This window comes from Monodelphis domestica, chromosome 2 (assembly GCF_027887165.1).
Source record: "Monodelphis domestica isolate mMonDom1 chromosome 2, mMonDom1.pri, whole genome shotgun sequence".
NCBI classification, from domain to species: Eukaryota; Metazoa; Chordata; class Mammalia; order Didelphimorphia; family Didelphidae; genus Monodelphis; species Monodelphis domestica.
Window position 1 is genome coordinate 171,585,336 of NC_077228.1, and position 278,399 is coordinate 171,863,734.

The 278,399-nt window shown below is 47.0% G+C and overlaps 13 protein-coding genes, 1 long non-coding RNA gene and 1 other non-coding gene across 48 annotated transcripts; 6 read left to right on the forward strand and 9 right to left on the reverse strand.

The window, feature by feature from the left end:
* Window positions 1-64,607: 64,607 nt before the first annotated feature.
* On the reverse strand, window positions 64,608-82,128 carry EFNA3 (ephrin A3). Of its 4 annotated transcripts, none has more exons than XM_056816318.1 (5): window positions 81,938-82,128; window positions 66,814-67,127; window positions 66,298-66,363; window positions 66,022-66,099; window positions 64,608-65,784 (listed from the first exon to the last, which is right to left on the reverse strand). In XM_056816318.1, exons 1-5 carry the CDS (start codon window positions 82,111-82,113, stop codon window positions 65,654-65,656), a joined length of 765 nt encoding a protein of 254 aa, XP_056672296.1. In that variant the 5' UTR covers window positions 82,114-82,128; the 3' UTR covers window positions 64,608-65,653. The 4 variants fall into 4 exon arrangements, with proteins under 4 accessions (XP_056672296.1, XP_003340278.2, XP_056672297.1 ...); XM_003340230.3 differs by lacking the exon at window positions 81,938-82,128 and adding an exon at window positions 75,016-75,268; XM_056816319.1 differs by lacking the exon at window positions 66,022-66,099.
* A 5,199-nt stretch (window positions 82,129-87,327) lies between these two features.
* On the reverse strand, window positions 87,328-91,244 carry EFNA4 (ephrin A4). Its single transcript, XM_001373683.4, has 5 exons — window positions 91,028-91,244; window positions 89,430-89,725; window positions 88,862-88,930; window positions 88,656-88,715; window positions 87,328-88,064 (listed from the first exon to the last, which is right to left on the reverse strand). The coding sequence occupies exons 1-5, from the start codon at window positions 91,138-91,140 to the stop codon at window positions 87,949-87,951; spliced, it is 654 nt and encodes a 217-aa protein (XP_001373720.2). The 5' UTR covers window positions 91,141-91,244; the 3' UTR covers window positions 87,328-87,948.
* Window positions 91,245-92,316: 1,072 nt separating this feature from the next.
* ADAM15 (ADAM metallopeptidase domain 15) lies at window positions 92,317-104,543 on the reverse strand. Of its 6 annotated transcripts, none has more exons than XM_007482016.3 (24): window positions 104,195-104,543; window positions 102,381-102,487; window positions 101,430-101,506; window positions 101,196-101,274; window positions 100,745-100,821; window positions 100,482-100,665; window positions 99,900-99,965; window positions 99,748-99,816; window positions 99,486-99,655; window positions 99,292-99,376; window positions 97,654-97,802; window positions 97,368-97,542; window positions 97,100-97,192; window positions 96,652-96,956; window positions 96,312-96,507; window positions 96,053-96,130; window positions 95,146-95,260; window positions 94,927-95,065; window positions 94,706-94,765; window positions 94,416-94,500; window positions 93,640-93,711; window positions 93,111-93,167; window positions 92,768-92,874; window positions 92,317-92,670 (listed from the first exon to the last, which is right to left on the reverse strand). In XM_007482016.3, the coding sequence occupies exons 1-24, from the start codon at window positions 104,271-104,273 to the stop codon at window positions 92,622-92,624; spliced, it is 2,673 nt and encodes an 890-aa protein (XP_007482078.2). In that variant the 5' UTR covers window positions 104,274-104,543; the 3' UTR covers window positions 92,317-92,621. The 6 variants fall into 6 exon arrangements, with proteins under 6 accessions (XP_007482078.2, XP_007482077.2, XP_007482079.2 ...); XM_007482015.3 differs by having other exon boundaries at window positions 93,096-93,167; XM_007482017.3 differs by lacking the exon at window positions 93,111-93,167.
* A 351-nt stretch (window positions 104,544-104,894) lies between these two features.
* Window positions 104,895-123,951, reverse strand: DCST1 (DC-STAMP domain containing 1). 7 transcript variants are annotated; one of them, XM_056816310.1, is made up of 16 exons: window positions 123,638-123,769; window positions 123,261-123,386; window positions 121,784-121,858; window positions 120,478-120,606; window positions 119,186-119,325; window positions 117,241-117,448; window positions 116,933-117,076; window positions 116,078-116,199; window positions 115,458-115,615; window positions 110,932-111,031; window positions 110,722-110,817; window positions 110,355-110,481; window positions 110,033-110,149; window positions 108,240-108,382; window positions 107,934-108,047; window positions 104,895-105,284 (listed from the first exon to the last, which is right to left on the reverse strand). In XM_056816310.1, exons 1-16 carry the CDS (start codon window positions 123,705-123,707, stop codon window positions 104,895-104,897), a joined length of 2,259 nt encoding a protein of 752 aa, XP_056672288.1. In that variant the 5' UTR covers window positions 123,708-123,769. The 7 variants fall into 7 exon arrangements, with proteins under 7 accessions (XP_056672288.1, XP_056672285.1, XP_056672286.1 ...); XM_056816307.1 differs by having other exon boundaries at window positions 104,895-105,346; window positions 108,240-108,485; XM_056816311.1 differs by having other exon boundaries at window positions 104,985-105,346; window positions 123,638-123,951.
* On the forward strand, window positions 123,793-138,115 carry DCST2 (DC-STAMP domain containing 2). Of its 2 annotated transcripts, XM_001373612.3 has the most exons (15): window positions 123,793-124,385; window positions 125,324-125,494; window positions 127,082-127,183; window positions 128,085-128,282; window positions 128,651-128,716; window positions 129,182-129,395; window positions 131,596-131,753; window positions 134,038-134,202; window positions 134,815-134,982; window positions 135,734-135,834; window positions 136,175-136,305; window positions 136,686-136,810; window positions 137,352-137,445; window positions 137,578-137,754; window positions 137,842-138,115. In XM_001373612.3, the coding sequence occupies exons 1-15, from the start codon at window positions 124,073-124,075 to the stop codon at window positions 137,999-138,001; spliced, it is 2,343 nt and encodes a 780-aa protein (XP_001373649.1). In that variant the 5' UTR covers window positions 123,793-124,072; the 3' UTR covers window positions 138,002-138,115. The 2 variants fall into 2 exon arrangements, with proteins under 2 accessions (XP_001373649.1, XP_007482082.1); XM_007482020.2 differs by lacking the exon at window positions 134,038-134,202.
* On the reverse strand, window positions 138,116-154,559 carry ZBTB7B (zinc finger and BTB domain containing 7B). 5 transcript variants are annotated; one of them, XM_056816315.1, is made up of 3 exons: window positions 154,517-154,559; window positions 141,131-142,257; window positions 138,116-140,679 (listed from the first exon to the last, which is right to left on the reverse strand). In XM_056816315.1, exons 2-3 carry the CDS (start codon window positions 142,249-142,251, stop codon window positions 140,214-140,216), a joined length of 1,587 nt encoding a protein of 528 aa, XP_056672293.1. In that variant the 5' UTR covers window positions 142,252-142,257; window positions 154,517-154,559; the 3' UTR covers window positions 138,116-140,213. The 5 variants fall into 5 exon arrangements, with proteins under 5 accessions (XP_056672293.1, XP_056672292.1, XP_016285889.2 ...); XM_056816314.1 differs by having other exon boundaries at window positions 154,534-154,557; XM_016430403.2 differs by lacking the exon at window positions 154,517-154,559 and adding an exon at window positions 154,211-154,478.
* Window positions 139,256-139,312, reverse strand: MIR12321 (microRNA mir-12321). The gene has a single exon (NR_162855.1). It is a non-coding gene; the product is annotated as a microRNA mir-12321 (primary transcript).
* Window positions 154,560-154,644: 85 nt separating the features above from the next.
* LOC103102804 (uncharacterized) lies at window positions 154,645-158,758 on the forward strand. Its single transcript, XR_008916300.1, has 3 exons — window positions 154,645-155,786; window positions 156,018-158,185; window positions 158,626-158,758. It is a non-coding gene; the product is annotated as an uncharacterized LOC103102804 (long non-coding RNA).
* Window positions 158,759-160,968: 2,210 nt separating this feature from the next.
* LENEP (lens epithelial protein) lies at window positions 160,969-161,420 on the reverse strand. The gene is made up of 2 exons (XM_007482009.3): window positions 161,134-161,420; window positions 160,969-161,046 (listed from the first exon to the last, which is right to left on the reverse strand). Exon 1 carries the CDS (start codon window positions 161,418-161,420, stop codon window positions 161,196-161,198), a length of 225 nt encoding a protein of 74 aa, XP_007482071.1. The 3' UTR covers window positions 160,969-161,046; window positions 161,134-161,195.
* Window positions 161,421-161,932: 512 nt separating this feature from the next.
* On the reverse strand, window positions 161,933-168,459 carry FLAD1 (flavin adenine dinucleotide synthetase 1). Of its 6 annotated transcripts, none has more exons than XM_007482012.2 (9): window positions 168,097-168,459; window positions 167,837-167,887; window positions 167,356-167,501; window positions 164,371-165,115; window positions 163,722-163,869; window positions 163,033-163,131; window positions 162,732-162,921; window positions 162,276-162,349; window positions 161,933-162,179 (listed from the first exon to the last, which is right to left on the reverse strand). In XM_007482012.2, exons 2-9 carry the CDS (start codon window positions 167,856-167,858, stop codon window positions 162,044-162,046), a joined length of 1,560 nt encoding a protein of 519 aa, XP_007482074.1. In that variant the 5' UTR covers window positions 167,859-167,887; window positions 168,097-168,459; the 3' UTR covers window positions 161,933-162,043. The 6 variants fall into 6 exon arrangements, 5 of the variants coding, with proteins under 5 accessions (XP_007482074.1, XP_056672299.1, XP_007482073.1 ...); XM_056816321.1 differs by having other exon boundaries at window positions 168,079-168,323; XM_007482011.2 differs by having other exon boundaries at window positions 168,075-168,301.
* A 1,418-nt stretch (window positions 168,460-169,877) lies between these two features.
* CKS1B (CDC28 protein kinase regulatory subunit 1B) lies at window positions 169,878-174,836 on the reverse strand. Of its 2 annotated transcripts, none has more exons than XM_001373522.5 (3): window positions 174,664-174,836; window positions 172,307-172,434; window positions 169,878-170,628 (listed from the first exon to the last, which is right to left on the reverse strand). In XM_001373522.5, the coding sequence occupies exons 1-3, from the start codon at window positions 174,720-174,722 to the stop codon at window positions 170,576-170,578; spliced, it is 240 nt and encodes a 79-aa protein (XP_001373559.2). In that variant the 5' UTR covers window positions 174,723-174,836; the 3' UTR covers window positions 169,878-170,575. The 2 variants fall into 2 exon arrangements, with proteins under 2 accessions (XP_001373559.2, XP_056672302.1); XM_056816324.1 differs by having other exon boundaries at window positions 174,624-174,811.
* A 236-nt stretch (window positions 174,837-175,072) lies between these two features.
* On the forward strand, window positions 175,073-188,652 carry SHC1 (SHC adaptor protein 1). 4 transcript variants are annotated; one of them, XM_007482005.3, is made up of 14 exons: window positions 175,073-175,245; window positions 176,974-177,073; window positions 179,932-180,093; window positions 180,645-180,715; window positions 181,269-181,332; window positions 181,515-181,634; window positions 181,871-181,924; window positions 182,094-182,145; window positions 182,385-182,511; window positions 183,903-184,101; window positions 184,181-184,244; window positions 184,353-184,478; window positions 184,711-184,949; window positions 187,123-188,652. In XM_007482005.3, the coding sequence occupies exons 1-14, from the start codon at window positions 175,235-175,237 to the stop codon at window positions 187,249-187,251; spliced, it is 1,518 nt and encodes a 505-aa protein (XP_007482067.1). In that variant the 5' UTR covers window positions 175,073-175,234; the 3' UTR covers window positions 187,252-188,652. The 4 variants fall into 4 exon arrangements, with proteins under 4 accessions (XP_007482067.1, XP_007482068.1, XP_001366479.1 ...); XM_007482006.3 differs by lacking the exon at window positions 176,974-177,073; XM_007482007.3 differs by lacking the exons at window positions 175,073-175,245; window positions 176,974-177,073 and adding an exon at window positions 178,945-179,630.
* Window positions 188,653-189,392: 740 nt separating this feature from the next.
* Window positions 189,393-195,248, forward strand: PYGO2 (pygopus family PHD finger 2). The gene is made up of 3 exons (XM_056816323.1): window positions 189,393-189,728; window positions 191,827-191,876; window positions 192,355-195,248. Exons 1-3 carry the CDS (start codon window positions 189,626-189,628, stop codon window positions 193,420-193,422), a joined length of 1,221 nt encoding a protein of 406 aa, XP_056672301.1. The 5' UTR covers window positions 189,393-189,625; the 3' UTR covers window positions 193,423-195,248.
* A 489-nt stretch (window positions 195,249-195,737) lies between these two features.
* On the forward strand, window positions 195,738-213,156 carry PBXIP1 (PBX homeobox interacting protein 1). Of its 5 annotated transcripts, none has more exons than XM_007482002.3 (11): window positions 195,810-196,053; window positions 202,344-202,437; window positions 207,443-207,533; window positions 207,826-207,893; window positions 208,080-208,245; window positions 208,997-209,233; window positions 209,386-209,409; window positions 209,750-209,811; window positions 209,920-210,051; window positions 210,512-211,776; window positions 212,353-213,156. In XM_007482002.3, the coding sequence occupies exons 2-11, from the start codon at window positions 202,384-202,386 to the stop codon at window positions 212,432-212,434; spliced, it is 2,181 nt and encodes a 726-aa protein (XP_007482064.1). In that variant the 5' UTR covers window positions 195,810-196,053; window positions 202,344-202,383; the 3' UTR covers window positions 212,435-213,156. The 5 variants fall into 5 exon arrangements, with proteins under 5 accessions (XP_007482065.1, XP_007482064.1, XP_007482063.1 ...); XM_007482001.3 differs by having other exon boundaries at window positions 202,347-202,437; XM_007482003.3 differs by lacking the exon at window positions 209,386-209,409 and having other exon boundaries at window positions 195,738-196,053; window positions 202,347-202,437.
* A 19,477-nt stretch (window positions 213,157-232,633) lies between these two features.
* On the forward strand, window positions 232,634-249,908 carry PMVK (phosphomevalonate kinase). 2 transcript variants are annotated; one of them, XM_056816327.1, is made up of 5 exons: window positions 232,634-232,743; window positions 237,706-237,769; window positions 239,120-239,272; window positions 244,159-244,288; window positions 249,080-249,908. In XM_056816327.1, the coding sequence occupies exons 3-5, from the start codon at window positions 239,186-239,188 to the stop codon at window positions 249,250-249,252; spliced, it is 390 nt and encodes a 129-aa protein (XP_056672305.1). In that variant the 5' UTR covers window positions 232,634-232,743; window positions 237,706-237,769; window positions 239,120-239,185; the 3' UTR covers window positions 249,253-249,908. The 2 variants fall into 2 exon arrangements, with proteins under 2 accessions (XP_056672305.1, XP_001373420.1); XM_001373383.3 differs by having other exon boundaries at window positions 232,641-233,046.
* The last annotated feature ends 28,491 nt before the right edge of the window (window positions 249,909-278,399 follow it).

The following is a 278,399-nucleotide window of genomic DNA, read 5'->3' on the forward strand; positions in this document are numbered from 1 at the left end:
GAAGGAGAGAGTTCCAGGTAGGGGAGATAACCAGAGACAGTCCTGGAGTCAGTCTCATTTGTGAGAAACACCAAAGAGGCCTGTGTTCCTGGATTGCAGTGTACTTAAGAGAAAGAAGATTAGAAAATTAGGAAGGGCCCAAATTATGAAGAACTTTAAAATTTAAGTAGGGGATTTTATACTTGATTGTAGAAGTAATAGGGAACCACTGGAATTTATTGAATAGAAGAATGACATGTTAACGCAAGGCACACACTTTAGGAAAATTAATTTGAAAGCTGAGTGAAGGATAGACTGGAGTAGGGAAAAATAAGGCAAGGAGACCAATGACCAGCAAGTTAGTTCAATAGTCAAGGTGTGGGGACAGCTAGGGAGTACAATGGCTAGAGCTCCACACCTGGAGGAGGAGAACCTGGGTTCAAATATGATACTTCCTAGCTGTGTGGCCTTGGGCAAGTCATTTAACCTCCATTGCCAAACCCTTGCAATTCTTCTGTCCTAGAAATGATACTAAGACAAAAGGTGAGGGTCTAAAAAAAATGGTCAAGGTGTGAAGTGATGAAAATCTATACCGGGGAAAATCTCAGAGAAGAAAAAAGGGATATAGATGAATTGTTAAAAAGGTAGCACCATACCACCGCTGGGACTATATCCCAAAGAGATCAGAGATGAAGGGAAAGGACCTATCCATACCAAAATATTTTTAGCAACTTTTTTTTGTAGTGGAAAATGTTTGGAAACGGAGGGATTATCCATCACTTGGGGAATGGATGAACAAACTGTAGTATATGGTTGCAATGGAATACTATTGAGCCATAAGAAACGATGAACAGGAGGAGTTCAGAAAAACCTGGAAAGACTTCTATGAACTGATGCAAGGTGAAGTAAGCAGAACCAGGAGAACAATGTATACAGTAACGGAAATATTACATGATGATTAACTGTGAAGAACTAAACCATTATCAGCAAAACAAATCTCCAAGACACCCACAAGGAATACATGATTAAAAATGCTCTCCAGAGTCAAAGAAGGAAATGTCAGCGTCTGATTATTGATCAAAGCATGCCGTCTTCCACTTTATTTCCATTATTAGTTTTTTAATTTTATTATGATGTGTGTCTTCTGTCATGATATGAGCAATATAAAAATATGTATTGTGTGAAAGCACTGGCATAACCTATATCAGAATATTTACCGTCTTGGGGAGGGCAGAGGGGTATGTAATGGTGGAAATTTTAGGCTTCTGGGAGAGGTTATGAGCACTATAATAGTTAAAAATGTGGCTACAGGATTTATGTAATATTGAACAATGGCCGCCAAGGAATTTAGTTATGAAATTCCTAAAATGAAACACTCAAGTCAGAATGGAGTTTATGGAGGTTTAATCACAATGGGAGTAGGGAAGGAGAGGGAGAGAAGGAGAGAAGAGAAAAGGGAAAGGGGCTACTCAACCTCTGACCAAGGCAGAGGGAGCTTTAGGCCCAAAGGGCCCAGGTGGAAAGAATCAGTCCTTAACTCACGTGAGTGATCTGAAGGAAAGCTGTCTGTGGGCGTCCTCCCTGTCCAAGCTCCTAACACCAACTCCCGTCTCGCTCTCTCCACAGGAAGTGAGCGAATTCCAGAGGCTGTTCCCTACCTCACTTCCTGTGTCTCACAAGTGCCAATGGTTGGCTCTAGCTTGGCTTAGGACAGCCCAGGTGGGCAGTTAGTTATTTCTGATTTGTCATTGACTAGCACATGCCCGTGTAGTGTGGGTGTGCACAATTTTTGGGTGCTAGACCAAGATGGAGACTTTTAAAATTCACAATCCCCCCTGATGATGATTGGGAGACTAGTCTCCCCAATTGATCACTAAACATAAGCATACTACACCCCAAAAATTTCTAACTGTAAGTGTATACAAAAAAATTTTTTTTTTCACTAAGAGGAAAATTATAATAGTTGTAAATACGGGGAAACAGAGGAGAGAGAAAGACAGCAAACCAATGTTTTGCTGGGCGCATTGACAAAAGCCAATTAGGGGGCAGTCCCCTTTGGCATAAGAGTGTACATTCAAAAAAAATGTTCAATCAACCACACCCCAAGGTTCATTCTGGATCTTCCTATAGTGAAAAGGTTTAGATATCTTTCTGCAAACAGTTCATTCTCTGGATTCAGTTAGTTAGCAAGCTTCTTCTCTGAAGATTTATCTCGAACAAAATTAAAATCTTGGATTTGATGAAATACAGATAGGGAAGAGAAGGAGAAAGAAAATCTGAACCCTAAAATGTCAAACAAATGTCAAAAAATTGTTCCTACTCTGGGACTGGATTCAAATCTGGCCTCAAACATACTAGCTGTGTGACCTTGGGAAAAGGTAAATTTTAAAAAATTGTTTAGAAAAAATTCTTCAAGGGAGAGACTTTGGGGGCAGCTAGGTAACCCAGTGGCTAGAGTGCCAGGTCTGGAGTCATGAGGTTCTAGTTTCAAATCTGATCTCAGGCTCTTCCTAGTGTCTAGGAGCCCCCAAACTTGTAGCCTAGTAAGATTGGAGGACCCCCAGAGAAAGCCCAACTTCACTAGTCTCCGACTAACAATAAACCTTAAAGTCCTTTAGGTGGGATGGCCAGTCCCATCAAGTGTTAAGTATCTCTTTTGTCCCAATGGTTTCTCCCCTTAGGCTAAAGTCCTTTACCCAGGTGGCCCAACTCTTGGCTGTATCTTTCCCTTTTGTGTCCATTGTAAAGCATCAGCCCTTTACTGTTATTCCTGTCTGGGACCCCTTCATTTTCCTTTGTTACCATTGTAAAGTCAATCAACTGTCCCTCTCATCCTCTGTCCCCATGTTTCACCTAGAAAAGTAAACTTCCCACTTTAATGGCTCTTTGGAGTTGTCATCCCAGGAGTTTGGTGACTGGAGCTGCCAGAGTCTAGGACTCTGAGTGGGTTGATAGTGCACAATTCTGAGAGGAGACCTAATTTTAGCGCTAAACTCCTTACCTTAATTAAAGAGTGTTTTTTCTGGCTATTTAATAGTTCTGTGTTTTTTTCCCAGTTGACACTAGCTATGTGATCCCAAGCAAGTCACTTAACCCCCATTGTCTAGCTCTTCCCACTCTTCTTCCTTAGAACTAATACACAGTATTGATTCTAAGATGGAAGGTAAGAGTTAAAAAAAAAGTAAAAAAGGAAAGAAAATGATATAGAACTCAAGCTCATTTCTCTTTCACTTATTAGCCTTCAGCTCTTTAGCAAGTCACTAAAAGATTATACATATGTAAGTAAGCATGTAGTGTATTTTGGTTTTCAATTCTTACTGTTTTCAAAATCATAAGGATCAAATGAAATAAAAAATATAAATGAGAATTAAACCACCAGAACTAACACAATAATCCAGAGGCAGATTAAAATGAGACAATTAACTCTCACTCTAAAAATTATGCTTCTAAAAATTCATGGGGAGGGGGCAACTGGGTGACTCAGTGTATTGAGAGCCAGGCCTAGAGAGGGGAGGTCTTAGGTTCAAATCTGGCCTCAGACACTTCCCAGCTGGGTGACCCTGGGCAAATCACTTAACCCCATTGCCTAGCCCTTTACCACTCTTCTGCCTTGGAGCCAATACACAGTATTGACTCCAAGACAGAAGGTAAGGATTTTTTAAAAAAATTCTTGGGGAAATTGCATTACTTTTAAAAATATTATACATTGTAATATTGTATATTTCGCTATCTATCCTTATTCATCTTATTATCCTCCTTAAAAGTCCTTTTTTAGATAAAATATTTAGTGACTATTCCCTAAAAAAAATTCTTCCTACATGAAGCTGGAAAAATAATAAAAAAAAAAGGTAGTAACAAGAAGATTGGACAACAGATTAGACATGGATGATGAGAAAAAGGGAAGAGTCAAGGATGACATCCAGGCTTTGAGCCTTGATAAATGGGAGAATCTGGTTTAACCATCTCATCTTGTAGAGGAGGAAGCTAAAGCGTTCCATGCTATCTTCATTTATCTAATGATGGGGAAACTCACCTGTAGAGGCTCAAAGAACATGATTTCGTTAGAAGCAAAGTTGGTTGGTTATTGTTCTTCCTACTTGGAGATGACCAAAATGATATCACTGGTGATGGGTGATGTCTTTTGATTGAAGCATACATTGGTCTGAAATAAGGTAGAGTTGAAAAACGTGTCACTGGCCTCATTCTCTCTTCCAGAGTCATCAAAGTCCAGTGGCAAGACAAAAGTCAAGACCACTGGCAATGGCTTGTGTTGTAATGGATGACCTTGGCTTCTTTGATGTCTACTTCTCAGTCCCTGCTTCAGCCACCTTCATGGCTATTGAAACAAACTGTTCCCATCTACCCCTTCCACTGGAGGAAGTCTAAACATGCCTGGAATAGACACCCTTCTGACTCTCCAGTGGGTTCGAGACCTGTTGCTTATCCTCAACCTGGTTTAGCCCATCTGCCAAAAGGGTTTACTGGGGTCTGGTGCCTGCTTGTACTACACTTCAGGTGGCACAACAGAACCTGTGCTGTGTGTAGAATCAGGAAGACTCATCTACCTGAGTTCAAATCTGGCCTCAGACACTTATTAGCTAGTCGTTGTTCAGTCATTTCAGTCATGACTCCATTGAGGGTTTTCTTGGCAAAGATACTGGAGTGGTTTGCCCATTTTCTTCTCCAGCTCATTTGATAGATTGAAGAAGTGAGGCACACAGGGTTAAGTGACTCCTCCAGGGTTACACAGCTATTGTTTGCCTTAACAAAACTTGTTTGCTTCAGTTTCCTCATCTGTAAAATGAAATGGAGAATAAAATGGCACACCACTTGTGTATCTTTTTTTTTTAAACTCTTACCTTCTACCTTAGAATTAATACAAGTATTGATTCCAAGGCAGAAGAGTAGTAAAGGCTAGGTAACTGGAGTTAAGTGACTCATGACTCACTCAAGGTCTCCAAGCTTGGAAATATCTGAGATCTGATTTGAGCCCAGGACTTCCTGTCTCCAGCCCTGGCTCTCTAAACACTGAGCTACCTAGATGCCCCTATCACTCCAGAATCTTTGCCAAGGAGACTCCAAATGGGGTCAGGAAGAGGCTGACCCCACTGAAATGACTCAACAACAGCAAATATTTTGACAAATATGGGACATTTTTCCCTCCTTCTCAACCCCCATTCATTTTCCTTCTTCCCACTGAGGAGAGACCTATCTCTGACTGTTGGAGAAAAGATGGTTTTTAGAACTCAGATAACTACATGGGGCATGTGAGATCTGAAATGGAATTTTATTGACATTGGGGATAAGCTACTAAAATGCAAAGAAGCCTGATATTAGTTAATTTTGCTAATTGCTACTATGTAATCTTTGCTTTCTCTATTATGTATGCATACTAATAATTTCTTCTGTATTACTACAGGGGACTTAAGATCAGGATAGTGACACCTTTAGGTCCAAATCCACTGTAATTGACCTAATATTTTGCCTTTACTTCTCTTCTACCTGCAGTAGTGCAAAAAAAGGGGGTCAGAGGCTTATTCATTTCTCTGTTCATCAGGAAGGGTGGGGCAAACCAAATCCATATTGTTGAAGTTTTCTGCAGGCTCTCACCAGGGTCCATATCATCTTGTGAGCACCCACTATGAGTCAGGAAAGTGCCAAGGAACAGACATCCAAAAACTCAGGATCCCCATGGAGCTCCTGTTTATTCTCTTTTCTTTCTTTTTTTTTAAACCCTTACCTTCTGTCTTAGAATCACTACTGTGTATTGGTTCCAAGGCAGAAGAGTGGTAAGGGCTAAGCAATGGGGGTTAAGTGACTTTCTTGGGGTCACACACCTAGGAAGTGTATGAGGCCAGGTTTGAACCCAGAACTGTAAGCTTGACTCTCTGTCCACTGAGCTACCCAACTGCCCCTCCTCTTTATTTTCCATCTTCAAACCCCTCCTGATTCCTTTATTGATAATAATCCTCCTTATTTTTGGTCCCGGTTTTTCAAATGTTCTCACTAATTTCGTTTCTTCTCAGTTACACTCTATTAGATTTCAGATGGCAACATCCATTGTTATCCTGCCTGCATCACTCTCGCTCCCAGGATCAAGTCCATGATCCTTTTCAGAGATTCCATTGGGGCCAGCACAACATCCCAGCTCAGCCTGAAGAAGTTACAGAAGTTGAGACCTTGGCCCATTCTCCCCAGATTTCTAGATTTCTGGGCTTTTAAGAGGGCAAAATGAGGGAGGTGGGCAGTGGGCAGTGAAGGGCAGTAATAGAAGCAGAACCCTTGTGTTACAAAATCTTGTATTTCTTACCAGTTAGCATTAGTTAAGCATAAACTGCAAAATCTGTAGTTTCAGCTTTACTGAAGCATAAATTGCAGAATCTGTATTGTTAATCACCTGTTCTGGTTCTGTATGGTTACCAGCTTTGTGCTATATTACTATTATTAATTACACATGTTGTTCTATATTAACCTTAGTTCTTTTTTTTTTAACCCTTACCTTACCTTGGAATCAAGACTGTGTTTTGGGGTTCCAAGGCAGAAGAGCAATAAGGACTAGGGGTAAGCAATGAAGGTTAAGTAACTTGCCGAGGGTCACATAGCTAGGAAGTATCTGAGATTAAATTTGAATCTCCCATCTCTAGGTCTGGCTCTCATTCCACTGAGCCACCCAGCTGCCCCCTATTTTACTTTAGTTCTGAACAGTTAGGCATTATTAATTACCTATAGCAGTCTTCTACTGTACTGAATCCTCCCATCATGTTCCCATTCCAGAAGGGTAATAAGATCCTTCCCCCACTGACAAATGTTGACAAGTGGGACAATGGAGATAATATGGGACATGTGCACTAAGGGCTCTAGTAGTCCAGGAAATCACCTAAACCTGTTGTAAAAATAATAACTAAATGAATTGATTATGGATATAAATTGATTAGATACTCTGCTTGCTGTGCTTACAAAGTATCTTCAGTTTATATAAGTGAAGTAAAGCTCATAAGTTAACTTCTCTTCAGGGCCAGGCACAAGGACACTAAAGAGACTCTTGTTATACAAAAATAAACTATTTATTGAGAATATAAGGATATAAAAGGATTTCTAACTCTAAGGGATTCTAATTCCACCCAAAATAAAACTCCCTAGTTCCACAAGGAACTGATTCTCTTGTTTCCACAGGCTACACTGATCTTTCCTGATCCGACTAACCTAGATTTTCCCTATTCTACAATAAACTAACACTATTATCCTTATAAGAAGTATATAATTCTCAACTTTGTCTCCAAGTTATAAAATAACAAATGCCAGCTGATTGAGCCTTAACAAGAACCAAGTTAGGACTCTGAGCCTTAGCAGACTCCAAACCAAAGACCAGGTTTTTCTTTGGTCTTCTCAGATATAAAACAATCTACAAAACAGCAATAGACAGTCACTAGTGTTTCCTAAGCTGGAAAAGGAAATCACTTAACTCCTTCAGGCTTTTCCCCTCCTTTCCTTCTACCTTCAGACAGTGAGGAGAGAGAGAAAAGATGTCACCTGCTCCCAGCACTCAGAGAGAGAACAACTGCCATTCCCAGAGAGCAACTGCCACAGAAAAACCATTACCCCTCCCCTACCACTGTCAACATTTGAAACTGACCCTCTGTCTTAGATCTGTTTCAAACCCCAATTCTTTCTCAAGCCAGCTTCTCCACTTTTCATCTCTAAACAAATGTAACAAGACTTAATTTCTAATATCATCCTTATACTGTGCATGCTCCATATTTCCTTTCTGGCTTTCCTAAGTTCACCTATGATATATCAAACCTCAAACCTTACCTCCATCTGAATTTGGCCATCCCCATTTTCCATGGTTTTTATGCTATAAAGAGAAAAGGTGGAGATTTCCTGGAATGGGAGGTGACAAGCCCCAAGACCTTAATAAATATGCAAACCCTGATCCATAGGACTATGGGGCTGCTATTCCACTCAGGACACTGCCACTCCACACCTGGGGCTCCTACTCCATCACCCACTGGGCTACCCTACTAGCCCCAAGGCTACTTTTTTAGCCCCAGGGCTAATCCACCAGCCCCCAGACTATCCAGTTAGCCCTGGGCTATTTCACCAGTTATTTGGCTTTTACACTATCTTAAAAACCTCTTCTTCAAATAAAATTATTTTCTTATTTCTGGATTGAATGGAATTTGAGTCTCCCTTTCTTGAGGTGAGAAGCTAGTACAAATTTGAGTGTGTTTTTCCCACAATACTTCTGAGGACCTAGACTCAAACACTGAACTTATACTTGCTTCAATGCAATATGGATTAAATGCCTACTGTGTGCTCTATCCAATGCCAACCCCTAACTGTCCCTTATGATCTAGATCCAAAACCCTTGTCTTTGTGCTTCCCCACTCTTCTACTCTCCTTGAATCCCTGTTTCTGTCACAGGTGCCACCATTTTGCTAGTGACTCAGTTTTGAGAAAGCTCAAAGCCATATTTAATTTTGCTGCATTAACCATTTTCCAGCATTTTCACTGGTTGTCTCCTATAACTAGACTTCTTTCTCTCCTTGTCTCATCCTTCTAGCTCTCCTTGACTTCCTTCAAGTCTCAGCTAAAATCCCACCTCCTGCAAGAAGTCTTTCCCATTCTTTATTAGCTGTGCCTTCCTTTTTTTTCTTCTGGTTTATTTAGTCTATAGCTCATTTGTTCATAGCTAACTACCTAATGTTTCCCCCTTTAGATGGTGACCTCCTTGAGAAAGGGTAGTTTTTAAAATTTTAATCAATTGGTCAATATACATAAAGTGCCTACTATGTGCCAGCCACTGTGCTGAGTACTGAGAATAAAAAAAAAATGCAAAGATAATCCTTACCCTCAAGGAGCTCACAATCTTTTTTTTTTTAATTTAAAAAAAAATCCTTACTGTCTGTCTTAGAATCTATACTAAGTATTGGTTCCAAAGCAGAAGAGTGTTATGGGCTAGGCAACTGGGGTTAAGTGACTTGCTCAGGGTCACACAGCTAAGAAGTATCTGAGAACAGATTTGAACCCAGGCCCTGCATCTCTAGGTGCTCTTTGTGAATTTTAGATTTTTTCCACCCTGCTTAGTCTTAGAATTCTAGCAACCAGGAATGTATACACCCCTAATTAAGGATTAAGTGTTGAGGAGGATGGCCTATGACGGACATGTGCTAGCAAGTGACAAATAAGAAACAACTGACAGACCCCCTGGGCTGTCCAAAGTCAAGCTTAAGCTACCATTGGTACATGGTATGCAGTAAGTGATGTAAAAAAAAAAAAGTCTATATATTCATGTCACTTCCTCTTGCTGCTGCTGCTGCTCTCTCTCTCTCTCTCTCTCTCTCTCTCAGGGGTTGGGAACTCTTGCCATGGGTTAGAAGTCTTCCCTGAGCAACCTTAGTGAGGTTACTGATTCCTCCTTCCCTCTTTTCCTTTACCTCCTACAGTGCTATACTAGTAGGAGGCCCCTCATCTTGGAGGAGGCCTAATGGCTGGAAGCCAAGCTAGATTGAGAAGGCCCCTTGGCCTAGGTCTCTGAACTCCTATCTGGTTTGCCAGAACAGTCCAATTCCTTTTCCTCTCTCTCTTCTTCTTAATTCCTTCCTACTATTGTAATTAAACCACCATAAAAATCCCAAGCTGACTTGAGTATTTTATTGGGATTGAATTTTAATCCCTGGTGACCACTAGTATAATATATTCAGTCAACAACTCTAATTTTACCCCTAACATCTTTCAACTGAGCCACCTGACTGCTCTTAGGAGCTCACAATCTAATAAAAGAGACAAGCAAACAAATATGTACAAATAAGCAATGTACAGGATAAACAGGAAATAACTAAAAGAGGGAAGGGACTAGAGTTAAGAGTAGTTGGGAAAGGTTTCTGGTTGAAGATGAGATTTTAATTGGTACTTGAAGGAAGCCAGGGAAGCCAGGAAGTACAGATGAAAAGAGAAGGCATCCCAGGCTTAGGGGACAGAAACCAAAGCAGAGAAATGAAATGCTTTGTTCATGGAACAGCAAGGAGGCCAGTGTCTCTAGCTTTGAGTTCTCAGAGCTTTTGACAAGGTCTGATATATGTTGTTGTTCTTCAGTCATTTCAGTCATATCCAACTCTTGGTGGCCCCATTTGGGATTTTCCTGGCAAGGATACTGAAATATTTTGCTATTTCCTCCTTCAGCTCATTTTACAGATAAGAAAATGGAGGCAAACAGGGTGAAGTGAGTTGTCCAGGGTCATACTGCTAATAAGTATATGAGGTCAGATTTGAACTCAGGATAATGAGTCTTCCTGACTCTAGGCCCAGTTCCAGACTGTCTATCCATTGTACCATCTATCTGGGATAGAATAGATACCTAATAAGTGCTTGTTGGCTCAAATCTCTTCCTCCCTCCCTTCCTTCCTTCCTTCCTTCCTTCCTTCCTTCCTTCCTTCCTTCCTTCCTTCCTTCCTTCCTTCCTTCCTTCCTTCCTTCCTTCCTTCCTTCCTTCCCTCCCTCCTTCCTTTCTTCTCTCCCTTTCCCTTGTTAACAATCCCCTGCGGCAGAATTTTTAAAAAGAAAGGAGAAAATAAGCAGTTGGCAAAACCACCTGTGCCTGGCCCAGAACAGGTGCCTTAATAAATGCTTAGTGACTGACTGATGCTTCTCATTCTCTCCTCCATCGAACTCAATCAGTTGCTCCATCTTGTGATTCTACCTCCACAAGCGATCTCCCATCGGTCTCCTCCATTCCTGCAGCCATCACTCTAGTTCATTTTCTCATTACCTCTCACCTGAGCTATGGAAACAATCTCCTGACTGGTGTCTCTGCTTCCGGCCTCCCCTCTCCAATCCACTGCACATAGAGTGGCCAAACTAAAGCAAAAGTCTGCTCACATCCCTCCCTGGCTCCACAGGGTCCACCTGCTTCCTCTTGATAAAGCTTTTCAGATGAAATACAAACTTCTCTGCGAGACTGGTAAAGCCCCTTCCAATCTGGTGCCAGAGTATGCTGCCAGGCTGATTTCACTTTGTGCCCCTGCCTGAAATCTGCATCCTGGCCAAATTGGCCTACTTGCTGTTCTCCGTACAGGACATCCCCTGACCAGAGTGGGACTGGAGTGGGCATCAGAACCCACAGCCAGACCCGCTTCTGGGGGCTCCACTTGGACAAGGGTTGTTCAGACTCTACTCTTCAGGGATTCCCTAAACCAAACACTGGTACAAGAGGAACTTCTTAGCCCGCCCACCTTAGGCTGCAGTGAATCAAAGGAATGTTTATGAGCAGGGTGTCATCTGGTGCACATAAAACAGGAAAAAAACAAGATAAGACATTCAAATCTTGGGTGGAACCGAGACATGGCTGAGGGATCCTTTTCTTGGACTCCATGTGTCTTCCCCTGCCCCCCTTCCAGATCAGACAGCTAGATCAGAGATGGCCCTTGTCTCAGTGACCCTTGCCCTCAAACATTTACAACAGATTATGTTTTTATGTTCCAAACTCACAAAGCCTCTGCATGCCCAAGGACATCTCTGATTCTAAACATTTTTTTTAAGTCTAATTCCTTAATTCTTTTTAACCTTTACTTTCTGTCCTAGCAACAAGATTAAGACAGAAGGACAAGGGCTAGGTGATTTGGGTTAGATGACTCGCCCAAGGTCACACAGCTGGGAAATATCTGAAGTTACATTTGAATCCAGGACCTCCGGCTCTCTTTCCCCTGAGCCAGGTAGCTGACGCCGCCTCAGTACACAGATCTTGTCTGCACACAGTTGTTTTCATATTGTCTCTCCTATTCAGACTCCTGGAGGGCAGAACCTGGATTTTTGCCTATCTTTTGCTGGCCGGAGCAGGAGCACCTGGCACATCATTAGTTTTAATAAATAACAATAGCTAGCATTTACACAGCACTTTAAGGTTTGCAAAACACTTTACAATTATTATCTCAGGATCAAAGGAGATTAAAAATTATAAAGGGCTTAGTACATTGTTTGGCATATAGTAAGCCCTATAGAAATGTTAATTGTTATTATTAGCTCCTTTGATCTTCACTACAACCTTGGGAGGTAGGTGCTGTTATTATCCTCTTTATACTAAGAGGAATCTGAGGAAGCCCCAGGTCAAAGGACTTGCTCAGGGTCATCCAGGTAGTAGAGTCCTCGGTAGGATTTGACCTCCCTTCTTCATAGTACACATCCAGCTCTCTATCCATAGCACCAGCTCACTGCATATAAATACAGGTTAAGTGAATGAATATGATAAAATATTGTGTTGACATTCCATCTAATCTAATAGAACTAATAATCACTTAATCTTTCCTGAATGCCCCCAGGAGAATCAGGCTGGGAAAAATCACTCTGACCATTCCCTCAAGGACTCTCCTTCAGCCGGAAGTAGTCAAAGGGACTTTATCCCTCAGACCAATACCCTAACCCCTTCCAGATTGGAGGAAAGAGGGCCACACCCTTAAGTGGGCCACGGCCCTAATTCCTTCAGGAGATGGGAGAAAGCCAAGATTTTAAATGAATTCGAGGTGTTTCCAGTTGCCCCTTTGATGATCACCCTTACTTCTTTTTCCTGTGGACCTTTGCTTTTGTTCTTCAGAGAAAGGGGAGAGGGGAATCTTTAGGTCTAAGAAAAAAAGATTTTTTTTTTTTTAAAGCCCATACCTCCTGTTTTAGACTTCCGTACTAAGTATGCCTTCCAAGGCAGAAAAGCAATGAAGGCTAAACAATTTGGATGAAGTGATTTACCCAGGACTCTCACAGCTAGAAAGTCTGTGGCCACATTTGAACCCAGGACCTCCTATCTCTAGCCACCTTGCTACCCCATCTTCATATCAGTTCTAAGACAAAAGAGTGCTAGGGCCAGGCTAGAACCCATCTGAGGCCACATTTGAATTCAGGACCTCCTGTCTCTAGACCTGGCTCTCCACTGCCCCACCTTGCTGCCCCCAGAGTCACAGAATGAAGAATTTCTCGCCACCTAGGATGCTCAGATTCCAAGAACAGACTTGAGTTATTTAGCTACAATGCCCTGAGAGTTGAAGAAAACGAATCCCAATGGCACAGTAGGTTGATGGGAATGCCTCTGGAATAATATCCTTGGGCTCCACGCCTGGGCTCCTCAAGCAGCCTACTGAGCTATGATCTGGTCTCCGGAGGCAGAGACCCACCGACCAGGTGGCGATGCCCTCTGCTGCTGACTGGCTGGTCTTCCTTATCATCAACCGCAGTCGTTTACAAAACAAGAACTATTTCCCTCCATGGATATCTTTAGTTTTTACCTCATCCTCGTTTCTGCAAGAAGCCCTTTGCCGGAGGCCAGCGCTTTCCCTCTGAGATTTTCACTCATTTAGCCCAAGCTGTCTACATCTTGCCTGTACATAGTTTGGACTGTCAGCTCCTTCCAAGTGCAGACCAAAGCACGTCTCCTTCCACTTTCTTTCCTTCCTGAGTTTTACTTCTTCGTATTGCATGTGTGATATGTGTCTTCTGTCATGGCATGAGCAACATGGAAATCTGTATTGCATGAAAGCACTGATGTAACCTGCATCAGACTATTTACCACCTGGGGAGAGGGGAGGTGAAGAGGGAGAAACTCCGAACCCTACAATGTCAGAAAACAATTGTCAAAAAATGTTTCTACATGTAACTGAAGAAATAAATGCTGTATTAAAGGGGCGGGGTGGGGTGGGGGGAGACAGCCCTTGAGAACAGATTGAAGGGTTCTTTTCCCCTGCTGTACCTGGCACATGGTAAGCCTTTAAAAATTGCTTGTCGACTTGAATATATTTCCCCTCATAAACCATACCTCATAACAAAGTATTTAAAAAGGGAAGAAAAAGAGCAATTCAGGAAAACCAACCAATAAACCCCCTGTATCTGACAACATAGGGCAGCGAAGTTTTGAAGTGGAAAGAGTGCCAGGCTTGGAGTCAGGAAGACTCATCTTGAGTTCAAATCTGGCCTCATACACTTACTACCCCGTGACCCTAGGCAAATCACTTTTCCCTGTTTGCCTCAGTTTCCGCATCTGTAAAATGAGCTGGAGAAAGAAAAGGTAAACCACTTTAGTTTCTTGGCCAAGAAAATCTCAAATGTGATCCTGAAGAGTCAGACATGACTGAAAACTGAATAACAAAGTTATCCTGTATCACTATCCTATAGGAAAGGAGAGCACATGTTTAATTCAAATATCAGCACCTGAAAATTAGAGGGGAAATTGGTTCAAGAAGACTCGAGGGATTTTCGTTTCCTGATTTGTAAAATGGAATCTCTGACCTCCAAAGTCCTTCCCAGCACTCAAATCTACAATTCTGAAGTCCTATAATTCTGTGATGTATTTTGAAAAACTATAGTGGGAAAGTGATTGCTGGTGATGGGATTATTTTAACTACTGAAAAGAGACTTCTCTGGAGCCGAGACCAAAATAACAGCTGGAAAAGAGGGGGCCTGGTTATTTATCTTGGCAAGGTCTTTGTTTGGAGAGATGGTGCCCTTTCCAAACAAACAGTTAGCTCAACTTGTTAGACAGAATTATTGCTTCAAACTGGCCTGCTCTTTTTAGCTCTTTTGCAAATTTAGGAGAGATTACTCCTATAAGACTGGTGAGCTGAGGGCTTCTCTGATAATTGACTTTGGGTCCTAACCAAAGAAGCAGGAATTAAGAAAGAAAAGTGTGCCTGGGGGCTAGGGGGAAAGGGAGGGAGGGTTGAATCTGCATTAGGAGGGAACCCAGATGCCCCCTTTCTACTATTTACTAACTGTATGACTTTGGGCAGGTCATTAACAATCCAAATTTCTTCATGCAGAAAATGGAGAATAACAATACTTCCCTTGCCTGAAGATTGGGGGTTGGAGGTCTTAAGGTCATAACAATTATAATGTTGTTGTTGTTCAGTCTATTTAGTCTGGTCTGACTCTTCCTGATCTCATTTGGAATTTTCTTGGCAGAAATACTGGAGTAGTTTGTTTTTTCCTTCTCCTGCTCATTTTACAGATGAGGGAACTGAGGCAAACTGGGTAAAGTGACTTGCCCAGAATCACAGAGCTAGTCAGAGCCTGAGTCCAGATTTGAACTGGAAAAGACTTCCTGATTCCTGGCCTGGCATTCTAACCATTGTGCAACCTAGCCGTCCTTAACAATAATAATGATAATAAAAATCTAACATTTATATAATGCTTTCAGACATGTTGTCTCTAGAAGCCATAATTGTTATTATCAGCTCCTAGAGAGATTTTGTGTCCTTTTTATTTGTATCTCCGATTTTTACTTGACACTGCCTAAAACACTGTAGGTGCTTAATAAATGCCTGTTGGTTTGTTGATTGTTTGATCACCTAGCCCCGTCCTCTCAATTTTACAGATTAGGAAATTAGCTGTAAAGAGGATTGAAATCAATTTTCTGAAAGCCAATAAAAGATAGTAAAATACTGGGAGAGGATTTGCACCCATATCCTCAGATGCCTGTGTATCTCCCCTACTCCCACCCTTTACAATATTCAGCCTCTCCCTTAAGGGTCCATCTCGTCTTCCTTTTATGGATTCAAAGGCAGGAAATTACCTAAAGGGAGAGACAGCTACCAGCTTCCATGTGATCTTGGCCCTCAAGCCAGTCACTTATGCCTCTCCAGGCCTCAGTTTCCTCATTTGTTAAATAAGGGAGCTGGATGCTCTCCAAGGTCTCTTAGCTCTCAATCATCTGATTCTAAGACTCCAGGGTCAGCATTCTTTCCTCTGCACCTACTGTCTCCTCCTGCCTTAATGCCTCTAGAGCCAAGTGCCCGCAAATGGAGGCATTTAAATCCTGAGGTTTTTGTTAGTCAAGTTCTGACAATGAGCTGGCCAGGAACCCTGGGATGGTTTTTCAAAGGCAAAAGGTAGTTGCAAGCATTGGAGAATTCACATATTCTACTAACATGGAAATTCTCAAGACAAATAGCTACCTTGGACCCTGGCTGAATGGAAAACATTTGGAGGTCTGGGAAGGGAACATGCAGAGTTGTTGCAATTGAAGATTGGTTCCTAGTTTGCGTCCTGAGCTTTGTCTGAAAGAATGTTCAGGGTTTCCTGCTCCCTCTCCCTCCTCGGCCCCAGCCCCAGCCGGCACCTGGGATTGAGTGTAATAAACAAGGACTTTGAACTCCCTCCATGTGGCAGGACTGGGTCAGAAGAGCAAATCCTGGGAAGGGAAGAAAGAAAAGGGCAGGCTGGCTTTCCCTCTTTCCGGGAAGGGGGCACTGCCCTTTGGAGTTGACGACAAGCTTGAAAATGCCTCCTTCCCATATGTAAACACACTCTGAAGACCGAGTTCCCATTAGGCTAAAGCCCTGGACTCAGAGGAAGTGGGCACACAATCTCTTTCCTTCAGGAATCTGCACAGTCCCTGAAACAAAGTAGGCGCTGGGTAGTCAATGTTTCTTTTTTCCTTTTTAAAAAACTCTTATTTTCCATCTTAGAATCGATACTAAATAGCAGTTCCAAGGCAGAAGAATGTTCAGGGCTAGACAACTGGGGTTAAGCGATTTGCCCAGGGTCAGGAAGCTAGGAAGTGTCAGTGGCCACATTTGAACCCCTGGCCATGATGTCTCCAGATCTGGTTCTCTATCCACTGAAAATAAACACTGATTCCTCCTCTTCTCCCTCTTCCTTCTCCTTCTTTTAAAAAAGATTTACAAAGAACTAGGCAAATGAGGTTAAGTGACTCGCCTAGAGTCATAGTGTTAGGAAGTGTCTTGAGTTCAAATGTGAATCCAGGACCTTCAGTCTCCCAGTCTAGCTCTCTAGCCACAGAGCAATCTGGCTCTTTAAAACAAACAAACAGGGCAGCTGAGTGGCTCAGTAAATGGAGAGTCAGACCAAGAAATGGGAGGTCCTGGGTTCAAATGTGACCTCCGATACTTCCTGGCTGTATGACCCTGGTCAAGTCACTTACTCATACTGCTGAGCCCTTACACAGGGGGCAGCTGGGTAGCTCAGTGGATTGAAAGCCAGGCCTAGAGATGGGAGGTCCTAGGTTCAAATCTGGCCTCAGCCACTTCCTAGCTGTGTGACCCTGGGCAAGTCACTTGACCCCCATTGCCTAGCCCTTACCACTCTTCTGCCTTGGAGCCTTTTTTATAAAAACCCTTACCTTCCCTCTTGGAGTGACTCCAAGAGGGAAGGTAAGGGTTTTTATAAAAAAACAAACAAACAAAACAAACAACAAGCCACAGCAACAACAAAACCCTTACCTTCTGTTTTAGAATAGATAGTAAATATCAGTTCCAAGGCAGAAGAGCAGAAAGGGCTAGGCAATGGAGGTTAAGTGACTTGCCCAGGGTCACCCAACTAGGAAGTGGCTGAGGCCAGATTTGAACCTAGGACTTGGTGACTTGGTGAAGACATGTGGGAGCCTGAACCAAAGGGAGAGGGATATTGCCAGGGGTTGAGAGAGAAGAATGAGCTACGGATGAGGTTTTTGAAGGGAGTAACCTCTAAAATATCTCCCTCCTTCCACTCCTTCTTCTCTTCCCCTGGCACCATCCCAATGCTCTTTTTATTGGTTAAGGTCATTGGGAATATTAGTAAGAATGACAGGAAAGGATTAAAAGCTTATAAACATGGGACTGAAAAACATGAAGGGAATATTTCACATTAATTCATTCATTCAAACATTTATCAAGCCCCTGTATACCAGGCACTGTGCTAGGGTTTGGGAGATACAAATCCACCAAATTAAATAATACCTACTCGTAAGGAGCTCACATCATATTGGAGAAAAATAGCACAAATACAAAAATTTGAGTGTAAAAAATATACAATGTAGTCATAAAGCAATGCCTGGAAGCAAGGTACCAGCAATTGTGTGTGTGTGTGTGTGTATGGGGGGGGGGGGGGGTCAGGGTAGATTTTTTTTTTAACCTTACCTTCTCTCTTAGTATCAATTTTAAGAAAAGCAGGATCTTATAATTTTAAAAAAATTATCTTTAAAATTGTAATTACATTTATTTGGGAAAATAAAATATTTTTTTTTAAGTCAGAAGAGCAGCAAGGGCTATGGAATTTGCAGTTCAATGACTTACCCAGGATCACACAGCTAAATATCAGAGGCCATATTTGAACCCAAGGTCTCCTGACTCCAGGCCTGGCATTCTATCCTTCTGAGCTACCTCGATGCCCTTTAAGGTAGACTTCTGAAAGGAGTGGCACCTCAAATGAGCCTTGAAGGAAATGGGGGAGTCCATGAGACAGAGTCCTGAATGGGGTCCATTCCAGTTGCAAGAGCTATACTGTGATAGGCTCAGAGAGAGGAAGGGTACAGGGAACAACAGTAAAAGAAGCTAGTTTCGATGGAACATTATTGTTGTTCAGTCAGAACTGACTCTTTGTGTCCCCATTTGGGGTTTTCTTTCTTTTTTTTTAATATTATTTGGTCAATTTCAAACATCATTTTTACAAAAATCATTTTCTATTCCTCCCTCCCCTCCCCTGGCTCCTCCTGTAGCCAACAAGCAATTCCACTGGGTATCACATGTGTCCTTGATCAGAACCCATTTCCATGTTGTTGATGTTTGCACTAGGATGATCATCTAGAGTCTACATCCCCAATCATATCCCCCTCGACCCATGTAACCAAGCCATTGTTTTTCTTCAGTGTTTTTACTCCCACAGTTTTTCCTTTGAATAGATAGTGTTCTTTCTTGTAAATCCCTCTGAGTTGTTCAGGATCACTGCATTGTCACTAATGGAGAAGTTCATTACATTCAATTGAACCACAATGTATCAGTCTCTGTGTACAATGTTTTCCTGGTTCTGCTCCTTTCACTCTGCATCACTTCCTGGAGGTCATTTCAGTTCACATGGAATTCCTCCAGTTCATTATTCCTTTGAGCATAATAGTATTCCATCACCAACATATACCACAATTTGTTCAGCCATTCCCCAATTGATGGGCATCCCCTCATTTTCCAATTTTTTGTCACCACAAAGAGCACAGCTATGAATATTCTTGTACAAGTGTTTTTCCTTATTATCTCTTTGGGGTATAAACCCAGCAGTGCTATGGCTGGATCAAAGGGCAGACAGTCTTTTAGCGCCCTTTGGGCATAGTTCCAAATTACCCATTTGGGGTTTTCTTGGCAAAGATACTGGAGTGGTGTGCCCATTTCCTTCTCCAGGTCATTTGACAGATGAGGAAACTGAGGCAAATAGGGTTAAGTGACTTGCTCAGAGTGTCTGAGGCCAAGAAGAGTCTTTCTGACTCCAGCACTGGCACACTATCCACCTTCTTGCCCTTAGCTGGAACAAAGAATGCTTGATGGGAAATAATTTACAGTCTTTATATTCTGTACTTCTCCAAGTCAGCCTTGCCACTCTCCTTTCCTCACTTCCCCTAGTGTAGACTAGACCTCCAGAAACCATCCACCTTTCCTTGAGTTAACTTCTTCTGGAACTCCAGCCAGGGACTGTGCTGAATGGAAATGAAGGAAAATTCACCTCCCCCACACTATGGCTTTAGACTAACAAAAGAATGAGGTTCCGCCCCTACCACAATTAATATATCAAGTTATCAATAGAAGAGGAAGTTTAATGTCTAAACAAGATGATTTCTATCCAAGGATCCCTTTATTCCTCTTCACTAGCCCACTCTTTGCCTTTCTTTGCATTTCTCTACGATGTCCCAGCATGGAAGATCACTTCAACCTTGGGACTCAGGTAAGGAGTACCTTTCTATGAGACTCTTCTCCTCTCATCCTCATTTTCTGCCTCTTTTTATGTATCTTCTTCCACTTAGAATGGAAGCTCCTCGAGGGCAGGAGCTATCTTTCTTATTGCTTGCACCACATTTGTATATCTGGCACTTTGTAGAAAGCCCAGCAAGTAGTCATCTTAATAAACGTTTGTGGAATAACTGACTTTATGAAGTGTTGAGTCTTGTTAATTGGATAGGAAAGGAAAGCAAAAGTGATATTGGCTGTGAATATCAATCATCTCAATCATCTTGAACAATCCAGTTCAGTAGTAGAAGATTTGAGATCTAAAATTGAATCAAGTCCCTAAGAGGGAGCAACTCTGGAGATGGGGAGGAGTTTCTTCCTCTTTCTCCTCCCTTTCATTTGACCAAATCATTGGAGAGAAGTGCCCAGTGGGAAGAGGCTCATCTAACAGAGAGCAGAGCAGAGAGACACCAAGAAGAAAAGCACACACATATGGAAAACCGTTGCTACCTGAGGGAGACAGCAGCTTCAAGGAATATGGCTTCCTTGTACAAGAAAAGAATACCAGCTACCAGCTCAAGAAAGGACTTTCAAGAGGCAGCTAGGTCACACAGTAGATAGAGTGCCAGACTTGGAGTTGGGAAGATCTGAATTCAAATGTACCTTGGAACCAAGTAACGAAACACTTCCTAGCCATGTGACCCTAGACGAGAGAGAGAGAGAGAGAGAGAGAGAGAGAGAGAGAGAGAGAGAGAGAGAGAGAGAGAGAGAGAGAGAGAGAGAGAGAGAGAGAGAGGAAGGAAGGAAGGAAGGAAGGAAGGAAGGAAGGAAGGAAGGAAGGAAGGAAGGAAGGAAGGAAGGAAGGAAGGAAGGAAGGAAGGAAGAGAAAAAGGGAGAAAGGAAGGAAAGAAGGTAGGAAGGAAGAGTGAGAAAAAGAAAGACAGACAAAAGAACTTCTAGTAACCAAGAATTATGAATTGACTCTTTGGACATGCAATGTTTTCTCCATATTTGCCTCATGACCATTATATATGCTAAATTTAAGCACTCTCTTCCCTTGAATTTTGTGTAATTGGGGGACAGTGTGCCTCAGGCATTTTGAGGGGAATTATCTTATAACATCTGTTATCTTAATAAATATCCTTTTCTTTCCTTTCCTTTCCTTTTTAAAAACCCGTACCTTCTGTCTTTAGTATTAATTTTAAGCCTTTAAGCAATTGAGTTTGTGACTTGCCTAAGATCATAAGTGTCTGAGGTCAAATTTGAACCCAGGTCTTCCCAACTCTAGGGCTGCCACTCTATCCTCTGTGCTACCTAGCTGCCCCTTTTTCTAAAGGTTAACTGAGGCAACTGTCTGATAATCAACAGAAAACCTAAAGATGGAGATTTGTGGGTGACAGTAGTACAAAACCAAGCCTCTTAGAATTGAGTTTAGAACTCTGAGGGGCAAAGAGTCCTGTGGGGATTAGGAGAGTGAGTCTGGGGAGGGTCCTACCCAGGGCTTTTCTTCTATTCACCCAGAATACCATTCCAGTGTTTTCTGCTTTCCCCTTCTTCCTCTGGAAGCAGCCAGCAAATCATAGCACCATTGCTTCCAAAAAGGGCTTGATAACTAGGAGAGCCAGGCTCTTTTTGCCACTACTGTGATGCCCTTGTCCAAAATTCCTTTCTCTGGCCACAACTGCCATGTTGTGCGAATGTAAGCTCCTTAAGGGATTATTTCACTTCTGTGTTTGCATTCCCAGTGACTAGAGCAGTACCTGGCACCTAGTAGAGATTGAATAAAGGTTTTTCCATTAATTCAATAAACCTAGAAAAGTCTCCCAATGCCAGATTGTGAGATGCTCTAAAAGTCAAACAGAGCTTTATGTTTGTTTGCTTCCTGGAGGCACAGGTGGGCCACTGAAGCTTTCTGAACAGGGCAGCGACTGGCTCAGACTTGTCCACTAGGAATATTAGTTTGTTACCCATGTGAAGGGTGAATGCAAGATCAACTGGATCAAGATCAATAGCCATATTGCAATGGTCCAGGAAGAGTGTTAGCCGTGTGAGTATAGAGAATGGGATGGATGTGAAATACCTTTGGAAGACAGAATCATATGATCTGACAACAAGATTGGTTAAACAGATGAATGGAGGTTCCCTTAACAAAAATAGGGAAGAGGGGCAGCTCAGTAACACAATGGACAGAACACCAATAGTGGATTCAAATAGCCAGTAAACTGAGGTCAAATCTGGCCTCATACCCTTACTAGCCCATCTCTTACAGCTCTTTTGTCACTAAGGTAGGGCTGCTAGGTGGCTAGAGATGTAGAGGCAGGAGATCCTGGCTTCAAATCTGACCTCAGACACTTCCTAGCTGTGTGACCCTGGGCAAGTCACTTAAGCACCATTGCCTAGAACTTACTACTCTTCCACCTTAGGACTAATATACAGTATTGATGCTAAGAAGGTATGAATTTAAAAAAAAATGATACTGAGGGGGCAGCATGCCCATATTTCCTAGATAGAAGATAAAAGGAGGCACCTGTGTCCTGAAGCCAGGTCCTCATGTGCTCACCCAGGCACAGTCAGGGCTCAAGCTGGATCTACATCATCTATATCTGGTAAGACTCAAAGAGAAGGGGACAACTAGCTGGCTCAGTGGCTTGAGAGCCACACCTAGAATCAGGAGGATCTGGGTTTGAATCCTGTCTCAGCCACTGCCTAGTTGTGTGACCCTGGGCAACTCACTTAATCCCAATTGCCTTTGCCACTCTTCTGCCTTAGAACGGCTACTAAGACAGAAGGTAGGGGTTATTTTTAAAAAGAATATTTTAAAAAAATGTTTTAAAATAGGGTTGTTAGGATGAGGAGAAGGTTCTGTGGCAAAGATAATGAGTTCTGTTTTAGACATGCTGAAATATCTGTAGGATGTCTCGTTGAAGATGTTCAAAAGGCCTTTTTTGACATGACCAATAGAGCATAAAAATCGGAATGGAGCGGGCCCAGTACAGAGCCCTGGCGGTAGTCCCACGCAGGGTAAAAAAGATGTACTTGGTGATTCTAGGAAAGGAGACTGAAGAAAGTTGATCAGCCAGAGAAGAGAATTTAATTAATTGAATTTAACTGTTCCAGAAGATAAGGAAACATGCTTTAATTCCATTTTTAAAAAACTCTTACCTCCTGTCTTAGAATTGATGCTAAGTATAGGTTTCGAGGCAGTGGTAAGGGTTAGGCAATTGAGGTCAAGTGACTTGCCCAGGGTCATACAGCTAGAAAGTGTCTAAGGCCAGACTTATTCTAGGTCCTTATGACTCCAGGCCTGGCACTGCATCCACTGTGCTACCTAACTATCTCAACATGCCTTCATTCCAAAGTTAAGATCTGTTAGAATAGATAAGTATTAATATTTTTGTTGTTGTTTCTGAGTTGGTTTCAATCTTGACTGAATCTTCATGACCCCATTTGGGGTTTTCTTGGCAAAGATACTGGAGTGGTTTGCCATTTCCTCTCCACTTCATTTTACAGGTAAGGAAGCTGAGGCAAATGAGATTAAGTGACTTACCAGGGTCACACAGTTAAGATACTGGAGTGGGTTGCCATTTCCCTTCCACTTCATTTTACAGGAAAGGAAACTGAGGCAAGTGGGGTTAAGTGACTTGCCAGGGTCACACAGTTAAGATACTGGAGTGGTTTGCCATTTCTCTTCCACTTCATTTTACAGGAAAGGAAACTGAGGCAAGTGGGGTTAAGTGACTTGCCAGGGTCACACAGTTAAGATACTGGAGTGGGTTGCCATTTCCTCTCCACTTCATTTTACAGGTAAGGAAACTGAGGCAAATGGGGTTAAGTGACTTGCCAGGGTCACACAGTTAAGATACTGGAGTGGGTTGCCATTTCCTCTCCACTTCATTTTACAGGTAAGGAAACTGAGGCAAATGGGGTTAAGTGACTTGCCAGGGTCACACAGTTAAGATACTGGAGTGGGTTGCCATTTCCTCTCCACTTCATTTTACAGGTAAGGAAACTGAGGCAAATGGGGTTAAGTGACTTGCCAGGGTCACACAGTTAAGATACTGGAGTGGGTTGCCATTTCCTTTCCACTTCATTTTACAGGAAAGGAAACTGAGGCAAATAAGGTTAAAGCAACTTGCCCAGGGTCACAGGTCTGTAAGTGTCTGCAGCTAGGGTTGAACTCATGAAGATAAGTCTTCCTGATTCCAAGCCCAGTACTGCTGCATCTACTACAGTACTACAGTATCTACTGCGCCATCTAGCTGCTCTAAATAATAATAATAATAATAGCTAGCAGTTATATAGCAGTTACTATGTACAAATATTATCTCATTTAATCCTTACACTAATTCTGGGAAATGGGTTTTATTATAGTCTTCATTTTGACAGTTGAGGAAACTGAGGCAAACAGAAGTCATGGTTTATTCAAGGTCACACAGTTGTGTTTGAGGCAGAATTTGAATTCAGGTCTTTTTTAAAAAGATGTTTTATTTTACCAATTACATGTAATAACAAATTTCCACATAAGTTTTCCAAAGTTATAAGATCCAAATTATCTCCTCCCTTTCTTCCTTTCCCCGTCCCAGAACTGGCAAACAATTTGATCTGAGTATCATCATGCAAAACGTATCTCCATGTTGTTCATTTTTGTCAGAGAATAGTCTTATAAAATCCAAATCTCAAAATGAAAACCCAAATAAACTCAAGTGAAGAATCGCATGCTTTGATCTACATTCTGACTTCAACAGTAGTTCTTCCTGTGGAGGTGGAGGGCACTCTTTGTCCCTCAGAATTGTCCTGGCTCTGTGCATTGCTGAGAGCCTATCCCAGTTGATCCTTCCACGATATTGCCGTTACTGCGTACAAGGTTCTCTGAACTCACGCCTTCTTGACTCCAGGCCTGGCATTCTATCCACCGCTTCCCATAGCTGCCTCCAGGTTGGTGTAGATGGCTCATGAGGACCCTATCACCTCTAGCTCTGTGATCTCTGATCCTTTAGCTCCCTTCCAGCTTGGGCATTTTTGCATTCTATGATCCAGGCATTCAATGCCACATAATAATGGAGAAGTGGCTGACCATTCTTACTATGTACAAATATAATCCCACTTCATCCTTACACTAATTCTGGGGAATGGGTTTTATTATGATCATTTTAGAGCTGAGAAAACTGAGACAAACAAAAATCATGGCTTATCCAAGGTCACACAGTTGTGATCAAGCACAGGAACATGTTAAAAATACTTTGCAACCCTTAAAATATACCACATAGAAATACTTTTTGTTGTTTTTGAATCCTTTTTTCAGGCATGTTTAACTTTTTGTGACTCCATTTGGGATTTTCTTGGCAGAGATAGTAGAATGGTTTGCCATTTCTCCAGCTCATTTGACAGAGTTAAGTGACTTGCCCAGGGTCACACAGCTAGTAAGTGTCTAAGGCTAGATTTGAACTCAGGAAGATGAGTCTTCCTGACGCTAGGCCTGGCTATCTATCCACTGCACCACCTAGTTGATTTTTATTATTCTTAGGGAATACAGCTAAAAGTGTTTTCTCCCTCCTCAAATTTCCTTTGGGCACTTTGTCTACATTTTTCCTTTCCCTCCATCACATTCTACCCTGGATCATATGTGTTATGTATGTCTCTGTTTATATGTTGTCCCCTCCACAGGAGACTTTGAGCTCCTGGAGGGCAGGACTCTGGGACTTTTCATCTTTGTGAACCCAGTGCTTTACACATAGTAGGTATTTTATGCATGTTGCATTGAGCCGAGTACATGTACAGATATGTGGGAGGTCAGTGTTTCAGGCTAGATCCTCAGAAGATGAAGAAAGAAAGTTAATGGGTGGGAGGCAGGTTGGCTAGGTGGCTCAAGTGGATAGAGAGCCAGGACTGGAGTCAGGAGGTCCTGGGTTCAAATTGTGATCTCAGACACATCCTAGCTGTATGACCCTGGGCAAATCACTTAACTCCATTTCCTAGCCCTTGTCACTCTTCTGTCTTAGAATTGATACTAAGAGAGAAGGTAAAGGTTTAAAAAAGGAAAAGAAGAAAGTGAATAGAGACTGAAGAAGAGGGAGAAAGAAAACTTACCTCTTTGTCAACATATATCAGTGGCTAAGGTTGGAAAGGAGCTCACCAGTCCCTTAGAGGATAGGGGAGTCTGGGAAACTGGCTTGCTGTCTAGCTGTATAGGGGCAAATTGCTGGTTAAGTTCGTTTTGGGGGAGGATTGCCAGCTGGCAGGTCCTCTTTGTGTTTGATCAGAAGAGGGACTGTGATGTCCAATTCTGTGCATTAATAAGGATAAGGCAGTAAAAACTTTGGTGAATGCAAATCATAATTTATGATGTTCATAAATTGGGTATTTTTTTTCCTTTCAGGAAGAATAGGAACAAAAGCATGTTTGTGGCAATCACTGGGTTAAAAAACCAACATGCTAGGTATTGAAGTGGACACCACATTGGACCTGGAGTTGGGGAGACCTGGGTTTAAATCCTGCCTCAGATACTTACTAGTTGTATAACCATCAGTAAGAAATTTAAAATTTAATTTGCCTCAGTTTTCTCATCTGTAAAATGGTGATAATAATAGCTCCTGCCTTCTAGGATAAAATGGGAAACGATATTAATAGCATCTACCTTCGAGAGTTGAGATGAGGATAAAACGAGACGATATTTTTAAAGTGTGTTGCAAACCTTAAAGACACTGTATCAATGCTAGCGATAACAATGGGGATGATGAATAATTTCATATTGGCTATTTAACTGGTCTGCATACTTTATAGATGTAGTTTTTGTTGAGAGGTGGCATCGGTATCCACTGCCATAAAAGGAACTGATGAAGTCGGAATGCAGATTGAAACAAGCCATTTTTCACTTTATTTCCTTCATGAGTTCTCTAGTATAAGTGATACGTGTCTTCTTTCATGATGTGAAAAATAGGGAAATATGTATAGCAAGAAAGCACATGTATAACTTATATCATATTACATGCAGTCGCACGGAGGGAGGGAGAAAGAACATGGCTTGCAAAATGTCAGAAAACAATTCTTTAATAATTGTAGCTATGTGCAATGGGGGAAAACCTCTAATAAATTTTTTTTTTTTGAAAAACAATGTAAGAGAGAGAGATGGCATAAGATAAGGGCAAGATTGCTGGACCTGGAAACAGGACAGACTTGATTTTAAATCCTACTTCTGATATTTATAAGCCTCAGGATCTAGCTTTATTTATTTGTTTGTTTATTTATTTATTTATGTAACCTCTACCTTCCCTCTTAGAATCAGTACTATGTATTGGTTCCAAGGTAGAAGAGCAGTAAGGGTTAGGCAATGGGGCTTAAGTGACTTGCTCAGGGTCCCACAGCTGGGAAGAGTATGAAGTCAAATTTGAACCCAGGACCTCCCATCTCTGGACCTGGTTTTCAACCCACCCAGATGTCCCCTTGGGTTTCAGTTTTCTCTTCTGAATTCTATGCTACTTTTATGAGGGGAATTAATCAGGAAAACTCCAAATCAATTTTATGAGTTCCCCAATCAATTTTTTTCATTTACTTTTTTATTTTGAATTTAATAACATTCATAAAATATATCTCATTATACAAAGAATAAGAAAAGTGATTGTATAGGAGACCATTAATTCATGTTAACATAGTTTGCTTTTTTTAATGCTTATATAAAATTTAACACGGTATTTACAAAATTGCCCTAAACATCTTTTGAGTGGGGTTCTATTTTTAAATGTTTTAATGATCTTTTTATTTAAAAAAAAAACCTTCTACCATTATTCACAAACTCACACCAATTCCAGGCAACTTTGGGAGATTAGAGGCCCCAGCATTTTGTAGAGAATCGTTTTGGGGAAACCTCTTTCTTCATGGAATGTAGGCACGTCCACTATGGCATTACTGAAAGTATGAATGGAATGCCTCTGATTACTCTCCAGTGACTAGCCCTGCCTTCAAGATGACTGATTGTTGGAATAGTAGATTGAGTTCCAGGAAGGACAGAAAGACAGGAGTTGGAGTCCTGCCTCAAGCACTCATTAGCTCTGTGATCCTGGATCAATCACGTCACCTCAATCCACTAAGCCACCCAGCTGCCCCTTTAGATGGCTTTGCAAATGTTTGTTATGATTATTATTGTTAGATTGGTCCTGTCTCCTTCCATGGACTGGAGAGGGACTAGGTCTGGTGTCTTATCCTTTGCTTCCTGATTCCATTTTTTGCTCTTCCCTAGTACCTTCTATTTGTTTCACCTTTTGTGTGAGTGTTGTCCTGGGCAAGTGCTCTGCTGGGTACAAAGTCTCCTTCTTAAAAGACTTGCTGCTCTTTGTAAGGTGCCATTATTGGAAAGAATCTCCCTCCTCTCCCTTGCTTCCTCTAGTGGAGGTGGGAAAAAAAGGCCTTGAGAACAGGGTTTTTCCTCCATATCTGACTTCAATTTGAGCTACCTGAAATAATTCCTTTTCGGTGACTGATGCCACAGGGCTGCCTCTTATTTTCTAAAGCCCACTAAGGGGGGAGACTGATCCTGCCAGCCAGTGGAAGCCCGCCCATCGATCTCAAACTCATGAAAATTGAGGAACTTCTTCACATTTTTACTCTTCCTTAGACACCAAAGCCACCCACTGCATCCGGGGCCATCGCCAGTCCTCCTGACTTTTGTCTTGCCACTTCTATGACTCTGAAAGCGAGACCGAGACTGAGACTTTGTGCAACTTTGCCTCACTAAAATCCAAGTCAGATGCAAGTCAAGACTTCACTGATGTCATTGGTCAATTTCAAAAGGAAGGACAGAAAACAACAGCATCTCCTCTATGTATCTTCCAAGGAATTGATTTTGTTTTTTAACCCTCACCTTCTGTTTTAGGATCAATACCCCAACCACTTACCCAGATCACTAGGAAATGTGCTTAACTCAGGACCTCCATCTCTGGGCCTGGCTCTCAATCCAATGAGCCACATGGCTATCTTCCAAGGAATTTTTTTTTAAACCTTTACCTTCCATCTTAGAATCAATACTCTGTATTGGTTTCAAGGCAGAAGAGTGGTAAAGGTTAGGCAATGGGGGTTAAGTGACTTGCCCAGGGTCACACAGCTAGGAAGTATCTAAGGTCAGATTTGAACCCAGGACCTCCCATCTCTAGGCCTGGCTCTTCAGTCACTTAGTCAACTACCTAGCTGCCCCCTCTTCCAAGGAATTTTAAGCAATTTTATATATGCATGGAAAACACTTTGCCCAAAAGAAAGGTCCTACTGAATTAAAAAAAAAAAGTTGTTTTTTTAATTGTTAACAAACAATGAGCATAGTGGGATCTTTCAATCAATGATGTTATGGCAAAGGTGGAATAGCAGTTGTAAATGGATGTCTATCCTCTATTCCTATCTTTCCATGTTAGAATCCATACTGTGTGTTGGTTCCAAGTCAGAAGAGTGGTAAAAGTTAGGCAATGGGGGTTAAGTGACTGGCCCAGGGTCACACAACTGAGAAGTATCTGAGGTCAGATTTGAACTGTTTGTGCCTTAGTTTCTCCTGGCTTTATGTTGTTTAGAATTGCTTTGTTTCCTAGATCTTGATGAGGAACATCAGGATTTACCTGATAAAACAATGACATGTGTCCTGGAAGTAACCCTGTAAATGTTCCTGCACAAGAAAGGTTGAGTACAACCCTGAACAGTCCCTGAGTTCCTACAGATAACACCAAGGCTTTCTTCTTCCATGTTTTATAGTTAGGTCTGGGGCAGCCAGGTGGCTCAGTGGATTGAGAGCCAGGTCCTGAGACAGGAGGTCCTGGGTTCAAACCTGGCCTCACACTCTTCCCAACTGTGTGACCCTGGGCAAGTCACTTGACCCCCACTGCCTAGCCCTTACTGTTCTTCTGCCTTGGAACCAATACACAGTACTGATTCTAAGAGAGAAAGTAAGAGTTATATAAATAAATTTAAAAAGCTAGGTCCTGGTCTATATTCCAAGCTGTTGACAAGCATCTCTTGTTGCTAGGCAAAAGTTTCTCAAGCATCTCTTGTTGCTAGGCATAAGTTTCTCCCTTAATAGTGTTAAAAGGAATAATGAACTGGAGGAATTCCATGTGAACTGGAACAACCTCCAGGAAGTGATGCAGAGTGAAAGGAGCAGAACCAGGAGAACATTGTACACAGAGACTGATACACTGTGGTACAATCGAATGTAATGGACTGCTCTACTAGCAGCAGTGCAATTGATCCAGGACAATTCTGAGGAACTTATGAGAAAGAAAGCTATCCACATCCAAAGAAAGAACTGTGGGAGCAGAAACACAGAAGAAAAACAACTTCTTGATCACGTGGTTTGATGGGGATATGACTGGGGATGTAGATTCTATGCGATCACCCTAGTAGAAATATCAAATAATATGGAAATAGGTCTTGATCAATGACACATGTAAAACCCAGTGGAATTGTGTGTAGGCTATGGGTGGGGGGTTGAGGGAGGGGAGGGAAAGAACATAAATCTTCTAACCATAGAAAAATATTCTAAATTAATTAAATAAATAAAAATTTTAAAATAGTTTCTCCCTTGTTGCTAATCTTAGAGACCTGCTCCCCACTTTCTTAGGACACTATAAAAGCTATAACCTCCTCCTCCTCTTCCTCCTGGACTTGCTTCTGCCCCAGCCCCTCCATGTGCGTTTGTTTCCTGCTGAGCACGCTGTGGCTTTCTGATCTTTCAGGGCTAATGGGTAAAATGTCTGTAGCTCTTTGGTTTGCAGGAGAACCAGAAAAAAAAAATTATTCTGCTCTTCTTTTTAAGGGTTAATAGAACCCAGGACCTCCCATCTCTAGGCCTTACTCTCAATCCACTGAGCCACCTGCCTAGTGCCTCTTCTCCATTCATGTCCTTAATGATGCCCTTGATGTATGGATCAAATATACCATAAAGCTCCTCAAAACATCTGTGATACTTGTGTAAATCCCTGGAACACTGAGGAATCTGCTGAACACAATCAGTAACCCTACACACAAGCGACAAGTAGGTAAAGAACACCTAGTGTCCAGATGATGACATGAAATCAGATGGACAACCTATAGAGCTCATCTATCAGGATATATTTTTGCCAGACATCAAATGGACAGCGACTTGGACCCACATTAAACAGGAGGAAGAAAACAGATTGAAATGACTTTGGAAAATTGCAAAACTCTTTTAATGACTCCATATTTCTCACTGAAACTAAGGCTCATTTTTTTTTAATACCAATATTCTATCTCTGTAGATGTATGGCTGTGAATCATGGAACACTAGAACCTGATGAACTTAACATGAGTATCATTCAGGGCAATAGAGAGTCACATAGTAGGAGGGAACTGCTTGAAACATAACAAAAAAGGAAATAGAAAGAAGAGACAGAGCAGAGTATGGCATCAAAGAAATGTATGATTTAAAAAAAAAATTTTACCGGGGGGAGGGGGGTTGCAGCTAGGTGACTCAGTGAATAGAGAGCTAGATCTAGAAAAGGGAGGACCTGGGTTCCCATCTGGCTCCATACATTTCCCTAACTGTGTGACCCTGGGCAAGTCACTTCACTCCAATTCCCTAGCACTTACCACTCTTCTACATTGGAACCAATACTAAGCATCAACTCTAAGATGAAAAATAAGGTTAAAATTTTTTTTAATTAAAAAATAAAAAGATTGGCTGACCACATAGCCGGGGTGAAAGGTAATCAAAGGGTAGCTTTTATGCTCCACTCTGGTATCCTTGAGATATCAAGAGGAGAAAAACCCTCCCAATATGGTGGGTGGGTTCCTTGTGATAAACTTATTAACAAGATGGACTTAGGGTCATGGACAAGAGTCACATAGGGTGAGTGAACACAGCCAAGTACACTTTATAAATGAAAAAACCATCTCAGTGAGATCACAGACCCATTGAAGTATTTGAATGTTTTATGTTTCTGACTGATGAAACTCCATTATCTGTGAAAATATTTGTTCAGAAATATTTCATTTGAAGGGCAGCTAAGTAGTACATTGGATATAAAACATGGACTACAGAGGTCCTGGGTTCAAATCTGGTCTCAGACACTTCCTAGTATGTGACCCTGGGCAAGTCACTTAACTCCAATTGCCTAGACCTTAACACTCTTCTGTCTGAAGGTAAGGGTTTAAACAAAAAAGAAAGAAATATATTATTTGCAGAACTGAATATAACCCACCCTTTTTATTTGTTGTCTTCTCCTAGTAGAATGTAAGCACTTTGAGGGCTGGGATTGTCTTTCTTTTTGCTGGGATTTGTTTTCCCAGTACTTAGCATAGTACCTAGCACATGACAAGTGCTTAATAATCTGTTCATTACCTATCATCTGTCTATCTATTTGTCTATCTATCTAGTTCAATTTATCATCTATTGTCTATCATGGCCAAGGTTGGTAAATGTTATGAAATGTAAGGATTAGCTAGGTAATTTTTTAAAAATCTTATATTGACTGGAGTTTTTATATCATTGTGACTCCCTAATATGCTTTCCCTACCCCTTTATTGTAGCAAGGGGTCTATTAACTACAGCTCCTACTGTTCTGGTTTTGTCTGCTTGGTGGTTTCTAATTACTGTTATTATCTTTTTAATTATTAATTAATTAAAGGAATTAATTTAGAATATTTTCCATGGTTATATGATTCCTGTTCTTTCCCTCCCCTCTTCCCACCCCCTCCCATAGCCAACAAGCAATTCCACTGGGTTTTACATTAGTCAATGATCAAGACCTATTTCCATATTATTAATATTTGCATTAGAGTGATTGTTTAGAGTCTACATCCCCATTCATACCCCCATTGACCCATGTGATCAAGCAGTTGTTTTTCTTCTGTGTTTCTGCTCCCACAGTTCTTCCTCTGGATGTGGATAGTGTTCTTTCTCATAAGTCCCTCAGAATTGTCCTGGATCATTGCATTGCTGCTAATAGAGAAGTATGACTATTTTTATGATATCAATATGGATATGTTTACTTCTTAGAATTGTGTTAACTATGACATTTTCTCAGTAATGAAGCTAGAAAGGGAGATAGATGGATGGGTAGAAAGGTAGATTGGTATGAGAGAGGGAGAGAGAGAGAGGGGGAGAGAGAGAGGGGGAGAGAGAGAGAATATAACCTCAAGATTACTGTCTGGGCATGTTCAGTTTACCAAGCATGGAGGCACCCTGAGGGGCCTTTGGAACATGGCCAGGTTGCCCGGCATTCTCTACCATATGAGGAGGTGTAGCCTCTTTTGATCGTCTGCCTGTGTCTTTAAATCCAGGTGAGCTTGAGATTTCCCAAGCAAGTTGTTGATATCAATAGAAAAGTAGGCACTGTGGCTTGGTATGTCCAAACCTTCCAATGCCCATTGGAGTGTTGGCACTGACTGGAATGAATTCTTTTCAAAATTCTAGCAGGCTACTGCAAACAAGGTGAAACTCAATACCTGCACATTTGACTATCCCTGCCAAGTAGACTATGGAACCTCACAAGAGGATAGAGACAAGAGGTTCCAGTGCCCACAGAAGCCCCAACTATTCACCCCCTAAGCTGGATCCGGACATGGGGACATGCCAGTACTTCAGGAATTGAAGATTGAGGGTAAAATTCAGACAGGTGTGCTCTCATTACATGAGTAGGATGTGGGATGTGATGTAGGTGCCATCCACAGAATTCATTTCAGTGATTCTTGGTCATTCAGAGAAAGATCTAGTATAGTGATGGTAAACTTTTTAGAGATGGAGTGCCATGCCCACCCCCCACCCCAGATAATGTGCCGTGCCCTTCCCCCCCACATAGTGCCATATATGCCCTACCTCCCCTTCTCTTCACCCCACACAGGGGAGGGAGGAAGAGCCCCCTATGGACTGCTGGGCAGAGGAGTAGGGGAATGTGAAAAAATGTCAGACAGGGTGGAGAGGGGAGGGGAGCAGCTCCGCCTGAGCCCCTCTACCTTACTAGTAACAAACTTGGGGATGGTTAGAAGATGGCTTCATGCCTACAGAAAGCACTCTGTGTGTTATAGGTTCACCATCACTGATCTAGAAAGATTTCTCTATGATGAAAGACCTCAAAATCCATCTAAAAGAAGTGCTGATTAATGACATCATGGCAGAATCCAGCAGCCCTTAGGCATCACCCAAAATGGTGATTCCTAAGAAATATGCTAAGTATGTTTTGATTACAAAATTTTTATTTAATTTTTATCCCCTTACCTTCTGTCTTAGTAACAGTTCTAAGTCAGAAGAACAAAGACTAGGTAAACAGAGTATGGAAAATTAATATTGAATTGGGGGGCAACTAGATGACTCAGTGGATTGGGAACCAAGCGGGAGATCCTGGGTTCAAATTTGACCTCAGGTACTTCCTGGCTGTGTGACCTTGGACAAGTCATTTAACCCCCATTGTCTAGCCCAGTGATGGCAAACCTATGGCATGGGTGTCAAAGATGGCACACAGAGTATTATCTGTGGGTGTGCAGCTGCCCTCCCCCCTCCCAGAGTTCATTACTAGAAAAGCAGAGGGACTAGGGTGGAGCTGCTTCCTTCTTCCTTTCCACCACTCCTGAGAATGCTTTTTCACATCATCCACCTCTCAGGGTCAATCAGCTTCCTAGATAAAGTAATTCATTCCCAGGCCTTGGGTCCTCTCATTGGGCTCTCTTAGGGGGAAAAGTCAACAAGCTTTGGCTGACAGTTTGGACTATAGTGACCCAGCCATTCCGCCAGGAAGAAAGGGACCATTAGTATCCTGCCTCTTCCTATAGATGAAGTAGAGAGGGAAGAGTTGGGGTCTCTAAGTCTACCTCTGCAGTGGCTATTTATCAATCAGAGAGGTCTTGGGATGTCTAGGAAGGGACCGAGTGATGAGATCACAAGGGATATTCCTGAGGAACTCACTCTTTTTGCCCTGATCTTTTGCCCTGATCAACTCTTGTAGGTACCTGTTCAGATTGTGCCCTAGGACATGGTCAATCTTTGTATATGTGCCATGTGCTGCTGAAAAGAAGGTATATTCCTTTTTATCTCTATTTTTCTCCAGATATCTATTAGCTCTAATTTTTCTAACATTTCATTCACTTCCCTTATGCCTGTTCAGGTTATGGAGGGAGTCTATTGGCCAGTTTAGATTGTCTTGAGAGGATGATTAATAAATTAACTTAAAATTAAGAAATACTAGCTGTAAAGAATTCATCATAGGGGTTAGGTTGACTTGCCCAGGGTCACACAGCTAGGAAGTGTATGAATCCCAGATTTGAACCCAGGTCCTCCAGACTCCAGGCCTGACTCTATCCAGTGACCCACCTATTTGCCCCAAGATTTCCAAATTTGTAAACAAAAGGACCAAAGTATACTATGCCACAGGTATGAGATGCCCTGGATTTTCTGTAAGGTTGGACTTAAATAATGGCTATGACCAGATTCCTCCATCTGAAGAAGGGAAAGGTTGCTTTCATTTATCTAGCTGAATTTTTACCACTTTGGACAAATGTTCTAGGACATATTAGCGGTACCAGCTACTTTCCAAAAATCGATAAAGTCATTAGGGACATGAATTTCATGGAACTATTGGTATACCTTAGATAACATCATTGTCTTCACTAAGATACTAGATGAACATGAAGAGGGCAGCTAGGTAGCACAGTGGATAGAGAACCAGGCCTGGAATCAGGAGGATCTGGGCTCAAATCTAGCCTTAGATACTTCCTAACTATGTGACCCTGGGCCAGTCATTTAACCTCAATTGCCTAGCCCTTGCCTCTCTTTGGTTTTAAAATGAATGCTAAAACAGAAGGTAGTGTTGTTTTATTTTTTTTTTAAGCAACATGAGAAGAGACTGATGAAAATGTTAAGCTGTCAATTAGCAAATGGCGATTTTACAGAGCTTCTGTTAAGTACGTGGGCCACATTGTTTCCCAAAGAGATGTGAGTACTGATTCAGAGACCTTAGAAGATTCAGAGACCGTAGAAATGGCCACACTCTCAAGGTCTTAGAGACTTAAGAACTTCTCAGGGAATTGGTGGTGATTGTTGTGATTTGCTTAGCACAATGTTGTTATTGCCAAATCATTAAATACACATGTGGCTATAGAAACCCAAAGAAAATCAAGAGATTGAATCTCTTTTCTTTCTTTCTTTCTTTCTTTCTTTTTTTTAAACCCTTCCCTTCCCTCTTGGAATCAATACTGTGTATTGGTTCCAAGGCAGAAGAGTGGTAAGGGCTAGGCAATGGGGGTCAAGTGACTTGTCCAGGGTCACACAGCTGGGAAGTGTCTGAGGCCAGATTTGAACCCAGGACCTCACCTCTCTGGACCTGGCTTTCAATCCACTGAGCTACCCAGCTGGCTCCTTGAATCTCTTTTCCCTCCAAATTCTCCCAGCCCCACATTCAGGCCTGGGTATTATTCTCCACCTATGAGGAGAGAGAGGCTCATACCAACAGGCTTTGAGATTGCAGTTGGTCTAAAATGGTGGTACCCTGAGTGGCTTTGAAGCATGTCCAAGTTGCTAAGATGGAGGCCACCAGGTGAGTGAGTGAGGAAAGTAAGAGAGGGAAGGACTTCCTACCCCTGCTCCCTCTGTAACTCCAGCTTCAAGAAATGGGTCTAGCAATTTGGAACTACGCCCAAAGGGCGCTAAAAGGCTGTCTGCCCTTTGATCCAGCCATAGCACTGCTGGGTTTGTACCCCAAAGAGATAATAAGGAAAAAGAGCTGTAAAAGAATATTCATAGCTGCGCTCTTTGTGGTGGCCAAAAATTAGAAAATGAGGGGATGCCCTTCGAGGGAATGGCTGAACAAATTGTGGTATATGATGGTGATGGAATATTATTGTGCTCAAAGGAATAATAAACTGGAGAAATTCCAGGAAGTGATGCAGAGTGAGAGGAGCAGAACCAGGGCAACAATGTACATAGAGACTGATACACTGTGGCACAATCAAAGAATTTATGAGAAAGAACACTATCTGCATCCAGAGAAAACTCTGAGAATAGAAACACAGAAGAAAAACAACTGCTTGATCACATGGGTTGATGGGGACATGATTGGGGATGTAGACTCTAAATGATCACTGTAGTGCAATTATTAATAATATGGAAATAAGTCTTGATCAGTGAAACATGTAAAACCCAGTGGAATTACTCATTGGCTATGGGAGGGGGTGGAAGGAGGGGAGGGAAAGAACATGATTCATGTAACTATGGAAAAATATTCTAAATTAATTAATTAAATAAATAAACTTAAAAAGAAATTTTAAAAAAGAGAAAGAAATGGGCTTAGGGGTTTTTGTTTCTTTTCTGGTTATTCTGTCTTCCTCAGTTTCAGATGCCAGAGGTGATTTGAGGTACAAGGGAATACTTAAGTAGTCTCAATTGGACAGCAATAAGCTGTCTCTGAAAAATAAAATATAGAAACATAGAAGGAAAAAGAAAAATTTCCTGACTTTTACAAAAACTAGCAAATATCCCCTTTTTTTCCTCACAAAAATTAGTGACCAGAAATAGTATTCCTATGGACAGAGTTCTCCTAGGTAATGAGGCTACTCTCTACAAGTGGCTGGAAGGGAGCCAGAAGAGACAGCTCCTGCTGCTTCTCCCCCAACCCTTCTCTAAGGAAGACTATTTCCTGCCAGGAAGGGAAGCAGGAAGCTGGAGCCAGAAGCTGGGCCACTCTGTTCTCAAAGAGGGACTGGCGGGTGGGGTGGCAGAGAGAAACAGGCTGAATTATATCTGTCTATTCCCCTATTATGAATCTAGAGGACGTATTTTCCAAGTTCCAGCTAAATTCCTGATCACTATTCATTAATGGGGACAGGAAGGTTGCAAGTACTCCCTTCCCACCAAATCCCAGGTCTATAGGGAACCCATATAGTAAATAGCAAAGAAGTTGATTCATTTATAGCATGACAGAAATCAGAGGTACTTACATAGAATGTATTCTAGTCAATACAGAGTGAAGAAGTTCTCCTATTTAGGAGCTGGGTAAGTCAGCTCAGCTGAGAAGCAGAGTTCCAGCTCTTACCCATGAAGAAATCCCCAAAGTCTGTAGTGTAGCAAGCTGGGGATTAGTGACATAATGGACACTGCTAGCTCCTCTCATGTTGACATGGGCACTGTACCCCCAGAAACCCAGGGGAACTATTATCAGGGAAACTCCCTTGCCTTTGCATCCTCCTGATTCTTAACCTAGAAACACCCAATGACCTCCCTAGGGTCCTGAGATGTTTACCCTCTTTTGTCCTCTAGATTAAGATGTACAAAGAAATGAATCTTTATGCCTACAGGCATACCCCAGTTAGATGACCACCTCACCCCACCAAGTGCCTGAGGGACTAACACTCTATAGGTCATGTCCACACCAGGACATAGCATCTAAAGAGTATAAAATCCCCAGAACTGATGTCGTCTGAGGGACAGCCTTTCCATCCATGCTGTCCTCCCAGGAACTGCTCCCCATCTTGCTGTCCCACCTTGCTATCCTCCTGGCCACTCTCAACATTACTTTCTAAATTAATAAATTTCTCTTTTTGTTTCTAAGCTAAGTTTTGGAGTCTTGCATTCTTGCAAAAGGTATCCTTCCAGAACCCCAGGGGTATCCTTCCTGCCCACAACATTTTGGTGCCCAGAAGAAAGAGGGAAACCCCAGGGGTACACATTGACCCCTATAACATTTTGACCCCCAACGTTTTTTGGCTCTCCTGAAAGCTACCCCTGTACTCCAGATCATCCACAAGGACATAGCTTTTCAGGTAGGAAAGAGCCTTTTCTTTGACTCCTGAAACCCCCATCTTTTGGGTGATATCTTTGTGGGAACTCTTTTGTGCTCTCTCTCCCATTGGCCCCAGATCAGTCTGGCTGCTGGAGTTTGGGGTCTGTCTATCAGCTTCCCCTTCTGATACTAGAAGACCTTCTGATGTGCAGGGAGTCTCACCTCAGTCTTACACTGAGTGCTCGCCTCAGTATTACACTGAGAGCTCTTGGTCGGGCAACCTCTGTGGACGCACAGTTGTTGACCCTCCAGTGTGGAATTGGCCATTCCACATCTAAATGGGACAGAGACAGAGAGAACCCTGAGATTCCCCTTTGGGGTGTATACTTAAAAATTGGAAAAAATTGGCACTAAAGAAAAAGCAACCAATTTCTTTTTGTAACATTGACTGGCCACATTACATCCTTGGTAAGCAAGAGGCATGACCCATCCATGGCACCCTAAAATTGAAATTTTTTTTTCTTCAGCCTGAGGTCAAGCCAGATAGGGACTAGCCAACCCAATTAAGACAAAGGGAGAAGCATGCTTGCAGGCCTCTCCTGTTAGGAAGAGATCAAGTCTAAGCAGCCTAAGATAAAATTCAGTTGGATTTGTGTTTGTTTGTTTACTCTCATGTTAAATAGCTGAGCACCATAAAAAAAATGATGAGGAAATTGGCTTTTTGTTACCCTAAATTCTAACATGTGAACCTTAAATATTCTCAGACCCTACTTCATAAGGTTAGGATTGTAAACCTTAAAAAAATTCCCAGACCCTACTTCATAAAGTTGGGTTAAGACCATGCCCCACTTTAAACAATGAAGTAACTTAGATCGGGAATGTGAGAACTCTACTTAGATCAGGAATGTGAGAACTCTACTTCACCATACTTAAACATGCCTTAGGGGAAGATAAAATTGTAAACTCTTTGCTGAACAATGAAAAGTACTTAAACTCATACTTATAATAAGGCAAAAAGTTCTTAAGCTGTGCCTATTTTTAGAACTAATACAAAGGGGTGCTAAGTACCTATAAAGGTCAGGCAACTTGTGAACCTACAAGGAGCAAAGAAGTGAAAACTTACTCAGAGATTCTAGTCTACTCAGGTGTGAATTACTCAAAAGATTAGTCTACTCAGGTGTGAACTAAGAATGGTCTGTCCTTTGAAAAAGTCTACTGTGATTGGTAGATGTGAGAACTTAGGGGAGGAGACATAGGAGAAAATTCCCTTTATAAGGAGATGAGAAATCTGAGAGCAAGACAGTCTCTTGAAGACAGGCGCTTGAGACAGTCTCTTGAAGACAGTTTGAGGGAGGCTGACTCTGGCTGGAACTCCCTCTGAGGAGACTCTGTCCCTCTGAATCCTTGCTTGGACAAATCTTGTGGTGAGTGATTTAAGACTGACTGATCTTTCTCTTAAGGCTTAGGCCTGGGTTGTCCAGGGCTGCCCTGGGCTGGCCTATCCTTTTCTCATTATTTCCTATTTCTCTCTTTCTTTAATTCCTCATTTGTATTAATTAAAATCTCTATAAAACCCAGTTGACTTGGGTATATTTCATAATTGGGAATATTTCCCTGGCGACCATCTTATATATTGATTTTAAAACAAGACCCTGTAGTGAAAACATATTTTCTGCGGTCACAATTTACTCATCCACTCTTGTATCTACTACAATTTAAGTCTTCCACTATTTTAATCATTACAGTTTATGTCTACAACTATTTTAACTCTTACAGTTTGTCTCCCACTATTTTAATTATTACAAACACCAGGTGGCAATTGGACATATTTTATGGACAGAAGCTCCTTACCTTTTTTCTCTCACTAGGCTCCCAGTTCTCCAAAACTCTACTCTTTACTTGGATTTTAAAGCAAGGGCCCGCTGAAAAATCCAGGCTGAGATGGGGAAAAGGGAAACCTAGAGGTTATCAGTTCACTGATCAGGTCTACCTTCTCCTCTTCTGCAGAGAGGAAGTGGGTTGATTCTGAACAGAAAAACTGGTGAGAAAGCCCTATTTTGGGGATTTTTAAATGTCTTACACTTTTAAAACTAAGGTTTTTTTTCAACTTGTAGAACAACTTATTAATTATCTTCTGTTTTGAGGTGAACAGGGAGAGATAAGAAGACCTGATAAATCTCCTTTCCCTGTCTGCTAGCCAGAAGGAAGTAATGCTTAAAATCTGTCTATTAGAGGTATTTCTTGGTATTTTATTTCAAAATTGTGATCATGTATTTATATGGATTTTAAAAATATCATCCTAATTTTAATTTTGTCAGACAGTGAAATTTCAGTTTGTATAGAAAAGCCACTGATCAGTTTCGTAAAATGGGTTTTAACAGTGTTTAAACTCACCAAAAATGGGTTTTTGTTTAAGATTATCAAACAGTTTTCTTCTTAATGGTTTTCATCCCAGTGTATTAAAGTTTGACTAACTTTATTATTACATTTAACTTCTTGGTCTTGAAAATAGATAATCAGCCTGCTTGTCAAAAGGCTTGCTTTAAGGTTTATGGTTCTTAAAAGGTTTCAAATCTCTAAATTTAAAATAGATCCTGTGATACTAAATGCTTTAAGAAAATTTTTTGAAATGTTATGTGAGTTGCTGCTGAAATATGTATTAAGTATTGTTTGGATGTAAACAGAAGTTCATTGCAAACCTGACTCTACCATAGATTTTGTTCAATACTCAGTGGTTACCTCAGTTTACCAATTTGTTCTATTAACTGAAATTTATAACTGATGAATACTATGCTAAAGATACAATATTTCAATGATCCTTTAAATCAGAATTCTTTTGGTTACCAATTAGCAATTGAAGTGATACCAATAGAATGTTTGTTTTATGATGGTAAAAGCAAGTCAGAGAAGGTGAAGAGGTATGTTGGGTTTGAATTCAGAAGAAAGAGGGACTTTGATCTAAAGTCCATAAAGCTTGAGAATGCAGATTTGTGAAGGAAGAATGGAAGCTGTGTTCTGCCTTTTAAGCAGAGGGTTTTGAAGGAAAAGAGAGAGAGAAGGTGAAAGAGAACAGATAGAGGTTCTGCTGTCATAATTGGATCTTTAACTTAGGGATCATTTCTAGAATTGATGTATATAGTTTTGGAAAATCACAAATAATTCTGGAATTTCTCTGAAATCCTCTGAGAGATTCCTGACTGGTCTTGTTTTAGTTCCTTCAGATGGCCTAAGGTTAGGATTTGATCTAGCCCAGATTTGTATATTACTATAGAGCTAATTAATTCAACATTCCTGTTCAGGTTTTATGACTAAATTGTAATAAATTAATTATTGCCAAAATATGTAAGAATAATTGCTATAATGTAGACTCATAGTCTTTAAGGAATCCTTAGAGAGGGCAAATGGTCAGAAAAGCTTGTTTGAGGGTATGGAAATTTTGTTTCTGGACTGCTGATAAGCAGAATTTCTCTGAACTGTAATGGGTGAGACTTGTCCTTTAAGGAAAATAAGGCTTCTGGGATCCAGTGGCAAGTGCTCTAAGGAGAGAGAAAGTCCTAGAATGGTTATAGAGAAGGCAGCCCAAGGCTCACTTTGGACTGAATTTTCCTGACCATCTAGGCTGCTAATCCTTAAGTGAAACAATAACGACAGTGACAGCCTTGCTTGGTACACGAAACCACTCACTGTCCTTTGTGACATGAGGAGATATTTTCCCTTTTTGGGCCTTCTTCCTTCGTGACAATTCCCATAATCAGCACATAATACAAATTGGAAAATTAAAGTTTCCATTTCTCCAAACAACCTATTAGGTTAATAATTGGACATTCTCAAACTGTTAGGGAACATACTTTGAGAAGTAGGTGAAGTTTATTAATTGATGGCTTGTATTTGCAGCCTTAATTGAGAAGTTTGAATCTTGAGCTTGGAATAGCTCAAAGCTCTCCTGAATTTCCCCCAGAATCAGAGGTAAAAGAAATTCATCTGTAAAATATTGTTACTCAAGTGTTTATAGATGTTATAGTTAATGTGTACTTTGCAAAAGGATATTCTTTGACAGAAACATCACATACCAACTCTGCAAACAACTCAGGAATCCGATTTCCTAAAGGGATCTTGTGTACTAATTTTCCTTGTTTCTATTCCCCCTACTCCTGGTTTCTAAACTTCTATCTTAGGGGCTGACTCTCCCCTGTGACCTGTCTGCCCATCAAGGGAAGCAGTTGCTGGACATTCTTCACATCTCCAAGCAGATTCCCAGCTACCTAGGACCCGGACATTCACTGAGGACATGTCCCTAAGACCCTGTGGCCACAGACTTTCCTTCCCTGCTATCTTCAACCCCCTTTACTTTAGCTCTTAACTACATGACCATAACTATTTCTTTCCTTAAATTTTGGATCTTCTCCTATGTTTTAAATCATGCATACCCAGCCAGCTGGACAATTCTCTGATTCATCTCTCTAGTTGCTTCTAGGGTAAAAGCACTCATGGGAGCCACCCAGATGCCAGATGCCACCATAACCTTGGCAAACATCCCAGCCTGATGCTCTGGACACGGCCTACAGTCAATACCTGTCTCTCCTAACGGATAGGCAGGGACATCTCCACACACATTCTCAGCTGTGAAGAAGCTACAGAAGACTAAGACCACCGTCCCTTTTCCCTTACATATTAGGAGAGGGAGGAGATGACATGGGCACTGTACCCCCAGAAACCCAGGGGAACTATTATCAGGGAAACTCCCTTGCCTTTGCATCCTCCTGACTCTTAACCTAGAAATACCCAATGACCCCACCTAGGCTCCTGAGATGTTTATCCTCTTTTGTCCTCTAGATTTAAGATGGACAAAGAGATGAATCTTTATGCCTCCAGGCAGACCCCAGTCAGATGACCACCTCACCCCACCAAGTGCCTGAGGGACTAACACTCTATAGGTCACACACCAGGACATAACATCTAAAGAGTATAAAATCCCCAGAACTGATGTCGTCTGAGGGACAGCCTTTCCATCCATGCTGTCCCCATGGGGGCCTTTCCTTTCATGCTATCCTCCCAGGAACTGCTCCCCATCTTGCTGTTCCACCTTGCTATCCTCCTAGCCACTCTCAACCTTACTTTCTAAATTAATAAATCTCTTTTTGTTTTTAAGCTAAGTTTTGGAGTCTTGCATTCTTGCAAAAGGTATCCTTCCAGAACCCCAGGTGTATCCTTCCTGCCCATAACATTTTGGCGCCTGTACACATTGACCCCCATAACAATGTCAGCTTCTTCCCAGAGCTGTATTTACTCTTCAGCAACCTGAAGTGAGGGTGGCATCTTCCATCTTCTCTCTTATAGCCAGAAGCCAGAATCACCAAAAGCAACTGCAGAGCCCAAAGAGGCTGAAAAGTCTGGACTCCTCTTCTCTCTTGATTCTTTATCTTCCTTCCTTCCTTCCTTAATTCCTTCTTCCTCTCTCTCTCTCTCTCTCTCTCTCCCTCTCTCTCTCTTTCTCCTTCCCTTCATTCCTTCCTGCTTTCTTTTTTTCTTTCCTGACCTGGACAACTCCATACACATATTCCATCCCAACACAGACCCAGAGTATTGATCTCAAACAATGAGAGGGGGAAATCCCAAAACAATGAGTTTTAGAACTTGAGTTATAGATATCTGGCTAGCTAACTAGCTAGATGATAAATAGGACAAGGAAGGAAGGAAGGAAGGAAGGAAGGTAGACCTTCAAGAAATCCATATTCTGGGGGAGGGAAGACAAACACAAAATAAAAGGGGAAGACCAAAGGGAAGGAGGGAGGAGTGAAGAATAGCTTGAGAGGAAGAGAGTGAGGAGTGAGAAAGGTACTTGCTGGGAGGGGGGAAAGTTTTGGTGGGTGTTTGAGAAGGCTATGACTCCCTGGTGGAGATTTAGAGAGGAACTCACTCACCAGAGGAAGAGGCCCAGGGACAGAGACATTGTTTGTTGGAGAAAAAGGCCACTGGGGCAGAGGTAAAGAGGTTGTCTGGGGTGGTATAGGTTTGAGGAGAACAATTAACTGATGATGTTTGCTACAAAATATTATATATATATATATACACAAAACATTTTCTTTATGAAGTATGTACATATATGTATATGTATACACACATTCCTCAAAGTGTTTATATTCTTAAGCTCCAGAAAAGTATACATGATAAATAAGCATTTAGGGTAAATGGAGAGAATGCCACCAGTGAGGGAGATCAGGAGAGGCTTCCAGGAGAAGATGGCACATTTCCAGTTTGGGATTGGGGGTTTGGGGGGGAGGGCATGCCTTTTTTGGCCACAGTAACTCTTAGGACCAAGTTATGGAGAGGTTATGATCTGCGTAGGCAGAGGAAGTACCCACACCCACAAAATTATAGATTCTCAGAACACTGAAGTAGTTCCATACGGTAGATTATCCATGCTCAAAGTCCCATGCTGGGACTTCCAATCTCTCTATTTCTGTCAATGATACTTCCATTCTTCCCGTCACCTAGGCTGGAAGCCATCTTTGACTTCTCCTCTACAGGCAACAACCAGTTGTCACATTCTGACTATTATCTCAGAAATGGTTTCCATATCAATTCCTTCTTAACCATTTCCATGGTTGCCAAACTAGTCAAGATCACTACTTCTTACCTGAACTATTGGCTACTTTAATTAAACAAATTTAGAAATTAAAACTATTTTTAACTGGTCTCTTGAGCTTATCTTAACCTACTCCAGTCCATCCTATATATTCTTGTTTGTGTAATCTTCTAAATAGGTCACCATCCTGCTCAAAAATTTTCAATGACTCCCCATTGCCTGTTAAATATAGTCCAAACTCCTTAGGCTGGCACTTGAAGCCTTCAACAATCCAGTTCCAATCTACATTTTTAAGCCTTATTTTCCTTATTTCTACTACTCTGCTTGACCCAGCTAAGTGAATGAGTTCCCAGAGAACTCATCATCTATTCTTTTCTTTTAAAAATCTTACCATCTATCTTAATACCAGTTCTAAGACAAAAAACTGGCAAGGGCTAGGTAATTAAGATGAAGTGACTTGGAGGCAGCTGGGTGGTTCAGTGGATTGAGAGTCAGCCCAGAGACCAGGAGGTCCTGGGTTCAAATTTGACCTCAGACACTCCCTAGCTGTGTGACCTTAGGTAAGTCACTTAACCCCCATTACCTAACCCTTATTACTCTTCTGCCTTAGATTCAATACATATTGATTCTAAGGCAGAAGAATAATATATAGTATTGATTCTAAAATGGAAGGTAACTGGAATTGATGCATCGGGAAAGGAGCAGAACCAGAACATTGTACACAGAGACTGACACGCTGTGGCACAATATAATGGACTTCTCCATTAATGGCAATGCAGTGAACCTGAACAACCCTGAGGGATCTATGAGAAAGAACACTATCCATCCACATTCAGAGGAAAAACTGGGAGTAGAAACACAGAAGAAAAACAACTTCTTGATCACATGGGTCGAGGGGAGATGATTGGGGATGTAGACTCTGAATGAACACCCTAATGCAAAACACCAACAACGAGGAAATAGGTTCTGTTCAAGGACACATGTAATACCCAGTGGAATTGCTTGTTGGCTACAGGAGGAGCCGGGGGAGGGGAGGGAGGAATAGAAAATGATTTTTGTAAAAATGATGTTTGAAATTGACCAAATAATATATTTTTTTAAGTATTTAGAAGTCCTGGTAAAAAAACAAAATAAAATAAAATGGAAGGTAAGGATTAAAAAAAAAGATTAAGTGACTGGATTTGAGCCCAGATCCTCCCAACCCCAGGTCTGGCTCTCTATCCACTGTGCTACCTAGCTTCCCCTCATCATCTTTTCTCATGAAATTATGTTTGCCTGGAACAGTCTCTCCCTATTTCTGAGTCAAATTCCACAGACTCCATTAAGCCTTCTCTGACACTCCCAGCAGGAAATGACCAAAATGAAAAAAGTGATTTAGTCTTATAAAAAAAATTACCTAAATGCTTCTCTTCCTTTCTCCCCAACTTCTTAGCTCTTTCCCAGATCTCACCAGGGTTTTCTCTTCCCCCAGCCAATCCCTTCTCTTTTCCCTCTCCAGTCTGGACCCTAATTCCCCAATGCTACTCCCCTGGGGGGCAGCTCAAAGCTCCTATTGCACTCTAAGCCTTGGGCCCATTCCCTTCTCCCAGTGATTGGCCCTGGGCTACTCTAGCTACCAGCTGCAGAATAGACTCAGCCACTCTCACCAGGAGCACGGAATCTAGAAAATCAGCAAACCATTGGACCTCACCATCTGCCCTCCCATAAGCCACCTGGCCCTCCTGTCTTCCCTGGCTCTACTCTTAGGACTCAGGTCCTGAGTGATTGCCCTGTTGATGAACTCTACTGATTGGATTACTTCCTTTAGTTAGAGTATGAACGTTTGGGGGAGCAAGGCTGTTCTCTCTTTCTCCTCAGTTCTTAGCACCATATTTGACACTAAGTAAATGCTTAATTATTTTTAAAAATTCATTTCTCAGTAACTCCTCAAATTCAAACCCAAAGGCATTTTTTTTTTAAACCCTTACCTTCTGTCTTGGAATCAATACTATATATTGGCTCCAAGGCAGAAGAATGTTAAGGGCTAGGCAGTGGGGGTTAAGTGACTTGCCCAGGGTCATACAGCTGGGAATTGTCTGAGGCCAGATTTGAACCTAGGATCTCCCCTCTCTAGGACTGGCTCTCAATCCACTGAGCTGCCCCCCCCCCCCCCCCCGGCATTTTTAAAGGATATACTATCCAGGTGGAGCAAGGCACTGAGTTATGCTCCAGGAATAAGAAGGCCAAACAAGGGATAGTCGCAGTCCTCCAAGAGCTTACATGGAAGAAGGAAGGGAAGAGACTCAGGGGCCCACGGATGACTGGAGACGGGGGCACACAGACAGTGGGCAGAGATGAAGGCCCAAGATGAAGGTGGTTGACTTCAGTCAGCACAGATGCAAGCCACAGCAGCCCTGCCTGGGGGGACAGCAGCCACCTTTGCGAGGCCCCAGTAACAGTACACTGGCTGTTAACATGCAGAGACAAAGGCTTTAGAGTCAGTGAGCAGAGATATGGCGCCCTCGGGACAGTGGATGGAGAACAGACTCCCAGCTCTGCTCTGATGCATGCAGAAGGATAGGAACTGGCAGGGACAGTGGCAAAAGATAGGCCTCCTATAGCCCACTGATTAGTGCAATGCAAGACCAATGGAGTGCCAGGCCTGGATTTGGGAGGACTGGGTTAAAAACTGGCTTCTTCCTTCCTTCCTCCCTTCCTCCCTTCCTTCCTCCCTCCTTTCCTTCCTTTCTTTCCTTCCTTCCTTTCCTTCCTTCCTTCTTTCCTTCCTCCCTCCTTTCCTTCCTTCCTTCCTTCCTCCCTCCCTCCTTTCCTTCCTTCCTCCCTCCTTTCCTTCCTTCCTTCCTTCTTTCCTCCCTCCCTTCCTTCCTTCCTCCCTCCTTTCCTTCCTTTCTTTCCTTCCTTCCTTCCTTCTTTCCCTTACCTTCTGAACAATACTATGTATTAGTTCTAAGCCAGAACTGAGTGGTAAGAACTAGGCAATGGGGGTTAAGTAGCTTGCCACTCAACCACCTTGCCACCTCAACCCCGTTTGCCCAGCCCTTGCCCTTCTGTCTTAGAGTTGTTACCAGGACAAAGTAATGGTTTATAAAACAAAACAAAACAAAACTGACTGGCCCCTGGCACTGCTGCCAAGGCAACCCGAATGATCACTGTCTAAATCCTCTCCCAGAAGGCCATGGGGACCAAAGGGTGGCATTTCACAGAGAGGGCTTGCTCTCTGGCAGAATGTGTCTAACTCCCCTGTAAGGACTGGGGGACATTCCCTCAGAGGCTCTTCATGGAGCAAAGATTATGTATTCACCCCTCCCAAGAGGGGGCCCAAGGAGGGGGAGGGCTAGGGAATACCAAGTGGGTTTTACTACAGAGGGATTCTTCTTGACTTGTGATGAGGATTGGTGACTGTAGGAAGTCTCACCATTTTTGCTGCAGCCCTGGTGTTTCTGGTGTTGCTACTGCTCATTACCACCTTTATTACATTAAGAGATCTACTGGGAACTACAAAATTTGGTAGCACCCACCACAGGGGCTTGATCATTTAGATGTGGGAATTGGTCCCACCTGGGACTTTTCCAGATTCTCTCCATCCTTCCGGGAATTGTTACTTTGTTGATAGGTTTTGTTCCACTATATTTCTTTTCTTTTCTCTCTCTCTCTTTTTTTAAACCCTTACTTTCTGTCTTAGAATTAATATTGCATATTGGCTCCAAGGCAGAAGAGTGGTAAGGGCCAGGCAATGGGGGTTAAGTGACTTGCTCAGGGTCACACAGCTGAGAAGTATCTGAAGCCAGATTGGAGGCCAGGGCCTCCCATAGTTCTCTCTCTCTTTTTTTTTTTTGTTCAGTCATTGCAGTTGTGGCCAACTTTTTGTGATCACGTTTGGGGTTTTCTTGGCAGAGATACTGCAGTAGTTGGCCACGTCTTTCTCCAGCTGATGAGGAAACAGGCTCAGGGTTAAGTGACTTGTCCAGAGTCAGATAGCCAGTAAGTGTTTGAGACTAGATTTGAATCCACTCGATTGAGTTTCCCTAACTCGGGTCCAGGGCTCTACTACTGTGCCACCTAGCTGCCCATATTTCTCTTTTAGTTGTCTTTTTCTTCCTCCTTTAGTATTGCCTGCACCAGGCTTCTTGAGTATCAGAGATCAGAATTGATCAGTCATTTAAGTGAGGGAAGGACCTCTAGAAGACCTGAAGGACCTTTCCACCAAGGGGTGGACTGTGGTAGGAGCAACAGCTCAACTTCAGGCAATTTAGGGTTTTTTTTCCCTTATATGGTATTGAGACCTTCCTTGAGCTGTGCTTGGCTCAGGGCCCAAAAGGCAATGACTATTGTTGTCACTTCCTCATCACCTGAGGACAAAGTAGTTAGAAGGAGCTCCAAAGGTGCTTTGACCTTTGGTTCCTTTTGGTCCTAATGGGTATCACAGGCAAAAGAGCTTTGCTTGGCTCAATCAAGTTCAGATGTCTTTAATGCCTCTCTTTGTTGAATATCCTTTTCCTGCTATTATGGCTGAATCTTCTCTCTTTAAAAACAAACAAAAAAGCCCTTACCTTCTACATTAGTATCAGTTCTATGATAGAAGAATGGCAAGGACGAGGAAATAAATTGGAGTTAAGTGACTTGCCCAGGGTCACACAGCTAGAAAGTGTCTGAGGCCAGATTTGAAACCAGGTCCTCCTGACTCCAGTCCTGGTGCTCTATCTACTGTGCTACCTGAATGCTTTGGAAATCTTTTCTTGACTGTTAAATATCCCGTGAGTGTCTCAATTTAAATTCAAATTAATCCTTAAACACTTGTTATCTGTGTGAACCTAGACAAGTCACTTATCCCTGGTGGCCTCAGTTTCCTCATCTATAAAGTGAGCTAGAGAAGGAAATGGCAAACCACTCCAGTATCTTTGCCAAGAAACCCCCAAATGTGGTAACAAAGAGTCAGACAGATCTGAAAACAACAGGAACCTAAACTGCCAGGGAACTAAGCAGTCTGAATCAAGTTTACCCCAGAAGACATGCATCCTTAATCTGTTTTGTATCATGGATTCCTTTGACAGACTGATGACACCTTTGGACTACTATGAATAATAGTTTTAAAAGCACAAAATTAAGTGCATAGAATTACAAAGGAAACAAATTATATTGAAATACAGTCATCAAAATATATTAAAAAATAATAAACCCCAGGTTAAGATTCTCTGAAGCAGGATGACACAGCATAAGTAATAATAAAGGTAAGAACCAGATGGAGTCTTGCATCTGGAGTCAAGAAGACTCATCTTCCTGAGTTCAAATCTGGCCTGAGACACTTACTAGCTGTGTGACCTTGGGCAAGTCAATTAACTCTTTGGGCCTCAGTTTCCTCATCTGTGAAATGAGCTGAAGAAGGAAATGGCAAGCCATTCCAGTATCTTTGCCAAGAAAACCCTCACTGGAGTCATGAAGAGTCAGACAGGACTGAAAAATAACCAAACAACTACTTAAATAGCACTTTAAGGTCTGCAAATATTATCTCCTTTTATCCTCACCATCCCCCTGGGAGATAGGTACTATTGTTATCACTACTCAGTAGTTGAGGAAACTGAGGCAGACAGAAATTAAGTGACTTCTCCAGGGTCACACAATGTCTGTGGCAATATTTGAACTCAGGTCTTCTTAACTTCAGGTCCACCACCTAGTGGCCTCCAGTATATATATATGAGACAGGAAGGAGTGGAGGAGGTGGTGGCATAAGAGTTAAGTCTGGAAGGAAGTTAGGGATTCTGAAAGATGGACATCAGGAGGGAGTGCATTTCAGGAGTCACAATAGTCTATGTGAAATCAGAGATGAAAGACATAGACTTTGATGCATGAGGTGCAGTCAGTGGGCTAATTTGGCCATAATGTAGAATGATGTGAAATATGAAATAACTCAAAAGACAGATGGGGACCAGATTATGAAGGGCTTAAAATGTCAACATAAAGGGAGAACAGGGTTTCATAGTAGATAGAGAGCCAGGTCTGGAGTAGGGAGGTCTTGGGTTCAAATCTAGCTTCAGACACTTCCCAGCTGTGTGACCCTGGGCAAGTCACTTTTCCCCATTGCCTAGCCCTTATTGCTCTTCTGCCTTGGAACCAATATATAGTATTGATTCCAAGACAGAAGGCAAGGGTTTAAAAAAGAAAAGTAAAATGAAAAAGGCTGAAGAAGAAAGAGAAAAGATTGCTTACAAGAAAGAAAATTATTTGTCTGGGGCAAGTTATTACAAGATATTTTAGAATGGAGCCAACCCAGAACATACTCAGAAATAAACTGAGAGAAGTCAACTTATCCCAATCCAGAGAAGTCACAGATAAGCAAGCCCTCCTGACTGGGCAATCAACAGGACAGCCTGTCAGAGGTTGTCTCTTAGCAAAACTAGATATAAAGAAGGACTTAAGACCTTGAAATTATAGTGGGTGAAGGGAACATCTCACAGGACATCAGAAAACCTGCCCTGAGCATTTGAAGAATTATACCTCTCCCCACTCCACAGAGGGTGTTTATGTGTGAAGCTAAAATTTGGTTGCAGTTCAATTGTACCTGAGATTATTTGTGACCCCATGAGGGGTTTTCTGGGCAGAAACCCTGGAGTGGTTGGCCATTTTCTTTTCCAGCTCATATGACAGATGAGAAAACAGAGGCCAATGGGGTTAAGTGACTTGTCTAGGGTCACATAGCTAGGAAGTGTCTGAGGCACTCTATCCACTGTGCCACCTAGCTGCTGAAGCTAAAATTCTGTGAGTGCGTGTGTGTGTGTGTGTGTGTGTGTGTGTGTGTGTGTGTGTGTGTGTGTGTGTGGTGTCTTTCTGGCAATGTGTTTAACAGTAACTAACCTCTACTAAATCCAGAAGGCACAGGGGCCAAGGCTACTACCCCCTGAGGAGTTGACAAAGATGAATAAGCTACCCTGTTTGCTCCAGGCTCCCAAGGAGTTTACAGTCTAGTAAGAACGATAAGACCTGTGTGCAGATAGCAAGGCCTTGGACCCTGCAAAGTGCCTAAGAGAGGTACAAAGTTTCTTCAGGGTTCAGAGAAGGGAGAGATCCCCTCAAATCCTATTTTTAGTTTAAACCTTGTTCTAGAGCTTTTGTAAAGGGATAGCCTACAACTTCTAAGAACTCCAGGTCAAGAACAAAGGAGCCTATGGGCAACTCATGCTCCCTTCCCTCCCTCTCCATCCCAGACTTTTAAATTCTTTCTTTTTTTCCTTCTTTGTTTCTTTGTTTCTTTGTTTCTTTCCTCCCTTTCCCTCCCCTTCCCTTAGTATCTTAGTATCAATTCTAAGGCAGAAGAAGGGTAAGGGTGAGGCAATTGAGTTAAAGGGACTTATCCAGGGTCATATAGCTAGGAAGTATCTGAGGCCATATTTGAACCCAGGACCTCTTAATCTCTAGGCCTGGCACTCTATTTACTGTGCTACCTCACTGCCTCTTTTCTTTCTTTCTTTCTTTCAAAAAACCAAACCAAACCAGACCCGTGCCTTCATGAGTAGAGGGAATTCTCAAGGAGGAAATTCATCTATAGAGCAACTGAGTCCTGGGAGTTGTGAGAGGGAGAAGGACGGTAGGCACAGAGAGATTAATTGACCTACAACCGAAGGTCATATAGTCAGAGATGGAATTCAATCCAAGTCTTTCTGACTCTAAGGACAGCTCTCTAACCATTATGCAATCCTACTGCTGCTTCTTGCCCATTTCTTGACTAACTCAACAAAGCATAGTTCCAATTCAGGCCTGGCTAGGTAGTGTAATTCATTTCATTATAGTCCCTGCCAGTGACTACACTGAGCCAAGTCAATCCCAAACCCAAGTCAATCCGGGTTTCTCTGTTGGCAGCTGGGAAGATCATTTAAAATGATAGGCAATGGGAGTTTGGGGTACAGAGTATAGGGATTCAGTGGTAAAACACTGGGGAGTCAAGAAAGCTGGACATGAGGGAGATAATTTCATTTCAAGTCTGGATGACTGAGTAGAGCACCCCAGAAACCCCAACTTCAGAACAAATAGAGGTGCTTGGTTCCCAGGGCAAAGGAGAAGACAAGTAATTTCCAATACCAGTAGATATGGACATTGCACCTGTCATGAGGAGGAGGGCTATTCCCTTGGTGGAAGAAAAAGGCAATGTTTAACAACAAGATCTCCTGTCCAGTTTCCATTGGTTCCAGCACCCCTCTAGTACCCATAGTCCTAAGGGATTGTGCTCACCTGTGTGTATAACACATGTATGTGTTTGATCTTCCAACATGACTTCTAGAATCCTTTCCCTGGTACAAAACTCAGGGAGAAGTTTAGGATTCTCTATTCAAGTCAAAGTGCCCAGATGCCATGACCTAGGAGTCTAGGGTACATGTGGTAGGGTAGTGGTGGCTCATTTTCATTTTGAATTGTGCCAGAAGACCAGGGGCATTTCAGCTGTAGCCAAAGAGGGAGTGATACTGACAATATAAGGAGTAAGGCTGGCACAAGGATGGAAATGGTGTGTGTGTGTGTGTGTGTGTGTGTGTGTGTGTGTGTGTGTGTGTGTGTGTGTAGCTGACCAGCAGTTACAAGATATTCTTACGTGGGTTGACCACCTGAAAGGGAAGCTGGGGACTGAGGGAAATATGGGTGGAAGGTTTAAAGATTAAGAGAGGGAACACATAGAGAGGGAAAAAGAAGGCACAAAGATTCAGAATTCCTCAGCATAACTTTCCAGCCTGTCAGTTGTAGGAGAGAGGGAACTACAGGTAAATTCAGTTTTATTGAGGTTCCAAGGAATGGGGAATGGGAGATAGCTAATCAAACATTTGACCTGGTAGAGAATTTAACATCAGCTTAGTAAACAACAACAAGATGAAAGAGATGGAGGCTATGACAAAGGTAGGCAGCACCCAGCCCAGAGGTTTATTTGCCCTTTGGACTGCAGGTGTGAGGAGGGATCAGAATACCACAAGATTTGAGCCCTAATTCAATGCCAGGATCCAGAAATCAATTAGGTGAAATATTGGAAATTTATCCATAAGTCTGGTACATGAGCACTTTGCTCCTCAAAGTCAGCTATTGAATACATCTTTAATACTTTCATGATTTGTTCATACCTGGAACCCTACAGTGTCATATACTTTGAGTCCTGAGTTTTTGCTCTTTTCTATGGTTTTTACTGGGTTACCTTTTTTTTAACTCTTACCTTTCCACTTAGAACTGATACAAGTATTGATTTCAAGGTAGAAGAGTAGCAAGAACTAGGCAGTTGTATTTAAGTGACTTGCCCAGGGTCACATAGCTAGGAAGTGTCTGAGGCCAGATTTAAACCCAGGACCTTCCTTTTCCAGGACTGGCTCTCTATTCACTGAGCCACTTAGCTGCCCCTTTGGGTTACTGTTTTTTGCTAATGTACCCTCTGCCCAGTTTGGAGGGGAGAGATCATAAGCAGGGATAAGGACTCTGTGTGTGTGTGTGTGTGTGTGTATGTGTGTGTGTGTGTGTGTGTGTGTGTGTGTGTGTGAGAGAGAGAGAGAGAGAGAGAGAGAGAGAGAGAGAGAGAGAGAGAGAGAGAGAGAGAGATCTAACCCTGTGTAGTTTATGTGGGACAAATTCTGGGGTCCCTAAATGTTTTTTGTGTGCCTGTTGTTGATGTGAAACCTGTGATACGTGACTTCCTGAGAGCTCACACCTCTGTTGGATGTTTATTCTCTCATTCCCCCTGGTCCCCACACCCCCAGTCTGGACTCTGCCTGGCTGATTGCCCCTCCCAGATTTCCTCACCTGGACTGTTTGCACTGTTTGTCAATGTTGGCTTTGTTTGAAAGATTGTGTCACTGCCCACATGGCAGAAATGAAACATATAAGATTATGTGTATGAGGAACATGTGCTTTTTTCATGATTGTGTGTGCTGGTAAATATTTAATAACTGGCTCTTTAAAAATATATAAATATACTTTTAAGTTACATTATTAATAATTTGTCCATCATTTATTAAGATGACAACAAAATGGTAAATTAAGTTCTGATTTGTAGTTTACTGATTTTTTTTTTAAACCCTCACATTCCATCTCAGAAGCAATACTATGTATTGGTTCCAAGGCAGAAGAGTGGTCAGGGCTAGGTAATGGGAGTTAATCAACTTGCCCAGGGTCACACAGCTGGGAAGTGTCTGAGGCCAGATCTGAACCCAGGACTTCTAGGCTCTGGTCTTGGCTCTCAATCCACTGAGCCACCCAACTGCCCCCAAGTTTACTGATTTCTAAGGTATAAAAGTTCACACTGAAAATTGAACAATTGGCTCTCTTGTCCAGTTTCTACTGGCTCCAGCATACCTCTGGTATGAATAGCCCTAAGTGATCATGTTCATCTGTGTGTGTATGACACATATATACCATTGACCTTGTATATATAACTATATATGACTCTGTTACATGTTTGTTATACATTTCTATATTTATATGGGGATCTGAAGTTCCCCTTAAGGAAGCCTTCCCTGATCCCTCCAGTGAAAACTGAAGCTTTATTTCCATCCTCCCATTTTCTTATAACACTTCCTTCAAATTTCTCCTTTCTCTCTTTTTAAAAAAATGTTACCTTCAGTCTTAGAATCAATTCTATGTGGGGGTTCTAAGGCAGAAGAGTGGTAAAGGCTGGCAATTAGGGTTAAGTGACTTGCCCAGGGTCTCACAGTTGGAGGTAGCTGAGATTTGAACCCTGGACCTCCTGTCTGGAGACCTGGTTCTCTGTCCACTGAGCTACCTAGCTGCCTCCTTCTCCTTTCTCTTTATTACCTTCCCCATCATATCATGCTTAGCAATCAACTAATCAGCAAACAGCAACTATTCGCCAGGTTCTGGAGACATAAAGACACAAATTCTAGTGGGAGGCAAGATCTAAAAAAGCATGAAATGGCACTAAGACTTTTGGGACACCCTATATATTAGTATAAGCATACACACAAAACCCCAAACCAGAAGCACAGAGTTCTTTCTGTGTAGAGAATATAAGTAACTCCAGGTCAGGGACTTTTTATTTTTGTTTGTTTACTGGCATGGGAGTGACCTGTACACAGTAAGGGGTTAATAATTGTTCCACTGAAGTGAATTGAGTCTACATCTTAGTTATGGTGCCTCGATTGTGTTGGGTGGTTTGTGCTCTCCGTGTGTGGTCCCTTATCAGTGCCTCTCTGGGTGTCTGGCGTCTTCCTCCCTGTGGCTCTAAACCGACTCCAGCCTCCTCTGCCCGTATCTGGGGGAAACGGGGGGAGGATCCTGTTTACTCCTCAGTCCCAGTCACGGGGCCAGCTCCGTCTCGCTCCCCGCTCCCCGCCGGGTCAGAGCGCTCCCGGGGTGTCAGCGCGGGGCCCGCACGTGGGCCTGCCTGTCTGCGTGTCCTGGGGGGAGAGACGAGACGCCGGGGCGTCCGAGGCTGTAACCCCATCCCGCCCCCCCCCCCCCCCTTCCCCACCAGGCTCCAGGGCCCAGGCAGTTTTATCCTCGCCCTTTTACGGCCAGCCTGGCCAATGCCCCTGTAATTACGCGCGGCTGCAGAGTCCAGCGCCGAGAAAGGGGGGTGGGGAGCACGACCCTTGTCCCAATGGAGGCCAGAGGCGCAGGGATCGGGACCCCAGAAAGTGGAGCAGGGTCTGACCCGCACCTCCCCACGCCCATCCCTCGGGACAAAGCACACCCGTGCATGCCTTCCCCCTTCCTCGGGCTCCGGCTCCGCCTCCTTGTTTACCTCGAGGCGAGTCTGGGGCAGTGACCCTGCCCTTCCAGGTGCCCGGGGCCAAAGTCTGCCAGGGTGACGCGGGCTCCTGGTTCGTGGGGCCCGGCACGCACACGGAGGTGGGGAGGGGAGGCATGAGGACTCTGGGGTTCCCCTCCACTGTCTTACGCCCTTCATCATCACCCCCCCCCTTTCCTTCCCGCCACCCTATCTCTTTGGTCTGAAATGTCTTGAGTACTGAGGGGCAGGAGGGGAGGAGGGGAACCTGTGGGGTCTTCAGGCTCCGCTGCTCCGTTCCGGGCACCCGTTTGGTCTTGCCTTGACTCTGCTGGGCCAAGCTGTTTCCCAGCCCTGTCAGCGCTTATGGCCCAAGGTAGGGGTGGAGGGAAGGAGCCAGGGCAGAACTGAAAATTCTGGGACCCGGGTAAGCTGGGCCTGGTCACCCTGGGTGAGTCAAGAAGTTGTCATTCGGAGCCCCCCACCCGCCAATCACGGCACTATACAGATTCAGAGTCAAATTCAAGCGCTCTCGGTCTCTTGTCTCTCCGGGCTTGCTCCCCTCTCTCTCTTTCTCTCGTCTCTACCTTTCTCGTGTTTCTCTCTTTCTCCCTCCTCCTCCTTAGTCTGTCCTTGCTAGAACTTCGGCGACTCCTGGCGGACAGAGTACGGGTTGTAGAGTGGCTCCTAGTGAAAAAGCGAAGACCCGCATTTGGGAGACCGACAGACGGAGACAGAAAGAGGCAGACAAAAGAACTCTTGACAGACATCTGGAATAATGGAGCACGCCGTGAGCCGCCCTGCCTCAGCCCTGGGCTATCTAAACACCTCCTTTTTCATCTCCACCCCCCACCCCCAGCCTGTCTACACTGCTGCAGAGAAGCCACCCCTTCCCTTGGGGCTAAGATTTGGCTCAGTTTGGGGGAGTCCCGGTGGCGGGCTGAGTCGCCTGTCTGGGCTGTCTGTCTGTGTGTGGATTCCCCTGCCATGAGTCTTTTCTGGGAACTGGGAGTGAGGGAAAGGTTAGCGCTCCACCAGATGGTATATATTCGGGCATTTCAGTCTCTTTCCTCTGGGGAGCTGAGTTCCTGGAATTTCAGGAGCCCACTCACTGGTCCGCATTTCCAGCCCAGGCTCCTGGGAAGGGTTAAACTTGTCGGTGCCCGGGAGGGAGCAACTAGAGAGGGGAGAAGAGAGAGGGTTGGGCTGACTCTTGCTCTGGCTGGCAAAGAGAAGCTACCAGTCTGGAGGGCCTAATAGTTTGGAAGTGGGAAAGACAAGTCCTCCCCACCTTGGGGCATCGTCTAAAACAGCTCAGCACCCGAGAGAACCACTTGACTCTAAGGTGAGGCCGGCATCGGGGAACATGCCACTCTTATGTATCTGGGAGTTAGGTAAAAAGGAGTGTTCTCAGGCACCTCCTCCCAAAGCCCCAAGAGTTCTTGTCCCCTTGCCTAGGATCAGAGGCATCCTAGTGCTACAGAAAGAATGCCAGATTTCAAGTATGATAACTCTGATCTGTCTTTGCCTGTATGCTCTCCCCACTCCAGGCCATTCTCCACTCAATCTCACTCTAAATCATATTTGGAAGAAATCTTAATTCCATTCAGTAAAGTGACCTCCTTCAAATGCAGGTCTGACCATGTCACTCCCATACTCTATAAACTACAATGGCTCCCTATTGCCTACAGGATCAGCTGGAAAGTCTTCATGGTCCTTTTTATGCTTTCCAAGCTTAAAGCAGCACAAGATTTTCAGGATGCTATGTATAAAATCAATTTTGGGGGGTCAACCAATAAACATTTACTAAGAGCCTAGGGAGAGAAATTTATAAAACCAATTCAAGGAAAGTGAGCTCCAGCAACGGAAGGAGTGCTAACTCCTTTTTTCTTGGGTGAGGAATATCCTACTATGGCCTACCATATTCAACTATGTACCAGGCATTGTGCTAGGCATTTTGCAAATGTTATATTTTAAAAGCACAGATATGTATTTTTATACATGACATAATATGATATAACAATGTATATGATTAAATATGCAATAAATTATAATACATTTACCTATCCAAGAGAAACAAATTCTCACATTAATTATAGCCAAAAATCTATGACTCATTCTTTTCTCCCTCTCTCCCACCCCTCTCCTGTCCCCAAGAAGGTAGGTAATATTGTATAGGTTGTACATATATCATCATATAATATACATTTCTCTGTCCATCATGTGAAACAAGAGACATTGTTTACACTAGAGAAAAACTGATGGAGGAAATAAAGTGAAAGAATGGTATGTTTCAATCTGCATTCTAGTCAGCAGGGTAGGTTCTGTTATCCTTATTTTACAGTGGAGGAAACTCAGGTGAACAAAGGTTGAGTGACTTACCCAGGTTCACACCAAATCAAATCATATCAAATAAGTGTCTGAAGCTAGATCTGAACTCAAGTCTTCCTGATTCTAGGGCTCTAACTGCCTATTATGTACCAACCATTGAACTAAGTGATGGAGAGACAGGGAAAGGCAAAGGACAGTCTCAGCCTTCAAGGAGCTCACAATCTAATGGGCAAAAATGACATGCAAGCAACCATATACAAACAGGATATATACAGGATAAATGGGAGATAACAAAGGGAAGGCACTAGAATTAAAGGGAATTGGGAAAGGCTTCCTTGAAGACTGGGATTCTCTGGAGAGCTGAGAGTTCTAGCTCATTTTACAGATGAAGAAACTGAGGTTTGCCCAGTCTGTGATAATATTTGAATTCAGCAAGAAGACTTCCTGACTTTCAAGGCTAGGGCTCTATCCATTGTATTGCCTAGCTGCCCCCAATTCTGTGCAATTTCACTGTTTGTCCCCCATTCCTAGAATTCTACCCCTCCTCACCGCCACCTTCCTTCAAAATCTCACCTTTGGCAAAAAGTCTTTTCCAGCTCTTCCTTAATCATAGAGTCTTCTCTTTGAGATTATCTCAAATTTACCCTATATACATATAGTTTGTATATAGTTGTCACATATTTTCTCTTCCATTAGACTGTTCCTTGCAGGCAGGGACTACTTCATAGTGGGGGGGGGGGGTGAGTAGAAAGAGCACAGAGCTAGGAATTGGGAAAGAACTCAGTTCAGATTTGACCTTGGGTCCTCACTAGCTATGTGACCCTGGAGAAGACATTTAACGTATTTGCCTCCTTTTTCTCATCTGCAAAATGGGGATAATAGCATCCAAGGTATTTGTGAAGATAAAATAAAATAATACTTTTGAAGCACTTTGCAAACCTTGATGCATTATATGAATACTAGCCTTACTTTGCTATTGTTCAGTCACTTCCAATTCTTCATGGTCCCATTTAGGATTTTCTTGGCAAAATCAGAATACTAGAATGTTTGGTTATTTTCCTTTCTAACTCGTTTTACAGAAAAGGAAACTGAAGTCAACAGAGTGAAGTGATTTGCCCCAGAACACACTGCTAGTCAGTATCTGAGGCAGAATTTGAACTCTAGGTCTTATTCTCCATCTACTGCTCCTAGTTGGGGTTTTTTAAACCCTTACCTTCCATTTTAGAGTCAATACTGTGTATTGACTCTAAAATACTATGTATTGACAGAAGAGTGGTGAGGGCTAGGCAATGGGGTTAAGTGACTCGCCCAGGGTCACACAGCTAAGAAGCATCTGAGGTCATAGTTGAACCTAGGATCTCCTATCTCAAGGCTGGGATCTCTATCCAATGAACTATCTAGCCATCTACTCCCTCAACTTGACTTTTCCCTTTCTTTGTATCCTAAGTGCTTAGCATAGTGCCTGGCACATAGTAGGCACTTAATGGATATTTGTCAACTTGACTGCCAACAGTCCTGGTTCTGCCACTTATTACCTATTTATCTTGATCAAGTCACTTAAATTCTTTGCTCTTCAGTTTCCTCATCCATAAAATGAAAAGGGTGAACTAAATGACCTTTAATTCCTCTTACAGCTCTCTATCTAGGATCCTTTCTCCTCCAGGGTAGAACTAATTCCACTAGCTCAAAAGGTTCTCAAGATCCAATTGTTAAATTTTTAGCATGACCATCTATACCTCTGACATCAGCACATACCACAAATCAGGGCTTGATTCATTGTCTAGACTGAAGGAAGTGATGGAGAAAAGATTTTATTAACAAATAATGCAGATTAAACTTAGAAGTGTGTTGTTAGTACATCCCCCCCCCCATCCAGTTATTAAACATTTTCCCGGCTAACCTTCTCTCCCAGGATCTTATTCTGCCCTTAAGTCACAAAATCTTAGAGTTGGAAGGAATCTTAAAGGTCAATTCCATCCAGCAAATTTGTCACTTACTATATACCTAACCCTAGACTGATCACCTCTTCTCCCTGCTAAGCCTCACAAACCTTCTTCGATTTCCCCCTCTTCCCTTTCCTGAAGTGTCTCCCCACTCCCCCTTACCCCAGTTACTCTCTTAATGAATTTCCCCCTGCCCAGGTCACACCTGGAATTAGACAGACCATGTCCCCAGAAGACCAAGGGCACAGTGCCAGGTAGCAGCCAGAGTGCCAGTACCAAGAATCAATGGCTCCTTTGTCTCTGATTTTGCTGACCTCCTTACCCCTCTTCTTCCCTCAACCACACCCTGAGAATGGAGTGGGGGGAGGAACCCCTAAAGGGTCCAGGAGCTTCTAGAAATCTTTGTAACAGGAGACAAATTAATGGAAAACCAGAGTGGGGAAAAAGTGAAGGGAAGGATGATTTCACTCTTAATCTATGCTTTGGCAAAAAGTCTTTTCCTGCTCTTCCTTAATCTTAGTGCCTTCTCTTTGAGATTATCTCAAATTTACCCTATATCATTTGTATATAGAATTAATAAAAGTATCAGTTCTAAGGAAGCAATTCAGTAAGGACTAGGCAACAGTGGGTTAAGAGACTTGCCCTGGGTCACACAGCAAGGGAATGCCTGAGGCCAAATTTGAACCCAGGTCCTCGGAACTCCAGGCCTGGTTCTTTATCCACCATGCTAACTAGTTATTCCAGATAACAGTAATTCAAGGAGGGTGAGCTTCAACTACTAAGGTAGTGCTAACCCCTATTTTCTTGGGGGAAGACTGTATAGTTGAAAAATACAGGGTAGGGAGTCAGGTTCTAGGCCCAAGTCTGCCACTAATTTAGTTTCATGACCATGGGCAAGTCATTTCCCATCTCTGGCCTTTTGTCTCCTCATCTATAAAATATTGTTGTTGTTGTTTCTTTTTTTCAGTCCTAACTGAATCTTCATGATCCTAGTTGAGGTTTTCTTGGCAAAGGAACTGGAGTGGTTGCCATTTCCTTCTCCAGTTCATTTTACAGATTAGGAAACTGAGGCCAAGAAGGTTAATTGACTTGTCCCCATTTGGGGTTTTCTTGGCAAAGATACTGAAATGGTTGCCATTTCCTTCTCCAGCTTTACAGTTGAAGAAACTGAGGCCAACAAGGTTAAGTCACTTGACCCCTTGGGTTTTTTTTTTTGGCAAAAGGTATCGGAGTGGTTGCTATGTCCTTCTATAGCTCATTTTACAGATGAAGAAACTGAGGCCAATGGGGTTTTTTTAAGTGACCACCCCAGGGTCACACAGTTTTAACTCATGAAGATGAACTTTCTGGGTTTCAATCCCTTTGTAACATCTATCTGCCCTTTCTATTAGGTGGGCTAATTCTCTGATGGCTTTCTCATTCTTTGCTCCTCTCAGATTCTTCTTGCTCAGATCAGAGTTTCAAAGGGGCAATAGGCATATGGAGCTGAAGAAGCCTGTATCTGAAGTAGTAATTCAGATTTCAGTGTTAGGGTATTCTACTACTGCTCATCACATCTCCCTCTGTTTTTTCCTTGGTGGTACTTCCAACTCTGTTTCCCTCCTCTCTTTGTTCTACTCCAACAATCTCTGTCATAGAAAAATTTGACAGGTTTAGAATTGGAAGGAACCCTAGAGGTCATCTCATCCAACTTCCTTATTTCACAGATGGAAAATCTCAGCACCCCAAAAGATGAACTGACTTTCTTTTAGTCACTTGGATTCAAATTCAGTTGTTCTGATTCCAAATCCAGTGGGTTTGCTAATATACTATTTTCCACCTTTACTTGATCCTGATCTTTTTATCCATCTTTCTCCATTTTCCTGTAGAGTCAATCATGGTGTCTTACCCTAGTATTCAAGGCTTTTGATGCTCTAACCCCAACCCACTTTCCTAGCTTTATGTCCCACTGCTCCTACTCTGACCTCGACAACTAGGAGTCAGGCATGGTGCTAAGTGCTAGAGATATGAAGAGAAGCAAAAGACAGTCCTTGCCCTCAAGATGCTTCCAATCTAATGAAGGAGTCAACTTGCAAACAAATATGTACAAAGTCATTTCATCTTTCGGGGTGCTAGACCACTTAGCTTCCCATCATAGCTCATCCACTAACTTGCTGTGTAGATTATCAACCAGTTATCCCCCCATGCCTCATTTTTTATCCTCCTTTAATGAGGGGTTGGTTTCTATTTTTCAGTCCTTTCTCTGGAGGTAGACATTTAGAGAATACATTTTTGAAAAGTCATCATGGAGGGGCAGCTGGGTGGCTCAGTGGATTGAGAGCCAGCCTTAGACAAGAGACCCTGGTTTTGAATCTGGTCTCAGACACTTCCTAGCTCTGCTACCCTGGGCAAGTCACTTCACCATGATTACCTCAGTTTCCTCATATGTCAAATGTGTTGGAGAAGGAAATGGCAAACCACTTTGCCAAGAAACTCCAAATGGAGCTAAGTGCCTGAAATGACTGAATAACAACAAAACCAAAAAGATCAAAGACAGGAAACTTTGGCCACTTCCTTGTATCCTCACAGAACCTAGCAAGTGCCTGGCTTTTAGTCATGTAGGAGATATTTCCTGTACTCAAGAATATTCTCTGGTTCCTCACTCTCTATTGTATCCAATCTTAGCTCTTCTACTCCTTCACCAAATCGACTCCCTTAACTCTCATTTCTAGGCATCAAAGTGACAGAATAGATAGAGCATTGGACCTGAATTCAAATGTACTCTTAAACATTTTGGTGTGTGACCAGGGAAAGTCCCTTAATCTCTGGCTGCCTCAGTTTTCACAATTATAAAATAATAAACAAATGAGACTTTATAAATGCTTATTCCCCTTCCCTTCTCCTCATTTCTCTGGTGTGGAGTCTTAGAACCAGAGAACCTTCTTTCTTTCCTAACCTAGCACATAATCTAACTCTTCTTTTCTTTTCCCCCACATTCTCCTCCTCCTCTTCTTCATTCTTCTCTCCCACTTCTGATTCTTCTCCTTATTCCCTTATCTTCCATCTTAGAATCAATACTAAGTATTGGTTCCAAGGCAAAAGAGCAGTAAGGGTGAGGCAATGGGGGCAAGTGACTTGCCCAGGGTCACACAGCTAGAAAGTGTCTAAGGCCCAGGACCTCCCATCTCCAGGCCTGGCTCTCTGTCCACTGAAGCACTTTGCTGCCCTCATACTTCTTTTTATATTTAAAAGCACTATATCTGGAATCAGAGGACCTGGGTTTTAAGCCCATCTTTTCTGCTCCCTCCCTGTTCCTTCCAGCTCTGGAAATCTTTCTATGATATCAGCTATTATACAGTCCCCTTCTCTCCGGTAGTACAAGCCAAGGTTGACTCTCAGGTTCTTTATATGGTGACCCGGCACATCTCCTCCACAGTGGCTCCCCACCACCCAGTTCCAAGTCTTTCTATGTACTCTTTATCTCCTCAGCAATGGTCATATCTCATTACCCATCCCAGGACCCTGCAGGCCCCTCCTCCCTGGAAGACACTTATTGTTGGGTAGCCAGTCCACTGTCCGTGTCCCCTCCCTTCTGTTGCTCTCCTTTCTTTCACCCTCTCCTACACATTGACCCTCATGGTGCTCCCTCATCCCAGAACTGGCTCCAGCAGCCATGCACACACACACGCACCCACACAGATTTGGTTGTTTTTATCTGGAGTTTATTTTTTTAGACTAAGAGCAGAGTATGAAAGTCACAGCCAAAGCACTTGAAAAAGGTCCCAGTGGAGGGGGTCGGGGCAGGGCTGGGTCGGGGAGGTCTGAGGGTCGGGTCCCGGTCTCTGGGGGGGTTGTTGTTGTCTCACGGTCTCCAAAAGTGTCTGTGCGTTGCATAGGTCGTGTCTTCACAGAAGACAAACGAGGGGCCAGGGGTGGCTCCCAGGGTAGGGGCCGGGCCTGGTAGGGAAGGGGTCCAAAGCTGGAGGGGAAGGTGAAAGAAGGGGCCAGGGGATCAGAGAGGGGAAGGGACTCTGTCTGTCTGTACATTATATATAGAGATATAGAGACTGTACATGCCCACCTGCCACCCGAGCCACCCTTATTCCTTTGCCCCCACCCCTCCCCCACCCCAGGGTGACTACTTGTAAACTTGGTCTCCATCCAAACCACAATCCTGGGATGAGGTGGGATAGGGTGGGGGCAGGGGAGGGGAACGTGCTTATTGCTGTAAACAGGGGGAGGGGGCAGCAGGCAGTGCCCACCCCCTCACCCACCTAGTCCCCTCCCCCTGAAAGGGGGCCTGGCTCTGCCCCCGGAGGGGAGGGACAGATTTGTCTCCCAGCCTCCAAATTGTTCTTTCTGGGACTTAGCTGGGGTCTCTCTTGGAGGAATGAAGGAAAGGGCACCAGGGAGCAGGGTGGAGGGCACCAGGAGGGGATAGGAAGCTGGGCACTGCCCAAAACCTCCCTCTCTCCCACCCTCCCCCAATTTGGTACCAAAAATCTCCAGAGCCACAAGGCAGGACCCCGGCAGACCTGGGGTTCCTGCTAACAGGATGCCTGATAGAGTCGGAGCACCCAGCCCTTAGCATGGCACAGAGGAGGGGTGGGCACAGCCGTCCTAGGGTCTAACCCACATCCATCCAGGGAAGAAAGGGCCTGGGACCCACAAGCTCCCTCTGGAAAGGTGGTGGGGATTCTGGGCTCCTCCCACCAGCCCTGCCCTCCGCCTCTTCCTGCGAGTGGGCAGAGCTAGGAGGCCAAGAGCGTCATGAGGAAAAAGGCGATGGCCACAGCAAGGGGCAGATGTTCTCGCTTGGGGCTGGTTCCACTGATGCTCTTCTCCAGCTTGGGCACCTGGGGGTTCTCTCCCTCAAAGTCCTCTGTGGATAAATGTACAGATGAGGACTGGGCCCCAGGGAGGGCAGGGGAACGCGGCAGCGGTAGCAGCAGAGCGAGGGATCTGCCCACCCACGGGTAATGGGGAGGAAGGGGGTCTATGCCCCTAGTGGGGCAAGGAGGGGTGGCCGCATGCAAAGGTGAGCCAGAAGGGAAGGCACCAGTGGGGGTGGGGGCTGCAGTTCCAGCAGTGGCCACCAGAGGGCGCTGCGCAGACTCACCCAGCACGTTGATCTTCACATTGGGGCCCATGGTGAACTGGGGGAGGGTGGGGATCGGCTTCTCCCCGGAGTGCGATGCTGCGGGGTGGGGTGGGGGATGGGGAAGAGAGGAGGGGAGCGCGTCAGGGCCAGGACCCCCTTCCCCTCCTCTACAGCTGGGGGAATGAACTCCTCCCCAGTGCTGCCTCTGCCCCCACCCCCAGGAAGCTGGGGGGGTGCCCCAAAGCGGGGGAGCCGGGATTGGGAGATGACTGCTGTTGGGGACAGAATACTCACTGGAGGCGCAGCAGACGAACACCTTCATCTTCAGACACTTCCAGTGCAGGTTGTGGGTGGGCGTTGCTGAGGGAGGAGACAGACTGAGCTGGACTCCAGGACTCCCAGGCTAGAATGTCCGCCCTCCTTCCATCCCTCCTCTAGCCACACAAAAACAGAAACCTTTCCTATTGGTGTCCTAGTCTCTTGGGTAGTGTTGGGCCCGACAGTCACCGGAGGACTCTCACTTGGAAGACCCTGCTCTACTTGCTGCCCTTTCTCCTTGTATCCCACCCGGAAATGCCTTCTCACCCACTGAGAGTGCCAGCCTGGGTTCCAAAGCACCACTTTCTCCTGGCCTGGGACACCCACGCTAGCCCTTTCCTGGGTCCTTGGGCTGTCTGTCAATTAAAGAGGGTGTGGTCCAGGCCCCGCCCTCGGAGTCTAGCCTACAGATCTACAGCTCTGAGGCCCCACCCCTACCCCACCCCCGCTCAGGCCCCGCCTAGGCCCCCCAGCCTCTGCCGGTCCACTCACAGATATAGTAGTACTCCTGGCCTGCGTGGAATTCATAGCCCAGCGAGAAGGCGCTATACCGCTGGAACTTCTCCGAGAACTTGATGGGGCTGTGGGGAGCGTGGGGCCGGTTGCATTCCCATCGCTTAAAACCCTGGCTGGCATTGCAGGTGCGATAGCCGCTCCGGCTCACCATGTACAGCACATACTGTTCCGCCCCGCCTCCGGGGCCCGGGCCTGCCCCCGGCCCTGAGCCCGAGCTATTGTAGTGTGGGCAGTAGATGTCCAGGTAATCGTTCACATTCACCTGGACTGTGTAGCCATCCCGCCGCAGGCTGCAGGGTGAAGGGAGGCAGTCAGAGCCCAACCCATCTCTCCTGCCCCTACTGCTCCCCAAGTCCCACTCCTGCCCCTCAGCTCTCCCTCTACTGTCCCCAATTCCGGGCTGGGCCACCTACCCTCTTCTCAGATCCCTCACTACTGCTCCCCTTCTCCCATTGGGATTTTCCTTTCCCCATGACCCTCGGCCCCTTCCCACTCCTAGGGTATCACCTCGGTCCCACTCATCTCTCAAGTGTCCTTTCAAGTCATCCTTTTCTCTCAGCCTCCCAGACTATCTGTTTTTCTTTGTTATCCTTCCAGGATCCTCTTCCATCCTCTCCCTTTCACGAGTTTTCTCCTCCCTGCTCCTCTTCCATAACATTCACTCCACCCTTCTTTTCTTTCCTTCAATGTTTCCCAACCCCTACCTATTCCCCTAAAGTTAACCCAGACCTTCTCCATCTCCCCCAGAATCTATTCCCATCTTGCCTTCCCCCTGTTGTCCCAGTGTCTCCCCTTTCTTCTATGCTCCTAGCCCTCCCTTCTATTCTAGGGTCCCCTTAGCCCTCTCCATCTCTCCAGGATTGTCCTAGTCCCTTCTTCTCCACTGAGTTCTCACCCCCTGCCCCTCTCCCTTAGTGTCTGCCTAAATCCTGTCCTTCTTCCTAGTATCCCCATTACATTTTTAATGACAACCCATTATATCTTCTCTAAGTGCCCCCCAAACCCTGTGCACACCCAAAGTGTTTTCTCTGCCCTCCCTTCTCCCCCACTGTCTCTCAGGACCTTTTTCTCCTATGTCCCTAGCCTGCCTCCCTGCTCTTCCTTCTTACCCCTCTTCCCCATCCAATTTCTCTCCCCTAGTATCCTCCCCTGTCCTTTGCCCCTCTCTCTTGGATCTTCCCACCATATATTCCCTGTCATCCCTCTGCCCACCCCTACTCCCACTCTCTACCCTTCCCCAATGTCTCTCTAGTTTTCCTTCCCCAGGATCCCTGCAGCTCTTCATTCTCTCCTCCTATGGTCCTTCCAGCCTTAGCCTTTCTTCAGCTTCCATTTATTCCCCCTCCCTGCAGTAGGATTCAAGCTTCTTTCCCCAGTGATTAGGGCCACAACCCTGCTTCTCTTTCCTTCAGGTCCCCTTCTATGTTCGTTCGTTCATTCATTCATTCATTCATTCACTCACTCACTCACTCACTCACTCACTCACTCACTCACTCACTTCCAGCCTACAGACACCACCTGGGGGCAGCAGAGGCTCATGCAACCTAAGCTCTGCCCACTAAAGGGAGTATGTGCTAGGGGGAAAACATGTGCGTTGGTTACTGTGGCAACGGAGCAGGCCCAGGCGACTCCCAGACCCAGCCAGGAGTCCCCAACTCCCATCCCACACCTAGGGGACCTGGGAGGGTTTGAGAGGGAAGAGTGAGGTTCCCCACCATATCACTCTGAAGGCCACCTTCCTGGTGTTTCAGGCTGAGCCTATCCTCAAACTTACACGTATGAGTCGCATGCATGTACATGCATTAGTCCCATGACAGATAAACAAATATGTTCAGCACCCAATGTTTGCCCCATCAGACTCCAAGCCCTATATGTGCTGGGTAGACATACTGACAATCCTGGCTCCCACCCACTGGCCCTCTCTCTGTACCCCAACCCTCACATTCTAATCCTGCCCCATTTTCCCTTAGTTCCTCCTCCAGGACCCCTTCCTTCCCAAAAGGATTTTTTACCCTGGCGTTGAATACCAAACAGCCCAAGGCATGGACCTTGGTTAGCATCATACCAGACTACCGAAGCTCCTATTTCACACCTGACTCCCCCTCCCAGTCTGTACATAGCTGCCCATCCACAAATAGTTCCAAGCAGAGAAAAATGCAAGGGACTCAGCATTTATATGAAGAGGTTTGGCCTCCTCTTTAAAAGGTCAAAGAATCATAGGATGATAGATTTAAAAGTATAGACAACCTCTAAAGTCATCTGGTCCAACTGCCTAATTTTACAGACAAGGCAACTCCTATACCTATATAACCTATAGAAATGAAACGACTTGCCCAAGGTCACACAGAGTAAGGAGCACAGTCCCTAACACAAATCCCAGTTCTCAGTTCTTTCCCCTGTAACATGTTGCCTCCTGAATACTGAGAACCCCAATGCCTTCAACCCTTTACTCTTAAAGATGCTACCCGATGACCTCAGTAGCACCGTTAAAGTTCGGTTCTTATCCCCTCTCCCCCATGATTGGTACTAAATGGGGTCACTGATGGGGTGGGGTAACTAGATGGAGAAAGTAAAAGGGGCTAGATTTTTCTTTACTCCTTGAGGACAGAGAATATTTTCTTTCCTGAAATGAGGTAGCGAGGAAGTTAAGGAAAGTACCTACATGGTAGGGGACCCTAGTCCCTGGGAACACCCTGGGGACAGGGACTAGCTCCCTCAAACATCACTTAGCAATTCCTGGTTCCACAAATGCTAATTAGCAGCCATTAGGTAACAAGCTTGGAGGCCTCAGCACGGGGTGGTGCAGAGGGTCCCACCCCCCTCCCCTTGCCCTACTTCTCTATAGTTTCCCCCCTTCTTATCCTGTCTCAGCACCCCTTTTCTAGGGTTGTTATATCCTGTCAGTTGGAATGTACACGTTTGGGGCACCCTTGTGAGAAAAGGCACTACCCCCATTGAGTCATCAAGTATGCCACCCTCTCCTCTTGGTTCCCACGGGGGTGATGGGTCACTCAGGCCCCTCCCCGGCTCAGGTACCTGGGTGGGCAGGAGCTCTGGCCCCGGGCACTGGGAGCAGGCAAACGAGTTTGACTGGGCTGGGCTTTCAGCCTCCGCCCCAGGGCCCTCTCCACCACCAACCCCAAAGATTCCCTCTTCTCTCTCAGGGTTAAAGAGACATTGAGAATTGGGGGGGGTGCCAGCGCTGCCCCCTCACCATGCCCTGTGCCAATTTCATTCTCATCACTACACTAGGGCCTCTGTCTTTTGGCCCCACCCAATACCTACATGCCCACCCCAAATCAGCCCCACCCAGTTACACCACCCCAGTACTCCACCCCCACCCCATTCCAGCAAGTATCACTCCTCAGGAGCCTCAACTTAATTAGAGGATCGGCAATAGGAGCCTTATAAAAGGGACACTGGGCGGCAGCTGTAACCTCCCCTTCCCCGCTTACATAGAAAGGGGTAGAATCCAAATCTCTTTTCAAAGTACTCCTTAACCCCCCCCCCATCTCCACCAAGTGGGAAATGGGCACTTGATCCATTACAGTTTCGTCCTCAAAGGTCTGTGCCCAATTGGCATCTGGTGGGGGAGGGGCTAGGTGCCAGGCTTCCCCAACCGCTACTCCAGGGAGGCGTAAGGTTGAATTCAGCACTTTAATTGAAACTGTCAGTCCTACTCTCTTCCCAGGGTTGTGGGGAGGGGAAGTGCCTTGACTACCCCCTCCCAGTTCCTAAGGAAGCTAAACTAAGCCCTCAATGGAGCCTAGCGTGGGGGCGGGGAAGGGGTACCCAGACCCATGCTTCTTAGAACCTACTCTCTTTATTCTACCCCATTACCCTTTTCTTTCCTCCAAGAATAGGGAGAGCAGCAAGCTTGGGTTCCCCTAAGCCCAGTCGCTCTGATTAAGGCTCAGCAACACTCCTACCTCGCTCTATTGCCCCTTCACCCCATTATTTCAGCAACACAAATCCCTGATTCTATCTGGAGTTCGCTCTATTCTTTCTCCTTTTCTCCAGTCTATCGATACCCCATCGTCACCTTCTCCCCGTTTAGTTGGAACTGGAACTAGCCTTTCGACCACTCCCTGCCTAACTCAATCTCCCCCACCATCTCCTGGGTACCGTCCCCTTAGCAGACCGAGGAAGAGAGATTCAGGCGTTTCAAGCCGTGGGCCCCGCCCTCACACTAAGAAACCCCCAGAGGGAATCGGCGGTGTGGGGTAAGCTTGGGTCTCTCCCCCCGGGGCAATTAGGGATGCACAAACAGGGCATCTAACGAGGCTAGGTTGGTCTACAAGTGCGGAGAGGGGGCCAAGGGGGTCTCTGGAGGCTTGTTAAATTCCCTACACGCCCCCACCGAAACTGCAAAGAGAGACGCTGGGGTGCAGAGGGGAGGAGCTGAGAAATAGGGCGACTAAGAAGAGTGCTAGAGAAGGAAGCCCCAAACCCCGCTCTCCTCTCGCTTCCCTACCCCGGTGCTAGGCGCTGGAGCGCCGGCCGTTGCGCGCTCCCGCAGCAGCGCTTTCACAGTCTTTCCGTACAGCAGGTAGAGGCTTGAGCCACGTGTGCGCGACGTGGGGGTCTGCGCCTCCTCCCGGGTGGGAGAAGAGAGGGGGCGAGAGTGCTCCCTTAGGCGCGCGTGCACGTTTAGGCGCCCTCCGATCCAGCTCAACCCACCCCGGTCGTCCCAACACCCTCACGGGAAGCATCTTGATAGAAAGGCCCTAGGGCCTTGGGAGTCGAAGAAGAATCCTTTCCCTGCAAAGGTTCACCCCCTCCCATCCCCACAGTACCGGGTCTATGCCCCGGACTTCCCCCTCTACCCCGACTAGGGGCGGAGAATTAGCACAGCCCGCCCCCCACCGCCCCCTCCTCCCTGCGACAGCAGCGGCGGCGGCGGCGAAGGTTTATTGATCTGCAGCGGCGGAGAGGAGCGGAGACACGCAGAGACTGAGGCAGAGCCAGAGACAGGAGAGATAGGAACAGAAGCAGAGACAGTGGCACACACAGAGAGACAGAAACTGCCAAGAACGTAGGAAAAGAAGACGGAGCGAGGGAGAGACTCGCAAAGGTAGAAATAGGAACAGAGACATAGGCAAAGGTAGAGACTGAAACCAAAGCGGAGATAAAGACAAGCACGGTGTGAGATACTGACAGACACAGACCAAGAAATTAGGCGGGTGGGGAGAGGGTGTACCTGCAAAGAGACCAGACTTATACATGCACAAGGATATAAGAGACAGAAACAGAGCCAGGGAACCCCAGACATGTCCTCCGCCAAGCTCCCCAATTCTTGGGCTGATTGTAGCCCATAATCCAGATCCCTTCCATCTTCTCTACCTCCACCCCCATACCCTTCTTCCCAGTTTTACACATAGCATTCCCACTTTGGTCACCGTCTGCCCAGCAGGTGCAACCCCTGTCCAGACTGTGCCCCCACTAAGAGGCCCCTCTATAGGTTTAGGGCTTGGAAACGTGTGCCTCACAGGCCCCTGGCTTCCCACCCCCAACATGACCTCATTAGGTGACAGACCCTCCTCACTTAAACGGGGTGGGAGGTAAGGGGGGGGTGGAAATAGAGACCTTTCCCACGTGACCTCTAGGGGGCGGGGTAGCAAGGGCCCTTCCACGTGACCCCCAAGGGGCCAGAGACCCTTCCCACGTGATCCGGGGGTGGCAATTAGAGCCCCTCTCCACGTGACCTCGGGGTGGGAAGTGGAGGTGGGGTTGGGGGTGGAGGGGTGGTGGAAGCCTGTGGCTCCGTAGGGCCCCGCCCCCAAGCTCTCACGCTCCCCGCCCCTAGCTCCCCGGCCCTCTCCTCTCCCGGCTCCGGAGCACGTCGCTCTCACGATTTATGGGGCCGCGGCTGCCGCAGTGAGGGAGCCGGGGAGCCCGGGCGCAGCGGCAACAAAGGCCGAGGGAAGCAAGGCGGGGGGGCGGTGCCCTCCTAGTCCCTAGGACGCATCCCCTTCCTCACCCAACACTTCAATGCAGGGCAACCAAGGGGAGAGTTACCCCCACCCCCGCCCGAACCTCCCCCACTCCCCCACTGGAATTATCACCTGTGCTCAGGTGGGGAGGCCCTGACCTTCCCACCACCATCCCCGCAGGATCAAGCCCTCCGTCTCCCCACCCTCACCATCGCCTTTCAAAGCGGGTGGACCCTTAAGGGCAGCGGGGAGACCCAAGAGCCCCCTTACCTACGCGCTCCCGACTCTCCGCCAGACTCTAGAGGGGCGGCGGAGAGGCGTGCGTGCCCAGGGGTGGTGGAGAAGAGAAAAGTGGGGAAGGGGAGCCATTTTACAACCCCCCATTATTTCCTCTAGCCCTTCGGAGCGCTCCTCTTCTGCTGGGGGAGGGGGCACACCAAGAGAAAAATCCTCCACGCTTCAGATTTCTAAGATTGTGGAGGGGGGGTGTTGGCTCATCCCCACCCCACCCCCCAGTCTGACACTCCGGGCGCTAGGAGGAGGGGGAGCCGCTGAGCCCAAAACAACAAAGAACGAAGCCGCGCGAGGCAGCCCCTCCCCTGGGAGGTTGAGGGTCGGGGCTGCTCTGCTCTCCAGGGCCCCCTCCCTCTAGGGCATTACCGTTTGCTCCCCTAGCAATCCTCTTCCCTTGAGGGGGAAGAGGTATATCCAAAGCTTCTCCCGTCGCCGCCCAGGCAGGTGTGACAGTGAGCTCCCCCTGTACCCCCCGCGCCCCTAGGGACAACCCTCCCACCCCCCACCGGCACTGAACACTTAGAAGAAGCGAGGGCGATGCACACAGCAGCTCCGTGGGGAGGAGGAAACAAGGGCAGCGAAGAGTAAGAACCAAGGACTGACATACAGAACCGGGCCACACAGCCACATGAAGATGAATAGCCAGGACACAGCAGACAGTGACAAGCCCAGCCGAAACACACAACCACAAACGCCCGGCATACACATCGGAGGAAAACATACACAGCCTGACCCAGACGTACAACACACGTATCCCAGAGACCAATACACTGACAACCACAGGAACTCAAGCATAACCACACACTTCCATTTTCCACACACAACCCTATATGGACCCTGACCACCCCGTCCCCAACAGGCTGACAGTCCCCCTCCCACTAACATCACCCCCACCCCACCCCCAGACACCATCGTCGACGCAGACACACAAATCACACACTCAGACACACGCACATTGACAGCGGCGCACGCCCGCTCACACTTAGAGGCACACACACACACACACACACACACACCATCTCCGAGCCGAGTGTTTGTGAGATGATAGCAGCCCCCCCCCCCAACGCTTCATCCTCCATATCTCTATATCTCTGGATTGCCCCATAGTTCTCATACTAGGACGAACAGCGAGTCCAGGCAGGGTACCCCAACTCAGCGACACAACCCACACACTCAGAAGCTGACATTCACACAGACATAACACACATTTTTCCTGTCCTCTTGGCCAGATTCAAAGATAGAGACAACCTCCTCCCTTCCCCCCCCCCAAGTCCCTCGCCTCCCACTTTGAAGAGATGAGACTGAGGGGAACCCCCAAACAAGGCTCTTAAACATTCTCCCAAATGAAAACAGGTCAATGGCCTCCTGAAATCTGCCCTCCTTAAGTTGGTCTCCCTTTCCAGGGCTTCCCAGACACCCCCAAATCCAGGCCCCCTGACCAAGCGCGGGGGCGGGGAAGGAGGGTGGGGATGTAGGACGGGGGCGTGCGACTCCCGCTGTGAGGTGCCGGGAGAAATGGAGAGGGAAAAGGGTTCCGGGGATCTGGACAGCTTCCTTAGCACATCCCCCTATGCTACTGCTCCCCAGACTCCTCAATCAGCGCCCTCAGATATTCCTCTTGAGTCTTCCCAGATGCCCCCAGTGCCCGCTCCCTCCCTTCTGAACCGGCCCCAATCTCTCCAGCGCGCCCATCCCAAGACCAAGATGCCCTGATCCCTAGGCTTCCCCACCCCGCGCCCCACAACGTTCCCAGCGCCCCCTTCTTTCCGACCTACTCCAACCCCCCAAGGCCTCTACTTACATCTCTCCCAGACTCCTGACGCCCCCATCCCTGTTTCCCCAGATCACCCCCCCCCCCCCCCGCCGCCTCCCGATCTGCCCTTCCTCTCCGGGCTCCGGGCTCTCCCGAACCCCCGTCCTCCCCGGGGTCCCCAGGTTCCCTCGGACTCACTGCTGGTTGGAGCTGTTCCAGTACACCGCATGCCGGTTCCCCAGTGCCCCCCCGGGTCCCTGGGCAAGCAGCGGCAGCAGCGGCACGGGCACCAGCAGCAGCAGCAGCAGCAGCGGAGCCGCCGCCATCCCCGGAGCCGCCGCCGCCGCCGCCGCCGCCGCCGCCCCCCGACTGAGCTCCGCTCCCCGCTTCTCCGCTTCCCAGCTTCCTGCCGCCGCCGCCACCGCCGCCGCCGCCGGCCCCCGAGCCCTAAGCCACGCCCCCACCCTATCCCCCCTCTACTTTGCCCGGCGCGCCCCCGACGCCCCGCCCCCGGCGCGCGCCCGCCCACCCAGAGCCCCTCCCCTCTCCCTTTTCCCGCTCGGGCTCGCGCTGCGCGTGGGAGACGGCTATCCTGGCTTCCCTCCCCTCTCGGGAACGCGCTTTCTACTCTTCCCTGGCTCGGGCTGAGGTGCTACAAAAAGGGCTTGCAGTCAGCCGCCTCCAAAAAGGAATTCCCCAAGGGAAGAGCCTGGGAGTCTAGAAGCCAGGGCTACCTCTCCTCTTCCTCTACTCCCACCTGGGACAGGGTGCGACTAAACTAATCCAAGGCTCAAATCATAAAATCTGAAATCTGCCCTTCTGCTAAATGGGAGATCTCTGGCCGGTATGGAAGATTTCAAGGGGCTCTTATCTAGGGAATGCTTGAGAATGGAAAAAGGATGCCTTTTGAGGACCAAGAGAAGCCGAATAATAACAGCAATGACAACAGCAATAATAGCTTGCTTTTATATAGCGTTTTAAGATTTTCAAAAAGCTTTACATTTTTACATATGTTAACAGAACAATCCTCCCTTTTCTGCTTTCTTCTCTTGCTACTCCCCAGGAGGAGGTAAAGTATGTCGAGGTAGGTGGATAGATACCCTGGCACAGGAGAGATTACAATTTGCCCTTGGCTGGCACCTTCTGATGGGTGGACAGCTGGAGATTTGGTAACCTTCCCCAACCAGATGGGGGCATGGGGTGCAGGGATAGGATAGAGGAGACCAGAAAATTCGGGGTGCACTCAGACCCTAAAAATGTTAGGATTAGAAGAGGATTCATAATCTGGGTCCTTGCTCTTTAATGGGCAAAAGGCAAAAAAGTAGTAAGGGGGAAGAGGGAAGGAGCTCTAAGCTCAGTAAGACCCATTTTGGTTCAGGCTTGGGGTACTTTCCAAAACATGAAAAAGGCATCATTAAGAAGAAACACCCAAGGAGCTAGAGCATCTCATACTGACAAAAGTCCCTTGCATCCCAGCACTTGGACTTCCCCAGCTGCTGGGGGTGGAGACGAACTTTTCCCCCTCCTCCCAATTCAGCCAATGGTACCTAGCCTTTCCACACACATTCTTGGACACCTGAACACAGAGGGCAGAGCACAGGCCCCAAACCAGGTCTTTCAACACAATCACTGTACAGTTATGCTGAGGCACACAGTTTCTCTTACACCAAAAGCAAAAACCCATGCCCATATCTGGCACACATTTCTTTTTGCCCCCCGCCTGCTTCTTTTTCCTCTTTTCTCTTTTCCTTATCTCAAGAGATCAAATTTGGAAGGAACAATGAAGTATATGGAATTGGGACATGGCCCACTCCTCTTTATTCACCTCCTCTTGTGGGAAGGCTCAGGCTAATGGGTGGGATGGTGTGGTTTTTAGAAATCAAGGCAAGCCTCTGTACCCATAGGGGTTAGCATTACTCCCAGCTACCCCAAGAAACAGGCACAAATGGACACCCCTGACCCTAATGCCCACAATTAAAAAGCATCAGAATCAGGGCGTGTTCATCACATGCCTTCCATAAGTTCCTGGTGGGCAGTGCCAACTAGAATGGGCACAGTGCCCAGAAGCTGCACAGCAAGCAGGCAAGAGCTGGCAGTGTTGTCCCTGGACTCCCCCATACCCCTAGGGATCTCCCCTCCCTCTTAAGAAATCAGAAGCAAAATTAGGCCCCTTGGGGTGCTCTGGAGGGAACTTCACAAACAGCACCTCCCTTTCCCTCTCCTGAGAGCTTCTTATGGTTTTTCCCAAGACAGATGGCTATAGTGGAAAGAGGACTGAAACAGGTGTGTTAGACCTGAATTCAAATTATACCAATGATACTTACTATCTAGTAATTCTCTGGGCCTTAGTTTCTTCGTGCACAAAGTGGTGATAACATTTACAGAATCTACTTAGAAAGATTGTTAGGAAGAAACTGTTTTGTAAACATTAAAATACGGTGGCAATACAATGTCACTTTATTTTTGCTAAGTGCTGCCAATCATTATATAATATGGAAGAGGCATGAAGGAAGAGAGAACTTCATGCATGCAAGACAGAAAGCTGGGGACATCATCTCTCAATCAAGGTGAACATTCCAAATAGAATGTTCCCAGGAAAGTCAGTTGGAGAGTCAAGCCAGGCTGAAGGGGGAAGAAACTGGGAACTGATCCCCTGTTAGCTTTTGTTCTAGGCTGAAGGACCCTTGGAGTGGGGGGGACTTCTTGAACCAGGCTGAAAAGAAATTAACTTTTGTTGGTGGAAACACAAGAAAGCACATGAGAGTACTTGCCACCCCAATACAGATAAGAGAGCACTGCACATGTTGAAATGATAAAAAGATAGCACCCCTGAAGCAAATACAGCCAATAACACGGGTGACGGAAAACATGCATTTGAAAAGATTAGCACCATATAAAATATATGAAGTCTCTGCCAGCCACACAGTAACTTAACAGAAAGAAACAATGTTATTTCAAATGAATACATAATTCTTTAAATTCTATCTCCAAGAAATAAGTACAGTAACCATACAAGAAATGATTACAGTAACCATATAATAAATCTTCTTGTAATGTCACATAGCAAAAGATTAGAAACAACTTCAAATCACTATTCTTAACAAAATATTGAGAACCTATGCATAATGCTCACATCCACCCATGAAAAACACATGTACAGCTTACTTGCATGTATGAAGAAAACACATGTAATCTTTACCTTCACACATGAAGATTGATAAATTCTGACAAACATTCATGAAGATTTCAACTTACTTCCATGCACATGTAAATTTCATTCTTACATGCATGCACACATAAAAACCTTACACGCATACATGTTCCCATGTGTTCCTGGTTCCTGATTATTCCAGATGGATCCTGATTTGAAGAACACAAGTCTTCAATCAAAAGTGAAAGAAGACAGAAGAGTGATATGCTGACCAGAGAGGAAGAAAGAGTTTATACAAGCAACATAAATAGACATGGAAGGACTTTGGAACTTTGAAGTTTTGGAACTTTTGATCATGAGGATATGTAAGAATGCGTCCTACATGTTAACATCACATATATGCATGCACATGCTACATAGAAATACACATTAGGAAGATATCTCATGAAATGGGTAAATATACAACATGCATAGTTGCATAACAAAAAGACATACTGATAAAAATTTCTGTAGAAACAGATAAAGATATTTCTTATCTGCATGAGTTTGCACAGAAATCTAGAATTATGTACATATGTAAATTAGTAGTTAGAATATTAATAAACTATTCATTGGAATAGTTTATTAATATTCTAACTACTAACAATACAGCCTAGTGAATTTGTTCAAATCTTAAGGAAGTAGAGACATAGAAGTTCTTAAGTATAAAAGTTAGATTACATCATTATTGAAAGTTAGTATTTGTTAGTGGTAGGAATTTTCTTGGTTAAATTTAGAGATATTAGGAAATAGGACACTTGCATATTCTGAATGTTAGTGAAATTGTTGGTATGGTTTGGAAATTGTTTCATGATTTGTTATGTGAACACTATGTTCATGTAAATCTCTTACCTAAACCAGTTTTCCTGTACCATTCTTAGCATAGATCTAGGTAGACAGAATAGCTAAGATAAGTTAGGATTTTGTTATTTTGGGAAGGTAAAGGTATATTTCAGATAGCACAGAGCTAAGAATAGATAGATAGAGTTATATTAAAGGTAAGTATCATTGAAATTCACGGATGAGAATTTCTTTAAAAAGAAAAAAGAGGGGAATGTGGAAGAGGCATGAAGGAAGAGAGAACTTCATGCATGCAAGACAGAAAGCTGGGGACATCATCTCTCAATCAAGGTGAACATTCCAAATAGAATGTTCCCAGGAAAGTCAGTTAGAGAGTCAAGCCAGGCTGAAGGGGGGAGAAGCTGGGAATTGATCCCTTGATAGCTTCTGTCCTAGGCTGAAGGACCCTTGGGGGGGGGGGGGGAGCTTCTTGAACCAGACTGAGAAGAAATTAACTTTTATGGCTTAGAGTGTGAAGAACTGATTGAATATTTGAGATTTGAGTTTAAAGGAAGAAGAAAGAAGATTAAACAGTTATCCTTTCATCTCCTGACAGATTTTGTGTCACAGTTGTGACAAGACTGACATTTCCTAAAATCCTCCCAACTCTCCTTATAGATTAGGGATGACCCTATCCCTCTCACCTCAATTTCCATCCTTGTTCTGTTTTTCCCAATAAACCTCCTTACCTGAGAAAGAGGGGGAAAGTATCTTCTCTAAACCTCACAGTTCACCTTTGAGTTACATAGAAAGGTGACTGATTAACAGGGAGGAGGGGAAGGGTGGCAGGAAGGCGTGGGTGGAAAACTGGGAGGTGAAGGGTGGATGGTAGGAAATATCTTGATCTATTAGCCACCAGTAGTGATCAATAGGCAACCCCAGAGTATCCTAGTAGTATCTCTCTATCTCTCAAAATTATCTCTATCTCCATTACAACTAGGCACCCTGAGGTTTCCCCTAGTATCTCTCTAGTCAGCCAGAGTATCTCATTTATTACAACTAGAAATATCTCCATAGATTATCTTTCTAATACATACAGCTTACCTTTCAGGGTTCCAAGACCTTCAGCAATGGAGTCTCACTTCTCTCCTTACTCCCATTTTCATCTCTCCCAGGTGATAAATAATATCTGTGCTAGGGAGAGGAGGCCCTTTTCTATAGAGGCTGGTTTCTCTCTAGGATTCAGGCTCATTTTCATAGGGTTTTATATCTGTCTGTGAGCTTTGAGATTTTCTTGGGCTTAGTCCCATGATTATCCAGTTTAGGTCCCTCTTTCTCAGACCTGAGCTTTTCTCTTGTAGTCTCCAGGGTCTAAGGTTTTCTCTATAAGGTTTATGCATCTAACTATGAGAGCATCTCTCTCAACCATCCTCAGGCCTTTTTTCCTCTGGCCTTATTTACCTCTGACTCCACCCTTTCAGACTCTAAGGCCTTTCCCAGTTCCCTGATCTGATCCTCTCCTTAGAATGATGAGATCTTGCTTCTGCTTTGGTCCCCTTTACTTGATGCTAGAGTCACAAGGAGGTGAGCAGGTCTATGGGAGAGGGAAGTTCTCTGGCTGGCATGGCCAGAGGCAGCTCCTGGGACAGCGGGTGGCAACCGCAGAGCTGAGCAGTGTTCAATAAATCATAGAGGCTGGGGCCTGGGGGAGGGGGAGGCTAGAGGGGAAAGGGGGGGCTATGGATAAATAATTCATTAAACAAATAAACACAGGCGCTGAGAGGAAGAAGAGCAGGCAAGAGTGTAAGTGGGAGAGGCAGCTGCTAGCTCTAGACATGAAATATTCACAGGCTCTGTACCTCCACACAGGACCTACACATGATTTACAACATATGACTATATACATGTATCATACTATGGAGACATGTATTCTAACAAGAAGGAAAGCTCATACATCCACTGACACTGAGATGTATATTTAGAAAGCATGTGTATTCTGACAAGGACATGTGTGTCTTGACACGGATCTATACACATAAGCATGTCAACCTGAAGAACATGTATGTGGCATGCATGTCTCCAGGTTGAGGAGCCAGAGAATTTTCATCCAGGAATTGGTAGCTGAGGGTGTGTGTAGAGAGAGACAGAGACAGACAGAGAGATGGAGACAGAGGCAATAAGACAGTTGGAGACTGAGAGCCAGATTGGGATCTTCTGCAGGTAGTCATCACTACCTCCCACAAAGGACCTAGAAAATTAAGATTCCTGGGGGACAAGTCTCTAAATACATAGAGAAGGGAGAAAAGCACAGCATATCTGGAAAGTGATGAAATGTTGTAGAAGATGTGTACACAGTGGTAGGGTTGGGTATAGAACAATGATAGCTCACAATAATAGGGATTTACAAAGCATTTTCCTCACAATAACCACATGAGGAATTGATAAAGGTTTATTGTCTCCATTTTGCAGATGAGAAAAACTAAGGTTCAGAGAGGGTAAGTTACTTGTACAGGGACATACAGCTAGTTCCTGCTACAGCTGGGATTTTAACCTCTGCCTCTTATGGCTCCAGGAAGTTAGAGAGTAAGAGAAAGAGAGGAGAGAGAGGTTTAGGAAGAGGGAATTGACCACTGATATTAAGGTCAGAGGACTACTAACATTACCTAGAATTATTCTGCGTACCTAACCAATTTCTCTAAGGTCCTTTCTAACTTTAAATTTATGATTCTATTATTAACTTCAGCTTTTGTCTTATTCTGTCTTTTCCCTTTGCTTTTTTCTGAATTTTTCTAATGGACAGATGAAGGCATGAGATAAGGTATATAGTAGATGGAATGGGTCCCAGAGAGACCCTGTAGAAGGCCCTAGCTATTTGGATCCCCAGTCTCCTGACCTACTCTTATTCCTCAAACCCCTGCCTGTCCCACACACTTCTGAAATTGCCCCTCCTCCTGACTCTTTTCTCAGGAAATCTCTACCCTCAGCAAGGCTCTTTGTATATCTCCATTGATACCTCCCCACCCGGCCCAAAGTCGTCACTCTAGTAAATGGTTAAAGGGAAAATGAAAATGGGGGAATCCAAAAGAGAGAAGAGGGATCTTCTTAAGCAGCACGAACTTCACCCCATCTCACCCAGTTCCCCATACTCACTCATTGCCTGAGCCCAGGCCAAGGGTCCCCAGGTAGAGCTTGCTGTGAGAAGCCTGGGAGTGGCAGCTAGGGGTGGGTGGGGAGAATCCAGGTCTGTGAGGCAGGCAAAGAGAAGGGGGAGGGGGGATTGGGACATTGGATTGCTCCTCAGGCTCCTTCCCAGACTGCCCCAGCATTCCCCAGTCCTCTTGTCTCACCTGGAAAGGATCTGTTTCCCTGGGGAGGGAGCCAAAAGAGGGCTAGTTTGTACAGGTCCTAATGCCTCAGCAGACAGACAAGGAGCAGAGTGGGGGGAAGGGTCCCCCAAATTTTTCCTGAAGAATTAGGATCCTTTATGCCCTCTCCTCCACCTCTACATTTAAAGGAAGGTATAAGAAGACATAACATGATTATAGAAACAAGAAAATCCTATAGGAAATAGCAGGTCAGGTCCCCATTTTTCTCTGTTCACAGAGAAACCTTTGATTGTCTTGGAGTCGGAGGTCACATATGAGGACTATTGCTACCTCACTTCTACCTTCCTTTCTTCTTTAGGTCCCAACCCAGGTCTGACAACAGGATTCCTCTCACCTCCAGGCCTCTGGGTCTTCCCTGACTTTCTCTCCCTTGTGTTAGGCAGGTTTAGACCAATCCATTCAGGATCTGTACAGCAAAGAATTGATTTGTAATAAAACTGACAGTCATGTATCAGAGTCAGCAGAAGAGATTCCAGAGACAGAGAGGCCAGGCAGTCTTGACATGGACACAGACATAAATGTAGATTCAGACTCTAACAGAGACAAAGTTGCACAAGGACAGATACACAACTACCTGGTGACACATAATCACAGTCACACTGAGAGACACTTAGACACACAAAACATACACAGCATGGCACATTCATATTATCTTGGCCTCAACCTCCTGTTCTCTACACTCACCTCACCCTAATACTGGAGACCTCTCTCTGGCTGTTTCAAGATCCCCTCAGTTCCTAGTCTGATTCTAGACACCCTTAGGCTCACTCCCACCCCAGTCTGGACCACAGATTCCTGTTCCACCTGAGGGCTGATGCTTTGAGAGTTAATGACAGCTCATTAGAGCTTAATTGAGCAGGAGGGGGAAAGGAAACTGCCTTGGCACAGTGGAGAAGGGTGTGGACTGACCCTTACCAGAGCAGGGCATCTAGGGTGATGATATGTATGGAATTGACTTTGGGGAATATTCTCTGGCCTTGCTTTCTCCAACTTAAGTTAAATAGACCCTTCTTTCTCCTTGACCATTTGTTTTGCCAATTAAAACTCTAGGCATCTCTGACTACCCCTCCCCAATCTGTAGCCAAAGAGAATGAAGGCCAGGATAGGCCCTTTCCCTTTTAACCCAGCCACTGAATGAACCCTCCTTTCTAAACTGTTCAGAAACTTGGTGTCTTTTCTTTAAAAAAAAAAGTTTTTAAAAATGACAAACTTAACGAACACCGTAATTGTAAAATACAAAAAAAAAAAGATTGTAAATGAAATTTGTAACTTCTATTTACATTTTAAAGGGTATATTAACTTTCCCACGGTAGTAACAAAACTGTCTTGCTTATCTCTGTCCTTTTGCTCTCATGTATTTTTAAAAATACTTTCCTGTATTTTAAAAATGTGTTACTGACCCACATTTCTTTTCTTGTCCTTTTTTTCATCATTATCACAATGCTCCTACTTTCCCCTGTAACAAGGAATGGGCAAGCAAACAAATCAACACACCAGTTAGGTTGGAAAATGTAAGCAGTACTTCATTCTGTACCTCCTGTCTGTCACCTAGAAGTGGCCAGTTACTTTTTCAAGCATACAAAGATCAACTTGGCCTAGTAGAGGTTGGATGGGGAAGAATGGAAGAGAGAGGGTGGGAGATAAATGACAAGAGAGGGGAGGAAATTAGGGGATACAACAAGCAAGGCATTCCCTGGAGAAGAAAGGCAGTAGATGAGTGGATACTAGGGATGGAGGCAGGGCCTGGGAGTTGTCTGGTGGACCAATTGAGAAAGAATGGCTGGGAGAGCTTCTGGGAAAGAAGAATATGACTTGGCATGATGGTGGAAAGGCCTGAGAAAGTAGAGTTGATTTCTCAATTAGAATATAATGATATAAAGTTAAAACATTTATGGGGATTGGAGAAAATACTGAGAAGAGAGGGGGAAGAGCTGAGAAACACTGGGGAATGAAGTAGAAGGACTGGGGGTAAGGAAGAAAGGATTGAGAAAATGGGATTGATTTGTTATTTTGACTATACCAATAACATACAAATCTGACATAGATTAAGTACTTAAATAAACACTTAGATCTAAGAACCAACTCTGTGAGATGGCTATGCCAGCTCCTCACTTTATCATCCGAGAACCATTCCAAGAAATTCCACTTCTTGGGTTAGCTGGCTCTGGCAGCTTCCTCTCCTCTGAAAGTGGATAGAGGAGAGGAAACTTGGAGAAGATGGGAATTCCTCTGGTAAAGGCCACAGTGCCCCTTGGGTTGACTGGGCCCCTGATGGGGATAAATGGGGAAGGGGGGGTGACCTCTATGTCTCCACCAATGGGAGTTTCCACTGATGACCTCATGCCCCAGGCCCCAGGATTCCACTGGCTATTTGGTGCAGGGGCAATGGGCTCCAACTTTGTCACCGCTGGGGATCTCCCCACCAGTTAAGTGGACTGGACTTTTTCCTCCTGGCACACAGTAGGCGCTCAATGAATATAGGTTGAAGGAATGAATCAAGGAAAGGAAGTGGCTGAACTTCGGAGTTCATCCTAAGAGAAAGGGGCAGATTTGCATGGACCCACGCAGTCCTACCGTGCAGTGCTGGAGACTTCATGGAGGGGACCTATTTTAGCTCTTTGGAGACCCAGGAAATGAGGAGGGGATGACCTTGATCTGAGAGCAAGGGAAAGAGAGTGACCAGAGGAAGGTATGGATGCTCTGGCACCATGCTGAGACTTCTAAAGCAGAATACACTGGGGGAACCAGGTGACTCCCCAAAACTTGCTGCCCATCCTTTCCAAACCGCATTTGAGGAACATGCCAGGAGGATTTCTCATGGGCAGGGCCCAGTGCTGAGGAGGCTGCCTAGCTCTCCTAACCAGCCCTGGCCCCTGCTTAAAGCTTGGCGCTTCAGTCTGAGGCTCTCTCTGCCACCTCTCTCCGGGGCACCCTAGGAGACTCTGTTCCCCTAGCAGCTGGGTGACCCAAGGGAAAAGGGAAATTGGGGGGCCCTCAATTTGTGGAGGGAAAGAAAAGCAGGGAGCTAGTGTGTACTGGTATTGGCAGTTCTTATGCCTTCCCCTTTCCCATGCACTCACCCTCAGAGGATCCCTCTCCCCACCCTCCCTCCCATTGCCACCCCCAGCTCAAATTCAGGCCCTGAACATTATCTGTGTGAAGGAGCCGACTCACCCATGGGGGTGGAGGGAAGGCAGGAGGGACGGGCAGGGTGTCTTTGGGCCAGCACCATTTTGCTAGGAGTTGTGCCTGCCTGAATTTGTAGATGTGTAGGTTCCTGTGTGTCAATGTGCGTCCGAAGAGCCCAAGTGTGTTTGTTTGATCGTGTCCCTGAGTCTCGTCCGCACATGTGTTCTTGTTCTCCCCACTCGAGCCCCGGACCTGGCGGGAACGAGCTATCGAGAGTACGAGCGTTCCTGCTTGGTATGGACAGCCTGCATCTCTGGATCAGGGCACCTCCACCTCTCGCCCCTCCCCCGCTGCGAGCCTGGCGGAGAATAGGACAATCTCTAAATCCACTCCTGGCCCGGAGTTTGCCAGGGACCAGGGAGCCAGTGATCCAGTCCCCCCATTCCATCCCTCCCCTCATAACCTCTGCCTGAGAGGCGTCGTGGGAGGGGGAACCTCAGAAAGGGAGGGAGGGAAGGGAAGGAGAGAGAGAGAGAGAGAGAGAGAGAGAGAGAGAGAGAGAGAGAGAGAGAGAGAGGGAAGCGTTGCCATGGCAATGCCTAGACATCCTCCCTAGCTCTTCTCTAACTGCAGGAGGAAAGAGACTCGAACCCGGCACTGGAGCTTCAAGCTCGTTCTGTTTTCTCCAGCCCACTCCAAAAAGCCCTTCTTGTTCAGCAAAAGAGCGAACGGGGTAAGGGATAGGATCGAGAGGGAAATAAATGGGGTACACATGCAAAGTCGCATTCACACTAATGCAAAGAAGCCACAACCATTTGCAGGCAGTGACACCTCAAGACACGCGCAGGCGCGGGCGCGCGCATGCACACACTCAGAACAAGGCCTAGGTGCGCTGGGGCAGGGAGGGCAGGGCCGGCTGGGTCTGTCTGTGTCTGTGTCTGCCCTGGTGGTGCCATTCTCCCAGCCTCGGGTCGGAGCAATCGAATTAACACAAAGCCACGATAGCGGCGTGAGTGCTGTGAGTGCCGAGTGGTCTTGTGGGGAGGAGGCGGGAGACAGCTGTTCCTTGGGCGCTCCCGCCCTGCCCCCACATTGATTTCTCGGGGGATAGACCCAGGTGTCTGACCGGGAGGGGAGGGGCGGCTGAAGTGTGTGTGGCTCGGAGCGAGGTGAATTTCTGACTGTGCCGGTCTACAGTGGGTGCCCCCACCCCACCCCCCATATCTTCGAGCCCCGCCCCATGTTCACACGCTTTCTCTAGCTGCAGCAGCCAGGCCCCAGCTAATCAGCACAACATCCACTTATCGATCTCGGGTTCCAAGCCAAGCAGCCTGGCACTATGCCAGGAAAGGCTGGGGAGGAGTGCCAAGGGCCTGGGAGACCCGTGCAGGTGGAGGGGAGAAGGGAGTGGGAGAGTGGTGGAGAATGGGCAGAATCTTCCTCTAGTCCGGAGGGCAATGACTGGGGGTGGGGGGAGGCCGGGAAGCTGTGGGGTCCTCCCACCAAGGTTTCATACCCGTGGTCCTATAAAAGCTGAGAACAAAGGGGACCGCGCTAGTGGAAGGCTTTGATTTGACCCTACCCTTCACAATTTCAGACCAGACCTACGCCCCAGATGCCCTCAGGGAAAGGAGGAGGGACACTATAGTTTTCCTAGGCCTAGACATTATGAATTGCAGCCTTCCTTTAGCCCCCTGATCCTTCCCCAAATGGGAGCTCAGGCCTCAGTGACTCCCTAATGCCTAGCCAATGTCCCAAACAGCTCCAGCATTACAGGAGCATCTGTGGCCTCTTCCACCCCCTTCACACTCACAGGAAGCTGGGGTCGGGGGAGGAGGTGGAGAGAGAGGTGCCAACCTCCACAGCTGCTATTGGCACCTATCCCATCCAGGCCCAGTGGGGTGCCCACCAAGGGCTGGCACAGACCACTTGAGCACAGCTGGCATGGGGTCAGCCTGTGCCAAGGTGGGAGTCCAAGACACTGGGGTTCTGGCAGTAGGGAAGAAGCCAGAGGGCAGAAGGGTGTGGTGTATAAGAAGGGGAGGGGGGAGGTGGTTTATTGAAGGTTGAGTCCAGATACTTATAAAAATACAAATAAATGAAAATCAATCTCATATCAAGTTCGTCTTCCCAGAAGACACAAGAGAGTTCTCAGGTGGAGAACAAGGTAGAGTCCTGGGGAGCACCTGGAGGATCAGTGAGATGGTTGACCAGGGCTAGGAGAGATCCCTTTACTTCAAGACTAGTAGAAATCTTGAAGCTGCAGGGAACCTAGGTGTCTTGTCCTCCTTCTCCAGGATTGGAGTTTGGTTTATTTTTCCAGAAAAAAATTCCAGTCTGAAGAGAGAAGGGCGCCATGGCCAATTGTTGAGAATAATAGCATTTCACTTCCATGTGAATCCAGGAATTGGTCCAGTCTCAGCAATTGTCCAGGTACCAGTCCATGTACTCAGAAATTGTGGGGATAGCACCAGCTAACTCCAATCCTATCCCCCAAATATCAAGAGGGATAACTCCATACCCAGAGCAGGGTATTATAGTCCTGGAGCCTTTCAACCCTGGAATAACTCATCCCCCAAACACTGACCCCCTCTGAGGCTAAATTTGGGGGTAATAGCCAAGAGTGGAGTAGGGTTAGGGCTAGTCTTAGAGTCCCCGAAGGAGTCGAAGAAGTGGCAACAGAAGCAAGAGGAGGCAGAGGGGGCTTGGGGACCGGCCTCCTTGCCACGCTGGTGTGCTTCCCCCACCTGGACCCAAGGACTCTGTAACACAAAGACAGAGGGAGAGAGTTTGGAGGGGTGATTCTGCTCAAACCCATCTTCTCTTCCTATTCCTCCCAGTTATAATTCTGCTCCTTGTTGAAGATTGTGACACTTCATGATTCTATCTGAGTTTTCTTATCTATAGAATGAGTGTGTCAAACTAACAATAACAGTAAATCATAAAATCATTTAGCACTTTAAGGTCTAAAGGTTTCTTTACAAGTATTGAAGATACTTGTAAATAGTGTTATTTCCATTTTACAAATGAGGAAAATGAGGTTCAACCAATAGAAAGATTGACTTCAGGTCACACACAGATCAAAATCACACAGATTTTGAACCGTGGTCTCTAGCCACCAAGTCTATTTTTACTCTGTAGACAATCCTTCATGGATTTCCCCTCTGTTTACACATTTTTATCTTGCTACCTCTTCAACCTCCTATCAGTTCATCAGATCCTTCAAAGACAATCATCACTATAAGTCTTCTTAACCAGTATAACCCAACCCTCTAGTTTAGCCAGAGGCTGGCACAAGTGCCCAAGACTGCACCAAATAGGGCCCAGAGGTCTTGTCATATCTTTGTACTTACCCCTGGAGACCCCATTCCCCTGTCGAAGCACAAAAGGAGGTACTGTGGTTGGCTTTTCAGCTGGGGAAAAAGAAGCCAGAGATGGGTTCCAGTTCCCCAGACAACTTCATTCCCAGGGATCATTCAACAGTCCCCTCACCCCCCCCCCCATAATACCCTGCTACCCATTGGAGGCATTTCCCACACTCACCCATCAACACACTTACTGGTTTCTTTGCAACACACTGACACTTGTAGCCTCAGACACTGGCCAGAGCTTTCTGGGGTTGGGACAGCTATTGGTAAATAAACAGGCAGGTGGGGAAAAAATTTGTTCATGCTTTTTGACTGCTTCAGACTCCCAAGCTCCTCTCCCTCTCTCTCCCTCTCTCCCTCCCTCCCTCTCTCTCTCTCTCTCTCTCTCTCTCTCTCTCTCTCTCTCTGGCTCTTCTATTTATCAGTCTCCTTCTCAAAATATGGAGCTCATTAATGTCTCTTTTCTTCTCACCACAAACTATCTAGAACCTTTCCCTTGACTTCTTTTATTTCACTTGTGGATCTCCCCTTCTTACTCATTTACCTATATTCCTTCACTACCCTTTCCTTAGGCTATTCATTTACTCCCAAACTCTTCTTCCCCATCCCCACTGCACTCAGTTTAGGCCTCTTTTCTCCTTCCTAGGCTCTTCTCCTAGGGCCTGGATGCTGTGAGGCATTGAGGTGGGAAGACTAGGTCTGGTTCCCTCAGTTCTAAGTCCCACAGTCTGCTCACCAAGGTCCCTCCATTTTACTTACAAATATAGTAGTAGGTTTCTCCTGGCAGGAATTCAAAACCCAATGAGAAAGGTGTGAAGCGCTGGATTTTCTCTGAGAATCGGACTGGGCCAAATGGAGCAAAAGGTCGAGCGCATTCCCAGCGCTTGAAAGCTCCTGCACCCTCAGCTTGACATGTCTCGTAGCCATCCATGTCCACCATGAAAAGAGCAAAAGTCTCAGGGCCTTCAGGTGGCCCTGGGCCCTCATAGTGTGGACAGAAGATGTCCAGATAATCGTTGAGGCCCAGCTCCACTGCTGCGTCTCCTCGCAGCAGCCTGTGGGCATGAATCAGGCATTAGGGCTTTAGGATGAATGACAGGGAACTCTCAGGGAAAGAAAGCTAAGAAATATGTAAGATTCAGGGGTTTCTCTAATGGCCAGACCTCCCTCTCCCAAAGGGCATAATCTCCCTTCTGAGCAGGATTACCTACTATATATGCCCAAACATGCACTCAAAGTCTAAAAGCCCCCAAATTAAGCATCAAGCTGCTTTCCTTTGCAGAGGCAGGGAAAAAACCAAAACAAACAAACAGAAAAGGAAAGAGAGATGTATAAAACCACACAGTGACTGAAGTAGGGAGAGACAGAGATGGGAGATGAAAACAGAGGCTGGCAAAGGCAGACCTTCGGACCTTGACCTGTAACAGAAACATAGGGAAACACTGTGCCACAGATTGGGTAGTGACCAACATGGGGGAGGGGGTCTCATTCAGTAGATACCACCCAGGATGTTTGTCCTTCCTGTCTGGCTGACTCCCCTCCCCTCCCCAGACCTCCCACTACCTTTCCCTCTGGCCCATTCAAGTTGTTTTAGGGTCCCCTGGCCCTTCAAAGGGTAGGAACCAATCCTCACAAGCTCCTACCTACTCCAAAGTGGAGGCTTAGGTAGGGCCAAGTTGACCTGTTGGAATTCCAAAGTGACAGATATAAGGATGGGGAAAAGCAAGACAGACTCCCAGAGAAACAAAGGAAGCAGAGTCTGAAAAAAGCTCTAGAGAGGTACGGATGGAGAGGTATAAGAAGAGAGACAGCCAGCCATACAACTACAGAAAATTAATAAACGGGAGCGATGGAAACAACTCAAGAGAGATGTAGTTCGACTAGGAGACAGAGGGAGAAACTTAAAAGGGTCGGAGGCAGATACATTCTTTCACACGAACACATACACAATATAGTCTGAGCACCCCAGTCCTCTTCCCTTTTTCTCTATACAGCGAAATCTCTGGGGCAAGGGAGAGGTTGGGGGGGTCGAATTAAGGGGCGAGCAAGGGGGGCGGGGCCTGAAATCTGGGAGATCGAGCCCCCCCTCAGCCCCCAGAACTTGTGCCTGGATCCCACCCCAGGGCTTTACCTCCTCCCGCCCCCCCTCACGTGGGGGCCAGGGTTACTGGGGCGGGGGTGCTGGCGGTGATGGGGGCGAGCCTCGCCCCTCCCCCCCACAACCAGCTCAAACAAAGGAGCCCTAGCGCGCGGCTGTCCGGCCCAGGCGGGGAATGGAGAGGAGGGAATGGAGGGTGCACGCCCTGTCCTGGAGGCGAGCTGGCCCGGCTTGGCTAAGCCCGGTTGGTTCCGGCTACCTGGGGTTACTGGAGTTCCAGTAGACGGCGTGGCGGAGGCTGGACCCCCCCCGGAGCGGGGACCCGAGGAGCGAGGCCCAGAGGACTGTCCGCAGCAGAGGCAGAAGCCGCATCGCCCCCGGGTCTGGTCTGGCCCGGCTCGGTTTGGCCGGGCTCCGGAGTCAGGGCGAGGAAGGTACAAAGTAGACCGGAGTTGGGGGGGGGGGGACATGGGGGGAGGGAGGGAATGACGGGAGGGGGGGCAGAATAGAATGAGAGGCCACGCCCCGGATAACTTTCCACCAATAAGGAGACAGCTCCACCTAATCCGACCAACTCCGGGTTAACCCTTCACTAGCCGCAGGTTCTCCAGGCACGCCCCCAACTAGGCTGAGTTATAAGGTTTCTTGGGGGAGTGTGTGTGTGTGTGTGTGTGTGTGTGTGTGTCTGTGTCTGTGTGTGTGTGTTGGGACGGCTAGAGAACTGCCTGGAGAGGCACTTAGGGAAGACTGCTTATAGGACGGAGAGAACCAGAATCAAAGCTTTCAGCTTCTTGGGGGAGGGGAGTCCCAACTCGAGGCCTTCGGTCATTACCCACACCCCTTCTTTGCTGGGCTCCAGGTGGAGTCTTTGAGCCCCGAGGTAGCATCTGATCTACACCCCCACCCCCTTACTCAAATCAGGAAGGTGTGTGTGTGTATGGGTGTCAGTGGCCCCCGTCCCCACTTTGGTGTAACGAGGAGGTGTCAGCGGCTCGGTACAAAGCACCTTTGTTCACGAGCCCTCGGGAAGGGGCGGGAGGACGGGGGGAGGCAGGTGCGCTGCCCCGGGACCGTGGGAGCCGCCTCGCCCCGCCCCGCCCCGCCTCCAGGCTTCTGAGAACTCTGGCCCAACTAGTCTCTCCCTTATTCGAAGACTTCTACTTGGGGGATGTCGACGGACAAAGAACAGTACGGGCACCTTGGGCCATTACCCGGGCAACTGGACAGCCTCGGGTGCGAGCTCCAGGGCAATATAGTTATATCGTGATATCATTCCCAGTGGCACAATTGGGAAGGACAGGGAAAGGGTTGAAGCATCAGGCCAAGCCCGTGTAGGCTGTGTTGAGGCAAATCGCCGACCCCGTCGTCCGAATTCCACCTCAGACAGGTGGAGGCAAGCGAAGAAAACCAGCTCCTTCTCTCCCCCCCCCTCGCCTTTTCCCGGAGACATTCTCCGGCCGGGGCAGCATCGTCCTCTGGTGGCCGGAGCGGGAACTTTCAAATTCCCCCGTCCTGGACTGCAACAGAGGCTCGAAGGGAGGAAGGCACTTCCAGGTCTCAGTTTATTGCAGCTGAGCCCTAGCAGCGCCGGACCCACTCCCACCCCCTCTATTCCTGGTCTTTCTCCCTGCCTTCCCCCCATCCCAGAGTCTACAGTGCAGGGTTCCATCTCGTGCTTAACCTTCAGGAACCCTAATAGTGCCATAAGAATGCTTCTCCTCGGCTCTGGGCTCGAGGCTTCTCAGTCTTAGCAGAACAGGCAGGTCTCCACTATCCACAGGCTCCTAAAGTTGGATCCGGCGAAATGGAGGCCCACAGTGACTTCTCAGTGGTCTCACCGTCCCAGGATGAAGTCAGACTCGGAGAGCTGCCCCAGAGGCCGTTGGGGGTGGAGGAGCAGGTCTTGGGATAAAGGAGGGGGAAGAAGAAAAGGGGAGAGTGTGGACACCTTTTTACATTATTTACATTTTCCTCATCCTCAACTCCTCCCCTCACTTACCTAGAAGGTGAGGGCATGCCCAGGGACACGGAACTATCTTCAGAGGGTCCCTGGGGGTAGGAGGGCAATGGCTTCCTTGGAGGTGGGGGTTTAACAGGTCCCTGAACCTGAGGGAGAAAGCAGAATGTGCCTGGAGAATGGCCCCAAGTGGTCACCCACCATCTCCAAACAAACCTACTGCTGCAATGGTTCCTCCTTGACTAGGGAAGGGCCTGGCCCTGTACCCCAGGGGCACCAGGGGGCACCTTGCCCCAGCAACCACTGCCACAGGCCATCAGTGCTGCAGCCCAGGAGGCGGGAGGGGCTATGCCCACCCCCACACCGTTACCTGTGGGCTCCTCACCACTGGGTCCGCCGGTAGCGGGCGGGTGGGGGGGTTGGGCCGGTCAGTCAGTGCAGCCTGGACAGAAAGAGTAGTGCCCGTGAGGAAGAAGTGCATGGAAAGTGGGCGTGCGCTGGTTGTGGGGGTATGGCGTTTAGAGGCTTCCCTCGAAAGGGGTCCATGCTAGCATGCAGCCTCAGGCTAGGATGGGCACATGCACAGGGCGAGGATCCATGCAGGGCATAGTTTGGCACTAGGGGGTTGGGGTAGTAGAGCAGTGGAGAATGAGAAAGGGGTGTCATTCAATCATTGGAGGGCAGGTAGGCGGCAGTGCCATAACACACCACCAGATGGCGGTAGAGACCAAATTAGGAGCCCCGGACTCTTCCCATTGCCTTAAGGGTTGCCCACCCAAAGGCCCTTCTGTCGGGGAGGGGAGAAGCCTTCCTCAGCTCTAGTTCCTCCTGTACCAGGGCAGAAGTTGAGGCTCTCTAAGCGCCACGCCCCTGTGCCCACCCTGGGCTGGACCTTGCCCCTGGCTCAGATTTACCTGTATTCTCTTGGGCACAGGGTCCGGCGGGAGCGGCCGGGAAGGGGGGTCAGGGTGACCAAGAGCGCCAGACTGCGGAAAGAGCAGGAGAAGCAGAGGGCACGGAGAGAGGGCAGAGGGGGTGGAAGAAGAGACACAGTGGGGGAGGCAGCATCAGCGTTACAGTCAGAGGTGCTGGGGCTGTGGTAAAAATAAGAGGGGTTAGTCCCCATGGTGCGGCAGCCAGGACCTTAGGACAGAGGGGAATCATGCAATTACTCAGCCGCATTCAAGAGTGGGGGTGCCAGGCTGTGGGCATGCAACCCCCCACACACGCTGAAGAATCTCGATTCGAGTGCATTCCGGGATCCAGGGACACTTATCGGGCTCTCTGATGTTGGTCCTGTGCACGTGGGGCCCCAAGCAGTGCCAATTTCTTTTACCCAATCCTGCAGTCGGAGGGCATCTGGGCCTCCAGATCCGGGGTGGCATCACTGAAGTGTCAATGAGTAGCAGGCACAACACCCTCATCTCAATTAACGAGTTGTGCCAATCAACACTTCCATTGGTCACCCATCTTAGGTTTCCCACCCCAGGTAGGATATGATTCCTCAACCTCCTTGGAGCTGGCCATTTGGCATCAGGGCAGTGTCGGCCACTCTCAGAACATCCAGAACCTGCTGAAATAGGCACTAAGAATCTCCTTGAGGGTCTCGGAGGGGAGGGTAACACAGCGGGGCATCTGGCTGAGTAGCTGAATCTCCCTGCCCTTCCCTTGACAGGGACGAGGAACTCACCTTGGTGCTGGGCATCAGATGGAGTTCTGTTGCCTGGGTCCTCTGAGGTGGTCCTGGGCGCTCGGGGGGGCCGTGTGGGGATGTCCTGTGGTAGGTGGAGAGGAAGGCAGTTCGGACTCTCTTATCTACCATTCAGGTAGCAGATACCTTGCTTGAGAAAGTTAACCCTTTGTGAAAGCCTTGGAAACCAAAGAGGGCTGCATGGAGAGCATCCTGTCACCAAGGAGCAGAGAAGGACCAGCCTGAGGCAGGGGCTACCTAGTCTAGATTGAGGAAAGGGCCCTGCTTACCTGTAACCATTGGCACAGACACCCCCATGGAGAAACCGCACTTGGGCTTCTGCTGTGTCCCTGTAAGGGGTGAGGGGAACAGAGAAAAGGGGGAGATACTTGAGGAGGATGGGAGAGGCACCGGGAGCTGGGTCAGGGTGGGGAAGGGAAGGGACGAAGACAGGAGGGCGTGAAGGCTCAGGGCCAGAGCCTTTAGAGGAGCCTACAGGTGTGGGACCAACCTATACTGGGAACTGGTCCCCTTGAACTGGCAAAGCCTTCTTCGTAGGTGGGTACGGTGCCAGTAGCAAGCGCCAAGAAGCATCAGTAGTGCCAGGAGGAGGAGACTGAGGAGCAGTGCTGCAGTCAGGCCACCACTGGCTATAAGAAATGAGGGCGTGATGAGTATCAGTCCCTTTGTTCCTTCCCACCCCTCGTGGGCCCCCACTTCCAGTGAGTACCTTTAGGCTTCTGGCCCAGAGCCCCACTGTCCACACTGCCCCCAAAGCCTTGGTTTGAGCAATCAGGTGGTGCCCAGCCCTGGTCACAGTGGCAATGCCCATTGCTGTTGCAGACCTGACACAGAAAAGGAAAAGAAAGAATGGAAACAAGCATGCTTGTTTGTTTTTAAACCCTTCCCTTCCGTCTTTGAATCAATCTGTGTATTGGTTCCAAGGCAGAAGAACAATTAGGGCTAAGCAGTTCAGGGTAAGTGACTTGCCCAGGGATACAGTTAGGAAATGTCTGAGGTTGGATTTGAACCCAGAACCTCCCATCTCTAGGCCCAGCTCTATCAACTGAGTCACCCAGATGCCCCCAAATGAGCATGTATTAAGCACCTAAAATGGAGCAGGTACTTTGCAAATATCCTCTCCTTTGATCCTCACACAACGATCTTGGGAAATAGGTGCTATTATTGTCCCCATTTTATAGTTGAGGACTGAGAAGTTAGGTGACCAAGCCAGGATCTCAGAGTTAATAAGTGTCTGAGGTAGGATCTGAATCGAGGTTTTCCTTCCTCCAGACCCATGGCTCTATCTGCTGTTTTACCTAGCTGCCTCTGAAGGTGTTTGGGGGAGAATGGGCACCCAGGAAATATTCTCCCCAGTGTTATGCCAGCTTCAGGAAATGTTAAAACAGGAGCAGCTTAGAATGAAAGTATGGCCTTAAAAAAGAGTCAAAACCAACCATAAGAACTTTTGTGGGGGTCAAGCAAAGAGAGATTTGTGGGGACAAGAGTACACAAAGCTGGAACCAAAGAGGAAGGGAATCCAGGTGTGCCACCCCCACAGTCCCCTTAAGGTTGCCCCGCAGTCTGCTCTGGGGGGTCAGAAGAAGTCTAGGATGCGCACGCTGCCCTCTGCTCACCCCATGCCCATGGCACTTATTGCGACACTCCTCTGCCCCAAGAAGGACCGATGGCTGGCACCGCTGGTCAATGCATACCTGCCAGGGATGGAGAAGGAGGAAGGCATAGACTGGTCAGGATTCTACACCCTCGCTTTAGGGCCCACAAGTTTTTCTGTCAGCTTCCTTTAACATTTCGCAGAATCTCAGCATTGAAAGAGATTTCAAACGTTATCTGGCCTAATGTATCTCTGGGCAGGAATCTGTCTGGCTCACTCACCTGGCCAGGGGCACAAGTAGTGCCCATCAGGGCCAGAAAGGGCTGCGCCACATCACTGCCCAAGTCTAGGTGTGTCCATCGGCAGGTCTGGCGTGTTCCGTTGACCTCAACCGTCTCTGTGAGTGTATCTTGAGCAGTGCCCAATAGGGGGTGGGCACCACCACCTTGGCACTGGAGTTGCCCACAGCTGGCATCTCTATGGGGGAGGGGCTAGAGAGTCAGGGGAAGGGAGGGAACTGGTAATCATAAGGTGAAAGGGGGAGAAGGGATCGTCGGAGGGCCAAAGGTCAAGAAGGAGAGATGAAGGAATAGAGCCCAGGGTTGGGGAATACTCACTCACCGAGGGGCACAAGGCACATAACTGCCATTATTCTGTTTCCCACAATTCCCAAAGCTATCTCCTCTAGTGTTGGCAGCTTGGAGACAGAAAGGGGTTGCAGGACGGGCACCAGGACCCCATAGTGCCTGGCACTGGGCAACATAAGAGGCACAGTGCCCAGCAGCACAGACAGCTTTGCCCCCTGCACAGGGCTCACCATCCCCCAGGCTGACGTCCGAGGGGCATTGGCCGCTGTCTCCTGAGCAGAACTCAGGCAGATCACAGTCTCCCCGTGCTGGGCGGCATAGCCATCCCACTGGGCGAAACTGTAGAGAGAGAGGGCACCGGTCAGAGGACAGACCCTTCCACCCTGAAGCCATTTCTCCATCGTCTGTCACTAGGAGCATCACTACCCCCCCGAGCCACACTCAGCTCATCCTGTCTGTGCCAGGCCCAACCCCACCCATACCTGGCAGGCTTGACAGCAGAGACCATCGGAAGCACAGTGAGCTCCAGGCATCAGCTGGCAGCTGGAGGCATTACAGCAGGGATCAGAGCATTCCTAGGCATGGAATCGAGAAGGGAGAGAGCCCAGATGAGGATGGAAGAGAGTCAACCTGAAGTTGTGGGGCGCACAGCTTAAGGTCCAGAATCAGAAGGCAGGGGCAGAGGACTGAAAACCAAGGAGTGACGATGGAGGAGCCCCAAGTAGGGAAGGGAGGGTGGGATCCCCTCACCTCCCAGAAGCCACAGTCACACTGCTCTCCAGGCTCCACAAATAAGTTCCCACAGCGAGGGGGACGAGGGGCCAGCTGTGGCGGCCGAGAAAAGAGGCAGCTGCCTGCTCCCCTCAGAAGGGCCTTTTCCAAAGCCTCTTTGCTGCAGGTACTGAAGCTCAGACCAGGCAGGAACCTAGGATGGAGAAAAAGGGGACCCTGGTGAAGGGGAGCCCTTTCCACTAGCCCCATCCCACACCCAGGGTCCTTCCTCCAGCCCAGGTTTGGAGAGAAGGGTGTCACTCACGCTGTGGCAGCCTCCATGATACAGCTCTTGGCAGGGGGCTGGCCTGGGCACGGGCAGTTGCCTCCTGGGGGATCATGTGCCAGGCCCAGGCTATGGCCCAGCTCATGGGCCATGGTGGATGCCACCCCCAGGATGCTCACTGAGTGGTCCTAGGAGAAGGAGTCAGGGTAGACAGGTGAACTTATAAGCTCAGGGTATAGAGGTCAGAGATCACTCTGAAATTTTGACTTATTGTTCACTTAGAAATTGGAGGAAGACGTCTTGGGAGAGAAATTAGACCCAGTCCCACCTTCTTTAAAAAAATTTAAACCCTTATTGTCTGTCTTAATAACAACTCTAAGCCGGAAGGGTGCAAGGGCTAGGCTGATGGAGTTAAATGACTCTCCCAGGGTCACACAGCTAGGAAGTATCTGAGGCTAGATTTGAATTCAGGCCTTCCCAACTCTAGGCCTGGCTCTCTCTCTCCACGGAGCCTTCCCACCTTCTTCTTGAAGCCTTCTCACGTTTTGTGTTCTCCCGACTGTGTGACCAGTTCATTTGGGGGTGGCTTTTAGAACATCAGAGCTGGAAGGGGCCTTAGCCCACAGAACATCAGGGTCGGTACATCACCAACAGCATGAGAGTTGGAAGGGGTTGCAGAGATCAGCGGATCCAACAAATCCCTCTCTCCCCACTTTACACATGAGGGCAGTGACTGGAGGGAAACGAAATCCCTTACCCAGTGTCACAAGACGAGGATGTAGCAATGGAGCCCAGGGAGAGGAAATCCCTTACCCAAGACCACAGGGCGCGTATGTGGTAAGGCCCTAGTTGGGCCCAGGCCTTGACTCGGTGCTGTGGTCGGCATCCTTCTGTTTTTTCTCTGGTTCTCCAAATGGACTGTAAACTCCATGAAGACAGGGCCCATATCTCATACCTCCCCCGCCTCCCCGAGAGCATCCATGCTGGGCCAGCGGGGGCCAGAGACCATCTAGTTCAAGGTTCTACAAGTTCCTGGGGCGTCTGGGTGGCCCCATGGATAGGCTTCTGGGCTGGGAGTCAGGAAGAGCTCAGTGCAGATGGGACCTCAGACAACTTACTAGCTGTGCAACCCTGGGCAAGTCATGTACCCTCTGTAAAACTGGGGGGAGAAGGGGAACAATAGCACTTACTGCCCACAGTTGTGAGGATCAAAGGAGACAATAATTGAAAGTGTTCCGCACAGTGCCTGGCACAAAGGGAGAGCTATGTAATTGTTAGCTATTATTATTATTATTCATTTTTATCCTTATACCCCACGGCTTGCCGCATGTTTTTGTAAGGCCAAAAAACATCAGGGGTGTTTTTTACATTTTTAAACGCAATGAAATGTTCTTTAAAAATACACACCCCACTTTACAAAAACAGAGGGACTATCATTCGCCCACCTCTTTGGTCCAACCTGCTCATTTTATAGGTAAGGCAACTAAGGGGCCAAGGAAGTGCCGTCACACCTCGGGCGAGTCCGAGAGGGGACATTTGCACCTGGGTCCTGGCTGCAGATTCAGTTCTCTGCACAGTCCCACACGTGCACTAAAAGTGAACAGCTCAGTCAGACCGAATTGAATTGCTCCTGAGGAGGGAGGGAGAAGGGTCCGAGAGAGGTCCAGGAAAACTCACCACATTCACACCCCCCGAGAGGCTTGGGGAGCAGATGGAGCCCTGTACCGCCATGCCCACCGAAGAGTTCAGAAACAGGTTGGTCCTAAGGGGAGGGAGGGGTCAAAGGCTGGAACCCTCCAAGGGCATCAAGCAGTCCCATCCTGACAGGAGGGCTGTTGTCAGAACAATGGAGGAAGGAGGAGGGCCCTTACGTGACCAGCTGGGCACTGTCGTGGGGCAGTTGAGGGAGCAGCTCTGCCTGACGCCAGCGGAGGAAGCGGTCCAGGGTGATGCCTGCATCTCTGTCCATGGCGATCATGTCCTTCTGGCTCCAGACCTCCACACCCACCAGTGCCACCCGTACATTCAGGGGCCTGAAGAACTAATCGGGAAGCACGGTCAGGCCCTCTATACTGCCTTGTGCCTAGGCCAGAGGTACCAGGCTCGCCCTGTCCGCCCTCTTTGGAAACTCACCGCATCCACCTGGTTGGCCACTTCTAGCATGCGGGTCTGCAGCTGATGGAGGTCTGGATATCTCTGGGCCTGTTCAAGAAGGAAGGGAAAGGTACTTCTGTGAAAGGCACCACGAGATAGGCACAGTAGGGCTCAGGTACCAAAGTCCTTACCTCCTGGTGGTCAGCCACAATCACCAGCTCCACAAACTTGGTCTCTGACACCACATCCCGTTTACTCTGGTTGGAAGGGAGAGAGGGGAGAGAGAAAGAAGGGTCAACGGTAGTCAGTAATCTAGTTCAATTCAGTGAGCAGTTATTTATTTTTTTTGAGAGTTTTCTTTAATTAGATGATTTAGAATATTTTCCCATGGTTACAAGACTCATGTTCTGGGGGCGCACACTGGGTTTAACATGTGTCATTGATCAAGACCTATTTCCATATTATTCATATTTGCTCAGTGAGCACTTATTAAATGCCCAATGTATGTGGAGGACCATATTATGTGTAGGCAAAACGTCCAACTTCTACTTGTCTTTTTTTTAAAACCCCTTACCTTCTGATTTATAATCAATACTTTGTATTGGTTCCAAAGCAGAAGAACTAAGGACTAGGCAATGGCGGTTAAGTGACTTGCTCAGGGTCACACAGCTAGGAAGTATCTGATGTCAAATTTGAACCCAGGACCTCCCTCCTCTAGGCTTGACTCTAAAGTCACTGAGTCACCTTGTTACCCACTTCCACTTAAGTCTTACCCGATATAGATGATGCAGGTCCAGCTTGAGCTCGGACTGTGCCTGGGTGAGCACATGAGGGCCTGGCTTCAGGGCACAGGTGCCTCCTTTTGGGTGAACATCTTCTATCTTGGAGATATGGGTACCTCCCCATGGTCCTGGATCTAAGGTATAGACTTTCTCTGGGGATAGAACAACCAGCCCTCTGGGGAGAGAAGGAATTCAGGATGATCTTTCAGCTCCTCAAGCTCACTTGTTTTCTCTCCCCACATCTGCCATTCTACCTGAGTCCAGAGCAAATGCAAACAGAGGCCCAGGAGTCTGGGTGGTCCTGTACTGTCCCTTGGTAGCAGCAATTCTCCTGTGGCAGAGAGTCAAACCTAATGAGGATCTGAGAGAAAGTCACTGAGAGTACTCACAAAAATCGACCCTGCCAGGCCAGCTAGGTGGCATAGTGGAGAGAGTGCCACATCTGAAGTTGGGAAGAGCTGGATTCAAATCTAACATCAAACACTTCCTCGCTATGTGACCCTAGGCAAGTCATAACTCCAAATGCCTAGCCCTTGCTGCTCTTCTGCCTTAGAAATGCTATTAAGAAGGTGTGGGTTTAAAAAATACCCACCTTGCTGACCCAGAAAAGGCACCCTCTTTCCACTTCCTCCAGGGAAATTTATCCTTAGGGAACCACTTACTCCCTGAATAGTCAATAACCCTGGCACATTAGGGCTAACTCACCAGAGTATCTCCCTCATTTACCACCAGGGAGCCATCAGACTGGTACCACACAAGGGTTGGGGTGTCTGGGACCAGCTCCCTAGAGGCCGCAATAAGGAAAAGATGGCATAGTCAATATCACCTTCTGCTGAGGAGAGAGTGGCCCAGCAGCTAATGGCAGTGACGGGAGCTGTCACCCTTTGGAGTGCTATACACTGGCCATTGCCTGTCCAGGATCCTCTCTGGGGCACTCACCCATTCTGTTGCAGCTCCAAGATGTGGCTCTTACCATCCAGCTCTAGTTTGATCAGTAATTTCTCCGGGACACTGTCCTGTAGAGGAAGAAACTATCACCCACTTAGCATTCCCTGCTATCTCACCAACTCCCCAAAAGCCAGAAGGACTCAGGCTCTCTAGGGAGTTCTGAAGGTGAGATCATAAGGATTGGGGCAGGGAAGTCCCAAAGGAGAGATCAGGAAGCCCCACCTGGCTGGGATCATTGTTTAGGGGGGGCATATAGGGGTCAAAGGAGGTGTCTAAGCCGCCCCCTTCTTGGCTTCCTGCCCAAAGAGGAAATGGTAAGGAGGACCCATTCCCGGCCCCAGCCCTTCCTCTGACTCAGCTTTGGGGTGGGGGATGCAGTGAGAAGCCCCTCCTCTCTAAGTTTCCCCTGGGGTCCTGGACAGTACCATATAGGAAGGGGGCTGAAGGGTGGGGGTACTGAATAGATGAGAGCATAAGTTTTGAGTTAGAACACTTTCTTGTGGAGATGGAGTTTAAGGGTGAGGGGTAGAAGCAGGAAAACAGATGTGTTTCATGGGTAGAGGGTAGAGGTATCCTTAAATGAAATTGGTCATTAGAAAAAAGCTGAGGGGCTCAGGCAAGAAATTTCAAAAGGGAGTAGGCAGAAATAATAAAATAATAAATTTCAGCTTTGCAGTTTTTCCTTTTAACAACTGTGAGGTAGGTGATGTAATTTTATTATCTTCATTTTCCAGAAGGGTAAACTGAGCCTCAGAGAAGTTAGGTGACTCACCTAAGGTCACAGCTATTAAGTGTCAAATCAGAGATTCAAATGCAAGAGCTTCCTGATTCCAAATCTAATAGGAAAAATTCATTTGCACAGAGAAGGAATCCAAGCTTGTATGACCCAGTCTACATTCTAAGAAGGGCAGAGAGAAAAAGATGAGAACAGGGACATTTTACCTGGAGTGCTTCTGAGAGGTTGAGGGTGAGGTTGCCCTGAAGAATCTGGGGCTCTGGGTACCTTCTAGGCAGTTCCTCTGGCAGTGGGAGTTGCTCTCCCATTTGACCTGCAGCACCAAATAGCATCCTCAAAATGTGAAGCAAAGAAACCCTAGGCCCTAAGGTTTGGAGGATTACAGGGGTTCTTGTTAATACCTCCTATTCCTAGGCTCTTAATTTTTTTCTTTTTTAGAAACCCTTGCCACATTGGTTCCAAGGGTCAAGTGACTTGCTCAGGGTCACACTGCTGGGAAGTGTTTGAGGTCACATTTGAACCCAAGACCTCCCATCTCTAGGCCTGGTTCTTAATTACCTGAGCTACCCAGCTGACCCTGGGCTCTTAATTTTTAAATCCTTATTTTCTGCCTTAGTTTCAATTCTAAGGCAGAAGAGGGGTAAAGGCTAGGCAGTTTGGTTAAGTGACTTGAGTTAAGTCACTAACTAGGGTTGTTAGAAGTGTCTGAGGCCAAATTTGAATTCAGGTCCTTCTGAATCCAGGCCTGGGGCTCTGCCGGCTGAACCACCTAGCTGCTCCTTATTTCTGGGCCCTTAACATGACTCTCTGAGGACCTTTTTTGTTTTGGGAAAAGGGACTCCCAATGCATGCTGAAACATATAAAAATAAAGACTGAGGTGGCCCTCAAAATCTCTTTGCCACTACCATTACCTCCTCAGAGTCCCTCTCATATTCTTTGCCTGTTTTCTCTCCCCAGTACAGCCCCCCCATTCCCCTCTTAATTTTCATAGTCCCATCCCCCTTCCCTAGAAGGAACACTCATTGAGTCAGGCAGGCACCTCCCCCTTCTCCCAGGCAATGGTCGCAGCCACCAGGGTGGCCCAGTGCCCACCTCCCCTCCCTTTCTCTTCCCCCTGTGGCATCTTGGAAGGAAACACCCTTCTCTGGGCGGCTGAGCAAACACTCCCACCTCCTCCCCAAACACCCCCTTCATGCCCACAGCAGGCACACCCGATGCAGCTACAGTCTTAGTTTCCTCTCCACACTCCCCTCCATACACAATGGACCTCTCTCCTCCGGACACTCCACCCCCTCAGTAGTCTCCCCCCACCCACCCCCAGTCTAAGACATGGAATAGGAAGTGAAAGTTCTAAGAGGCATCAGGTCCTTCCTTCATGCTCCTCTTCTTGCTCCCCCTCCTGGTTCCCTAAACTTTGGTGGCACACTTTATTCTGACACTTGGAGACCCACCCACTCCCCTTGGCTCTACAGTTTGGGAAAGGGAGTTCTCCACTCCAGGCCGTTTGCTAGTGCTTTTGGCCATATAGATGCCTACTGACCCCGGTCCAGGCCAGTATGGCCAACTTGTCCTTATTCGCGGAAGTGGGGGTAGGGGGATGACGGTTTGTCTAGTCTTAGAGAGGGGAGGTAGATGATGACTTTCATCCCTGCGATCGCTGATTAGAAAGAATGGGGAAGTCCCGAATGTGTGCCTGGTACCAGGGGCCATCTCTTGATGGCCCAATCAAGGGTGGGGGGCGGAGAAGGAATTTGGGGACACAGGCATCTGAATTGGCCCCCGGAAACTGGTGTCACCCCTAGAGTTCCGTCTCCCCACCGCTGAGCTCCGGTCTGTGCGTCAATATCCCGCCCCCGCCTAGTCCCTGGCCTCCAGGACAGGGGATGCAGGATGGGATAGATTCCTGCTAGGAGTCCTTCTATGGCCTTTTTGACTCCCCTAGTCCTCCTTTCGCACCCTGCACCCTCGGACTCCGTCGCCCCAAGTTTCCTTTCCGAGGGCTCCCCAGGCCGGGCTCACCTGTGTCCAAAAGGGTCCTCGAGGGCATAGGACTCCCGGCACCCAGGAGCCCCAGTGCCCAGAGCAGCGCCAGCCGCATGGCAGTGGTGCCCGGGGCCGAACGAGGGCAGCAGGTGCTGGGGCACTGAGGCTGCGGCAGCAGCAGTGGCAGGGAAGGCGCCGGCTTTGCTAAGATCACTTGGTGGAGGCCGCCCGGCGCCTCTCCCAGGCCCGGCCCCGCCCCCGTAGTAGCCCCGCCCTCGTAATAACCCCGCCCTTTAGGCCGCGCTCCCCGTTCTGACCCCAGGCTAAGCCCCACCTATGGATCCCAGCTCCTCCCCCTTGGGCCGGCGCCCAGCGCCTGAACCCAGCCGAGGCCCCGCCCCGCTCCAGCTGGACTTACAGCTCTGACCTTAGCCGAAGCTCCGCCCCAGGACGTAGTCCCCACCCCTAGCCTAGGCCCCACCCCACATTCCGGATCCCGCCCCGTGGGCCTGGTTTCAGGCCAGCGGCTTCTCAGCTAACCCCCGCAATGGGCGATCCCTGGGGGCGTGACCCAGAGTTGCTTCCCGGTCTAACCGGCTCGGGCAACCGCTCTTTTCCCGGCCCAGGTGTCGCTAATCCGTGCCACTGGGCTTCCCAGCGTCCCCCTGTGTCCCTACTCTGGCTTTACAGCCCTGCCCAGCCCACTCCAGCACAGGCGGGGTCAGACAGAGCAGCCCTACGGGACGGGACTGGTAAGGCGGCGCCTTTCTGAGACCCCAGCCGACCCTTCACCCCACCCGGTCCTCCTCGGTTTGACCTGAACGGCTTTGCGAGGAGACAGCTTTATTGAGCTGGGTTTGGAAGAGAGGACAGGCTGGGCAGGGCAGGGCACGTGAGCAATGGGGGAGGCCACACTAGGGCAACTGGGGCTCCCCCTCACTCCGCGTAGATGGCGTCGTCCGAGCTGTTGCTGTAAGCAGAGGAGGAGAGTTCGTCGCGGGGAGTGCACGCTGGACATTTCTTCTTCATGTCTATCCAGCATGAGGCGCAGTACACCGCTCCACAGCCTGGAGTCGGACAGATCCAGGACTCCGCGGTCTCGGAGGCCCAGCACACCACGCAGCGCCTGCGCAGCAAGTACCGAAAAAAGAGGCAGCGGTGGTAACACATGTCTACCAGAGGGTGGCGCTGTCATGAAGAGAAAGAGAAGCCCCTCAATGCTCTCTTGTGGCTGGCACTTTTTGGGAAGGGAAAGAGCCCTCTTGTGGAGTAGTAGAGAGTCACCGAGATCTGGGTTTGAATCCCACCTCCCACACTTCCAAGCTCTGTGACCATGGACCAATGACTTCGAGTCCCAGAGCTTGCCTCCCCATCTGTAAAATGGGGACAATGACACTTTTGATCGAGAGATAGCATCCATTTACACTTCCATCTCCTCACCTCACATCCCATTACTGGACAATTTCAAATCCAGCCTTAAATACTATCTATAAGCCTGACCAAGTCACCTAAAACCACAATCAGCCTCAGCCTTCTATTTGTAACATGGGAATAATAGCAACTAACTCGGGGGTGTTGTGAGGCTAGACTGGAATAATATTTGCAAAGTACTTTGCAAACCTTTAAACCCCCCCCCCAAAAAAAAAGCTTTGTGTATCCAACCTTCTCCAAAGGAACCAAAGATCACTCTAATTTCCAAATGGAATGGCTTTTTCCAGTCCTGACCTCCTCAGTATGACACTTCATTCTGCCTACTTTTTGTTGATGCCTTGTTGTTTTCATGCCTCCTCCTTTGATTGTGAGCTCCTTTAGAGAAGGGATTTTTTCCCCTTTCTTTAAATGCCCAGCACTAAGTACAGTGCCTAGCACCTGTAGAAACTTAATACATGCTTCTGACACTGCTCTCCCCTGGTTCTCTTCTTGTCTCTCCAGCTGCCCCTTTTCAGTCTCCCTAGCTGGACCTTCATCCATGTCATACTTAGTAATTATGGGTGTCCTCAAGGCCTGGAGAACCACCAGGCCCTCTTTCCTTTTTATTTTATAATGTCTCAGTGTTCTCATGCATTCCCAAGAGTTGTTATTACCTCTGCAGATAATCCCTAGATAATTAGATGGCACAGTGCATAAGAGCAGTTGGACTTGAAGTGAGGAAGACTAGAGTTCAAATCCTACCATAGACACTAGCTGTGTGGCCCTGGACAAGTTACTGAATGTCTGCCTTAGTTCCATCATCTGTAAAATGGGGATAATAATAGCATCTACCTTCTAGAGTTCTTATAAGGATCAACTGAAATAAAATGTATAGTGCTTTATAAACCTTAAAGTGTGATATAAATGCCAGCATGCATTATCTTTTTTACCACTCCTGGTCTCATCCCCAACCCATATTGCCCACCCCTTTTTGGACATCTTGGGTTGGATGTCCCATAAACATCTCAGAAACTTAACATGCCCCCAAAAGAATTCATCATCTTTCCCCTCAACTTTACCTTTTCTCCCACTTCCTCATCACTGCTGAGGACATCACTCAGGCATACATTCTTGATTCTTCACTGTCTCTGGAATCTCTTATTTCTGTCTTCACAACATCTCCAGTGTATGTATATATACATATATATATATATAAATAACGTTAAACATGACTGAACAATCATGTATGTGTGTATAATTCACAGCATGTAAAACATGTGTTATGCATATAACACATATATGTGGTTGTTCAGTCATATCTAATTCTCTGACTCCATTTGGTGTTTTCTTAGCAAAGATACTGGAGTCATTTGCCATTACCTTCCTCTCCAGCTCATTTTACAGATGAGGAAACTGAGGCAAATGGTTACATGACTTGCCCAAGGTCATACAGCTATTAAGTATGAGGCTGCGGGGGGCAGCTGGGTAGCTCAGTGGATTGAGAACCAGGCCTAGAGATGGGAGGTCCTAGGTTCAAATCTGGCCTCAGCCACTTCCTAACTGTGTGACCCTGGGCAAGTCACTTGACCCCCATTGCCTAGCCCTTACCACTCTTCTGCCTTGGAGCCAATACACAGTATTGACTCCAAGATGGAAGGTAAGGGTTTAAAAAAAAAAAAAGTATGAGGCTGCATTTGAACTCGGGTCTTTCTGACTCTAAGCCCAATACTCTATTCACTGTGCCACCTAGTTGCCCTAGCACAGTACTTAATTTAATACTTAATTGTGACATCCTAGCTAATTTTCTTATAGACCTTAAAGGTGGGTAAAGAATTTTCCACATATTGTCTCCTTTGATCTTTACAATTCCTTGAAGTAGGTGCTCTTGTTCTACAGATGAGGAAACTAAGGACTGATAGAGTTTCAAGTGATTTGCCTAGGTTAATAAAGCTTTTAAGTGTCTGAGGCAAGATCTGAATTCAGGTCTTCCTGACTCCAAGCTACCATGCGTCCTGTCCTTCTCATTCCCCTCAATTAAGCTGCAAGCTCTAGAAGGGGCAGTGAAGGGAAGGGAGGCTGGGTCCTCTCCTGCCTCCAGTGCTAATGTACCACAGTGAGCACCACCCTGGGAATCAGAAGGCCTAGATTCTGCCCCTTGTTTCCTTGGGAAAATGACATCCTGTTTCCTCTCCTGTAAGACAGAGAGTCTGGGTTAGATGATTTCCGAGGTTCCTCCTGGCTCTACATCAGTACTATACTTGCTGCTACTTGCAGAAACGCTCCGAGTAGGAATCCTCTCCTATACAACTGGGTCCTTGCAGCCCCACCCAAGAGAGAAGGGAGAGGCCAGAAGCTGTGGACTCACGGGCCTCCCTTGCCTTTGGGCCCTCCTTATGATGACAGTCCGCCGCAGTTTGGTAAAGACCTTCCTTTTCCTGAGAAGGTCGTTGTAGAAAAACAGGACCCGCTCCTTCTCTCTCTGTGAGTGGGAGATGAAAGCGCCGCGGGTCTCAGCCACCCCTCCCAGGGTTGGGAAGCCTCTGGAGGCCTCTCAGGGGCAGGGATGGGAAGCCAGGCCCCTGGGGTCCTCTTTGACCCTGCAGTCCCAGGATTCTGTGAAAGGGACTGGGAGCGGGAGGGTCTAAGGCTTTGGGCCCGGGTCCCTGGTCACCTTGGGGAAGTAGAAGGCTGCAATGACCCTTCGGAATCGGTAGGTGTAGGCCTGTGTCAGGCAGAGGAGCACCAGGAGGCCAGCAGGCAAAAAGACCTTCAAGTAGTCTTGGGAGTTCATGCCTACTGGCTTGGGCAGACAAGCTGTGAGGACAGGATCCCAGGATATAAAATTCATCCAGAAGAATTATCCTCTCTGACAGCCCCTCCAACGCAACAGCTCTGGGGACAGGATTTGTATCCTTTCCTAGAAAGATGCCAGAACTGTAGGCCTAAGCCTGGAAGGGACCTCAGAGGCCATCTAGTCCAATCCCCTCACTTCTTCTTCTTTTCTAATCCCTATCTTCTGTCTTAGAATCAATATTGTGTATCAGTTCCAAGGAAGAAGAGTGGTAAGGGCTGGGGAGGCAGTGGGGGTTAAGTGACTTACCCAGGGTCACACAACTTAGTCTCAATTCTAAGACAGAGGAGTGGCAAGAGCTAGACAAATAGGAAGTAGCTGATAGGACATTTGAACCCAGACCCTCTCAACTTCAGACCTGGAGTTCTAGCCACTGTACTCCCTACCTGTCTGGCTCCTTTACTTTTTTTTTTAACCCTTATTTTCTATCTTAAAATCAGTACTGTTATTGGTTCCAAGGCAGAGGACCAGCAAAGGGGAAGGCAACTGGGTTTAAATAACTTGCCCAGGGTCACATAGCTAGAAAGTATCTGAGGTCACATTTGAACCCAGGACCTCCCATTTCTAGGCCTGGTTCTCAGTCCACTGAGCCACCTCGTTGCCCCTCCTTCTTTACTTTATAAAGGAGGACACTGAGGCTCAGAGTTGCTGGGATTTTTCCAAGGCCACACAATGACAGAGCTGGGGTTTGAACATAAGTTGTGTAATATTTTTCCTTCTTCACTGTGCTTTGAGGAAAGAGAGTAGGACCCTGGTTCCTATAGTTGCTGTAATCAGTCATTTTGATATGCCTTCTCCTGGTCTGTTAGCCACTCTATCCTTGCTCCCCATCTTGAGGGAATTGTGAGAATTGAGTGAACCACACTCACTCCATCTTGTGACTCAGTTCTGGAGAGAGCCCAGTTCCCTTTCCATTCAATTATGGGTCCGGTCCAATTTCTGTCTTGTGAGAAAACTTTATTCAACTATGAGGATTGTGAGAAAAACTTATTGCATTGTTTGAACCCAGCCCTGCTTGACTGGGAAGCTGGACCACCTGTCCCCATTGCTTAGAGACCCTTAAAGAAGGACCTAGGTTATGCTGACCGGAAGCTCCGTCACATCCAAAGACTGATGCAAGGAATTCTCTTACAATTATAAATCTCAAGCAATTCAAATGCTTTATCTGAAAACTGGCCCCGCACTGGCCAATCAATTATTGTATCTATGTTCCTTGGATTGACTACAGATACTTTCAGGGAGGGGGTGCTGCTTTTTTCTGATTTCAGGGAATTGTACCTGTTTGCTCTCCCCTCAACTAATCTTTAGTTGGGAAATCTATCTTTCTTCCAATTAGAAATCAGATGACCTAAAGTCATATCCTGGCTGCTTTCCTTTAACCAGTTGGTCTAATTGAATTTTTAATGCCTAAAAATCTTTCTCCCCTGGATTTAGGGTACAGTGCCAGGCGGAGGAGGCTTGATCCCAATTAGTTTTGTGATTGGTATGCGTTGCTTAATAAACTGATATGTTGGACGTTCAACCCCCTTTTTCCTCAGTCATTTCAGATTTCACCCATCATAAAATTCTCCAGCCTGACTCCCCCTGACTTGAGCTCCCCCACACCTACTCACCTATGTTGCTTGACTCTATCAGCATCTCAGAGGATGTGTTTAAGGCCCCAATGGTCCTCCTTAGGAGTCTGGCCAGCATGGAATCTCCCCCTACCTTCACTTCCAGATGGTGACTGCCTAGGAGTGGGGTAAGGGCAGATGGGGGAAAGGATCAGTGTCAGGAGAGCAAAGCTGTGCTCCTGGGGGCTGGGCCTCTTATCACTGGGAGGTCAGAGGTGACTGGGTTTCCCAGATGTGTGAGTGTCTCAGTCAAGAAGCCGAGGAGACAGATAATGGGGTTGCCAGGCTGGAGTTCCGAGGAGCAGAAGGGAAGAGGGCTTACTGCTGAAGCTATACTGTAGGAAGGAGTGTCTGCGGATGGTGTCAAAGATGGTGTAGAAGGCCCAGTCCAACACACATAGGATCAGCAACAGCATCACCACTGGCAAGGATTCCACCAGTTCCCGAATCTACAAGATTAGATGGCCCCGAACACCATCAGGGGCTTGGCTGGTCTGGGGATGCACCAAGATTGGAACCCAAAGCTTTGCCTTCCTTTTCCCCTTAGGGACCATCTGCTGAGAGCCAGGGCTCTTGCCTTGCTCCCACATCCCTCTTTCTCCTCCAGGTGGCTTCTGGAGACCCAGGCACCGACCAGCTAAAGACAAGATTCCCCCTCCCGTGCCTGGGCCTGGCTGTGCCCTCCTCACCGCATTCTTCATCTCCTTTGCCTGGATGGTCAGTTTGTAGGGGAAAATGACAGTGGACTTCTCGGCTTTTCGGAGAGGCAGGAGACTCCGTCTACCCTGTGGGGGAGCACCCAAGAGCACCAAGGGGGGCTTTAGTCTTTGGAACTCACCCCCAGATGGAATTCTGGGGGCTTTGGGGGCCCATGTCATGTCTGGGCCTCTCCTACTTACCAGCTTCTTCCTTCTCTCATCAATCTGGCGGAAGTAAGTACTGATGTAGATATTGTCAAAACGGATGTCTCGGCTATAGTTGTCCGTGTAGGAGAAGGCCCTGAAGGAGAATAACTCATCTCCTTCTCTTGGTTCCCTTTCCCAGCTGTTTCTAACTTCCTCCAGGGATGCCATTTCTCTCCCTTCTCCCTCGTGTTCCTTTGGGGTCACACTTGCTCTCATTTGGGGGGTTATCTATGGCTGGTCCCGCCTGTTCTGCAGAACTCAGGCTGTCCTCCCTAGATTCCAACTAAACATCTCCATGGGGCCGTCCTGCCAGCGCCACGCATTCAGCAAGACCCAACTCATCCTGGTTCCCCATTCCATTTCCTGGTGGGTCCCATCATTCCTCCAGTCACCCAGGCCAGAATCCTTGGGCTCCACTTCGCCCCTATGTCCAAGCTGTCCCATCTTCTACTTCTGTTCCTTCCTCCTTGGAAGGATCTTTTGAAATTCTAGGAGGCCTATATGAACTGATAGAGCAGAACCAGGGAAATAATTTTCACAGAGATCACCATGATGTAATAATGAAACTTTGACCATTGGAGTGACCAATCGTGACTTCAGAAGACCCTTGGTGGAAAGCCTTCAGGTGTGGAATGAGGCAGACTTGACTAGTGCATTAATCTGGCAGGGAAGGGTTCTGAGACAGCTAGAGAGCCAGGCCTGCAAAGGGATGTCCTGGATTCAAATGTGACCTATGATACTTCTAGCTGTATGACCCTGGACAAGTCATTTAATTTTTCTTACCATTTTTCTGCCTTGGAACTGATATTTAGTATCAATTCTAAGACAGAAGGTAAGAGTTTTTTTTTTTTTAAAGGAAAGGTTCTATTGGGAGTTAGAGAGATAAATACTGTTATGGGGAAAGGACGTATAATATAAAGGACATGCAAAATATAAAAAAGTAGTAGCAACAAAGCATTCACTACTTTTAAAAAAGAAACATTTCTTGGATTCATGCCCTCCTTAGCACTCTCGCTGCTAACACTGTAGTTCAGGGCCTCTTATCTTAAGCCTGTATTTTTTTTTACCAGTTTTAAAAAAACTTTTACCTTCTGTCTTAGACTTGCTACTAAGTATTGGTTCCAAGGCAGAAGAGCAGTAAGAGCTAGGTAGCAGAGGTGAAGTGAGTTTCCCAGGTCAGACAGCTAGTGTGAGTCCACATTTGAACTCAGGTCTTCCCATCTCTAGGCCTGGCTCTCAAACCCCTGAGCCACCCAGCTGTCCCTATTGTAGCCTTCTGACTAGTCTCCCTAATTCCAGCCTCTCCCCACTCCGGTCCATTCCATACCCTGCACCATATGCCTCTTTCAGGGTTCCACAATCTGTTCCCATTTCGCATGTCCTCTCATTTCCAAGGCTTTGAGTCTTCAGAGTCCTCAGACATTTCAAACCCATCTCCATGTCTGATTGTGCCATCCTGCAATGCCTTCTCCTTTCTCTTGACTCAACCAAAGCCTAGTCAGCCTTCAAGGCCCTTGAATGACTCATCAACTCCAAGAAGCCTTTCCCGATTCTTGCAGTCCATCCCCATCTTTCTCCTCCTTCTAAACTCTGCTTAGAGTCAGTATTACTTAATGATTCTGACTGATTTCTGTATGGGTGGCTCATCTCTTCAACAAACATGAAATCCCTAGAGAACGTGGCCTTATGCGTCACCCTTACTCATAACACAACCAACGCTCTCGGGAGACTGGTCACCTGATTGAGAAAAGGGGCCATGGAATGTGACTATACCCTCCACTGTCCAGAAGCAGAGGATGGAGTTGGGGAGAGGCTCTGGAGGTCTGGGGAGGACATTCTCCTGAGGGGACTATTGCAAGGAAAGTCAAACTTTAGGTGGCCACAGGCCAGAGACCTGATGGGACCCATGGTAGAGTCTGACTGCCAAGGTATTGTCTCAGGAGCCATTGGAGCAACCCTGAGAACCAACACCCTGATCCCCAACCCTTAAGGGTGGAAGATAGTGTCCAGGGGGGACAGTGAGGGTCCACAGTCAGAGATTTCAGGGTCCAGGGGGGACAGTGAGGGTCCACAGTCAGAGATTTCAGGGTCCAGGGGGGACAGTGAGGGTCCACAGTCAGAGATTTCAGGGTCCAGGGGGGACAGTGAGGGTCCACAGTCAGAGATTTCAGGGTCCAGGGGGGACAGTGAGGGTCCACAGTCAGAGATTTCAGGGTCCAGGGGGGACAGTGAGGGTCTGGGGTCAGCAATTCCAGGGTCCAGAGGGGGACAGTGAGGGTCCACAGTCAGAAATTCCAGGGTCCAGGGGAGACAGTGAGGGTCCATAGTCAGAGATTTTAGGGTCTGAGGGGGCAGTGAGGGTCTGGGGTCAGCAATTCCAGGGTCCAGGGGGGGACAGTGAGGGTCTGGCATCAGAGATTCCAGTGTCCAGGGGGGACAGTGAGGGTCCACAGTCAGAGATTTCAGGGTCCAGGGGGGACAGTGAGGGTCCACAGTCAGAGATTTCAGGGTCCAGGGGGGACAGTGAGGGTCCACAGTCAGAGATTTCAGGGTCCAGGGGGGACAGTGAGGGTCCACAGTCAGAGATTTCAGGGTCCAGGGGGGACAGTGAGGGTCCACAGTCAGAGATTTCAGGGTCCAGGGGGGACAGTGAGGGTCCACAGTCAGAGATTTCAGGGTCCAGGGGGGACAGTGAGGGTCTGGGGTCAGCAATTCCAGGGTCCAGAGGGGGACAGTGAGGGTCCACAGTCAGAAATTCCAGGGTCCAGGGGAGACAGTGAGGGTCCATAGTCAGAGATTTTAGGGTCCGAGGGGGCAGTGAGGGTCTGGGGTCAGCAATTCCAGGGTCCAGGGGGGGACAGTGAGGGTCTGGCATCAGAGATTCTAGTGTCCAGGGGGGACAGTGAGGGTCCACAGTCAGAGATTTCAGGGTCCAGGGGGGACAGTGAGGGTCCACAGTCAGAGATTTCAGGGTCCAGGGGGGACAGTGAGGGTCTGGGGTCAGCAATTCCAGGGTCCAGAGGGGGACAGTGAGGGTCCACAGTCAGAAATTCCAGGGTCCAGGGGAGACAGTGAGGGTCCATAGTCAGAGATTTTAGGGTCCGAGGGGGCAGTGAGGGTCTGGGGTCAGCAATTCCAGGGTCCAGGGGGGGACAGTGAGGGTCTGGCATCAGAGATTCCAGTGTCCAGGGGGGACAGTGAGGGTCCACAGTCAGAGATTTCAGGGTCCAGGGGGGACAGTGAGGGTCCACAGTCAGAGATTTCAGGGTCCAGGGGGGACAGTGAGGGTCCACAGTCAGAGATTTCAGGGTCCAGGGGGGACAGTGAGGGTCCACAGTTAGAGATTTCAGGGTGCAGGGGGGACAGTGAGGGTCCACAGTCAGAGATTTCAGGGTCCAGGGGGGACAGTGAGGGTCCACAGTCAGAGATTTCAGGGTGCAGGGGGGACAGTGAGGGTCCACAGTCAGAGATTTCAGGGTCCAGGGGGGACAGTGAGGGTCCACAGTCAGAGATTTCAGGGTGCAGGGGGGACAGTGAGGGTCCACAGTCAGAGATTTCAGGGTCTAAAGGGCTACAGTAAGAGTCCAAGGTCCTCGATTCCAAAGGTCCTTGAGAGAAGGAGTGGGGTAGGTGGAGGGAGAGGCCAAAAGCAAACACCCAGGAACCGGCTTGCCTCCAGGTAGGTGTGGTGCCTGGGTGGGGTGCCCAGGACTTTGGTTCAAATGAAGGGAAAATTGCTGACCAATCATCATTCAGGAGGAAATGAAAGCAGGCTTTGGACATTACAGATGATACCGAAATTAAGGTGGAAGAAGATCCTCAGGATTATGTTTTAAAGTTAATGGAAAAGTGGCCAGCATCCAAACTAAGGAATAAAGTTTAGAGTGGCTTTAGATGCAGGCAGTTTGCCATAATGGGAAAAGCAGTGAACTTAAGAGGCAGAAGGCAAGAGTTTGTGTTTTGGCCTCCCTACTTAAACATATGCATGACCCTGGACAAGTCCCTTAGCCTTTATGGGCTTCAATAAAGTGAGGAAGTTGGTCACTAGATGATATCCAAGCTCCCCTAGAACTCCAAAGGTCAATGAGTGAATGACTCTAGACTAGAATGCAGGGGATCTGGGCTCCTACTTCCTGCTCTGTTGCTCAGGAGCTGTGTGACCCAAAGCAAACCATGGATTCCCCTTTCTGGGCCCCAAATTCTTTTTGGGTAAAATGAGGGAATTCGATTTGCCGATTCCTGAAATCTCTCCTGCTGCAATATCCCATCCTTCTGTGATTCCTCGAGGGGAGGTGGGGGCCTTTGGGACAGTCCAATCAGCTTTGGACGGTCTAATGCAAGTCTCCCAATAGGTACCTCCCTCTCCTCCCTCCTTGGCCCAGAGGCCTCCAGTCCTCTGCTGCCCCCTGTTCCCGTGAGGTCGTGGATGTGACGGGGCCAGGATGAGCGTGGAGCTCGTGCACAGGGCAGGGGATGGGGTGGATATCTCTATATACTGAGAAGGAGGAAGATTGTCTCACGCCTGGAAAACCAGGAGGAAAGTGCAGGAGAGCAGGACCCGAAGCAGCCCCAAGGTGCGGTCCAGCTGGACCACCTGATAGTCAATGTAATCTTTCACTTCCTCCCTCAGCTGGGCCTTGGTCACGTTGATACCCACGAGTGCCGTTTGATTCTCTTTCTGGGGCAAGAAGAAGGGTTCAAAGGGATGGGGGAGAGAAGAGAAAGATAAATTGGGCCAGCTTGACATAAGCCCTGGCCCCTCGATTCCTGGGGATGCTATTCTTTGAGGCAGCTACGTAGCACAGTGGATAGAGCTCTGAGTCAGGACTCAGGGAGGCCCGAGTTCAAATCCAGCCTCAGCCACTTGCTAGCTGTGTGATCGTGGGCAAGTCATAAACCTCTCCCAGTTTCACCAGTTTTCTCATCTGAAAAACTGAGATAATATCTACCTGCCAGAATTCTTGTAAAGATTAAATATTTGTAAAGTGCTCTGCAAACCTTAAAGCACTCCATGAGCGTGTTAGTTATTATTTTTCCTCCTACTCTTGCCTTATGTCCATCTAGTCCTGTGTGTCACATCACCCATCTCCCCCGTGACCCCTCACACCCGTCACAAGTCCTTTGACTCGTCAACAACCACCTTGACATTTATGTGGGCAAAGAACTCTCCCCCCAGCCCTTGCATGGATTGGTTGAGCGAATCATAGGTCTGGCCGAAGTTGCCTTCCACAGGGATTCGATTTCGGCACCAGGGCTCCATTACTGATGAGGAAGAGAAACAACACATGGGGAAAATGAGTCAGGAGAGCTGTTTTGTACCCCGGGTCCCGCCGTTGCCTCTCCTCGCCAGAACTCCTCATTCTCCTTCCTGTTTGCCACAGCGCCACGTGCCTGCTTCCCCATCTCTCCTTTCAAGCCTTTGCCCTCCCCTCTGGCCTTCAGACAGGAACAAGATGGGCCCGGACGTCTCCCAGCATGACAAATGTGGAAATGCGTATCATAATATATGGATAAGCTGCCTTCTTGGGATTGGAGGAAGGGTGGGAGCCAGGGAGAGAACATGGATGGCAAGATGTCAGAAAATGAATATTAAAAATGGTAGGAGGGCAGCTAAGTGATTCAGAGGATCGAGAGCCCGGCCCAGAGACGGGAGGTCCTGGGTTCCAATGTGGCCTCTGGGTGACCCTGGACAAGTCACTTCACCCCCATGGCCTAGCCCTTACCACTCTTCTGCCTTGGAGCCACTACACAGTACTGATTCTTTTTTTTCTCACAGTATTGATTCTAAGAGGGAAAGTGAGGGTCTAAAACAATCATTTTAAATATAAATCCGAGAAGAGCCTCTTGCTGCCGGTTGGCATTGGTGCTTTGGAGAGGAGGCTGGAAGAGAGGACGCCGAGGTCCCTTAAATCTACCTAGACGCCTCTCCTTCCCCTCAACAACCCCCTGCCTGCTCCCGGCTCCACTGGGGCCCTCCGACCCCCCATGTCCTAACTCCAGGCGATGCGGCACAAGAACTTGAAGGTCATGGGCAGGCACAGCAGATGGTTTAGGAGCGGGACTTTGATCTTCTCCATGCAAAGCGCATGCTTGTGATCGAACCATCGATGGCAGCTTCGAACAGCTCTATCCACAATATCTGGAGGGCGGAGGGAAGGGGCATTCCAGACGTGTCCCCCTCCTCAACCCTGCCGCCTTCCCCAAACCAGGAGCCCCAGAATGGACAGAAAACCCTGGAACCCCCAGGCCCGCCCGCGCCCTCCTTGCAGGGCCCGCAGCTGCCCTTCCGGCCTCCCCACTCACAGAAGCACCGAAGTTTGGTCTTGAATTCATAGATCTTCTGCGTGGAGGGCTTCATGCCTTCTGATCCCATTCGCACCGTGGGGCCCTGGTCCTCCGAGGCCCCAGATGCATCGGATTCAAAGCCATCATTACTCTCCACTTGAGCATCCAGTTCTTTAAAGGACTCCGAGATAGTGCGAGTGTCTACTTTCAGGTCTTCTTTTTTACTCTGGGGGAAGTGGCCGGCAGGCCAGAAGAAGGGAGCCGTCAGGTTTAAGCCCCCCTTCTCCCAGCCGCCCCGTAAAGACCCTTCCTCTGCTCCCCCTCCTCTCAGGGTCAGGTTTAAGCCCCCCTTCTCCCAGCCGCCCCGTAAAGACCCTTCCTCTGCTCCCCCTCCTCTCAGGGTCAGGTTTAAGCCCCCCCTTCTCCCAACCGCCCCATAAAGACCCTTCCTCTGCTCCCCCTCCTCTCAGGGTCAGGTTTAAGCCCCCCCTTCTCCCAACCGCCCCATAAAGACCCTTCCTCTGCTCCCCCTCCTCTCAGGGTCAGGTTTAAGCCCCCCCTTCTCCCAACCGCCCCATAAAGACCCTTCCTCTGCTCCCCCTCCTCTCAGGGTCAGGTTTAAGCCCCCCTTCTCCCAACCGCCCCGTAAAGACCCTTCCTCTGCTCCCCCTCCTCTCAGGGTCAGGTTTAAGCCCCCCTTCTCCCAACCGCCCCGTAAAGACCCTTCCTCTGCTCCCCCTCCTCTCAGGGTCAGGTTTAAGCCCCCCTTCTCCCAGCCGCCCCGTAAAGACCCTTCCTCTGCTCCCCCTCCTCTCAGGGTCAGGTTTAAGCCCCCCCTTCTCCCAACCGCCCCATAAAGACCCTTCCTCTGCTCCCCCTCCTCTCAGGGTCAGGTTTAAGCCCCCCCTTCTCCCAACCGCCCCATAAAGACCCTTCCTCTGCTCCCCCTCCTCTCAGGGTCAGGTTTAAGCCCCCCTTCTCCCAACCGCCCCGTAAAGACCCTTCCTCTGCTCCCCCTCCTCTCAGGGTCAGGTTTAAGCCCCCCTTCTCCCAACCGCCCCGTAAAGACCCTTCCTCTGCTCCCCCTCCTCTCAGGTCCTTGGGGCCTGGCTCAGCTACTTGTCCCCCCCAGCCCTCCACCCTCTATGACTTCCCGAGCTCTCCTGACCCCCAGGCTCTCCATCTTAGGCCTGAAGCTCCTACAGAGTCCAGTCTCAAATTCCATTAATGGGATTCCGTCACACCTTTTCCCCCAGCTGCCCTATCACTAAAAAATCTTCTTGATCTGACTCCCCATCTTCCTAACCATGCCCAGCTCTTCTATCCCAATCCCTAATTCCTCAGACTTTTTTTTAAACCTTTATTTATCTTCTGTCTTAGAATCGATACTAAGCTAGGCAATTGCCTTTAAGTGACTTGCCCAGGGTCACACAGCTAGGAAGTACCTGAGGCTACATTTGACCCCAGCATCTCCCATCTCCAGGCCTGACTCTGTTCAGTGAGCCACCTAACTGCCCCAATTCCTCTAATTTTATAACCTCTAATTCCCTCTTTCCTCAGGTTTCCAGGTTCCTAGGACCCTCGTCTATAATCCTTCAGTTCTTTAGTCCCTTTAAAATTTTCCAGATGGGGGCAGTTGAGTGGCTCAGTGGATTGAGAGCCAGGCCTAGAGACAGGAGGTCCTGGGTTCAAATCTAGCCTCAGACCCTTCCCAGCTATGTGACCCTGGACAAGTCACTTAACCCCCATGGCCTAGCCTTGACCACTCTTCTGCCTTAGAGTCAACACACAGTATTGACTCCAAGATGGAAAGTAAAGCTAAAAAAATTTTTCCAGATCCCCCATTTCCTAACTTTATAACTCTTCAAGCCTATAAATAAATGCTCTTTCCCAAGCTCCCTCACCCTCCCGTATCCAACCCTTTCTTTCCTCACGCCCAGTTGGGCTCCTATGGTCCCCTGACCAGAAGTTCCTTGAATACAGATCGCAGAGGAGACGTGGAGACTCTCCAAGCCATTCGGGTATGGTTGATCTGCATCTCGACCGTACAGCCCAGAGATAAGACCACTTCATTCATGTTGTGGCGAAGGTTGGTCACGGGCCCTGGAATGGGAAAGGGCCAGAGGGAGAGGGGCTAGAGCCATTTCCGAGACCCAGGGTGAGGGCTTTCTTTAAAAGAAGACTTCTAGCCTCTCTCCCTTTGACTTTTCCTTAAATTTAAGTAAAAGCCTTCCCTTCTCCCCGCCTCAACACCCCAGCCCCTCATATTTCACCCTGGGACATAGCATGCTTGGAATTTCTCCACATCTTGCTAGCTATGTGACCCCAGGCAAATCACTTAAAATCTCCGTTTTTTCACTTGTAGAATGAGGAGCTTGGACCGAAGAGCAGTAAGATGCCTTCTGGATCTAAGATCTAAGATCCTGGGTTCCTCATGTCTTCAGGATACAGCTAGAGGGCACAGCGGAGAGACCCCATGACTTGGAGTCTGAAAGAACTATGTCAAACCCTACTTCAGAAACATACCAGCTGAGTCACCCTGGAGAAGTCACTCACCTCTATTTGTCTCAGTTTCTTCATCTTTAGAATGGGGATAATAGCAGTATCCACTAATTAGTTATCTCGAGGATAAAATGAGATATTTGTAAAGTGCTTTGCAACTTATAGAAAGTTAAAAGGGAGGGGGACAGCTGGGTAGCTCAGTGGATGGAGAGTCAGGCCTAGAGACGGGAGGTCCTAGGTTCAAATCTGGCCTCAGACACTTCCCAGCTGTGTGACCCTGGGCAAGTCACTTAACCCCCATTGCCTAGCCCTTACCATTCTTCTGCCTTGGAGCCAATACACAGTATTGATTCCAAGATGAAAGATAATGGTTAAAAAAAAAAGAAAGAAAGTTAAATGGGTGTTAGCTACTATTATTAATGGAATGGGCAGCTAGGTGGCATAGTGGATAGAAGGCCAGGCTTGGAGTCAGGAAGACCTGAGTTCAACTTTGGCCTCAGATACTTGCTAGCTGTGAGACCCTGGGCAAGTCACTCGCTCTGTTGGCCTCAGTTTCTCCCTCTGTAAAATAAACTGGAAAAGAACATGGCAAGCCACTCCAGTATCTTTGCCAAGAAAACCCCAAATGGGGTCACAAAGAGTGGGACACGACTGAACGACAGCAACTATGACTAACTATTATTCCTTCTCGGTGGTCCCTCCCAGAGACTGCCCGCTCGCTATGTGTCATCTCAATGTCGGGCAGACACTCACCGTCGTACATGGCAGTCAGTATGTAGCCAAGCACCAGCAGTCTTCCCTCTTTGCCCATCAATTTGGGGATCAGCAGAAGGCTGGCACAGCGAATATGGGGGGACGTGCCCCAGCCCAGAGCCCCCAGGCCTGCCCAGAGAGTGAACAAGAGAATGGGGGGGGAGAGTGAGAAGGCAATCGGGGCTGTCGTACCCACCACGACGCCTGCTGAACTTTGTCCTTCTACCCTTCTAAACCCCTGAGGAGCCTTTTTTGACTATGTCAGCCCAGGAGGATCTCACTCTTATCTGACCCGCCATCTCCCTGTCCCTGGGGGTGGGGAGCTCTCTGGTCCTTGGAGGCAGGGAGGTGTTTTCTGTCCCGCCTGTCAGGCTGAGTAGAGTCCTAGGCACAAGGGACTTGCTCGGTGAGTAGTCAACGGATGCACAAAGTCATCGCAGGGACACTCTCTTTGACAGTGCAGAATGGACGGACTCATCCCGTGCAAGCCTCTTGTTCAGATCTCAGGAAATTCCTCTCCGTGGGGATCTGCCCCCCGAATCTTCTTCTAGTCATGCATTTCTCCCCTCCATGGGACTGTGGCTCCATCAGGACCTCAGCCACTCACTTCTACAGTCTGTCTTCCCCAAATTGCCCCATTCCTCCTCTCTGCCCTGTCTGCACCCGGTTCACAAAACTGCTCCCGGTTCCCATCCCTTAAGACCTTTTCCTTCACCATTGCTTTCTCCCATGTTTCGGGGAGTAAGAATGGCCTACATTTCAGACAGGAAGGTCCTGAGTTCAAATCTGACCTCAAAAACTTACCAGCTGTTTGACCCTGGGAGAGTCACTTAGCCCTGTTTGCCTCAGTTTCCTTATGCAGAAATGAGCTGGAGAAGGAAAATGGCAAACCACTCCAGTATCTTTGCCAAGAAAATCCCAAATGGAGTCACGAAGACTCCGACACGACTGAAAAATGACTCAACAATAACCACCTCACCAGACTGCTGCGAGGATCAAATGAGACAACAGAAGTGCTCCTCGAACCCAAAGTGATCTATAAACGCTATTCCTCCTCCTCCTGACTATTGGGCTCCATCCCCTGCCAGCCCCTGATTCTTCCCTTCCTCAGGGTCCTGCTGTGTTCTGGCAGAGGTGTTCTGTCCCTCCTTTCTGACGGGGGAGTCCCCCAAGGCTTCTTCCTGCCTCTGGACCTCTGAAGCCTCCTGGGCTCACTAGACAAGGGCTTTGGCTAAGGAAGTGTGCTTCTAGCACGGATTTACTGCCTCCTACCTTGTTGTCATAACACGGGCCTTTCTGCACTCACCCACTATGGTGTACATCAGTATCATCTTCTGTTCTTCATAGAGGCTGAGGGGAGTCACCAGCATATGGGTGAGACCTAGGGTCAACATTGAAGAGAAACAAGTCCTCCTGTGCCGTCTGCCCACTCCTGATTATAAACAACCCCTATCCAGAGAAGGAAAAGCTTCCGGGCTGGGTTTGAAATAAATAAATAAACCGTCACCTTCCCTCTTAGAACCACTTCCAAGGCAGAAGGGCAGTAAGGACTAGGTAAGAGGGGTCAAGTGACTTGCCCAGGGTCACACAGCTAGGAAGTGTCCGAGAACAGCTCTGAACCCAGTACCTCCTATCTCCAGGCCTGGCTCTCCATCCACTGAGCCACCCAGCTGCCCCCAGGAATGTTTTAAGAAGTATATTGAAATATGGAAATAGTTCTTGATCAATGACGCACGTAAAACCCAGCGGAATTATGCTTAAGCTACAGGAGGGGAGGGAAAGAACATGAATCATGTAACCATGGAAAAATGTTCTAAATTAATTAATTAAATAAAAATTTCCCCAAATCTAAAAATAATAATAAAACTGAAAATGAAAAATTAAATCAAATTTAAAAACAAAAGAAGTATATTGAGAAACTGAAGGGTGGTTAGAGGATAGCCAAAACGAAGGGTCTTTAGTTCATGACATATGAAGATAAGGCAAAGGAAATGCATATGTTTCATTTGGAGAAGGGAAGACTCAGAGATTATAGCTGTTTCTAGGTATTGGACTTCTGTTTGACTCCAGAAAGCAGAAAGAGGAATGAAGAGCGACAATTGCAATGAGGTCAGTTGAAGGGGTTGCTAGGTGGCTCAGTAGATAGAGAGCCAGGCCTGGAGATGGGAGATCCTGGATTCAAATCTAGCCTCAGACACTTCCCAGCTGTGTGACCCTGGGCAAGTCACTTGACCCCCATTTCCCAGCCCTTACCATTCTTCTGCCTTGGAGCCAATATACAGTATTGATTCCAAGATGAAAGATAATGGTAAAAAAAAAAAGAAAGTTAAATGGGTGTTAGCTACTATTATTAATGGAATGGGCAGCTAGGTGGCATAGTGGATAGAATGCCAGACTTGGAGTCAGGAAGACCTGAGTTCAACTTTGGCCTCAGATACTTGCTAGCTGTGAGACCCTGGGTAAGTCATTTACCCTCTTTGCCTCAGTTTCCTCATCTGTAAAACTGGGGGGGAGGGGTAACAATAGCACTTACTTGGGTAAGAAAAAGATAAAAAGATGTTTTAAACTTGATGTCAGCAAAGAACTTTCTAGCAATTGAACTGTCTAAAAGTAGAATGGCCTGACATGGCAAATACCCCATCATTAGGGGTCTTAAGGCAATTACTGCTTCTCTGGTACCTTCCAATAGGAAGACCTTTTGTGTTATGTGTGGGACTAGATGGGAGCTTAGGTCACTTCCAGCTGCCAAATTCTTTAGTTCTGTGGCTCTGTGACCTACTCACCCACAGAAAGGAGCCCTCCAATGCCAGCTCCCAGCAGGAACGCAGTCACAGGAAACTCTCCTGGCTTTCGCCATAAAAACCGGGCACAGGGAGCAGGCAGCACCCACCTCAGGAACCGATTCACAGCTGTGGGGGCACATGTTGCCTAGATGCCATTCCATTTTTCTCATGGGGCTCTGCTTAGTGCCCAACCCATGGCTTTCCTAGGACGGGTTTGTCCACTTTGGTATAGGACAGCTAGAGATGTTGTAGGGAGAAGTACAAGTACCCCAGAGATAGGGGCTAAGGGAACACGAAGGGAAGAGGGGCAGTGGCTGAGGGCACATTAGTGGAAAGGAACCCAAGAGGAGGAAGTAGGGAATGAGAGCAGGACTCACTGGTATTGGGGGGTTTCTTCTGTTCTTTCAGGCCAGTTTCTCTGGCTTGACTCAGTTTACCTCCCGTCATGATGCTTATCCTAGATGATTTGATAATCCCTTCTAACCCAACTGCCTCTTCTGTGACCTCATTTTGAATTCTATTGGGAAAGGGGAGATCATCATTCCTATGACTTCCCCTTCCCTTTATACTAGGGAATGTATTTCCCTTTTTTCTTCTTGATTTTCAATAGGGTCTAGTGAACCCTTCAGGGGCAAGAAAGATTTCGTGTATGTGACTCTCTCTCTAGCCTCTCACCTTGGAAACTAAGTGAGATGGGAAAGGGAATTCCACTTTAAATAACATTCTGGAACCTTAGAATATTGGCAGAAGCATCTAATAGATAAATCTAAGCCTGTGATTCCCTTAAGAAAGAGCCTTCTGCAAAGAGCACGATGGCATACATCTCTAAGAAACCAGCAAACAGATGGAAGCAGAAGCTGTTCTCCAAATCCAGGGCTAGCAAGATCCCTTGGTGGGCAAGGGACCAGAGCAAGGGACAGGAAGTGGCGAAGAGTGTGGGGGGCTTTATCCTGGGCCTTACTATGGCTACAGCCTATGGGCTTATTGGTCTGTTCGTGCAGGGGCACAGTCCTTGGTCCTGCCTGGTGGTCACTCTCTCTCTAGCTATCTTCTTGTCCCTAGGTTTAGGCTTTTCCCGTTCTGTCCGCATCATTGTCTTCTTGCTGCTGCCTCAGATCTTCTCTAGTGAGTCCAGTGACATTGGGCTAGAAAGCTATCAAGTCTGGGAGAACCCATGGGGATAGGACAGAAAGAGTCACTGGAAAGAGGGCCAGGATCTGGGAGGACATTGGGATCAAGGGGGCAGCTAGAAGAATAATGGGAGAGAGAGGTGAGAAAGGAAAATTGTGATTAACTGATGGGGATACAAATAGAAACTACAGATAAAAGACCCTGACTTCAAGAAGCTTATTTATTCATCTGGGAGATTATATATATATGGAGAGAGAGAGAGAGAGGGAGAGAGGTGGGGGAGAGAGACAGAGACAGAGACAGAGAGAGAGAGAGAGAGAGAGAGAGAGAGAGAGAGAGAGAGAGAGAGAGAGAGAGAGAGAGAGAGAGAGAGAAAGGTGATGATTAGAGAAGGGAAAGAGACAAGTTGAGAAATAGAGAAGCTCATGAATAGACCTTTTCAGATACAAAGGTAGGGGTGATTGGGTTGAAGTTTGGGTTCCTCAAGGAAAAAGGCAGAAAAGCAGAGGGAAAGGGGAACCCTGGGCCACCAGGTAGAAAGTGACTGGGGTAAAAATGAAAAAGGTTGCATCTTGGGGTAAAAGTGAGGAAGGCTGGACCTTGGGGTGAAGATGAAAAAGACAGGATTTGGGGATGATGAGGAAGGTTGGATGTTGGGCTTGAAGATGAGGGAGGCTGGATTTGGGGATAAAGGTGAGGAAGGCTGGATCTTGGGGTAAAGATGAGAGAAGGCTACCCCTAGGCTGAGTTGTGCTCTTTCCAGAACTGGCCTTGGGTTTGTGGAATGAAGGGGCATCAGTAGCTAGAGTGTCAGGGTGAAAAAGTAGCTCAAGCCCAATCTAGATCACATCAGAGAGGGCTCTCAAAGGAATGAAAGGGTTGGGTTTGGGTGGTGCCCAGGGAAGACTCTGAGAGATCATCATCTCCACCAGGACAGGGCCGGATTCTCCTGCTGATTGCAGCCTTTGGGCTGGTCATGCAGGGTCCCTGTGCCAACATTATCCGAAACTTTGGTAGGACAAGTGATTCTGTGGCATGTGGGGCAGAGCTGGCCCTCAACCAGACTGCAAAAGTGCTTCAGCAGGCTCGGCAGCCCCTAATCAGTAAGAGTTCCCTCCCTTCCTGCCACCTTTGCTCTTCCTTCTCTAGAGTAATTGCCTTTTTCCTGCTCTTACCTGCTCCTTGGTGGGTTCTACTTTCCAGTTGTGGGGTCTCGGAAAAGATGGTAGTCTAGTGTTCTCATGAAGAGAATTTGGAACCAGCGTCTATGGGTTTGAATCCTTATTCTATAGCCTATGTGACTTGGACAAGTGACTTCTCTCTTGGCCTCAGTTTCCCCAACTGTAAAATGAAGGATTCAAACTCTTAGGCATCTTCCAGCTCTACATTTTATGATTCCTCAGAAGTCCTGAATTCTCTCCCACCCTTCCATATGAAAAAAACTCCCATTCCTGAAGTGTTTTTAGGTTTAGAAAGCACCTTCTTCCTAATAGCCCTGGAAGGGTCACTTGGGCAAATAGCAGAGCTATAGCTATCTTGGGAAGGCGAGGAGGTGCCTGCACTTCCTTTCTACCCCCCCCAATCTGAACTCACTCTGATGGCTAATTCTGGGGCCATGAAATACTGGGAGTCAGATGCCTTATTGTTTCATTGTTCCAGGGCTCTCCTTCCTTCCTAACCCTTTAGAGCCTAGGGTAAGGACTGGCTGAGCTGTCTAGGCTCGCCCCCTCTGCCAAATTGGCCTCATTTAAGTTGGAATACCCTCTGTGCCGCCATTGCTGCTGGGGGATATATATATATATATATATATATATATATATGTAATGGTTTTTTAGTTGTGCCTGACTCTTTGTGACACCATAGGGGGTTTTCTTGGCAAAGATACTAGAGTGGTTTGCCATTTCCTTCTCCAGCTCATTTTTCAGATGAGGATACTGAGGCAAACAGGGTGAAGTGACTCGTCCAGGGTCCCACAGTGAGGAAGTGTCAGAGACTGCTTTTGAATCCCAAAAGATCACTCCAGACCTAGCACTCTATCCATAGTATTACTTAGCTGCCCATATTCATATAACAGTCATCTTATTTTCTGTATTTTTAAATTTTTTTTAACTAATCACATATAATGACAAATTTCCACATAAGTTTTCCTAACTTATATGTTCTAACTTCTCTCTCTCCCTCCCTTCCCTTCCCCCTCCTGATGCTGGCAGGAGATTTTATCTGGATTTACATGTTTTATCACACAAAACATATTTCCATAGTGTGCATTTTTATGTGAATAATATTATCAAACCAAAACCCCAAAATATAAACCAAAATACACTAAAGTGAAAAATAACATGCTCTCATCTGCTTTCCAACTCCAACAGTTCTTTCTCTGGAGGTGGAGAGTATTCTTTGTCTTGAGTCTCTCAGAATTGTCCTGGACCATTCTATATAATACTCATTTTAAAAGTGAGAAAATTGCATTTTTCGAGAAGTTACGTGATTTGACTGTCTACATACTAAGTGGCAAAGTCTGGTTGTGAACTCAAACCTTCTGACTGACTGAATCTAGTGTCTCTTCCCAAATACCCAGTGTTAGTCCATGTTCCCAGGCCCTGGGCCAGCCTCCTCAAGGATAAGGGCACAGACCTCTGGGAAGGATTTCCCCATCATACCTCTCTTTATCCCCTGCTATCTCTTATTAGATGCTCTGAAAAAGATCAAGGCCATCGCTTCAAAGGCCAAGGAAGTGGCTGACCGGATTCGGAAATTCTTCCGTTCTATCATGGACGCTGTCAAGCATGTGGGTCAGTCCATTTGTCAACAGTATCCTCTTTTCATAGCAAAAAGGCACAAACTCCCTTATCCTCTTACTTCCTGGCCCTCCCCCCTGATGTGTTGGTCCATCCTTGGTCTGGGCCACTCTCCCAATAGTCCCTCTCATTTCCCATTTAATTGACTCAATCTAGAAAAAATAAAAAAACCAAAAATCAATGACTCTGAACTCCAGACCTGGCCCTTGGAGGAAAAATGAGATCAAGAAATCTGGTAGCCTCAGATTCTTCCTCAGCCCTCAATAGGTTGTCCTACTCTGAAGAAGGAGACTATCATCCATGATCATTGTATCAGCCCCAAGTTCTAGTATATTCTTGGGAAAACAGAACTATTAGGAGGCATCACAGGGCATCACAGAGGCCCTGGCTGTTCACACTCCCTCTAGGGAGAAGAAAGGAATGGGAAGGAAGAGGAGAGATGGGAGTAAACATGAACATTATGCTAAGCACCTCACAAATATTATCTCATTTGATCCTGACCCTGGGAGGGAGGTACTAGTATGATCCCCATTTTACAGTTGAGGAAACCAAGACAGATAGAGGTTAAGTGATGTGACCACCTAGCTACCCACTTACCCCTCTCCCTTCCCTTGCTTTCTAGATCCATCTTGTCACATAAGAAAGGGGATCCCCTTTATAGGAGATATATAGTTATAGGAGAAATGTAGTTCTCTGTAGGAGAGAGAAGATATATGAGAGAACAGTGTCAGTCTGTCCATCTATCCATTCATTCAGCCAGCCATCTAAATATCTATCCATCTACCTAAACATTTATCCATCCATCCATCCATCCATCCATCCATCCATCCATCCATCCACTTATCTGTTCAGCAAGTATTTATTGTATGCTCACTCGACCCACCCTCCACCCCAGTCAGGTCCCTTCGGAATGTCTGGTTCTGGCTTTTGCACATTGGTGATGTGTGCAATTCTGAGATCGGCTCTCCCTATGGGAAATGTGCTAAGGTCTTTGACGATGCCAGGAATCGATGCATGAAAGCATTGGGCCAGTTCTACTACCTCTGCTCTATCCTCATGCCTTTTAAGCTGCTGCTTTGTGGTCTGGCCCGTGGTGAGAAAAGGGCAATGGGAGAGGTGGTTGGGAAAATCACTGTGTGGAAGGGTGGTCAGGGTGGGAGTGGGTAGTCAGGTTGGGGAAAAGAGAGCCAGGAGAGGCCAAGTTTGGGGGATGGGGCTGGGGTGTGGAGAGACAAGGAGAAAGGACCAAGGGTGAGGGATGGGGCTGGTAGCAACTTGGTTTCAATAAGGAAGACATAAAACCAAAGAAGGGAGACTTAGAATCAGGAAATCTCAATGGAAGTCAAGATTGGGAAGCAATAGGGATCAATGGAGGACACAGCTGATGGTGGGAAGTAAGTGCCCCATCCCTCTGCTTCTTCTTATGATTTTGCCATCCTCTCACCCCTCTGTCCCTCCCAGTGGCCCAGCTGTTCTGCGTCCTCCCCCAGTACATACAGCCATTCTTGAGGAACACCATTGGCACTCGTGAGTGATGCTGCCCAATTCCCAACCCAGAGGTGCTTCCAAATGGCTACTAAACAATTGTTGGGGTTGGGTAATCAATCCTGGTTCCCATGGCTGCTTCTCAATTCCTGGGGCTCCTCTGATCCCTATCTCCTGGGATGCTCTCCCAGATGAACAAAGGACATGCTCTAACACCAAATACTTTGAAGTGCCTAATCTCCCTATGAGGGCAAGAACACCTGGAGGGCAAAGGCCTGGGTTTTATTGTCTGTGCAGCTTGGTGGGTCCTCCCCTACCTCCAGCCCCCGATATTGCCATGCACCTAGCAGGCACTCAGTGCTGGAATAAATGAAAATTTCTTCTTCCCCTGCAGATGTTTGGTTTTGCTCCCAGACATGTCTGGCATCTTTTCTGCCCAACCTCCCCTCCCTCAGGGACTGGTACCCTTTCTCTGACTGCTCCCTTCTTATTTCTCCTACCCTTCAGCCGTTATGCGACTGATCAACCAGGTTCGTAAGGAGTTTGAGTTCAATGTCACAGCTTCCCATCACTTCAAAGTGAATCTCAACTCTTCCAGGAGCCTGGCTCAGGTGGCCTTTGACCTTCGAGAGGCCGTCAACCTCAAGCTGCACCCGATCAAGGAGACTCTGTCCCTGCTTACCAATACCACTCCACTACTGTTCATTTTCCTCTACCTCAAGTAAGCGGGGACATGGGGAAAGCAGGGGATCTGGAAGTACGAAGTTGGGATCTCCAAGGCTCAGCTTTTATTTAGACATTTGCCAATATCTATTCCTAGTGAAACGTCCCTTTAACAAAGAAAAACTGTAGGGAAACGAATTGATAGGAGAACCATGTGTGACAGTAATAATAATAATTATCATATGTGCAAAACATCTTATAAATTTCATCTCATTTGATCCATGCAAGAAACTGAGTAGGTACTCTTATTATCCCAATTTTACAGTTGAGGAAACTGAGGCAAACAGAGGTTAAGTGGCTTGTTCAAGGTCACACAGCTAGCCTATTTCTGAGATTGGATTTCAACTCAGATCATCCTGACTCCAGACCCAGCATTCTATGCTTAGCACAGGATAGCTGCCTCCTGTGGTACCACTGATAATATATTATATTCTGCATTACATTATTATATATTATATTCTGTATTATATAATATATTTTGTCTTGCATTATGATACAATATATTCTATTCTATATTGTATTATATTATTATAAGATTTAAATTTAGGTTTTATACTAAATATGAGAGTTATAAAGTAATATTGTGGTTGCCTATTTTCAAAAATTATAGCTTAAGTCAAAATGACTTTTAGCAGCTTTATTTACAAAGAGTGGAAAGAGTAAATGTGGAAAAATGTGGATAAAGAGACAGATTCCTAACAAGCCTACCAGTCCTTCTCTGGTGAAGTCAGGCTCAGCCCCTGCAGGGGCTTCCCCAAGTCCCTTGTCTCCACATGGATTTTCCAGTAATCCCCATCCAGAAGTCCCTGTTGTGTCTTCAACCAGAGTTCCACCAAGGTAGCCTTCTCCAAAGCCAAGGCAGGAATCTCAGCCACTCACTCTAAAGGCCAGGAAAGGAATGAAGCTAGACCATGCTGGTCTCTTCTTTTCCACATCACTTCCTGTCACTCCCCCTTCTTCACAGAAGCCAATGGCAGTGTTTCAATTTGCCTAGCACTGCCCTGGGGGGAGTGGCCTTTGGAGTTGTGAGTTTACTCTAGTAAGTGATTTGTGAACTCTCTTACTTAATGTAAGTAGGAGTATTTTAAGTTCTTGATTTGATTAGCTAAAAATAGACAAGGGGAAAGTTAATCCTATCTTTACATTATATTATATATTGTATTATTATAGAATATATTATATTCTGTTATGTTGTGTTATATAATATTCTATATTATATGATATTAATATATAATATATTCTGTAGAATACTGTATTATTATATAATATATTCTGAACTATATTATCACATAATATATTATATTATATGTATACAGAACATGTATTGTATTCTGTGCTTGTAATACCCCACCTCTTTAGGGAGATGAGGGAAGCATGCTTCATCATCTCTTCTCCTAGATGGACTCATTTTTTACATCATGTTTTATCTTCCTCTCTTATAAATACATATGTTTCAGGCAGGGAGACAAGAAGCTCTGGGTTGAAATTTGGTCTTCCATACTTCCTAGCTGTGTGACCCTAAACAAGTCACTTGACCCCCATTGTCTAGCCCTTACCTCTCTTCTGCCTTGGGACCAACACACGGTATTGATTGTAAGGCAGAAGGTAAAGATTCAGACACAACCGAATGAATGACTGAACAATGACATCTAGCTCCCAGGATTATTGTGAAAGGAGATCTTTGTAAAACCCTCGGCAAGCCTTAAAGTGCTACATAAATGCTAACTATAATTATATACTCCGACAAGTATGTCATCAGGGTCCGTTCAGCCAGTATGCCAGAGGCCTTCCAGTATGTTCACAAGTACATAGAAGCACAAATTAAGGGCTGCTTATTTTTATTTATATCCTCTGCATTTAGCCCAATGTCCTACACACATGTGCTCACTAAATGTTTGTCGTTGACGATGAAAAAAGAAGGTAAAGGTTTTTTTAAAAGGTCATATGTTTGTTTCTCTTAAAACTGTTTTTACATATGTTTTTAAGGCCAGAAAGTCCCAGAGTTATAACCCAAGCTGCATTTGTGAGAACAAAAGTCCAGAGTCTCAAAGGGACAGTGGTGGGGATGGCAGAGCGCCCAGCTTTCAAACTTGCCAAGTACTCTACAAATACCCAGGGTGGGGCAGCCCAGCTCTGGACCTGCCTTAGGAATGAGGCCCTGAAAAGCCACGACACCTCCCTCCCTCTCCCTCCTTCAGAGCCCTCTTCTACCGGTACCACTACCTGAACCAGGACAGCTTTGACAACATCTATATAACCAGCCGCTTCATTCACATGGATAACCTGCGAGTCCAGGCTGGTCTGCCTTCAGTCCTACCCCTGACCTCCAGGGAGCGCAACCACTACATCCAGCCAGGTGACTGTGTGACTTCAAAAGACACAAGTTTCCCAAAGACAGCATTAGGGGGGCAGCTAGGTGGTTCAGTGGATAGAGCACCTGATCTGGAATTGGGAGGATCTGGGTTCAAATCTGTTCTCAGATATGTCCTATCTGTGTGACCCTGGGAAGGCACTTACCCCTAATTGCCTAGTCCTTGTCCTTTGGTCTTAGAGTGTTACTAATAGAAATTAAAGGTTTAAAAAAAAATTGGGAGGTATTTGAGGATGAATAAAAAGTTACTTAGAAAGTAAAAGTTTAAAGAAAAAAGAATTAGGAGGTGTCGGAGGAAGGGTCAAAAGTTACTAAGATAAAAAATAAAGATTTTTTTTTTAAACCTTTACCTTCTGTCTTGGATATACTGTGTATTGGCTCCAAGGCAGAAGAGCAGTAAGGGCTAGGCAATGGGGGTCAAGTGACTTGCCCAGGGTCACACAGCTGGGAAGTGTCTGAGGACAGATTTGAACCCAAGACCTCTCGTTTCTAGGCCTGGCTCTCAATCCACTGAGCTACCCAGCTGCCCCCTAAACGTTTTTTAAAAAAAGAATTAGGAGGTGTCTGAGGAAGGGTAGAAAGGTGGCTGAGACAGGGTGGAAAGGCTAGTACCCTGTGCCACAAACATCTAGGTACTCTCAATACCAAGCACTCCCCATTCTCCTATCCCATTACCCTAATGCTCTGAAAATCCAGGCTGACCTCTGTCTTTAGTGTTAGGAAAAAACTCAGATGGGGAGCAGATAAACTCTACCTTTGGGGTGATTCTTGTCTTATGAGGGCAGCCAAATGCCTCTCCCTTTTCTCATTTCCGTTGGCTTCAAGGACATAGATGAAGAGGGGAGAAGATCAAAACTCTAGACATCAGCATTGGAGGAGAGGGACATCAGAGGCTAGATAGCTGCTCTTGCAAGGCTTCCTAGATCATGGACCAGGGATGGGTAGGAAAATGGATATTTAAGAGGGGCAGAGGGCTTGGGTGGAGAATGAATGGTTCATGTGGAGTGTAAAGGATAATTTCAGGAGCCAGGAGACAAGGGCTAGTTTTGCCCAGTGAGAAGAGTTGGAATTCTAGGAAGGAAAGGCATGGGCAGCCACCCTCATCACTGTCATTATCACTTAAACTCTTGGCAAGTCTCTAAGGCTGTAGATTATAGAGAATATGAAGACTTTTCTTAGCCAGTTCTTTTAGCAAGTCTCTTGTAGAGATTGTAGAGAAGGTGAAGACTAGCCAATCGATAGAAGGAATTTTCCCTCTTCTGAGAGTTCCCTATGTCAGTGAAATAGCAGGTCCATTCCCCAGCCACAATCATCACTGTCATCAAACCTTATGTGAAGCAAGTCTTAAAGCACTAATCAAATAATGAGATACTACAATAATAGTTAATGTTTTTTTAAATACTTACTTTCCATCTTGGAATCAGTACTGTGTATTGGTTCTAAGACAGAAGAATGGTAAGGGCTAGTGACGGTGAACCTATGGTACCCATGCCAGAGAGGGCATGCAGAGTGCTCTCTGCTAGTACACGCCACCTCCCCCTGCCCAGAGTTCATTACTAGAAAGGAGCTGCTCCCCTCCCTCTCTCCATTATGTCTGATGACATTTTTTCATATCATCCTCCCCTCTGCCCAGCACCCCAGTGGGAGCGCTTTCTCCCTCTGATGTGTGGAGTAGGGAGGGTGGGGCATGCACAGCATGTGGTCTCTTGGGGGGGTGGGACACAGAATGGCACACAGTCTCTAAAAGGTTTGCCATCACTGGGCTGGGCAATGGGGGTCAAGTGAGTTGTCCAGGATTGCCTAGCTAGGAAGTGTCTGAGATCAGATTTGAACCTAGGACCTCCCATCTATAGGCCTGGCTCTCAATCCACTGAGCCAACTAACTGCCCCCCAATAATAAATATTTAAATAGCATTTTAAAGACTAAAAAGATAGAGCTTATGCCAAGGGAGGGAGATTCTGTACCATTTGGCAAAAGGGACCTCTTGCAACTGTATTGTGGATGTGTATTTTTTTGGCAAGGCATTCCTTGACCCCCAGTCTTCACTATTCAGAATCATTTTCTCCATTTTTTAGATAAGAAGACTGAGGCCCAAGTATGACAGAGTAGAACTTATTAAAAAAATTCATGGCATAAGGTAGAGGTGGGGAGCATCTCATCGCAGAAGGAATCTTTTATTGGTTTTTAGTGGGCACCAAGTACCTTTGGCTGTGCTGAGTCTTGGGGAAGAGCCTTCGTCCCCCTTATCAGGACCCTTCTTCCTCCCAGGTTCCCTACGCCTGTCCAGGTTGGAGAGGCTACGTTATGTCTTTTCCACCTTCACCCTAATCCGACATGTGCTAGTGGTGCTAGTGCTGGTGGTATTGGACTATTCTATCTTCTGGCTGCTGGACCTGGCTCGCTACTGGTTACAAGGGGAGATCGTGGCACGGAGTGAGAGCGCTGCTCCAGTCAGCTTGCTCCTAGTCCTCCCTCCTTTAAGCCCTCTGGCCCACCCCTTGGACCCTTTTCCCACTCTTACTCTCCATTCCCTTCCTACAAACTTTTTTTTAACCCTTACCTTCCATCTTAGAATCAATACTCTTGGTTCCAAGTCAGAAGAGCAATAAGGGCTAGGCAATGAGGGTTAAGTGACTTGACCAGGGTCACACAGTTAGGAAGTGTCTGAGGTCAGATTTGAACCCAGGACCTCCTTTCAACTAGCCAACTAGCTTCCTACTAGTGCTCTTAACCACTGTGCCAGTCAGCTACCTTTTTGATGTGGTTATTTGAGCTGACATGAGAACATAGATTCTACTTTTTGCCTGCCCTGACCCAGGCATGGTGTCAGAATGGCTTAGGGTTGAGGGTGCTAAGCTTCTGCTGGGTTCTGGGCGAAGTGAGGCTCCGGGCCTCCCCCTACTCAGAGGCTTGAGGGGCCTCCCTATGCCCAGGGGGGTCACCCGGCAGTACATTCCCCACCTCGGAAAGCGGCCCTCCTTCCAAGAAGGCTTCGTGAGGCGGGAGGATTTCACTGCCCACCCTGGGGTCTCCCTGTGTTCCCAGACCCTGTCTTGGTGTCAGTGAGTGTGGAGGGGACAGGCTACGTGGGACAGATCTACCGTGACCTAGCGTCAGTGTTCGACATCCTGCAGCAGGGAAATATCACCATCCATTCTCGGCGCTGTCTCCTCCGCCCTTCAGAACCCAACTACAACAACTACAAACTCATTGGTAACTCTTCACAGGGCTTGGGGAGGGACTCAGAGATCCAGAGAGCACCAGGCCTAGAGAGGGGAGGTCCTAGGTTCAAATCTGGCCTCAGACACTTCCCAGCTGTGTGACCCTGGGCAAGTCACTTGACCCCCATGGCCTAGCCTTGACCACTCCTCTGCCTTGGAACCAATACACAGTATTGACTCCAAGATGGAAGGTAAGGGTTAAAAAAAATGCTTTTCTGTTCTTCTTCTTTTCCTAATTATTTATTTGGATGAAGGCATTAGTAGCATGTTAATACAATTAATTGATCACACAATACCAAAGAGACAGATGTAGCCACTGGAACACACCAAGATTTTTAGGCTACCTTGATAGAGACAAGGCCTGGGGCAGCTAGTTGGTTCAGTGGATGGATTACTTAAGGGACCGGGAGCTGAGAAGACCTGAGTTCAAGTCCTGCCTCAGACTCTTACCATCTATGTGACTCTGGACAGTCACTTAACAGCTGGTTGCCTCAGTTTCCTCGTCTGTAAAATGGATTTAATAATAGCGCCACCTCCCATAAGTCTACGACACGTCTGAAGTTTATACGGCTACTAACCCAAGCCTCAGTTGACAGAGAGGAGGGAAGAAGTTCCTGTGTTTTGGGAGTCGTGGCACTGGGAGCCAGGATCTCTCAGCCTATCCTGGTCAGGATCTGGGCAGTGGGGTTGGCGCCGAGGTGGGTCCCGTGTTCCTCTGACGGTGATGCCCACCTTGCCCGCAGGCCTCATGTATGGCCTGTGTTTCTGCGTAACCCTCTTTGGCTCTTACATTGGGCGGATGAATCGGCTCATCTGTGCTTCCTACTACCCTTCTCGGGAGCAGGTGAAGGAGGCCCCAGCGGATGGGGTGGAGGGGGGCTGTTGTCTTATTCTGGACAAGTGCTTCACAGTGAATTGCTGCGAGACTCATCGTCCTTCCTTCTACTTTTGGGGCGCCCGGGGCCCCATCATTCCCCGTAGACTGCCCCCCTCCCTGCACCAGGGCAAACCCAGAACCCTATGATTTTATAGCTGGAAAACTAGGGTTTGGGTAATTTCCCTTTGGTCCCCTCCCACCCAGTGGCCTCTGCCTAACCTTAGTTAAGGGAAATCCTTCCTTATTGATTCTGGGGCAAAATGCGTCCACCATTGGACGCAACACATTGAACATCCCTCCCATCCAGGAACGAATCTCCTTCTTGTACAACACGCTGCTGGCCCGCAGGTCCAACCTGGTCACCACTCTGCTTCGGTCTGTGCGGCGTCGGTCCATCGACCAAGGCCATGCCAATTTTCTCTTTGTCCTCTCTGTCAAGTGAGTTTTTTCTTCTCTTTTCTCCCCGGAAGGAAAGGCGAATTGAAGAGGATGTAGGGGTCAGAGTGGAAATTGGTCTCTAAGTCGAAGGTGCAAAATATTGATGCAAAATGAGAGGTACCTCGGGATTTGAGGTGATTGGATTGTCAGTACTATGAAGAAGAGATGAGGTGGGTATGGAGCCAGAGAAAGAGGTCTTTCTAAAAGATGGAAAGGGCAAAAATAATGGGAGGGAAGAAAAAAAAAGATGCGTTCCCCTCATTCATAGAGCTTTAGGGTGGGTTAGAGGGGGGATGCCCATTCAGGGGCAGTACCCCAAACCTTCTTGCAATATTTTAGAGTAACAAATAAACTTGAGTTTTGAAAACATCTTCCTATAGGTGCCCCTGCCTGAAACCACTGCTCAAACTCCTGGGACAACATCAGACATACTGTCTGGGCTGTGGGAGGCCAAAGAGGGATGACTCGGGGGACTTTGTGTCCTGCAGCACTCCTGGTTGCAATGGTAGGCCTGGCTGAAATCTGGCGCTGGAGGTGCCAACGTGGTACCATAAAAAAGGCTCTGGACTTGTTGCCTGAAAAGTTGGATTTAAATCCCATTTCCAGCACTGTAGGGAGTCACTTAGCTTCCCAAGGCCTCAGTTTTCTTTCTCCAAAAAAAGAGGTGGGGGTGAACCGACTAACTTCTCAGACCCCTTCCAATTTTAAAGCTATAATTCTAGGTTTCATTTGCATAGCCACAATCACTCGTAGTCCGTAATTTACATAAATCTTGCATATGTATTACCTTTGGCTCCAATGTTATCGCGGTGTTCGGACTCATTTGCATGCGAGCACGGTGATTTGCATACGCATTTCCTTGTTTGCATAGACAGGCGCAAATTTGTGAGTTTGGGCCTAATTTGCATCGCGCTCTTTCTGCAATTTGCATACAGTTCTATTGCTTGGCATTCCAACATTTGCTGTCCAGTGGGGTGGTAGGGAGGGAAGGGGGATGGCCAGACCCAGGGGCCCGGGGTCACTCCTCCCGGGGCTTCACCCTCCAGGTCTCTACTGCAGGACCTGCTTCCGGCTCCTGAATAACACCTGCTCGGTGTGTGCGGCACCCCTGACTAACCAGGGGGACCTGGACCTGGAGCTGTGAGTTCCCTAGGACGCCACCAGGCTCGGGGGTTGGTTCCGGCAGAGGCAGGGGGGCGGGGAAGGGGAAGTCACTTCTCTAGGAAGACCCCCAACCACCTCCTGGTCCCTAAATCCTGAGGTTTCGTCCAGGGACTCCAGTGACGACGAGCGCCCTCGCCTGTGGCTGGCTTCCGCCAAAAACCTGAACAAGGACAAACGATGGTGGTTGGAGAAGAAGGTGAAGGAAGTCCTGGGGGAGGCCAGGTTCAGGAAGCTGTCCCAACAGCCCGATTCCGGATCTAACCTAGATTTGGCCAAGAGCTGGCGGTGAGAAGAGCGGAGGGAGGCGAGGAAGAGTGTCGGGAGCGGGAAAGACGCCTCCCCGCTTCAACCTGTGTTCTCCCTCCTTCCCAGCCGTGAAACGGCCACTAGCACGGATACGGAGTCGGAGAATAAGGATGGGGGCAGAAGTGATGCAGTTGCGGAACCCAGTCCCTCCCCGCCATCTCCCTTCACTCAGTCGTCTTCTGTCCGTATCGATATTCCTCCCCCTCCCCCCCTCCCCAAGAAATAGCCCGCTGACCCCTCTGCTTCCCATCACCTTAACGCTGCCTTCTCGGTGTCCCGCACCCCCAGATCCTGCGCTCCGCCCCCAGCCCATAATTAAAGAAGGAAAGAGGCCAACACATTTGCGAATCTTAAATTATTATTTTCTTTCTGTTGCTTACACCCGAGGGGAGGGAAAGGGAATGGGGCAGGGGAGGGGGAAGCGCCCCTCACCCAACCCTAAGGCACTGACTGGAAAAGTCAAGGGAAGGGGCAGGGGAGGCCAAAGTGTCCCCAGCCCCCCTCCCCCCAGCCCTGGGCCCCCCACCACCTGAAATGCTAAGATGGGGCCCGGGGCACCCAACCCCCCCAATATATTACATCATCACGCCTTAAATAGATACAGGGACTGGTCCCGCTACCCCCTCCCCTGACCCCCCTAGCCTGGGGGGGGGAGAGGCCTGAGCAGCTGTGCAAATGGGCATGGGGCATAGAAAGAGGGGTAGGGAAGGGAAGACAGCACCGGCCCCTGAACCTGCCCCCCTCCCCGGGAGGGATAGGGGCCACTAGGCCAGGGAGGGGGAATAGTGCAAGGCAGAATTGGGGTGGGGGAGGGAGGAATCCCCCCTTACCAGCCCAATCAGCAGAGCCCAGGCCACAATGGGGGTCCAGCACCCAGCAAGGAAGAAGGCTGGAGAGCCCCCAGCACCCTCCCATCCCCCCCAGGAAATCAAGAGGGAATTAAAATTTTCAAACTAGATTTCAACAAGACCAACAGAAGATGCTATGTACAGAAGGATGGGTGGATTGGATCCTAAGGGAGTTGGGAGGTGATGGGGAAGGCGGGAAGAGACTCCCTACCCAACACAGGAGAAGCCCCCAAGGATTGGGACACAAACAAGGACTGCAGCGTATTCAAGCCATTTCTCCGCCACCGGCGCGAGGGGGCGCTCGCCCCCAGGCAGCGGTGGTTGGGATGGTGGAATCTACTCGGCCAAAGCAGCCGCGAGGGGCGCTCGCTCGCTCTTTCGGTTGTTCTTTCACCAGCTTGCCGCCAGGTGGCAACCGCAAGGACGCTCCTAGTAAGTCTAGTCTTACCCACATACACACACCTCCCCCCCAGCCCGAGCGGCGGCAGCAGCAGCAGCAGCGGCAACGGCAGCAGCTGCAGCGCCAGCCCGGGGGCGGCGTGAGTCAGGGGCGCGGCGGCGGCTGCACCGGCGGCAGCAGCAGTGGCGGCAGCGGCAGCGGCCCGACTCGCACCTGGGCGGGGAGGGGAGAGAGCAGGGGAAGGGAGGGCAGGGCTAGGATGGGACGCAGCCCGGCCCGCCCAGCCCTCTGGCCCCGGGCTGGGAGCGGCGGGAACAAGACATTCCCTGCCTGGGGACGCGGGAGGGGAGGGGAGCGGGTGGGGCTCCTCCTGCTGCCCCCGGGGGCGGGCGAGAAGATCTGGGCACCCCGCCCCCTGCTTGCTCCTCGGACCCCGTGACTCAGCGCTGGGAACTGGGCGGAGGGGCAGCGAGGAGCCGCCTTCCCTTCTGCCCCAGTTTCCCACTCCTGCCGGCCCCCCAGTCTTTCCTTCCCTGCAATCTCCCACTCAACTCCTCCACTTCCATGGTCTATTCGTCACCGCGATCCCCCCCCAACTTTTGCATAATCCACTGCCAGGAAAAGGGGAACAGAAACCAGGAAGGAGGGGTCGGGAAAGGAGGGGCAGCTTCCCCCACCCCATACACACAGCCCTACCCCTAGGGTGGGTGGGGCAGGGATTTGGTCCCGTACCCCTCACCCCCTAAAAACCCGCATAGCCGAAAAGGGAACCCCACCCCCTACAAATCAAATATATTATTGCTTCTAGATCCCTGGGAAGAGCCAGGGTTTGGGGAGGGGGGAACCCCACCTTTACAATAGAGCTGTGTGTATGTGTGTGTATATATATGTGTGTGCACTCACACACACATATATATACACACACACAACATATATTTTATATATATATATATTTATCACCCCTTGGTGGGAGGCAGTCTGCCCCAGTCTGGGGGAGAGCCCAAACTTTTTCCCTGTATGTGGGACTAGCCCAGAGCCGCCAGGGTACACACGAGGGAGGAGCGGAGTCTGGTAGCCAGGAGGAGAGGTTCCCCCCATCTGCAGTACAGTCTGTGTGCTCCAGAGCCCTCGTATTCCTTGGCATTGGTGCCCACCCTGCGACTCCACCCTTGTCCAGCTCCTTTTCCCATTTAAGAAGACTCCATGGCACCCTCGGCTTGGGGTGTGGTTGGTGCCCCCTCCTCCTCCTCCTCCTCAGGAGGACCCAGGGGTGGGGGAGGAGGCCCAGCCCTGACTGGCTGCTCCCAGAAACGGGCCAGAGAGAGGCGGAAGTCATCCAGGTGCCCGTTGGAAAGGTCAAGGCCAGGCCCAGCTGGGGTGGGCGCCTGGGGTGGGGGATAGTGGGGGGGCGCATCATCTTTCCTTCTTCGGCGGGTCCGGACCTCCAGGCAGTTCTGGCCCTTCAGGTGGCGCTGCAGGTGGTCCTCCTTGGCGAAGGCCTTGTGGCACAGGTGGCATTCAAAAGGCCGGTCGCCTGTGTGCAGGTGCATGTGGTTCTTGAGGTCATAGCTGTGGAGGAAGCGCGCCGGGCAGTGTGGGCACGAGTATGGCCGCTCGCCAGTGTGCTTTCTCATGTGGATCTTCAGCTTGTCATTCCTGTGGGGGGAGGACAAGATAAGGACCCTGGGTGTAAGCCCTGGAAGGAGGGCCTGTGATCTTTGCCCAGGCCTAACTAGCTGGTTTCTGTCGGTGTCCATCTCTCCCCTTCACGCTCCCACTTCTGCTTCCAGCCCTTCTCTCATCCTCATCCTTGCAGCTGTGTCCTCGGGCACTGGGCTTCCTTTATTTCTCTCTTATTTGGGCATTGTTCCTGCCTGCTTGTCCCACTTCTCTTATTCCCTGAAATCCAACGTCCACTTGTCCCACGTCCGTCCCCCATCCTCTAACTTGGAGCCCTCCCTAATTTTGGCCCTTTCCCCCCCTTAGTCTCCCCATCTGGCCACCTCCCCGAGCTTTCCTGGGCTTCCACCCAGGGGTGGTTCTCCCGGGCCCTAGTTGGTGCGGCGCTGCCCTTCACCCCGCCCCTTGCCCCCTGAAAAGCTCTCACCTGGTGAACCTGACGCCGCAGACCTCGCAGGCAAAAGGCTTCTCACCAGTGTGGGTGCGCATGTGTCGGGGCAGCTTGCCCGCCCCGTGAATGATCTTGTGGCACACCGGGCACTCTTGGGGCATCTGGGAGCGACGCTTGCGTACCAGCTTGTCCTGGCCATCCATCCCCGGTGTGAGGGCTTCGTGATTCAGGGAGCTCAGATAGGCCATCAGGTCAGGGTCAATGGCGTCCTCGTCGGAGCCCAACTCTTCTGGGGACAGAGGGGGGGCCCCACTCTGAGGCAGCCCGTAGGCGGGCGGGTACACGAGATCTTCCTCTTCTTCCTCCCCCTCGTAGCCTTCATAGCCCAGGTGCCCCTCCGGGGGTGACCTGGCCCCACCAGGGGGGCTGTAGCCATCGCCTACCCCGATTGCACTCGCTGCCTCTTCCTCATCTGGGTAGGTGAAGGAGGGGGGATGCATGGCAGCCACATCAGACACCAGATGGTTGGTTTGAGGCCTCTTTGTCTGTAAAAAGGCTTTTCGGGGCTTTCGGCTCCGTCGGGGAACAGGCCGTGTGGGGGGTGGGGGAGGTGGGAGCGGGGCTTGTAGGGGACTGTCGTCGCCGTTGGGCACCCGGGAGCCCACGGTGGCGAAGGCCTCCAGGTACTGGCGGGCCCTCTCGCAGTCATCTTCGTCGGGCCCGGGGGCCTCCAGCCCGCTCCCCTGCAGGATCTCCACACAGGCAGCGATGACGCAGGGGATCTCCAGCAGCCGGGCTGCCTGGAGGACTGCGGGCATGTTGGCGCTGCTGGTGGTGAGGGTGGCCGTGTAGGCAAACTCCAGCAAGGCTCCCAGGGCTTCGGGCCCCACAAAGTCCAGTTCACAGACGCCGGCCCCCGGGGAGGCGGCCGCTCCGCCGCCGGCCCCGGTGCCCCCACCCCCCTCGGTGAAGAGTTTCTTAAAGTAGTGACTGCAGGCAGCCAGCACAGCCCGATGGGTTCGGTACTCTAGGCCTTGGGTTCGAATGGTGAGATCACACAGCTGGCCCAGCTGGCGCTGCTCATTTAGACAGCTGAGGAGCTCGCTGCTGTGATCCGGGAAGGGAATCCCAATGAGATCATCTTCGGGGCTCCCCATCCTCACCTGCAGGGACCATGGAGAGACACGAGCCAGGGTTAATAAGAGGGAAGTTGGTGTTTGGAGGGAAGGAGAGCAGGGGTAGGTCTTCAACGGAGCCAAGTCTTTACCTGACCTCGGGATTGCACTACCTCTGCCTTCCGGAAATTATCTTTTGAGGATCCCAGTGGAAGAGAACACCCGAGGGGAAGCCAGGGCCGAGGACAGGGGATGGGGGGAAGGTGTCCTGGGTTCAAATCTGGCCTAGCTGTTGTGACCCTGGGCAAGTCACTTAACCCCCATTGCCTAGCCTTTACCACTCTTGTACCCTGGAACCCACAGTCCCAGGTGCCCAGCCCTTACCCTCTCTTCTGCCTTGGAACCAACACACCTGACTGGTGAGAGGCCCAGACACAGTACTGATTGATTCTGAGAAGGTAAGGAGTTAACAAAAAGACCTGGCATCCAGCCCCAGTTCCACACTAATTACAACGTGACCTTGGGCGAGTCACTAAGCTTCAGCGTTCTCTGAAGGAACGTGAAGTCAATCGGTCCGACCCTCTCGTTTTACAGATGTGGGAACCGGAGGTGCAGAAAGGTTGGGTGACCCATTCAGAGTGCTCCAGGCGGCGAGCCCCGGAGCCGTCGTTTGGGGCCCGCTGCTGGGTGCCTGACTAGGTGATTTCTAAACTCCTTCCAGCTCTACATTCTACCGTGGTGCGGTCTCTGCCGTCTGCGCCTCGGGTCCTCCCGCTGCCTCCCCTGCCCCTGTCCTGGCCGGCTTAGACGAGACGGACGCCAAAGAAAGCCCTCTAAAGGGGTCCCAAATGGAGGAGTTTCTGCCCTCATCTTTCTCCCTCAACCAGGAGTGCCCCTCCCTATCTAGTGGACGGGAAATGTGCAGCTCCCAGGGGCCCCCTACATCCTCTCCCCCCTCCAACAATGGGGCCCGGAGAACAGCCACCAAGGGCGCTGGGGTGTCTCTGGTGCTTCCTGCCCAGAAGATAAGCATCTTGCCCGACCCCTCCCCCACTGACAATAGGCAAGGCTCCACCCTCCTACCCCCTCCTCAGATTCCTTCCCCCCATCCCCCATTCCCGGGCGGGCCTGAGGAGCCCCTGGAAGCGTGGGCACCACTCGGAGCCTCTTCCCCTTTCTCCCACTCTGGTGGCTGGCACGGACGGCCCCAGGTGCCTTTCCCCCTGGCGTGAGGGAGAGAAGGCAGAAGGGAGTGGGACGGTGGTGGCTGAGGGGTCTGTGGGGCGCACACCATTGTGGGCCTCTCACCAGTCAGGTAGAAAGGTATGCCAGATCTTGCGTTATCCAGATATTTATGGTTCCCAGAGCGCTTTCCTCCCAGAAACCCTGGGCTGCAGGTTGCATAAGGATTACGATCCCAATGTTGAAACTGGCCCAGAGAGGCACGGTGACTCCCCTCGGGTCCAGCCTCCAGCCCACTCGGGGCCACTCCAAATTCCAGGCTCCTTCCACTCTCCCGGCCACCTTCTCCAGTGGGGAAGGGGGGATCCCCGACCTTGCCCAGAAAGTGCTCCCCGCCTTGTAGCGCGGGCACAGGAAAAGGGCCAGGTCTCTGGAGGCTCGGGCACAAGTGCCAGCCTTGCCACCACCACCTCCCCGTGTGACCTTGGGCATGTCAATTCCCCTCATGTGCCAATGAAGGCCTTGCAGCAGGCCCGGCCAAGGTCCCTTCCAACTCCATATTTTATGCCTGTTACCTCTGCCACTCCCACAGCAGCTGCCCAGCCCTGGCCAGCCATGGGGCCTGGGTTATTTGGGGGAGGGGGGAAATAAGGCGGGGCCCCAAGTTTCCTCATTAAGATACAAGAGCAGCATTGTGTCTCTGGGCCAGCTCTCCTGTGCACCTCCTCGATTGCAAAGCCCAGAGGACGGCTCCCCGCCCCCTTGCCTTGAGCAAGCAGCTGCCCACATGTATTTCTGGGGGTAAGGGAGCACTGGTTGCACCCTAGCCTCTAGAGGCACCCCCAACCTAGCCCCCAGGAGCGGAGCGTCCGGGAGGCCCTCTCCTGGGAAAGGCTCTTGGGGCCAGGTGCCACCGGGGCTGCACAAGCAGAAAATGCGCCGAAGCTGAGGGGGGCCCAGCAGCAGGCAGCTCAGCAGGGACCCCAGGCTTCCACTCCCCTGGGAGGAGGAAGAGAGGGAGGGGCCGCCCTGGTTGTCCATTGGCGTGCGCTAGGGCACCGGCGGGCATGTGGCTCTTTCCACTCCCTTTCAGCCCTCTCCTGTCCCCCCCCAGTTCCCTGGGCTGAGCCCTCCCTCCTTCTCCCACCCCAGGGCCGATCTCCTTGGCAACCTGGTGTGGCGGGGGTGCTGATTGGCTGACCCCGCTGTCAGGTCACGGGCGCAGCCTGGTTCACCACGCAGCTCTCACAGGCTCAAGCAAGGGTGGGTGTTTAACTCCTTCATGCCACACCGCTGCCCATTCCAAGGGGGTAGCTGTTAAAGGAGGGGGAGGGGGATGGACAAGAGAGGGAGCAAGACCCAGACCCCCTCTAGGGAGATTTCGCCCAGGACCTTGGCACCCGGCTGAGTGACACCTGGAGCTAGGCTGGTGCCAACCAGGTTAAGGGGGCATAGTCCCAGCTTCCAGGAGGTGTACAGGGCCACTGGAGCCCTTTCTTTCTCCTGGGGCAGGGTGTTGGTGCCAGTGTGCCCACTCCCCCTCGGGCAACCTGCCCACCTCTCCATCCAAGAGCGCCCAGCCCCCAACGCCCCATGAGGGCGGCCCCATCCCCACCCTGCCTGGCATGCCCCCTCTTGCTAAGACCTCGTGGGCATGGACGGGTGTGGTGGTAGTTGGGGGGTGGGGAGGGCAGCTGTGCTGGGGGTGCCAGGGAACCAGGCGAGGTCTGTTTGGTCTGTTTGCCTTGGGGGGGACGGGAAGCTGGGGGCCCCGCCCCACTCTTCCCCCCTTGCCAGCCACCCCCCACCCCCACCCCCCCAGGCTCCCCTCACTGTCAGGCCTGCTCGACCGGCCGGGCAGGTGGGCAGCTCTCTTGAAACTGGGCCCTGAGTCAAATCTGCCCCATCTTGGTTGGGGGGGGGGTGCAATAAAGAGATGAAGAAGGGGAGACCAATATCACCTAGCTACCCCCCTTGGTGCCAGTGGGCAATAACTAGGTTATACCTACTTCACTGGAGCCAAAAGGGCAGAGGCCATTGGCCCTGGACTTGGACAGAGTAGAGTTCGATGTCCTGCCCCAGGAGCCAATACCAGGCAGCTATAACATCAAGACCAAAGATGCCAATCTGTGCCACTTGATGGGCAGGTTTAGGAAGCCCCAGGTTAGACGGTTGAGTAAAGGCCACTGACCACCACCACCTCCCCCCATCCCTGGGATCAACCAGCTTAGTGGGGTGGAGCCAGGATTATGGGGTAATGGAGAAAATAGACACTAGATTAAGACACAAGCATACACCCCCACGGTCAGATTCCTGCCTTTACGACGGAGACTGGGCATGGGGGGGTCCATTTAAGATCTAGATCCCAGAACTAGCTATAGCAAAGCCTGGCCTGATCACTCTGAGAGAGGGGTTTAAGATCATCCAGACACAGAACAAAAGCACAGGGACCCTCAGTGAGAGCGAGACCCATGGAGTCACTGAAAGCTCTGAATACCTCCAGCTCCCCTTCCCCCACGCTTCTTTCTCCCTCCAACCCCCACCCCCACCCCATCTCCAGCTTCAGGTTTTCTTCCTGTTTTTGTGGAGTAGGCTTGCACGAAGCCCAGGCTTTGGCCTTGTGGCTGGACTAAGGGATAAGTGGTGGGGAGACAACTCAAGCCAGACTAGTCTCCCCAGAGACCCAGAGGCTGGTTGCCTCCATTAGACGTTTCTGACCCACCCTCAAATGGATGGCTGACATTTAGATTCCTTGGTGACTTGATAAGGCCAAGAAGCATGGGGAGAAGACAGACAGAAAACCCATCTTCCACTTGTTCCTGGGCTTCCGAGAAGGCTACACAAAGGACGAGGGCCCTCCAACCCTAGCCCCTCCAGCTTCTGCCTGCCTCCCCCCATCCCTTCCCCCTCCTAACCTCACCACCCCCAGAACTCACACTTCCTGGGGGCCAAGACAGGGAGGGGAGAGACCGCAAGCCACGAAGGGGGAAGGAGGTGAGCGGAGCCGGCTGCTTCCCGGTGCTATTGGGGTTAAGCCAACCTCCCCCCAAGTCCCTCATTCCAGTCATCTGGGCACCCAAGGAGAGACCCTGGTGCCCCCACTTTTTTCTTTCCATGACATAAGCCCACAGCGGCCTAGGTTTCCAGCAGAGGAGATATGAAAGAGGGAAGAAGATGATGGTGGGATGGGGGGGGGCTGGTGGTAAGTGGATTAAGAAGACCTCCACTTCCCCGAAACACCCTTCCTGGTCTAACTCTACTCTTCAGCTTCCCCCTAGCCACTCCAAGTCCAAGGTGCTAAAGCCCCTTGGGGGATGGGTCCTAATCTACTCTAATTTCTTCCATTCCTCCTCTCTTTCCCTCCTTGTCAAAATCTCTCGTCCCCAGCCAGGTCTTCCTGGGCTTCTCCACTCCTTTCTCTTCCTGCTGCCCTCTGGAATGTCTCGTGGCTTCTCCTCATCCTACCCACTACTCGCCACTCTTGCTCAGGCCTTTACCCAAACCTGTCCTCACCCTTCCCATTCAGTCCTCTGTGGTGTCTCCCCTAGACCCACTCAACTGTAGAAGGCAATAGATGAATGGAGCAAGCGGCACATCACAGAAACGAAATCGGAGCCAGATCCCCGTTTCTTCAAGACCTGGCAGTGCCATGGGAGTCAATGGCACCAGCCAAAGTTCTCGTGTTGGCCTCTTGGATTAAGGAAGGGATGGAGGGAGGGGAATAGAAAGGATAGAGGAGGTGAGGTGGGGAACAGTGAGAGCGGATGTGTGTGTGTGGGGTGAGGACACGCTTAGACCGTCAGATTTTCCAGCCCTGGAACCACCGGACTTCCCCGGGGGGCGCCCCACTCAGCCTGTTATCCCCCCAGGAAGACCCCTGGGATCAAGGGGTCACATCCTAGCTCTCTCCATGAAGGTTCAGCCAGTGTGCCTAAGGGTGCCAGGGTCTTCCCTGCTGCCCACCCCCTCCCGCCCCTTGAGGCTCGGCGTCTGTGGGGCGGGTAACCGAGCCGCCTGGTAACCCCACACCCGCCATGCTGCCGGCAGAAACCTGAGCCCCCCAGCCCCAGAAGACACCCCAGCCTGGTCCCCTGAGCCCAGCTCCCTGGCCTATTCGGCCTGCCAACCCTGTCTTCCCACCCCAGCAATCTCCTAGTTCAGTTCCTTGAGGTTCAATGTCTTTTGCTTCCCTAGTCCCCCTGAATCTCTTAAATCTTCTCTGGACATCCCAGTAACCTCGGTCCCTTCATTTACCCCATCTCCCCCGGAATGGATTCTTTCCGACTCCCCAAGATTGTTTTCAGGTCTTTGCCAATCGACCCCAAATCTTCCAAGACTCCCTAGGGCCTCAGTCTCCTAGACCCGGGGGAGCGGGCCCCACTCACCTGCACGCTGAGGGGCGGTGGCTGCAACTCCTTCTGGGCCCCTGGGGGGAGCAGGCAGGGGGGGGAAGGCAGGGCTGGGGGGGGTTGATGGGCGGGTTGGGGGCGGGATGGGGGGGCAGGCTGTTCCCCAATCCAGCTCCCTCCTTCAAAGGGGCCGCCCACGACCTGGCCCAGCCCCTCCCCACAGCAGCCTTAACCCTCTGGGTGCTGGCTTTGCCTCCCCCCCACCACCCCAAGGCTTGGAGGGAGGGGCCACTGGGAGGGCCAGCACCGTGGGAGAAGGACCCAAGAATCTGGCAAAACTCTGCCCTTGGCACCATCACCAATACCACCTCCTTCCTTCCTCACTCTCTCCCCAATTCTGGAAGGGGAAGCAGGTGAGGGGGCAAGAGGGATAAGGAACTGGGGGTAAGCAGAGAACTGTGACCTTGAGAAAGAGAAAATAAAAGTGTATTTGGCAAACCAAGAGGTGGGCCTGGGGAGGGCAGATAAGTCTTGGAAAGAAAGGAGGGAGGACTTGGAGGCACAGAAAAGGAACAGAAGAGAAGAGTGGAGGAGTAGAAAGCCTAAAACCTTTGTCTGATGCCCAGGTCTCAGCCCTTTAGGAAGCTCATTAACAAGTAAGGCCCCCCACCCCCATGGGAGCTGGCCAGACCCTCCCACCCTGGTGACAGGCTCAGGCCCTCGGGGGCCAGGCGGGGCAGCACCCCGCCCTCCCTGTAGCCTCACCCCAATCCCACTCACATACCACAGCTCCTGGCCTGGGTGCCTGCCCCTGCCAACCAGGCCAGGGGGCAGCAACTGTACCAACCCCCAAAGGCCAGGGGTATATGGGGTATGGTGTCTTCTTTAGGGGTAAGGGGAGAGGAACAGCGGGCACTGAAAGAGGAAGGAGCTAGGAGGGGGCATCTGCTGGGAAGGGCCTGGCCCCACCTCTTGCGCAAGAGTGCTGCCATCCTGGCCAGTTGGGTTGGGTGGGACCTGCCTGGGCCTGAGGAGGGGCACCCAGGACTCTGGTCTTAGCTTAAAGTGGGAGCATGAACAAAGAGGTTCCCTTTTCCTGGCTTCCAAGGAACCAGGTACCTTGAAGTGGGAGGTTTGGATATTGGGGGACTTCCCTCCCCCCCCATTCAGACATAGCTGACTAGGTTGAATTGGTTTCTGTTGGGGCCTGGGAAGGGAACAGGGTGGGGAGACATTTAGTAATGTCCCCTGAAATGCCCCCTCCCCTTCTCTCCTGCTGGCAGCTGGCACTGTGCCCCTGGCCAGCTGCCCCTCACCAGCTCCCTGCCCGGTTGGCACCTACCCACCAGGATGCTGGCAGTACTGCCCTCCCCCCCAACCAATCCTCCTGCTCCCAGGATTCTCATGCCAACTCTGGGGTAGGGGATGGGGGAGGGTTATATTACCCTTCATGCCAGCCTGGCACAGCCTTGGACCCCAGGGTCCCATGACAGACAAGTTCCAAAGCCCCTAGTTCCTAGAAGCCCTCCCTCCAGAGGTAGCACTTATTTCCAGGTTTCTACAAACACAATCATGGAGAACCTACAGCCAGTGATGGGCGGTTATCTATAGCAGAACAGTGGAGGCCCCACTCCCCCAGGGTGGGGGAGGGGGTGTGTGTTCCCAGGCACCAGATGCCAGGCTACAGGCACCCCCCCCCACCCCCTCCTACTTCGGCATCTGCTTGGACACCAAAGTCCCTGCAATTCTCATTGGGTTCCCTGGAGCCCCTGTGCCTGGGAGGGGGTGGGTGGGGCAGCACTCTGCCCTTTGATCCCCATAAAGTGAATGAGCAGAGCCTGGGGCAGGTGAGGGGGTTCATAAGGTGCCCCCCAATTTCATTTCCCCTGGGGGCATCTGGGCAGGGTGTGGGCACATCTGGGGTGGGGCCATAAGAGAAGGGTGGGTGGAATCTGTCTTCCCAGAGGGCATAAATGACACTGGCATCAGGTTCATGCCAATTGTGGGTGTCACAAAGTCACGGAGCAGAAGGCCAAAGGAGTGTGAGTTGGCTGGGGGTACAAATGGGGAGAAGATCCACCTCACCTAACCCTATTTTAGTCTTTTTCCCCACTCCCAACATTTTCAGCTTCTCTCTCCCCCACCTCCAGACTGACTACAACTCCCAGTTAGCTACATGAAGAGCCCTGGTGCACTATGGGAGTTGTAGTTCACTCGAGTCACTCTTGCCAACATAGGCACTCCCCTCCTCTGAGAGGGAGGGGGGCAGGGTAGTGTACAGAATTTACGAGAAGGAGGAGGAGGAGAAGGAGGAGGAAGAGGATTAGAACATGGGCAAGGATTCCCAAGGAGCCTAGCTTTGGGAAAATTGGGGTAGAGAAATCACCCACAGGCTGGGGAGGAACCAAGCTGCCCCCTACCCTCTAGGCCCAAGCAGAGGGGAGGCGAGGAGGAAGGAAGGAGGAGAGGATGTCTGTTGAAAGGGGCAAAAGGGTGGGGTGGGGGTGTAGGAGGGGAAACAGGAAGGAAACTAAAGCCAGAGGTATGAGGCCCCTAGAACAAAGGCCTAGGGGAGCCCCCACTCTGAGGCCTTGCTGGGATTTGGGGGTGCCCCTACATTGGCACTGTCCACTTCAGCTGTAAGGTCAGTTATGGAGAGCATAGGACAGACCTGGCTGACTCCTGGGATCTGGCTTCTGAACCTGGTTAACTCTAGGATTCAGAAGCCTGACTCAGTTCTGAGGATGCTGCTAGGGGGGAGGCAAGAGTGGAACCTGGGATGTTGGCTAGCTTGGCTGGCCCATTGGGGCCACGTGGCTTTGTTGAGTTAGCCCCCCCCCATAGGTCAAGAGGGAGAGAATGACTTTTCTCTGAAGAGAAGGATGTTGGCACATTGTGGATATAATTCCCCCCCCTTCTGCCAGTGCCAGAGGCCATGCCAACAGAAGGATATGAACCTGGCCTACCTCTTTGCCCCCTTGACCTATTTTACAAAAAGAGGGATGGTTCATGGAGTAGGAGATAGGGTGCCAAGTGCTTTCTCCAGGAACACCCAGGGAAACATCCAGGGAAGCGCCCCCCTTAGTGCCAAAGGGTCTGTCCATGGAAAAAGCAGGTCTGAGTTGGAGAGATTGGAGTGGTGGACCGGCTATAAGGTTTCTATCAAAGCAGCATGGCTGTTTTAAGATCATCTCTGACATCCAAATGTTTCCCACCCACCCACAACTGAGATTCCCACTGAGATGGCTTGCCTGGCATTGAGGGGGTTAGGGGGAGAGGAACCTTTCTTGCCCCTCCAGAGCCAAAGAGGATGGGCAGCAAGTGTTCCCCCATCCCATCCCAGGCCAGTCTTGGTTCCTGGTTTCATTTGTGTTGCTGAGAGGAGGTAGAGTGGGTGGGGGGCAGGGTTAAGGGGAGGTGGAGGTGGTAAGGCAGTTTCAAACTGTCCAGGAGAAACATCAAGTTTACTCAGCAGAAGGGGGAAGAGGCCAGGGCACACACGCCCATGCCAGGGTCTTATCCATCTGCCCATCCCTGCTTTCTTTCCCCACCCCTCTGCCCAGCCTGGTACAAATCAGGCACAGGTCCCCTCACTCCTTCACTAATATAGCCTATAAGAGCTCACGTAGTGTTGAATCTATGGAGAGGCACTATGCCAGGTGGGCACTGTCCCGGAAGTCTGTTGGAAGGATTGGGCCCAGCAGGAGTAGAGGCCTCGGTGCTAGGGCCAGTAACCTGGCAAAATGCCCACCTACTTACCCACCTGGGTGGGGCCTCTGACTCTTACTCCCTACTCCTTAGGCCTCTCAGGGGCAGAGGGCCAGGGGAACTGGGCCTTATGCCCATCAGAGGGGAGGGGGGATACTAGGCCCTCCTCCGTCCATCTGGGCAGTTCCCTGTGGCAGTGACCCCTGACCTCCAACTCCCAACCACACAGGGCTCCCTGTTTGCAAATCTTCTACCATCTGGGAGCCAGGAGGTCCTGGTGGTATATTGGCCCGCCTAGGAATTGGGGTGGGGGGCAAGCCCCCTAAACTGACCCACTTCCTTTTTCTTTCTACCTGCTCTTTTCAGGCGTCCCTTATTCTTTACTGTCCCCACCCCAGAGGCGCCCTGCCCCCCCATGCCTACCAGGGGGGCACCCTTCCCCCAGCCTTCCCCAGGGTGCCAAGTATAAGCACACAAAGGGCCCGATGGTGCATTGTTAGCCCAGCCCCCGCTGCCCGCCGCGCCCTCCCAGGGCAGGCACCATGCCAAGGAGAAGCTGGGGGCCTTCAAGTGCCAGGGGGCACCCCAGCAAGGGGGAGGGCGCAACTCCTATATCCTAAATACTGGGGTCCAGTTTACTAGGGGCCTTAGATGTGATGGTGCTTCATTTTGGTGTAGCCTCTTTCCCTGCCATATAAATCTAGTGGGCACTGCTATCTCTACAGCCCCCTTCCCTAATGGTATTAACCCTTTCCTGAAACCCCGAAGCAAGAGGGGAAGGGCGGTGCCCAGGGGTGCCCAAGGGAGGGGGCAGTGCTCTAGGGTGCCCAACGGCTGCATGGTGCCCACGGTAACCATCTAACACACAGGTGGCGCTGGGGGAGTCTGGGGTCCCCGGGGCCAGGATAGGAGGAGGTAGCAGAGATTTCTCCGAGGTTTCATCAGCTTCTCCAGGGGGAACTTCCCCCATTCTCTTCCCCAACAGTTACCTCTAAGAAAAATACTATAATCTAAGCCCAGTCACAAATAAGCCCCTTACTCTCTACACTCAATCATATACTTCAGGCTGGAATCCCTTGACACTTATGCCCATCTCTCTCATTACACCTCCATGCATATTCCCCCTTTGGCAGTGCCAGGCAGGTAGAGGGGTGACCAAACCAGTTGGTGGGGGAGTGAAGCTGGGCCCATAATCCTCCAGGCTTTACTCCCCACCCTATTCCTCCCCCCAACAAAGAGTTCCTGTCCTAGTTTAACCCCTCCCTGCCCTACAGGGTCTCTGCCCCCCCCCCATTCCACTGACTCCCCTAAGGGAGGAGGTAGGGGGAGGGGCAACGCTGACTCATTCCCATTCCCAGCAGCACAGCAGAGGGGTCCGAGACATAAGGGGACAGTGCTAATTCCGGAAAGCCCTCCACCTGGCCCGGAAGCCAGGACCGCCTGCCTGCCTCCCTGTCTCCCCCTCTCCTCGGAGCACCCACTTCCGGTGTCCCAAACTAGGTCAGCAGCGCTCGTTTCCTGTGGGTCAGCTAGCCCCAGCGCCTCTGCCCCTCCCCTGCTCTGGACCTAAGCTCCCCGCCCCCCAGGGCGCCCCGAGGTCTCACCACGTCTCAGCCGCCCTTTGATACGTTTGGGGGGGGTGGGGGGGAGCAAGGGACCCCGCCCTCTCTCCAAACACCAGCCGGGCAGGGGCGCCGGAGCTGGCACGTGTCCGGGCACAACCCGCTGCCCACGCCGCCCCCCCCCACTCCAGAGCCCCCCCCTCCGGTCGGGACACGTCGCTCTCTGACTCCGGGTGGGGTTGGGGGTGGGAGGAGGAAAATTGCCGGAGACTCCATGAAACACCCCCTCACCCCCGCCCCTCAAAATCTTCCCTTGCATGCGGGCGATCCTACTTAATCAGACCCAGCGGCGACCCCCCTCTATACGCGCGCGCACACCCATGGGTGGGGGCAGGTGTTCTAGCGCCACGAAATTCGGGGGAGGGCGAGTGGGAAAAGTCCCTTCAATCACCCCACCCTCCATCCTGGGTTCTGAGGGTCCGGAGCGGGCAAGGTAGTGAGGTGGCGGGCGGCTGAGCAACCAAGAGGGAGACGTTATCCAGGAGAGTGGAGGGAGAGCAAAGAAGGGAAGGGAAGGGACGTGATACCGGGCAGGAGGGGAGACTGGAGGTTGGAGCCACAGCGAGCAGAAAAAGGGAGAGAAGCGAGAAAGAGCGCTGTCCTAGAAGATCTAGAAACCGAATAGTCCAGCCGGTAACTTTCCCCCCAGCCCCGGCTCCTCCTGTGCACCCCCCCTTCCCTGGACTTCTGGCGAGGGTCCAGCTCACCGCGCCGAAGCGGAGGGGGGGGGCGATGTCCTAGTTAGAGTCAGCGTTTCCATTCCCTCAACCCTGCCCCTGTGGAGGGTCCCCCAACATCCCCAAGAGGAAACCGGGGGAGCGCTCAGGGCTGAATTACTCCAACTCATCCCAGGAAAAAAAAAAAAAGCTACCTGGGCCCCTTAGAAGTGCTGAGAAAGTTACCGGGACCCTTCGTTAAGAGCTAGTGGGGGAGTCGCGATTCCTTCGCACCCTTTCTCCCAGCCCAAACCAGTTCCAAAGACGAAAGGCGCCAGAGAGAACCGGAGGAGTGGGAATCCCTATTTCTGTTGTATGTCCGTGTGGGGGTCCCCAGTCTACAGGGCGACCGAAGGACACTGCAGCAGTTTGGAACTGAGAGGGGGAACCCCAAGCTTGGGAAAGAGAGGAGGAGTGTACTTACCTCTCAGCCGTCGGGTCTGTCCACAGAGGTTTGTGAGATGCGGGAAGTAGGGAGCTCGTCGTCCCCCTCCAGGCCCTGTGGGCTCGGGGGGACGCAGGGGGCCGGAGCCTCGGGGCTCTGCTCCAATATTGGTCAGAAGGCCGCGGGCAGTCCGCTGGCTGCTTGCTCCTGGGGGGCTCCTCCTCCGCCTCCCTCTGCCTCCTCCTGCAGCCCGCCCCCCCTTGGCTGCTGGGAGCCGCTCATCCACCTGGCTCCCACCCACCCCACCCCCCCGCCCCCACCCCCCACCCCCCGGGCCCGCCTCACCTGTCCTGCTGTCTCACCTGTCCTCCAGCCTCCTTTCCCCCCATCCCTCCCTCCCTCCCTCCCCCGCCCCCTCCTGCAACTCCCCCCCCACTCCCCTCCCCAGCCCTAGCAACACCCTCTGTCACTTCCTGGTTTTCCACCCCCCCTTAGGCCCCCCCTCCGCCCAATAAGGACATAAACTTCAACCCCTTAGTCCAGCCTGTCCCTTTAGGACGCTGCACTGTCCGTCCTTCTCTACTATTTCCCCTTCCAGGCTCTCCTTCCTTCCTCTTTTGCCTTCCTCTGCCCTTCTCTCCTCTTTTCTCTGCTTTGCTTCTCTCCTTCTTTTTCCCTTCACCTGCCGCGAGTACCTCTTCCCCTCTCCCTCCTCCAGCAGCTATCTCGCCCAGTCCACCTTAACCCAAACCCCACCCTCTACCCCCATCCAACCCGAGGGGGATGCCCCGCCCCCGCCCCTTAGCTCCACCGCCCAGCTCGTCTATTCGTTAGGATGTCCGTCAATCGAAATCTCAGTCCCGCCCCACACTTGGCCCTTGGGGAGAGGGGCGGGGCTTCTGGACTGGAATGGTACAGGGAGAAGGGGGGTTGGGGACCTTGTGTCTGCCGCGGCCTGGGCACCAGCCCCTCCCCCATCCCCCCAGTGTTCCCATCCCGTCCCAAAGGGCTCCCCAAAGAGTGGGACAGCAAGAGAGGGAGTGGCTTGTGAAGGAATTAATGGAAGAGGGGGAATTGATTGGGTGCAGAATCAGGGACCTAGTGTAGGGCGAGAGAAGGGTGGTAAACCAGAGCAGGGGAAATAATCAGGTCACAGCAGAAGCCCAGCAGAAGGAGGGAGGGGGGAGAGGGTGGAGTCACCCAAGGCCTGAGATCCTTGTCCTTTATCCTTCCCCCCCCCCCCCCATCCCTCCTGGACTGGAGGAAAGGGGTCTGGACTTGGAGACTTTGTTATATGTCCCTCCCACACGCGGGACGGTGCCCCACGGGGTGGGGACCTACGCCTAGGTTAAGCCTGAAGGCAGAATTCGGCCTCTGAGCTTCAGCCCTGTGCCCGGCTGCGGCCTTGGCACAGCCACTGGGGAGGGGCTGGGTTCATGAAAAGGGGCGGAGGAATGGGGATGGCACGTTGCTTCTTCTCCCCGCCCCTCCTCTTCAAGCTAGGGCGCCTTGAATTCCTTTCACCTTTCGATTATTGGGGAAACTGAGGCCACTAAGAAGGGATACCCTGGCCTGAACGCGACCCGGAGGTTACAGCTCTGAGGGAGGAATCTAGGTAGGGGCTAATGAGTTTATGGCAGGACAGCCACCTGAGTGAGGGAGGGCACTTTGTACTTCACCCTGTCCCCAGCCAAAGGGACTGGAGCGGACTGGGAGGCTCCGTTAGGAGCCTGGCGCCTACCGTTCCCTGAAATTCCCCTCCCAGCCCAGTCAAACTGGCCAGGTTCTTTTCCCATTTTCGCCAGGCCGAACCGGGTCAGACTTGCTCTCTCCCTTCCCCTTCTAGACTCGGGGGTTCCCCCCCCCCAAGCAGGTGGCTTCGCGGGACACTAGCTGAACCTGTTGGACCACAATGGGCGGCGACGCGGGGGCCCAGTCCCTCACCCGGGCTGACCTGGGATCCCCTGGCTGGGGGAGGGGCGGAGCTCGGGTCCGGGCCCCTCCCTCATCTACACTCCCTCCCCAGCCGGCCGTGACTCAGCCTCGGGGCCGCTGCCCTGCGCCCCAGCCAGGGGCGGAAAGTGTGAGGCGCCCCAGAGGGCCCAGGCCAAGGCAAACAGCCCCCCACCCCCAGACATTATCTCACTGGAGAATTAGGGGGGTGAGGTTCTGGGGCATTTAAGGGGTGTGTGTGTGTGTGTGTGTGTGTGTGTGTGTATGTGTATGTGTATGTGTGTGAAGGGGTGGGAAGACTTATTCGGGAGATCCGCTCCGGGTTTTCAATCTGTTCCCATTCGTTCTCCGCACCCCCCACCCCCCTTCCAGTCCCCCGGCCTCAGTCCCTCGGTCGATGGTCAGAGACTTTCTCCGGGTTTTCTTCCTGGCCTCGGCGGACAGAGTCCGGTTTGTAAGAGTTTGGAAGGAATTGGATCCAGGCCGGGGTTTCTTCCTTTCTTCCCTACCTCCTGGGACAGACTGGCCTGGGGAAGGGCCGGTGCCAGGCGAGAGGGGGCAGTGCCAGGGGCACATTCGAAATCAAGAAGAGGCTATGCCAGGGGTAGAGTTGAAAGGAATCAGTAGAGAGAGGGCACCCATTAGGCGGGAGGGAATTGGTAGGGAGAGCCAAAGACAAATTGGCATAAGAAATAACGATAATGTTAGGAATAATAACTATTATTTAGATAGCACTGAAATCTACAAAGCGCCTTACAAACATTTCATTTGAGCCTCACAACAACCCTGTGAGGTAGGCATTACGTGTATTAGTATTCCCATTTTACAGATGAAACAATTTCACTTTATTTGACTTGCCAAGGTCACACTACTAAGGGGCAGGAAAGGTTGCCACGACCTCCTAGGTTGTGAAGGAGGTCAGGTGCCAAACTGAAAGAGTCCGGCCTCTGCTAATAGTTCCCCCACAAAGCTGGGGTATGGGCTGGGGTGGCATCTTGGTACCTTAAGCAAATGCAAGGAATTTGGATTCTTTGTTTCCCTAAGAATCGAATTATTCCTGTTCTTTTACTTAGCCTAGGTGGATGGCGGAGGGAAGGCAGCCTAAAGCATCCTTTTCTGGCTATCTTAAACAAAACCGTTTCATTGGAAGTAAAGAAATGCAGACTTCTTGGCCCTGCTGTTCCCCTGACCCCACTCTGGAACACTGGCCCTCTTAGGCTACCTCCTGCCACCTTGGCCTGTCTGCCTGGCTTGGTCTGGGCTTGGGTGATGGGTGTGATGAGAGAGGCCTGCAGGTGCCTCCCGAGGGAAGTGGCAGAGAAACTCCCGACTCCCCAGGCTTGAGCTCAATCCTCCCCTCTCCCATTCCCCTTTCTACACCAAGACGGTAAACTACCCACTTGGCTAGGCGAACCACCTAGGGAGGGAGGAGAAGGTTGGGTGGGGCATTCGAGTAAGTAAACCGAAAATAAGGATATTTACCCAGAGAATGGAGTTGGCAGTGGGAGTTGGCACCTCATCTTCTGGTATGGAAGTAAAGATAGGAGAAGGGGTAGCCAGGAAGGCACATGGTTGGAGAGTAAACGCTCTGATAATTAGGGTGGGCAAAGGAGGAATTCTGTAGTCCTGAAGGTCTGGAGGAACTGCCTTTTGGGATAAGGGAGCCAACCACAACTCTAGCAGGGAAGCTGAGACCCCAAGTGAGTATACCTGCTGTGCCCACCTTCTAACTTCTGGCCCCCCACCGCTTCCACCGCTTCCCTCGAAGTTTCAGCCGCCCAGGAAACCACTGGGGGCGCCCAGACCGCAGCCCCCTCAGCCGCCGCCGCCCCTCCCCCTCCCCCCAGCGCTCCCACCGCGACCGCCCAACCCACCAACCCACCTGAAGAGGCCGCGGCTGCCTGGGGGGGCACCCTCCCCTTCCCTCAGTCTCTCCCCACTAGCATCTGCGGGCGGCTCTATTTATAACTCCGGTGCCTATTCCGGGCTTCGGGTGCAAAGCCGTCTACTCCAACGTTCTAATCTCCGCTGGGATCTTTGCGCCCCCCAGGGCCCAGGCAGGTAAATTTAAATTTAGCCCCAGGAAGCTCTGGGGAGCAAGTTTCCAAAACTACTAGGGGGGGGAGGGGGGCGGCAGGGAGGGAGAGGCAAGTGGTGCAAATACACCCGCCCCACTCCCTACCCCCACCGCTACCCCCCCCCCCACTGAACTGCAGGAGGCGCTGGTCCGGAGCGAGGAGACATCAGATCTAATTAGTAGTTTGGGGGTAGTTTAGATCCAGAGCCCGAGATTGGTAGAGTCGTAGATAGGAACTGAGACTGGAAGGAAGAAGGCATTGAGAGAGCCAGGGGGAAGGGCAGGGATCTGAGGGGTTGGTCAGGCCAGAGAGGAGAAGGGAATGGGAGAATTTGAGATGAGTGGGACCTGAGGTGGGGGACAACCACAGGGAAGGAGGACCTAGTCGGGGAAAGAGTGAGGGGGACTTTTTTTTTTTTTACAGAAAGGAAATGATTCAGATGCAACTGAGATGCAAATATAGGCAGAAAAAACAAACAAACAAACAAAAAACTGGTGCTGGTGGTCCACAGCTCTTTAGTGACCCCTTCCCGACTCACAATTAGGAAGACACTGGATACCAAGTGGATGGTTTCCTTTTATTGTTCTTTTATTAAAAAAAAAAAACTAATATCCAGTTTATTCTGCGGTAAATTAATACCTTTCTTACTACTAATCCAAGGGTCTGAATCCCCTCCATGGGACCCCCTACTGGAGCGGCTGTGAAGCCCAGGTTCGAGCTCCGTTTTTCCTCTTTCCAGGGCATTTGCAGGAGTCCCTTTCGGGCTGAGTTCTCGCCCCATGGTCCCCTGTCTCTCCACGTCTAGCTTCCGATCTCCGAGGTGGCTTCAGTTCTCCTTGAAGCCACTAGATGTCCGCGCTGCCTCGGAAAGCCCCCGGTGTCCCGGGGAAGCCCCTTTCGAGTCCCCAGGACCTCTGCTCAAAGAGCGCCCCGATATCTTTTTCCCTTTCCCCTTCAGCCACAGAGAGCATAAAATTTGGCACTGCCCATTGGGGCACTGGGTGGGAGAAACAAACAGCATTCTTCACTCCCGACACCCCCTCAATCAAAACACCCAAATAACTACTGTGCAGTGAATTATATTGTCACTCAAGGCTTTGAGCCTTCATTGTAACCAATGAGACTTGGCTTCATAAAGTAGCCAGCGGTCCCAGAGAACAGAATTCCCCAGCACTCCATGCATTTATGAAACAAATTACTAAAAAGCATCCCTCAGTGTTTCCAGGGTAGGCTCTAAGCTTGTCTACCCGGACCAGAATACCTATACGGACTTCTCCCCGGAGGCCCCAACCTAGGACAGCTCAGCCTGGAACTCTGGAAAAGGGAAAGGGATACACTCTCCAGGGGAAGTAGATGGAAGGTGCCTTGGGCTGTCTCAACACTCCCCAGGGACTGCCGCAGAACCAGATTCCAATGGGAAAATATTCAACAAAATAAAAATACAATAAAACATGGAGAACATTACATTTGGAGAAAGAGGTTAATATGTGGCCAGCCCATAAATATCTTTGAGTATGGATCAATGGCCCCAGTTTCTATTTGAGTCTGACATCATTAGCTTATACCAACCAGAACAGGAGGGGTAGAAGAAGGGGCACAGGGTTGCTTCGATCTCCTCTTTCCCCCCTGTAAGCTTGGGATCCTGGAGATGGCAGAGAGGCTGGTAGGGAAAAGAAAACCAGCCCACTTCTCTACTAAGCCCGTGACAGAGGCAGATTTTTATTGTTCTCGACACCAGATTCATCCAGAAAAAGAGAGGATCTTTTTGATGTGAATGCAATGAGAGGAGGAATGGAAGGGGGGGGGGGCACGCTACTGATTCCTAACCATATCCCTTCCAGCTGCCAGGTCTCACCCTCTGGAGTGTCTACCCTCCTCCCCCCAGCTCAAATTGCATATTGAATCCCTGTCACTGCCGCTTTTTCTGACTTTTTTTTTCCCCTCTCACAGACCACAGCTCTGCCCATCTCCACCCACCACTTCCCCAAAGTCTCCTTTGCCAAATATCCCTTTGCCCACTCCATTCCCCTGGCATAGGTTCCATTCTTACCCCTCTGTAGTCAGACCATCCCCCTCCCCCTTTGGGCAATACCCCAAATCCAGCTGGGTGGAGTGGGGTTGGTCATGGGTCGGGAGACAGGAAAGGGCCTGGTAGAGGCAGGAGGCCAGGGCCTGAGTCACAGGATAGGTTAGGGCAAAATGGGGGCCAGGCCCTTGAGAAGGGAAGGGGGTAGATTGGGTTGTGAAAGTTGCATCTCTCTTCATCATCCTGGTCTCATTTTCTACACCAAACCAAGAACTGGGACAAGAGAATGCTGTCCTTCTCCCTATATTTTAGCAGAGGATAATGGAATCCAAGGTCTTGAGGGAGAGGTAGTCTCTCCCTGGCATTTTTGCACAGGAGGGTGGTGTGTGCTATGTCTGAGATAGAGCAGCTTTTGAATATGGTAGCAATACTAGACAGGGAGGGGCCCTTAATACTAACCCATTGGTTCTCCCACCCTCACCCACCCCATTCCATTTTATCAAGGGTCACATTTCCTCAACAGATAAAAACCCTCCCAAAACAGACCAAAAGCCCCAAGCTGGCCCAAGACCAGCCATTTCCCTACCTCCTTGTTCCTATGGACTTCTACCTTGCCCTCCCTCTGTACCAGCTCACTGAGATCCTGCCTGTGCCAGGCACTGGCTCTGGTTGTCCAGAGAGGCCAGAAATCAAATGGCCCCAAGGTTGAAAGAGGCGGGAAGCCCACACAGCTCACGGTAGGCATTGCACTCCACTCATTTATTGATACCCTCCGGTAAGCACAGAGGACACAAGCAGGCTCGGAGATGGAGAAGGCACTAGAAGGAGAAAAGGGTAGGCTCAGAGGAAGGAATATTGCCAAGAAGGGTCAAGTCTTGTCCCTAATGGGACTCGATGTTGCCCACCTGAGAATACTGGATGTGGTGACAAAGATGAGGATGGGCAGGGAGAGTCCTGAATCCCTGGGCTAGTCTAGCAGCTCCTTAATACACCAGCAGCAGAGAAGGATATAAGCCGCCTCCTTCAGGAATCGCTGGAGTACCCCCCAGCTTGTGCCCATCTTGGTGACAGGTAGTCGGAACCCAGCATCACGAAGGGCCTGGCTGAGGGAGAAGGGCAAGGTCTGGGCCACAGGCACAGCCTTCGGTTGCATGGGGATGTTTCTCAGTGGGAGAAAAGGGGCTGGCTCCATTGGCTTTTATAAACATTCTCCTACCCTGGGACTGGGTGCCCTCATGACTAGCAGAGACAAAGCTCCTGGATGAGGCAAGGGGAGATTCTGGAACGGGGAATAATAGCCTGTCAGCCTGGGCTGGGTGGGAGTATCTGACCCCTTGTCCCTCCCCTCCCTGTGTAGGAGACCCTGGGCATCCTGCCAAACTACCCATTGGCCCAGCTCCCTCCGCCCTCTTCCCCAGGTCATATATCCTCACGTGGAACCCTGCTGATGTTGGCATCGAGAAGCATCAGAGTTAGCTCAAGCCTATCCAGCCTCTCCTTTTTCGCACTCCTCTGCCCCTGTCCCATTCCCATTTAACATCCCTCTCCCACCCCCAACTTCAATGCCAAGGATTTCTAGCCTGACCCTCTACTTCTGGGTTTCTGCCCAACCCCTGGGCCTTTGGGGCTGAAGCTTGGGGGGCTCCCAGTCACGTCTGTGGTAGCTTTGAGCACAAGAAAGGATGGAGTGGCAGAAGCTGTAGACACTGTAGCAGGCACCATTTATTGGTTAGCTCTGATGGCAGGGCTGCTGGGGTTGGGAGACAATCGGGGCAGCAGATGGGGACAGTCCCCAGCCTAACAGCAAGTCCAGAGTCAGGTTCGGGAGTTTCGCTCCTCATTCTCATTCTCCAGTTGGTAGGCTGGTCGATAGGCAGGGCAGCCCCCTGGGCCCTGGTACTTCAGGGCCACATTCTTCTTTGTATTCTCCTGGCTGCCAAGGGATGTGTAGCTGGAAACAGAGAAGGAAGACAACAGTAATTGTAAACACCTGACTCCTCATTTGAGCATCTCCTTATCTCCAACCTCTCCCCACACTGGCTCTTACCCCCAATCATACAGGATGCAGTAAGGAACAAACAGCTGACGGAGGAAATCCCAGATGTCTCTGTAAGTCCAGTCCTGGGGGATGACAGTCAGTTTACTGGACAGGTCCAGCTACGTTTGGGTCATCTGCCCCCTCCCCCGACCTTCCACTTTGGGGAGAATGGACAGACCCAAGCGTTTCTACTCACCCTATTCCCCATCTTGATCCCTAGAGGGAGGGGCTGTCTGCCTTCTGATGCTCTCCTATACTTTACAGGTGAAACCGAGCACCTCATCCTCAGCTCCCTCCCCCTATTTTTTAAAAAAGGATCGTAGACTGGTCCTAGTCTCTATCTGATCCCTCCTGAGTTTTCCCCAAACTCCATCTGTCCCATTCTACAGGAAAAAAGGATGGAGTCAGTGATGTCAGTGGGGCTTGGAAGGTGGCGGTATGAGTTGGGAATCCTCTCCCTCTCACCAGTAGTGGGTTGATGCGCATATACTGGGGCCAGTCTGGGTCTGTGGGACTGAGGGGAGAGAGGCTTCGGGATGAGGGATCCGTCCTTCTCGTGCCCATCAACACAGCCTCCAGATTGGGGTTCTGTACCCGAAGTTCACACAATGCCTGCTTCATGTCACCCTCAAACTGTAAGACCTGCAGCTTATACCTGGAGAGGGCCCCATAAACCACCTCTTGAACCCACAATCAAGCCACTCCCCAACCACTTAACTCCCATAACCCTCATCTCTCCCAAGCCCAAACTCCTGATCCCCAGTACCTCTTGGCTGTCTCCTTCAGAAATTGCTCCAGCTCTGGGAAGGGGGAGATGCCACGAATATAGAGGATGTGCAGCGGAACCTTGGACTCTGGGAATTTCCTTTGGGTAGGTGGTGAGAGGGGTCAGGACCCATGGGCTCTTCCGTTTATACAGAGAGCCCCTTAAAACATTATGCACTCTCTCCCCCCACCCCCTTCTGGAACATCTTCCTTACTCCTCTTTCTGTAGCTAAATCCTGCACACCCGCCCCCAAGGCCCGGCTTAAGGTTCCTTTACTCCAGGAAGCCACCCCTAGCCTTGTTTCTGCCAGCTCAAGTTAAACATTTATCTTCTATGGCACAGGATCCAACACTTGGTTATCGAATGTGTTTTTGCTCTTTAGTTGTCACTCGTTGTAATTGTGTCACAGCAACAAAACTATAAGCTATGTGAGGGCAGGGCTCATGTCCAATAAACCATATGCATCTTCCCTGGTGTCTAGCACAGTGCCCTACTTACACATCCTTGTTGAAATGACAGTGAACAGCCTCCCCCTCAACAATGACACACACCCATGATGGAGAAATGGGGTGAATGGACCCAGGAAGGAGGGATGGGGGAGTCACTGGTTGGTGGCAAGCAGCTGTCCTGGGGAGCATGCACCTCAGGGAGGGCCTGCCAGCTATTGCTCATTCCAGGGCTTGGGGTACCTCTGTACAGCAGCGTGGAAGAGGTGTAGGAGGGCAGTGCAGTCCTTTCCCCCGTTGAAGCCTACACATAGCTGGGCCAGGGTGTACCTCGAAAGGGCCTCCTCCACTGTCTTCAAGGCCCCTGTCACCTTCTCCCCCAGGGGAGTCCCTGCCAAGAATGTTGGGAGCACAGAGGAGACACATACACAAACCATCAGAGGGGATTGTGGGATGTTTTCACAGGAATTCCCCAGCCTCTCCACTGCTCAACACCTCTTCAATCTGGTCCCACCTCAGGGGCTAGGACTAAGTCAGTTGTCACTGGGCACTGTAGAATATATAGAATCTGAGAGCTGGAAGGAAACTCCAGAGGTCATCTCTAGTCCAGCTGTTTGCCTGTAAAGCATGAATTTCCTCTCGAGTTTCCCTGACAAGCAGTACAACTGCCCTTGGAGAAACCAGAGGCAGGATCCAAAAGCAGAGTGGAGGTCTCGCCACCCACCTGCTAGCACTGTTTGTATGGAAAGGAAAGTTACAGATAGCAAACCATAATTCTGGTCACAAGGTCTACTGGCTACCCTCCCCATTCCCAAGACAAAGCCAGCAGAGACCTGAGGTGGCCAAAGGAATGGGATGCTCACCCCACCTCCTCCAGCAGCCTTCTTCCTACCTGACTTGGCTAGCTTGTATACCGCCTCCCCAGCCTGCTCCACTGCATTGGATGTAAATGGCACTAGGGCTCCAGGGGGCAGGTGGGCTGTCAGGTAGGCCTGGGCTTCCTCCACTGCTTCCTTTTCATCTGAGTCCAGTGTCAGTTTAACTCGGTAGTAGTTGCTATTCCAGTCTGGATAGGAGCCAATGCCAAGTCGATGTCCAAAGTGGGTCTGTGCTTCTGTGAGGATGGAAGCAACTGCCGATTCTTCCTGTGCCAGGTATAACTCACAAAGGTGAAACTGCATCCCTTCATTCTTGAATAGCTCTGACAGCCCCCTGAGAACCCGCTGCTGCAGCTCTGGTATGCCCGGGAAGAGGTAGACATTTCGGACAGAAACCAGGGGGAATTGGAAGGGGTTTCCAGTCTTGGGGTCAGTGCCATAGTGGAGACGGGCAGTGGAAGGCACCCGAACCATCTTCTCTAGCCCAGTGACCCCCAGGGCTTTCACAGCTTTTTCCAACTCTGGGTGGGGCTCAAGTTTGTCCCCAAAAGCCTGGGCTACAGCCTCAAAGGTGATGTCGTCATGGGTGGGTCCAATGCCCCCAGAGGTGAGAACATGAGTGAATCGGGTGGAGAAGGAAGCCACTTCCTCTGCAATGGCCATCACCTCATCTGGTACCACAGCGATCCGGGACACCTGGACACCCATGGTTCGAAGGGTCCGGCACAAGAAAAAGGTGTTGGTGTCCTGAGTGTAACCCTGGGGGAAATGAAGGAGAATGTTGTTTTGTCAGGTTGAGAGAGGGTTCCTACTCCCACCTGGTAGAGAAGGAAGCCATTTCTTTTCTTTCTTTCTTAAACTTTACCTTCTGTCTTAGGATCAATACTATGTATTGGTTTCAAGGCAGAAGAGTGGCAAGGGCTAGGCAACAGGGGTAAGTGACTTACCCAGGGTTACACAGCTAGGGTGTGACTGAGGCCAGATTTGAACCCATTTTGAGCCAGCTTGCTGCCCCCCAAGAGACCCACTTTCTTGGAGATACCATAGAAGTGGGTAGGTGGGAGAAAGAGAGATCAATGAATAAGGCAAAACAGTAGATAATGGAAAATCATTTAGGTTTGAAATTTGGAATTAGCCACTTGTTGGGTTTAATAAATGCCATGCTTAGCCCTCTACTCTTCTCTCTAAGCATTCTACTTTAGGCTTCTCCCATAGCTTCAACTATCAACTCCATGCAGATGAATAGCCAGTCTTTATCTCCAGCACAAACTGGTCTCTTTGGGCTCCAGACCCGTATCTTCAACTGACCTTGGACATCTCCCCTTGGATGAAAGAGCCCTCCAGCTCTTTAAGCTCCAGGTCCAAAATAAAGTTATATTTCTTCTAGAATCTGTCCTTCATGGCTTTTCTATTTCAGAATGACACGTAACTTTTTCTTTCCCTTCTTTCTCACCTCTAATCAGTTGACAAGTCCTGTCAATTCTATTAGGATTTGCCCTAAATCTCCAAGTTTCTGAGTGGCAGAGCTGACATGTGAACCCAATTAGTCCAGTGTTCTTCCATTCTTACTGTGGACATCCTGGGTCAGGTCCATTTTTCCCCCCTCTGGTCTGGACTATTACCACAGTCCATCTTGTCTTCTTCCTTCTCCACTAGGCTCTCTCTTCAATTGTCTTATACAGGACACTTGGACCAATTAATCCTCCTAAAATACTGCTTTGATTATCATCCTGGTCAAAATCTGCCACTGCCTTCCTATTTCAGGCTGACTACAGTCCAAATTGCTCATACTAGCATTCAGTGATCTGGCTACCTTTCTGCACTCTACCCACCTACACACGTACCCTGTATTCTGGCCAAATCAGACTATTTACAGCTTATTGAACTTGACTTGTGCTCTCTTATCTTCAATCCAATGGTCAGGTTGTTCCCTTCACCTAGAACATTTTCCCCACCATTTCTGCCTCCAACCTGCAAGGCTCAGCTCAAAAGCCTCCTCCATGCAGTTTCGCTTAATCACCTGGAAGTGATCTCTCTTCCTCTTTGGAGCTCAAAACCACACTGTGTCACCTAGAGCAAGTGACACAGGCTTGTCCTTTAGCTATTTTAAACCAATCGAATTCCTCCTTTACTTTTTATCTTTGTGTTCCCCAATTAATAATAATAACAGTAGCTAGCATTTATATACCATCTCCTATGTGCCTGGCATTGCTTGAAGCACTTTTTACGAAATATTTCATTTGATCCTCACAACAACCCTAGGAAGTAGATGCTATTATTATCCCTATTTTACAGTTGAGGAAACTGAAGCCAAGATGTTCAGTGATTTGCCCAGGTTCTCACAGCTAATGTCTGAGGCCACATTTGACTTTAGGTCTTCCACTGTACCACCGAATTGCCATAAAAACATAAACTCCTTGACAAATTTTTATTAGTCTCCCCAGCACTTAGCATAATGCCTGGCCCCTATAATTGCTTAAAGAATGCATCTGCCAGCCTTTCCTTAAGGAAAGTGAACAGATTTTGCATTCCCCATGTGATCTAGTCTACAATCCTAGGTATGAAGTTGGTGCTCAATAAATGTTTGTTGAATAAATGAATATGTAACATACCTTCCCTCCCCCCACCCCCCATTCCTCAGGGAGTTTTACAGACACCAGGGGAAAAAAAAACACAGCTGAGCAAGAATATGGAGGGAGTTAAGTAACCAGTTTGGCAGAGGGATCAGTCACGTTGTAAAGGAGGTGTGTGGCTGTGGGAGGTCTGTGTCATGGAACCTTTGAGTTTGGACTAGGTGGCACTTAGGAGAAGTTCACTCCCTCTTTCCCAGTTGGACCAACCTGAGCAGTTCTCCCCCTCCATTCAAATCAATAAGCCAGCCTACAGGGAAAGGAGAAGGACAAGGGAAGGGTTGCCTAGGGTCCAGGTCCAGGTGCTTTCATGCCTCTGCCTGTTGGGGCATGCACAAATCACGTGGGGGCCCCTTTGCCCACACACACCTTGAGGATTTCATCTCCAATGATGATGATGCCAGCAGTCACATTTTTTCTGGTGGTGGCCATGGTCCAGCTTCGATTTTGCAGTAGCCTCCAGTAGCCACCCTGGCCCCAGGACAGGACTCGGAAACATGAGGGTCCCGCCAGCTCTGCAGAAAATCAAGAGCTATTGCTCAAGAGAGACTAGGGTGGGGAGAGTAAAGGAAAATGTGCGTAGGTGATGGGAACCTTAACTTGGGGGTCAGAGAATCATGGGATATCTGCCCTGGAGAAGACTTTAAGGTTTATCTAATACAACCCCATCATTTTACAGATGAGGAAACTGAGGTTCAGAGGGGAAGTGACTGCTCAGTACCACCCAGCACACTGCGGGCAGAAATCTGGCCTGGAAGCAAAGTGAAGAGGGAGCTCTGGGTAGTCAAAGACAGTATTGAATCGAGGTCTAATAACTAGGTTTCGAGTCTCAGCTTTGCTACTTACTCACTGTGTGACCTTGGATAAATCATTTAACTCTCTGGAACTCCGTTTTCCCCATCTGTAAAATAAAGGGGGGACAGGGTTGGACTAGACAAGCTCCAAGGTCTACATTTGCTTCCGCCGAGCTTGGATCGTCTGTTGGACGGCAGTACGAGGCTCCTTTCTCCACATCCCACGGACCCTCATCAGAGCCTCCAGCACTCTAACTGCTGCCCCTTTAAACATCGCCTTTGCGGATTGGGTACCTGCCTCTTTAATCGCCCGCACCTTGGGCCCCGCACGCGGAGACGATCCCTCTCCTTCTCCAAGCCCGATAACGCACTTTTCCAAACTGGGCCCCCAACCCCGCTCCAGCCGCGCTCCAGATCTCCAATCCTCCAGCCGGGATTTCACGGCTCTGACCTGCCCTTTTACCCTGTCGCGAGTTGTTTCCTACAACTCCCTCTCGATTGTTCCAATTAGGCTTCCGTACCCAGCGGTCCTCCCCAGCCACACACCCGCTCTACGCCTATTGGCCTTCGTTTTCTCCGTCCCGCCCACCCCCCTAAGCTTCGTTGGTGCCGGAGACAGTCCCTCGCAGATCCCGGGAGAGGTTCTGGGTTGTTGTTGGTGAGGAACTCGTGGCCATCACGCCCGGAAGTGCTGTGACGTGGGGTGGGGCACTAAGTCCTTTCACTCTGGGCGAGATTTCAAAGACTGTGGACCCCGGGGAACCCTTAGCCCAAGCCCACCGTGGCCAAAAGACAGTCCGCCGACTGAGGCATCGGTTTCACCCACAGTAGTCCCAGGGTGAAGGTGCAGTGGGCAAATAGTGGGTTGGTGGGTGAGACGGAATTTTGATTAGACACCAACAGCTTCCCTTGGGATGTCATACGAAGCAAGTGAGGGCACAGCATTTTTCTGTAGATGCAGGGGTCCTGCTAGTTCACTACATCGCTTCTTAAAGACTTTTCTTGGGGAGAGGGAGGAAATTCAGCCCAGGGCACCTTGTCAAAACACGAATTGAAAGTATTTCTTAAACAAAGATACTGTTAGAACACTCCCGTGCCACACCCAGCTATGTATGCCCGGGAACTTTACCGGCAGTTTATAAAGTACCTGGTTCACTTCTCTTGCCTTTTATTTTAGATAGTCCACTTACATATGACGAAGGCCTCTTCTCTAGCCTAGATTTTTTCAACGTCTGAGTGCTTGCTTATGAGGAACTATGCTTAAGCAACACAAATAAGTGTAGTTTACAGCTTAAAGATAACAACCACTTGATCCATCAGAATTTCAACTTGAGGGAAATTGTTGGAGGTCTACTCTAAAGTTAATAGAGCCAGACAACTGGAAACAGTGAAATAGAGTACTAGACTTGGATTCAGGTAAACAAGTTGGGCTTAACTTGCAGGTGACACGAGATAAATCACTTAACCTACAAGCATCATTTTCCAAATTATTGTAAATCTTGGAACTACTATGGAAATGAAATTAGTTGTTTCAACTGTTAAAAATCCCCAACTTTGACAGGATAGTTATGAGGAAGCAGTCTCATTAAAAAACCAGTAATAGCATGAAAGTATGACTTTAGCCATGAAAAACAAAGGTTGGGTTACATCCAATAGTCAAAAGCCTTACATCTAGGAACTTCTAAGCAGGACAATTTCATGAATCTCCACCTCAAGAGGGGTGTCCTTGGAAACCAAGATCATCATATAGGATGTCTGGATTGTCTTTGAAGAAATTTCTACCAATTCCATAGCTGTTTCCTATAGCTGTCCATTGTGTTATATGTCCTCAATGGAAAACTGAACAAGATATCAATCTTCCAACCCAAACAATATGGAATTTTCATGTCCAAAAAATATGCGGGAAAGCAGCATCCTGGAGGGGTCTCTAGCTTGGAAGATTGCCAACATGACACTAAAAGGAACCTCAGTTTTTTTCTTTCATTTTACCAAGTTCTTGCCATAGGTTATACAGGGAACTGTTATGAATGGACTTATCCTCTTTATGTCTAAATTAGGGTAACAATGGTTTGGCTGGAGACATACAAATATAAAAAGTGACAGACCAATGCATTTTATTGAGTCAGCTGTCCTAGGCCAGTGAAGTTTTAAAATGAAAACTTTTTAGCAGATGTTAAAGAGCAATCAATAATCTATCTTTAAAATCAGTTCCCTGAAATGAGCTTCATTATCAGCAAAGCAGCGAAATCAGATAATTAGGACACTGGTATCTCATGAATGATGTTCATCCTGATCACAGGCTGAAGAAACCCAAGAATGAATTACAAAAACTTCCTCTTTATTCAAGGGATTTAAACAGAACAGACATTTCTTGAATAAAATAGAAAGTTTCCAACAAATGAAAATATAAATCCATTAAGTTGCCTCACACACAACCTGGCAGGGAAAACCCCCCCTCCACAAACAGCAACAATTATACAAGCCCCGTAACTAAACAGTGATGAATCTTCAGTCATTCTTGGCTCTTTGTCCATCTACTCAATGTGTTCAGCTTGATACAAAGCTTGCCATGGCTTTTGGAGGCAAAGCTCAGCTGAAGTTACATCCATCAGAGCACCCAATGGGGTGGTGGTGGTAGTGTCAGCTTTGCTCAAGAAACAAGAAAGTCACCAGCACTTTCAAACATCCCTTAAATATCCCAAGTGAGAAACAAGAAGACAACACTATTAGCAGAAAGATGTTAGCAGGTAAGGACAGCTATGTACAGCTTGGAGCAGAAGTGGTACTATGCTCTCTCATTTCTTAGGCTTCTTGGGCAGTGGCCGCCGGAACAGCAAGATGTGAGGCTCTGGAAGAGAGAGAGAGAGAGAGAGAGAGAGAGAGAGAGAGAGATCTGGTTAAGATGAGAAAAGCCTGCCCCATTCTTATGATCTGTTTTCTCCCTTAAGTCATCATTTATGTGCTAAACATACTGTAATATTTAAAATTTAATCAAATTTTTACCTTTCAGTCCTAGCAACAGGCTCAGCAACCTGGTCTGCCAGCAAATACAATAATGCTAACATCAATACTCCCTGTTAAGTTTACCTAGACTAGATGTAAGAGTATCTTTTATTCGTTTTGCCCTTAAGATGAATTTCAGGTGTTTTATCAATAAAAATAATTTTCTTGGCTTTAGTTCAAACATGGCCAAACACAAATTGAATTTTGATAGGGCAGAAAAGCAGAGGAGGTAAAGGTAGTAAACAGGGAGTATCTGACCTTAGTGTATAGTCTGTAATCTTATTTCAAAGGAGTGTTCATACTGACAGGTTCCAATTGCTTTTCCCTCCTCTTGAACTGGATGTCCAGTAGACATCTTAAACTCATTATGTTCAAAATGGAACTTACTCTTCCCACCCACCCCCACTCTCTCCTACCTTCTCTTTTAGAGAGCCATACCAACCTCCCAGACTTTCAAGCTTGAAACCTAGGAGTTACCATCCTGGACTCTGTACCACCTCTCATTCCCCAGACCTAATCTGTTCTAAGGCCTGTCAATTTCATGTTTGCCACAACTCTTGGATATGCCTCCTTCTCTCCTGACACTGCCACCACTCTAGTATAGGCCCTCATCACCTCAGGTCTGAATTATTGCACTAAAGCCTTTCCTTTCTCCAATCCATCTTTCATTCACCTGCCAAAGTGATTTTCCTAAAGCACAGTCTGACTATGTAACCCCCTCCCCTGACCCCCCCCCCCCCCCCAGTTCAAGAAACTCTGACGGCTTCCTATTGCCTAAAACACCAAATACAAAATTCTGTGGCATTTGAAGCCCTCCTCACACCTTTCATATTTTCATAGACCTTCCATCCCCTCCATACTCTTCCATCCAGTGACATTTGCCTCCTGGCTCTTCCATGAGCAAGGCACTCCATCTCTTGGCTCCAGTTATTTTCTCTGGCTTCCCCCTGAATCTAGACTGCTTTGCTTCCTTTTCTCCATCTTTTGCCTTCCTTCAAGTTCCAATTAAAATCCCAACGTCTACCAGAAGCCTTTTTTTTATTTCTAGTATGCTTCCTCTGTTAATTATTTCCTATTTATGCCATAGCTTGTTTGTACAAACTGTTTGCTTATTGTTCACCCCATTAGATTATGAACTTGTTGAGAACAGGGCCTGTCTTGTGCTTCTTTTTGTATCCCCAGAACTTAGCACAGTGCCTGGCACATATTAAGTGCTTACTGTCCAAATGACAGGCTATTATTTGAATTCTCTAAATAATTTTGCCCACTATTTGTGGTCAGTTCAAGAATTCTCCATGTAATATGGGTGTCAAGTGGGATGGTGTGTGTGTTACTCCTCTATTCTACCTAAATAGCTAAGACTCAGCCATAATGTGGGCACTGATGCTTAAGGCAATAAATTATTAACTATTACATCCCTCCTCCCCCTTCCCATTCCATCTTCTTAGCTTATTATATCGATATATGATCTTATTACTCTTCCAGTGCTATCCTACAGGGCTGCTTTTAGATTTTCCACTGACCTGGTTCATGGATCATGTAATGGACCCATCCCTGACTTTGCTGGACACCAAGGTTCCTCCACTCAGACTCAGACATCAAGTGGGTCTTAGGGACCAGTTTGGCTATATCCTTGGGCAACATGACGTGCCTGTAATAGAAATGTGGGGTTGATTTGGATCAATGTATGGTACAATTAGGCAATCAACACTATGTATTATTTCCCTTACCCTGTATGAAAAGGTTTATTATGGCCCAAGATAGAGATACAAAGGAACAATAATTCCTGCTCTCAGGGAGCTTACAATCTAATGGTAGTAATCTTCAGCCAAAATTGTTATAGAGGGATAGCTAAGTGGATAGAGTACCAATCCTGGAGTCGAGGGCCTGGGTTCAAATCTGGACTCAGACACTTCCTAGTTATATGACCCTAGGCAAGTCACTTAATCCCAATTGTTTAGCCCTTACCACAGCTTTGGTCTTGGAATCAATTCTAAGACAGAAGGTAAGAGCTTTAAAAAAAAAAGATTTATGAAAACATTTTTTAAAATCTGTATTATCAAGCATTTGTAAAATATTTGTTTATTGATGCGGTGAGAATGGTAGGTATGACTAGAACACTTCAGACTCCAGATGATAGATCTTAACCAATATCTAGGGAAGAGGATGTTGTACATAGTTTTGAAAAACAAAATTACAGAATAGAAAATGAAACAGATTTTACTTTTTCTACCCTTTTGGGGAAAACTTGAGCTACTTTGCCAAGATTCTAATCTGGGGCATAAGACACTCATAGAGGCAGATAAATCCTTTGATTATTTGGAACCTGAGTCCTACTGACCCAATTTGAGCTTCATTAATGTCAATGAATATTTGCTGAATGTCCCTTGTATACAAAGGTCCCTTTGTATACAAATAAATGTTTCTTGCTTGAGTCTCTAAGGAGGAGTTTAAATTCTAACAGGCCTTGAGTTAAAAGCCACTAACCAGATCAAATAATTTTGGTTTAACAGAGAAGCACAAAATATTTTAAACCAACACCCACTACAAAGCAATTTCAGACAGTTACCAAACTAGCATCTTCCAAGGGATCAAACAAATGGCTTCTTCCTATTACATTTTAGTAACTGGAAGACCGATAAATGAGTCTCAGTATAGGTTTATTTAAATGAATAGTCTTAGATTCTCCAAAGAGGAACTAGGTCTTTTTGTAGTTCTCTTCAGCATTTTGTTGGCTGGGGTCAGTCATTTAAGGTGTGATGAACCCTATACTAAGGCCTTGTGGGATATACAAGTGAAGATCCCCATTTTTTCTCCTGTGCTTAAGGAACTTTAAATCTAGCTGGAAAGAGAGTTAGAGATTTGTTTTTCAAAACACAGAATTCCAAGATTATTTTAAGGATTATCCAGTTGGGTCTCACATTAAAAGATCCCTTCTTTAATGACTATCATGGTAATTCCAGCCCTACTCCAACAATTCTAGTGGCAGGGTATTTGCTATCATAGTATACAATTTGCATATGCCTGCACTTAAAAAAAATCCTTACCTTCTGTCTTAGAATTGCTATGGAGTATTGGTTTCAAAGTAGAAGAGTGGTAAGGGCGGGCTAGGCAATTAGGGTTAAGTGACTTGCCCAGGGTCACACAGCTAGGAAGTGTGAGGCTAGATTTGAATCCAGGTCCTCCTGACTCTAGGCTTGACACTCTATCCACTGAGCTGTCCCATGCCTGAATTTCTAACAATTAGTCCTTCCATAATCAGAGCCACCAATAGGTCCTAGTTCTGTTTTCTGGAGCCACTTTGAATAAACTTAATCCTATTTCTAAAGGGCTCTTCAAATATATGAAGACATAAAACCCTTCCACTCCTTAATCTACTTTACTAATCATATTTAGCGCCTCGCCATCCTTCTGACTCAACGAACCCTTCGTTCTAGGGGCAGTGGGGGACTCTCAGTAACCTCTTTTTTTCCTTGGGGCTAATGGACATTACGGACAGGCCTGTCGCACTCTCGGTTCTATAGCCAGATGGCATACCTTCAGCATTAGTGCTGACATGAATGGGACCAACTCGTTTTAAAGGAGATGGGGTCGAGGTGGTGGGAGACTAGTGAGCATAAAGCTAACAAGTCTTCCATTTGGTGTTCTTCCTAATCGGCTTTATCTAGTCATGCGTTCCACGCATGCGTTCTAACTATGCCCCCCATTACAAACCTTTCCTGCGCATGCGTTTAAAGTCCCTTTTGCCGCAAGCCCACTCCCCCTGTTGGCCCTCGCGCATGCTCCTAAATCTTCCCCTCCCCCCAATCCCTACGGCCAAGTCGGTCCTCGCGCCCTCACCCGCCGATAGCATGGCTACCCCCTTCGCGCTCGCACTGACCGGTACTCGAACTCCTCATCGTCGTATTTGTCTGAATAATAAATTTGTTTATGCGACATGTCCGCTCCTCCTGGGGGTCCCCCAGCCCCGAGCCGCCAACCGCCTAACAACAGCCACCCGCGCGCACCACAACTACGGGGCCTTGCTTTCAAACCTGCCGCTCCTTTAACCGATTGGCTCATTCGGAAGGAGGCGGGAAATATAGCCTACCTTCGAGTCTCTTATTGGCTTTTATATTTTTCACTCTATCCCACTTCGGGTTTTTATTGGTCCATAGTACAGACAGTATGTCTCGTTTACCCTCATGGGAGGAGATATTAAACTCTTATTGGGTATCATTCCGCGAGGGCCCTACCCCTCGCACTACTACAGGAGGGGCGGGGCAAGAAATGGAGGAAGGAGGAGACACGTAATGCGTGGAGGTCAAGGGTTAGTCAGGCCGGAAGTGAGTGCAATAAAGTTTCTCCTGGGAGGCTGGGCCTGGGGGGCAGAAAGTTGGAGCGTCTACTCGAAGAAGCTGCAGCTGCCAGACCCGGAGTGAGACTGGCCCGCGGTGCGGAGCGGAGACCCCATGCGGCCCTGGTGAGTACGGAATTTTTATCATCTTTATCTTATATTCTCAACACCCCCCATCTCCTGGAATCCCACTTCCGGCCAACCAGGCACAAGTCCCGCCTTCTAAGACCCCATCCCCGGAAGTCCAGCCCCTCAGTTCAGGGGAACCTCGAACCCCCTAAAGTTGACAGCTTCGTAAATGTTTTTCTCTCCGAGGATCCCCTTCCCGCCCCCTTTTCTGTATAGCTCTGCTGTCCACATCCCTCCACTCCCAGAACTCGCCTTCCCCTTTAATCCTAACATTCCCGGGAAGCCCCGCCCCCAAAGGGGGGGGCTCCAAGAATTCTTTATGAACACTTCTTCGGGTGGCCCTGGCCCCTGGGAACCTTCCACCCCCAAGGGCCTTCCACTAGAATTCTGAAGAATTTAGGCCACTACCCATCTTGTACATCTCACCATCCTCTCCTCCCTCTCCCTGGCTCCTTCTCCATTTAGTCCAATTAGCATTTATTAAGCTCCTACTATGTACCTGACAGAGTGTGGATACATAGACAAAAACCTAACCGTTCCAGGCTTCAGGGAACTTGTGTTCTAATGGAGTGGGGACCACATGCAGATAGAAAATTAAGTACAAGTTATGCAGAAAGTAGTTTTTGTGAAAGTAATTTCCCAATAGCAACTGAGGGAAATCGGACTAGACTTTCTAGAGATAGTGGCACTTTAGTGAAGTTTTAAAGGAAGCTAGACATGAGTCAGGTGGGGAGAAAGTGCATTACGAGGATGGGAGGCAATCTATGTAAAGGTACAGAGATAGAAGATGACACGATTTGTACCAGAACAACAAGCATATTAATTTGGCTTTGAGATAGAATAAGTGTGAAGTAGAGAAATATGTATTTAGTCTTAAAAATTAGGCTGGAATGGGCAGCTAAATGTCTTAGCAGATAAGAGAGCCAGGTCTAGAGTCAGGAGGGACCTGGGTTCAAATATGGCCTTAGATACTTGCTAGCTGGGACCCTGGGCAAGCTACTTAACCCTAGTTGCCTAACTCTTACCCCTCTTCTGCTTTGGAACCCATACTAATATTGATTCTAAGATAGAAGGTAAGGTTTTAAAGAAAGTAGGCTGGAAAATATTTTGGATGACCCTTCCCTTTATAATTCTCTGAAACCATACCTTCTAATAGATACTTAAAAGGTGCCCCTTGTAAATCCGTTTCGACCTTCTAACCTGAAAGGTTCCCTACTTCAACCCCAAAAATCCATGCAGCCTCCTTTTCCCCTCACACACACATTGTCTCTTTCAGCCCAGCTTTTCACCCTAGTTCTTATTGGCTATGTACCTGACCTCCCCCCACCATATGATCATAATAATTTAAATAACTAAGCTATATAGTACTACCCCTTCTAAAGTTTTATGAGATAGTCCAGGTTTTCTCATCTACACTTAACACATGAGGAAACTGAAACTCTTTAAGGTTAAGTGACATGATCATATAGCTAATAGTTATTAGAGGCAGGAATCATCTCAAATTTCCCAACTCTTAAATGAAGTGATCTTTCTCCTGCCCCATGATTCCCAACTCTGACTCAGATCTGGGGGATTGAAAACTGGCTGTACTTTCCCTCCCCCTTAGGTCTTAATTTTATTCTTGGGTGTGGGTTGACTGTAAGTGGTTTGGACTGGAGGTAGGGGAGAAGGGATGGGAAATCCCTCAGAAGTTCCCAGCTCTACTCCCTAAGTTTCCCTTCCCAGGATCGGCTCCACCCCAGAAACAGCTGCATGTCGTACCTGTACCTCAAGAGCTGGGCTGGGCCATGGATTTCCTGATGTGTGGATTGGGGTTATGAAATGGGTAACTTCACCCCACATACCCTAAAAGAATAGAGTATTTTGCCAGTGTGTGGGGAAGGTGATTTTCGCTCTCCTGAGAGGCTTTATCCTAAGCTTTGCTCCCGCTTTCTTCTGTGGGTATTCCCCCTTTTTTCTCTGCCTGCCTAGCCTTCAGTCCAGGAAACATTCCTGAGGCTTTTGCCATTTCCGGCTGCTTCCTACCACATTACTCTCCTCCCTTCCCTCCTCCCCCTGGCAGAGAAGGCAGATGTTCCCCACCCCCACCCCAAACCCCGGGAAGTCATTTAGTTTTTAGCTCTTTGGAACTGAATTTATTTCATATTCTTTTCCAAATATTCCTTTACACTCACTGTTTTCTTACCAAGGAAGCTATGAGAATGTGAATGTTTTGTAGGCAGTGCAAGAGTCTTGGGCACAGAGTATGTGGGATATGGGGGTAATTATCTTCTAGATCTTCCTTTTTCTGTGACCAAATCCCAGGGAGTGAAGAGATGGGTATGATAAATTTCTTCTCTTAGTGTCTTAGTAGTGATGGGTTAAAACAAGCACTTCTCTCCATTCTCCCATCCCCCATTTGTAGGATCATAGATTCCAAGCTGGAGGATAATCTTAGAGGCCATGTAGGCCAACCCTTTTTCCCATCACTCATAGATGAGAGGTTTAAGACATTGAGAGGTTGCCTAAAGTCACAAATGCTAAGTAAAAATGGAATTTGTTCCTTTGACTTTAAATCCACCACTCCTTCCATGGCTTCTTTGTATTTCATTTGACTAGGAGGTGAAAGGAAGCTTTTCAACTCTCTCCCTAAGCTCAGACTATACCTAAGAGGGCTCAGTTTAGTCCCTCTAGTCTTTTTAATTGTCTGTTTTTGTAGGAATTTCTGCCCTCTCCTCCATTTGGTTTGGCAGGAAGTCAGGAACTTGTAGGTGGAGGAAATGGGTTTGGACTGTTTCCTGTATGCAGACTCAAACATGATTCCCTAAAGTCCCCTTTTTTGTATAGTTAGAATATGGAGGAGTGGGAGTTGGAGAAGGGCCCCTTTTCTGAATGGGAAATTTCAGAATGTCACCCCAGAAGGGAGATTTAGGAAAACTGGGATAGAAGCAGCAATTAGATTCCCATATGTATGTTGGGCATCCCCCATGGATGGCCTTTGCTTTTAAATTTGCTCTCAGTACTAGGGCCTGGTGGCTATGGGATTCTGGAAGCTTCCTAGCTTTGGGATTAGAACATAGACCTCTGGAATTAGGATAATTAGTATATAGGATCCTGTGTCCAGTCATAGATTTTTCTTTCCTCATGGAATGAGTAAAGTGTCCATATACAGAGACAGATGAACCCTAGGATAGTGGAAATTTCCCCTATTTTTTGGTGATGATGTCCTAGTCTTTTGGCTTTGGACTTCAACTTCTTGGTCTGATAACCAGGAAGAGTGGGTAGTAGAGCCTTGCCTACTTTCCAGATGGTGCTCTCTTGGTTTAACTAGCACCTTGGGAAGAAACTGGCAGCTGGGCTCTCCCAGCCATTCACTGTGTAGTACTGGTGGGGTCGGAATTGGCTTAATTCCTTTATCATAAGTTGAGATGCTATAAAGGGGAATGAGACTCATCTCACAAGATCCTCAAGAGTCCCTAATCTCTCCCCTAGAGGTCTTGTTGGGCTGGCTCTACTGATGCACTGATTTGGCCTTGCTCCATCACCCTTGCAATCTTTCTTGGCTCTGCTTGCCTTGTCCCTCTGCTGTCTTTCTTCCCTGCCCTGTTCCCCTCACCACCACCCCACCCCCAGAAGAGATTCCCTCTCTACTATATCACCAGCTGTTGTGGCAGATTTAGCTAATGGCCTTGAGGCTCCCTGGAGATCTTCTCCTTAGGGCAAGCAGTGGGGGGTTTGAGGACAAGGTTGTCAGAATTTCTAACTGGGGTGGGAAGGGGAAATAAGTTAAAGACTTGCGCCCTTTTCCCTGTCTTTCTCTGTTTCCTTTTCCACTGTGCCCTGACTTCCTGCCTTCCCCTCCCCCTTCCTAGTGTCATACTTTAGACTTTCAGATCTATTCTATCTTCTCATCCTTTCCCTTTTCCCCATTCCCGGTTATGCCCAGTTGGGAGGAGGGAGTGGATATGTGGAAATGGGAGGGGCACAGAGATTCCCTCCCCTAGGATTTGAGACCTTGGGTGGGGTAGAATTGGGGGGCTCTGCCCCTTCTGTGTGCCTGTGAGTCAGCACTGTCTTCCTGATTGGCCTCTGTTTACCAATTCCCCTCCCCTGGGGAGGAGCTAAACTGTTCCTGGTCCAGATCTCTCTTCTCCAGCCAGAGAAGAGGCTACATGCTAGGCGGGGTTGGAGCTAGGGGTTGTCTGGGTCTGAGCTGGGGGAGTGGTGGTCTCCTCCACCTTCCCTGCAAGGGCTCTGTAATTACCTGCCTGTATACATCCGATCCGTTCAAGGGTCTGGGAATGCCCCCAGCCCGGCCCCCTTACCCTGGCTGGGGGGAGGGCCGGGCTGGAGAGCAGCTCCCCTATTGCCACAACCATGGATCTCCTGCCTCCTAAGCCTAAGTACAACCCTCTTCGGAATGAATCTATATCATCATTGGAAGAGGGGACTCTGGGATCCTTATCCCCTGGGGAACTCTCCTCCCCATCTGCCTCTTCCCTGGGACCCATCTTGCCCTCCATGCTGGGGGATGAGAGTCCTACAACCCTTTGCTCTTTCTTCCCTCGGATGAGCAATTTGAAGCTAGCTAACCCAACTGGGGGGCGGCTAGGACCCTCTGAAGAGACAGGTCAGGGACCTGAGGATAGGGAGAGAAATGCAGGGGGCGCTGGGCTAGACTCAGGCCCTTCACCTCTTCTCCAGGACATGAACAAACTGAGCGGCGGGCGGAGGACTCGGGTGGAAGGGGGCCAGCTGGGGGGTGAGGAATGGACTCGGCACGGGAGCTTTGTCAACAAGCCAACTCGGGGTTGGTTGCATCCCAACGACAAGGTCATGGGACCTGGGGTTTCCTACCTTGTTCGGGTGAGTGAGTATATCCTTCACCTCAAATATTCCTCTCCTTCCCCTCCCTAGACCTCATTTGCCTAAGACTTTTAAAAATTCCTTATTTTGCTAGATTTTATGTTTTTCTTCCTCTACTAAATTTCCTTTTCAGGTCTATTGGTCCTTCATATATTACTTCCTACCTACCTTGTTCCTTGCCCCAGATCCCTACTCCTTCCTGGTTCCTTTTTTTGCCTCCAAATTCTTCTGCAGATACTCTTGTCTCCTGTTCTCTTCTTCTCCATATCATTCTGGTCTTTTCCTCCAAGCACCTAAAGATTGTCTTTCCCCATTACTTTATATAGATGGTTTCTCTAACCTCTTCTTCTGTCCTTCCACACTAAGAACCTAGGTTTTTTTTATATTTGGACACCAAGCAGGGTCAGTGGGTAGGCATTTACATTCTGGAATTAATTTTGGAGAAAATCTTGGGGGATCTTTTGTGTGTATGTGTGATGAGTGTGATGCTGATAATATTTGGCAGAGGTCAAATGCTTTACTTTTCCCTTCTTCCCCCCCTTCCCACTCAGTACATGGGTTGTGTGGAAGTGCTCCAGTCAATGAGGGCTTTGGATTTCAATACTCGAACACAGGTCACCAGGTGAGTAGAATCTGTTTGGAGGTGAAGGTGATCAGTATTGCTGGGGTCCCTAGCAATTAGTGAGCTGCTAAGGACTTGTGATCATGATAGCAGGAAGAGAGCATTGTTAATGAGTGATGGGTCACTTGGGGGAGTCCACTGAATACTAAGATCTAGGTCTCTCTTCACCTACCCAACCTTAGAATAGAAAAGGGGTAACCCTTGAATCAAGGAGCATTTGTTAGCCCTTACAGTGTGCCAGGAACTGTGCTAGGCCAAAGGAATACAAAGACATTGAAGGGTGGGGGCATGAATTCAGGGAAAATTAGTATTTGGTGACTAGAAGGGTTGAGGTTAAGGGGAAGTGACTGGGTCCATCACTGAGCCCAGAGGCCCTAATCCAATCAGCCAGCAGGCAGCTCCTTAGTATCATCAAATATTAAAGGCCCTTAATTCAATCAGCTACTACAAAGAGCTCAGAGTGCCCCTGGAGCCTCTCCCTGGCTTCCCCTCCCTTAGACCATGTTGGAGCCCCAGGAAATCTTTGTTTCTGAGTAAGTCTTTGTCTCCTCAGAGAAGCCATCAGTCTGGTGTGTGAGGCTGTGCCAGGGGCCAAGGGGGCTGCACGGAGGAGAAAGGTACTGGGAACATTATTGTGGAGAGTGGGAGATGGAAACAGAGGTAGAAGCCAGGAGAGATGTGAAGGGACAGGGGAGGAGGGAAGGGAAGGTTAAGTGGATTTTGGCTGTAGAAAATGAGATTTCCTCAGTGGTAGGCCTGTGATTCTTAACCCCCAAATTTTCTGTGCATCCTTTCTTAGCCCTGTAGTCGCCCGCTCAGCTCCATACTGGGGAGGAGTAATCTAAAGTTTGCTGGCATGCCCATAACCCTAACTGTTTCTACCAGCAGCCTCAACCTCATGGCTGCAGACTGTAAACAGGTTGGTTGGGTCTGGGGGGATTGGGGAGAGGGAAACAGTCTAGCCTATGAAGATGGGTCAGAAATCCACGGAATGGAGCTGAAGGAAGAATTGGGTTTCTGGGTGGAGGCAGTTACGGGGGTCCCTGGTGGGAGGGACCAAGGGATGGCACAGGAAGAAATAAAGGAGCTAGTAGGGAAGGCAATACTGATGGGTGAAGGAACTGCTAATACTAACCCACCACCCTGAATTCTCAGATCATCGCCAATCACCACATGCAATCAATCTCATTCGCATCTGGTGGGGATCCGGTGAGTTGTGGTATAAAGGGATGGTGGCTGGGGAGGAGTTGAGTGACTGGATTGGGGTGGCACAAAGTTGGGTGGAGGTGGGTTGGGGAGTAAAAAGGCTTTCAGGGGCTGGTGGGGAGATGAAGCCAAGCTGGCTGATCTTGTCCCGACTGGGAACCTGATCTCCTAGGACACTGCCGAATATGTTGCTTATGTTGCCAAAGACCCTGTCAATCAGAGAGGTAAGAGGGAGTCTGATGGGGTGGGTGAGGGAGAAACTAATCCATCAGTAAGAATGGAGAGTGGGTCAGAGATCCCCTCTCTGATTACCAGTTCTGCAGTCACTGAACAGAGGGAATTTGGAGCTTCACTTGCCCAGTGGGTGGCTATTTCCAAGAAGCCTGGGATGGCTGGGCTGGTGCTTGAACATCCCCAGCCCCAAACTTGTTGCTTATAAGGATAATACCTGCTATGCCCATAGCCTGCCACATCCTGGAGTGTCCAGAGGGACTAGCACAGGATGTCATCAGCACCATTGGCCAGGCCTTTGAGCTGCGCTTCAAACAATACCTCAGGAACCCACCCAAGCTTGTCACTCCCCATGACAGGTAGGATGAAGACTAGGGATGTGGGTATTGGGGTGGGAATGTTCTCCAGTGAAAAGAATGCTTGGAAATACAATAAAGACCCAAATTACCCTATCTAGTCCAGCAAGCATTGCTGCAGCTCTTACTGTGGCAAAGCATGATGCTAGAGAGTGTGGGGACAAAGATTAAAAAAAAAAAAAGATCAAGTCATTGTCTTGTGCTCCCCTCTTCCAGCTTATGTTCTACTTGGGAGAATATAGCATTTCAACAAATTGATTTAATTAAGCAATTAAATTAGACAAAGGAGAGTACTTTGACAACTTGGTAGGGGCCAAAGAGAAGCTAGTGAGGCCATTCAGCAAGTGGCATAGGTTTTGGGCATTACTGAAAGGCAGGTTTTCTTAGCAGGGGAGGTGTGAGAGAGGACATTCCAGGCATGCATTGTCCCTCTGGCCTTATACCATTGACAGATTCTATCTTGAGCTAAAAGAACCTTAAAGAACAGAGGAGTTGGCCCCATGTGGCCTCGTGTCCTTACTGCCTACTCTCCTTTTTTCTCCATGTTTCCAGTAGCCTTTTGAGAATTCTTTCCTGGGGTCTAATTTCTAGCCCTGCTGCTGCTACTACAATTGCTCCTTTCATCCTATCTTTTTTTTTTTTTGAAAGATGGGCTACTTTGGAATCTATCATGCCTCTCTTTCTAGATAGGCCTCCTCTTCCAGAGATCCTGGGCCCCCAATGCTTTGTCAGGCAAAAGCTAATCACTGTAATTTTACCAGTATATAGTTCTTCAAGGTTTGCAAAGCCCTTTACATGAATATCTCATTTGATCTTTATAGCAACCCTGGGAGGCAGGTGCTCTAGAACTCCCTACTTTATAGATGAGGAAACTGAAGCAAACAGAGGCTAAGTGAAATTTCCAGGGTCACACAAGCTAGTAATTATCTCCAAGACTGGGTTTGAACTGAGATCTTCCTGAATCTAGGTCCAATGCTCTTATTTGCAGTATCACCTAGTTTCTTCTAGATGAGAATCAACAGGGTATAGTGGATAGAGTACTGGGCTTGGCTTCAGGAAGAACTTGAGTTCAAATCTTGCCTCTGAAACTGACTAGAGGAGTGACTGAAGACAAGTAACCTCTCTCTTGTGCCCTGTAAATGAGGAGATTGTATTTGATGACCTGTAAGCCCCTTAGAGTAAACTAGGTTCCTTATTCTGGCTTCTTTTCCTCTTTGACCTTCTGGCTTCTCAAATACTAGAAATCTGACTTCCCACATAGGTGCTGGAAAGCAAGAGCCTACTCTTTGGGTGACAGATGTCTAATCTCCTCTTTAGGAGATCTGCCCTCTGCAGGCCAGCCTGGACTAGGACCAGAGAATGAATGGACTTTCCTTTTCTTTCCCTTCTCCCAGGATGGCTGGTTTTGATGGCTCAGCTTGGGATGAGGAGGAAGAAGATCCACCTGACCATCAATACTACAATGACTTCCCAGGGAAGGAGCCCCCCCTTGGTGGGGTAGTAGACATGAGGCTTCGGGATGGACCTGCCCCAGGGAGTCCTTGGCCACCCACACCCAACACCCAGACCACCAACCACCTAGGAGCCACCTTGGTATGTTGCCTAAGATGAGCTAGGAGAAAGGTAAGACTACTAGTGGTTCCAGTTCTCATGTTGTATTTACCCCCAATAGCCCGTTGGACAGCTAGCTGGTGGGGACCCTGATATTCGAAAACAGTTGCCAACTCCTGGACCAGGTATGAAAGAAGGGAAGGTTAGGAAGGTTGGAGAACTGGGGTTGGAGATGGAGTTTAAGGGCATTACCAACTTTAGGATATTGGCTGACACTCTTATTTCCTTGGTAGGTAGAGAACTATTTGACGATCCTTCCTATGTCAATGTCCAGAACCTGGAAAAAGTCCGGCAAGGAGCTGGTGGTCCTTCGAACCCTACTACCAATGGCAGTGCTCCACGTGACCTCTTTGATATGAGTGAGTATTATTCTTTTCCCTCCTGGCTTTTATTTTCTCTTTCTATTTCCCCTGCTGGTGTCCTCTTACCCCCCCCGTCCCCCCTTTCTCTCCTTTTCTATTTCCATATTTTCCTTCTTTCTTGATTTCCTCTTGCTTCAAATGATCTCTGTTATCACCTCATGATAGTGGGCTGTTGGGGTAGGCCTAGGGAAAAATAACTCATCTTTAACTTGACCTTTTACTTCCTCAGAGCCATTTGAAGATGCGCTTCGGGTCCCCCCACCATCCCCTACACCACCAATGGCTGAGCAACTCCGGGCAGAGCCCTGGTTTCATGGCAAGTTGAATAGGAGGGAAGCAGAAGGACAGCTGAGGCTCAATGGGGACTTCCTGGTTCGGGAGAGTACAACCACTCCAGGCCAGTATGTCCTTACTGGCCTGCAGAGTGGCCAGCCCAAACATTTGCTGCTTGTCGACCCTGAAGGTGTGGTAAGTTTGTTGGGTGGGCTCTGGCCTTCTCTCACCATCTTGAGACATTGCTTTTCTTTGCACCACCTTCCCCTCTCCAGGTAGCCTAACTCTTATTTCTTCCCCATTATTGGGTTTCTGTCCAAATGAACTACATCTGTGAGGGGACATTTCCTTATTCAACCCCACTAAGGTGCTTTGGTCTGATAGGCATGTCTGTTCCCTTAGCTTCTAACCACTTTATTTTTATTTTACTTTATTATAAAGATATTTTATTTTACCAATTACATGTAATAACAAATTTTCACAAAAGTTTTCTGAAGTTATATGATCCAAATTGTCTCCCTTTCTCTTTCCCTTCCCCCTCCCAGAGCTGGCAAGCAATTCAGTCTGGATTATATATGTATTATCACACAAACATATTTCCATATTGATCATATTTGTAAGAGAATAATATACAACCAAAACTCCAAATAAAAACCCAGCTAAACTAAAGTGAAAAATTGCATGCTTTGATCTGCATTCTGACCCCAATAGTTTTTTCTTTGGAGGTGGAGAGTATTCTTTGTCCCAAATCCCTCAGAATTATCCTGGATGGGGGCAGCTGGGTAGCTCAGTGGATTGAGAGCCAGGCCTAGAGACAGGAGGTCCTATGTTCAAATCTGCCCTCAGACACTTCCCAGCTGTGTGACCCTGGCAAGTCACTTAACCCTCATTGCCTAGCCCTTACCACTCTTCTGCCTTGGAACCAATATACAGTATTGATCCCAAGACAGAAGGTATGGGGTTTAAAAAAAAATTGTCCTGGATCATTGTATTGTTGGGAATAGCTAAGCCTATCACATCCCTAATATTGCTGCTACTAGTCAATCCACTTTGAAACCAAAGAATATTAAAATGTTAGGAAGAGACTATTTTTCACATTTAATTTTATTTTGTTTTTAAGTCCTTATTCTCTTTATTTCCTTAACCCCTTTTTTCCCAAAATTGAGAACAAGAAAACAAAACTTATGTTACAAACATGTTTAGTCAAGAAAAACAAATTGCCGCATTGGCTTCAGTTTTCTTTTTGGTAAAATCAGCATAATAACAGCCTTTACTTCCCAGAGTTTTTGTGAGAATCAAATGAGATAACATGTAAAATGTTTTATACATCTTAAGTCATTATAGTAAAGCTAGCTATTATTAGTACTTTTTCTAAAGGAATAGGGCTGAGAAAGTGTTAGCGGCAATCTAAAGGTCATACAGCTAGTTAGCAGCAGGGCCAGAGAATCCTGACTCCCATATTCAGTGTCTTCTTCCCCATAATTCCTCTGCCATCCTATGCACTCTTTTTGCCAAGAATCTACCTTGCATGGTTCCATAAGATCTTTAGAGGTACACATATGCTTTTAGCCCATCTCCTCTATAATTGTTAATCATTTTCCTTCTATAATGCTTACTTATTCCCTACTTTCCCCTTCCCTTCTGTGACTCCCTCTAGGACATTGTAGATGACTCTCCTTGGGGAGTAAGTCGGTAAATCCCTCTTGCAAATATGTACCTTCCTTTATCTTTACCCCAACTAGACCACTCATTATTAATTGATTTAATAGATACTGCTTGCAGTCCTTTGTCCTCTGGGTACGTCTTTCCTCTTTCCTTCTCCTGTCTTAAAGTCATCTCTATCTTTCTTCTCCAAAGAATCAGGAATCCCTCAAGCTGCTGGCTTGATACCTAGATCTTGCTCAGTCTAATACATTTTCTCCATTCTTTTTATCCTTTCCTTTTTTATCCAACTACCTCTTTTCTCTCTTCCTAACATTCTCCCTTTTCTCTTAGATGCCTTAGTTTCTTCAGTTATTGGGAGGTTATGGTTCTCCATCTGATTCAGCTATCCTTTTGTTTTTGTTGTTAAACCCTTACCTTCCACTTTAGAATCAATACTGTGTTTTGGTTCCAAGGCAGAAGAGCAGTAAGGGCTAGGCAATGGGGGTTAAGTGACTTGCCCAGGGTCACATAGTTAGGAAGTGTCTGAGGCCAGATTTGAACCTAAGACCTCCCGTTTCTAAGCCTGGATTTCAGTCCACTGAGCTACTCAGCTGCCCCCTTAGTTATCCTTCTAACTGATCGCTCCCCTCCCCCCCAACAAAACAAAATAAAACAAAAAACCCAGCCTCTTCACATCTGAACTTCTTTTACCATCTACCACTAGGTTCGGACAAAGGATCACCGATTTGAGAGTGTCAGTCACCTTATCAGCTACCACATGGACAATCACCTCCCCATCATCTCTGCAGGCAGCGAGCTATGTCTTCAGCAGCCTGTGGAAAGGAAGCTGTAACTGACCTGATTCAGTCTCCAACCCTGTTCCAGCTTCCAGGACACTCCCTTTCACTTTTCTGGTCTCAATTCCAACATTTTTCTGGGGGAAAATTCTATGGTTGCAGTACTCTGTGGTATCTGTGAGTGGCCTGGATCCTAGCCTTCAGGACTCTGAGGAGAGATTAGTTCTTCTCCCCCACCAGAGTATTAGAATAGCCCCTAGATGGGTCTGGGCAAGACCCCCTAATGGGAGAAAGGAATCTTAAGGAAAATTCCAGTTGAATAGGATTTTTCTTCAAAGGGATATCATTCTGTCCCTCCTCCAGTGTTTAAACCTCGTGCCTTTGACCATGCGCCAGGTCAGAATAAATTTTATGCAAAGTTTTCCTGTTAGCTAGAAATGATGATACTCTTATCTGCCCCAAGGATTCCACCCCCTGGCCCTCCCTTAGCCTGGTTCCCCCATAATGGGCTTGGGAGTCTAGAGGCAGATGTGGTTGCTTGCCCTTCCTCAAAGAGGATGCTCAATCCTTAAGAGTATCTCCCAGAACACCCCTTCCTGGCCAGGGGTAGGTGAATGTCCCATCTCAACTCCTCCCCTCTGCCACAAACAAAGAGTATCTCCTGGCCAGGGGGCCCCCTTCTCTAGGGGTCTGTATATACATTTCGTAAACATCTCCCCCCCCAAATCCCAGCGTTTTGCATGCACATTGTCCTACTCTACAGCCAAAGTGTAGCCCCTTGTAGCCTCTCCAACTCGGGTTGGACAGTGAATCCAGTGTTTGGTTTGTCTATACAGTCAACTCTCAATTTTCTGCATTAATTCAAGGGGGTGATGATTATCTATAGCAGTGGATAATCCCCTAATTTTTTATTTAGTTGGGAATGTTACAGTTTTGGCAGCAGAATTATTTCCTAATTTTGTCTTGCTTGAGCACGAAAGTTATCTTTATACATATAGCACCTTTTTAATTTTTTTCAGACCATAATCTATTATATAATTTTACCATCATGACAAACCTATGAAATAAATAGCATAGGCATTATTATCTCCATTTTGCAGGTGAAAAAAATTGATGCAGAGAGAAAACTTAGGTGACTGTTAAAGGCCACATAGCTAGCAAATGGCCAGGACTAAAAGCCAGACTTCTTCCTAGCCTATGAAAAAGGCTGGAATTTAATTTTGCTGCAGATAAGCCTCAGAAGGGTCATTCAAATCAATGTATTTATTGAGTACCTACTGCTAGGCATAGTGAGGAATACAGAAAAGGTAGAAGGAGTTGTGGATAATGGAGAGTTGACTGTATCTTTATCTCCTTCTCTTCCATTTCTCTCTCCTACCCATATTTTGTTTGAATCTATTCACGGGTCTCACTTATATACCAAAGGGAAATGTCATTAAAGATCGTTATTTCTTTTATCATATGGCTCCTTTTCAATACAGTACCCCTTCCTCAGTTCATTTAAGGTCTGCTTGTGATAGAGGAAATCAAAGTTCTAGCCTCTGCTAGAAGTGATGGGAATGTGTGTATGTAATATGTTTGGACATTGGTGGTGGCATGATATGAGGGGTAATAGATGGGATATTGTGGGAGGGGTGTGTGTGAGTGTGAGTGAGTGTAGAAGAGATGTTTGGATATATTGTGATATCCATAGGATGGTTGTAGTCTAGGAAAGGACTAGTATGTGTGTCTGGGTGTGTGTGGTAGTGTCACCGCTGTAGTTGCTCGGAGGGAGTATCACTAGGAGGGGGGGATGAGAGTAATGCTGACAGCTGTACACGTATCACTGAAGGAGGAGGGGATGGATGTAAATGTGGTGGTAACACGGCCCTGTGCCTAGGTACGGTGAGAGGAGGGATGCATGGGTGGGTATAATGTAGTCCAGTATGATATTGACACGCCAAGGTTTTTGCTCTTGGACCTTGTGGATGGCTGGTTGAAGATGGGGGTGGGACGGACGGAAGCGCCGGGCACCTAGTCGGCTGGGTCTGACCCCTCCAGGATGGTACAGTCTGCTCGAGAACGGGTGCATTGTGGTACGCTCCGACCTGCTTGGACCTTCCTCCAGAGCCCTAGTCTCCCGGGGCTCTGGGCTGATGGTAGAGTCCTCGTTTCCGCCTGCTTGTCCCTTTTTCCCCTCCCTACAGAGTTGGAGTGGTGGAGCCCTGGCTGAGTTCCGGTTCCGGTCCTGGCGGCGGGCGGGAGGGCGTTGAGTCGGGAGTGAGCTCCCTATCTGCTGTGGCCCGCTCCCTCCGCGTTGCCCAGGATGGTACCGCCCAAGGGCCTGCGCTGGCCCTGATCCCCCCCTCTGGGAGATGGTGCAGGCCGGGGGCTCCTCGCCCCCCCGCCGCCGCTCCGGCGGCCACCGCCGCTGACCCGCGCCCCCGCCCCATGGCCGCCGCGGCGCCGCCCCCCCCTGACAAGCTGGAGGGAGGAGGCGGCCCCGCTGCGCCGCCAGCGCCGCCCAGCACCGGGAGGAAGCAGGGCAAAGCCGGTGAGAGCGGGGGCGGGGGGCGAAGGCTGCAACTTTTACAGATATGGAGGGGGCCCAGGCAGAGGATCCTGGGGTGGGGCTGGGGGGGGGGGTCTCAGACAGAAAATTAGAGCAATAGGAGGGGACCTAGGTAGAGTAACCTGAGATGGGAAGGAGGGTAGGTGAGTGGGTCTCGGGCAGCAGGGTAGAGGAATAGGCCAGGTAGAGGAGCCTGGGGTGGAAGGGGCTTAGACTAAGGGCGTTAAAGTTTGATGGGTATTCTAGGCTGAGTTGTGGGTCTCAGGTTTTAGGGTCTAGGATTTTTAAGGTCTAAGGCTGAACCATCTGAGGTCTTCAGGTTGAAGAAAAGTGATGGTACCAGAAATAAAGATCTTAGTCTTGCAGGGCATTGGCTCAAGGGTGATTTGGGTTTAAGAGTAGAGTTTAATGTAGGGAGTTACTGACTGAAAAGCCAGGGGTTAGAGAAAGGGTTTTGGGCTGAGAAATCTGAGGCTTGAGGGGCTCATAGCTTGAGGAGCCCAGAAGACATTATAAATTGCTTATGTTAAGAGTTAGGGGATTCATAGACTGAGAAGGGATTATTTTTTGTAATGTCTGATGGAAGAGACAATATGTAAATAATCATGTATATACACAGTAGAAGGAAGGTAATCTGAAAGGGTTAGCATTAGCCCATTAGCAACTGGGGGAGCCAGGAATGGTCTCCTTCAGAAGATGGGCTTTGAGCTAGGGTGTTGGGTTTTTTTGGTTTTGTTTTGTTTTTTATTTTCAGTTCCAGTTCTCTTCTTCCACTCCCTCCCCCAACCATTGAAAATGCCGGAAATATGATACCCATATGAAGTCTAGCAGACCATATTTCCACATTAGCTGTGTTAGGGGGGTTGGCAGTTGAAAGCAAGAAAAATAAAGTGAAAAAATATATTTCAATCTGTGCTCAGAGTTTATCAGTTCTTTCTGGAAGGAGATAGAATTTTTCATCAGTCAGGGATCATTATCTTTATTTGAGTAGCTGTCTTTCACAGTTGATCATCATTACAATATTGTTAACTGTCCAGTGTTCTTCAGGTTCTGTTCACTTCGTGTTCATGTAAGTCTTTCCAGGATTTTCAAAAACCATTCTGCTCTTCATTTCTTATAGCACAATAGTATTCCATCACAATCATACACCACAATTTGTTAGGGCATTCTCTCAATTTCCAATTCTTTGCCATCATAAAAAGAACTGCTCTCAATATTTTTGTACAAATAGGTCTTTTTCCTTTGATCTCTGGAGTAAACAGACCTAGTAGTGCTTTTGCTGAGTCAAAGGGTTATGAAGGTTTTATAACCTTTAGTCATAGTTCCAAATTGTTCTCCACAATGGTTGGACTGGTTCACAACTCCACCAAAGTGATTCCTTGGGGTTTTTAAAATTTGTATTTCTAATCGATAGTAATGTAGAGAGAATTTTTTTCATGTGACCATAACCTTGATTTCTTTTGAAAACTGCTTGTTCTTATCCTTTGATTACTTATTAATTGGGAATTTGTTGAGCTGAGTCTCAAGGAAGTCAAGGAAAGTGAGAAGAGGTGAGAGAGTAGAACATTTCAAGGGACAGGATAATCAGTGAGCACTGAGCCATTGAAATTTATAGGAGTTGTTACTTCTCTGCAAGAAGAAAACAGAAAATGGGCTGGCCAAGGGTCCAGCAGGGTTTCTAAGAATTGGAGTTGGCCTATTTCTAAAATTGAGGGAGGTCCTTGATTGGGATCAGTTGCCTGGCTCCTAGAGAACACTAGCCAGATCCTTCATCTGAGAAAGTTGGATCTGAAGACTTCATATAGCCTTTAAAACCCAGACTTAAGTCTGAAATGTGACTCCTCATCCTTTCTTCTCTTTCATTCTTCGGCTTAGGATCCCAGTTTGAATGGATGTTGAGAAAAGAGCAAGGCTTTTGTTGGGAGCAGTCCATAGATCCTATAGCAATGAGGGAAGAAACTTAGATATGGAGATATCTAAGAGGATTTGGTGCCTCTAGACACAGTTTTAGGGAAGAGGGCTTGGGAGACTAGATTGCCCCTGTCATGGAAACTTCTTAATTATTCTTTCCTTCCCCCAGGTCTGCAAATGAAGAGCCCAGAAAAGAAGCGACGCAAGTCAAATACCCAGGTGAATGTTGGATATTAGGTGGGGTGTCCTTTTCTCATTAGCCTAAGGGCCTCCATGATCCTGGTTCTCATGTACCTATCCTACTTGCAAACTTTAGTGTGTCCGTCTATTCCTTGGACTACATATAAGAAGAGAAGAGGTGATAGAGCCCTTGTTGGAGTTGTTTTATAGATGCCATTCACTACCCCTGCGATTCTCCCTTGAAGGGGGTTGGATTTGATTATTCCAAAGGCCCCTTCTAGCTTTAAATCCTTTCGAATGAATGAGCTAAGAGACATGGTTTGACAAAAAGTTTCTCTTTTTGGTCAGGCTGTGTCATCACCCTTGTTCATTTCCTATCTACCAGATTTTCTCTCGTTCTTGCAGTCCCCTGGTCCCTTCTAGTGTAAGTGTATTGTATTTCTTCTGTTCTCCAGGTGTTTGGTTTCCTCTTTTCTTTCATCTATAACCTGTCCCTTTTTGTCCTTCCCCTTCCCAGGGTCCTGCATACTCACACCTGACGGAGTTTGCACCACCCCCGACCCCAATGGTGGATCACCTGGTGGCATCCAACCCATTTGAGGATGACTTTGGGGCCCCCAAGGTTGGGGGGGCAGCTCCTCCATTCCTTGGCAGTCCTGTACCCTTTGGCGGATTCCGTGTGCAAGGGGGCATGGCAGGCCAGGTGCCCCCAGGCTATGGGGGTGGAGGAGGAGGGGGGCCTCAACCTCTTCGAAGACAGCCTCCTCCTTTCCCCCCCAATCCAATGGGCCCTGCCTTCAATATGCCCCCTCAGGGCCCTGGGTACCCACCTCCAGGTAACATGAACTTCCCTAGCCAGCCTTTTAACCAACCCTTGGGCCAGAACTTTAGCCCTCCTGGGGGACAAATGATGCCAGGCCCTGTGGGAGGATTTGGACCCATGATTTCACCTACTATGGGGCAACCACCCAGAGGGGAGCTGGGCCCTCCTTCCCTTCCCCAGCGCTTTGCCCAGCCAGGTGCTCCCTTTGGGCCCTCACCCCTTCAGCGACCTGGTCAAGGGCTCCCGAGTCTGCCTCCCAATACAAGCCCCTTCCCTGGTCCTGATCCTGGCTTCCCTGGCCCTGGAGGAGAGGATGGAGGAAAGCCCCTAAACCCTCCTGCAGCGACTGCTTTCCCTCAGGAGCCTCATTCGGGTTCCCCTGCTGCTGCTGTCAATGGCAACCAGCCCAGTTTTCCCCAGAACAGTGGTGGTCGAGGCGGGGGAACCCCGGATGCCAATAGCTTGGCACCCCCGAATAAGACAGGTGGAGCATCTGGGCACCAGCCTCCTCCTGGCTTGGTGTACCCATGTGGGGCATGCCGGAGTGAGGTGAATGATGACCAGGACGCCATTTTGTGTGAGGCATCATGTCAGAAGTGGTTTCATCGAGAGTGTACTGGCATGACAGAGAATGCCTATGGGCTCCTGACCACCGAAGCTTCAGCTGTTTGGGCCTGTGATTTCTGCCTGAAGACCAAGGAGATCCAGTCAGTCTACATCCGAGAAGGCATGGGGCAACTAGTGGCTGCCAATGATGGATGAATTTGGGAACAGTTGGTATGGGACCAAGTAATCTCCTTGAGGACCATGGACCTTTCTCCTCTTGTGGCTCTTGGTCCCAGCTCCCCACTCGGACTGGGAGAAGGCTTAGTGACTCCTAGGGATGAGAGAAGGAGAATACCTAGATCTTTCTCTCTCTTTCTATGGAACCTGCCCATGAAGGGCTGAGAAAGAATCAATCCCCTGAGAGGTCGAAGCCCCACTGAGCATTCTGTAAGGTAACTTAAGAGGAAAGGCTAGAGGGGTAGGATATGAGTGAACATTATTGGGTGGGGGCTGCATTTCTTTGCTAGTGCCAAATACCTTCTAGCATCTGCCCCAAACACTTCTTACCAGCTTCACTCTGACAGATAAACTCTTGAATGGTTTTTTCCTCTGCCAGAGGTAATTGTCAGGGTTTTTTCCCATTCCTTCAGTGGCCTACCATGGGATCTCAGCCCAGTGCAGAATACAGTATTAGACATTGAGTGAAACCAGTTGGTAGGGGTCATCCATTCTTCCTAACTATTCTCTCTCCACTGGCTTCTCTCCTCTGGAACCAATTGGCTTTGAGGAAACCAGATGAAGGTCTGAACCATAGCAGGTTTCTGGAGATTTTGGTGGCAGCAAGATCAAAATGGTTGAGAGATGATATTCTTGAGACAGCCCCCTCCTCGTACCAAAGCCACAGGTCCCTCCCTCAGATTATTACTTGATCTATGTCATGCTTCTTTAGTTCCAACATTTTATACATCTGTTACCTAGATTATCCTAGACCAATTTTTTTCCAAATCTGCCCTTTTACCTACAGCTCCTGTGTCTTTGCTGTGTTGAGAGCTCAAGGAAAAAAATAGAAACCCCAACAATATCTACTTCTCGGTCTTTTTTCAGATGGGCAAAGGTGAAGGTTTTATCTTGCCCCTGAATGGGGAGGGTTATCCCCAATCCTGGGACCCTTAATGGGAGGATATGTGGGAAAATTGGATATTTTTACTTTTCACTCTCCAGCCCTTCAGTATTTCCCAAGATTTAATGATCCAGCAGTTTAAAATCTGTTTTCTCATCAGCCTCTTAACAGTGTATTTTCTCTTCCACCAAAGCCACTTGTTGAGACAAATAACTGCCCAGCATAGAGCCTCTGTTTAGGCCATTCTGGTTCTGACATGGGGATGCCCACCTTTTCTCCCTCTATTCAAATGAAAACATGAGCTCACATATCAGCTCCCTGTTAGTGATTTGGGTTAGATTTAGTCATCTGGAAGGAATTAGTAGCCTCTAGCTGTGGGTACTCACTTTTTTTTAATTGAAGAGGGAATGATGGAAAAGGGCCAAGATATTTTTCCCCCCTGTTCCTTAACCAGCTGCTCTGCTCTGGTCCTTTCTTTAGCTAGAGGTACCTCAGCAGCTTTCCTCAGTTCCAGAGCACTTGGATAAGAAAATTCCAGGGCAAAGGGCATGGGCATCCGAGTTTCCTGTCTGTTAAACTAAGGCCTGAAGCTCTTAATTCCTGAAGAGAGTGGACCTGTGTCCCCCCCTCCTTCTGCCCCTGAGGAGTGTGTGTGTGTGTGTGGGGGGAACCATGAGAAATAACTGAGCACAGATGGATGGATAGCCACACTATTAAATTTTGTTATTTTGGTTTGCCTCTGGTGTCCTCATTTTCTATTGCTATTTTTGTGCATTTCCTCTCCCTGTTTCTTCTTTCCCCTGTTTTGTAAAGCATGGCCCCCTCCATCCACTAATAGGATGGAATGGGCAGAGGTGGTTTGACATAATGGGGCCTTTGAACTTTTTGTATGGTTGGATTTATAAAGTGACTTGAAAAATCTTGTTGGATCCGGAGTTGTGTTTGGGAGAATACTGGGGGGGGGGGGGGGGGGTCTCAATACCACCAAACTCAGAGGCCCCAAATCTTGTTGATGATTCCTCTGTGTATTTGTCCACTCTCCTATCTTGCTGGGTTAGAATGTGGAAATGGACTGATTTTTCGGAGTTCCCACTGGCTGGGTATCAGTATCAGACATGGAAAGTGAGCAAGAGTGGGTGTGTAATGGGGGGGGCGGGGTGGTTTGAGAAAGTATGTAAGTACTGGAGGGTTGTAGTGCAACTCTGGGGCATCCAAGCCTGGCCAGGTCGTGAGAAATGGGCTTTTGAGATTACTTTCTGGGCCGGGGGTGGGGGGAGGCTGAGCCTTGAGCCAGGGCTAAGACGAGAAGGTGCTGGGAGGGGTGGGACGGGAGGCACTCCTCCGCAGGCTGCCATTCGGGTTCAGCAGTTTTAGAAGGGAGGTGGGGTTCCTCCGCCCCTTGGGCCACAGCTGCTCATGTCCATCCCGGACAACACAGCCTTATCGCCCTGGCTGGGATTTAAGTTCCGGAAGAGACCATCCAGGGCTGCAGTGGTGGGGAGCCTTGGGGGCTGGCTCTTGGCCTTCCTCCTGGTGCGTACCGGGAGAGCCCCCGGCCTCACCACCATACCTCACTCTCCCATTGGCTCAAAGTTTTTCTCCCTGCCGGGGAGCAGCCTCCCCATTTGTCCTAGTAACGTCACGTGACCTGCCCTCAAGGAGAAGTCGGAAGCCAGAGGATTCTGGAACAAGTTAAGTTGACCTAGCCAACTGGGGAGCTGAATCAGGTAATGTCCCCCGGGGTGGGGAGTGAGGGTTAGGAAGGAATGGGACACCTAGGGGCGTCTGCTAGCCCATTGTGACTGGCGGTTCTGCTCGAAATTCATTCAACTCCCCCATCCCCCCTTCCCCATGGGCGGGGTGGAGAATGAGGAGCCTCTCTGGCCTGAGGACCCAGAGATGGAGAGATTGACAGGCATGACAGGTGAAGTTGCCGGTCCCAGCCTGGGAAAGCTGGGAGCGCCGCCTCGGTTGTTTGAGCTGTTTCTTTGCCTGCAAAGGAGGGGAAAATAGATTCAAGGAGGTCTCTTGGCTTCTGCTACCCCTCCCTAAAGAGATGGCCTGGGTCCAGGTGACTAGAATGCTCTAACCTGTGCTCCTTATACTCCAGATAAGTCAACTGTGACTTGACTCTGGCTGGGTAAGACACTTCACTAAACTCTGCCACACTTTCTTCATTTGTAAAGTAGGGATAGTACTAGCATTTATCTCTTGAGGGTTGTTCCAGGTCTGAAGTAGACAATTTCTTAAAGCACTTTGTAAAAATTTTAAAAGCCTTGTGTGTGTGTGTACATAATTTATCTCTAATTTAATTATGAGTCAGAAGGAAGGAAGAAAATGGGGTTTCTTGTCAGGTACATGTTGGCCCAGATGACTTCTTAGCTTTATTTCATCTTATCTTCACTATTAATTAGTGAGGTTAGTGCAACAAAGTATTATTATTCCCATTTTACAGATGAAGAAACTGAGACTCAGAAGTGTCTTCCTCACACACAATAGCTCAAACGTATGACATTTGAACCTAGGCCTTTCCCACCTCAAGTCCATTGTTCTTTGCATTTATACCCTGCTGCCTCAGAGATTAGACTGAAGAAGAAACTTAAATCATGGGATTTGAAGCTCTGACGGACCTTATAGATTTTACAGATGAAGAAACAGATCTAAATACGGGAAGGACTTTCCTAAGGATGCTGGCACAGATGGGGACCCTAGGGACACCAAAAGGCCACTCCAAGTAGGGAACCCAGGATGCTTGGGCAGGAACCCTTCTCTTGGCTCCATCTCCCCGGGGTAGGAGAGAATGTCTTGATGACCTAAATACTAGTTCTTATCCCCATGGTGACAGTAGGTCTGACATCATCTTGGTTGCCATGGTGGCCATCTCTGGGGGACTTGAGCATGCTGTACCAGAATGAGGGGTAAACAAGCTTTACCAGTGACTATTTCCATTTCCGTCCTGTTACTGGCTGTTAACAATCTTACCTAGTAACCAAGAGGCCTGTGGCAGCTGGCTGCTATATAGAAAAGAGAGAGCCTTGAGATGGAAGAGAGAGGAGTTCCATTCACAAAATGATGATATACTACTGTGCAGAATTCTTTGTGGTACTAGAAAGATATAAAATTCAGATAAAGCCCCTGCCTTAAGTTAGGGAATAGGGCACATGACATGTATTATTTTGTACTGTAGTACTTGTGTAAGTACAACAAAGGAATCAGCAAATCGCTATGTGAAATCTGGGGAGGTGGGAGGAAAGAGGAATTGGAGAAGGTTTTGTGGAAGAGATGTCATTTGAGCTGAACTTAAAGTAGGGTTTCAGTAGGTAGGCAGAGATGGGGAAAGGTGGTGGCAGTAGGAAAAAAGAAAGAAAAAGGCCTGGGGGTAGCTAGATATCTCAGTGACTAGAGAGCCAGGCCTGGAAATGGAAAGTCCTGGGTTCAAATTTGGACTTGAAAACATCCTAGCTGGGTGATCCTGGGCAAGGCACTTAACTACCATTACCTAGCCCTTACAACTCTTCTGCTTTAGAACCTATCCTTAGTATCAATTCTAAGACAAAAGGTGAGTGTTTAAAAAGAAAAGAAAAGGATAGTACAGTTAGGATAGACTTTGTGAAAGAAGAGTCAGTAGGATTTCAGTGGAAGGAAAGAGGAAAGGGATAGAGAAGAGGCAAAGTTACAACTTGAGTTTTGAACATGGAAGATTTGGAGAGTGGTCTTCAAATAGAGTGCCCCAGCAATATAGCCCCTGGCTATATGCTGTTTAACATTTTTATCAGTGACCTGGACAATTGGCATAAATGGTAAGCTTCCAGAACTGGGAAGTGACCGTAAGTACAGATGACAGAATCAGGAACCAAATGATTTGGGACAGATCAGAAGCATAAGCTAAATCTATGACAATGGAATTTAATGTAGATAAATTTTAAGATTTACCTGCGCTATTACATTAACTTCACAAGTGTACCATAGAGACAGTTTTGCCTAATCAACAATTAGTATGAACTGGAGATTTTAGGGTCAGGGAAGGGAGTAAGCATTTACATAGCCTCCACTATATGCCAGGCACTATGCTAAGTACTTTACAAATATTATTTGGAGGATTATAAACTCAGTATGAGTCAATACTGTCATGTGGCAATAAAAAAAAATATAACCTGAATTTAGGCCAAATTGATGGAAATAATAATGTTTAGTGTGATAGTCCACATCTGGAGGTGATGTTAATTTCTGGTACTTCTCTGAAAAAGGAACATGGAGGTAGCTAGGTAGCACAGTAGTTAGAATGCCATGTCAGGCCTGGAGTGGGGAGGACCTTAATTCAAATCTAGCTCTAGACTCTTTCTATCTGTGTGACCCTGGCCAAATCATGTAACCCAAATTGCCTAGCTCTTATTACTCTTTTGTCTTGTAACAGATCAGTTCTAAGACAGAAGGAAAGGGTTTTTTTTTCTGTTTGTCTTGTTTTTAAAGGAAAAAAAGGAACATGACAAATTGGAGCATGGTCATCCAAGAGAGGGTGGTGAGAGTATAAGACCCATATCATAGGATTATGCCTTGACCAGAGGAACACTTAAGAAATACTTCATTGATGGGTTAGTTGGTCAGGTAGCCAGAGAGACAGTTCTGGGGTTCCAAAGAGAAATCAGGAATAGCAGGGGAGAGATTGGGGATGCATTTGCATAATAGCTGAAATGGTGGCAACTAGTGAGACTGGTACTCCGTGTAGAGAAAAAAAGAGAAGACTGGATCATGGTGTTAGTGATTACCCACCTTGAAGGGTAGGTCTAAAGGAAGGAGCCCTGTGGAATTGGGATAGTTAGGAGAAACAGAAGGGTGGAATATTTGAAACAGAGAAGCAAGAGTACTTAATAGCAAGGGAATCATTTTAAAAATTGTAGAGGTCAAGAAGAATGTAGACTGAAAAGTTCATTGGATTTGGTCACTGGTGCCTAGAGAGGAGTTTCAGTGGTATGATAGCAGTGAAGAAAGAGTATGTGGGGAGGCTGTAGGTGACTTTTTTCAAGAATTCTGGCAGTGAAAGGGTGGTATTAAAAGAAAGTTGGAAAGAAATGAGATAGTAGCAAGATAGCTTTGAAAGACTGAACAAAGGCTTTTTTTAGGGTTAGGAGGAGCTATTTCTGTTTGTAGGAACATTGGAAAGAACCAGTGAAAAGGGAGAGATTGGAAATACATGAAAAAGGTTATAATTGACTAAGCCAGGACCTGGAGGAGGAGTGGGAAGGGGAAAAAATATAGGCACGTGTAACTGAAGGCATATCCATAGATGTTTAGAGAAGCCAATCCGGATTGAATTCTGAGAAATTCTAGCAACCTTCCATCTGCCTCCATGCAGGTCTTAAACCCACTCAGAAATGGGGGAAGTGGAGTCAAAATAATCTATTGCTTTTTTTTTTAACTCTTTATGTTTTGGTATCAATTCCAAGAAAAGTGCTAGGCTAGATAGAAAAGGGTTAGGCAAATGGGGTTAAGTGACTTGCCCAGGGTCACACAGCTAGGAAATATCTGAGGTCACATTTGAACCTAGGACCTCCCAACTTCAGGCCTGGTGCTCAATCCACTGTGCTACCTAGTAGCCCCCAATTTATTACTCTTAAAGGTGAAATTTTGTTCCCTTTAGTAGAAAGTTTTTCTCATGGTGAAGTTGGTTTTGGGGGGTCCAATTTTAGACTCTTCTGTTGTAGTTTCAAGAATCCTTAACGGTACAGCCACTTCTCTTCCATGGATGTTGCTTTAGGTCAGTGATGGTGAACTGATGGCATGGATGCCAAAGATGGCACACAGCTCTCTCTATGGCCAAATGGCTGCTCCCCCCCCCCCCCCAATTCATTACTAGAAGGGCAGAGGGACTCAGGCAGAGCTACTCCCCTTCCCCTCTCCACTGTGCCTGAAGACATTTCTTCCCATCCCCCACCCCTCTGCCCAGCAGCCAGTGGGAATGCACTGGGGTAGGCTTATGGACAGAAGAGCTTGCTGAGTCCATTCCTTATTTCACTGACCCTCAGCCCAGCAGCCCAATGGGAGTACTTCCTCTCTCCCTGGTGTGGGGTAAGGGGGGTGGGGCCCAGCATTCCATCTCTAAAAGGTTTGCCATCACTGCCCTAAGTCATATCCATTCTCCAGGCTGTGTCCCTGGCTCTACTACAGCTATCTTCATGCCCTGAAGTTACTTATTTTGTGGTGAGCATTGGATTAGGAGGCAGAATTCATAGGTCTCAGTTACTCTTTCCTTCCTCTAAGACCTTAGTCAGGTTGCCCCAGGTCCTTAGTTTTTTATCTGTAAAATGAGGGTCTTGACACTAGATGATTTATAAGATCTCTTCCAGTTTGAATAAAATGTTCCTAAACTACACTAAAAGTCCATATCCTCTGGTATAGCCTAAAAGGGATACGATTTTTAAAATTTGCCTTGGGTACAAAGCTATTTTGTCCAGAATTTGCCTTCCCCCAATATTAGCTCAAATTTATATAGCACTTTATGTTTTACAGAGCACATTTCTCATGATTCCCATTTTACAGTTAAGGAAACTGAAGTTCAGGTAAATTAACTTGCCTCATGCTCACTCAGCTTGTACTGTAGTCTCATGATTACAAATAGCCTTTTTCCACTGCTTTACTCTGGGGAGACCAGTCCTCTTTAGCTTGGCATTGAACCCTGAGTACAAGAGGAAGTCAGATTTTTATACATTAAAAACAATCAAATAAGACCAATTAATTAAAAGGAAACTATTAACTAGGAAACAGAATTAGGCAATCTGTTTTCTAATTGGTGGGAAGATTAGGGGCCTACCAATTTGGGAAGGAGAGATGCAGTTCCCAAAAATCCAAAAAAAAGAGGTGTCCCATTTCTCCCAAGTATCTGTATTCAGTCAAGGGAACATGGAAACAACAACTAATTGACCAGTGTGGGGCCAGTTTTCAGATAAGACACATGGGTTGCTTGTAATATGTAATCGTGAGAAAACTCATCAATCTTCTGATCTGAAGGAGCTTCTGGTCAGCATAACCTACTGTCCAGCTTCTCAGTCATGCAGGGCCAGGTTCAAACAATGCGATAAATAAATTGAATAATTTTTTCACAAGACAGAAATTGGACCAGACCCATAATTGAGTGGAAAGGGAACTAAGCTCGCTCCAGAACTAAGTAACAAGATGGAGTCAATGTGCTTCACTCCATTCCCACAATTCCCTTCTAGCTTTGGGAAGCTAGAGGTAAATGAGTTTTCCCTTCTGGGGGAGGCTCTGTCTGGGGTAGGTCACATGAGGTCCCAAGTAAAAGGCAGGGTAAAATGTAGAAACTGGGAGAGATGGTAGGAAACACGGGGTAAACAAGAGTCAGAGAGCTGAAGTGGAGCTGGGAACTTAGAGGTCATCTAGTCTGACCCCATCCTTTACAGATGAGAAGGCCAAGGCCAGACAGGTGGTAATTCTGCCTAGGCCAGAGAGTAGAAAAGTAGCCGAGTCCCGATCCACCCTCAGGTCCCCAGCCTGGGAATCTAGGGCCTTCTCCCCTTCCCAGCATGGCCTTCGACTGCCAGTGTGTTACTCACTGGTGGGGGAGAAGCTGGGGAGGAGTGATAAGGAAAGAAAATGTGACTTAGAAGGAGAAGTCCTGACCAGGAGGCTGGAAACCTGGATTCTTATCCTGACTGTTACTAAGCATGATCCTTGGCAAGTTACTCCTCCAGTCTCCCTAGGCTACAGTTTCAAGAGCTGAACTAAATGATCCCTTAAGCTTCTTCCAGCTCTGAAGTTTTATGTCCTTTCAAGGTCATTTCCCTCCCATTCCTGCTGGCCCAACCAATCCCCAGGAGGGATGAACTCCTTTTCGGACATTTGCAAATACGAATTTGCAAGTCAAGTGTTGCCCACAAATTGATAGCTTTTGCTGCAGCAGGGTCCTAGGTGCTGGGCACTGCATTACCCTCTTGGGCTTCTCTTCTTCCCTTCCTCCTGAGGGTGAGCTCTACAAGTTGTTATTTCCAAGCACTTTTCTCAGCAGGTGGTGCCTATTGAGGTCCCCAGGGACGTGACCAGCTATGGAATCCTCCAGCCCGGAGTCCGATAATAGCTGGGTGATTGCTGGCTCTGAGGTAAGATGGGGAGAGGCTGGGAATTTTGTAGAAGAGCCAGAATATGTCCGTGGTGAAGGGACCCCTATTGACTTTAATTTCAGTCAGTCTTCCCCTCTTTGAATTTGAATGCCTCTCCACTTGCATCCTTGGGTACTGCTGTGGAGGTGGGGGTGTGGGGGTGTGGTGGGGGGAATGGGGTCACCAGTCTTTGTCCACTGAGGGTGCTATATTTGATGGAGATTTTAGAGTGCCCCCCCAAAGATACTGATCAGATCCAGGGACAAATAGGCAAAGGGAGCTAGACAGAAGGCCTAGTTATCAGTGTTTGAGCTTGAGTAGAGTTAGAGATATCAGTCTGGGATGGCTTCCTTGAGAAGTTTAGTGCAAAACACAGTTAAGAGAGCAGGTTAGAAGGCATCTCTGGAGGATTAAAATGTCCCCTTCTGTGGGGAGTCAGTGAGGCCCAGGTGGAAGTAATGGCATGTGTTTGCTGGGAGGGAAAACTGAAGCCAAGATAGTAGAAAGGGGGAAAGAGAGGAGCCTTCGGAAACACGAAAGCCTCAGGGGAAAGGTGGGGAGGGACATTGGACTCCAGGTCCTGAGGGGGCCACACATGAGCTCTGAACCCATGCTTTGATTTCCCCCGATACTTTGGTGTAGATTTGACTAACAAGGACAATGGACAAGAAGCAACAAGGAGGCTTATTTGTGACTTGGGAGAGAGAGCTGTATTGACTGAACACTTCTAACCCATAGAGTAAGAGGAATTAGAAGATGGACCAGATTCACGGAGGAGAGGGCCATTTCAAGCCAGTACTACCAACATTTATTACTGAGTTCAAGCCACTACATCAGAGATGAAGAGATAAAAACAGCGGATATAGAGGCAGATGCTCAGATATCAGCAATTGTACCATTTCCTGAGCGCCTACACTCTAGTAAAGTAGAGAGCCAAATGCTGTAGGGTTCATCAAGGGGAATACAGCACAGACTCTGCCTGCCCTCTTTGGGCTTACAGGCCACGTGGCCCAGGCAGAGAGACAGGCCTTAAAAAGAGAGAGGAAAATGCCTTCATAAAAGTAGTTCAGAATAAAACAAGATGGCAGCAAAGTAAAAAAAAAATTAGAGTCCAAAAAAATTAATTGTATCATCCATATCATATCACCCAATGCCATGTTCTAGTGGCACTAAGAGGAGCTCTTGTGTTTCAAGCTTTCATGTTTACCAGGTGCTATCCTCCAAGCATCCCTGAATAGGATAGCACTGTATTTGGAGTCTGGGGAGGGGGTTTCAAATCATGGCTCTATCCCTTAACTCCGTGTGTGATAATAGCCATTCCCTTCTGGTGGACAAAATGACCTCTATAGCCTCTTCCATTTCTGAATCCTAAGCTCTAGACCCTAAGAAGGCAGTATAAGTACTTGGCTTTGTATCTCCTGACAATAAAGTGTTAGAGCTGGCATTCGAGCCTCTGTCTCTACTGACTCTAAAATCAAATACTCTTTCCATCTTTGGCTTCAATAACATTTGCTAGAGATCTTTAAGTGAAGACCCCCATCATCCGGGATGTTGCAGAAGGGATTCTTGTAGCTCTGCTCACTAGGTAACCTCTGTGTCAGCTTTAAGATTCTGGGATTCTTTGTTATGCCTGCTGTGATACTTGGTCATTTAACAGTAGTGGCAGGCTGGTGGCTAACTTCCATTTCCCACTAGATTACTAGTGTATCTAATCAGATAAAATGCCTTTTGACTAAACATCTCAGGTGGAGGGCAGCTACGTGCTCAGTGGTGTGAGAGCCAGGCCTAGAGACAGGAGGCACTGGGTTCAAATGTAGTCTCAGATATTTCCTATTTTTGTGGCCTTGGACAAGTCACTGCCTAGCCCCTACTCTTCTGCTTTGGAACCAATACTTGATATTGATTCCAAGACAGGAGGTAAGAGTTTAAAAAACAAACAAAATAACATCACAGGTGGAATAAACTGGACCCCAAAGTCATGTGATCTGTACTGCCAGTCTGTCTATAAGGGTCAAATGGCTGGTACAGACAATTAGTGCTACAAGATTTGGAGAAGAATGGCAGTTAATATTTAAATGATATTTTAAAGTTTGCAAAGCACCTTCTTCAGGATCTAGTTTAAACATGATGACAACCCTGTGGGGCAGGTCCCTTTGTTATTCATTTGTTTGTCAGGTCTGACTCTCCCTGACCCCTTTGGGGGGTTTGCTTGGCAAAGATAGTGGAAGGATTTGCCATTTTTTTCTTCAGCTCATTTCGTACCATTATTATTTTTGTTGTTCTTTTACACACATGGAAATGAAGACCCAAAGAGATAAATAATTTTGTTCCTGGTCATACGGCAGAGGGGTATTTTTAACTAGTCTTCTGGATTCCAAATCCAGCCGGTTCTTTGCTCTAGCATGCTGTTTCTTGGCTCCAGAAATCACTGGAGGCCTGGCAGTCAATGAACATTTTGCTGAGGTGAAGCCTGAGCTGGGCCTTAAAGGATTTCAGGGAAGATTTGGATGAGTTGGATCAGGGGAAGCTCTTTCTAGATTAGAAGGACAAGATGAATCAAGGAACAGAGCCAGGGATATACACAGTATTTTCAGGGGATAGTGACTAGGTCTGTTTGGTGGCTTTGAGCAGAGGACTCACTTAGAGAGTGATAAAGGTAGGAAATGAGACTGGAAAGGTAGTTTGGGGACAGATTATGGAGGATCTTAGTCCTTCCTTCTTTCCTCTCTTCCTCCCTCCTTCCCTCCCTCATGCCCTTCCTTCCTTTTTTCTTCCTTCCCTCCCTCTATTTCTCCCTCTCTCCCTTCCTTCTTCCCTTTCTCTTTCCCTCCCTCCCTTCTTTTCTCCCTTCTCTCCTTCTTTCCCTCCCTCCCTCTCTCCTTTCCTTCTTTCCTTCCTTCCCTCCCTCCATTCCCTTTCCTCTTCCTTCCTTCCTCCCTCCCTTCCTTCCTTTCTCACTTTCTTCCCCTTCCCTCCTCCCTCCCTCCCTTCCTTTCTAACTCTTACTTTATGTCCTAGTATCAGTTCTAAGACAGAAGAACTACAAGGCAATCAGTATTAAGTGACTGGCCCTGAGTTACACAGCTAGGAAGTGTCTAAAGTGACATTTGAACTCAGGTCTTCTGGTTTTAGATCTGGTGTTCTATCTACCTAGCCACCCCAAGAGCCTTAGCTTTCATTTAACTCAATAAGCATTTATTATTCACAAGGCTGTAGAAATTCAGGATGAACTAAAACCTAGTCCTGGTCTTTAAGAATCTTATAACTTAACTGGGGAAATAAGATGTATACAGAAATAGAGGGGATTACCCTGGTGCAAGAGACTCCTCGGGGGAATGGCTGAACAAATTGTGGTATCTGTTGGTGATGGAATACTATTGTGCTCAAAGGAATAATAAAGTGGAGGAATTCCATGGGAACTGGAATGACCTCCAGAAAGTGATGCAGAGTGAGAGGAACAGAACCAAGAGAACAATGTACACAGAGACTAATACAATGTGGTACAATCGAATGTAATGGACTTCTCCATTAGTGGCAATGCAGTGATCCTGAACAACTTGGAGGGATCTACGAGAAAGAACACTCTCCACATTCAGAGGAAAAACTGGGAGTAGAAACACAGAAGAAAAACAACTGCTTGATCACATGGGTCAAGGGGGATATGATTGGGGATGTAGACTCTAAATGAACCTCCTAGTGCAAACATCGACAACATGGAAATAGGTTCTGATCAAGGATACAAGCAATACCCAATGAAATTGCTCTTTGGCTGCGGGAAAGGTGGGTGGAAGGGAGGGAGGGAAATAATGTGATTATTATAACCAAGGAATAATGTTCTAAATTGACTAAATAAACTAATTCAAATGGGGGGGGGGGAGAGACTCCTCGATAGGTTCTAGGGTGGCATGTTCTTTGTAACTTTACAGCTTCGAAAGGGATCCAGCTGGTTGAGAAAGTAGGTGACTTGCCTGGGATGACAGCTATAGTTTGTGTAAATAAGAAGGAGTTTGAGGACTTCCTGGCTCCAAGGCCAGCTCCCTTTACAAAAATAACTAAGGTAAATTTGAATGTGCTAAGTGCAAAAACGGCCTTGGAGATCATCTGGTCCAGACATCTCATTTTACAGCCAAACAAACTGAATCTCAAAACCTTGCTAAATGAATTTCCTCAAGTCACACCAGTGAGTGTGACAGAGCTGAGGTGAGAGCCACGAGAGTCCTGGTCATGCTATATCAGACCAGAGGAGTGCTGGGGTACTAGGGAGCTGGAACTTGGGGGTGAAGATGGAGAATACAAGAGAGACTCGATCAACTGTGAAAGACTAAATTCTCCTCAGCAATGCAAGGATCCAAGATAACCCCAAGGACACATGATGAAAAGGGCTATCCACAGCCAAAGGAACAATGACCAGAGTCTGAATGCAGATAGAAGCTTGCCATTTTTTACTTTATTTCCTGCATGAGTTTTTTCTTGAATATGTGATATGTGCCTTCTTTCATGACATGAGGAATATGGAAATACGTATTTCATGACAGCACTGGTATAACATATCAAACTATTTACTGTCCTGGAGAGGTGGGGAAAGAAGGGAAGGAGAAAAATCTGGATTGTAAAATGTCAGAAAACAACACGTGAGAGAGACAGACAGACAGATAGACAGACTTGTTGGGCGTCCTGGGGGCTAGGCTGAGTAGGGATCTGGAGAGTATTCTCTGGGCTTTCTCCCTGACTGCTTCTGACCCCCACCTACCAGCTGCATTAGAGGTGATATTTGAAATTTTGAAGTTCAGGGAGTGCCTAAGCTTGCCAAAGGAGAGAATGTAGATAAAGAGAGAATGTCTGGGGTCCGACAGAGGCTGTCTGCATTGTGCTGTGGGTAAGGTCTGTGTTCTGGGCATTTTCTACCTCAGCACCAGCCCCAAAGGCACAGACAGAAGATGGGTAGCAGCTTCTACCAGCAGTAAATGTCTCCTTCTTCTGCTTGCACACACTCTTCTTCCTTCAGGGCTGCTTGCCAGTAGAGACGCTGGGTCCAGAATCTGAGAGAGCCCCCCAGACCTCAGTGGATGAACTTCCAGGAACCTTGGATGGAGAGGGTAATTGGGCCCTGGTGAGGGAGCTAGGAAGCTATCTGGGAGAGCAGGCCTGCTTCTATCATCTGGATTCTCTTAGAAGAGAGTTTCCTTGCCCCCCTTTATTGTCCAACACCTCACCCTTCCACTCTCCCTACCCTATAGATCAGTTGTTTCCCTGCTACTCTGGTCCCTGCCCTCTTCTCACTCCAAACTGGGGTGAGAGGAACCTGTTGGACATCCCCTGGGTCTGGAGGAGGCTGAACAGGAATTTGGAGAGTATTCTCTGAGCCTTCTCCCTGACTCCTGCCCCCAGCGCCTACTGCTTGCAAGACCCCTCCTGTCCAGCCTGACGCTTGCCCTCCAGAGGAGGCAGATGTTAAGGTAGGCCTCTCACAGGGGGAGATGGTGGGTAAATGGATTGGGAGTTGGAAGACCTGGTTTCAAGTCTCAGCCCTAACTTATTGAAGTGACTTACTGTGACTCAGAGATGCTATCTTCCTTTCTGCAAAATGGGAAGTTGGGGATGAGGTGCAAAAGTCATGCTTCAGGGCTCTTACCATGGATCAGGTGTCTCTGGAAAGCAATGAGAAGAGTTTGGACCTCCCAAGTCCAGAGGAAGAACAAACAAAGGCGGAGCAACTGGAGGCCACAGAAGGGACAGGGCTGGAGTCAGACATCATGGAGCAAAGGGACTTAATCTCTCCGCACAATGGGCCTTGGTCCCCTAAAACAGGTAAGAATCCTGCCTCCATCTCTCTTATCTATTCTTTTCTGTTGTTGTGTCATTTCAGTCATGTCTGACTCTCTGTGACCCCATTTGGGATTTTTTTGGCCAAGATCCTGGAACGATTTGCCATTTTCTTCTCTGGCTCATTTTACAGATGAGGAAACTGAGGCAAAAGGGTTCAGTGACTTGTCCAGCGTCACACAGTTAGTAAGTGTCTGAGGATGGATTTGAACCTAGGAAGATGAATCCTCCTGTGTCTAGGCCTTCTATCTACTTTATCCACTGTGTCCCTGCCCTTTAATACATAATAATAATAATAGTAATAGCATCTTACATCTCTCCTTCCAGCCCTCCCCAGAACTCCAGACTGGCATTTCTACTTACTTGCTGTCCCCCTGTGGGGTACAGAGGACAGAAGACCTGAGCTCTGAGCCCAGCACTGCCCCCTTGTACATGTGTGACCTTGGGCCAGCCATTTAACCTTTAATGCTTCAACAAAAAGGCTTCAACAAGCCTCACAGCAAGCCTGTTAGATAATCATGGTAGTTTTCATCTTGTAGTTGTGAAAACTGAGCCTTGGGGTTACAGAATTAGCGAGTGTCAAGCTAGGACTAGCACCCAAGCCTTCTGGCTCTTGGTCTGGTGGTAGAAGGGGGGCTCTTGCCATCACGCCCTCTCTTGGTCTCTCTGCCCCCATCCCCAGACTCCTGCCCTTGTAGCCAACTCATTCTCCTCTCCTCCCCTTGCTCACTTGCAGAGCAGGTTGGTGAGGAATTCAGCTGCTCCAGTAGTGATGACGACAATGACATGGATGTGGAGGGCCTGAGGAGACGTCGAGGGGCCCGGGAATCCAGGCCGCCCTATCTCCCTGCCTCTGTGGGTGGGCATGACCAGGCCAGCAGCGAGGGAAGAAGTGGGGAGCTGGGGCTGACACTGAACACCTGTCTCCTGGGTGCTCTGGTCCTGGTGGGCCTTGGCTTCCTCCTCTTTTCTGGTGAGTGAGTGGGGCCTCGCTCTCCTCATCTCTCGTCCCCCTTTTTCCTGCCATTTCCTTGATTCTGTTTTTCCTCTCCCCACCTCTCCCCCCACCCCTACTCTGATGATGCCAGAGGGGACTCACCCAGACTCCTCTCTGTCTGTCTTCAGGTGGTTTCTCTGACCTTGAGACTGGTGAGTGGGGAGGGGGCCTGGCTGGGCTGACCTCTTAGTCCTCAGGGGGAAGAGGATGTCTTCTGGCTGAATGGGGCCTTGGGGGGCCAAAGGGAGAATATGTAAAATATGTTTAAAGCTAATCCCAAGCCAAGGTTCCTGGGCTACAGTCTTGCCAAGCTGGGGGGAAGGAGAGGGTGAGGGAGAAGAAAGAGAGAGTATGTGTGTTAGTGGACCTCTGACTATACCGTGAAATTGTACTGGGGGGCGTTGGGATTCCTTGTTTTGTTGTATTGGATAGGTAGAGGCCAGCAAGCTAATGAACGGCCAGTTTCTCAGACCATCTCTCTGTCTTTGCTAGGACCAGCAGAGAACTTGGAGTCCCAAGTGACCCCAGAGCCTCAGGATGCAGAGCATATCCAGGTTGTGTTTGTATGCTGCTGGTCCTCCTATGTGTGTATACTTGTGTAGAGGCTTGCAAAAGACCTGCTTCTGGTTTCGGGTATGTGACCCAGCTTTCCTGTCCCCAAGGATGGACTTGGGCAGCAGCAACAGGCCCATTACCCTGCTGGAAGTCTCCCAAGCCTTCAGTCCATGAGCCTCTTACTGGACAAGCTGGCCAAGGAGAACCAGGACATTCGGCTTCTTCAGGCCCAGTTGCAGGTAGGGTGGGGAATGGACTGCTTGTTGAGTGGCTGTCTGAGGGAAGTAAACTATTAGGATGCTAATGATAATTATGATGGCAAGTAGAGAGAGTGGGGAAAACATTGGGCTTGTGGTTGGGAGAGCCTCAAGAGCTTGAGTCCCATCTCTGACACTTCGCTCCCTCTGTGGCCCTCAGTCTTTTCTTCTGGGTAATGAGGGCTTGCTTTAATTTCTCTCCAAGATCCCTTCCCGTTCTAATATTCTGGAATTCTGAGTCAAAGGGAGAGCTTCCCTGACTGAGGCTTTAGGGTTGGGGTGATGGAGTAGGGTCTTCCCTCTGACAGGGAGGGGATTAGGTAGAATTGGAGGTGAAAGGAGTGGTCATGGTTACTACCCACTGCCATGTTCCTGTTTTCCTGTGAGTAAGGCCATGCCTGGGGGTTTACTCCCTCCCCCCCATCTTCTCTTTCCCTGCTAGGCTCAGAAGGAAGAACTCCAGAACTTACTACACAAACACCCAGGACTAGAGGAGGAGAACGAGAGGCTCCGGGGGTCCCTGCAGCAGCGAGAAGCATCCCAGCGGGTGCTGGAGTCTGAAATGCAGGAGCTCCGAAGCCGCCTTGGGGAGCTAGAGGAGACTTACTCCAGGGGGGTGGATGGGGCCTGCGAGAGCCAGAGTGCAGGGAAGCCCCTGCAGGAGCCAGCCCCGGGGCTGCTGGAGCCCAAAGGCTTCCTGGAGCAGAAGGAGCAGTTGGAGGCTGAGGCTCAGATGCTACGCAGGGAACTAGAGAAGCAGAGGCTGCTGCTGAGCTCAGTGCAGAGGGATCTGAAAAGGAGCCTTCATGAGTCAGGGCTGGGAGACAGGGATCGAGCAGATCTGGCCAAGTTGGGTCAGAGGCTGGCCATGGAGCTTCAGGAGGCAGAGAGCTGGGGCCCTGGAGAGGGCCAGGTCTCCCAGGGTTCAGCCAACACATCTCAATCTTTGGGGCAGGGAGGAGCCCACTTTGTGAGCTCAAAGGAGCCTAGTCAAAAGGAGAAGCACAAGGACAAGGACAGGCAAGGAGAAGGGAAGGCAGAGAAGTGGAAGCATAAGAAAGAAGAATTTACTGTGGAAAAGAAGAAGAACTTCAGAGGCAAAGGAGATGGAGAATCAGGAGGGAAGTGGAAGCAAGAAAAGCTAGGGACTGCTGATCTGGGGGGCAAGAAAAGCAGGGAATGGAGAGGCTCGAAGGAGCATCCCAAGAAGAGCTGGGGAGGCCCCTGGGGGAGCCAGGGACCCCACCCAGTGTGGGAAGGGCAGAAGCCAATGAGGGATGGGGCCAAGGGGGATGGCTCAGCCCATTCTGATCCACAGCTGGCCTGGAAGAAGGTTCTGGGCCACAAGTACCGAGTGCCTCAGGGCTGCTCCAGTGTAGCCCAGTGTGCACACCAGGAAGGGCTGGCCATGTTTGGGCTAGATTTTCCCCCAGTCCGGAAGCAGGAGCTGGCAGCACTGTTGCAGAAGTACTTGGCTCGATTGCCCTGGGGCCAAAGACTTCCTGAACCCATGACCTTCCTGTCCACATACTTTGGTGAGGATGGTCTCTTCCGCCATGACCGTCTCCGCTTCCGAGACTTTGTGGAGGCCATGGAGGACAGCCTGGAGGAGGCTGCTGTCAGAGAGACAGGAGATGACGATGAAGTTGATGACTTTGAGGATTTCATCTTTGGCCATTTCTTTGGGGACAAGGCACTGAGGAAAAGGTATGGGAGCCCTGGGAGGAAGAAATGTGGGGCCTTTGGGAAGGGCAGGGCCTGACAGAACAGAAAGCAGGCTGGAGCATCTGACAGCTGGTCTGGTTCATTGAAGAACCAGGAAGCAACTGGAGGAGTTAGAAGAAGGTCGAAGGCATAGCTTGGGGTTTGACTCCAGCAAACCTCCCTTAAAAGGCAGTTGAAGCTGGGAAAGTCTGGGCTGCCTCTGGCTCTCTCCCTTACCTGCCATGGGGCTCAGAAAAGGGACCTGCCTTACCCATCCCTCTGCTGGCTTAGTCTCACCCACAGCTTTGGCACCAAGAGGCCTAAGCTATCGATTGGCCGAGAGACTGGGAGTCCTTGGTCAGTGGGGGTGGCCCCTCCAGGAGCAGCTTTCTTGTCTGCTTACCCTTAGGCAGGAGTTTTTAGTCCAGAACTGTTCCTTCACTGGTGCAGAGAAACCCCAGAGGAAACTCCTACGGATAAGAATGGCCAGCCAGCCTGCAGTTTATGCCCTTGTTCTGTGCTCTTCAGCTGGTCCCCATGTTAACCCATCCCTTTCCCTGCCTTCCTGTCTTCTTGCAGGTCTGGGAAGAAGGACAAGTATCAGAAGGGCCCCAGAAGCTCAGGGCCCAAGGAAGGCCCCAGAAACTACCAGGAGGGCTGAGGAAGAGAGCCGGAGGGGCTCAGTGCCCAGTTTGCCCACAGCCCACTGCTCTGCCCAGAAATCTGAAACGGGGGTTGCTGAGCCTCCTTTGGTCTATATTTATCACTGCATGTGTGTGGTGTATTTGGGGAGGTCTGTGATACAAATTAGAGGGAGTGAGGGCATTAAAGTAGGACCTCCCTATGGCACTGGCTCTGCCTCCACTGACGTGGGGGACCAAGCAAGAGCACAAAAGAGAGCTCAAACCCCAGCTTGCTCAGGAGATGCCACTTTAGCTTGAAAATGCTCTGACACTGCTTGTGCCTGTTTGCATAGGTAAATACAGTTGGACCCTCTTTACCCCCTCAGGTTCCTGGATGGAGCCCCTGTGGCTCTGGGTCCAAGTTGGTTGTGCCAAAGTGCAGTGAGTGTGAGAGAGAGGGAGGGAGAGGGTCTGTGTTTGGTAAAAGGAGGAGCAGAGACTGAGTCGGGTGGATAAGTTCTCCTTTCACCCCTCTTTGTCCACAGGAGGGGGGATGGCAGAATGGTACCTAGATAGCTTGTAGGGAATACTCTTCTCCCTCTAGCCATGGTTTGGTCAGTCATGGGGCCTGGGCCCGAGGCTCTGGTGCCCGGTTAGATTTGTACGTAGCTGTAGAGTTGGGGGTCTTGACTCCTTGCCTTCAGGCTTTTGATTGCACACTCAGTCTATACTGAACTCAATAAAGTGCCTTTGTTAGTGATGTAGCTGTGTTTATATGTGCTTATCCCTGGAAGTTTCCCACGGACAGGAGGGGTTTGAAGAAGCCTTGAACATCACCCATCCCAGGCCCCAGCCCTGATGCTCTACCCTCATCTCCATCATCCAGCCTCAAACCCCATCCCTTGCATTCATCCAGCATCCCTGATGGCTCCCGTCCACTCCCGATGCAGCAGCCCATGGGCTCAGCCCCAGAACTTGTTTCCCTGGCATCTCTGGAGGTGGGGGGTGGGGGTGGGAGGGGCACTAGGTGGCGCACTAGCTTCACATTTTTGTCCATTTTATCACATTCTGTAATGGGCAAAGAGCCCAAAGGCCCTGTGATGCTCTGACTCTTAGCCAAGTTGAGCTGGCAGTCCTCCTCCTGCATCTTTTTAGGCAAGGAGAGTCCTATTTCACTTCACAATCTCAATCCTGTTTGCCACTGTTGAGGCGCTGGACCCTTCCCTCTTAGGAATCCTCCCCACTAAGAGTAAGGGCAGACTGGTATTTCTGGGTAGCTGAATCTGGCTCCTGGGGATGGGGGTGGGGAGGGAAGTGCTGAAAGGTTTCCAAGGTAGGGGCAGCTAGGTAGCCCAATGGATGGAGAGCCATGGCTGGAGATGTGGCCTCAGGTACTTCTTAACTGGGTGGCCCTGGATAAGTCATTTAACTCTAATTTCCTAGCTCTCTTCTGCCTTGGAACCAATATTTTTAGTACCAATTTGAAGTCAGAAAGTAAGGATGAGTGGGACATGTGGCGTCCAGGAAGTAAAGGAAGAGACGCCCGGGGAGGCTGTACTGCTGGGAAGCGAGAAAGGCAGTTGGCAATGGATAAATACACCAAAGGAAGCCAGGAAGAACAGAGCCGTGAAGGGCATTAGAAAATGGAACAGATAATAGAGGGCAGGTGAGAAATCCGTTCAGGAGGGAAGGGCCTTGAAGGAGCTAAGCAGGATGAAGAAGGTCGCAGCATCCCCCTGAAGCAGAAGCTGCCCAGCTTCCCCACGTTGGCCTGGCTCTTTTGTCTCTGTGCCTACTGGTTAGGATGTCCTGGTACCCTCGCATCACTGAACCGTGTGAGTAAAGCAATATGCTGGAAGCAAGAGCTTTGCATCTCGCTTGGCTCCTCCTGGTGTCCTGGGCTTTCTGCTTTATTCGCTAGGATGAGTGAAAACCTCAGAGCTGGAAGGGGTGGAAGCTTAGAGTTTAACCAGTCCAACTCCTCGTTTTTTTAGCCCCCGACTTTCTGTCTTAGTAGTAACGGTAAGGCGGAAGGGCGAGGGCTTACCCAGGGCCACATTGGAGGACGGGGACCTGCTGACTCCAGGCCTGGATCTCTATCCTCTGAGCCGAGCCGTCTAGCCGCCCTCTAACTTCTCATTTTACAGATTGGACATCCGAGGCTCAGAAAGGGACGCAGCTGGCCTGGCCTGCCGGCCTCTCGTCTGATGCTCTTTCCAGAACTCCCACGGCAGGGAATGAGAGGAAGAAGGCAGAGCTGGGAACTTGCTTTGACTTCATAGAATTGAAAGGATTTAGAACTGGAAGGGAACGTTGGGGTCAACCGGTCTAGCTCGCTCATTTTTACAGCTGAGGAAAGCAAGAAGTAAAGGAACACCCAAGGGGTTTGTAAGTGGCAGGCTCTGTGTCTTAACTAGGCATGGACTGGAATGCCCAAGGACGGAGGGGGAACTTAGAGGGAAGTAAAAATAAGGAAGACCCTGGGAACCCTGAGGAAGAGCCAGGGAGAGAATAAACATTAGGGACTTGTTTACTATGCACAAGGCACTAAACAACCCTTCAAAGTAGGCGTTATTCCCATTTTACAGATGAAACCACTGCAAAAGGGTCAAGTGATTTGACTGGGGTCGCATAGCTAATATCCAAGGCTCAATTTGAATTCAGGTCTTGGGTCTACTGGACCATCTAGCTGCCAAGGAAGATGAACAAAGGAAGGGTAGGTCGAAGAGAATGGACTTTAAACTCGCCTTATCCAGGCAGAGACTCTAGTTTACACATCCTTTGCACCCCCTTGTGGTCCAGTACACAGCATCTGGCAGATAACTGACGTTTTAGCAAGGAGGATCCTGGGATTTTTACAGCTGATAGGAACCTGTCATCTCTTGAAATGCCTTCCGTTTCCTAGTAAATGCCATTACTCTTATTTTTAAAAAAATTTTTTAATTAAAAAAAATTTTTTTATAAAACCTTTACTTTCCCTCTTAGAATCAATACTGTATATTGGTTCCAAGGCAGAAGAACAGTAAGGGCTAGGCAGTAGGGGTCAAGTGACTTGCCCAGGGTCACACAGCTAGGAAGTGTCTGAGGCCACATTTGAATCCAGGACCTCCCCTCTCTAGGACTCTCAATCCATGGAGCCACCCAGCTGGCCCCTGCCATTACTCTTCTTGAGGGCAGGGGTGATTTCATTTTCTCAGCTCCAAGGACCATCCCTTGCACAGAGCATGTGGCTAAGAAATATTTGTTGAATGAAGAAAACAGACCTACAAAAGGGGAGAGCCCTACAAAAAATGGGAGCAAAATTTGAACCCCTGAGTCCAGGAGGATTCCCCTTGGGGGACTGGGGGTCCAGGTTACCCCAAGGGATCCTCAGAGGATGATGACCCTAGGCCAGTCCTAGGAACAGTCCTAGGAGGAGGCCAACCTGCCCCATAGGGTCTCTGGGTGCTGACTGAGCATTTGGACCTGGTTTTGAAGTCTTTCAAGCAGTTTCAGTTCTCTGGTTTCTTTTCTTTCATTTGCATAACGAGCTCTGGGGGTGGCCAGGAGGTTCCCCCAGTTCCTCTACCCCCTCAGGAAACAGACATGATGAGCTAGAGGTTTTTGAAGCAGTTGAGTCAGAGAGGAAAAAAAAGCTCCCTGGAGTGCCTTGGTCCTCAGTCAGTGCTCCTCTGGAGGCCTCAGTTTCCCCTCTCTCTTTCCAAGGGAACCATGGGATTTTAAGATGAAGGGGATCATCTAATCCAGGAGTTCTTAACCCGAATTACAGGAATTATTATTTCTTTAATTTGGAAAATTTTATTTAGTTAAGTGATTTAGAATATTTTTCCATGGTTACAAGATTCATGTTCTTTCCCTCCCCTCTTCCCACCCCCCACCTGTGGCTCAATTCCACTGGGTTTTACCTGTGTCATTGATCAAGACCTATTTCCTTATTATTGACAGCAATTATTTTTTAAGGCTGCCCCAAAGTACACAAATTAACATTTTTTAATTATCTTTTTTTTTTAAAGAGTCGCCCTATCTTTTTTTCTCCTTTTTCACCTTGACTTTCTAGACAGAAGGGTGAGAGCTAGGCAAACGGGATTAAGTGATGTGCCCAGGGTCACACAGCTAGAAAGTATCTGAGGTCACATTTGAACCCAGCTCCTCGCCACTGCAGGTCTGGCACCCCGCTATCCCTTCCGGGAGGGCCGTGCAGCAGCCACTCTGGCTAGTCCCACTGTTGGGCAGAGACGCTTTGACTGGTGTTATTTTAGCCTAGGCAGCCTGCTGGTCCCACCGGGTGCCTTTAGTATAGGGACTGAAGCAGCTTAGCCCCAGCCCAAGAGATCCAGCAGCCAGCCCTACAGCCTGCTATTTCCTGGGCACTAGACTGAGGGCTTTACAAGTAACATCTCCTTTGAGCCCCACAACAGCCCTGTGAGTTAGGCACTTGTGATCCCCATTTTACAGTCCAGGAAACAGAGGCAGACATCAGTAATGTGTCTTGCCCAAAGTCACATAGCTAGTAAGTATCTGAGGTTGGATTTGAACTCAAGTCCAGGCTCAAGGTTCTATCCCCTTGGACCACCTCACCAGGACCACAAGCATGTAGTCCCAGTCCAAATCCAGCATTCTTAGCCTAGAGTCTATCAGAGTTTTTTGGTTTTGTTTTGGTTTTAGTATTTCTTTTTCAAAATAAATTTTATTGATGTCTTTTGCTTTTTGCATCACCACATTTTTTCCCAGTATGCCTCTCCATCCTCCTCCTTGAAAATCATTCCATGGAACAAATAGTATTCTTTTTTTTAACCCTCACCTTCCATCTTAGACTCACTACTGTGTATTGGTTCCAAGGCAGAAGAGCAGTAAGGGCTGGGCAATGGGGGCCAAATGACTTGTCCAGGGTCACACAGCTGGGAAGTGTCTGAGGTCAGATTTGAACCCAGAATCTCTCTGGATCTGAGGTCTCTGAGTCTGACTCAATCCACTGAGCTACCCAGCTGCCCCCTCCCAACAGGCTTTTTTAGAAACTTAAATTTGGGGGGCACCTGGATGGCTCAAAGACCCTCCCTCACCTTAAAAGGGGAATGGGGGCAGCTGGGTGGCTTAGTGAATTGAGAGCCAGGTCCAGAGACAGGAGTTCCTGGGTTCAAATCTGACCTCAGACACTTCCCAGCTGTGTGACCCTGGGCAAGTCACTTAACCCCCATTGCCTAGCCCATATAGCTCTTCCGCCTTGGAACCAGTACCTAGTGTTGATTCTAAGACAGAAGGGGAGGGTTTAAAGAAAAGGGGAGGGGGTGGTCTTCTGAATTCACCTCTTCTCAGAGGGGGTGACCAAAGAAGGTCTCTTTTTTTAAAGAAGGCATATTCTATAAAGTAATGATCAGCTCATACATGGAAGAAACCAAGATCATGTCGGTAGCTTCAAAGCCTACTGAGATATCACTCTACCTGGATACCTTCCAGGGTGCTGGACACGTGTGCAGCGCTCTCTCTGGCAAGGCGATCTTGCCGAGGCATTTCAGAGGATTTTCTGTGATTTTTGCTCACAGTATGATTACTGATAATGGATTCTCCTACCCTTATTGTATGCTTGGGATTATTCCTTATCATTAATTCATCTAGGATGACAGCTTATTATTATTCTATTGGCCATCCAAGAGGACCACAATGAATATATCCTCGTTCAAATGGCCTAATTAAGTTATCTTTTATAGTAGTAGCTGGAATTTTAGCTGGAACCTGAAGAAAGCCAGGGAAGCCTGGAAGGTGTGGAGATAGTATTGGTTATGGTGCCCTGCACAGAAGCCAACTGCCAGCTTTGGGTGGTGGAGAAACAGCCCATTAGCCCTGTAGATGAAGACTTCTAGGATCCCAAGAGGGAGGAAGCAGAAGACCTGGACCGAGTCAGGACCAATCTATTTTTTTTTTTAATTTAAAAATATTTTCCCATGGTTACATGATTCATGTTCTCTCCCTCCCCTCTTCCGTCCCCCCTCCTGGAGCAGACAAGCAATTCCACTGGGTTATGCATGTGTTATCCCTCAAAATCCATTTCCATATTATTCATTTTTGTAATAGAGGAATCTTTTAAAACCAAAACCCCAAATCACATACCCATAGAACTAAGTGATCGAGCAGTTGTTTTTCTTCTGTGTTTCTGCTCCCACAGTTCTTCCTCTGGATGTGGAAGTCCCTCAGAATGGTCCTGGATCATTGCATTGCTTTGGGGAGCAAATTCAATCGCATTTGATTGTCCCACAAAATTTCAGTTTCTGTGTACAATGATCTCCTGGTTCTGCTTATTTCATTCTGCATCAGTTCATGGGGGTCTTTCCAGTTCATATAGAAATGGAGCAGTTCATCACTCCTTACAGCACAGTAGTATTCCATCACCATCATATACCAAAGCTTGTTCAGCCACCCCCTGATTGTGGGACATCCCTTTAGTTTCTGATTCTTTGCCACCACAAAAAGCACGGCTATAAATATTTTTGTGCAAACATTCTTTCCCATTTTTAAAAAATCTCTTTGGGGTACAAACCCAGCAGTGCTATGGCTGGATCAAAGGGCAGACAGTCTTTTATCGCCCTTTGGGCATAGTTCCAAATTGCCCTCCAGAATGGTTGGATCAATTCACAATTCCACCAGCGATGCATTAGTGTCCCAATTTTGCCACAACCCCTCCATTATTTATTACTTTTCCTTTAGTGTCATATTGGCCAGTCTTCTAGGTGTGAGGTGATACCTCAGAGTTGTTTTGATTTGCATTTCTCTGATTATGAGAGATTTAGAACACTTTTTCATGTGCTTATGAATGGTTTTGATTTCTTCATCTGAATTCATATCCTTTGACCACTTATCAGTTGGTGTGCTAGGTATGAAGGGCCAACCTATTTTGTGAGTGAGATTCTCCTCTGGGATAACCTGCTAGATAACTAGAACTTGGGGCCTGGAGGACTTTTTGTCCCCACTGACCACTGGCAAGAGTGGGTTTCATCATCAACCAATGAGGTCACCTCTGAGACATCTGGAGGTTGGGACTTTGCCTGCGGGACCTTGAATATTATTCTCTTGACTGTTCCCTAGATGAATGCTCAGGAAAACTGGGGGATTATTATTTTTCTTTTGATGGAGGTGCTGGCTTTGACATTGATATCTTACAGCATAGATGGAGGTGAGCATGGATACCATGGTGTGTCTTCAGACCAACAGAAAAAACAAACCAAAAAACCCTTTTTTTCACCAGGTTTGACATATGACAATTCCTCCCATGTGAGTAGGTTTTACACCACCACTTTATCTGAAGCTGAAGCCTCTGTTTCCCAGTTGATGCAGAATGGGGTCTGTACACTGGGGACTAGAATCACTCTTCTCTGCTTACTCTAGTACTCTGGCCTTTCCCCTGAGGCAAAATAGGATTTGTGCTAGCTGACACAAAATATAGGGTCCCAAGTTGCGAACATGGGTAGGGGGCAGCCAAGTGGATCAGTGGATTGAGTGTCAGGCTTAAAAAGGAGAGGTTCTGGGTTCAAATTTGACCCAAGATACTTCCTAGCTGTGTCACTTAACCCTCATTGCCTACTCTTTACTGTTCTTCTGCCCTGGAACCAATAACCAGAATTGATTCTAAGATGGAAAATAAGTGTTTGAAAAAAAGAAGAGAGTATGGGCAGCTAGGTGATGCAGTGGTTAGAATTCTGGGGCTAAAATTAGGAAGACTTCTTTTCTTTTCTGTTCTTTTTTTTTTTTAACTTGTAAGGACTTTACTGCTAACAGGTAGGTTCCGGCAAGGGGAAAGGTACATAGGGATGTTTCCAAACTCACAGCAATGCCATAGCTGGGTTTCAGGGACAGGGGATTAGAAAGAGAGTTATAATTGTCATGAACTAATAAATATTTCCCTCTCTTACCTTCTAACACTTTTGGAGATTCAGGCAGTCATTCTCTCCATTCAGTCACCTGTGGTCCTAGCCCTTTGAACCATTTCCTTTTGAATTTAGAAGGTATCCTTGGCTTACTCTCCCTTTGCCTGGGTACGCTTGGCAGGAAACATCAGGCCCCTGAGGTGATGACATAAGGGCATTTGGTAGAGAGCGGCGGAGGTGTAATTGACACAGGATGCCTCCGTTGACCTCCCTATGTTGCCCAAGTCATGCTACACACACTCCTGAAGCCAGAAAGCACTAGGTCTGAGCTTTCCATCCCAGGGTAGTAGGGGAACAGAAATCCCCTAGCTTCCTGGGCCTGGAGCCCCATGCTGGCCAGCCACAGGCCTTGCAGGAGATCCAGTTGTCTCTGCCAATGCTGCACTGGCCTCAGAGTCTGCTATGTGGCGCTGTACCGGGGCAGGCATCAATTGTACATAGGCAGCCATTAGGCGGAGATTGGAGTGGACCAGCTTTGCCACACAGCTGTCCAAGCAAGCTTCCTCTTCTGCATCTAGTGCTCGAAGGTGTAAGCTGGGCACACAGTGCTGGAAGCACAGTTCTGTCACTCAGTTGTATACCAACAAGAAGTTCCAAAGGTTTCTCAGCTGCTGCTGTTGATGCTCCGTTGTCTGCTGCTGCACTTCCATGACAATTGATTTTTAAAAAATAAATTATTTTATTTTATTTCTTTTTAATTTTTTATTTAATTAATTTAGAGTATTTTTTCCAGGATTACAAAAATCATGTTCTTTCCCTCCCCTTCCCCCAACACCCTCCCGTAGCCAACACACAATCCCATGGAATTTTACATGTGTCATTGATCAAGACTTATTTCCATATTATTAATATTTGCACTAGAGTGATCATTTAGAGTCTACACCCCCAATCATATCCCCATCAACCCATGTGATCAAGCAGTTGTTTTTCTTCTGCAGTTCTGTCTCTGCATGTGGTCAGCGTTCTTTCTCATAAGTCCCTCAGAAATGTCCTGGATCATTGCATTGCTGCTAGTAGAGAAGTCCATTACATTTGATAGTACCACAGTATATCAGTCTCTGTGTACAACGTTCTCCTGGTTCTGCTCCTCTCACTCTGCATCACTTCCTGGAGGTTGTTCCACTCTCCATGGAATTCCTCCACTTTATTATTCCTTTTAGCACAATAGTATTCCATCACCAACATATACCACAATTTGTTCAGCCATTCCCCAATTGGAAGGCATCCCCTCATTTTCCAATTTTTGGCCACCACAAAGAGTGCAGCTATGAATATTCTTGTACAAGTCTTTTTCCTTATTGTCTCTTTGGGGTACAAACGCAGCAGTGCTATGGCTGGATCAAAGGGCAGACAGAGGAAGGCTTATTTTCTTGAGTACGAATCTGGCCTCAGACACTTTAGTTGTTTGACTCTGGGCAAGTCACTTAACCCCATTTGCCTAGCCCTTGCTCCTGTCTTGGAATTGATACTAAGAAGATAAGGGTTTAAAAAGAAATAAATATTAAGTGCCTATTATGTGCCAGGCACTGTGCTATAAATTATTCCTAGATATCTGGATTGAATCAGTCCGTCAGAGTATATAAACTAGGTACAAAGAGTGAAGTGGATAAAAAAAAAGTTATTTGATAAAATCAGATGACAATGTATTGTCTGAATGAATTAGACACCACTTCAGGCCTGTGTATAGGCGAGAAGGAGATTCTAGTGGAAGCATTTTGGCAACTGTCCTGAGAATCAAACTTGGAAAGCTTTTTGAGGAGCCAGACCCATTGCACATGTGGTGTCTAATTCTTTCAGCCAACCTCAGCACATTTTGTCATCTGATGGGAAGGGGGAAGGATAGCTCAGAAGGAATGTTTTCCCCCTCTCACCTCTTCACCATGTCTTCAGAGAGACTGGACCAGTAACAAACATGTGTCCATCTGGGGATTGAAAGAAGAAAAACTAGATGCTGACAAATTGCAGACTCAGAGATGATCCTTTTCAGGTGAGGAGCCTCAACAGAGAGTTACATCTTCCCAAGGAGAACTCCATGTGTCTCAGACCTTTTTTTGGTGGTGGTGGTGGGATATGTTTTTATACCAATTGTTCTTACAATGATTATCTAGCTAGTTGATATTTAATGGGAAACATACCTTATGGGGCTCGTGAGCTACAAAACTAGAAAAACACCCCCTGGCCAGTAGGGTTAATTCTAGACACCTGAGGAAAGGAGTAGTTCTGGGAAATCAGCCTGCCAGTATGAATAGAAATGAGGTACTTCCTCATTTCTCTCCTCCAAGGAGAAGTGCCATACTACCAGTAGAAGGAATTTTTGGCTTTAGAATTCAAAGATCTAAACTTCTTGAAGGTAAAAACTCTGCCTTCTGTGGATTCAGAGAGCCTCAACAGCTAGATTGCACTTCCTGATAACTCAAATTCCTTTCCCCTCCTCCAAGCTGGAGGCTGCTAGGGAGAGGAAGAATCACTTTCTTTCTCAAAAGTGAGCTGGAGTATCTATTGGAAGAATAATTCTGGTTATCTGTCCTGAAGTGACACCAGACACCCTTTGGATGGGACTGGGCATTCTTACGACCCCCAAATCTGCCAGATCCTTTCATATCTGGCTGATGTGCAATAGTTTCTCTGGGGACTTTTTAAAAATTATTTTTTATTTTTTAAAATTTTATTTAATTGATTAATTAAGAACATTTTCCCATGATTACATGATTCATGTTCTTTCTCTCCCCTCCTCCCACCCACCTCCCATAGCCAATGAACAATTCCACTGGGTTTTATGTGTGTCATTGATCAAGACCTATTTCCATATTATTGATATTTGTACTAGGGTGATCATTTAGAGTCTACATCCCCAATCATATCCTCTTTGGGGACTTTTTGGAGTAAAGTTCTTCCATCCTCACTCTGTTCTTTTTAGCCCCATCCAAGAAGAATTAATCTCCTTTGGCATGACCTTTGTCTCAGTTTCCAGTGGGGCAGCCATTCCAGACTTTTCTATAAGATAAGAACTATGTCTACAGAGCTTGAATGTTTGCAATATAACTTTCCTCAAACTCCATCCTTTCCAGTATTATTATTCTCCCCCAGTGGAGATATTGATGTTGACCAGGGAAATTTCCTGATCAATTTGAGTGGTAAGTCTTTGGGATGTCTGATGGGAATGCCCTATATCCCATTGGGATGGTAGGCATACCCATGGGTACCAGACAACTCTTGGTTATTTTTCAATGATTGGACTGTTCCCAAGATGATTGTTTTTTGTCAAGAGGATAGACTCTGGTCAAAAGAGCTTCTCCTTAGGTCCATAAAGCAAACAGACATATGTTCAGCCCTTCCAAGGCTTCATAGGGACCATAGCACCTGAGCTGGGCCTTGAAAGAAGAGAAGGAATTCATTAGGTAGAGATGGGAGGAAAGGAATAAGCCTTTATATAGCCTAATATGTGTTGGACACTGTGGTAAGTACTTCACAAATATTATCTCATTTGAACCTTCCCCAAACCCTTTGAGGTCAATGGCATTTTAACCCCATTTATAGTTGAGAAAACTGAGGTTAAGTAACTTGCTCAAGGTCATATCACTAGTAAGTGTCAGAGGCTGGATTTGAACTCAGATCTTCCTGACTCCAGGCCCAACACTGAATATTGCATCACTTAGCTGCTTTTATCAGAAGATGTGAGATGGTTTTATTTATGACACTTCCCTAAAAAGGGAGAGTAAAAACATTACTCTCAGTACAGTAAACAAGTAATTTATTCCTACATACAAAAGGAATGCTAAACATGGGACATTCATAAGGGGGCCTTTTATAAAAACAACCTTAAAAAAAACAAACAAGACTCTTATCTTGTAACTAGTCACAATCTATAGGGAGACTGATACTTTACTGAATATAAACCAGTTTGCAGAACTTCTAATTAGGCATTTTACATTTCACTCTAGCTCTGCAATATCTAAACAACTCAGCTCTGAGTTCATTTCTGCTGATAAAGTAGCCAGGTTTGGTTGGTGTAATTCTCTTGTGGCCACCCTCTCCAAGAATGCTGAGATAGTTTCTGGATGGCCTTTCCCTGCTACCATTCAGCTCTGAGCTGATGAGAGCCAGGATCTTGTATTCATCTAAGATGAAGAAATAACAGACAAAAAGAGATAGCCCACACCAGGGCTCAGGCTTGCCCAAGCAGGACAGGCGCTTTAGTTGCCCTGTGTCTGTGGCCACATGGAGGCCGGTGAGGAAGGAGGCTCTAGTCTCCTCTCTCTCCCCAACCCAACTCTCAGCAGCCAGCTGAAGACAGTTTTGAAGAGCAGGAAGAGAGAAGTGGAGGATGGGGTCAGGAGCTGTTATATCTTCTAAGGTCCTGGTTTCTCTGACTCTGCAGCCAACAAGGCAACTCTTATGAACTCTTTAAGTCCTTCAGTAAGGAGTCACACATGGCTGTAAGCAAACCTCTAGCTTTCAAGTGGTGGTTGGGAACCAGGAATGACTAATCTGAGCATGCTCTCTGGGATAGCCTTCTATAACATCATAGGAATTGGGAATGGCCTATTTGGAAGCCTAGAGGCAATATAAATTCAAATTGTAATAATAATAATAGCTATTATCATAACAGTGCCAGGAATTGGGCTAAATACTTTGCAATTTCACAATAACACAAGGGAATGGGTGTTATTATTATCCCTATTTTACAGTTGAGGAAACTGAGGCAAACTGAAACTTTTTAAAAAAGTGACTTGACCAAGGACATGCAGATAATAATTGTCTGAGGCTGGATTTAAACCCAAGTCTTCCTCATTCCAGGCTCAACATTCCATCCACTGTTCCTCCTGGTTGCCTAGTGGTTCAGTTTAGCTAGAATGTAAACTCCACAAAGAAAAGTATAGTATAGAAAAACCCTCTTTTTTCAGACCTAGTTTTTCTCCTTTCAACAGGTCAACAAGTATTTTTATTTTTATTTATTTTCATTAAAAAAATAAATTTATTTAATTAATTAATTTAAAAGATTTTCCATGGTTTTATGAATCATGTTTTTTCCCTCTCCTCCTCCCACCCCCTCCTGTAGCCAACAAGCAATTCCACTGGGTTTACATGTGTCATTGATCTAGACCTATGTCCATATTATTAATATCTGCACTAGGGTGATCCTTTAGAGTCTACATCCCCAATCATATCCCCATCAAACCACGTGATCAAGCAGTTGTTTTTCTTCTGTGCTTCTACTCCCACAGTTCTTTCTCTGGATGTGGATAACGTTCTTTCTCATAAGTCCCTCAGTCAACAAGTATTTAAAAAAAAATTACCATGGTTCTTAGAATTGATACTCTAATAAAAAAGGAGAAAGGACCTACTTGAACAAAAATATTTCTAGCATCTCTTTTTGTAGTGTCAAAGAATTGGAAATTGAGGGGATGCCCATCAGTTGGGACATGGCAGAACAAATTGTGGTATCTGATGGTGATGGAATACTATTGTGCTATAAAGAATAATGAACAGGATGATTTCAGAAAGATCTGGAAAGACCTGTTGGAACTGATGCAGAGTGAAATGAGCAGAAACAGGAGAACATTGTACACAGTAACTGAAATATTGTGTGATGATCAACTGTGAAAACTTGGCTAGGAAGGATTTATGAGGGGGAATGCTCTCAACCTCCAGAGAAAAGAATTGTTGCAGTCAGATGGATGAAGATCAAAGCCTACTGTCTTTCACATCAGTGTAAAATTTAAGGCTTTGTTTGGAGTTTTGGCTTTGTAGGATTGTGCCCTTACAACAGTGACTGATATGGAAGTGTGTTTTACATAATAATACATGTATGGCCCAGATCAAATTGCTTACCTTCTCCAAGCATTCAGGAGGATTCACAATTCACTCACAAATTGAGCTTCCATTCAACAAATATCTATTGAATATATTTAAATAGTAGATGCCATTTGTTATATACTATTAAAGTCAATGAAATGTTTTTTTTTTTAAAAAGAATAAATAGTATTGATTCTGGGGGCAGCTGGGTGGCTCAGTGGATTGAAAGCCACGCCCAGAGAGTGGAGGTCCTGGGTTCAAATCTAGCCTCAAACACTTCTCACCTGTGTGACCCTGGGCAAGTCACTTAACCCCCATTGCCTAGCCCTTACCACTCTTCTGCCTTGGAACCAATACATAGTATTTATTCTAAGATGGAAGGTAAGAATTATTAAAAAAAAAAAGATCGATTCCACACCAGAAAAGAGATAAAGGCTAGGTATTGGGGGTTAAGTGACTGGCTCAGGGTCATACAACTGGGAAGTGTCTAAGGTCAAATTTGAACCCAGGACTTCCCATCTCTAGGTCTGGCTCTCTATTAACAGGTATCTATTAAAAGCCCACTATATGTGGGTATATAATATACATAATGTATACAATATATATTATGCTATGTATATATAATATACATTATGCTAAGCATTGAGGATTCAAAGAAAGGCCTCCCAACCCCCCCCCCCCCCCAATCAGTCTCTGTTCTCCAGGACCTCACAGCAGCCACCTCTTCTTGCTTGGTATCCCTTGGCCCATTTTCTGGAATGCATCCTCCTCCTTTATCTGTCTCATCTATGCCTGGGAGTTTCCAGGGTAGAAACCGATGATATTCTAGTTGACTGGCAATCTCTCTGTTATGATTCCAGAAATGGAAAACCAATCAGAGCTACCTAAGTAAGACTTAGAGATGCCCAGATACATGGAGTGAAGGTGAACTCAGGAATCCTTTGAGGAGCTTAGTGTTCTGATGTACTAATTCCTGGAGGCAGCTACTCCAGAGACCTTCCCTCTGTCATGGCCAGATGACCATGATGCCCAAGGCTCCCTGGCAACAGCCCTGAGTGCATTTCTCCCCAAGCATGCTTTGGAGGTGTTAGCCCTGGGCCCACACCAGGGGATGCGCAGGCTTGCCTAGTTTGGGGCAGCCAAGTAATTTAGTGCTAGGCTTGGAGTCAGGACGCCCTAAATTCCAATCCAGCCTTAGACACCTACTGGTTGGATGACCCTGGCCAAGTTACTTTGCTCTGTTTGCCTCAGTTTCCTCATCTGTAAAAATGAGCCAGAGGAGGAAAATGGCCAACCACTCTAGTATCTCTGCCAAGAAAATCCTAAATGGGGTCATGAAGAGTTGGGCACACCTGAAAAAATGACTGAATGACAACATCATTATCCAGCAAGGAGGGCAAGTTTTAAGTTACCTACCAGGTAATACTCTTCAGGATCCATCAGTCCTTTATCCATCTCTTCTCTCCCAGCATGTGTCCAGGCATGTGGGACTCTTCCTGACCCCTCGTGGACCACACTGTCCATGAGATTTTCTTGGCAAAAATACTGGAATGGCATTTGGATAGGATGGAATGCCATTTCCTTCTCCAGTGGATTAAAGCAAACAACAAGTAAATATCCAAAGACCAGATCTGAACTCAGATTCCAGGTGCAGCACTCTATTCACTGAGCCATCTAGATTCTCCTGGGGGGTCTCGCCCCTCCAAAGGTTTCCATACCCCCGATGGTAGCAGTAGGTGCTCAGCTTACAGCTGCTTAGACCACCTTCCCTTTCCCCAAACTCCTACTGACAAAGCCTTAGCTTCAAGCAACAAGACAGGCTTGGAAAGAGACAACATGGACTTTTGCTTAAAATATAAATGATGTGAAATCTATGATTCATACATGATTCAAGAGTGTAACAAGCAAAGGATGAAATGACTGAGGAACTATAGGATTGATTTTCTGAGCATATCAATTTATGAAGCAATACATGCCAGTTGGCCAATAAATTGGGACCAGGACCCTTCCACGGCTTCGAGCTGGACTCGGAATACAGGGAGAGACATACTTTTATACAATAAAAACAATCAAATAAAACCAACTAACTAAAAGGAAGCAATACATTAGATAATCCCATTTTTAATTCCATGAAAGATTAGGGACTTTCTAAATTGGGAAGGGGAGAGAGAATAAGTATAATTCTCAGAATTCAGGAAAAGAGGCATCCCACTCCCCCCCAAGTAAACAGTCAAAGGAACATGGGCACAATAATTGATTGATGGGTATGAAGCCACTTTTCAGATAAAACCCAAATAAGATAAGTCTTTGGATCTTACTGTGTTTCTGGTCAACATAACCAAGGTCCTTGGGAAGGGGCTCTAACCAGCAGCTCTAGGTGGTTCAGTTTCCTGGTCACGCAGGGCTGTGTTCAAATAATATAACAAAGTTTTCTCCTAATTCCCACAGTTGAATAAACTTTTCTCATAAGACAGAAATTGGACCAGGCCCATAATTGAATAGAAAGGGACCTGAGCTCACTCCAGAATTCAGTCACAAGATGGAGTCAGTGTGGTTCACTCAATTCCCACAATTAACCACTTGCTGTCCTAATCCTTTTAATTACTCACAATTTTCTTACAAGAGCCCCTACCCTGCATCTGGAATTTCCTCTGTCACTGAAACCCATAATCACAGGACATGAGTACTAAACATACTGAGACCACAGAGTTTCCTATTATGAAAATGGAAAGAAACAAAGTCTGAGCCATCTACACCCACAGGACCCACGAAGGATTAAAGAAAGGGGTTTTATGTCTGGGGCTCCGTCTCTGGTTAGGTATTTGAAGCAAGAGAAGCAACGTGGGAAAGAGCAGCCAGTCCCTCCATGTCACCAGCTCACGGGATTTTCTTTTCCTTTCTTTCAAAATCCTTCCCTTCTGTCTTGGAATTTATACTAAATATTGGATCCCAGCCAAAAGAGCAGTAAGGCCCAGGCAAGGGGGTTCAAGTGACTTAGTCAGAGTCACATAGCTAGGAAGTATCTGAGGTTAGATTTGAACCCAGGACCTCTCATCTCTATGTCTGGCTCTCTATCCACTGAGACACCCATGGCTCAAATCTGGCCTCAAGACACTTCCTAGCTGTGTGACCCTGGGCAAGTCACTTAACCCCCACTGCCTAGCCCTTACTGCTCTTCTGCCTTGGAGCCAATACACAGTATTGATTCTAAGATGGAAGGTAAGGGTTAAAAAAAAAGGCATAAACATTCCAGGCCGTTGAGGCAGATTCCTTTGTGTGTGTCTACTCCTCTCCCCCATGCCCACAGAGCAATGGGAGACAATGCATCTAAGCAAAGAGCAGAGATACATCACCATAGCTAAAAGGATACAGTTATCTGAAGGGAGAAGATGTTGCAGGGAACGTGATGGGGAACAATGTTGGCAATAGATTCAGGAAAGGACTGACCCTGGGATCCTTTTCTTTGTTTCTCCCTTCGCTAACACAGCTGACCACGCTGCTGGGAGCAGACCTATGATCCCTCCCTTGGTCTTTCTCATGACCTTAGGTGTGGAGGTAAAAACTGGCACCTGCTTCAGGACCATCCGCCTGACCCTTTGAGAGGGAATGCTGGGAGGTTTAGAGAGATAATTGGGAGAAGTGTTCAATAAAGGGAAACTTTTAATACTTTCTTTGTGATTTTCCTGTTCATTATAACTATAGAGGATCAAGACTGAGCTAGGACACTTCCCAGGGGCAGAATGAGGGCTCTGGATCTATAAATATTGCCATTTTTTGTGGTCCTGAGCAATAGACTGGAATTTTAAGCAGCATTAAGGGTTTTTTTTCCTGTTCACTCATCTTTTTGAAACTGTGAAGATGGGTGGAACTAGACCCTTCATATGTGTCAAAGAGATAGGACCACTGGCCTGTTTGTTTGTACATAGTACCAATCTGATGGAGGGAAATACACTCCCCCCTCGAATATACATTTTTTGTTGTTTGGTCTTTTCAATCATGTCCCACTCTTCATGACCCGATTTGGGGTTTTCTTGGGAAGAGATACTAGAATAGTTTGTTATTCCCTTTTCTAACTCATTTTACAGATGGGAAAACTGAGACCAACAGGGTTTTAAATGACTTGCTCAGGGTCACATAATTAGAAAGTGTTTGAGGCCAGATTTGAACTCATGAAGGTGAGTCTTCCTATTTCTAAGCCCATTGTTCTATTTGCTGCCACCTAGCTGCTGCTATATATATGAATGTATATATCAATAATAATTATATTAACATATAATATGTAATCAATAAGTGTTTGTATAGCACTTACTATACACTAGGCACTATGCTAAGCAGTTTACAAATATTATCTCACTGGATCCTAGTAAAGTTCTTGTGAGGTGGGTGCCTAAGGAAACTGAGGTTAAGTGACCTTCCCAGTGTCACATGGTTAGTGAGTGTCAGGCTGGATCTGAACATAGGCCTTCATGATTTTAGGTCCAGAATTCTATCCATTGTACCACTTGGCTACCTTATTATGCTCCTTTGCTGGCAAATTAATTGTAAAGTAACATTGTTTTCTTGTGAGTTTGTGTGGGCTATTACTGCAGTATCTCATGTTACCTGAGATAACTAGCAAGTATAAGCCAACCTAATGCCAGTATTACATCCATTTTACAGATGAGGAAACTGAGACTTTGGTAAAAGACTTGTCCAGGCAGGGTCACATAGCTAGTAAATGTTATAGATGGAAATTGAACCTATGGAGTTTCTATTGCACCACCCAAAGAAAGTAGGGTCAACACTTGGAAGTCACAAAGAGGAGGGTTTACACAGCCATCCTGTCTTTTCCCAAAGAGTAGAAAGGCAGTAGGAAAATCTCTAGAAATTTTCCCAATAGAATGTATACTCCTTGAGACTAGGGACTTTTTTTTCCTTTTCATTTTGTCTCATCCTTAGTAGCTTGCATTTAATACTTATGAAATTATTTTTTTCTGATCATTTTCATTTCCCTAGCACTTTGTTTCCCCTGGGCAAGTTCCAGAAGTGAGAGGTGGGGAGAGGGAGCTTCTGAAGGAGTCCTTGGATGGGAAAGAAGTGGGTAATGATGTGTTATTGTTGTTCAGTGGTGCCTGACTCTTCCCAACCCTATTTGAGGTTTTCTTGGCAAAGATGATAGAGTGATTTGCCATTTCCTTCTCCAGCTCATTTTCCAGAGGTGGAAATTGAGGCACACAAGGTTAAGTGACTTTTCCAGGGTCACCCAGATAGTAAATGTCTGAGACCAGATTTAAACTCAGGAAGATGAGTATTTCTGACTCCAGGCCTGTCCATGGACCCACTGGACCACCTAGTTGCCCAAGGTAATAGTCTATTGGGGAGAAAAGGCAGATAGCACAGAATGTTGGGTTGGGGAAGTTATTCTCTGTCATTGATACAAGAACCTTGGTTTTCTGGACATTAGCTCTTAGCAGACAGAGAGTGGTACCAGGATAGCTCTCTGGGATGAGACTGGGAGGCAGTACAGATGTCAGTACAGGTAAGTGAAAAGCTGGATCCAGGATTTTCTGTGTCCCTAGTGAACCATTCCAGTACCTTCATTCAGTTATAGCAGGGGAGGAAGAAAGGTATCTCTCACTCTGCTAGAGAGAACTCCCAGGTAAATGAAGATAGGAGATGGTGACCAGGCTGGAACCAAGAAAGGCTCCCGAGCTGGGAGAGTTAGATCTTGTCTGCCTCCTGGAGGTGGTCTGTATGGATAAAGGCTAAAACGACACCGCCACAGAGTAGCGTCTTTAGTTGGTTCGAGCAATTTGAGACACCAGTGAGGACAGATCACCTCAGGTACGACCACACATGGCCCTGGCATATTATTTCTATTCCATTTCAATTGCGTTGTGAATAAACGGCCTCTGTGGAATTGCGTTCCCTGAATCCTTCCTGGCCCCAGTCCCGCCCCACTCTTTCACCGCAGTTTAGTAGATTTCTATACATGAAACAGATCCAGTTTTTGAAAGTTAAAAAAAAAAGGGGGGGGGGTCTTTGGTTATTTCATTTGCTAGAAGTGTGACCTTGAGCAAGTCTCTTAACCCCAGTTACCTCCTCTATACTAGGGGAACAACAAGACTGGCATTCTCACGCAAAGATCAGAAAGTTGAGGAAAAAGTGATTTTCAAAGCGGAGCTATTTAGTCGAGTTGTGGTTCCTAAGGGCTTTTAATTTTGGGAAGTCTGTTAATCATCCAATGGCTAGGGAGAGACAAAAATCCCTCCCCAAACACACGCCTCCCTACACCCGCCTCTCCATGGAAGGAACCATTGTAATATGGGTGAACTTAAAATTGTGTCAGTATATTCGTATAACTATACAAAATATAACATAGTTTCAAAAAAGTATCCTCAACATACATCTAATAATTCAATATTTTTGAATAAGTAGAGTTTTATGTGGGCAAATTAAAATTCCCTTCGGGAAGTTTTTACTTAACTTCCCTTCGGTTCAAATGAGAATGTCCATTCTGCCCATCTTCCGACGAAGGAGGCGGAGTCGGAGAAGTGGAGCGTTCCAGGGCGAGGTTGGGTTGGTCCAAGGGAGAAAGGATAGGGGGGAAGACATCCGGGAGAAGGCTTTCTTCGAGAATGATGCTTTTCCTCTCCGTGAGAACTAATTTCTCTTCATCTGTTTAATACTTATATACATTCGGGAGCCTGGGATTCTAGTTAGTTCCAGAAGCGAAGAGGAGGAAATCCCTCCTCCCTCTCCGCCGATTGGTTGAGTCCCTTTTGCCCCACGCGTTCGGAACCTTAGCCTAAGTGGGCTCAGATTGCTTACCTGGACCGGGGCTGACTGGGGATTGGGAGTTTCATGGCTCCGAGAGTCGATTCCCCGCGGCTCGTGCTCTTGTTCAGCGGCAAGAGGAAGTCCGGGAAGGACTTCGTGACGGATGAGTTGCGGAGCAGGTAGTCAGTCGGGGAGGGTGGAAGAAGTGTCAGATTTAGGACAGGTGAGGGGTCCGCACGAGAAGGGGGCCGGGTGTTTGGTTCCTGTTGTTGGATCCATGGAAGCAGGGTTCGGGGGTCGTTGCCACATCAATAAATGTATTGTTTGGCACCGGCCTTCTCTCTTAGATCATACATTTAAAAAAATATATATTTTTAAACCCTCCCCTTCCCTTAGAATCAATACTGTGTTTTGGTTCTAAGGCAGAATAGCGGTAAAGGCTAGGCATTGGGGGTCAAGTGACTTGCCCAGGGTCACCCAGCTGGGAAGTGTCTGAGGCCACATTTGAACCTAGGACCTCCCATCTCTAGGCCTGACTCTCAATCCACTGAGCTATCCAGCTGCCCCCATACGTTTTTTAAGTGCAGAAATAATTGTTTTGTTTTGTTTTGTTTGTCTCTGGATCCCTAGCCTTTTCTGCCTGGTATATATAGTAGGCTCTTTTAATCAATGCTTGTGCTTTTTAAGAAATTATTTTGTAGAGATAGGTTCTTTTCCCCCTCACACCCCGTCACTTTCAGTTCCCAATGCCCTCCACCACTCTACCTGCCCAGCAGAGAAACCTCCCTCAAAAGAAAGACAGTGAAGGGAAAACAAACCAATGCTGCCTTTGCATGGGGCTGTATGCAGATTTCTGCACATGTAGTCCACCACCTCTTTACAACCGTGGGCAGTGTGCATTATTATTGTCAACTGGAACCAGTCTTGGGAATCTTTGTTAATCAAATGAGTGAATGAATGAAACCAGGCTGTGGGTCCCAAAGGAGTGAGAGTTCTAAGTGGCTCTATTCAGAAACATGGAAGGGATTTAGATTCTTTAGAATGATAGTAGTTAGAACTGGAAGAGTCTCATCTGTCTTCTTTATGGTAACTGATGAAGAAACTGAGGCTCCTATAAATGGAGTAACTTGTCTAGAATCACAGGGGATTGAATCAGCAGAGCTGGGATTAGAACCTAGGTCTTCTGACTCCAAATTCAGCCAAGCTCATTACTCTACACCAGGGGTGTCAAATTCGAAAGAAAGTGGTGTGGGGTAGGGATGGGGGACACTTACAAAAGGGCATTTTACAAAAACAGGACTAAACTTATTTTGTAACTAGTTACAATCTATTGGGAGACTGATACTTCATTGAATATAAACCAGTTTGGAGCATATTTATTTAATTTTAATATGTAATTTTTATGTAATGTAAATAATGTAATATAAAAATATGTAATTTAATATGTAATTATTTAGACTTTAGTTGTATTTTTATTTTGTTAAGTATTTCCCAGTTACATTTCAATCTAGTCTGGACAAGATTTGGTAGTATTGGGCTTCAAGTTTGACATCTCAGCTCTACACAGTACTAGCCCCTGGTTTTTTCCCTTTTTTTTGGAGCCTGCTGGATGATGAAAGTGGATAAAGTGCTAGAGCTGGAAGAGCTGTGTACAAATCCTTCCTTAGACATTTAGTATCTGTATGACCTTAGACAAGTCACTTAACTTCTCTTGTCCTCAATTTCCTGATCTGTAAAATGAAGATAACAGTACCTGCTTAATAGGTTGATGTGAGCATCAAATATGATAAAATATGTAAGGTGCTTTGAAACTTAAAATGGTAAATAAATGCCATTATTTTAAACATCTTGATTAATTTTTAAAAATTAATTTAAAAAACCCCTTACCTTCCATCTTAGAATCAATACTGTGTATTAGTTACAAGGCAGAAGAGTAGTAAGGTCTAGGCAATGGGGGTTAAGTGACTTGCCCAGGGTCACCTAGCTGGGAAGTGTCTGAGGCCAGATTTGAAGCCAGGATCTCTTGGCTTGTCTCCCAATCCACTGAACCACCTAATTGCCCCCCACCCCTTAACTTTTAAGAAGGGTATGGGAGCGGAGAATAGTAACCGAGGGAGAAGAAGGTGGCTTGCTGAAAGAGAGGGTTAGTGGGACTGCCTTAGGCTGGCTATGTAATATTGAAGAGATTTGGGCATTGGGGGAGTCAAGGGTACCACTCTGATCTCAATGCTCAGTCCCTCTCATAGCACTCCCAACTTTCCTTCAGTCAGTAACCTCAGCCAAAAAGTGACTAAGCTCCATAAGGACACTTCTTGTAGGTCACAGACCTGTTTGCTTTTTGTCTTTTTTTTTAATCTCTCTTAAAAAATAAAAACAACAAAAAAACCCACCTTACCTTCTGTATTAGTATCAATTCCAAGACAGAAGAGCTGTAAGGTAATGGGAGTTAAGTGACTTGCCCAGGGTCACACAGCTCCGATGTGTCTGAGGCCAGATTTGGATCCAGGCTTGGTACTCTATCCATTGTGCTACTAGCTGCTCCTGTCTTTTGATTTTTTTGTGCCTATTTTTCCCCCCACTCATATCTGACTCTTTGAGACCCTATTTGGGGTTTTCTTGGTTTGTCATTTCCTTCTCCCACTCATTTTATAGAGGCGGAAACTGAGGCAAACAAGATTAAATTATTTTCCCAGGGCCATCCAGCTAGTAAGTGTCCAGAATCAAATTTGAACTCAGGAAGATGAATCTTCCTGACTCCAGGCCTGGCACTCTATCCACTGTGCCACCTAGCGGCCTTTAGTGAAGTAATAAATGCTCCATGAATTAAATTGGCTTGTCCACCCAGAATGCCAAGATGTGTGTGTGTGTGTGTAAGTGTAAACACATATATATTTGATATACAACTACATAAATATAACTTAGAGCAGGATCTGTGATTATCATCTACCCTGTGGCACCTCCTGGTGCGGAAACTTCTTCCTCCCAGGCCTATCTGGAACTTTCCGTAACCTGAAATCTTAGTGAGTTTCTTGGGGCATCGAGACATTGAGGGACTTGCCCTTGGATGCACAGTGGATATGATTCAGAGTCAGGACTTGCTGGGGCTTCCCAACTCCTTTGACCGATTTCTGTATCCACAGTATCATAGGTCACTCGTGCATGAGATAGAGATAATTTTTTTATTTTATTTATTTAATTAATTAAGAATATTTTTCCATGGTTCCATGATTCATGTTCTTTCCCTCCCCTCCTCCTTTCCCCACCCCGTAGCCAACGAGCAATTCCACTGGGTTTCACATGCATCATCCATCAAGATGTATTTCTATATTATTAATATTTGCAGTAGAGTGATCATTTAGAGTCTACATCCCCAATTAGAGTGGGATAGACATTTTTTAAAAAGTGTTTCTTGATTTTCTGTTGGAGAAATTGAAAGGAAGGATTCATGCTTTGGGTAGGGGTTGGAGTAGGACCACTTCTGCTGGCTCTTCCAACTCTGGGATTCTAGGATTCCCACTCTTCTCTTTTAGGCTTTTCTTCTTATGTCTTCTATATAAGCAGATCTGAGATCTTGTTTTGATTTAAATATAAGTTTTAAAAGTCACAGATTTTGGGGCAGCTGGGTAACTCAGTGGATTGAGAGCCAGACCCAGAGATTCTGAGTTCAAATTTGAACGCAGACACTTCCTAGCTGTGTGACCGTGGGCAAGTCACTTCCCCTATTGCCTAGCCATGACTTGGAACCAGTACATTGTATTGATTCCAAAATGGAAGTTTAAAAAAAAAAAGTCACAGCCTTTTCAGGCTGGAAGGGATCTTGAGAAGTTTCAGAGAACGCCCCAGTTTAAAGGGACTTAAGTCATCTAATCTAGCCCTCTTATTTTTTAGAGGTGGAAATGGAAAGAAAAGTAAATTACTCAGTCAGTCAGCACTAAACACTTATTAAACAGAAGACTTGGGAGAGGATTCCTACACAAGGAGGGATTTTATTTTATTTTTCGAAACCCTTACCTTCTATCTTAGAATCAATACTGTGTATTGGCTGCAAGGCAGAAGAGTGACAAGGGCTAGGCAATGGGGGTTAAGTGACTTGCCCAGGGTCACCCAGCTAGGAAGTGTCTGAGGCCAGACTTGAATCCAGGCCTGTCTCCTGTCTCCAGGCCTGGCTTTCATTCCACGGAATCAACTTGCTTCCCCACCAGGTAGGATTTTAGTTGGAACTTGAAGGGAGAAGTCAAGAGACTGAAGTGAGGAAGAAGAGTGTGCCAGGCATGGGAGACAGCCCGAGAAGAAGCTGGAATAAACCGAGTGCCTTGTTCATGGAATAGTCCAGAATGCTAAAAATGTGGGAGGTGGGAGGCTGAGGGGACAGACAGGTCATGAAGGGCTTTGGTCACCAAAAGGAGGATTCCCTATTTGCTCCTGGAGGTGATAGGAAGCCACAGGAAGATGTGGGAGGACACGAACTTTGGGGAAATCTGCTGAATGGAGGATGAATTTGAATGGGGAAAGATTTGAAGCCGGCTACTGCCTTAGTCCAGGCATGTGGCCATGAGGCCCGGCCCCAGGACTTAAATCAGTGCCTATCCCTCCCTCCCTATCCAGTGAACCGGTCCATATAGGTCATCCCTTTCAGGCAGGAGCCGCCTCTTTAGATGAGAGTCCCTGGAAAAAGAATCCCTCAGGCTAGTAAGGCTCACTCTTGCCAGGGTAACTCAGCCCTGCCAGAGGGGAGTGGTAGGTGCTGGGTTGTCCTGATCCTATACGTGTTGGCTTGAAAGCTGTACCTCAGAACACTGGCCCGGGAGAGACGGGTCTGAGTGTCTTCCCTCCCACAGGCTGGGGACGGACGTGTGTGCTGTGCTTCGACTCTCTGGACCCCTCAAGGAACAGTATGCCAAGGTATGTAATGATGCAACTGTCTCTGCTGCTCCCCTGGGCTTCCTCCCTCCCTCCCTCCTTCCTTCCCTCTCTCTCTTTCTGCCTTACTGTCTTAGTCTCAGTTCTTTTTTTTTTTAATCCTTACCTTCCATTTTAGAATCAATACTGTGTATTGGTTCCAAGGCAGAAGGCTAGGCAGTGGGGATCAAGTGACTTGCCCAGGGTCACATAGCTCAGTTCTTTAAAAAAAAATTAAACCCTTGTTTTCTGTCTCAGAATTGATAGTAAGTGTTGATTCCAAAGCAGAAGGAGCAGTAAAGGCTAAACAATTGGGATTAAGAGACTTTCCCAGGGTCACAGAGCTAGGAAGTATCTGAAGCCAGATTTGAACCCAGGACCTCCCATTTCTAGGCCTGGTGCTCTATTCGCTATGCTACCTAGTTGCCCATTCCCATGAATTCTCAAGCTCATCTTTTGGTACTGCTCATCTGTATGTTCCCTGGGAAAGTATAATGTGGTAGAATGGGCACCAACTTTGGAGGCTAAAGACCTGGGCTCAAATTTTGCCTCAGTTGGTTAGGATGTGGGTGATTGGCAGGTTTTAACATCTGTGGTTTAGATTCCTTATCTATAAAATGGAGAAGTTGAATGGAAGATGCTTTCCAGCTCTGGATTCATTATCCTGACCCCAAGGCATTTAAAATGTTCAAATCCCAGTGTCCTGACCTGAAAAATAGGTTCATTGGACTACTTTATGTTTTCTTTTTTTAAACCTTTACCTTCTGTCTTAGAATTAATACTATGAATTGATTCCAAGGCAGAAGAACAATAAAGGCTAGACAATGGGGATTATTAAGTGACTTGCTTAGGGATGACACAGCTTAGAAATGTCTGAGGTCAGATTTGAACCCAGGACTTCCCATCTCTGGGTCTGGCTCTCAATTCACTGAGCCACCAGCTGCTCCCTAGTCATCTTGCTACTTTGGACTGAGATCCCTTTTAGCTCTGGATTTGCTATTTGAAGGCTTCCCATCTTCAGGCACCTTATGTGAAAATGTAAGACTCCTTGGAGAAGAGCAGCCCCTCAGGAGTGAGCTAGAGGGCTTCCGGATAAGGGAAGGCCTTCAAAGTAAACTTCCCATTTTCGTCTTTGGTTGAGGTCTGGCCTTGGGTAGAAGGTACGGAACCATTTCCAGAATAACTGGAGAGGCTAGATCAGGTGCTTGATGCCCACGATGGATTCCCCAGACCCATGGAAATGGAGGTGGGAAAGGACAGGAATGATCACCCCTCATTCGAGCTGATCCCCAGAAAGTTGAGTGGCTTCTTCAGGGGTCAGACACTGGATGCTTTTGGATGTGTTTTGGGCAGGAGCACGGGCTGGACTTCCAGAGGCTCCTTGATGCCAGCAGCTACAAAGAGGCCTTCCGGCAGGACATGATCCGCTGGGGAGAGGAGAAGAGGGAGGCAGACCCAGGCTTCTTCTGCAGGAAGATTGTGGAGGGGGTCCCCCAGCCTGTCTGGGTAAGAGCAATTTACAGAAGAGCCTCTGGGGCCTGAAACCCAGCCCTGCCTCCCCCCCACCCCCAACCCTGGAGTCAGGAATGTGGTGGAAAGTCGCAGGGCTCTCCCAGGGCAGAGGCTGCATCTCCTTCTTCCTCTGGATCCTGTCCCCTTTCCTGATCTTGTACCTGACAGTGCCAGGACTTGAGGGGATCACACTTAATGCTCTGGAGGGGTTTCCTGCATGCCTGCTGTGTCCTTCCCCAGCCTTGTGCTGAGGGGCATGAGACACCGATGAGGATGAACTGAGTCTACATGAGCTTCCCTATTTACAAAACCCCTTGCAGGTCTCCGTTGCCCATAAATACTCCCAGGGTCACAGAGTTAGTATCTGAAGTGGACTTGAACCCAAGACTTGTGCTTTATCCACTATTGCTTTTCTTCCAGATGAGCAGGGACATTAGGAAAAGAATGTGGTCCAGGGACAAAGTTAGGAATGGTTCTTGGGAAAAATTCGAACCTGTGTCCTTTGATTCCAGAATCAGGGTCTCTTTCTGCTATCCCTTAAAAAAAATTGGTTCTGGGCAGCTTGGAGAGCCAGGCCTGGAGTCAGGAGTACCTGGGTTCAGATCATTTCTGACTGTGTAACCCTGGGCAATTCCCTTAATCCTGACTGGTTAGCCCTTGCCCTTCTGTCATAAAGTTGTTACTAAGACATAAAGGTTAAAAAAAAGACTTTTATATAGCTTTTTAAAACCTACAAAGAAATTTCCTCAAATTTTCAAAAGATTTAATTTCAAACAGAATTCTCTCTGACACAGACAAGTCAACCAATCAAAAACCATTTATTAAATAACTCTTTGGTGCAGAGCATTGTGTTAAGTGCTAGGAGATTGCCATCATGGAGCTTCCAGTCCAGTGCAGGGTAAAGCATGTACATCCTGTACCCCTTTCCCTGTTCAGATCAGCTTTGCACAGATTTCAGGAATGATGCTGAAGAATGACCCAAGGAGAAGGATGGGGCAGGAACTGAAGACTATGCCTTAATAGGATTAGTGGAAAGAATTGAGGGCACTTCTCCTGGAGAGACCAGAAAGGGTGCAAGCTTGTTCCATGTAGCTCCATGGACCTTTGCTTCCTTTCTTTTCTCTTGTCCTCTAAACCTTCTGCAGTCTGGCTTCTGACTTCATTCACTGAAACTGCCCTCTCCAAAGTTACCCATGATCTGAAGATCTTTTCTTAATCTTCATTCTTCTTAAATTCTCTAAGCCTTTGCCGCTATAGATCATGCTCGTTTCCTGGAAAATCTTCTCTAGTTTTTTAGTGACACTGCTGTCTCTTAGTGCTCCTCAATGGCTGGATCTTCCTCTGATATCATGCTCACTAACTCTAGGTGCCCCCCAAGGCTCTGTCCTGGTTCTTCTTTTCACACTATGCTGTCTCACTTGGTGATCATCACATCAGCTCCCATGAGTTTAATTATCAGTATGTAAATGATTTCTGGGGGGGGGGGGGGGCTAAGGGTCTCAGGGGGTAGAGCACCAGGCCTGGAGTCAGAAAGACCTGTGCTCAAATCTAGCCACAGACACTTTCTAACTGTGTGTCCCTGGGCAAGTCACTTCATTTTATTTGCCTCAATTTCCTTATCTGTTAAGCGAGTTGGAGAAGAAAATGGCAAACCATTTTAATATCTGTGCCAAGAAAACCCCAAATGGGGTCACCAAGAGTCACCTGAAAAAATGACTGAACAACAACAATAGATGATTGCTAGATCTATTTGTTTAGTCCTGATCTCTCAAGCTCTATTCTTTCATCACAATTTGCATTTTGGACATCTTGAACTGGATATCCCATGCTTAATAAGTCTAAAATAGAACCCCCTTCCTGCAAACTCTCTTCTCTTCCCAACTTTCCTATTACTTTAAAAAAAATTCTTGCCATCTGTCTTAGAATCAACACAAATATCAGTTTCAAGGCAGAGGATCAGCTAGAACTAGGCAACTGAAGTTAAGTGATTTACCCAGGGTCACACAGTGTTGGAAGCATCTGAGGCCAGGACCTCTTGACTCCAGACCTGGCTCTCTATCCACTGTGCTATCTAGCTGCCCCTTTTCCTATTATTATTGAAGGCACCACCATCCTCCTAAAGTCACCTGGGTGAATAACCCATTTGTTCTTAATGCTCCACTTGCACTCACCCCACAAATGCTGTCTCTTGTCAGATCTTGTTTCTTTGCACAAAATTTTATCTTCTTCTTCTTCTCTCCACTCATGCGGCTCCCCTTTTGGTATAGGACTGCCTCACCTTATACCTGGGTGATAGCCTTCTGTTTGGCCTCTTTTTCTCAAGCCTCTTCCACTGCGATCCATCTTCAACTCAGCTGTCAAAATGATTTTCCTAAAGTACAGTCTGACCATGGCACCTTTCCCAACCCCATGACTCAATAAACTTCATCAGCTCCCTCTTACCTCCAGGATCAATTTGGCATTTAATCCCTTTCACAACCTGTCTCTCTTTTCTTCCTTCATTTGTTCCTTTATTCCTTTGTTCCTTCGTTCCTTCTTTTCCTTCCTTTGTTCCTCCCTCCCTCTTTCTCTCCCTCCCTCCCTCCCTCCCTCCTTTCCTCCCTCCCTCCCTTCCTCCCTTCCTCCCTCCCTCCCTCCCTCTCTCCCTCCCTTCCTCCCTTCCTCCCTCTCTTCCTCCCTCACTCCCTCCCTTCCTCACTCCCTCCCTTCCTCCCTCCCTCCCTTCCTCCCTTCCTCCCTCTCTTCCTCCCTCACTCCCTCCCTTCCTCCCTCCCTCCCTTCCTCCCTTCCTCCCTCTCTCCCTCCCTCTCTCCCTCCCTCTCTCCCTCCCTCCCTCCCTCCTTCCTCTCTCTTTCCCTTCGGTCTTAGTGTCAGGCCAGGGTCACACAGCTAGGAAGGTTCTAAGGCCGGATTTAAGCCCAGATCGTCATGACTCCAGGCCTGCTCCACTGTGCTCCATAGCTGCCCCTCTTCTTTCCTTTCCATTCTAACACTTGGTTCCTGTCCATGAATTCTCTGATCCATCTACACTGACTTTGCTGTCCTTGCCCATGACGGAATCTTGACTTTGTTCTGACTGTCCCCCCTCTACCTCCTGGCTTCCTTCAGGGCCACCCTACCTCCACAGGGGAGGCGTCTGTCTCATCCAAGAGATCGGCCTGGCACAGAGTGAGGCAAGGCCCACGGGGGGCCCTGGAGCTAGTGGCACGAGTCTGGGAGGCCCCTCGGGCCAGGGCCAGAGGTTGGCAGCTTGGGAGTGTACCAGGGGCCCCCGCTCTGCCGGCAGAGGGGCTGAGTTGAAAGCCTCCTCCTGATGTCTAATGGAGTTCTCTGGACCTCTCCGGAGTTGGGGGGCTTTGAGAGGAGCAGAATCGTTGGCTGGCAAGACAGTTGCTGTTGCCCCCGAGTGGCTAGTTAATGCTTATAACCATCATCTTTTGGGATTGCGTTCACTCCTGCTGGCTACTGGTGTTGATGAATGAAGTGCCTTCGTATGGGAGACTCGGGTGGAAGAGCTTTTAGCTAATTAGACTTTGAAATATATCTTGTCAACAGAGCTTTCAGCCTTGCAGGGGACAGGGAATTTGGCATTATGTAGTTACTAATGACTTGGTTCATTTCACTTCTCACCCATTTTCATCTTCTATCCCTGCTGTAGTAGGAAAGGCCCTGGATTTGGGGGTAGAAGAGCTGGGCTTGAGCCTGGCCCTGGCTACCTCCCTCCACCTTAGGCAAGTCCCCAACGTCCCCAGGCCACGGTTTTCTCATCCGTAAGACTGTTGGAGCTAGAAGATTTCGGAGGTTCCTTGTAGATCTGTCTCCGGTGACCTTCTGAGAAGGAGGGTCGGCTTCTGGCAGGGGACGGGCAGAGGGTCCACCCTTGCGGGCCCCCCTCACTTATGATCACCCAGCTGGTAAGGGGTGGCTAGGTGGCGAGGCAGAGAGAGTGCCTAAGTTCACTTGTAACCTCAGACACTTGCTAGCAGTGTGACCCTGGGTAAGTTATTTAACTCTGCCTCAGTTTCTTCATCTGTACAAAATGAGCTGGAGAGGGAAATGGAAACCACTCCATTATCTTTGTCAAGAAAACCCCCAATGGGGTCACAGAGAGACAGATACACCGAATCAACAAGCGTGAGACCGGAGCTCTGAACTCGGGTTTTCAGTTTCCAGGTCCAGGGCTTTTTCTGCCCGGTCATGCACGATTGCCCTGAAGACTCAGAGTGGAGGTGGCACGGGCCTTCAAGACGCTCTATCTCTTGGCTCTGGGCATTTTCTCTGGATGACCCCGTGCCCAGAATGTTCTCCCTCCAAGCTGTGACGGCTGAGCTCTTTGGCTTCTTTTAAGTCCCAACTAGGATCCCATTTTCTCCAGGAAGCCTTCTAGAATTCCTCTTAATTTTAGTGCCTTCTTTCTGCCAATTTCTTCCTATCCCTCCTGCATGTAGCTTGCTTTTTGTCTCCATTGGAGGTTTGCTCCTGGAGGAGTTCACTTGAATGTGAACATTTAAGGTTAGAGTTTGGATGGCCGGTCTACCGCCGTACCCCCTGAACATTCCTGATCTCCTCTGGTCTTGGAAGTGAAGCAGACTTGGGCCCTGTCAGTCCTTGGATGGGAGATTGCCTGACAATGTGAATGCTTTAAAAATTTTATTCATTTTTTTACTTAAAAAAGAAAAAAAGAATTTGGATGGCAGGCATAGAGGTTTCTGCAGATGGGTTAGAGCTCGACTCCCTGGCTAGGTTATTTGCCTTCTGCAGGAAGGGACTGTGGCTCTCAGTTCTTTTGCCTTACCCCAAACTCATAAAGCACACCCCTCTCAGTGGACATGCTGGGCCAGGGGGTGCCTGACTGTGTGTATGTGTGTGTTTTGCACCAGCTGGTGAGCGACACTCGGCGGGAGTCGGATATCCATTGGTTCCAGGCCTCCTTTGGCGATGTGACCCAGCTGGTCCGGGTGGTGGCATCGGAGGAAAGCCGGCGACAGCGGGGCTGGGTGTTCACAGCAGGTGAGCTTCACCCCAAATGTCTTTGAAGTCCTAGCCAGGAGACCTAAAGTAGTCCAGAGACATCATCTCCCTCACAGGGCAGAGGCCTGGCCTCCTAGCATGGCATGAGTATCACCTCATCATTATCGTTCCAGCCTAAATTGGCACAGCTCTTTCAATTTTGCAGACCGCTTTCCTCCCAACAGCCCCATGCATTAGGGTAGTATAGGCATTATTACCCTCATTTTACAGATGAGGAAACTGAGGCCTGGGAAGGGGAAGCAGCCTGCCCACATTCCCCAAATACTTGTGACTTTATCGATTTGGGAGGTCCTTTCAATAAGGCAGACAGCAGCCTGTGCCCATCCTGTGCTCAGAGGGCTGCCCCTGGAGGCCTTCCTCACCCATGATCACACATTGCTAAATATAAGAACCAAGAGCTGAACTCCAACTGTTACTCTCCAGATTCAGTTTTCTTCTGCCTCTCCCTGCAGGGCTGCCTTGAAGGCACCGGCCTTCTCTTGGCTCTGGGCAATTTCTCTAGCAGTTCTCCTTCTCTGGAATGCTCTCCCTCCCTCTTCATCTCTGCCTCCTGGCTTCTTTGGAGTCCCATCTAAAATCCACCTTCTACAAGAAGCCTTCCCAAACTCCCCTTAATTCTAGTGCCTTCCCTCTGTCTACTTTTTCTTATCTCTCCCGTATACAAGATATAAATAACAACAACAAATATATATATATTTTTCTTTTTGTTTCCCTTTTTTAGACTGCAAGTTCTTTGAGGGCAGGGACTGTTTTTGCTCCTTTTTGTATCCCTATCTTGACACAGTTCCTGCACACAGTAGAGGCTTCCTAAATGGTTGCTCGATTGATTAATTGAAAAGAATTTTCCAGTATGTCTCCTGAAAAGAAATGACAGTAATCCCAGGGGGGTGCTCTCTGGTGGGGTAGACCATGCCTTCTCCTGTCTCCTCTTTCCCTGCCTTTGGGTAGGATGATGCCCCAGCACCCTTTGAGGAGTGTCTGCCCCTCAGGTGCTTGGCTCCTGCCTTGGATCCAGGTTATTCTGCACCCTCCTGGTTATTTGTATTTAACTTTTCTTTGGGGGAGGTTGCTGTTGCTTGTTTCTCTATTCTGCTCATTCCCTTCTTCAATCCATATTTCACTGCTGATCTCCTTTTTCTCATGTTCAGATTTAATCATGAAACTCCCTTGCCCAAAAGTCTTCCTGCTTCTTTCTACTTGCCAGGCAAAGAAGACTGAATTTAACCTGGGCAAAGTTACTCCAAAGTAAAGTTAGGTCTTCTTTGTTCAAGACCTTCAATCAATTCTTTTGACAAACTATTCTCTAATTCAATTCAGTAAGCATTTATTGAGCACCTACTATGTGCTGGACTTTGTGCCAAGGTCTGGAGCTAAAAAGAGAGGCAAAAGACATTCCCTGCCCTTAAGAAACTTGCAATCTAATAGAAGAGACAACATGCAAACAAAAATATACAAAGCAAGCTATAATCATGTTGACTTCGAAAAAACACAGAACTATAAATAGTCAGAAAACCCACTCTTTTAATTAAGGAAAGGGGTTCAGTGTAATAGTAGGCCTCTATCTGTCACACAGAGCTGTGCGCCACATGCCAGCGCAGAGCACCCAGAGTCCCAGGATTGAACTGTGGTCACTCTGGACACCGACTCCTGGGAAAGCCAACCTCAATAGACTGGACAATTCCTAGGAGCCATTAAAGTTGGGGAGCTTAAATACCTTTCTAGGTGAAACTTGGGGGCTGAGGATGAAAGGGACAGTTGATTGACTTTACAATAGTAATAAAGGAAAATGAGGAGTTCCTGACAGGAATAGCAGTGAGGGGCTGATGGACACTTTAAAAGGGAAGGACCCAGCCCAGGGCTAGGCCATTTTGGTAAAGGACGTTTAGCCTAAGGGGAGAAACCAGTTGGACAAAAGAGATACTTACTCTCCTATGGATTTAGCTATTCCCACCCAAACTACCTTAAGGTCTTTGGTTAGTCTGAGACTGGTGAAGTAGGACTTTCCCTCATGTGACAAGGTCAAACCTTTAAGCTAAGTAAACTGGGGGCTATTAAATCTTTATAGGCTACAAGTTTGGGGGCTTCTAGATTCCATGTTGACAATCAGGATAAATAAGGAATAATTAACAAAAGGAGGGCACTGGAATTAAGAAGAGTTAGGGGAGGGCTTCCTGTTGGAGGTGGGATTTTAGTGGAAACCTAAAGTAGTCAGAGCATTCCAGGTACAGGAGACAGCTAGAGAAAATGCCTAAAATGGAGATGTGGACTCTCTGGTCAAGTCCACATTTCCCTGCCTTCTGAGCATATTTTGTGCCCCTTAATCTCCTCCATGCTTCTGCTTTTGGCATTCTCTAAGGCTGGAATGTTCTCCTTTTCCCATTTTTCCTGTTAAATTTCTACCCAGCCTTGAAATCGAGAGTTCTTAAACCTGGGCTAAGTGATCTGTCCAAAGTAGCTGTTGAATGTGTTTTGATTAGTTGTCTTATCTGTGCCAGAGGGGGTTTTGGGTCAAAGTTAAATTTAGTTGATTAACTGAGGAAGTTGCTTTGAAGGCTTTAAAGAGCAACATAAATGTGATTTGTTGTCCTAAAACCCAATTTATAAAATAGATTTTACTTGTATAGGATAGATTTCAGGGGACCTGTGAATTTGCATGGGGGGAAATCAAATCTTCCTTTCAAATTAATTGGTTTGCTTTGTGTTTTATTTTATGCATTTAAAGACATTTTTCTAAGAGGGAATCCCCAACTTGTTCAAACATTCCCTACTTGATGGGTATTCTCTCAATTTCCATTTCTTTGCTGCCATAGATCTGCTATAAATATTTTTGTGCAAATAGGACCCTTTCCCTTTTCCTTGATCTCTTTGGGATACAGACCTAGTAGTGGTATTGCTGGGTCTAAGAGATGTATTGTTTTATAGCCATTTGAGCATAATTCCATATTGCTCTCTAGAATAGCTGAACCAGTTCTTAACTCCACCAACAGTGCATTAGTGTCCCTGTTGTTCTTCATCCACTCTAGCATTTGTCCTTTTCCTATTCTGTCATGTTAGCCAATCAGACAGGTGCGAGGTAGCATCTCAGAGTTGTTTTCATTTGCATTTCTCTAATCAGTAGTGATCTAGAACATTTTCTCATATTACTCTTGAGAGTTTTGGTTCTTCTGAAAACTGCCTGTTCTTATCCTTCAACCATGTATTAACTGGTGAATGATGCTTATAAATCTGGCTCAGTTCCCTATGTGTTTGAGAAATGAGATCTTTATCTGAGAAACTTGTAAAATTTCCCCCCGATTTTCTGTTTTCCTTCTAATTTTGGCTGCATTAATTTTATTTGTGAAAAAGCATCTTAATTTCAAGTAATTAAAAATTGTCTATTTTACTTACTTTAATCCTTTTTGTCTCTTGTTTAGTCATAAACTGCTCCTTTTTCCATAGATTAGAAAGGTTCATTTTTCTGTCCTCTCTTAATTTACTTATGGTATCACCTTTTATGTCTAAATAATTGGACTAAGAAATAAATGAGTCCATTTTGACTTTATCTTGGTATATGGTGTGAGAGGATGGTCTGTGCCTAATTTCTGCCAAACTACTTTCTAGTTTTCCCATAATTTTTGTCAAAGTTGAATTATAATTCTAAAAGCTTAGATTTTGGGGACTAGATTACTATGGCCATTTACTATTATGTATTGTGGACCTCATTTATTCCACTAATCCACCACTCTGCTTTGTTGTTGTTCAGTTGTGTCTGGCTCTTTGTGACCCCATTTGGAGTTTTCTTGGCAAAGATGCTGGAGAGGTTTGCTATGTCCTTCTCCTGCTCATTTGACAGATTTTGGTCAAAGTTAAATATTTTTGATTAACTGAAGAAGTCACTTTGAAGGCTTTAAAGAGCAATGGAAATGTGATTTGTTGTCCTAACACCCCAATTTATAAAATAAATCTTATTTATAAAGGATAGAGTTCTGTGAACTTGCATTGAAAAAAATTAAATCTCATTTCATTAAACTGATATGAGGTTATATAGATGGATGAGAAAACTGAGGCCAAGAGGGTAAAGTGACTTGCAGAATTCGGGTCCTCATTTGAACTCAGGTCTTCCTGACTCTAGGCTAGATACTCTAACCACCTAGCTACTCTATTTCTTAGCCATTACCAGAGTGTTTGGTTTTTTCCCTCTCATCCTTATCTTCCATCTTAGAATCCATACTAAATATCAGTTTCCAAAGCAGAAGAACATTAAGGGCTGGGTAATTAGAGTTAAGTGACTTGCCCAAGGTCTCACAGCTTAGAAGTGTCTGGGACCATATTTAAACCCAGGACGTTCTGTCTCTCCTGAGCCATCTAGCTGCCTTCAGATTGGCTTAGTTCTAACAATTTCAGTCCTGACCATTATAGAGAAGGCCAAAAATGGAATGAAGTGCCCCTATCATTGCTGGTCTGTAAGTAGAAATGTAAGCAATTATTTTTCATTTGGTCGCTTGTTGAGAATTATTGATAATTTAATGATTAAATACATTTTAAGTAAATTACCAACCACACATTGAGAATTATTATCAATGATTTAATAATCAAATGAACTAAACCTGTTTACATTCGTTATCACTCCCTGATTATTAGTCCATTAGGTGGCATTACGATGACCCCTTATTGGGAATGTGGGAGAGCTTGTCCCCATCTCAATGGCCCCTGAGGCCCCTCCTGCCTCTGGGTGGACCTTCCTCTGGAGAGGCAGCCAGTGACCCGACTTCCTTGTGCCTCTTTCTGCAGGGGTGGACGATGCTGAATCAGAATGTGGCCTGGACCACTTTGAAGCCTTTGACTGGGTCATCGAGAACCACGGCGAAGACCGGAAGCTGGAGCAGCAGCTGGGGAAGTTGGTGGACTTTATCCACAGTAAGCTGCAGCCCTCCGGCTGCGAGGAGGGGGCTGGGGGCGACTGAGCCCCCTGAGGACCGCAGGGGCCGGGGGCTGTTCTTGTGTCTCTGCGCAGGGGGCGAGGGCGGAATGTGGGCGTCTGGGCAGACCACCTGGCGCTTCTGGATCTGCCCCCCTGATACAGACGGGAATTCCTCTTAAAGCGTCGGGATGAAGTGCATTGGCTGTGAAGACCAGGGAAATATCTGTGGTCTCCAGGCGATGGTTTGGGGTTCCTGCGATGCCAGAGACGTTGGGGCCTCCCCCCAGAGCTCCTGAGACCCTGTGGTGTAGACGGGGATGTTGGTTGTGGTGATGAGGACTGATATTCCTAAACTGTAGAGAGTGGAGGGCGCATGTAACTGCTAGGCTGGCACGATACCCTCTCCTTTAGGGTCAGGTTAGGGCTGGGGAATGGGGTGAGGTGGTGGGGTTGCCCTTGTTAATGGTTGGCGGGTCCTTCAATCTTTAAGTGTCCCAGAGTCAAGCTCCCAGGTGTAGATCTGTTGTGGGCTTTAGTGACATGAAGCACGAGGATCCTTGAAGATACTTTAAAAAAATTAAATTTTATTTCATTTTGAGATCCCAGTTCTCTCCCTTTCTGCTTCTCCCTTCCTCCCACGGAGAAATAAGAACCAAATACAAAGTATAGCCAAATAAAACCAAGGTGTGTCCAGAAAAATGTCTCCGTTGGCACTTTGGGTTCTCTGAAGAAGTGGGTGGGGACCATGTTTTATTTTGATTCGTCTGGAGTTGTAGTCAGCACACAGACACTTGGAATCCCATCATAGATCCCAACCTATTAGAGAACACTGATGAAAGAATATCTCTTGTCCGAGCCGGTGATGGAAGCTTTTGACTGTGAGAAAAACTGATTTCATTGTCATTCTCCTCCCCACTCCATTTGCCTTTCATAGCTTTTTATGGCACGTCCCAGCTGTGTGACCCTGGGCAAGTCCCTTAACCCTGTTTGCCTCAGTTTCTTCATCTGTCAAATGAGCTGGGGAAGGAAATGGCCAACCACTCCAGCATCTTTGCCAAGAAAACCCCAAATGGGATCCTAAAGAATCAGGTGACTGAAGTGATGGAACAACACTCACCACCTTTTTTCCAAATAACCTTAAATTTTGGAGTCATTTAAAAAATGTTTACTTCGTTCCAATAACAAATTTACACATAAGTTTTCCAAAGTTATATGATCCAGATTAACTCCCTCCCTTCTTCCCTCTGCCCTCCCAGAGGTGACAAGCAATTCTATTAAGTTATACTGGTATTATCTCTTAAAACCCATTTCCATATTATTCATTTTTATAAGAGAATAATCTTATAAAACCAAAATCCCAAATCCTATGCCCAAAATAACAAGCGACAAATCATATGTTTTCTTCTGCATTTCTACTTTTGAAGTAATTTTTAATCCTCTTCTTACAATTACTCCGTTGCCATGTTATCCACCCTCTTATCCATCCCCCTAGTGTAGGCCACATAACCCAGTGGAGTGTGTTGTGACTGAAATTGGGAAGGCCTATTCTCAAATCCTGCCTCAGCTTCTCATTAGCTGAGAGGCCCGAGATGAGTCACACTTCTTCAGCCTCAGTTTCCTCATTTGTAAAATGGAGATAGCAGTAACACCTACTTCTCAGAGTAGTGATGAGGATCTGGTGAAATATATGCTTTACAAACTTTAAAGCACCTTATAAATGTCGGCTATTATTCTTGTTAAAGCTTTCATCACTTCTTTCCGGGACTACTGCAACAGCCTTCTAATTGATCTCCTTTGTCATCTTTTTTTTTTAACCCTTACCTTCCATCTTAGAATTAATACTGTGTTTTGGCTTCAAGACAGAAGAGTGGTAAGGGCTAGGCAATGGAGGTTAAGTGACTTGCCCAGGGTCACACAGCTGGGAAGTGCCTGAGGCCAGATTTGAACCCAGACTGTTCCATCTCTATCCACTGAACCACCTAGCTGCTCCTTTCCAATCCACTCTTTATTGAGTTCCCAAATAATTTCCTTTAATCAGATCACTTTCCTGCTCAGGAACCTCAGCTCTTCCTATTGCCAAACTTTCAGTGCCTTCCCCCTTCCTATAAAACCTTTTTGTGCCCTCTATTCAGTCTGAAAGGATAGAAATTCTAGGGTTTACCATGCAAATGCATATGACAAACTATTTTGAATAGAATAATATAGTTATTTATGAACTATTCCCCATATGCTTTGCCCACCTTCTCCTACCCCCTGGGAGGAGGCATGTGTACTCCCGGATGGGAAATCCTGACTTGAAGGATAAAATCCGTTCTCTATATTTGATGGCTCATATTTAAGGCCTTCTAATTTATTCTTCTGGTCTGATTTTTCTTTATTTTCCAATTTTAGTATTTTAGCCAAACTGCTAAAATTGCTTGCTTTCTTGTGTTTGTACAAGCTATCTCCAATACCCAGAATGCTCTCCCTCATCTCTGCCTTTTGAAATCCATTCAGAGTTCATTTCTTATTTTTTAATGACAATGGCAACAAAACATTAGTCCATAAATTTTAATTTAATACTTATAATTAATTTAATAACATAATTAATATAATATGTACTAATATAATTAAATATCACACTTTAATACATTATAAAATAGAAGTATATTAAACTAAAATTGTAAATGAGTTCTTTGTAATCAATTAAGGAAGCTTATAATTATCTATATAAATAATATTTATTAGACAATAATGGATTGGTTCAGGTGCCACCTCTGGTAGGAAGTACCTTTTCCTTCACTTCCCTTGAGGACTTTATTTGGGTCTTGCTTTTGCCTCTCACACTATTCTTTCTAGCATGCTTATTTGTCTATGTATCACATCCCTCCAGAGCAGATAGGTGGCGCAGGGGGTTGAGGGAAGGGCAGGGGGGGCTGGTCAGGAAGACCCAAGACTGGCCTTGGGCACTTCCAAGCAGTGTGACCCTGGCCAAGTCACTTCCCCTCCCCCCCAATCCACTGCCATCACAGAGCTGGTCCATTCTTACTTCAGCATCCCAGTAGTCTTTGTCCTGTATGTTTCAGCCTGCTCCGCCTACCTTGTGTCTCCTTTATCCTTTAGCTCATCTGCCATTGTGATGGAGAGCATGGTGTTCCATGTTTCCAGGGACAGAGCATCAGCATATTAGAGTTAAAAATATGGGCTTTTGTGGCAGGGAGCAGATTGGTGGCACTGAAAACTGTATACAAGGGGCATCCAGGTGGCTCAGTGGATGGAGAGTCGGGCCTGGAAATGGAAAAGCTTCAGAAATGTCCTAGCTGTGTGACACTGGGCAAGTCACATAACCCCGTTGCCTAGCCCTTTCTGCTCTTCTGCTTTGGAACTAATAACTTGGTAATTCTGAAACAGAGGGTATGAGGGTTTAAAAAAGAAAAAGAAAAAAGAGAGAAACATTGTATAATTACTGTTTCCTCATTGTAACTGCCCTGTCTCCTCATTTTACTTAAATTTGAGCCTTGCAATATTCATAAGCCATCAGAGCTCTGGTCAGATCATTTTTCTAGGAATTATAAGTCTAGGAGGCAGCTGGGTGGTTCAATAGACTGAAAGCCAGGCCTGGAAACAGGAGGTCCCGGGTTCAAATTTGACCTCAGATTCTTCCTAGCTGTGTGACCCTGGGCAAGTCACTTAACCCTCATTGCCTAGCCCTTAGCATTCTTCTGCCTTGGAACCAATATACAGTATTGATTCCAAAGTGGAAGGTAATTGATTCTAAGATGAATGAAGGATTGATGCTAGGAAAGAAGGTGGGTTTTTTTTTTTTAAACCCATACCTTCTGTATTGATTCCGGGGCAGAAGAGTGACAAGGGGTAGGCAGTGAGGGTTAAGTGACTTGCTCAGGGTCATGCAGTAAGGAAATTTCTGAGGCCAGATTTGAACCTAGGACCTCCCGTCTCTAGGCCTGGCTCTCAATCCACAGAGCTACCCAGCTGCCCCCAGAAAGGGGAATTTTTTTTTTGAAAAAACCACAAAAACAAATAAAAAAACCAAAGTCTACAAAGAAAAGGCACAAATTTATAATAGTAAGCACCTTTCCCAAATGGGGAAGTGACCCAAAGAGATAAGCAGTTCTCAAAAGTAGAAAAAATAAGTACCAATCACCACTTGGAAAGGTCCAAACTCTAATAATCAGAGAAATGCAAATGACAGCAACCCAGAGGTACCACCTTTGGCCTGTTAAGTCGACAAAATGAAAAATGATAAAATTCAGTGTTGACAGAACCGGAAAAAACAGGAATACTCTAATACTGATGGTCTGCTAGAGCTATGAATTGGTGCAATCTTTTTGGAAAGCAATATGAAATCCTGATAAGAACTACAAAATCTCATATCCTTTAAGTCGGTGATCCCACTACTAGAACAATGACTCCAGGATGTTATTGATGGCAAAAAATAAAAAGACCTGTCTGGACAATTCTGAGCGAGGACAGCATTCTGAAAGACGTGAGAAGCAACCCAGGTGTCCAGCCAGTGGGGGAAGCTAAACAGATTTATGTGAATGTCACGATTATTTTAGTATGAAAAATAACAGAAGTGCATAATGCAAAGAATTTTGGGAAATTTATAAAAAATAATGTAGAGTGAAGAATGCAGAACCAAAAAAAACATGATAGACACAGATTTCTTATATACTTCAATTCATTTTCCAGCTATGTGGCAGATCATAACCCAACAGGGCCATCTTGTTTTCTATAACTCTTATTTGTGACATCCCATCACTCTTATGTCCAGAATCTGGCCTGCTCACTCTTGAACTCTTCAGTTATTGAAAAGGTCAATTCCTGAAGACCTTTTTGTAGGTTTCATGTAATAGTTTGTGGGGATCAGTGCAGCAACTGACCTGTTTCTCCTGTTAATGCCCCCCCTTGTTTTTCTTTTTTTTTTAATTCAGTTTTATTTCATTTTCAGTTTGAGATCTCTCATCCTCTTGTGCCTCCTCCACCCATTGAAAAAACAAGGAAAACAAACCCATTACAAATATGTATAGCAAATTGAAACAAATCCCCACATTGGCCATGCCCCATAAATCTCATTCTTAATATGGAGGTGGCCCACACTTTTTCTGATCACAGGATTTCTAGATGTTTTTTCATTTTACATCTTTTATGTAAGTCATTGTCACTAATAGACAGTAGCCTCATTGTCCTTTAGACCACTCACAATCTTGATTCTTCCTTGACTATAGCTATGATTGACTCTATTGTTCAGTCATTTTCAGTTGTGTCTGACTCTTTGTGACCCAATTAGGGTCTTCTTGGCAAAGAAAGTGGCTTGCCATTTCCTTCTCAAGTTGAGAAACTGAACAGAGGTAAGTGACTTGCTTAGGGTCACACAACTAGTGTCTGAGGTCCTATTTGAACTCAGCTCTTCCTGACTCCAGACCTAGCTGCCCCTGTGATTGACTAACTATGAATCCTTACAAACAGCAAATTGAAGAAAACTACAAAGGGGTGTGTGAAGATTGGATTTGGCTATCTCCTGATTGTAACAATAAAGGTACTTAGCTCTTCCTTCATAGTGAAGATAAAATTGTAATCCCCCTTCTATTTTTAGATTTTAATCCCCAAAGTGTTAACTCAGTATTTAAAGTAGATCTACCCATTTTAACCACAAAAAGATGTTAACTACAAAAGGTGAACCAACCAAAAAAGGTGTTAACTAACCACAAAAGGTATAACTAACTAAAAAAAGTGAGAACTCCCATTTCATACATTGAGTGGGCAGTCCTGGAGAGGAGCCTCTGCTGTGATTGGTAGATGTAAAATTTAGGGGAGGTGACACAAGAGAAAAAGATCTTTAAATAGAGGAAACAGAAGCACCCAGATATAGATCAATCAAGAGTGAAGAAGAGTTGCTCAGAGTCAGACTGGAAGACAGACTCTTGAGGAGAGACTGGAAGACACTCAGACTTGAAGTGAAGACACTTGGCTGTGGAATTGGACCCCTGAAGGAGTTTGTGCTGGACCTCCGACTGCTTTCTTTTTATACAGTCACCATGGTGAATGAAAGGCTGACTTAGTTTCCTTTCCCTTTCTGATGGTGTGAACCTCTGAGAAAGGCCCATCATCTTGAGACTCCTTTCCCCTGGTTGGGGCCTGAGAATTTCTACCTGGCTCAGAGGAAGCCAGAGCTTGCTTTCAATCTCTCTCTCTCTCTCTCTCTCTCTCTCTCTCTCTCTCTCTTTCTCTCTCTCTCTCTCTCTCTCCCCTTTTCTCTCTCCTTTTCTCTCTTCCTTAACATCTTCCCTCTATTGTAAAATAAACAACCATAAATTACATTTTACTTTAGTAATACATTTTGGGATATAGAAATTAAATCCCTGGAGATCACAAAATAAATATGCAGTCCAACCAATTAAAATTCAACACAACCAATAAATTTAACAGGTGGAAATGAAGCTTAGAAGAGGCCAGAGAAAGAAACAGAACTGTTTTGTCTCTTTCTTGCTAGAGGTAACATACATTTAAAACCCCCCAAGAAATAGCAGGTTGTGGAGTTTTTGTTTAATAACAATAGTGATCATTTATATAGTACTTTATTATTTTTAATTTATTTTAAAATTTAAATTTTTTAAATATTTTCCCATGTTTCCATGATTCATTTTCTTTCCCTTACTTTTTCCCCTCCCCTTTCCCAGAGCTGACAAGCAGTTCTACTAGGCTGTACTTGTGTTATCACTTGATACCTATTTCCATACTATTCATTTTTTCAATAGAGGGATCTTTTAGAATCAAAACCCCAGGGCAGCTGGGTGGCTCGGTGGATTGAGAGCCAGACCTAGAGATGGGAGGTCTGAAGTTCAAATCTGGCCTCAGACACTTCCCAGCTGTATGACCCTGGGCAAGTCATTTGACCTCCATTGCCTAGTCCTTACCACTCTTCTGCCTTAGAACCAATACACAGTATTGATTCCAAGCCAGAAAATAAGGGTTAAAAAAACAAACAAACAAAAAAACCCAAACCCCAAACCATGTACCCAGATATACATGTGATCATATATATATATATATATGTACATATATATATTCATTTATTTGTTTATAACTTTAAAGTTTGTAAAACACTTTACATGTATTATTTCACTTGATCTTTACAACCCTGGCTGTAAAGGTGGGTGCTATTATTATGCCCATTTTACAGATGAAGAAAATAAGGCAGCCGCTGCAAAATTAAGTAACTTGTCTAGGATCATACAACTCATGTCTGAGACAGGGTTTGAATTTGAATCTTCCCAATTCAAAGCTCTACCCACTTTACTGCCCAGCTGAACACTCTTATTTGCTGATGTTTAATCTAGTTAAAAAAAACAAAACTAAAAAAAAAAGAATTGCCCTGGATGAGAAGACCAAGATGGATTTGTGATCCATGCCAGTGAAGAGTACTTATTGGAGTGTACATATGCATTATTATCAGTGATGCTAATCTTCATGGTAATTGGATTCCTAGTGATGCACCAGATAATTTATTATTATTTATTATCATAACAGTGAGACCCTACTTTAGTGGATGGTCTGACCTTGGAAACAAGAAGGTGTAGGTTCAAATTCTGCCTCTGACACATACTAGCAGTGTGACCCACTGGAAGAACAGGGTGCAAGTTAATCTCTCAGTGCTTCGGTAGATCTTTGTTCATTTCAGTGGTGTCCCGCACTTCATGACCCCATTTGGAGATTTCTTGGCAAAGATATGTGTGGTTTTCCATTTCCTTTTCCGAATCATTTGACATATGTGGAAACTGAGGCAAACAGGGTCAAGTGACTTGTCCAGGGTCACACATTCCTGGTGGTGGTGGTAGTAGGCAGCTCTTTAGGACTGTAAGTTACAGATGAGTTGCTGAGCAGCATCAGGGGACCCTCCTTCTGCATGGGAACCTCTCCAAACTGCGGAAATAGTAATGATGAGAATGGCTACAGGGGTCTGAGTGGGAAGCAGGTGCGAAGCCATTGGCAGAGGCAGTCAGTCATCTTTCCACACCAATAGAGAGGATCAACATTCTGGAGAATTCCAATCAAGATCATCGGGATGTCATGGATGGTTTGTTTTTTAATGTTAAACCAACATCATCTGATGGCTTCACTTTCCTAATTGTATTGCACAGGCCCATGGTGAACCGCTCTGCCGGAGGTCACATCCCACCTCTCTATAGGTGACCTTTGCAACCTCCTTCCCTGGGCTGCTGGTGCCTTCCCTTCTGAGATCACCTTTCGTCTGCTCCACCTGGGTCTACCCCTCGCCTCATCGTTTACCTTTTGTCAGATCCATGGAAAAAGGAAGAATTTATGAGCAAATGAGAGTGAGAGAGTATTAGAAAATGTGAAATGGATCATTTAAATTATATTAAACAAAAAAAATCTGTGCAAACAAAACCAATGCAACTAAGATTAGGAGGAAAGTGGATATTTTTTTTTTTAGCCATAAATATCTCTGATAAAGGCCTTTTTTCTAGAGAACTGAATTAAATGTATAAGAATAAAAGTCATTCCCCCATTGATAAATGGTCAAAGGATATAAACAGGTAGTTTTCAGATGAAGAAATCAAAGTCATTTGTCATCAGATAAAAAAACACTATAAATCACTATTGATTAGAGAAATGCAAATTCAAAAAACTCTGAGGTAACCCCTCATACCTATCTAAAACCTCCCTGCCTGCGAGAAGTTTTAAGGTAGGAAGATAGAGACAGGATAGAAGTTTTAAATACCACGAGGGGGATGACGGAGTCAAATTAGAGATATGAGGTGGCAGGAATGAGTCTTTATTAATTTTCCATGAGCCACAGCTAAGCTCTGATCAAAGGACCCTTCCGTAGGCTTTTTACCAGTCTAGAGATCCACATTTAATACCACACAGGTCGGAGAGATGAAAGAGAGATAGAGAAGATTTAAAGATGGAGCTTGGCCAGAGGCCAAGCTCCTGCCAGGACAGCCATCAGCTCCTGAAAGAGAGAGAGAGCTAGAGGCGGAGCTTGCTGGGCTACATATACCCTTTGATATGCAAATATACACAGTACATAGGGATGATCCTCATTGGTTAATGACAAGGTATAGGAGTGGTTTCTCTTAACCAGGTGAGCACAAAGAAACCTGTGTTCCCGCCTAACCTGGGGGAAGCTGGGGTCAAGGGTCAGAGGCTTTCCCAGCCATGTGCAATACTGAGCATGCTCAAGACTGAGCATGCTCTCTTCTAAGGCAATCTGTACATACCAACTGTTCCTCTTGCCCATAGCTAGGGGTAGACTGCTACACTATCAGATTGACTAATATGCCAGTAAAGGAAAATTATAAATGTTGGAGTGGATGTAGAGAAATTGGTACACTAATACCCTGTTGGTAGAGTTGTGAACTGATCTAACCATTATGGAGAGCAATCTGGAACCATGCCTGTAGGGCACTGATCTAGCAATACCACTACTAGGTTTGTATCCAAAAGAGAATTTTTGTTTTTAAATTTTCTGCCTTAGAATCAATATTATGTATTGGTTCCAAGGCAGAAGAATGGTAAGAGCTAGGCAAAGGGGGTCAAGTGACTTGCCCAGGGTCACACAGGTGGGAAGTGTCCGAGGTAAAATTTGAACCCAGGACCTCCCATCTCTGGGCCTGGCTCTCAATTCACTGAGCCACTTGGTTGCCTCCAAAAGGACCCTACTTGTACAAAAATATTTATAGTAGCTCTTTTTGTGTTGGCAAAGAATTTGAAATTGAGAGGATGTCCATCAAATGGGGAATGGCTGAAGTCATGGTATATGATTATAAAGGAATTCTATTGTGCTAGAAGATTTCAGAAAATCTTGGAAAGACCTACATGAACTAATGCAGAGCAAAATAAGCAGAACCAGAAGAACATTGTATATAGTAGCAGCAATACTGTACAATGAACTGAAAGACTCCGAAAGACTCAGCTGTTCTAAGGCGATACAATGATCTAAGACTCATGTCAAAAACTGCTCTCCACCTCCAGAGAAAAAACTGATAGAAGCTGAATGCAGATTGATGCATACCATTTTTTACTTTATTTTCTCCATTTTTTTAATACGTGTCTTCTTCTAAAATATGACCAATATGGAAATATATTTTGTATGTTTGCATATATATAACTCAGATCATGTTTCTTACTGTCTCAATAGGGGAGAGGCATGGGGGGAGAGAATTTGGAATCAAAATTTTAGAAAACTAATGTTAAAAATTGCCTTTATGTGTAATTGGGAAAAATAAAATATTGGGGGGAAAAAAGAATATAGACCCTCCAAAAGCAGGCTGTTTTAGTTTTAGTTTTTTTTTCCCCTTTCTTTATATCTTCACTGTTTAACATGGTGCTTGGCACACAATAGGCATTTTTTTTTTGATCCTTACCTTTTGTTTTAGAATCAATACTCCGTGTTGGTTCTAAGACAGAAGAGTGGTAAGGGCTAGGCAATGGGAGTTAAGTGACTTGCCCAGGGTCACACAGCTAGGAAGTGTCAGAGGTGATTCTAGGACCTCCATTCTCTAGGCCTGGCTCAATCCACTGAGCCACCCAACTGCCCCTATTCTATGCTTTTTAACTGACTTACTGAAATCCCCCGTTTGAATTAAATTCATTTCCATTTTTACTGAGAATTTACAAGGTTAGGGCTGTGGAGTGTGCCTCATTCCCCTGTCACTTCCTATAGATTTCTCCCGAGCTCATTCTCCCTTAACAATTTACCCTGACTGAATCACCCCTGGGAGTCTGGGTTGGATGGATTCATTTGATACCATCTACCTCTTTGGGAATGGCACTAGGCCTCTGAGGGCCTTACCTTCCCCCAGGCCTGGTCAGGCTCTTAGTCACTGACCTGCACAATCTGCTCCTGTCCCTCAAATGCCTATCTATCTGTTACCAAGTAAAGAGAGCGATTAGGCAGTCAGGAGACCAGGGTTTGGAAATCCCAGAATGGATAGAATCAGGGTTGTCTCTTTCAAAATGGTCCCCTTGGGAGATTTCCCAGGATGCTGCTGTCCTCAGAACATTGTTGAAATTGTTTTGAAGGTCAAGGAAGGAGCCACAGGAGAAAACCAGTCTCACTGCTTTGTCACTCATACCTTATTTAAAAAAACAAACAAACAACAAAAAACACACCCCAGGATTTCTTTGCTTGGTCATGCCTTTTAATCAGTAGACTAATTCTGAATTGGTAGGTTTAAATTTCAATCCCCTCTCTGGGGGCAGCTGGGTGGCTCAGTGGATTGAAAGCCTGGCCCAGAGATGGGAGGTCCTGGGTTCAAATATGGCCTCAGACACTTCCCAGCTGTGTGACCCTGGGCAAGTCACTTGACCCCATTGCCTAGCCCTTACCACTCTTTGCCTTGGAGTCAATCCAAGATGGAAGGTAAGGGTTTAAAAAATAAAATATAAATACCTCCACTCCCTGAACCCTCCAACTCTACTTCATATTGCCACCAGCATAAACATAGTGGCTTGCACATGGCAGACATTTCTTCCTTCATCGTTTGCTGAATTGAACCTTCATATAATTTGGTCACCCACTCAAAAATCCAGTGCCTTATCCTTATTGATTAAAATTCAATTTCTCTGTGCTCTGTGACCACTCTTTGAGCTTCCTAACCCTAATTTTCACCTGCACGCCCATTGCTGTTCTCTTTTAACCTGCTACCTATAAAGTGGAGATAATGATCATTTGACTGGTTCTTAAAGGGCTATGGGGAGGACCAAAGGAATCTGTATAGCTTAAGGTCCTTTAGAAGTGGGAATTGATATTCAGCTAGCAAAAATCAGTTAAGTCCATCTACTGAGTACAGAACAATGTTCCTAAGACTGGAGGAGATGCCAAGCTTAGATAAGATGAGGTCCAGGCCCTCTGAAACTCAGAGCTGAGAGAATTGTGGGAATGGAGGGCACCACACTCACTCCATCTTGTGACTCAGTTCTGGAGAGAGCCCAGTTCCCTTTCCATTCAATTATGGGTCCGGTCCAATTTCTGTCTTGTGAGAAAACTATTCAACTATGAGGATTGTGAGAAAAACTTATTGCATTGTTTGAACCTGGCCCTGCATGACTGGGAAGCTGTACCACCTGTCCCTGTTGCTTAGAGACCCTTAAAGAAGGACCCTCAGATCTGAAGAGAGATGCAAAGAGTTTTCCCACAATTCTCTATGGTCGGGTACTGGTCAATCAAGCAGTTACTATTTACATTTGACTCCTGGAGTTTCCTCACCATTATACATCTCAAGCAACCATCTGTCCTATCTGAAAACTGGTCCCATAAGGTCAAACAGCTCCCTGTTTCCTTGTTTATTTGACTGATACTGATGCTAGGGGGAGGTGGGACACCTTTTCTGATTTCTAGGAATTACCCGGGGAATGGCGCACGTGCAGAGCAGTGCACTGGGGAAGCTGCTCCATCCCCCCTCTGTCCAACGGCCCAAAGCTAGCACTTTTTGGGCCTCCACTCTCTCTGATAATGTGGGGGATCACAGACAGTTTGAACTTGCCCTCTGGGCACTCGAACAGAAAAGGTTCACCAAGGAGGCTCTAATCTTTCCTCCAATTAGAAATCAGATGACCTAATCTGGGATCCTGCTTCATATCCTGTTAAGTGTTTTCTTTTAATGCATACAAATCTGCTTTCCCCCTGAATTTGGGGTCCCAATTTGTCTAGTCCTGCATTCGGCATGAATTGCTTAATAAATTGATATATTTGGAAGCTGTTTCCTCGAGTTATTTCAGATTTCAGCTGTCACCAGTGTAGCTGGGGTGTGAGACACAAATATAGCTACAGTAAACTCTATTTTGTGAGGGATACATTAGGTGCAAAGCAAAGGGTCAAGGGTTTACCTCAGTGAGCCTGGGCAGGGAGCCTCATTACTCCTGGGGAAGGGGATGCATCAGAGAAAGCTCCAGGGGTGAGGCATCTGAGTTGGTCTAAAGGTCTGAGCACTCAACAAATAGAAAAGGGGAGGGAAGACTTCTAGGCATAGTAGACAATAAAAGCAAGGATGTGGAGGAGAAAAGAGCCCAGAAAGTGTTTTGGCGGGTGATGAGCACAGAGAATAGAACAATTTTACTATGGTATAAAGCTGGTAGAGTAGAGGAATATGTAACTCTAAAAAATAGGTCATTGTGAGCCTATGGACGGCCTTGAATGCCAAGGAAAGCAAACATTTAAAGAATTTGAATTTTACTCAATAGGGATAAGGGACACAGATTTTTGAGCAGATGACCAAGTTATATGAAGATTCAACTCAGAGGCAGCTGGGTGGCTCAGTGGATAGACCTTTAGGCCTGGAGATAGGAGGTCCTGGGTTTAAATCTGGCTTCGGACACTTCCTAGCTATGTGACTCTGAGCAAGTCACTTAACTACTACTAGCTCTTACCTCTCTTCTGCCTTGGAACTAATATTTAGTACTGATTCTCAGATGGAAGAGAGGGTTTAAAAAATGAGGTGTGGGAATTTGGAAGATTGGGGGATACAGATTCAGGAGTTATTTGCACAGATGGTAGAGTTGGACTCTTGGAGGAGAGGAGACTTAAAAGAGAATGGAGAGAGAGATAAAGAAGACAAGTAATTGAAGGACAGCTGCACTGGGAGGTTAGAAAGGGCAGCAGGACAACCTGGGTTCAACCCTGGTCTCAGATGTTTTTTAGTTGTGTGACTCTGAACAAGTCACTTACCCTTGATCTGTCTTAGAATTGATACTAGTCAGAAGGTAAGGGGGAAAAAAGTATAGCCATGAAGGGGAGGAGAGTTATAATTAATCCTTTAGGCTGGGTCACCTCCACCTTCTTTCTTCTTCCTAAGCGCTCAGAAGAAAACACTAAACTGTGCTAGCTGGGTCCACTACAAATTAATGGAGGAAGTTATGTAGCTTAGTGGTTAAATTGCTGGAAGACTTGAGTTCAAATCCAGCCTCAGACACTTCCTAGCTTTGTAATCCTGGACAAGACACTTAATCTGTTTACTTTGATCCATTGGAGATGACAAACCACTCCAGTTATCTTCACCAAGAAAACCCATGGACAATATGGTTCACAGGGTCATGAAGAATTGGGCACAACTGAACATTTCCTCACGTTCCTCATGTATCAAGATTTGTTTGGCCGTTCCCCAATCCAAGGATACATACTTTGTTTCCTGGTCTTTGCTACTACAAAAAGGGCAGAATAGTCTTTTTATTCCTTTAAATAATCCCATCCCACTGTCTCCACCATGACTGTACCAAATATTCATCTTTCTTCTCCTTGTAGACAGCTAGGTGGCACAGTGGATAGAGTACTGGGCCTAGAATCACGAAGATCTGAGTTCAAATTTGGTCACAGACACTTACTACCTTTTATTTTCCAACTTCCTTCTCATGTGCTACCTCATTGAGGCTCCTAATGGTTAACCTCCTCCCTCCCTCCCTCCCTCCCTTTCTCTTTCCCTCCTTCCCTCCCTTTCTTTCTTCCTTCATTCCTGTTTTAATATTAATTTTTTTAAGCCCTTACCTTTAGTCTTAAAATCAATGTTATCTATTGGTTCCAAGGCAGAAGAGCAGTAAGGACTAGGCAATAGTGGGTTAAGTGGCTTGTCCAGGGTTCACACAACTAGGAAGGGTCTGAGGTCAAATTTGAACCCAGGACCTCCCATCTCTTGGCCTGATTCTCAATTCATGGAGCCATCCAGCTGCCCCCTGAATATGCAGTATTTCAGTAGATCAAGAACTTAATATTTTACCCCTTGAGCAGACTAGTGAAGCCTTGAAAGATATGGCTATCTCCAAATGGAGGTAGATTGCTTGGGAAAGGCCTAGATGGATGGGAGATGAGAAACACCCACCTAGGGACCTCCCCAGGGCCAGTAAGGCACAGAACCCTTGGGCTTTGGAAACTGTAAAGATCATTTATTTGATAAATTGAGTAAAGGGAAAGGGTAGGAAGGGTCCTAAAACTACAGATCTAGACTCAACCCAACTTCTACGTACCTAGAGAGAGGTACTCTTCGTTGCTTCTGTAGGCCCTGCCTACCCACTTCCTGCTCTTACTGGAAAAACCCAAGTGCTATCTGACTCTCTGCTAACTACCAGACTGTCTTTAAGAAGGCTAGCGAGGCAGGACTCACCAGTAGCCTGAATCCCTTCTCAAGCCTGGGGTTGGCTTCCTGGAGTCCCAGCTGACAAACCCTTGGGATTCCCTTAGCCCTGTTGGTCTTTGACGGGCTCCTCTCAGACAGGTTGGTCTCTGTACTCCAGGGAAAAGGCAGTCTCCTCCAATGGCAACTCTCCAACCCAGGAATCCCTAAATCTTTCCACAAGATGAGGCTTTCCCAGGGGATGCCAGAGCAAAGATCCTTCTTCCAGCTCAGTGGAAAGCCAGAATCAGGAGGGACAGTTAAAAACAGTCAATTCCCAAGATCCTCCTCTCCTTCCAGAATCTTTCCCAGGGCTTGTATCCAAATTCTCCTCCTTTCCTCAAAGACAATCTATGAATTTTTCTCTATCACTTAGCACTTATCCTTACAGCCTATAAAGTCCTTCTTAGAATATTATTATTATTACTTAAAAAACCCTCACCTTCTGTCTTAGAATCAATACTGTGTATTGGTTCCAAGGCAGAAGGGTAGTAAGAATTAGGCAATGGGGGTTAAGTGACTTGCCCAGGGTCATACAGCTAGGAAGTGTCTGAGATCCAATTTGAACCCAGGACCTCCTGACTCCAGAGCCCTCACTCTATCCACTGGGTTACTTAGATGCCCCCAAACTCTCTCCCTCTAAGAATTGTTAATAAACAAACAAAAAAAATACACTTTCATTTCCTTTTCTTTTTTCAAAACTATATGAACCTAGAAGCTTAATGGTCCTGAAGACACATGCAGATAAATGTTCATTCACTTCTCTATGTCTTTCCATATCCATGCACAGTTCAGGTTATGGAAAATTGCTGAACTTATGCAGAAACTAGTCTTTAATAATCATTGGTACATCATTACAGGTAGCAGGGAGGTGGCATACTCTATTAGCACAGGACTGGAAGTCAGGAAGATCTGCATTCAAATACGACCTCAGATCCTTACTGGCTGGGCCACCCTGGGCAAATCACTTAATTCTTTTTGCCTCAGTTTTCTCATCTGTAAAATGAGCCCATGGAGGAAATGGCAAACCAGGGATCATGAAGAGTGGGCCATAGCTTCCTGCTGAAGTCCTCTCCTCTCTCATAAGAGGACTGGATCCTCTTCTCCTGGAGGACGCCTTTCATCTTCCCTTCCATCTCTTTTCTCCTCCCTCCATTTTCCCAGAGCCCTTAGCCCTTCTTTGTCCCGGTAGCCAACTACTTTAGGAGATCATTATCTGTGTATTTGTTTTCCTCATTCCAACCCACAAACTCCTGGAGGGTAAAGCCTGGGTCCTCTCCATCTTCCTGGCCCTATTTACTTCCCAAGTGCCCTTGGGCAAAGCATTTAGTTCTCATTTGTACATGAGGGTCCCTCCAGTTTAGCAGGCCTCCCTAGAATAGATCTTTCCAGATAAAAGTCTGTGGTCCCATCACTTTCTCCTCTCAGGGCCCCAGGAAAATTACAGGGGAGGAATCCTCCTTCTCCAGGAGTGTTTCCACACTGGGAGATTCCTAAAGAAATGAAATCAGTCAGATTAGTGACAATGAATGACATTCATATCATCTGCCTCACAGGGACAGAGCAATGCATGATGGTACCCAGTCAAGGGGTATAGGAATGTGCATTATTTTTTTTTCTAAATCATAGGAAATGCCTAGAAATGGGAGATCCGGGGTTCAAATTTGACCTTGGACACTTCCCAGCTGTGTGACCTGGACAAGTCACTTTGTTGTGGGGTTCAGAGGTGAACCCCTGGGGCTCCGCGAGGGTACTTTTTGCAAGAACGCAAGACTCTGAAATTTAGCTTAAAACTAAAGAGAAATTTATTAATTGGAAAGTCATGTTGAATCTGACCAGGAGGCAGCACAGGTGGAAGCCTGCCTCCTAGGTGGAAGAGCTGCTCCTCAGGAGGACAGCCAGACAGCATTTTTAAATTTTAAACCCTTACCTTCCATCCTGGAATCAATACTGTGTATTGGCTCCAAGGCAGAACAGTGGTACATGCTAGGCAATGGGGGTCAAGTGACTTGCCCAGGGTCACACAGCTGGGAAGTGTCTGAGGACAGATTTGAACCCAGGACTTCCTGACTCCAAACCTGGAATTCTATCCACTGGGAAACCTAGCTGCCCCTTGGCTTGTGTCCCCCCGCCCCCTCCCTTTTAAAACCCTTGCTTTCTGTTTTGGAATTTATACTGAGTCACTTCCAAGGCAGAAGAGCAGCAGGCTGTTAAGTGACCTGTCCAGGGTCATACAGCTAGCAACTATCTGAGTTCAGTTTTGAAACCAGGACCTCCCATCTCCAGGCCTGGCTCTCCATCCATTGTGCTACCCAGCTGCTCCTTAGCTTGGCTTTGAAAGTGTCTATAATCTGATTCCAGCCTGTTTTCTAGGTTTATTTCACATTTCTCCTGTTGATACACTCTTTGGTAGCTGCTGGGCCTAATTTTTCCTATAAAAAAGATTCCAGAGGGCAGCTGGGTGGCTCAGTGGATTGAAAGATGGGAGGTCCTGGGTTCAAATTTGACCTCTGACACTTCCCAGCTGTGTGACCCTGGGCAAGTCACTTAACCCCTATTGCCTAGTCCTTCCCACTCTTCTACCTTGGAACTGATACTTAGTATTGATTCTAAGGTGGAAGTTAAGGGTTTAAAAAAAAAGATTCCCTTTCTCATCTCCATGGCTTTTTGCAGGAAGCTCAGAAGACAAAGCTTTGGGCTTGGAGTCAGAAAGTTATTGCTGTTCAGTTGTCTTTCAGACATATCCCACTCTTTATGAACCTCTATTTGGGGTTTTCTTGGCAGAGATACTGGAGCGGTTCCCCATTTTTTTCTCCATCTTATTTTACAGATGAGGAAACTGAGGCCAACAGGATGAAATGACTTGCCCAGGGTCACCCAGCTAGGAAGTGTCCGAGGTCACATTTGAACTTGGGAAGAGGCGTCTTCCTGACTCCAGCCCTGGCGCTCTAGCCACTGCACCACCCAGCGGCCAAAGAGAGAGGTACAAGTGAAGGAAAAAGGGTGATGGGGCAAAAAGCCTCTGCCAGCCTGTTTGTTCCATTGGTCCGTCCCCAGGCAGTGCCAAGAGGCGAGGAGGCGAGTCTGGCGGATGGCATGCCGCAGCTTTGGGAAGGTGCCCACATCATAAGATCCGAGACCTGGGAAGGATCAAAGAAACCCTTGAAGGAAAGAGGAGAAGAGGCGCGCGCCGCCTTCTCCCAGGAGCCGCCGAGGACAAGCCGGGACTTAAAAGGAACGGAACTGAATCTTTTAACAAAATTCAGTTCCGTTCCTTTTGCTTCAAGGTCCCATGATTCCATCCTGTGGGTGCTCCCTCTGCAATTCCCGGGGCTCTGGCGCAGGAGGAGACGGTTTAATGAGTTTCTGGGGCTGAAAAGATGATCGCCTGTGCCTAGGAATCTGGGGCGGAGCTCCTCCCAGCTGGGCTTGGCTGGCCCTAGGCTTGGTCCCTCCATGGCTCCCACTCCGATGGAGGATGACTGGCTCCGAGAGGGAGAATAGCTGCCCTTTGTCATAGCCTCTCCTGTTTGCGGCCACTTAAGAGGGCGCGGGACATGGGAGAAAGTGCATAGAGCTGGGCTCAAATGATTTGGGTGGCACTGTAGATTGGACACCGGAAGACCTGAGTTTGAATCATGGCAAGGCACTTAACCTCTGTTTCCCTCAGTTTTCTCAATTGTAAAATGGGAATTTATTATCCTATCTCCCAGGATTGTTGTGAGGACCAAATGAGATATATGTAAAGAGCTTAGCAAGGTGCCTGGCACTTAGTAGGCGCTTAATAATGACTTCAAACTGGGAGCAGCTGGGTGGCTCAGAGAGGTAGACCTAGACATAAGAGGTCCTGGGTTCAAATTTGACCTCAGATACTTCCTAGCTGGGTGACCCTAGGCAAGTGTGAATTTTAGATCGCCTCCACCCTGCTTAGTCTTTAGAATTTTAGCAACCAGGAATGTATATACCCCCACTTAAGGATTAAGTGTGGGGGAGGAAGGTCTATGATCCACAAGTACTAGCAAGTGACAAATCATAAACAACTGACTGACCCTCTGGGCCATCCAAAGCCAAGTTTAAGCCACCATTGGTACATGTAAGACACAGGAAGTGATGTAAAGAACTGCCTTTGTATTTTGAATCACTTCCTGTGAGAGGGACTTGGCCATGGAAGTTGACCTTGGAGGAGGTCCAGCATGAGACCTCAGACTGCTTCCCTTAGACTGTTGCATGGTGAGTGAAAAGGCTGACTCCCCTTTCCTTGGCTTTTCTGGAGGCACCAGTCTCTGGAGAGGCCCATCTCTTGGGACTCCCTTTCCCTTGGTTTTCTGGAGTCACTAGCCTCTCAAGATATCCCTCATCTTGGAGGAGGCCTTATGGCTGGAAGCTGTATTAGATTCAATCCTCTGCTCCCCCCTTACTCCACCTTGGTTGGAGCCTCTGAGCTCCTGACTGGTATTTCTCTCTTTTTCCTCTCTTTCTTCTTCCTTAATGTCTTCACTCTATTGTAAATAAGCCACCATAAATTCCATTCTGACTTGAGTATTTTCATTGGGATTTAGAATTTAAATCCCTGCCGACCAACTAAAAATATAAATTTTACCCCTAAAAGTTTGTCTAATCCACGAAGTTTGTGAGGAGTACCCTCAATTTCCCTGAAATTTCTTTCCTCTTTCTCAAATCAGTCTTTTAAACAACTAACTCTACAGTTCAAAACAAAGCTGCTAGATCAGATGAGTACAAAACATTTTTTTCCTTCTTAAAATAAATAGAATACAGCAATATTTAATCTTAGCAGCAGGGCCTTAAGGTCTTAGCTGGGAAACTGTTTCCAAATCTTCCTTGTCATAGGGAACAAACAACCCAATTAACCCTAACTAACCCTTATCAGCAGTACTAGCTGGCTAGGTTGTTCTTAACTAGCTGTGAGGAAAACCTGAAGAAAGTTTTAGCCTTGTCCTGCTCCTGGAGGTCTACTTTCCTTTTTTTCCAAGCCCCCATGTGTCTCTAGTTTTTAAATTTAAGTGAGAAGTAAAAAAACCTGGTGAGGCCAGCTAGGAAAAGCAGAGGCTTTGCCCAAAAAGGGAAGCATATGATTCTGGCAGTTTTAGCCTGAGGAGAAGGAAAGAACAAACAAAAAAACAAAAAAACCACTTTCTAACAACCTCTTTGTTGAACCAGAAGCTGCATAAGTTTGGGCCTTCCCTGGTTGACCCTCCCAAACTTAGCCTTTCTAAAAACTCAGCCTAAGGCAAAAGGCTTTGTTTTTTCCCTCTGCCCTTTTCACCCAGAACAGTTAATTGGATTAAGGTTTTAAAAAGGACAACACCCAGCCCCCCCCCAAATACAACAAAATAAGTTCTTAGGTAATACCACCATCTACTGTCAAAAAGCAAGATTACAGGCAACTTAATGATTGAATTTAAGAAATGTGGTTAGAGCCAGTATACAGCCCACTTTGCCACTTTGCCACTGGCTTTCTAACATCATGACCAAATCTGGAAAAGTATTCCTCCTTTTCTCTTTGAAAGTATGGCAAAGACTATACTCAACAATGTTGTTGGGTGTGATTGTAATTGTTGGATGTGGAATGTTATATCTATTTTTCTTTAAGAAAGACCTGGAAAATACCATAAATATACCAGAGAATCAAATAGGAGAATTATGTCAGTCTCCCCTTGGAAGACACATTTCCCAGTCAAACCCACCAATTGTTCCTTCTACTATTCAACAATATGCAGAACTAAATGCTTGGCTTGAATATGTGGAAGAAAGTTTGGGGGAGATCATGGCTTTTATGAAAAGCATTAAAAGGAACTCAATACCATCCTCAATACCATAGGAGTGATTTATCTTTCCACACTTCATGGTTATCAGAATATCTGTCCCACCCTGCTCTACACAATTTGGCTCCTAGTTCTCAAACCTTCCCCTCCCATACCCAACTTCCTCCTCCCCTTACTATCCAACCCACTCCTCTCCCTGCCAATTCCTCCAGCCCCTCCCCCTCAACCCTAATTCCTCCCCCAGTCCATGCCTCCTGTCTTGCCCCCTCTGCCCTAATTCCTCCCCCTGACCATGCCTCCTGCCCAACCCCCTGCCCTAACCCCTCTCTCTGACCTGCCTCCTCTGCATCCTCCCCCCAGCTCCTACCCCTTCTTTCTTTGCCATAACCCTTTCTCACCCAGCTCAATCCATTTCCCATGCTGCTCCTACCTCTCATCCTTCTGGCACTCCCAGTCCCTCCCCCTCAGCTTGCCCACCCCTTTCCCTCCTCTTACCTGCCCCACTGAAAACAGAGCAAGGAGCCTAGAGACCGGAACACAAGATAATTCAGATAGAAGTTTATTCCCTTTAAGGGAAGTACCCACCTTCAATAAAAGTGGGGACTTGGTATCTATAAGGCATATATATGAGGCATAAGGAATAAAGCTGCTCTTGTGTCATGCATATGAGGTCTTCTTCCCTTACTGCTTCTTCTACACGTTAGCCTGGAGTAAATGGAGTGAGTGAAACCTTTCCAGCTCTGACTCAAATGTGAACCAAGCCACCTGATGATGAACTAGCTAGAGCAGGGCTGATTCAAGTGTCTCAATGTCTGTTGCCCCACTCCTAACTCCCTTGTTTGTTTAATCCTCTTTGACTTATTCAACTGTGAAAATTAGGAAAAACAAGGCCCCAGAATTGCACATGTTTCTTTGCACTATTGAACCAACATTCCATCCAATTAATATCAATAAACATTTTTAAAAGCAACCCCTCCCCAAAACCTTTCAATCCTGAAGATTTAAATAAATTCAAGGAAGACATCCCCTTGTTTAAGGAGGAGCTGATATTAATTATAAAAAAAAAAACCTGGAGAACATATTCAAAACTTTTGACCCCACTTGGATAGATGTTGAAATTTTATTAGAAAAATTTCTGACAAACAGAGGAAAATAAAGTCATTTCTTTGGCTAATCAGATGTGAGGTAGGGGAGCAAATTATTGGCCAACTGAAAATCCACATTGGAACCCCAATGTTGAACCAGATTACACAAAACTAAACCAGGCCAGAGAAGCATTATTGACAGCCATGAAAGCTTTCTCTGATAGGCTTGATTCATGGTATGTTTATAAGGGCCATTCAAAAAAAATATGAAGAAAACAGTAAATTAATGGAAGACTTAAAAAAAAGAAATTGAAATGTTAAAAGGAAAACTGAAAAATCAGGGAGAGACCATAGTCCCTTTGCAGGAATCCACAAATAAATCATTAACATGTCTTTACTGTGGAAAGAGAGGCCATGTAATGATGGTCTATAGGACCTGGCTACGGGAAAAAAGAAATAATAGCTTTAGAAATAATAACTATAGGAATCATAATGCCAATCAAAATAATGACATTGCTCAAAGTGAGGCAAATGATAATACACAACAAAATGCCCAACCGCAATATATAAAAAATGGAGCTCGTCCATGCTATACTCAGGGTGAAAATCCCCATCAGTGTGGGGGATCCCAAAAACCTGCCCAAGCATCTTTATGAAGGTGTAATGGGGGGGGGGTAATCAAAGAGTAAAACCTTTGATTTTCCAGACCCTGATATTTTAATGCCAATTATCCCTATACATTGTAAAGATTAAAATTTAGGGGAGATTGGGGAGACTGAGGCAGGTAGAAATTAGTTTCTCTCTGCAAGGAGTATTATATTTTTTAGAGGTTTATTGAAGATTAAGGATTAAAGAAAATACAGGATAAGAGACACGTGTCCAGGCCATAGAGAGGCCTAGACACAACCTCACCTACATTATGAAAAAAAGCCACGCCTGCCCCAAAACGGAAGTCCAAGAGAGCCCAGACAAGACCTTTGCCACCAGCTTAAATCCTTCCTCGATCTCGGCCCACCTCAGAATTCCCGTGAGATTACAAAGCATTTTGGGGAAGTGGAGCAAAGGCTTGTGGGGATTGTAGTCCTGTATTCAAGTCTATTATTTACATTTCTCTGTGTGATCATTTTTTGGAAAAATTAATTTTTCCCCAAAAGGATCATAAAAACATAATCAACTTAAAAGATTACAATAATGTGAGGATAAGAGAAAAAAAAAGGATAAAAACAATAATTGCTGAACGCATTGACAAAAAGCCCGTTAGGGGGCAGTCCCCTTTGGCATGAAAGTATACATACAAATAAATGTTCAATCAACCACATCCAAAGTTCATTTTGATCTTGTGAAGCTTGTGGTCTGGAGGGTTCTTCATGGTGGCTTCTCCAACAGTTCAGTTCTGGATTCAGAGAGGTAGCATCTTCTTTACCTAAAATTCTTCTCAAAAGGAATTTAAACTTTGCAATTTACAATAATATTTTTTTACATTTCCCCGTGTTGTGGGTGATTGAAAGATAAAGAATCACTTAGGGATGCATGATTGAGGTATGAGATATATGAATCAATTGGCAAGAGATATTAAAAAGACATCAGAAAAATCAAAAAGAAAAGAAAAATTTCTGGATGAAAATATAGACTATCAAAGTCTTATGTGTAAAAATTCCAAGTAGAAGAAAAATAAATCTATAACACCTTCAATCAGGACCCAATCAAAATAATCTAAGCAATGATGCATTTACCCAGTCAATAGCCAAGACTACAGAAAGGTACCACACTATGAGAGGCAGAAAAGAAAGGGACCAGATTATAGAAGCCAAGTAGGAGCCAAGGTTTGGGGATACTCCTCTGTGAGTATTTTCAGAGTGAGTGTGGACACAAGGAAAGCCTATGTCTTAACACATGTTAAACATAGTAACCTCGAGTCTTCACACTAGGTTCAAGACCTTTGTATTGGCCTAGAAGTGCATCAATCCATCCTGGATTGGCTTTTCTTTGGCTTTGTGCAATGGCTCTCGTGTGTATATCTTGTCCTGGAATCAGACAGAATCATTAAGCAAAGTCCCATAATTTATTTAAATAATTAGGGGCATCGTTTTTATAGTCACAAGCCTTTTGGGACATGCATTAGCAAATATATTTCAAACTTGTAGCACTGAAAAGTCCAAAAGTTAAAGAAAATCTTAATGCTGGCACCATGTGCTTCAAATATAAAAAGGAGAGAAAAATAATAAAAAAAAACTGAAAAAGTATATTGCACATGCAAGAAAAATATAATAATAAAAGAGCTTTTAAAAAATTCAAAAATATAGCTTATAATCATTGACACTCTGTGTCAGCTAAGAAAATATAAAATGCAAGGCTTTCTCACCAAAAATGAGATTCATTTCCTCTTAATATCTGGCCATGATCACTGTGAGTAGAAGGCAAATGAATTGAACAAGGTTAACAATTTTTTTCATTTTTAAAAATACAGTAGTACAAATATGTAGTTACCAAAATCCCCAAAATTCTCAATAGCCCAATTAATTACAAGAGCAAACAAACACACTTTCATATTTCACATAAGTTGCTGTATGACATTTTTAAAATCTATGAATTGATGGACATTTGTCACAATTTTTACAAACATAGCAATCTTTCAACCTTGGTATTCAAACATATTTTTAAACAAAGTAAAACTCATCTTGGGTTAAGAACATAATCAAGAAATCTAGATATCATTCTGGTGCAAGTAAAGTAGTGAGCTGAAGAGTATAAATAAAGGGGTGCTCCTTTTGGAGGCTTTTAGGGATACAAATGCCCTGAGATTAACTGACCAACTTCCATTCACATATTTAGAAATGCGGGAAGGTTGGGGGTTATAAAATGTATTTCACTTCAGCTAATGGGCCTTAGGGCAGGCAAAAATAACCAGATTGTTAAAAAAAATTCCAAAAATCATATTTAAAAAACCTTTAAAATCAAATCATTTGAGGTATTTAGCACATTAAAATTTCCAAAGGTTGTTAATACAATTATAAACAGTTCTGAAGTCCATCTATGTGATAATTTACAAAGTCAAAATAGAGAGGCTGTTTTTTCATATATGGGCTTATTCACAACAACATTTTCAGCACAGTTATAGGGGAAAAACAACAGAATTTTAAAAACTCAGTACATTCAAAATAAATTCAATCAACCTTCAGTTCACAGAATAATATTCAATCCAGTAATATATGAACTTAAAATCACAAAGTTAAACCATAACAAAAAATGCAATAGAATACAGAGATTTTTTATAAACCATTGGAGTTTGAAATGCCTCAAAATATAGCCTTTAGTCTTTAAAGTTCCTTGGGTGGGTTTATCCATTTAAATGTCTATTGTCTGAAGGCAGAGTAGTAAAGGCTATCGATCTGCTTGGAGCCCCACAGCTGGGGAGAATCTGAGGCCAGATTTTAACCCAGGACCATGCTCTCAGTTCCCTGAGCCACCCATTTGCAAATTCAAAGTTGAATCTTTGGGCTGAATGTTTCTTCTGGCACGCAGGTGAAATCAATGAAATTACCAGAACAGTCAAAAATCCTTTTAAACAGCCCATTGCTTTTTAAGTTTCTGTTTGAAAAAATCTGTTTCTTCTCCTCTAGCCTCTCTTTTCCCTCTCCCCTGATATGATCCCTCCTCCTGCCCCAGTCCACGTGGAGCCCAGGCCATCCACGTGGAGCCAATACACCCCATTTGCTCAGAGGCTTAGCCTAAGGGAAAATTTCTCTCCCCTCCACCCATGTGGCCAATACTGTTACCAGCTGGTTGAAATGAGTCCTGAGCTATCTGCTCCAAGGATCTGGGTGATGAGCCATCTGGGTTGGAGGCCAGATGGGTGAGAGACAGACTGCCAGGGTGGGTCGGGCTGGGAGCCGGAGCTCAGCTCGGGCACCAGGTGAGAGGCCAGGAGCAGAAGCAGGAGCCGGAGCAGGCAGGAGCTGATCAAGATGGTTTTCTAAAGAGCATCTTGGAGAATCGTGGCTTTAAAAAAATCATTATCTAGGCTAAAAAAATTTTGAGAAGTTCTTATCCAATCTAGTGGTCGCCAAACTGTAAAGATTAAAATTTAGGGGAGATTGGGGAGACTGAGGCAGGTAGAAATTAGTTTCTCTCTGCAAGGAGTATTATATTTTTTAGAGGTTTATTGAAGATTAAGGATTAAAGAAAATACAGGATAAGAGACACGTGTCCAGGCCATAGAGAGGCCTAGACACAACCTCACCTACATTATGAAAAAAAAGCCACGCCTGCCCCAAAACGGAAGTCCAAGAGAGCCCAGACAAGACCTTTGCCACCAGCTTAAATCCTTCCTCGATCTCAGCCCACCTCAGAATTCCTGTGAGATTACAAAGCATTTTGGGGAAGTGGAGCAAAGGCTTGTGGGGATTGTAGTCCTGTATTCGAGTCTATTATTTACAACATTTCCCCCCCCCCCCCCACACACACACACATAGTAAGGAACCTCATGTCACTTTAAAGGTGGGAAATTCATACTAAGATTGTCTTTTGGACACTGGGGTATCTAGGTTAGTTTTGGTAAGCAAATTAGATACAAAATGTGACTCTATTGGCTCTCTTAATGTAGTAGGAGTATCAGGAATACCTTTAAAAGTTTCAAAACTTTCTCCTCGCATGGTATATGTGATACCCCTAATTGATGAACATTCTTTTCTTTTAATGCCTGGATCCCCCACAAACTTTCTGGGGAGGGATTTACTATGAAAACTACTCTGTGCCCCAGATGGCTCTATGTCACTGGAAGTGCCTGAGGAATCTTTAAATTTACTCCCTGAACTTCTCAGAAAGCCTGGAGGCAAAAGAACCTTCCCCCTTTGAAATACCTACAGATATACTGGAGTCTCTTTGGGCCACATCGTCTTCCAATGTAGGCTTACTTAAATCAGCTGTTCCTATGCAGATTAAAACTAAATCTAGCCCACCTCCTTCCATTCCTCAGTACCCTCTCTCAAAGGAGGCAATTGAGGACATTACCCTGGTAATAAACTCATTAATCGACCAAGGCATCATAATTCCCTGTAAATCTGAATACAATATGTCCATCCTGCCCATTAATAAACCAAAACTGGGGCCCGATGGCAAGCACCTCTATAGATTCATACAGGATTTGAGAGCTGCGAACAATCTCATTATAAAGAGATACTCCTGTAGTTTCCAACATAAATACTATTATTTCTTCTATTCCTAGCACAGCTACATACTTTACAGTAGTGGACTTGTGCTCAGCCTTCTTTTCTATACCCATACATGAGGATTCTAGGCATATCTTTGTTTTCACCTGGAAGGGCTTCCAGATACATGGGTTCCTTTGCCCCAGAGGTTCATGGAAAGCCCCAATTTATTTGCACAGATTCTGAGCCAAGACACAGACAACATAAAATTTAAAAGGGCAAATTAATTAGATACATAGATGATCTACTCTTGGCTTCAACAGATGCAGAAGCATGTCAAGAAAATAGTAAACATCTTTTGGAACTGCATAAAAGAGGGCATAAGATCTCTAAGAATAAGGTTCAGTGGTGTCTCCCCAAAGTAGAATATTTGGGGTTAATTCTGACTGCTGGTGCCTGTTCTATTTCTCCCAAGCGAATTGAAAATATTCAAAAATTAAGTGCTCCTATCACTAAGAAACAGTTAAGAGCAATTTCAGGAGCAATAGATTTTTGTAGACAATGGATCTCTTGCTATGGGGAAATTACTAAGCCCCTTATAGCACTAACAGGAGATTCAGTCCCTGAACCACTTGAATTAGAGCCAGAACACCTGTCAGTGCTAAAACACGCTATCCTGTCTGCCCCTGCTCTAGGCATCCCATATTACAAGCCATTTACTTTGTATGTACATGAGCGGAGAGGGGTAGATTCAGGTGTTTTAACTCAAACTTTGGGACCTTCTTAGTGCCCAGTTGCTTATTATTCAACCCAACTGTACCCAGTACCTTCAGGAGCACCACCATGTCTTAGTTGCCGCAGCTTTACTAGTGGCAAAAACTGTTGATTTAGTATTGGGATGCCCATTAACAATTATGTGCACACATGAGGTAGAAGCATTGTTGTTAAGGCATAGAACACCGTCATTTTCTGATCATCGAATTACAAGGTATGAAATAACCCTGTTAAACAATGAAAATATCACTTTAAAATGCTGTACAACTCTTAATCTTTCCACTTTGCTTCCAGATTTACCAACTTCAAGAGAACCCTTACACAGTTGTGAAACACTAGTGTCCATGGCAGAAAAGCCTTGAGATAATCTCCTGCACACTCCCTTAGACAACCCAGATCTAGTCTTATTTATGGATGGTTCTTCTTTTATGAGGGATGGCATACACTACACTTGAGCTGCTGTAGTCACAGAATTTGCCCCTGAGTAGTAAACTTCATTGCCCTCAAATATTAGTGCTCAAGGTGCAGAACTCATAGCCCTGAAACACATCTGCATAATTGCCAAGGACAAAAAGGCAACAATTTATACAGATTCTAGATATGCTTTTGACATTTGTCATTCAGTGGGTATGCTATGGCTTCAGGGAGGATTTTTAACCTTAGCTGGAATATCTATAGCTAATGCAGAAATTATTAATGAAGTTCTTTCTGCTCTCCAGCTGCCTGAAGCCCTAGCTGTGGTTCATTGCTTTGCCCATACAGGTGGCACTGACCCTGTCTCTAGGGGAAATGACCAGGCAGATATTGCTGCAAAGCTAGTGGCCATAGAAGGACCTGAATTGATTTTAACATTAACAACCACTGATGACTTACATTTATCACTTTCCTATAATGAAAAGGAAATGGAAAAATGGAAGCAAAATTTCAAAGCAAAACAGAGTAATGGAAGATGGGTGTCATTGGAAGGAAAACCCCTGCTCCCTAGAAATTTCTATCACCAAATTTGCCATTCTGTTCATAAAAATGGTCATATTGGTACCCAGGGCATCGTGGATTCTGTGAAGAGAGTATGGATAGGGGGCAGCTGGGTGGCTCAGTGGATTGAGAGCCAGGCCTAGAGATGGGCGGTCCTAGGTTCAAATCTTGCCTCAGATACTTCCCAGCTGTGTGACCCTGGGCAAGTCACTTAACCCCCATTGCCTAGCCCTTACCACTCTTCTACCTTTGAGCCAATACACAGTATTGACTCCAAGACGGAAGGTAAGGGTTAAAA

What these genes read in the sequence shown, in the direction of transcription:
- EFNA3 (XM_056816318.1), bottom strand. Translation starts at nt 82,113, where the DNA reads ATGCTGGGGCAGTCTGGGAAGGAGCCTGAGGAGCAATCCAATGTCCCA. An exon ending in GGCCTGGGCTCAGGCAATGA is followed by an intron (nt 67,128 to 81,937) that starts GTGAGTATGGGG and finishes TTCACCCTGCAG; the next exon opens with CCTGCGGCGGGATGGCTACA. An exon ending in TGTGAAGATCAACGTGCTGG is followed by an intron (nt 65,785 to 66,021) that starts GTGAGTCTGCGC and finishes ATTTATCCACAG; the next exon opens with AGGACTTTGAGGGAGAGAAC.
- EFNA4 (XM_001373683.4), bottom strand. Translation starts at nt 91,140, where the DNA reads ATGCGGCTTCTGCCTCTGCTGCGGACAGTCCTCTGGGCCTCGCTCCTC. An exon ending in AGAAACCTACTACTATATTT is followed by an intron (nt 88,931 to 89,429) that starts GTAAGTAAAATG and finishes ATTTACCAATAG; the next exon opens with CTGTCCCAACCCCAGAAAGC. An exon ending in AGTGTGTTGCAAAGAAACCA is followed by an intron (nt 88,716 to 88,861) that starts GTAAGTGTGTTG and finishes CTTTTTCCCCAG; the next exon opens with CTGAAAAGCCAACCACAGTA.
- ADAM15 (XM_007482015.3), bottom strand. Translation starts at nt 104,273, where the DNA reads ATGCGGCTGGCGCTGCTCTGGGCACTGGGGCTCCTGGGTGCCGGGAGT. An exon ending in TAAATGAGGGAGATACTCTG is followed by an intron (nt 100,822 to 101,195) that starts GTGAGTTAGCCC and finishes TCTCTGCCACAG; the next exon opens with GAGAATTGCTGCTACCAAGG. An exon ending in TCTGCTGTCAAGCCTGCCAG is followed by an intron (nt 96,957 to 97,099) that starts GTATGGGTGGGG and finishes CTCTCTCTACAG; the next exon opens with TTTCGCCCAGTGGGATGGCT.
- DCST1 (XM_056816307.1), bottom strand. Translation starts at nt 123,707, where the DNA reads ATGACGGGAGGTAAACTGAGTCAAGCCAGAGAAACTGGCCTGAAAGAA. An exon ending in ACTGATGTACACCATAGTGG is followed by an intron (nt 120,607 to 121,783) that starts GTGAGTGCAGAA and finishes CTCTCTGGGCAG; the next exon opens with GCCTGGGGGCTCTGGGCTGG. An exon ending in CTTGTGCCGCATCGCCTGGA is followed by an intron (nt 116,200 to 116,932) that starts GTTAGGACATGG and finishes CTTCCTCATCAG; the next exon opens with TAATGGAGCCCTGGTGCCGA.
- DCST2 (XM_001373612.3), top strand. Translation starts at nt 124,073, where the DNA reads ATGGCATACATCTCTAAGAAACCAGCAAACAGATGGAAGCAGAAGCTG. An exon ending in GGCTCGGCAGCCCCTAATCA is followed by an intron (nt 125,495 to 127,081) that starts GTAAGAGTTCCC and finishes ATCTCTTATTAG; the next exon opens with ATGCTCTGAAAAAGATCAAG. An exon ending in AGGGGAGATCGTGGCACGGA is followed by an intron (nt 134,203 to 134,814) that starts GTGAGAGCGCTG and finishes CTGTGTTCCCAG; the next exon opens with ACCCTGTCTTGGTGTCAGTG.
- ZBTB7B (XM_056816315.1), bottom strand. Translation starts at nt 142,251, where the DNA reads ATGGGGAGCCCCGAAGATGATCTCATTGGGATTCCCTTCCCGGATCAC. An exon ending in TGCGGCGTCAGGTTCACCAG is followed by an intron (nt 140,680 to 141,130) that starts GTGAGAGCTTTT and finishes CTCCCCCCACAG; the next exon opens with GAATGACAAGCTGAAGATCC.
- LENEP (XM_007482009.3), bottom strand. Translation starts at nt 161,420, where the DNA reads ATGGAGCCAGCCCCTTTTCTCCCACTGAGAAACATCCCCATGCAACCG.
- FLAD1 (XM_007482012.2), bottom strand. Translation starts at nt 167,858, where the DNA reads ATGATTTATCCAAGGTCACACA. An exon ending in TTGGAGATGAAATCCTCAAG is followed by an intron (nt 165,116 to 167,355) that starts GTGTGTGTGGGC and finishes CATTTCCCCCAG; the next exon opens with GGTTACACTCAGGACACCAA. An exon ending in ATACAAGCTAGCCAAGTCAG is followed by an intron (nt 163,870 to 164,370) that starts GTAGGAAGAAGG and finishes CATTCTTGGCAG; the next exon opens with GGACTCCCCTGGGGGAGAAG.
- CKS1B (XM_001373522.5), bottom strand. Translation starts at nt 174,722, where the DNA reads ATGTCGCATAAACAAATTTATTATTCAGACAAATACGACGATGAGGAG. An exon ending in GATGAGGAGTTCGAGTACCG is followed by an intron (nt 172,435 to 174,663) that starts GTCAGTGCGAGC and finishes TTTCTATTACAG; the next exon opens with GCACGTCATGTTGCCCAAGG. An exon ending in TTACATGATCCATGAACCAG is followed by an intron (nt 170,629 to 172,306) that starts GTCAGTGGAAAA and finishes TCTCTCTTCCAG; the next exon opens with AGCCTCACATCTTGCTGTTC.
- SHC1 (XM_001366442.5), top strand. Translation starts at nt 179,605, where the DNA reads ATGGATCTCCTGCCTCCTAAGCCTAAGTACAACCCTCTTCGGAATGAA. An exon ending in GGGCTGCACGGAGGAGAAAG is followed by an intron (nt 181,333 to 181,514) that starts GTACTGGGAACA and finishes ATCCTTTCTTAG; the next exon opens with CCCTGTAGTCGCCCGCTCAG. An exon ending in TGGCTGCAGACTGTAAACAG is followed by an intron (nt 181,635 to 181,870) that starts GTTGGTTGGGTC and finishes CTGAATTCTCAG; the next exon opens with ATCATCGCCAATCACCACAT.
- PYGO2 (XM_056816323.1), top strand. Translation starts at nt 189,626, where the DNA reads ATGGCCGCCGCGGCGCCGCCCCCCCCTGACAAGCTGGAGGGAGGAGGC. An exon ending in GAGGAAGCAGGGCAAAGCCG is followed by an intron (nt 189,729 to 191,826) that starts GTGAGAGCGGGG and finishes TCCTTCCCCCAG; the next exon opens with GTCTGCAAATGAAGAGCCCA. An exon ending in GACGCAAGTCAAATACCCAG is followed by an intron (nt 191,877 to 192,354) that starts GTGAATGTTGGA and finishes TCCCCTTCCCAG; the next exon opens with GGTCCTGCATACTCACACCT.
- PBXIP1 (XM_007482002.3), top strand. Translation starts at nt 202,384, where the DNA reads ATGGAATCCTCCAGCCCGGAGTCCGATAATAGCTGGGTGATTGCTGGC. An exon ending in CAGAGGAGGCAGATGTTAAG is followed by an intron (nt 207,894 to 208,079) that starts GTAGGCCTCTCA and finishes ACCATGGATCAG; the next exon opens with GTGTCTCTGGAAAGCAATGA. An exon ending in TTCTTCAGGCCCAGTTGCAG is followed by an intron (nt 210,052 to 210,511) that starts GTAGGGTGGGGA and finishes TTTCCCTGCTAG; the next exon opens with GCTCAGAAGGAAGAACTCCA.
- PMVK (XM_001373383.3), top strand. Translation starts at nt 232,952, where the DNA reads ATGGCTCCGAGAGTCGATTCCCCGCGGCTCGTGCTCTTGTTCAGCGGC. An exon ending in TCAAGGAACAGTATGCCAAG is followed by an intron (nt 237,770 to 239,119) that starts GTATGTAATGAT and finishes TGTTTTGGGCAG; the next exon opens with GAGCACGGGCTGGACTTCCA. An exon ending in GGGTCCCCCAGCCTGTCTGG is followed by an intron (nt 239,273 to 244,158) that starts GTAAGAGCAATT and finishes GTTTTGCACCAG; the next exon opens with CTGGTGAGCGACACTCGGCG.